The sequence below is a fragment of the Numenius arquata genome, chromosome 12 (genome assembly GCF_964106895.1).
Source record: "Numenius arquata chromosome 12, bNumArq3.hap1.1, whole genome shotgun sequence".
Lineage (NCBI taxonomy): Eukaryota > Metazoa > Chordata > Aves > Charadriiformes > Scolopacidae > Numenius > Numenius arquata.
Window position 1 is genome coordinate 27,294,605 of NC_133587.1, and position 241,287 is coordinate 27,535,891.

General features: G+C 41.0%; 4 protein-coding genes across 19 annotated transcripts; 2 read left to right on the forward strand and 2 right to left on the reverse strand.

Moving 5' to 3' along the window:
• Positions 1 to 37,234: 37,234 nt before the first annotated feature.
• APBB1IP (amyloid beta precursor protein binding family B member 1 interacting protein) lies at positions 37,235 to 84,358 on the forward strand. Of its 2 annotated transcripts, none has more exons than XM_074157377.1 (13): positions 37,235 to 37,306; positions 38,417 to 38,504; positions 40,230 to 40,522; positions 46,230 to 46,307; positions 48,995 to 49,154; positions 50,558 to 50,679; positions 58,586 to 58,660; positions 59,986 to 60,129; positions 63,717 to 63,827; positions 76,945 to 77,043; positions 78,020 to 78,137; positions 80,685 to 80,776; positions 82,883 to 84,358. In XM_074157377.1, the coding sequence occupies exons 1-13, from the start codon at positions 37,235 to 37,237 to the stop codon at positions 83,417 to 83,419; spliced, it is 1,989 nt and encodes a 662-aa protein (XP_074013478.1). In that variant the 3' UTR covers positions 83,420 to 84,358. The 2 variants fall into 2 exon arrangements, with proteins under 2 accessions (XP_074013478.1, XP_074013477.1); XM_074157376.1 differs by having other exon boundaries at positions 80,685 to 80,782; positions 82,883 to 84,352.
• A 4,494-nt stretch (positions 84,359 to 88,852) lies between these two features.
• Positions 88,853 to 114,116, reverse strand: LOC141470765 (protein adenylyltransferase SelO-like). The gene is made up of 19 exons (XM_074156996.1): positions 113,918 to 114,116; positions 112,512 to 112,630; positions 112,140 to 112,268; positions 111,327 to 111,391; positions 111,167 to 111,223; positions 110,970 to 111,068; positions 107,220 to 107,287; positions 106,427 to 106,514; positions 104,439 to 104,508; positions 103,750 to 103,822; positions 102,929 to 103,012; positions 100,909 to 101,038; positions 100,208 to 100,252; positions 100,038 to 100,119; positions 99,862 to 99,954; positions 97,379 to 97,458; positions 96,540 to 96,583; positions 90,759 to 90,838; positions 88,853 to 90,385 (listed from the first exon to the last, which is right to left on the reverse strand). The coding sequence occupies exons 1-19, from the start codon at positions 114,114 to 114,116 to the stop codon at positions 90,263 to 90,265; spliced, it is 1,728 nt and encodes a 575-aa protein (XP_074013097.1). The 3' UTR covers positions 88,853 to 90,262.
• A 376-nt stretch (positions 114,117 to 114,492) lies between these two features.
• Positions 114,493 to 139,229, forward strand: PDSS1 (decaprenyl diphosphate synthase subunit 1). The gene is made up of 11 exons (XM_074156998.1): positions 114,493 to 114,729; positions 116,454 to 116,518; positions 117,364 to 117,487; positions 117,852 to 117,982; positions 124,867 to 125,008; positions 125,804 to 125,915; positions 126,004 to 126,113; positions 132,749 to 132,829; positions 133,019 to 133,132; positions 137,854 to 137,934; positions 138,705 to 139,229. Exons 1-11 carry the CDS (start codon positions 114,493 to 114,495, stop codon positions 138,843 to 138,845), a joined length of 1,338 nt encoding a protein of 445 aa, XP_074013099.1. The 3' UTR covers positions 138,846 to 139,229.
• Positions 139,230 to 139,946: 717 nt separating this feature from the next.
• On the reverse strand, positions 139,947 to 221,635 carry ABI1 (abl interactor 1). Of its 15 annotated transcripts, XM_074157796.1 has the most exons (12): positions 221,287 to 221,532; positions 197,710 to 197,877; positions 169,905 to 170,081; positions 159,936 to 159,950; positions 159,104 to 159,204; positions 155,514 to 155,654; positions 153,163 to 153,263; positions 151,898 to 151,978; positions 150,079 to 150,255; positions 147,150 to 147,236; positions 142,722 to 142,907; positions 139,947 to 141,005 (listed from the first exon to the last, which is right to left on the reverse strand). In XM_074157796.1, the coding sequence occupies exons 1-12, from the start codon at positions 221,401 to 221,403 to the stop codon at positions 140,830 to 140,832; spliced, it is 1,527 nt and encodes a 508-aa protein (XP_074013897.1). In that variant the 5' UTR covers positions 221,404 to 221,532; the 3' UTR covers positions 139,947 to 140,829. The 15 variants fall into 15 exon arrangements, with proteins under 15 accessions (XP_074013897.1, XP_074013900.1, XP_074013901.1 ...); XM_074157799.1 differs by lacking the exon at positions 159,936 to 159,950 and having other exon boundaries at positions 221,287 to 221,533; XM_074157800.1 differs by lacking the exon at positions 151,898 to 151,978 and having other exon boundaries at positions 221,287 to 221,533.
• Between the last annotated feature and the right edge of the window lie 19,652 nt (positions 221,636 to 241,287).

A 241,287-nucleotide genomic window follows, 5' to 3' on the forward strand; every position in this document is an offset into this window, starting at 1 on the left:
TGGAGCATACAGAGGTTTTACAAAACATCTGGGTGCAATATCAAGCAAGATGAAGAAAGGCAGTGTCACTGCCCTAGGCACAGCAGGGGTTAAATCTCAGCCCTGGGACTGGAATCACCTCTAAGTGTTGGAGTCTGCTTTGGAGATGTCACATCACTAAGTAGAAGCTGGTAGGGAGGCTTGGCATGTCCTCTGGTGTCTGAAGCAGCCACAGCCCTCGGATTAGCCACATGGATGTGTGACAAAGTTTAAATGACCTTTTTCATGCTTCCCATTAGCTTTCAACATCAGTGGGGAACACAATAAATCACCCTTCCTCATACATTTTATATCTTTCAGATAAGGCATTGAATCAGAACCTGAACTGCTTTATGGTCATTAAAGATCTGCTGGTGCTTTTCATGTGGGTAAATCCACATACCCCAGAAAATTACAGAACATGTTCTGCTGACCTGTGAGTATAACCACAGACATACCTGGCTTCCTACAGGGATACTGAACTGACCAGAGCTGTGCTCCTGTCAACTGACAGACAAGTGCTCTGCCTGATGGGCAGTTAGAGAGGCTCTGCAATTTCTTTTGGGTTTGTTTTGCTGGCTATTACAGCAAGACAATGTCAGCAGCAGCAGGTTTCTTACCAGTGGCACCAGCCTGTTCATCCTGGGTGTGGAATGCACGCACACCCCACTGAAGCCTTGTACAACGTTGCTATAAATTAAAAACGCCAGAAATACCAGACTGTGAAGAGAGAGATGGTTAGAGGTCTTGTGCTTGTTTAAAAACAGCACTAAAAAAAAGTTTTGCCATGTTTCACCTGCCGTGGGTCTCCTACATGCACGTGTGTATGCAGAGGGGAGATGAAGGGGAGAGGAGCCGGGGCGGCTGTTCCCCCACGCATCACAGAGACCACTGCCGGATTCCCCTCCCGAATTGAGATCCTCTCTACCCGCCGGACGCCCTTGTGGCCGGGCTCCCAGAAGTGCTCAAGACCCTCGGCTCAGCCCGCTCCCGCCAGGCGTGAGGCGACCCAGCACCCGGCGACGGCGTCTCCCGGCCACCCACGCCGAGCCGCCGCGACCTGCGGGGACCCCGGGAGTCCCGCCGACCCGGGGGAGCCCTCCCGCCCTCCCGGCCCCCTCAGGCCGCCCGCACCTGGCTTGACGTCGCAGGTGAGCTGCACCCCCAGGGCGCCGCCGCCCAGCTCGGGGCCGGCGTAGGCGAAGTCGTCCCCCGCGAACTGGGCGGCTCTCTCGGCGGCGCGCAGCAGGGCGGGCTCGGGGCAGCCCTCGGCGGTGGCGGCGCAGCCCGGGCCGCGGGGCCGCGGCCGCAGGCGGGGCAGCAGCCGGCACTCCAGGCCCTGGCAGTCGCGGCGGGTGCCGTTGGCGGCGCAGGCTCCGCCGGGGCAGGCCTCCGCCGCGCCCCCCCTGCCGGCGGGGTGCGGGGCGGCCTGAGGGGCGACGGGCGGCGCCTTGCCCTGAGGCGGCCGCAGCGGCGTGGCGGTGTGGAGGAAGGAGCGGGCAGGGCGGCTGGCCCTGCCGCCGCAGCGGGCCCCGCGGCAGGGCGGCGGGGCCGCCTCGCCGCCGCAGGGGGGACTGCGGCAGGGCTCGGGGCTGCCGCCCTCCGCGCCCAGCAGCGAGAGGCAGACGCCGAGCCAGCAGCGCGCCCACCACAGCCGTCTCCCCGGCATCTCCGGCCGCGCCTGCAAGAGAAGAGAGGCCGCGGCGGGTCAGGGGAGCTTGCCCCTCTTTGCGGGGCGGCCCCGGCCCGCCGCTCCCTCCGTCCCAGCCCGGGATGCGCAGAGCCGCGGACACCCCCCCCCCCACCCCGTCCCTCTCCCCCTCGGTTTTGCAGGTCCCGCCAGAGGACCCCAAATACATGGAAAACTTTTTACGCCGCCCCCCATCCCGTCCCGTCCCTTCCCTTCCCGGCGTCTCCCGTCCCTTCCCTGCGTAACCTGCGGGAAGGTGTGGGGCAGCGCCCGGAGCAAGTGCGGCCTCGGGGCTGGGGCTCCTCGGAGCGGCTGCCCGCAGCGGGGACTGACCTCCTCCGAAAGCTGGAGGGAAATGGAAATGTGCAACATTCCTGGGGCTTCGTTAGCATCAGATTTCCCAAGCGCCTCCCTTTAACTCCTTCGCTCCTCCAGCCCCTCCGGGCTGCCGGGGGCGAGGGGCGGGGGGGGGGTCTGCCCCGCCGCTCCCGTCGGGACCCGGCTCCGCCGGCGTGTCTTCGCCCTAAGTGCTATCCCAAGGCGCCCGGCAGGGATAGGTACACGTCCTACACGTCCTAAAAAGTTGGCTTTCATTCCGAGTGGTTTTATTTCGCCTGGGGAAAAACAAAAAAAAAAAAAAAAGAAGAAAGAAAGACCCCAAAACAACAGGAATAACGTACACGCGGGACGCAGTTTTCAGTAAAGAAAATTTCACGCGGCTGGAAAAAGTTATTGGTAGTTTGGATTTCTTGGTTCTCACTTTGATCGTCAGGAACCTACATCAAAGATAACCACGATCGGCAGCTGCCGTTTTTTCTCTGAGGCTACCTGTAGCCGCAGCATAAACCGAAGCGGAGGACTGATTTTGACTTTAAATCAGCCGTGCGGCTGGGCTGATGTGTATTGCTTTTTGATAAAGCAGCTTTCCTAGACCCTTTCTGGCAGCGCTCACACCGATGTGTGAGAATCAGCATACCTTTCAAGTGCTCCGAAGCGTGAATAACTCCCCGCAGCAGGAGCCACCTCACTTATCTAATCTCTTCCACATGCTACTGGGGGAAAGCGACACCAACTATGTGTCCGCTTCAGCGCTAACTGCGATGCCGCGTTTTGTCTTTGGGAAGTTAGCCAGCACAGATACAACAGCTATGGACAAGAAGAACAATTACAGAAAATACTATTTATTGAGTCGTTATCTTCAGCTTCCTTCCATCCACGGGCTCACACACATGTAAACCCCTTCAGGGTATCTTTTCAATGCTCTCACGCAGTCCCTTTGCTATTACTTATACGGGAAAGAGGAGAAACAGCACATTGTTCTCCCCCTCATCTCTTCTCCCCTCTCCCCAGCAAGTTTTATCTTTGAAACTGGTTGGGAATCTCCGCTTTTTTTGAATCCAGACTGGCTGGTCTGCTGTTTCCCTTGCTACAGAAGAAGCATACCAAATACATCACTTACAACTGGCTGGCCATTTATTTGACCAAGCATTATTTCTTTTGAAGACCCCAGCTTGTCAAAACTGAAATGTTGTGCAGCAGCAAAGGCTCCGGGTGCAGAGGGGTGGTACCCCCAGCTGAATTCTGCAGGGCTGGTGACCTGCCAGGTTGCAGGGCTCCTGCCCGCAACAGGGAAACCTGGAAGCCCTGCCAGACCAAATCCTACATGAAAGGCCCAGCAGTTCCTGGACTCTCTGCCCTGACCTTCAACTGAAGTGGGACTCCAGGGTCAACTACTCCTGAGAAATCCTAGGTTTTTCTATGGTTTCCAATATCTCTACAACAAAAAGACATGCAATAAATGAGGATAAACCTCCAGGATCTGTCCCTCCAGGGAATCCACAGCCCAGTTGTGGTAGTATGGAGCTCTGCATGAGCTAAATCTTTCTTCTGACTTAATACCTCTGTATTTTCTCAGGCTCCTTGATTCATTTTGCAGCCAATACATTGCTATCACAGCTGTATTATTTTGGGGACCCATGCCAGTGCATATAAAGCTACCTAAGATGCAAACTCATCTTTGGATCATCTTCAGAAATGACATAAAAAAGCTATAGAGTTGGGGATGATTCCCAGCATAGCTACACCTGCAAGCTAATAGTTCATGAAATGACATGAGACATGATATTCACACTCACAGCACAAATCAAGAGCAACTCTACAGAAATTGAGGTGTTTATATACTGCTGGGAAAAATAAGGACAGAATTTAACTTCAAACCTGAATCTTAAAAGAATGTTTTTGAAGAAAAAAAAAGCCTTTGGATAAGCAAACATTGTATCAGTGGTAATGCAAATGAGAGTACTGATTCATGTGTTTTGACTTTGGAAGTGCCTATACTGCAGAATACAGCAGTGTGAAATGCTGCCATCAGTTTGACAAGCATAAGCATATAGCATAGAAGCTATATGACACTATTTGTAAGTACTGTCTACCGTTGCATGGGTGCTGCAGAGTCACCCAGCAAACCTGCCAAAGGTCCAAACTGAAGTCAGTGACTGGTATGTCAACACACATAAAGCAGTACCCACCCTTGCTTCCTTTCCCTGCACAGGCTCTGCATAGGCGGGGAGTATCCATACTTCACGTGTTTGCAAGATGGTTTGGTGCAAGGCATTTTTTTTTTCTCTTCACAGCATTTTTCAGGTTGGCTGTGTTCACGAGCACAACAGGAGTGGCTCAGATCAAAGAAATAGGTAAGGAGGCCCCTGTGTCTAAACTATGTGCAGTTTGGGGAGGGTACTTCAGACTTTGCCATGATTAAAATTAATACAGAATTGGTCTGGACCCCTATGTCTTCAGTCAGGAGCTGGTGCCCATTTGGTGGTTGTCCAGAAAAGAGCTTATGTTTTAGATTCCTCCCAAAGGGTCCCCCTCTGCAAGCACCAAAACCGAATGCCACAGGTGAGGAAGACTGGGATAATTGCTTCAAAACTGCCATGCTGCTCCAAACCAGCACACAAACCCAGAAAGAACCCAGAAAGAGCTAAGACTTGCTTAGCACCGTCTTCAAGTAGACGCAGCAGCTCTAGTGTGCCCCTTGCAGCGAGAGATGAGCTTTGCTTACCTCGAAACCCATCTCACCAAGGCCAAAGAGACTGCTGGGTACCATCCCATCCCATCCCATCCTGTCTCATTCCTGTCCCAAGTGAGGAAATCGCTTCCCCCACACTCCCTCACCCTTCTCCGTCAATTTTGTCCCCATGACCAGTGATTTGGGGTCTTTTGAGGCCATACAGTGAGGCCCAGACCCTGGGTACTTGAGGGGCACCACTTCCTTAAAGGCCATTTGCTTTGTCAAAACCTGAGTGGCACATTTTTTCTGCTTGTTTCCTTGTTTCTAATCATTTGAGGCAGCTGGATGCTGTAAAATGTTCTTTTTTGTGTGCTCTCTGCATGAGCCAGTATTTTGCAAAAGTCTGGACAACCCGTATTAAGCATATCCATATTTTGCAATAAGGATAACAAAAAACATCCAAAGTAGTCTTACATAAACATGATTGCTCAAGCTTATTAATTTTTCTTAAATCTCTAGTTTAACCGTACAGCAGTTTTGGAAAAATTCCATGCCAGGTGCCATCTAAATTCTATTTTATTTTCCTGCCTTTTACAATCTTTTACAATAGCAATGCACTACAATTATTTGATCCTACAGGCTTTACAGATGTGCTTAACTTAGCAATCTGAAATACTATTGCATCCAGCAGGACTTCTTACAGTGCATACATTTCAAGATATGCATTTTTCTTTAATCAAAATCCAAACCAGAACAAAATAAATGTTTTTGTCTGGTTGTTTTCAATTATTTATTTTTTTACAAGTCTTTATTTTTTAGGCTAAATGACTGCATATTACTGTCATTTTTAGTAAATGTTAGTTTCCAAAGAAGATTGATAAATAAAGAAATAAGTATGAACCCAATGAAAAACAGTTTTGAGTTTTTACATTAAAGCTATTGGGATTTTTGCATGATGACCAGTTAAGAAAGAAAGAAAAAGAAAATAAGGAGAAACAAATCCTGCTACAATATATCTAACTTACTATCAGCCAGCATTTGAAACACCCTAATTTTGCTCAACGCCTTATATCCTTCACTGGTTTTCAAAGCATTATCATATTTAAATTCCAAGTTGTTTTCATCAGAGCTGACAAGTTTCCTGTTTAGAAATTCTTTTTAATGTCTACTAACCTCCAGTCTTTATTTCTTGACTGGCTTTCAAGCAATTTATTCTGTACATTGTAAGAGGATTCCTAATCAAAGTATGATGAGCTGATTAATAGTACGTGCTCAGGAATTGACAAATTTCTCCTTAAAAAGCCATCACTTACAGTTGCTGACACAGAGTGGATAGACCTCAAACTTTTATTCCTTCTTTCCTTGAATGATTTTATGTCATGCAAAATGGCATGCAATGATATCCATTATGACTAATTTGCCTGTAACTATACCTTAGAGGACGGAACAACTAGATAAACAGAGAGCTGTGTCACTGAAGTAGTACTTCTCTCTGCTATGTCCTCCATAAAGAACTGACATCAAATCTTATGAGACAGCCAACCTCCCTCAGATGTCTATACTGTCATCCTTTTACAGGTAACAGTTTACCATCTAGCTGGTGTGGGGAAAGAAATGTAAACTCACAACTGTCCAAACAGAGAAACCCCAGAAAATCCACTGAATAATGACAATAATAAAGCAATACCCCCACAGAGATGCTAGGTTTTCATGCAAACAATAAAAAATGGGAAATAACATAGTTCAAAGGACACGCTTCACTGTTGCTAAGTTGCACACAAGAAGTCAAGTTACCTTGGCATATGGGTACTGAGAGTCGGAAAAAAGAGTTGTTCTGTGTGAGAAGACCAATGCCATAGATCTCAGACGACCCATGCTACCAACCCCCACCAGCACAGAACCACCTGCAACAATTCTGTAGCTACAAACAAAAGAGGAATCCCCTTTTCTAAGTAACTTTGGGAATGACCTGATTATCCAAACAATTTTAAGGAATCACCTAAAATAATTTTTGTATAAGTTGATAGAAAAAGCATACCAAATTAGGCTGGTAGTACAAGTTTAGTCTTTGTAAGTTATACTTCTATGGTTAAAATAGTACAAAGACAGGAAATACTTATGCTTTTCTCCAGTTGCTGAGAGAAAACTATGTCCTTCTCACAATGTAGTTCTTAATTGTACTGTAGCTGAGCAGGAGAATGCACACACCACAGCTGGAAAGGTTAGGGATACCATTTCGCTGTTTCATAGAATCATAGAAGGGTTAGAGTTGGAAGGGACCTTAAAGATCATCGAGTTCCAGCCCCCTGCCATGGGCAGGGACACCTCCACTAGAGCAGGTTGCTCAAAGCCCCATCCAGCCTGGCCTTAGACACTTCCAGGGATGGGGCATCCACAACTTCCCTGGGCAACCTGTTCCAGTGTCTCACCACCCTCACAGTAAAGAATTTCTTCCTAATATCTAATCTAAATTTCCCCTCTTCCAATTTAAAACCATTACCCCTTGTCCTGTCACTACACTTCTTGACAAAGAGTCCCTCTCTGGCACTCCTGTAGGCTCTCTTCAGACACTGGAAGGCTGCTATGAGGTCTCCGCGGAGCCTTCTCTTCTCCAGGCTGGACAACTCCAGCTCTCTCAGCCTGTTTCTGCAACCCGGTGTCGTTTCGCTGCACAGCAGTGTGCTTCCCCATCTTGGTGTGCTGATTTGCTCCGCACTGGCTCGCAGGGCTGTGCACAGCTCTGCAGACGTGCTCTGTGTAGCAACTGCTTCCTCCAAGTGAGCTGTATCTGCCCTGCGGATAAGCTCCCAGACTCTGCCTTTTCTAGGATTTTACATTTGGAGCAGACTACAAATACTTAGAAGCTGTTCATGGTTGGAGTTGGTCACAGCTCAGAATTTACATTTTCTGAGAAATCTCACCGCTTTGAAATCTTAATTTGTCCCAATTTAGAATGAAAACTGTTAAAACATTTCCTAGGAAGTAGACATTCCAGTAACAACTTCATTTGGAAAACAAAGATCCACAGCATTTCCAAAAAGCAATGATTTCTTCTGGAGCAGTGGAGCACTGAATCCCAGCAGGTCCTTGTGTTCCCTGGATCCCTGAGACAAGGAAGAGGCCACCATACAGGAGCAGATCTGACTGCATGGAAAACTGGCAGCTGACATGCCTGGCAGAGAACTGTTGAAAGTTATCTGTATTCCATTATAAGGCTTGCTGAGATAAGCTTTCATGAAATGTTTCACTCTCAATGAACCAGCAACTTTTGACAGAAAACATTCCAGCAGAATGGTGTTTCCAAAGAGGTGCATTCATAGCTGGATGACACAATGATAAAAACATCTCAGTCTTGGCTACACTAGCTGATCAGCATTAGTTCAGTACTAAAGTCTCAGCCTCCTGAAGTAACAATCTTTGGGTCACCCTCTGTTCTCCTAATTGCTAATCGCACTTCTTCAGTAATGCCACATGTGAGCACTAGTAGCGCAGCACAGAATCCTTGTTAATGTATTCATGCTTGGATAGAGAGAATTGCTCAGACGGAGGTTTTTGCATTCTACTTTGAAGGCTTGTAGTTAAATATGGATTACCAGTCTGCCCAGAAATTCTCCTGATCAAATCGCCTTAACAAGGAGTCTGTCTTGTTCCGCAGGGTCTCTCTGTCATGGTAATGGGAACAGCAAACAAGTCGTGAGGAAAGATTTCTCTCAAGCAACTCTAGAGTTAAGTTTTGGAAGACCCTATTGTTTTCACAAGCCTTCATACAACAAGTCTTCTACTAAGAGGCAGAAGTATTTTGGGGGTACTGGTGGATGAAAAGCTGGACATTAGTCAACAATATGTGCTCATAGTCCAGAAAGACAACCATATCCTGGGCTGCATCAAAAGAAGTATGGCCAGCAAGTCGAGGGAGGTGATTCTGTCCCTCTGTTCTGCTCTGGTGAGACCCCACCGGGAGTACTGCATCCAGCTCTGGAGCCTCCAGCACAGGAAAGACATGGACCTGTTGGAGTGGGTCCAGAGGAGGGCCACAAAAAGATCAGAAGAATGGAGCACCTCTCCTGTGAGGACAGGCTGAGACAGTTGGGGTTGTTCAGCCTGGAGAAGAGGAGGCTTCAGGGAGACCTTATTGCAGCCTTTCAGTACTTAAAGGGGGCCTACGAGAAAGACAGGGACAAACTTGTTAGCAGGGCCTGTTGTAATAGGACAAGGGGTAAAGGCTTTAAACTAAAGGTGAGAAGATTTAGATTAGATATAAGGAAGAAATGTTTTACAATGAGGGTGGTGAACCACCGGCACAGGTTGCCCAGGGAGGTGGTAGATGGGATGTTCCTGGGATGTTCCAGGGATGTTTCCCCATCCCTGGAAACATGCAGTGTCAAGTTGGATGGGGCTGTGAGCAACCTGATCTAGTTGAAGATGTTCTTGCTCATTGCAGGGGAGGTTGGACTAGGCGACCTTTAAAGGTCCCTTCCAACCCAAACTATTCTGTAATTATCATAGAATCATAGAATTCTACGATTGTATTCATCTATGATTCGTCTAGAATCTATGATTCTAGAAGAAGGTGTGCTTGAGGTACTTAAGACTAACGTACATTTTGGCTACCATAAAGTGCGGAGTGGGGTCACCTCCTGGACATAAAGAATGCTTTCAAATAAATGTCATCTAGTGCAAGAGACACCTAACTGTTCCATATTAATTGCTGTAATTCCTTCCATATATTGTTTCTAATGGCTATAGGAAAACCTCAAATCTAACCTGTTGTCTTTCTTTTTCATTACAGGAGTAGCAGAAACTATACCTTATGAGTAAAATTGTCTCAGATTTTCCTATTATAAGACCTGGTTTTAGTTTTTTAAACTTTTGCCAGTTTTCAGGTAATTGGACCGATACATACTCTGGTAGGTGTTTGCCTCTGGCAGTGGTTTATGGAAAAAAGCGTAGAGGCCTATAAAAAGCTATATACTGTATGCAAAGCATGTGACAGAAATTAATTTACATCAGCAGTCTTAATTCTGGCATTTCCTAAGTCATTAAAGTTTTATTTTGCAGCCTTAATAAAAGCTTTGGCTTTGTATATGTTTATGTGTTAAACATTTGGTACAAAATAAATTACTGGCAGGTTACCACCTATCAAAACTCCATGGCCCCTGCAAAAGTAAACATTCGTAAGTATGGTATAGGTTGGACTAAAATGTACCAGCTACTCTTGGAGCATCAAAGGGTCCTGAGAGAAAAGAGATGGTGGTTAAAGAAAATATTTTTAAAAGCTAATAGGAGTGAAAAATGAGGAAAAGGTCCTGGATCCACTAAAGTCAATGGTAAAGCACCCAGAGCTATAAATAAGGTCAGCATTTCACGCAGAAAACCAAAGCAGAAAAAAACCCCAAATGCCTTGAAAATCTGGAGCTATCTGGGTGCAAGAATAGATTCTTTATCTTTAAAAATCTTCAAATCACAAAACAACATTTTTCCAAAACAAAAAATACTTGGCTTAGTACAAAGTGTATGAGTAGAGCCTTTTGACTTGTGTTATAAAAAAGAACAGACTAAGAGACCTGACATTCACTCCAAAACTTCTGGACCAGGACTTGTCAATATGGAAGTAGGACAAGATGGTCCTGTTTTATTTTACTTTAGTTGCCGGACTCTGTAAAGATTAGTCTCCTTGAAACTTAAAAAAAAAAAAAAAAAAGCAACTGTGTTTGAAATCCTATACTTAATGTTTTGAAAAGCTTTTGGCAGCATCCCTTCTTATCAATTTATGTCTAACAGTCAGAAACAATGACTATGTCAAGCACTGGCCAACAATGAAGAAATTAAATCTAACCAAGAGAAGTGTTACCTCTGAAATCTTCCAGTGAGCACTCTAGACTAGACACACATCAGGTATGAGTCTGAGAATGTTTCAACTTTGTTTTAGATAAGTGTACAATCACTGTTAAAAAGGGGAGCTTGAACCTGGAATTCAAAATGACAAAATCATAAGTGCTGTCTATATGTCACTAATGCTGAAAAAAATCACCATTCAGTCTCAAGGCTGCCAAAGAAGACAGCTAGAGGCCAGATAATTTTTCTGCACAAAACTTATATCAGAGCACTTTCAAAAAAGCCAGGCTGCAGACTTACAAGGAAGATGGGAATGTATCTTGGTGCCTTTTGCTTTCAGGGTGAAAACGGGAAGAAAACTCCAGTTGTAATAATTGCTATTGCCACTTTTTTTTTTTTCTTCTAATTAATGAGAATTTCTAGTTTTCCAGACAAACAAGGGGAGTGCTGTGCACAGGAGTGCTGTTTCTGGAGCACTGGAGCATTTATAGGTTTCCAGTTCTTTATCTTCCTTCATTCAAGAACAACTGAGGCTTTTCATATACAGTAAAAAGTTTTTCCGACATACCCAAGGAAAGGGCATTGCCATGAATGGTTTCTGCAAAGATAGGCAGCGCTGTAGCAGCTGACAACTCAGCATTTGTGTTTGCAAGCTTAGAATTTAAAAAAAAAGGAGGGTTATTCTCAGAAAGACAACTAAATTGAGACTGTTTAAGGTACTAAATACTGTAGACTTGATCCTCATTTACCACATGTGAAGGAGCTTTACTACAGATGTAAATGAGGTGCAATGTGTGTTTTCCAACCTGTTATAAAACCTCTTGCCACAAACATCCCATATTAGCTTATCTTAGTGCCTTTTTATCAGTAAGAAGAATTCCATTTTCTCCTTAAGAGAGGAACTACACTCTTGTGGTACAAGAGAAAACCAAATTAGCTCCCTTGGTTCCTAGTGCAGAATTCTGCACAGTAACTCACAAGGTTCTTCTCAATAATGCTCCAGTGTCTGGTGGTCTCTCAAATACCCTTTGTAAACAGTTTACATTGATCTTTGCTCCAAGCTGTGAGATGTTTATGGATCTTTTTTCAGTATGGCTATTTGCCCACCACCAAGACTCGAGACCTTATTTTGGTAATCCTAAAAATAGGCTAGGATCAATTACAAAGACTTTTCCTCAGCAATGTAGTTCTAAAATAAATTTAAAGCCTAAGATTTTGGCAAAAAACCACATTAACAGTCAAACTGGAAATGTTTCAAACACTGATTGATCAAGACCCAGCTGAGTTTATTCTACTCAAGATAGATTTTCCTCAGATAGTCCAAGAAGAGTGTTTGTTTTGGCCCCTGTTCCTAGAAATAATATTAACCTGGCAAAAATGTTGTTTCTATAAAGAAAAAGGCCGTGGAGCAGGCTAAATATCTGTGTCTTTCTTCTCATGTACTACACTAGTTTCACTTACATCCTGTGTTTGCTCAGTATTTTTAGGAGCTGTGTTAGAGTTTCTGTGCTGTGGTTAAATCACCTAACTCTCTGAGATACTTATACGGCCAGAGTTTCTGAGAAGGTCACAGTCCAATGCAGGTATGTTCAGAACAAATCTCAGACCTAAAGAAATGTTCCCTCCCCATTCTTCACCCATAAGGATTTGATTCATAAACAGTTAAGGTGCAGATTTCCAACCATTTAGGCACAGTCACATAGCTAATGGGACCCAAATATTTTTTACAATTTGAGGTGACGTTCAGCTCTTTTGACATTTTTAGGTGGCTTTAAATCTGGTTACAAATGTCCAGTGGCAGACTCAGAAAACCAGCTTCCAAACCCTCATTTAGCTCCTTCACCTCACTCTCCATTGCTTTATTACCAGTCTTCTGTGCTTTAAGGGAAGAACAGGCTTTCTTACCCTCTAGAAATGTTTGAGGCAGATACATTGGAGAATGCAAGACTCAGAGTTACTAGAGGAAAAGAAGCCCATAAGAGAGACTAAACCTATGGAAATTTTCATTTTTAATTGAAGAGGATTACACTTCTCATTGCATATGACCCTTGCAGAGGAAAAGTGGTATAAAGTCTTGTCAAGCAAGACTGTCTTCACTTTATGAGACAATAAGATATTCACAAAGTTTTAAATGTTTAAGACTTTTTTCTGGAGTACGTTCGCATAAATGAGATGTTCCTTTTGTATGTCTATATCAAAAGGCGAGGAATTCTGTTTGCCTAGAAAAGGAAAAGAAAACTGAATACAGAAAAAAATTATGATGAAAATTGCTGCATTGGTCTCTGAAAGTCCTATTACCATTACAACACTCTACCACCAGAACAAAGTATAGAGTTTGCTTTTCACAGTCTTCACAAGTAACAAATCAAGTGCATACCATGTACGTGACAATACTGACTGCTTCAAAAATCAGTGCATGCCAGTTGCTGAATTTACTTGGAATGCACATTTATATGTTCCAGGTTCACTTGCAACATATGCTGTTCAACATTTCTCTTTATCCGTTTGTCAACTCAAGCTCAAGTTGAGCGAATGAAGAGATTTAAGAAAATATTTGCTTCCACGTGCTTTCCTTCCATGCTGGAAACTGGGCATCACCTTTGACTTCGAATATACTCAGATCCTCCCAGATCCGCTGTGTGTAGAGATTGCTGATTATTTCTTTGCAGCGCTAAAACAGGTGCCCTCTTTCCATACATCAAAGCTTGAAGCAAGGCTCTCGTTTCATATCCTTATCCTTGGTCTCCAGATGTGGTCTTTCCCTTTTCATTTATTCTGTCTTGCTCTGAAGATTACTTTCTAGGCCCAATGCTTCTATTGTATCACTTGGTCTCTGCATTCCTCAGCTGGCACTGGCTTCCCACTTATATCAAACATAAGCTGCTGATCTTCACTTTCAAGTCCCTCTATAGACTCCCCACATTCCACATCACTTCTCTTTCACTGTAGACTCATCAGCTCTCATCTCTCCATTGCCCATTTATTAAAATTTACAAGCGTCATCACGTTTTATTCTTCACATCTGAAACTTCTAAAAAGCCTCTTCAAAAGGTTTTTTGAAAGCCAGGGACAATGTAGTACACATACTTGCTAGTCTACTACGGCTACCAGTATTTAGAAAGATCTCTGTCAGCTGGGAATAATCTTAGTGCTACTGCAAAGGATTTTCATTTGAAAATGAGCAAAAATAATACTGAAGAGTGAAATGTGAAGAGTACACAATTTTAACTATGTTCAGAGATAATCCAAGAGATGAGAATAGAGTTACTGAGTCAAAAAGGGAGCAGAAATAGAAATTTCAACATGAATAAGAAAGCACAGAGTATAAACACCAAACATAGTGGACTGAACATGGGTACGGGACAAGCACGTCCTTAATTGCTTTGCTTAAATACAGCCATAAACTAGAACACACCCCTTTTCCAGAAAATCCTGGGCAAAATTTGTTAAGAGCTTGAAGTTACTTGTTAAGTCTGTTTGAGAAAATAATCTGCTTACTTTCAGAGAAACATTATCAGCCAAAATATCTTTCATGCTTACCATATTTTTAGAGCAGAAAGAACAGTTTTCTCAAAGACAAGTTACATTATTTGAAATACTTTTGGCAAAAATTTTACCCAAAAACCAAAGCCACATCCTGCCTTAATGTGTCCTGCTAGAAACTCTTATAATTGCCACTGACATGGCTAGTACGTAGGAACCCTCATCCCCAGGAACATGGAAGACTAGTAAAGCATCTGATTCTGGCTGGAATACTTAAGCTGTATAATGATTTTAACTATTTTTGCTGGGTCAAAACTTGCTTTACCTTATTCTCACAGAAAGCTCTGTTGTGGTCAGCAGATGGTTGTGTCACTAGGCAAGAATAGAAATGTTTGACAATGGGACACTCAAACTATCATATGAGGAAAATATGACAGTATTTAAAATATTTTTTGTAACCATATTCTAAAAATAATACAAACTGTACATTGCAACTGTGCAATGTAGAAACTTGAGCTATTAAATGGAAGAGGAAGTGACAATTCACTTCCTCCTACTAAAATTTAAGAAAAAGCTACCAAAGGAAGCACAATGCCATTGTCAAGTTCCTCTTTTACATATTATTTATTTTATTACGTTCAAACAGAGCTCGTACTTGACTTGCATTTTATGGAAAACTGTATTGTCAACATCATCCGGAAAACACTGTTAGCTTACTACATCTATCTCAGTAAACCATTGTCTTATGCTCTTGTGAATCATGTGAGATGCTAGTCTTGAGTAAAAGTGATGCAACTGGCCACAGGTGGGGTGATGTCATTTCTTTGCATGGTGGAAGGAGAGTCTCACGTTGACTTTTGCTTGGTTCACAGCACCAACTATAGGCCATGGAGAACTGTAGAAGAAGAGAGAATAGAAAGGTCAAGGTCTCCAAATTCTTAATAGGGATATTCTGAGCTCAGGTGTACATTACCTGAGCAGGGTATGTACTACCCTGCAGGTAATCCACAATTTTATGGAGGCAAATTTTTATGGCCTCAAGTGAAATAAAAAAGTTCCCTGGCAATCTTATATTTATTTATCAGGAGCAGTATAAACCATCAGGCATGAGCTGAGACCACCGCTGCAGTGTGCTAAGCTCTAGCAAGTAGCTTTTCTTTTAGCATACACCATACAACATTGTGGTAGGGTGGAAATTGAGGAATATTTATTTGCTTAACAATTGTCCCGTACCTTACAGAAATCTAACATAATGTTCTGAGGTGGTCAAGAAAGGACAAAGCCGTCACAGTGTGACAAAGCTCTTAGCCTCAAATTTTTGTATTACGTGTACCTTTTCTGTAGACTTGCACTGCTATATCAGTTGGTCTGGCTCACCGGGATCTACCAGAAAGGATTGTCTGTGTACCCAAATCCCATCTGTTAATTTCATATGTAGGAGCTAATTCCATATGCACCTCTTTTCATGGTGGAGCAAGATGAAACTCTATCAGTTTTCCCCATCTGCTTCCATATTTAGCAAGGACTTCCATATTTAGTTCAAGAACTTGAAGCGAGTTCTGCTTCCAACTTTGGCCCCTTATGAGCAGTAAGGACCACACACCTAAAACCTATTCTGCAGGAACTATCAGGACCTTCTGCTGTAGAACAAAATAAGTTTGGTGGCTATTTCTGAAGGTTTCCATCAATTCCTTGCAGAAAGTGCTTATGCTGATGGGAAACAAGTGATTGTGCAAAACCTCCACTTCTCACAGTAGAGAAGAAAATACATCTAGTTTATAGCGCTACTTTCCTCATGCTGTCTCTCACCCTATAAGCACTCTATGACTGGCCAAATGCTATACACTATACATATGCTCTGACAGACATACTTACTATAAATAGCAGAGAACTTTGCAGCCTAATATTGTTATGCAGCTACAGAAAATCAAATGCATGTGCAAAAAGATGTAACCTAGCATTCAGACTTGAAAACTATCCACTGAGATGGAAAGATGAATAAATACGTACTCAGATTTTGGAGATACTTTCCAACAAGCAAAAAATACTGCCAATTATTTCCGTAAAGCTTTCTGTAAAACACTGTGAAAATTGTGGGAAGTGGGGAGTGCGTCTGGGTGTGGGTGATACAAGTTTATTTTGAACCCTGAATAACAGAAAAAAAATCTCAACATCAAATGATGAAGTTTTTTTCAACTATTATTACGTAGTCAAAATAAGACTGCTAAGTGTTTCAAAGGCTTTCCGTGGGTCTCCAGGCAATGGGGTAAATGTTAATATTCATGTGAATATAACCAAACAGTCAACAGGGAGCAAGTAAAGGAGAAAGTTTAACACTGGTGCGATCAGAGAATCTGCTTCAGAGCTGGCTCTCGCATGAGTTAACACAGGTTGACCTTTGGATGGAAGAAACTTCAAATGAACTTTCTACCTGTGTAAATCATGCTTACAACATTTTAACAATCAGGAAAAAAAGTGCGTAGGGAAATAAATCACAGAGGAAAGAAGTGAGTAAGGAAAGGGTTGAACAGCTTGAAATGAGTAAAATACATAATTAATTTATTTCTATTAATGGAGCCATGTAATTCCATCCTCTTTTGTCTGCAAATGCCTTTTATATTCGCTTCAGTAAGAAGCTTCAAAACCTTGCTCATAACATGCTTAGTTTGCCACATATGTGAAATCGATCACACAGCATTTATAAAATCAAATGTCCAGTTTAAAATGATGCTTCTCATTAAGCTAACTTTTGTACACATTGCTCTGAGCAATAGCTAAAAGCCTGTCTTGTAAAGCTAAAGAAATAATGTTAATTATAAATGCTGACATTTTGAAATGAAGACCCTCAGGTTACAATTTCATAGTTAATAACAAGCAGCATTCTGAATAAGTTAGATGAGATTTCAATATTCCATTTTACAATATTTGCAGGATTCCTTTTAGGGGTGCAGACAATTTCATTTTATCCTAAGATTAATAAAGCTAATAAACAAGATACGTTACTCAGGCTTTTCCTAGCTCAGCTGCAATTTGTGTTAGATGCTCAGTTCTCACAGTGAAGTGGGCTGACTTGAAAAAATGTTTTCAAAGAACAGAAAGGGATATATATCCCCTATGTATAAACAGTCACAAGAAATGTGGATGTACACAGAGTGGTGTTTGTATGTGTGAGCTGGAAAACTTAGGCTCTGATCTAAAACTCACTGAACCCAGGGGAAAAGGCTCCCTCAGGCATCTCTAGCTTTTGAATCAAGACCTTTGAAATTTTAACAGTGTAAAGCCTGGACATGTAAATTGTTGCCTGAGCATATTCTATATGTAGAAATGGAAGCCATTGACTAACCTGAGGCCCTACCATACACAGAGAAAAAAAAAAAAAAAAAGTGGAAATCCGTCTTGAAATCATCACAGTGGGCAGAACTTCAGTAACTAAGCTTTGATCATAAACTTTTCAGAAGTACTTCTGTCATAATTTCCTGCAGTTAAAAGTGTGAATTTGCCAGCTTCGCTGCTGACACTTTCAGATAGACTTTGAATCTCTTCTTCAGCTTTTCATCCAGGTTGGAGTTTTGTTTTGCTTTTGGTTTTCCACTGTTAAGAACCAATGCAAATAAGCTTTCCTATGAATAGTTGTGGAGAAAGAATTATATTCCTAGTTCTGAGTCCCTGAAAGATGCCATCAAAAGGAAGGAAGGACAGATGGGCAGAAAGAAATTGATCTGGCCACATACCTGCTCTTTAGCGTAGTGAGTGCCAGCTGCTTCATTTGTTCTAATTTTAAGAATTGTATGTGATGTGCTTGCTAACTAGCTTCTGTATCCAATACAGTTGTACTTATATTGGATTTTCTGTGATTTTTCAAAAGCTATTTTTGGTAATTTATTCCATATAAAATCTCAAATGCGAGCTTCCCATCTTTCTCATTGGAAGTTTTATAGTTTACAGGTCTTCCACAGTATTGCACAATCACAAAGGAATATGAAAAAAACCCCAAACCCAAACTTAAATAGAAATAATTTTTAGTGGAAGAACATAAGAAAGACCTATAGTTTCTACTTGCTTATCCCTGTACTTTCTGCTTTTGGCCTTATCATCTAAGAAGATGCCAAACAGATATACACATTTTTCCAGAATGCCCTGACATTGCAGTCTGATGTGGTGCCGTGATTCACTTCACACTAATTGCAATCTCTTTTAGGTTTCTGGAAAAAACAGTGTCTTGGTGAAAGAGATTATCTGTTGTACCCCAGAGGATCACCCAGTCACTGTACCAAAGATTTTCACAGTGGCTGCAGAGTACTATTTGAAAAGAGGATATGCCATCCTTTAGATATCGCTTCCCTTAAACTGATACTTTTTTTATCCTATTTTGAAGCTTGTATCTATGCCTTTGCCTTCTATGATCAAAACTGCCATTCTTCCATCATTCTGAAAGTTGTTTTGTTTAAATAGCAACAAAACAAACAAACAAATTTTGCAATTGTATTTTATGTGTTTTGCTATGACAAAAGATCTAATTAATACAATAATTATTATTAATTTTTCTTTTTTTTTTTTTTTTTTTTTTTTTACAGCTGTCCAGTGGCACAATGTTTTGGCAGTATTTTACATATCTGCACCCTTTCCACTGATAACGCTGAGGGCTATGGGCTGATCCTGCATTATTCCAGGCAGGTAGGATCCCAGATTGTGTGGTGTCACGTTTACCCTGTAGAGAAAATTAAGGTCACTCTCTAAAATCATGTCGTCATCAGTTTATAAAGTGATGTCAATGAAACTTAAGGGAATGCATATATGGTAAAACATTGCTTTTTTGCCAATGAAACACAGGTTTCCTGACACTAGCAACGTATCTATTTGTTCCCTTTCAAAAACAGATGTTCTGCTTCAACTCTAAATTACCTGCTGCTTTATAGAAACTTCCATTACAATGAAATGCAATCCACAAGGATTGTGGAGGTCAGTAAAGCTCCCCCCTTCATCCCCCCAGCTGAGGGTGTATAATGACAGCATATCTACCCAGTGATCTACTCTCCCGTGATAAGAAAAGGAAAAGAACGATTTGTAATTGCATGTGTTAGATCTTGAGTCATGCAACTGCTGTGAAACACACAATTGTAACGTGGGTGGGGCACGTGTCTCTTCTTTCCATTAGAAAATGAAAAGCTTTTGGAGAAGCGCAGAATGGAGGGCTGGAATTCAGGGGAATGATTCTGCTGCACATTTGTTTTAGTTGAGAGAGGAGAAAACAAATTAGGAAGCATCACATATTTCCACCTGCTCTTGCCACAAATTTTGCCTCTAACATTAGGACACACACTGTTAATCAAGTCCATATCTGCTGCAGCATTTCCCTCACCACATTTCTTCCTCATGAATACACGATGGCCTCCACCCATCCCACTGGGGCACAATGCTCATGCTCCTGAATGCAGACCAAAAACTTCTCAGCATTCAAGATTTTTTGGGATTTCTATGATTTTCTCCATGCTTTCTAGAGATGTGCCATTCTCAACTCCACTATTCCTCGTAGAGAGAACGATGCCCATCTGTTACAGCCAGGTACAAGGAGAGCTGGAAAATATTGCCCTTCAACTTTCCCAGCCTTATTTCAGGATACTCGGAGACAAAAACAAATCTAGATTTGGAGAAAACAAAGGTTCATTTGTACAAGCAGAATAGATATTTTCTACACTATCATAACAAATATCTTGGTCATGTATTTCAACAACAGCAAAATAAGTGTGAAACCAGTAATCAGGGTGTGGCCATGTTACTGGTAGGTCACATACAGAAATGAAATAACACTTTTTGACAACAAAATGTACCAGCAAATACTGTTATTTTAATACATGCAAAATGTTCACTGCAAAGTGAAAATTGACTTTGGGATAATTAAAAAAAAAAAAATTGATTGCTAATCCATCTTTTGAAATTACCTCTTTCCTTGGCACCATAATGATCCCAAAAGGAACAACCGTAGAGTCAGCAAAGAGAATATGCAGTATCCACAGAATCTCAGATTCCCAAGATGCTGAACTAGTAACTGTTTATTAACTCTGTGCACGATTTTTCAAATGCTAAGAAGTTTGCCAAATTTAGATGTATTTTCACGTGCCTGGCCAAAGATGCAGTTATGACCTCAGCAAAGTCTCTGGCAAATTTTAGCCAGCTTCTCAGTGAAATAACTTGGTTTTTTTTTAAATAACATGAGCAGAAAAATGTACTATTCCCTAAATGCATTCTTAAATATGGCTGAGCTGTCTCAGCTGGAATTTTTCAAAGCAATTACCCCTTAAAGCATTGAAACATATTTGCTGTGCAAAACGCGATGGTAATTTAAAATGCTACCATCCTTCTGCTATAATTATTTTATCTCCAGCAGCGTTAAAAGAATGGAACATAAGATTTCTTGGCTGCTTTGGAGCAAAGCATGGTATTTTAATATAAATTGCCTGTAAACACAAGATTAAGCTAAACTACCTGGTGACTTTTCTAAACTAAAGTAACAGAAGTAGGAGATGGTGACATCTTACACCTTCATTCACTACACTTCACTGTCTGTCAGTGCCTTAGACATCTAAGAAAAATTTAGCTAAAAGCGTTGATTTGGCAAAGTTATGGACAATGAAAATAGGATTTTAAATCAAGAGAGAAAATAGGATTTTAAATCAAGGGAGGGTTCTATTCTATCTTAGTATCTCATCTTTATAACTTGGGGACATTAACCCTACCGGGGCTGCAATGAATTTTCTTTTTAACTTTGCCTTTTTAACTTCGCCTTTTTAACTTCATTTGGAAACCCGTTTTTTTTTTTTCTTTCCGTCTTTTTATGGAATTTAACTTGTTACTCTTCTCAGTTACTCTACTTCAAAGCAGCACTTTGCCGTGCTACAAAATGACATAAAAATGCCATGAAAGCCATTTGCAGCCTTATTTTTAAAAGATGTGGAGTCACTAAACAGAGTGGGGGAAGAAGCACGTTTCTGTCCGAAAACCAGAGAGTCCCCGGCAGCGCTGCCCAGCCGAGCGCCGCCCGGCCGGGCGGAGGGGACACAGGAGAGGGGCGGAGGCAGGGCTGGGCTGCCCGGAGCTTCTCCCCCGGGGGCTGCTGCCCCCGCACCGGCTACAGCCGCTCTCGCCTGGGCCGCCAGCCTCGGCAGGGCGAGTCCCAGGTTCCATTTTGTGGATACCTCAGGTGCCCCTAAGGCTGGTGAGGCGGCGGCCTCCCCACAGCGCAGAAGCGAGGCGGCCGCCCCTGCTCTCCACAGCCGTCGTCGAGCGACGAGTCCCCGCAAGGGGAAGCCGTCGCAGGGAGCGGGCCCGGCTCCTCCTGCCCCGCAGCGGGGCCCGCACGCCCCAGGGGAGCGGGCTGCCCCTGGGGCCGAAGGCGGAGGGCGGTGCTGGCCGCACTGGGGCAGCTCCCGCGCAGGTGGCCGCTGCGGGGCGCCCGGCAGCCCGCGGGGCGGCCCCACTTCCCCACAGGCGGAGGGAGGGCGAGCTCCCGCCGTGCAGGGGTGCCGCAGAGCTGCCCTACTCGCAGCGCCTACGGGAGTCGGCGGCCCCCGCCGCCCGCCCGCCCGCCAGCCAAGGTAAGCCGGGCACGGAGGAAGGGAGAGAGGGAGGGAGGAAGGGAGAGAGGAAGGGAGAGAGGGAGGTAGGTGCCGGACCGCCGAAGGGCTCCCTGCGCCAGCCCCGGGACCCCGACGGGGCGGAGGTGCGGCCGCCGCGGGAAGCGTGAGGCGCCCGGCGTCCCACTCGAGGTGGGGAGAAACGATGCCGGGAAACGGCGGTGCTCAGGGCGGGGGAGAGCTGCGCCGCGCCGCCCTGGAGGATGGCGGCCCGGGGTGGGCAGCGCCGGTGCCCACAGAGGGGAGCCTGCCAGCCCCCGCCGTGCCGCCCCGCCCCGACCGGGAGGCCTGTGGTGAGGGTCGCCTCTCACACACAGGCCTCCCCCCTCGGGGCTGGGAGCCTTCCGACGGCAAAGGCGGCCTCGGTGGGCTGAAACGGGATAACGGGATTTAGCGCTGGGTCTCGGTGTTTGCTGTTTTCTTCGGCAGGGTTAACCTGGGTCAGACCTTCCCTGCGCCCCACACCCTGAGGGGGCGACTAGGAGATTGATCGGTTTTCAAGGCGGGATTGCAAAAGCTTCCGCCGCGGCCTGGTGAGGCAGGCGGGGTCCCCGGGGGACGCCGCGCTTTGGGCGGCTGGGTTGGGGAAGCGAAGGCGAGCGGGAGAAACTGCAGGCCAAGCTGCCTGGCACAAGCGGCCAAAGAATACACCACGTGCACGTACTAATCTATCAATCTTAAACCAAGCATGTGAGAAGGTGGGGTGGTTGTGGCAAAGCAGCCAGTACTGATTGCCAAGGAACGCGATTTACACCTCTGCTGGTGGTGTATTTGGCCACATGGTTTAGGGAAGAAATTGGTGAGTCTCCTGACTTTGAGAAGGGCCATCCTGTATGATACCCTCCTCTGAATACCATGGAGAAGTAACATAAATGCAGTCTCCAAAAGTTTGGGGTGTCCTTTCAGTCCTTTGTGCACTGGAAGAGAAGTTACTAAATCCATTCATTGTCACACTGGGAAGATGCATCCAGTAGGGTCTTCTAGGCAGTGTGTCATCCAGCCTGTCTTAACTGTCATTAAAAATCTGGATGCAGGAATACAGCCTACAAACAAAATATGCAGGGTGCAACCAAACTGGGACGGGCAGCTGGGATTTCTGAGGTCCCTTCCTGCCCCAGATTACTCCAATTCTGTGATTAGTGTGCCTCCAGCTTGACTCTAGCCTTCAAAACGTCTGTTTGCAGAATTTTGGCAGTAATTTTTCCTCTTTGGTTCTAGTTCCCCTTTGTGAATTAAATGACGTGTATGTTTTATTTGTTCCTGACTTGCTTCTAAAAAATATGTATTTCACATACGACTATTGATGTCACTGTTAATTAAATTACCCTGCTGCTGCACAACAGTGGTGTAAATGTAGAGTTTCCAGGGCCCGATTTAGTGCACCTGTTTCATTAGAGACAAATAGATAAGCCCTAGTGCTTCAGAGGGCTACAATAGATGATCTGCTCTACCTGTGTAGGCTCCTACTCATTCGTCTTCACTACCTTTACAGAGGTTTTCTTCTAGAAACTTTGTAAAGAATGTGAATTTAGGTTAAAACTTTATGTTTAAAAAAGAATGTTTAACTTTTTGCTGAACCTGTTCAGTTCTGTTTTCCCCTGTGGGCTTTCTAAGGAGACTTATTACATTTAGTTGTACTTCATGGTTTGTGCAAGCATTGCTTAAAAATGGAGATAATTTGGTTTGAAATATGGATTCCAAATGTCTTTGGGAGGTTTAATCAATGGAGCATTACAGATAACTTGGTGATCCTTGTTTTATATTCTCAGAGAATTCTGATCCATCTGGGAGCACACATAACTGGAAAAATATACTATCTCTGAAAGGGTACTTTTAATCATTCCCCGTGTCTTCTCTTTGTTCTTAAATACCTCCTGTGGGTACTACCAGCTCTTCTGGTGTTTGGAGGCAAATATGACTGAAGGCTCAAAGTAATTATTGAGTAAACTGTGTTTCAATTGTTCGTGCTGGAATTTGTGATTATTTGATGTGCAGTATCTTCAAGCAGGGCATGGTGCCTTTTAAGTGCTGGTTTATTTTCTTATTAAATGGATTCTAGCTAAGTTTGATTTTTACAGGTCAAAGGTCTGATTCTAGCTACACTTGAGCAGTACCTAGATGATCACACACTGTAACTCATGCATCTATGAATCAGTCTGTAAAACTTCATATTTTTTCTAATTTATAAATCTTTAGAGACTAACACATTTGTGAGGGTAACAATTTGCACAAAGGGGGCAACAGTATGAGCAGAAGGGCCTGATGGGTGTTGTGATAGCTTAACTCAGTAATGCTGCCTGAGATTTATTAGGTAGTAAAGAATTTACCCAACCCACTATGATTTTGCTTTTGTTGTGTTTCCACCTTTCCTGTTAGAAGAAATGTCTTGCAGTAGTGAGCAGAACAGAGGCAGAAAGCTTTCCTTCTCTTGCTCTGCAGTATATGCTGAAGGGAGAGGGTAGGACTTGGGTAACCTGTGGATGGAGGGAACAGCTATCACATCTTTTTGCCCTAGAAAATGTCTGAGAAAATGACCAGCCTGGAGCAATGCTGGAGCTGAGAGGAAGGGTTGCCTTGTTAAAGAGGGGACTTGTCTTGTCTGTAGATTCATGAACAGCCGTCCTTTGAGAAGAAGATCTGGGAATGGGGATTTTCTTGAAAGAGCGTTTATGTTTCAGAAATGCCTTTACAGGAATGTAGCTGAATTTGGTTTTCCTGCATATCATTCCAATACCAAGGCCCCTCTCCTTTCCTGCTCTCTCTGCAAACTACATGTGTTTTTCTTTCTCACAGACCTTTTTTTCACCTTTCGTTTTGGTATGTTTGGGCTTATTTTGTTTTAGGCCCATCTCACCTGCTGTGATGATGACCTCACATGGTCAGGTGCTGATCTGGGGTGAAAGTGAAAATAGGCCCTCTTACTTGTCTGCAGCAAAAGAGAAGCTTTAGCTTGTTTCTTTTGGAAGGTCTCCAGTGACAATGGTAACTTGCATCCTTGCAGACCTTCCAAAGCACTACTTGGACTTTTATAGACAGGATCTTCCTCACCCATGTTTAGACATTAGCATTTTAGTTAGTCACCTGAGGTTCTGTGTCACCTTTACAATCAATGAAGAGAGGTAGATACTGCTAAAACTTGGTTCAGCTGCCTGGTTTTAGACAGCTACCATGAATCATGCTCTAGAAAATTGCCTTTTTTTTTTTTGTTTAATTAGCTAAAAAGAGCCTGGTGTGACCAGGTCAGATGCAGATGTCATAGAAACTCCACCATATGTCCTTTCATGATTATGAGTGATACATGATACAGTAAAGTTGCTCTTGGAAAAGGCATTTTAGTCAGCTTTCCTTATCATCCAGCCTGTTGATTCATGGCTACCCTAGATATTAACAGTGTAGGAGACAGTTTGTTGCATTGTGAAAGAAAGAAGATAGGGTGCCATGTTGTTCTTAAGTTTCTATAGGAGACTTTTGAACATCTACATGAGCATACATGAACATGTGTTCCTCACCATCCCTAAATATTAATTTATAGCATTGCTTGTGGACTATGAATGAAAAGGAAACACAAATTACTTTGATTTGACTTACAACTTTAATGTGGGAATTCACAAACTAGTTTGATAATGACTATTAAAAAGTTTAAGCCTCTCATTAGTTTCAAAGCCTTTCTTCCAGTAAGGTGACCTTTTAGATCTGTGAATTTTTGCTAATTGCACTCAGAATTTTTGCTACCAGAAGCTATGTCAGCCTGCACACAGCACTGTTTCTTCTTGTTGAGCAGTGATCCAGCATGCCATGAGTTTAGGCTCAAATAAATTAGGGCTATAGTTATTAGGATTATTTTGGGGAGCTGGTACATTATGACTCCTAGAAGGAAAAGAAGGTTCAATATGTATGAACCAGATTTTTCTACGACACTCTTTAAAAATGCATACAGGGACATTTCTGATAGAAGTTTTGCACATCTCAGTCCATTTCCATTTTTACTTTCAATATGTATTTGCTTATAATCTAAAGCAGCGGATGAAAGCGTGACATATAACACTAATGCTGAAGGATGAAAATCCCTGTGTATCTACTGTCAGCGATGGGCAGACCGTACATAGCTGATATCATTAATGATGGAAAGTTCTTAGTTGTCCTCAGACAATCCAACTGATATAACAGAAATTTTGGTCAAAATTTTGTCATTGTACCCACAGCTATCAGGGAGAGGGGAAGATATATGGGGAACAAATCTGCTTCTAGCAGCATTGCTAGTCCATCAAGCATAGAGAGAACATCTAGGAGCCAAAATCGTAGAGACACTCACCTGATGCTTTTGCTGATAAAAATTGCAACGGACCTTCTGAGTTCCCGGTTTTAGTCAAAATAATGTGCCTGCCTAGAAGGTGACTCACCGAGAGAGTGGGCAAGCTCTACAGAATTGTCACTTAGCTGCTGGCATCAAGTCCGTATGGGCAGCAAATGAAAACTTGCTCCTCTGGCCTTAGTTGATCTGTTTTGGTACTTTCACTTTATCTTCAGGTAGTGCAGACTGTAGACACGATTACTTTTCTTCTGCGTCAGAGCAATATTTTGATGTACTGTTGAAGATTTTCTAGTACTTTCTAACAGTACTAGAAGCCCCTGTTCTCTCACCTGTTATGGGAATTTCATTGAAGTGCAGAAATAAGAAGGATGTATCAGGCCAAAAAGCATTTTTGCAAGTTGATGTGTTTTTTTGCCTCTGATTGCAAATGAGAATACATGCTAAAAACATGAACACAGATAACATTCCCAAATGCTTGTTGTGGTTACAGCTTAGTTTTGTACTTTGGTGATCACATCCTCATGACTGAGGGGACGCTGGCAGACCTAATGTTTGAGAGAGCAAATACAAATGACCCAGTGGTTTTGGGTGCCAGTCCGAAGAAGGGGTTCAGCATAAACTTAACTGCAGTTTTGTCCTATGGGGGACATGTTCTTTCATGAAATTCAGCAAAGCCTTTTATATCTGTCGCTAGATTGATGCCGCTTGTGTCCCCTGTGTCATGATGGAATAGCTATATCTGACCAAATCAGTTGTTCCATCCCCCCTCCACTTGGTAAGGAAAAACAAGAGGGAGGCAGTGGCATTTCCTTCTCATGGAAAACCTTACAGAAATGGAAGATTTACACTGTAAATGTCACAAGGTTGTTCTCCTCTTGCTGCATTTTCTTCCCATAATTGTTTCCTTTGTGCAGTTCAGGGCTTGCTGGGCTGTGGCAAAGCAGCCACAGCCATACCAATATAACATTCCATCTGTGGTGACTCCAGGCTTCCACTTTCCTTGCAGATCTTCATTTGCAACCTACTCATTATAACAGTTTGTGATCACTGTGCATTATATAGACTGAAACAGGGTTTGTATGTGTAAAGTTCATAATGGGCCTTGAAATTGTACCTGACTCTTCAGTAAGTAGTAAAGCTGAGAAAGAGGCTTAGAAAAAAATCTACATTTAATTTTTCTACCACTCGCTATGGTACTGAGCACTGTATTTTGGTGAAATAAGTATGAATTCATACTAAAGCATTACTTACTTCATCTGACTTTAATACGTGAACTGTATGAGAGAAACAGATGGGTTCAATAAAGTTTTTGCAGATTTTTTTTCACCCTTTTGCTCCACTCTTATCTGTTAGAGCATTTTATGTTAGTGTCTTTTCCTTTTTCAGTCTTCCTTTCCCATACCATGTGTGCCCTCCCTTAAACATTTCTGGCAGTGATAAGAGCACGTGATTATAAGAGATAAGATGGTGACATAGAGCTTTTGCCAATGACTAGGGCCTAGGAATAAGTTATTTGTATGGGTAGACAGTTCTGTCATGGACCCTTATAGCATGTCTTGCACGTACCTTTAATGGCTCCTTGTGGGAGGAAGTGAATGTTGGAAAAGATGAGCCATTGATTATTTAACGTAGCAGCTCCTGCACTTAAATGTTCTTTTCTGTTGAATGTCTATCTGTGGTAATTTTTCATTCCTTTTTTCCCTCTTCCTAAGTTTGTGCTATTATTTTCGTTATTCCACACTTAACATCTCTTGATTCGGTAGGAAATTGGGGAGGAGAAGGTTTTGCCCCATTGTGAATCCCTGTATGCCTTCCTCTCTCATCTGTGGGCTTCCTTGTCTACTCTGTTCTGCTTGCTAGACAGCCTGCTCATGCAGGATCAGCCTACTTTATGTATTTTGTTAAGCCAAATACCAAAATCTTCATTTAGCAGGGAGCCACATGACACAATTCCCGTAGCTCAGTAACCTGAGGGTAGGGAATTCTGGGAATAGTTCAAAAGTAGCAAATGGGAATTTTCAGGGTGGAGTTAGGCCGAGCATTCTGCTGGATCCAAAAATTATTAATAATCACACTATCCTCATTTGCTGGCAGTTTTTTTCAAGTAGAAGACAGTCTCTTGTTGTCATGTAAGTTCCGTACAGCAGTGTTGGGAAACTGGAAAAAACAGGAAGGAAAACATTACACCAACATCAGCAAACTACAGATGATGGTAAGGAGTGTGGAAACAGAACAAATTTGTGCTGCTTGGACTTACATTGCTCTTTCACTATTTTGCTCTCCCTTCAAGGAAGGGAATGGGAGGAACTTAGACTCATATTTTTCTGGTAGCAGGTGTGTCTGCTATTGTTTATACCTGAGTAGACTGAAGTAGATATGTGATCAACATTAAGATGAATGAGCCTAGATCAGCTGGTGGTTCGTGAGCCGAATCCAGCTCTGGGAACACACTTTCATCCAGCTTTCTGCTTTTCCCAGGAGAAGATAAGTTGATAGAATGGAGACCTTGTTGCTGCGTGCCAGTAATCTGGCACAGGACAGGGAATTGTTTCTTCTACCCATCTCTCTATGAAGATGTAGGACTGGGATACATCACCTTCTACCATTTCATTCTACGCAGAGAGTTTGTGCTGCCTGTACGGCTCATGGGGAGAAAGTTCCCAAACTGGACAAAGGAAAAAGATGATCACGTCTGTAGCTGTACAGGATTTCTATAATGTTCTTAGACCCACAGGCCAGACTGAAGCACACTATCTGCTGGGAGGATAGTATATAAAAATGAACAGAAGAGGCACTACTTTCAAGGTCCATAAAAGCAGTCCTGTTTGGGAGCTGATAGGAGGCTACAAAGCAAAGTTCTGGTAGATACAAATTGCCCCCCAGCTTTCTCTTCCCTGGGTCTGTGCTTTGCACTGAGGTTTCTTTTTCCCCTTGCATAAGGTGCTTTTAATTCACAGTCTCCAGCTGATCGAGTACATTTGGGATACATTTTACGGAGCCCAGGATCCAGACTCTGTGTCCGTGCCTAGAGTGATTCTGGAGAGGAGCTTGGTGAATGAGCTGTCTTGCACTCAGCCTGCATGCCATATCCCTCTGCACTCCTTTTCCGTAGCCACAGCATACGCTGCCTGTCACTGGTTAAATATTCTTCCTGTCCTCTCTCTCTTAGCAGGAGAGCCCTTTGCTAGCCCCTCCGCTGGCCTTGAGTAACTTCCTCCTGACACACTGTGAATAATTTTGGGGTAGTCCACTGTTGCTCTCATCTCTCTTAACAGAGTGTCCGGGACCATTCAATGATCTTGCCATCTCACCTCACCCTAAGAATGGGACCCACAGCTGCTTCTCCCAAACACCGCTCTCAGCAAGTGGGATAAAGAAGAGAGTATGTGTTTGGGGCAGTGCCTGGGGGAAAGGGGAAGGCTGGGGAGCATAGAGGTGATGGGTGCTGAGGCAGCGTCATCCGAAGGACTGCCTCAGACTCAGTGTCCCGTGGTGCTTTACAAACACACTACACCTCTGTCTCTCTTTCGCCAATGGAAAATGAAGTACTCAGATATGTATCACTGAAAGAGATGGTGGTGTACTTGTGCTCAGTTGGTATACTAGTGCATAGGAGTTCCTGCGGTTTTTAAATTGTCATTATCATCTTAGCAAAACAAGGGTAAAATACAACTGCTGTCATCAATAAAGTGCAGCAGTGTAGCTTTCAGGTCTATGAAATCTGTGTCTTTTGGACTAATAAAAGACTTCTTCCAAATTTAGTCCTGACTTCAGACTTGTTCCTGTAATACGAGTTAACTGCGAATTTCCAAAGCAGCAAAAAAGGGAACAAGCTTTCAAGAGGTTTAGCTGTATAAATGTATAGAAGTAGGATCTGTGCGTTTGGGGTGCTCTCATCTAAAGATGTTTATGTGTATATCTGGATGGATGATTCTGGAGTTAAATAATAAGCTTAGATATCAAGTGTGGCTTTAGTCTTGCTAGACACATTATTAATAATGTGATACAAGATAACAAGGCAACCGGACTCAAAATCAGTTCCACAGCCTATGTAAAAATGTGTCTGGAGCAATCAGTGGAAAATGCTGTGAAATGGTTTTTGTGGCATGGTCACCTGAAGGTGTTCTAATGTTAACCTGGGGCACTAGAAAAGGATTCTCTTGCATTATTGTATTTATCTGCCATTTTTGTTTTAATCCAAAGCCAAATGCGACTTACTTTTAAACTAGGAAGGATACTTTGCAACTGTATCAATCTTCTGCAGCTCCTAGTGTTTTAGCGTGTCACTGTCATTCCGTCATGAGTGGAGTTACAGCATGTCATACCCATCCCTGCGATAAATATGCAATGTAATTTCAGCTGCAGATAAGCCTACAGTCATTGGCATACCAGATTTCCCAGAAGAATAGATGATAGGAGTAAGACCCTGCTTTCAGAGTTATCTCTGTGTGCAAGCTTTTTCTTGGAGAATGTCATGCTTATGAATGTTAGGAAAGTGCAGTGCTGGAAGCAGTCTAATTGCTTTTGATCCATCCTTTTTAAGATATGAGTTATTATTAAAACAGAAGAGAGTTACATGATACAGGGTCATCTTATGTAGAGAAGTCTTTGGAACATGCTAATTGCCAAATTTGATTGTGATTTTGAAAGCTTGGGGGCAGCTGCCATTTCTCCTTTATTACTCCAAAACTTCATTTTCCTTTCTTAGTACCTACTAGAATTAGTAACTAATCGGATTATTCTTCTAGGCTGAATTCTGCAGAGATAGATATTCTCGTATTCTACTTCGTAAAAATTGATCTAAATGTCTGTTAGGGACTTTTTACTAGACATGACGCAATAGCTGGTTACGGAACTTCCATCCTCCCTCACTTAAGTAGATAAGAGACATTTGAGTAGTCAGAATTTTTCTTGACACTTAACTGTAAAATGATGGTAAGAAACCTAGTTAGAACTTAGCAGGAGGTTACAGTGCTGGTAGCGGTCATCTGGGTAGTCAAACAGCTTGCGTTCGTTTTGGTGGACTTGGTACGACACTCACACACTGTAGTGCTGGGACTGGGAGGTGAAGGTGAGCATTTGGTCTTTCTGTGTGACTTGTAAATATATACTTCACCTATTTTTGTCCTTGCTGTTTGCATATGTAACAGTTTAAGAATAACAACAGTGCTTTGAATGTAATGAACATGTCCATCACTGTACACCAGATCACTAAGTGGACTGATTCCTAATACTGGTCATAGCATGAAACTGCTGTATGTTTTTGTTCTACTGATACCATGCCGTTCCTTGTTCTTTTTTTGTTGGGAGGTCTTAGGTTGATGAAACTGCATCAACTCAGCTGAGACCTGAGTTGCAGAGATGGTAATCTCGTGTGTGATACCGTTGGTGTTTCCTGTTCGGTGTTGCACAAGGGCTTTCGGCTTGTTTTCAGATCGCAAGTGCAGAAGCCTTGTTACCATGTGAGTCAGACCACTCTTCCTGTTGAAAGGGGCTGGCTTTCAGTAATTCTCAGAGGTATCAGGTTCTAACAGTTCAAACCCTGCTTAGTGTAGTACCATGCTGGGGTTTTTTTTGAGCTACGCCATATGATCACCCTGTCAGCTTTCATGATATTTTTTAATAGTTTCTTTTTTAAGGTGGGTGAATTTTGTGCCATTGTTTCGCTACTCGTTCTGTTAGCTTCCTACCAAGCGATAGTGATTCTATCAAACAATTCCATTTCCTATGTATTGTTCATAGACATAGTGCTGTTGTCTTACGTGTGCAAATCACACAACTTCATTTATTCTTAAAAAAAAAAAAAAGTTTTTTTATTATTCTCTCCAGTATCTTAACAAATCAAAATGTATGCAACCATGCAGAAATCATATCCTGATTACAAACTTTGATATTATAGGCCAGGAAAGGCTGTTCTGCTCTACCTGTCAGTGCATGACACTAAATAGCATAGGTGAGGTTCTACTTAACCCAGGTAAGAAGATTGTGCACCTTGAGACTAAGTGCAAGGACTGCTTCTCCATTCAGTCAGTTTTTCTTTGATGCCCTTGAATACTGGACCATCCCCAGGGAAAAACAGCATTCACTGTCTGCAATGTACGTTACTCATGCAAGCGCAACGAGTTGGACCAGGGAGTGTTTCCCGTCCATCTCTGGGCTAGCTTTCTTGCTGTGCATCTACCAAATTTCTCTGGTGTTGGAAGTGAGATAACTTAATTCCAACTTCCTAGCCCATAGTTCAAAAATTGTAGAAATTTACATCTCAATTTCAAAGCAAGGGTATATATGGAATAGATATTTAGGAGGAGGGAAGAAGTTTTGTGTGGGTCTGTTGCCAGGTTTAGAGCACAGGAGTTTTGTGTTGTTATCCAGGGCACCAGGGCTGGTCCTTGTGAAAAGGAAGTGGTTGGAGGCCCCCTGACAGGGGTACCTGAATGGATACAAGTAGGTCTTTGGAAACGGCAACAAAGTGTGTGGTGGAGAAAAGACAGACACTAACAGGTAAGGAGAAGTAGGAACAGATACACAGAAACCATAATTTTAAGTTGGGTGTGCCTGAAATACAAAGATGTACAATAAAATACAAGAGTTTTGTTATTTACGTCTCTTAGTTTAGATTTAAATTATTTTTTATCAGCAAAGAGGTCACTAAATCTGAAATTGGGAAGGTAAAAAAGCAATAGGTCTAACAGGTCTGGGGGACTTCTGGTAAATGGTGGAGCAAAAAAATGTGTCAATGAGTCGATATTCATGTATTATATAAACCTATGAGAGTTTAATATGCATAAACTAAAGAGTGAGCTGAAGAGAAAAAGCCCCAACCCTTTAGATACACAGTATGAGAAATGTGGGAGTATTTAAAAAAAAAAAAAAAAGTTTTCATAAGAGCTTGATGAAGATTTAAGAATTTGAAATATTTGGAGGAAATAGAAGAAAAGGAATACCTTTACCTGTATGCTTGGTGTTCCTTCACAAAGTCATCTAGAAGACATCAATTTGAAAACCAGTCACTTTAAATATAGCTTAGGCTTCACATGTATGCCTTCCCACAAGCCCCTCCTTAGCTTGTTTATTCTTAACAACTGCAATTTCCTCTTTTATTTTAATTCTGCTTTTTTTCTCTTCTTAAATTCTTATGATAACATGGGAAACACCACAAAAGTACTGCATTTTTTATCTCTTCAGTATGTTGTAGTTGATAGTGATTGTAAGGGTTACTAGTATTAGTACCACATACAGAAAAACCTGACAGAAAAGTTACTATTTAGCGAATATAGAGGAGGACTGAGTATGAAACTCAATATTTTTCTGGGGACTTTGGTAAATCTTTTCCCCTTTTTTGTTAATAATAGCTCATACACCTGCAGGTTTCACTTTGAGTTTCTAGTTTGAATAAGTTCAAGGCTATTTATAAAAGTCAAAAGAATTTGCTGGTCCAAAATGCAGCAGTGCCTTCCTTGATTAGGATAGTTCCCATATTTGCATATTGTTTTGTCTGTTTTGTTCCTGCTGTGGCAATCAAATAAATGGAAATGATTCTGGAAAGGAGTCAAAGAGGAGGAGAGTGGATGGACACTCATTTACAGTTCCATGTTTTAAGGATTTGTTTTACTATGTTTTGCTTTTCTAGTTCTTGACAAAATCCCTGATAAATTTGGAGAGTTCTTGTACCAATTTAAGAGATCATTCGGTATGTTTTAACATAAAAATATTTTCAGGGTATTTGGTGATTATGAAGATAATTTTGTCTTCCTAAACCCAATCAATAAAAATTCAAGAGGAAAAAAAAGAAAAAGATACCAGTGACAACATGGCTTTATCAGTCTGGTGATGATGGTGGATGGACGTTCATTGAAAGTGACACTTGAAAGGGACACCGACGTATTTCCTTCTCAAAATATATGTTCAGGCCTTCTCCCTTCCCCCATGTGCTTAAGGTCAAAAAAACCTGTAGTATTAAATGTCGTCTATTTGAATTGATACGGAAAAGTCATCAGTGACTAACTCATCTCCGATTTAGAGTGGAAATCCTTACAGAATTCTTTGAACATTGCTTTTTCATAGGATTACATTATTTTCCTTATGAACTGAATGTGTCTGAAGATTCAGAAAATCATATAATTAGAAAGAAAAGAGCTCTCAATTTACTAGAACCTGTACAAATCACGTAATTTAGTGAAAGTGTTGTATAATCTAATATTCGGTTCTTGTGCCTTTTTGTTTTGTTAACTACTGAAGATGGTTCTTAGTTGAGTTTTTTTGTTTTGTTTTTAGACAGTTCTTGCTCCTCTTGATAAGGTGTCCTGGTTGCAACCCAAGAGCAATTTTTTTTGCCATTTTTATATTTCTATTCTGGAAAAAAATTACAAAGCAGGATTTCAGTTTGTTAAAAGAACCACTATGGAGATATCTAGCCAGTGCTTAAAAAAACCCACAAAACTATACAAATGGCTAGAGCTGGTAAGATTCTCACAGCAAATATCTTGTTCTCCTAAATCAGAAAACAGGAAAACATAAACTTATTCAGTATTATTTAAGTGCCGATGAGATACTTGTCAGTATGAACAGTGGCTCCATTTTTTTTGTCACATAACAAATTTGACTTCGCTCCGCCTGATCAAGTAAGTGCCATTTTATCTATTCTTTTTATGAAATTTGATTCTCCAAGTGCCAGGTGTGTAGGAAGCTACGCAGCTGTACATTCAAATAAATGAATTAAGTTTCAGCAATCATTTACCCAACCAGTATACTGCTGATTCTACAGAAACGGAATTTTATATAGATGATAACTATGATACACACTGAGAGAGTGAGCCATCCAGTGTGGGTTTGTCAGCTGGAAATGAAGCAGATAGGGTGACTTTAGCTTCCCATTCACTCATGACCGAGTGATGTGTGTTCCCTGTTACATGGGCATAGCTGTGCCGTCTCCAGTGTTGGGCTAGGGTTACCCCTCAGACGGGCCAACCACATCCTATTAGAATGTCTTTGGTAGAATCCAGTTCCCAAATCTTTTAAGTCTTTGATTTCCAGAATCTGAGAGAAACATGAAAGCTCAAAGTCCAGTTCCCAGTTGCCTGTGCCTTGCTTAGTTACACCAGCTATGGAAAAAAAAGTCTAAAGCAGGTAGAATATGCCCTGAGCCTGACTGATGAAAGCTGTACATGCCTACTTTTAATGAGTTCTGGTGTTGGGGATAACACAGGTGGTAATAGTGCAAGTGAAGATTTAGCCGGTCTTGCTTATGTAGATGCCAGAAAGACCAAGTCCAAAGGAGGCAGAGCAGCTCAGATTGCTCCAATATTAACTGTCATATTGAAGACATGCTACCAAATAATTCTCAAACAATTGATACTGACTTCAGTGGCTCAGTAGCCTTTATCATTTAACTGTGGAATAGTTATGTCACACAAGATGTGCTCTATTAAAGGATAAGCATTAAGATTGAAGAACATGATACTTGATGGTCGTCTTTTCTTGTCAGTCTTTATAGTCATTAGTGTTTTTCGTGTCCTCAGTTCATTGCTTTCTTGCATCAGGTTGGTTCTCATTCTGTAAGGTGCTGTGGTGGGTTGACCTTGGCTGGCCATCAGGTGCCCAGCAAACTGCTCTATCACTCCCCCTCCTCAGCAGAACAGGCGGAGCAATACAGTGGAAAAGCTCATGGGTCGAGATAAGGACAGGGAGATCACTTACCAACTACTGTTGAGCAAAACAGGCTCAACACAGGGAAATTAATTTATTGCCCAATTAATAAGACCAGAGGATAATGAGAAATAAGAACAAAACTAAAAACATCTTACGCCCACCCGTCCCTTATTCCCAGGCTCAGCTTCACTCTCAGCTCTTCTACTTCTTCCCTCTCAAGCAGCACAGGGGGATGGGGAATGGGGGTTGCAGTCAGTTCATAATGCTTTGTCTCTGCCGCTCCTTCCTGCTCATGCAAATTCCCTGCTCCGGTGTGGAGGACCTCCCATGGGAGACAGTCATTCATGAACTTCTCCAGCATGGGATCTTCCCACAGGCTGAAGTTCTTCAAGAACTGCTCCAGCATGAGTCCTTTCCACAAGGTACAGTCCTTCAGGATCAGACTGTTCCAGTGTGGGTCCCCCACCAGGTCACAGGTCCTGCCAGAAAACCTGCTCTGTGTGGGCTCCTCTCCACAGGCTGCAGTTCCTGCTGGGAACCTGCCCCAGGGTGGGCACACCATGGCCTGCAACTTCCTTCAGAGCACGTCTACCTGCTCTGGTGTGGGGTCTTCCACAGACTGCAGTGTGGATATCTGCTCCAGTGTGGTTCTCCATAGGCTGCAGGGAAATCTCTGCTCCAGCACCTGGAGCACCTCCTCCCTCTCCTTAGGAGTCTAATAGGACTACTTATATGTTTAAAGTTTGACCCTAGTTTGAAACCTAGTTTTAAGCGATCCATACCAGAGTTCTCAATCCCTTGCAGGTTTGAGTCTCTTAGTTCTTGTCTCCGGCAGTATTCCACATCAGCCACCTTTTTACCTTTCAAAGGAACAAATTCACAAGAAAGAGGGAGAGGATTATTAACAGAAGCTGTATCTCCCCAGGATCTCAGCACCCCCAGTGTGTGGTGCTGTCCTCGCAACCCCTCCTCGTGCAACAAGAGACACCACTTAATCTCATGCAGCATGTACCCATTTTCCTTGTCTCAGTGCTTTCCCTCAGATGCCTTGAGGCTAGGTAAGACTGGAATTCTCTCAGTATGCTAGTATTTAAAGGAAAATAGGGAGAAATACTGAGACAAAACGTTGATCACGTACCTAACGATAACCAGGTCTTGCACTAGATAATGCCCAGTAAACTCTTGTTGTATTAGTCACCTAAGCCAAAGAAAGCAAGCTTTCAAGATGAAGCCTTCAGGAATTTCTCAACCTCAAACTTTTTCCTCTCCATCTCTCACTAGTGACATTTCTTTGATGTTTAAGGTACAACCATGGTTCATTAGCTGGTGACTTCCTATGAAGTGTAAATAATAGAAGGAGGTTGTTGGAACTCCTCATGAGCATAGAGCCTAAGTGTGTGTTTAAGCATATACCGGATTGAGATTCTGATCTGTAGTAGTTATTTCTAAACTACGGATGAAGGTTTTTGCAAGTCATGAACAGTTGTTTTAAAGTTAATTGGGAACACAGTATAGAAGAATGTTGCATATCCTCTGTATTTGACCGTTGCTGGCTTTGAAATGAACTTGTGGTGATTCCTTGTCTGTGGATTTTTTTCTTTCAGATGGAGCAAACATGTGATGATATAGACGAAATGTTCAGCAATTTACTTGGGGAGATGGATATGCTGACCCAGGTAAATAATATCAAGATAAGAAAAATAGCTATTATGTGTTAGAGAAGAGAGGCAACTTTTCTACATTTTTCATGTACCTCCACTCTGAATAAATACAGATACGTTATTATGAAAAACCTTCAACTAAATGTCTGTACTTGACATTTAAAACAAGTGGCCTGAAGAATAAGGTAATATCAGTGCAGGCTGGATTGTTAGAGCTAACTGCTTATGAAAGACGCTTTTTCCCCAAAAAAGCAAATAAGCAATTTAAATTCCTCTGGACTCAGTCCCAAGAAATTGAAAGATTCTGTCAAAACAGGAAGAGTTTGAGTCAGAATTTTCAGGTATGAATGCTTTGCATACATGGGCTAATGGGATGTAGCCTGAGTGTCAAATGTAAACTTTGGATATGAAAGCAACGTTTCGAATATATGCATAAGAGTAATCTATAGCTATGGCAAAATACTAAGTTACAGCTAGGGTGGCATTCAAGAATCTGTAGAGACATTATTGCCAGCGCAGAATACACTCTTGAGAGGAAACTATAAAACAGCATGAGCCTATTTCTAAACCTGTAGTCATGGAATACTTCCTGCAAAACCTGATGAAAGGAGAATTTTTATTTAAAAAAAAAACCCTCACAAAGTCAATAAATTTGTTGTACTTTAATAAATGCATTCTTGAAAACACTTAAACTGTCATCTTGAATACTGTGTGAGTTTGCTTACAGCCTCTGTTTTGAGGGGTCTTTCCTCTTGGTGAATCTCAGTGCTTGTCAAATTAAATACCAATAATTCTGAGACACAGAATAGGAATTGTGCTTAAACTGTGTGAAAGCCAAGATTTCACATGACATTCTTAGCAGTCAATTCATAATACTTTGCCTCTTGGTAGCCTTTCTGCTTTTTAAAGGCTTTTCGTAATCATGCATTTTTATTCATATATATCTATCTATCTATATAAAGAGGGAGGTGTTTAGAGGAATTTCATTCCATTGTTATGCCGTGAAAATTAACAAAAGACTGCTTGTCATTAGACAAATTCAGGTAATTGATTTACACATGTTAATGTCTGTAATAGTAATTATGTTATCAGATAACTTTCTTTTTTTTCCTTCTACTTTAACAGAGTTTAGGAGTGGAGACCTTACCACCTCCGTCCCCCAAAGTGTCCAACAATGAATTCAGCTTTACAGTTGGTTTTAAAGATTTAAACGGTAAGTAGCTGAATGGACTCCTTCATGCTTTTTATGGTTATTTAAAATACCTCATAGCAACAAACCCTTGATCAGAAAAAAAACCCAAACCCCCGAACAAGAAAGAGAGAGGTATATTTGTGTGTCTCAATTTAGGAAACTTCAAAGGGCCCAAATTTTTTTTTAAAGGGACATTGCTCAGTCTTACATAGGAGTCAGACTTTTTAAAATGTCTGAGTATAGAGAAAAACAAAAATGAGAAGTCCCTCAAAAAACTTTCTAAAATGCAACTTTTTTAATTTAAAGATTGAACTTAATAGAAGACAAAATTCCTCAATGTGAGGCCAGAGCTGCATCAGCATTTTTGTCCAGTGGAACTGTCGACTTAACTGCTTCCACTTTACACTGCATATTCTCATTCTGGTTTGCACTGTCACTTTTGCATGTACAGCTGCTTGTTGAGGCTGTGTGATGAACCAAATGAGGGAGTTTATCCTTTGGTTTTGTTAGTAGCTTTTTTTTTCTTTTTACTGGGGCTGGTTGTGTGCATTTGCCTGAGTTGGTTTTAGCCTGTGGTTTTGTGCCAGAATCATTTCACTGTTAAGCTACCTAATGCCTTTACCAGCAAAGTGGGTAGAGGTATGTAAACAGAGAGGATCATAAGCCAACTTTCCCACTGAAAAGAAAAGCTTATGAAAATACTCTATTAGCGTAACAGGTAAAGCAGGGTAAACTGAGACAGTCTAGTGACATGTTCACGCTTGCCTGATGAGCGATATATTCTTTGTTGGACTTTATTAGCCTTTTTGAGTATCTAGTTCAGGGCTCTCCATCCCTTTCCGAAATTGCATTTAAAGCGTTCCCAATTTGTGATTTATTTTATTTTGAGTCTTTAAAGAGATTTAAACATCTGAATCTGTTGGTACTTAAAGAAATCTTCTTTTCTAGAAAGTTACATGATCCCTACAGGATGTTATTCCTCAGGATCTCTTATACCATGGCTAGTGGAAACAACCAAAGAAGAAATTGCATGTGCAGTTCCAGTATAGGATTTTATCTTATACTCTGACAGAGTAGAAGACAGAAAGCAAAAGTTACAATATTTCTATCTGGTTGATAAGATGCTTTTGAAAAGATACTGTCTTGTTTGTTCTTTGCTTAAAGGATCCTCAAAACCCTGCATATTGCATGAGATGTGTCTTAGAACTCTCTGATTCTGCTTCATGTTAATTTTAGAGTTGTAGAATAGCAGTAATATATGAAGATATTTTTGATATAGACCTCAGTTACACAGTTTGTTTTGTGCTGTACCAAAACTTGCTAAGAATTGTGTGCTAAGAATTCGTGTATGTACTTAAATTAAGATAAGTAAATAGCCTAATGGGAGCTAATGGAATTTCTTGCATCCATATCACTAGGCATGTGTCCAGAAACCTTGCTGGATCAGGGCCAGGTTTCATAACATCATAAGGGCCTGAGACTGTCACTGAAAGTGGAGCTTCCTGTCCTGTTTAATTTGTATTTATAGTTCCTTGCACTCTGAACTTCTGTATGACCAGGTTAATGGCTATTCCTAAAACACATTTGTTTCTTGAACCCACTTAAAATGTTGTTTTCTCTCCCATAACCCTTATATCTTACAGTAACCGTGCCTCCTGCGTGGTTTTCAATTTAATCTCCACTGAACTGAAAACATAGTCTTTTGCATTGCATTCGCTCTGACACATTTTGTGGTTTTCTTTACAGAATCCCTAAGTGCCCTAGAGGACAAAGACCTGGATGCTTTAATGGCTGATCTTGTAGCAGACATAAATGATGTTGAACAGAGAACTTTACAAGCCCAGAAAACTTCTTCTGGCAACCAGCAAAGTACAGTCACTCAGTCTTCAAGAGGCTCGGATAGTGACATTTATTCTAAATCAAGTCCCTATGTTACCATTACTGGACAGTTTGGGGATGACTTGCCCCCTCCACCTCCAGACCCTGATTTAGAGCTTCCACCACCACCACCGCCACCTCCTCCTGAGCCACTCACCCAGGTAAGCTTGAGTGGAACCTGTTCTACATGTTCAATAGTTCTTGTAATTTTGCAAGGGGTATTTGACATTGGAACAACAGTGGATATCCCTGGTAGAAACATCTTGTGAGGGTTCTGCAATGATGAAACATGCATGAACTGTGGAATGAAAGTTTTCTGTTATTGTAGGCTCATGAATTTCTGCATTTTCCTTGACCTATTGCCTATTCCTTTGCCTTTCTGATCATCACTCTGATAGCTTAAGACAGGCATAAATCATTGCAAATGGTTCACTGTAATGGAAAACTTGTCACTGATTTTTTTAATAAGCACTGATCAGTTAATGCCTTATCATAGAGAACTTGGCTTTGGCGTCACTGCAAAGCATGGCAAAAGATCCCATGATGGCCAAAGATCAGTCTGTAAAGCTGTCACTGAGTTTGTTCATTGCAGTTTGTGCTATTGATGCTGGTAAGACAGTTCTGTGGATGTTTTCCAGATTTCCTGGGCTAACTTATTTCTTGCAATAGGAAAAGCTGTTCAGTTGTGTAAAACTCAACATTTGCTAGGAGACTGGGTGCAAGGCTGAGCACAGGAAGTACCTCTCCTAATCCCAACACAGAATCACTCTACTCTTCTTGGTCTTGACTTTGAAGGGAAGTAATGAAGACCATCTGCAGTATGGGACAAATACACTTTACTTAGGAGGTGCCAAAGTTATCAGTAGGTACTATTTATAAACAGCTGGCTTACCTGTACACTAAAATTTCCTACTTATCACAGCCTCCTGCACGTTTATGTTTCTTGTAGAGCTGTTTTAGCAACTGAAATCAAATCTGATATTTCTATTAGAAGCATTAGAAGTTAATTTCTTTGACGTGAGGTTGTGGAGAGGGAGATGATGTAAGAATTTTGCCCTGCCACAGCCCTGTGGGGGGAACACGTGCATTAGAAGAGTGATGCAGCCCAAAAACCTTGAATCTGAAATCATGAGAGATCTGAAAGTATCTCTTTCAGTATTCATATGCATAGTAACTATGATGGAGAGAAGATGTTTACATTTAGGGAATGGAAAGATTTTAGGGAATATGAAAAGTGCTCTGTCAGCCCATGTAGAACTGTACTGGTCAGTTTTGCTTAAAACCATGGGCAATTAATTGTGGTTTAGAAGTCCACAGAAACGGAATATGAATCACCTCAACATCACTGCTGCTGCTGTGTTTAGCATCATACAGCAGACATATTTAGCAAAAGGAACAGAAAATTTGGTAGGTAGAGGACCTTTCTGATTATACAAAAAGTGATTCACCACGGAAAGCTTCATTTGGTGCACAGGACTTTTCAGTGCTGTTTGAAGAGTGAAAGTCATAAATGTGGGAGGAACTTCATTTTTCTGTATCTCAAAGATAATAGTTAACTTCCGATCTTAAAGGAATGTTAACATTTGCAAAACCAGCAGCTAGACAGCTTCAGAAGCTGAAATCTTTTATTTAACTAGTATAATTGATATAGGAGAGATACTATCAAGTTCTATCCGTTGTCCTACAAACACACCCCCCATCTTGATTTAAGTCATGACCTTTAAGGAAGTAGTACCAAGCTTCTAAATAGTCTAGTATGGAAGCTGGGAAAGTATGGTCTGGAAGGGTAGCTGGTTAGGTGGGCTGAGATTGACCAAACTGCCAGACTCGGGATAGTAATCAATGGTTTGCTGACTGGTAACAAGTGGGATCAACACTGGCACTTGTATTCTTTAACATTTTCATCTGTGACCTGAGTGATGACATAAAAAAATCATCTGCAGGTATGCTGAAGATGCTTTTAATTAAGGGCACTGACAGACAAGATGAATGGTAGAACTTCAGTGCACAGTGACCTTGAGAAAGGTGAGGATTGGGCCAGCAAAACTGTCAGAAACCCAGTAAGGTACAAGGTTTTACACCGGGGTGAAATAACCCTGTGCATTTGTACAGGTGATAGGCTGAGCAGCAGCCCTGCTGAAAAGGAGATGGCATCCTGGTGGATGCCACACTGAGTAAGAATCATGAGTGCAAGGTCATCTCAGTATGGGAAACTGGCCTGCATTGGGAGGAGCATGGCCAGCAGACTGAGGAAGCCATTATTCCTTTCTGGTGAGGGCACACCTGGAATATTGCACCTGGTTCTGGATGTGGAGATACTGGAGAGTGTCCAGCAGAGAGCTACCGGGATGGCCAGGGGCATGGAGTGATCAAGGGCCAGTGAGGACAGGCTGAGGGAGCTAGGCTTGTTTAGTCTGACAGAGGAGTGATCTAATGACAGCCTAAAAATACCTGAAGCGTAGCTGCAAAGGTGGTGGAGCCAAATTCTTTCATGGTAGTGTTAGGTCATATAACAAGGGGCAACAGCTACGTGTTGTAGCTTTGTAGTTTTGGACAGGACGTTAGGAAAACCTTTTCAGGCAGTGGTCTAGCACTGGAACAGGTAACCTATGGGGATGGCAGTTTCTCTTTGGAGATTTTCCAAACTTTGCCAGGCAAAATCATGGCTGACCTGATCTAACATTGGTGACAGTCCCTCTTTGGGCAGGGAGCCAGACCTCTCTTCCAACCAGAGCTTTTATGATGCTGTGATCTAAAGCTCACTGAAATCAACAGCGTTGCACAGTTCTTCCCCTTCAGTCTTGTACTGAGCTAATTCTCTGTTAGCTGGCATCCTGCATTACCTGAGGGTCAAACAGATTTCAGGCTGAAAAGAGGATATACTTGCTAAACACAACTGGAATTCTATATGCAAAAACATAGCTGGAAGTCACTTCTGTCTCCCTCGATTAAAAGTGTTCCTCTGAGACTGTGTGCTGAGTTAAATCTCTAGCAGTGGTTTCTGGTCTCTTTCCAGATACAGGGGGAGGGCAGAGAAGGGTGGGAACAGGAGGTAGAGACATTTCGAGGGAATCTGTCTGCAGTAGTTGATTTCCTTATTAAGGTACTGGTTCTGCTTTCTCCCACAGCCCGTGCCTCATTTTTTGATACAGGTTGTATTCAAATGCTGATGGTATACCCATTGTGTGGCTTACTGTCCACAGAATTGCCTATAGGGCTATTACACAAGTTGCAGTGTGAATGATGGAGGTGATAAGCATTTAAAATTAATATGGAAAGAACTGATTTCAAATTAGCATTCACAATCTTGTTTAGTTTTTCCTTTGACATGACATTTGTCTCAGTAGAATGAAATGCAGCTGTCAATGGAATGTATTTTGTTTCATCAAAATCCATGTTCCTGTTAGGCAAGATTCTTGATAAGTGATTCTTGAGCCAATGAAGACCAATGTTTTGCTTAACACTTCTGGTTGTCTGTAGTCAAATAAGCATAGTGTTAATTATTCTCAGCGCACCTGTGATGTCAAGATTCTATTCTCTAACCTGTAAGTGTGCCAAGATTAAGGAGTACAGCCTTTCTTTCAGGGAAGCATAGAGCTGTCTCGTAAGTTTCCATCAACTCTGACGTTTCTTTTTAAAACTGTCCTTAAGCTAAATAAGGCTTCTATGTTTTCTGTGACATTATCTGGGTGACTTTTATGTGCTTCTGTTTGAAGTTCCAGAAAACGCAGTGATGATACGGTAGTGGGAAAAAAAATCTGTTAGCCTGTCAAAACATTTCTTTAACAGTGCTAAAATTTTGCATCCGATAGCTTATTTACTTTACATCATTTCCTTTTTCTACATTAAAACAGACAAAGGTTATGAAAACATGAAGGCTTTCAGGCAAAAGCTCTGTTGCACAGATTTGTACAATGTGTGAACTCTGTTCAACACAGGTCACGTGCAGATGAAGCCTGAGTTATACCTTCCTAAAATTTTCAGCAGAAAACTTACCCACACCACACTCAACCGCTTTGGTTATACTTCCTTCAGAGAGGTGTTTTCAGATGGTGTTTCAGAGACTGTGTGCTCTTCCCTCTGTAAAACAGTCAGCCTTACTGTTAAAGGCACTTTTGTCCAACAGCTTCTGTTCAACTATAGAAGCTATTTTTGGATTCTCAAAGTTCAGCATCTCTGAGCTGTAGCAATGCAAACTTCTGTACCTGTGCAGAAAAAAAAAGACATTTTTTTACCCGATTGCCTGGTATTTATAGTGGAGAATTTGACATCAGCAAACATGCTTGAAGCCATGTCTTTTAGGTTGCACACGTCACCTTGTATTTTTGACATCCTAAAGGATGCTAGTATCCAGGGGAAGCACTGATAAAACAAACGATGTTTAGTTCAGCAAGAGGGATGTCAGTCAGGAGTACTTCAGTTATGGTTGAACCTGCCTCAAAGCTTGGGATGAGTAAGATGAACTTCTTAGCTCTATTTTTTGCTATGATTCTATGATACCTCTCTAAGAAGGTAGTGGTGGCAATGCTTAGTTAGGCCTAGTTTCTTGCAAGTGCATCTTCTGTGAGTTACAGCTATTCTCGGTTTTTCTTCATCCGAAGACCACTAAACTACGACTTCGGGGTAAAAAATGGAGGCTGAAGGTAACACAGAAAAATCTTGTGTGAAGCAGGGCAGGAACTTTCTCCCATAGTCAGTGACTGGAAGTTGGGTTTGCCTCTGAGTACCATAACAGAAAATCCTACCCCTTTAAAACAAAGGAAACTGCAAAAGTAAAAGAGAGCAACAGGGACACTAAAAATCAACAAAGAGGTAGGAAAGCAATGACAAGACAGTTTTCAGTAGGGGGAGCAGGGATTTGAACTTGGAAAGAAACCAAACCCTCCAATAGTACTAACAGTCCAAGGCAGCCCCAGTAACCACAGTTATTTGCTGTCCAAAATGTTATTTTCTGAGCTTTTATGTGACTGGGAGACTACGGGAAGACAGATGAGAAAAAGAAAGAGTCACAGTCTGTACACCAGTCACAGAGGCAACAGTAGGCATTGGCATCTGGTACGTGTACCTAAAACTCTCAGCGGCTGGGGATCCGGAGTGTTCTTGGATCACAAACCTCACTGATACTAAGAGAGGGGCATGATATTGGTACAGCTGCTTTGTAAAACAAAGGCCAGGTGGTACTAAGATTTTTAGGAATCTTACTGTGGCATTCAGCAAAAGCTGGAATGAACTTGAGTGCTCTATTTAACTGTGTCTGCATTAATATGAATAGGTCCATTACCAGAATAAAAAGCCATGATACCCTTCAGTTTAAGGAGGTGTTCCTCACAGTGAGTATGCATGCAGTAAAAGCTCATATGTGTCAAGGGAAAGAATTCAAGTGAATGAATGTACTTAACAGCAAATATAAAATTATACGTGGTATAATGGCAAGCCAAGTTTTCAGTAAGAACCTAAAAACTCTAGTTCTCTTAACCCTGTTGAGAGGTGAGTTTTCTTCCGAGCAGCTGCATCCACAGTGCTGTTTTATTCAGGCTAGATCTTCCTTCATCTTCTCTTTTGTATCAACTGTAACCCATATAGAAACAGAATAGGCCAGTTTTGAGGCATTCATTCCTGTAGCATTTGAGGAACAGATCAAGTAAGAGCTGTATGACTGGGCAACAGAAGGAAGCACTGGACCTATAAATCAAAGCTTTGGCTTGAGGGTAATAGCTCAAGGAAAGCTGGCAATTCCCTGTAACTATGAAGTTTCCAAGGACAAGCCTTATGTTCTGGATATAGATAACAAGAAACAACTCTTTTCAAGTAAACATAAATTACTGGTCTTATTTATCAAGAAGTATACCAAATATCTTGTCTTTTCAGGAAGAACGAGAGGCACAGGCTAAAGCTGACAAGATTAAACTTGCATTGGAGAAACTGAAAGAAGCCAAAGTTAAAAAGGTGAGCCTTAAAATAGTGAAACGCTACGATAAGAGCTACCAGCTAAGTATTTATTATCATTCTTCTCAATAATGAAGTTCTTACTAAAATTGCTAGGCTTTTTCATATTTTATCTGCAAATTGAGGCATCTAAAGATACTCTGTGGAGCTGTCTTGTCAAAGCCCACTGTTCTGATAGGTTGCTTTACAGAAAGTGGAATATACATGAAAATGTTGCTTACTTATTCTGTGCTGATTCCAGAAGTATTAAACTTTTCTTCTACAGTGGATGTGGATGTAGCTAATCCAAATTAAATTAATGAGGGTCGTCTTGCTAAATCTTTTGACAGCAGTGCAGTAATGTACAATGATAATAGAAGTTATTTTAGACCAACAAATTGGAAACCTTCCAGCTCATGTCCGCACAGTGCTGCAGTGTGTCATACAATTATGCCCACTCATCCTAAGCTAGTGTTCCAGCTCAACTCAACAGAAGCTGCAGATGTTCAGTAACTCTGAGAAATGAATGTGAAGAAAAACAGTCATGACCTTTCAGTCTTCTTCAAATAGGAGATGGGAAATGCTGGAGATCAGAGCCCACAGGGCTTCCCAGAAGAATTGAAGCTTCCAATAAATTTGAGGGTGTCCAGACTTGAGATAGTTCCCACTGAACACTTTACGTTCATGTACAAATTCTACTTCTGAGAGAATGTGTTGGGAGGATTTCTCCAATGTTGTCTTTGGAAAGCTCTATAACTAAACTTACGACTGCTCATTGGTCACCTCCTTTCCTTGCAATGTTAGCAGTTCTCCTTAGGGAGGAAACATTTATTTTTTTTTCCCCACTTTCTTCTTTTTCCATCCTGAATATTTGGAACCATAGTGTAGAAGTAAAGCTTAATCTTCTTGTGTCTGTGTCACTATAATGAAATTACTATGTCATTCGTGAATTCTAAATCGACTAAATAATTGTTAAGAAAACTGGTGTTCTCTCTTTTACTGAAAGTGGAAGGCAGAAGCCAGGGAGGATGGTGAAAATCAAGCTCACAGCCCTAAATTTCAGGAGAGCAGACTTTGGCTTCTTCAGAGAGTCCCATGGGATAAGGCTCTAGAGAAAAGAGAGGCCCAAGAAAGTTGGTTAATACTCAAGGATCACCTCCTCCAAGTCAAGGGAGTTCCATCCCAATGAATGAAGAGCCACAAAGATGATTACGAAACGAACATCTCTCCTATGAGGAAAGGCTGAGACTGCGTAGCCTAGAGAAGAGAAGGCTCCGGGGGTATCTTGTCAATCTATAGAAATACCCGAAGGAAGGATGCAGAGGACAGAGCCAGGCTCCTTTCAGTGGTGGCCAGTGACAACCAGAGGCAATGGGCACAGACTGAAACACAGGAGATTCTATCTGAACATCAGGAAACACTTTTTCACTGTGAGGGTGGCTGAGCGCTGGCACAGGTTTCCCAGGGAGGTTATGGAGTTTCCCTCCTCGGAGATACTCAAAAGCTGTCTGGACAGGATCCTGGAAAATGGACTTTGGGTGACCCTGCTTGAGCACGGGATTGGACCAGATGACCTCTAGAGGTGCGTTCCAATCTTAACCATTCTGTGAAGATGGAACACGCATGCGTGTTTTTGAGCAGTCAACTATAACCACACAAAAATACCCTTTTTCTGCAAACATGTAGATTATGCATGTACTCTATACATGTGTACTCGCTATTATTTTAAAGAGGAAGATACTTACAAGGGTTGGAATCAAAGCAAGTTTATGTTTTTTGTTACATTTGCTGTTACTTTTCAGAGATAGTGCAGATATTCTCTTGAGGATCATCACTCTGCTCTCTCTGCTACTACCTGATCTTTAACAGAGATTGTCTCTATAGTACCAAAACTTCTTATGCACACATTTTAAAATGAGGAGCTATTTAAACAAGACTATATGGAGAAGTCCTCCCAACTCACCAGTTTAGTTCCAGTTTCCATGTACAGATCTTGTAGACAATTTTTATTCTGTTTTCAATACTACTGGAGCATTTTAAGTACTTTCCTTATAATGTGTTTGCAGTTCTTTATCACATTTTATGCACTTCAGCATTTTCTTGCTTTTTCTTCTCTGAAGAGAAGTGCACATTGTTTCTTTTTTAACAAATACTTCATAGTATGAAGAAATAATGAGTGTCTTAGGTGAATCTGGTCAATACAAGTAACTCATCTCTTTTTTTATTGATGGATGTTGGACTACTGCCCATCTTAGTACAATCTGGTTTCAGGTTAGTCTGTTGACATGGCAAGATACTTCCATTCTTTTTGTCATTTAAAACTAAACTTTCCACATTTCTAGCTTGCATTAAGGGACACACTGTCCTTTTGTACTTGGTTTCCTTATCAAGCATTTTCTTTAATTGCACATCTAGTAGATTTAGATAAGAGATTTACTTCTGCATTTTCTCCACAGCAATTTCATCTTTCCTGAAGTCATGCACAGGACAAGGTTCAATTTCCTTTTTTGAGAAAATGTCTTTATTTTGGTGGTAATATAATGTGAAAGCTTCCAAGCTGTTTTACTCCCTCGGCTCACTGTGGGATAGGGTGCCTTTGAATCAGTAATGACCTTCAGCCTTAATCTTTCTTATCTGTGTTAGCAGATTCAGACTACCCTTTTACTTGCTTCAGAAATTAACTGACTCTTCTGTGACTCTGTACTCAGCTTGTTGTCAAGGTGCACATGTACGATAACAGCACAAAGTCACTAATGGTGGATGAGCGTCAGGTGACACGGGATGTTTTAGACAATCTCTTTGAGAAAACCCATTGCGACTGCAACGTTGACTGGTGTCTGTATGAAATGTACCCAGAGCTGCAAATTGGTAAGTGGCGTAGTGACAGAGCATATAGCAAATAGATATAGTGCATCCTATGCTATTGGTAATCTTGAAAATATAATTAATAACATTTCTCCTGCCCTTGTAGTAGACACACAGTTTTGACTTTTTTTTTTGGTAATAATAATTACCAAAAAAGACCCTCCTGAGGATGGTAAGATCATACCTTTTATACAAGAAAAGCCTGGTACTGAAAATGAACAAACCAAAGTATATGCGGCAAAAATTAGTGTTAAATAACTAATGTTACAACCTGAGAATTTTTTTACAGCTATCCTGGACTATAAGATACTGTTCACGCTTCAAACCATTACTTGGGGTTTATATAGTGCTTTATGTTTCCAGTGCATTGCAGAAGTATCAGTTGCTAAACAAAATGTGTTATGTTGTTTGTGTTGTTAAAAGTTACTGTGTACATGTGAACTGGCCCTGAAGCTAATCTCATTTTGTGAATTTAATTAATTCACAAAATTTAGTTTTGATGGGATATGCTGAACCCTGCCCCAATACTGATTTTGTAGAAAAATGCAGTTTGGGTCCTTCCAAAATTACCTGTCAAATTAAGCTCAATTCCTTTTCCTTCCAAAGGGGGTTTATGTGACTGTTCAGCTACTTTACACAAGTGAAACTGCAGAAGAAGAGATCATAGTTACCAAACCTCAGCATACCCTGTGGCTTTCCTGGGTGGAGGATCTGGGTTCAGATCAGCTCAGGAAGGGAGAAAGCTGACGCTGGGTCTCCCACATCTCTGGTGAAGTTTTTAACTGCAGAGATGCTGGCTGAAACAGTATTATCTTCACATCAGTTCTCAGTCTGTCTTCTTATTTCCTCTATTTTGCTATTTCTGTTTTTAAATACAGTTGCTTGAAAGAAAACACTTTATTTTCAGTGTATAGAATTCTTTCTGCTGACAAAAAGCAATTTGTCATTTATTCTAACAAGTAAAAAGACAAGGAAATAAGTTTTTACTCTTTTTTTTTCAATTAAGTAGCTGAAGCAAATATATAACCCCCCAATCATACCACAAATCTTAAAAATCAAAAGCAAACAAAAGCAGAAAGCCATTGAGAGACATGAGTGTAACTGTCTACTTCTAGTGGGTCACTGTTTCCATCCTTTTCAGTCTTCGGTCAACAGCATAGAGATGCAGGAGGAATATAGGAGCGCGTGACAGCTACATAAGATAACTTCTGTAGCTGATTTGTCATTCCACATGACACAATTTTCATGTGTTTTTTCTCCCTTCTGTGCAGTGGTAAAGAGCACTGGGCTGTCCAGCTCTGAGCAAACATCAGCTAATAATTACATTCTTACACAGGAATTTCTGCAGCCTCAGAAGAGGGGAGAGGGGGTGGGAGTGTCTTACGTTACCTTTTCTGTCTCTCCAGAAAGGTTTTTTGAAGACCATGAAAATGTTGTTGAAGTGTTATCAGACTGGACTCGAGACACTGAGAATAAGATTCTGTTTTTGGAAAAAAGTGAAAAATATGCCTTATTTAAAAATCCCCAGGTAAGCTAATACGGTATTTGGATGAGAGTCTAAAATTATGTCATTTAGTCTGTATGCTGCCTCTTGCATTAGTAATTTGCTTTCAGCTCTGTCAGTTTGGAATTCGCGAAAGCAAAACTTGTACTTTCAACAAAAAACGCCAGCATGTTGAATGCAAGGATTTGAAAATTAGTGCTTTCTGTTCTTTTCTCATACTATTCTAAAATCCCATCTGCAGTGGTAAAAAAATGAAGCATGTAGTTCTCCACTGGTACAAGCTGTTGCTTAGGCACAGCTCTCAGAACTGGGGTGAGATGGCACACCTGTAAAAACCCAGCCTTTGTCATTACTACAGTTTCTCCCCTATTTCTACTGATGAAAATCAACATTTCATTGAAGGTTCAGTTTTTGCCAGTTGTATGTGAAACTTCATAAAGAATATGCTGAGTACTACGGAGAGTTTATCTGTATTGCATTAAGACTGGGGTGAACTGTAACTTCTGCACACTGACTTTGTAAAAAGAGGGTCTGCATACTGAATTGTGGCAAATTATTTAGGATAGGTGTATACACAAGTGATTTATTTCTTGTGATATGTGGTCAAAGCCACATTTATAAACACCCTAGTGCACACAGGGGATGGATTCTGGGGCACTAGATCTTTTCCCCTCGCCAGTGGTCTGTTAGTTCACTGAGCATCTGGTTTGTTCCCAAGGGCAGCAAGAAGAAAATGAGCATTGTTGAAAAAAATGAGTCAAATATATAATTTGGCAGCAAATCTCACCAAGCTGCTCATTAGGAAGTTGTTTTTTTTTTTTTTAGAATGAGCCGGTGTTTCAAATAAAACCTGCAGAGAGGAAGTTTCCTTCATTGACATAAGAAGTATCCACAGTCAGGGAAAGAAAACATCCTGCAGTGTACATGGATTGATGTTGATTTTTAACATGGAACAGCAAAGCCAAGTTTGGAAGTAAAACATACATGATGGCTCAAGATGTCATACGTTCTAATACACATAAACATACCTAGCAGCAGAGGTTTGATTGTACATTTGATTCATACAATAGTAGTGTTATTTGGGCAAGTGGCTTAGGGCAAGGCTGTGAACCTTCCACAGGATGTAAATCTTCGATGAAGATTCTGTGCATTTTGATTGCAATAAACCTTAGAAATAAACATGACCTAAACCAAAACCATAATAAGAGTGTAGCTCTGTCCTCCCATCTCAGGACATGCTGAGCTTGATCTGGACGTGTCTGCAGTCCTTCAGCCCCTCTGTGATAAGCTCTGAAATGAGCAGCCTAAGGAAACTGGATCAGTTATGGCTATGACACTATTGAAATATTTTGCCAGTAATAAACTCTAACCATCTGTCAGGCTTAGTAAGTACAAACATTGTGAGGCAGGCAGAATAGTACAGTCATATCGGCAGTTTGTCTTTTTGGCAGAAGATAGTCAGTGTTGTACAGACAGAGCTCACGGCAGATAATGAAACACGGTAAAATACATGATCTGGAGTGAGACCCTGAAAAAGTAAACCAAGCAGAAATGCTGTGTTGGTGGAGGGCAGGGTGTACGGTTACCTAACTAACTACTTAGGGAAATTATGGTGTAACCAATGGGAAACTGAAATCCAGTGCTCTGATACTGTGTTCTCAGTATATTCAGCCGCCACCTCCTAACTTAGTCAAGGTTGCCTCGTAAACTCATTTTGTGAGTACTGAAATTGCAAAATGCTCTTTTTGACACAGCCAGTGGTGGGAATGCAGCAGCAGTTGGATTCCTTGTTGGTCTTAGTGGTTATTCTGTCAGAGGTTGTCTGCGGAGATCTCACAGTTTTGTAACTTGCAGATATTTTTCTGGAAAAAAGAGAGTCACCTTCCAAAGGTGGCTAGGTGCCTACAATTTATCCTTAGACAAATCAGTGGTACAAAATTTTCATTACAGCGGTTTGATGCAATTAAATGCTTTTTAAAATCTTATAAAGATGTCCAGATACATTGCTAAAACAAGTGGACATCTGGAGAAGGTCTGTGACCAGTACCAATATTGATTGTTTCTTTCTGTGAACTAGCTATATACATGGTATAGATTAAACAACAATTAATTAAACATGTTTCATTTGCTGAGGAGGAACTGAGGTTTTGAAATGCAGGATTTATCCTCTGTCTGTGCTAGCAACATGCTGCTTGGCTAATGCCGGTGGCTTTTTTGAAGATTGTCGTTCTTGTCATGCAGTACTCTAATATTTTTCTGCAGCTTTGTTTCTGAAAGCAACTTTTAAAAGTATTTGTAATACGTTTTAGAAAAAAACATCTGAAAAATCCTCAGGTGTTCCCCTCTTCGTGAAGACAGGCACACATTTGCCCTTTCCTCACTGTGATATAATTTACCCTGCAGAGAGCTCACAGTAAAAGACCTTTCCATGAATGGCATCAGTGACTCATCTACAGAGGTGGAGCGTCACAAGTCTGTGACTAAAGAATGAAACAAAAATATGTACTGGTACATGTGCAAATAAAGAAAACCTTTATAATATAAGAAAGGTGATGCTTTGTCATGTGGTTGAGTGATACAGTGCTTGACTCTTGAAAGGAAAGGTTGTCAGGTCTCGGCACCTCTTTTCAAGAAGCTTGAAGAATAATTCTCAGCTAAAAGAGACTCTAAAAAAAAGAAAAATGTAGGAAATGCTTTTGCTTCGTTTAAACAGTGTTATTTGTAGCTGAATCTAAAATCCTGACTGTAAGTGCTGGTCACACTCCTAGAACACTATATTTGATTTTTTTCTTATGTGGATTTTGATTTCCTGTTTATTATTTTGCTGGTGCAAGCAGACGGGGTAAATTCAAACAGTGCAGGTGACATCACATGCATGTGGGGCTTTTTTGGCTTTGTTTTTTATTATTTTCAGCCAGCATTTATGAAAATTAATGAAAATCTGTACAGTGAGTACTTTATGCTTCTGCTCCCTCATATGTAAGACAAAAGCAAGAGCTATGCTTTCCAATAGAGAACCCATATACTGAATTGACACTTTATTTCTTCTGAAAAGCAAGAGTACTAAACAGTATGAGAAGGAGGTGGAGTAAGAATTTGTAATGTCTTTCATGATAGGACAGCTATAGTGAGTTTCATGCTTGAATATTTATTTTGAAGTCAGTGACATTGGGCTAGCATCCACCAGGAGATACTTTTGTTTTTCACCACCTTGGCCACCTTTATGAATCAAGGTTTTTATTTTGTCTCCACTGTTACCCAATGAAGGAAACGTAGAAGGGTGATAGGGAGCCTGATTATTGAGTGTGCTAGCAACTGCGCAAAGAAACAGAAGTGAGAAAAGGGAAGTGTTTTCACCATACTCCCACTGTTTAGTAATCATAATTTCTCTATTAGTGTATTTCAGACCATGGTATACTTTCTAGTTGAAGATAATACTTCAATGAATGTTTTTCTTTTTCTGACTTGAGCAACCTGCTCTAGTGGGAGGTGTCCCTGCCCATGGCAGGGGGGCTGGAACTCGATGATCTTTAAGGTCCCTTCCAACCCAAACCATCCTATGATTCTATGACTTGAGATTGTAACCCAGAAACTGTCTTTACACATTTGAACCATTTTGCAGGTGACTTTCAATCAGCCTATTAAGTGCTTTGCTGCTAGCTGCATCCTAGCTGCTGCATCCTAGCTTATGTACATCTTTCGTTTGGTCCCTGTTCCCCCCTCTTTGATGCTGAAGACCATCATCCTCAAGGCATGAAAAGTCAGCTGTAATGATTTCTTGAAACATCATAAAATCAAGTAAACAAAGTTGAAAAACACGTTTTTTTGGGCTTCAGAAGAGCTTTGCCTTTAGCTTTATTTATTTACATTTGTGATCTTCAGAGCAATTATAGGTATCTTCTCATATTTTTAATGTGGGACACAACATGACATGGGTTGCAGGTATGACTGTTCTGTTTTGTATTTTTCCGCACAAATGTTGCTGCATTCGGTACGCGGTTGCAATGCACTGAAATGGGATGCGAGCTGGCCAGAACTGCACTCATTCTGGGTGCAGTTTGGATGAGCATAAACAGGCAGCTCATTGCACAAAGGAGATAGTCATGACTATGGAGCAGCTGTCGTTTGCTGCACGCTGTCTGCTCTGTGCTGTTGCGGACCTTGCAGTCTTCTGGAATAACAGTTTCAGTAGCTTGAAAGCAATTATACAAGCTAAGCGAAGGGGAAGCAGAGGGAAGATGCTGCCTTGAACACCTATTTTTTTGCTATGTACTGACAAGTAGCTGCTGTATTCCAGCTTGGATGGAGCTGTGTATGAAAAAAGATGAAAGGTGTAAAAGGGATGCTGTTTCATGTAGAAATTTTTTTTTTTTTTTTTAAGAATGTAGAGACATAGAACACCGATCAGAGAGCTTGGCAGTGCAGTAGTTAAAGCTCTACTGTTTTTACCATGATCCAAGTTTGGTTTGCTTACGTGCCACCAGAGATGTTCTTTGAAACTCTTGAAACCATCTTCTGCCTTCCACTGTTTGAGAGTTACACAGTGGAGAGAGGTACAGCCTGATTTATTTTTTCTTACCTGCCTTTCCACACAAAAGGACATGACTGTATCCCTAAGTGGAAAAGTTGTATGCATAGATTAGTGGTAAAGCCATAGATATGTATGTAAAGCCATAGATAGTGGCTTTACAGTACAAAGCACAAAACTAAAGGTGGCTGTTAAAATCTTTACAGGATTTTCTTTTGTGCATATGGAATTTGCTGCTAATGTAAAGCTATAGATTATCAGCTACTTTTGCCACTGTCCTGCATAAGCACAGGGAGAGATGCTGGCGTAATGTCTCTTTTGGATGGCACACCTGGCTAGCAGTACATGTCAAAACTGCCACTGTATAGGCAGTTCTGTGTTACTCTGAGTCAGGCAGAATAGCATTGGGAGAGCAACTGGCTTTATGTCAGCTTCAGATGGTCTGGGTGTGTAGGCACAGGGAGTAATTCTGCAAAAACGCTCAACTGCTTATCTCTGCAGCAAATAACCCAAACAGTGCAAACAAAGCAACCACAATGACAAAGCGTGTCAGTATACTTTGTTTTGTTTGCTAAAATAACCCTTTATATTTGCTTTCTTATATTACCAGCCCAAGAGGATGAATCCATGCTGCTAAGTAAGCTCAGCTCTCTAACAAGAGAAAGACATTGTCTTTTGAACATAAAAAATAGTTAATTCTCAAATCTGTAGACATATGCAGAGAGCTGCTCTGTACCCACATCTTGATGACCTTGATGTAGGTCATCATCCCATTGATGACCTGACATCCCAAACCAAACATGCGTTTCCCAGTGGTGTCCTCAGACAGGAAAGAGCTTGCTTTTAATCGTGACCTTTGACTACTAGACTTGGAATGACCTCTTGTGGACACATGTGGTTTGCCTCCTATAGGATGAATGCTTCTAATCAAAAATAGGAGACCACACAGTGATAAAACAAGTTCAGTGTACAGTCTGCTCCGCAGGTTTTTAGCCACTGACAAATAATGAGTACCATGTACTTCAGATTTCAGAGCGGAGACATAAAGGAGGTAATCAGTAATAAATGAAACGTGTGTTGAAAGGTGGAAGGTGACAGTGTACATCTGTGTAACGTTGGTTCAGGTGACAGAGCCCTGTTTCCCTAATGAAAAAGCTGCATTGTTAGAGATCCAGCATGGATATCGTTACAAACTTTCTCTCTTTGCCATTGATTATGTCAGTACAGGGTGGTCTGTGTTTCTGCTAAATAAATGCCAGATGCCTGAATGTGAATCAGTTGTAATCAGAGGAGCTTTGTTTTCTTATTATCAGTGCACTGAAGGCTGACTGAGCCAGATGAATGTTCTCCTCACCGTTAGTAAAGTTGATGAGCCAGGCCTTGTTGAGACAGTGATAAGGTGTACTTACCTTGATAAACCTTCATTGTGTATTTTAGGGGTTGCACTATGTCTTTATATTGATCTGTAGAAGAAGGCGGCTTACAGCTTGCACGTCCCTCAACTTTCCAAATCCGTCCCAAAGTCTGGAGGCTCAGCCCAGCCTAACGGTGCCCTCTGAGGTTTCTCTTCATACCTCCATCAGTGCAAAAGTGGGTGTGCCAACATCAAGCCAGCAGTGCTGTGACAGTGCTCCCTGTCAAGAGCTGTTGCACACGTACGGAGGACTTGGCTGCAGCTGCTCACAACAGCTTCTTTTTTTCCAGTGGGATGAGTCACTCAGTCTGACCTACGGCCTTGGACTGCATAGACAGGCATCGCTGTATGGCTTGTACTGAGAACACACTTCTAAGCAGGTTTTGTTTTGAGCTGGTTTGGTTTTTTTCCGTTATGAATACTGTCTTCAGATGTAGTCACGAAGCTGTGGTCCTTAGTGTTTGCTTACCTTCATCGGTGGACTAAAAATGTGCCCAGGCAGTCTGGAGCCAGCTATGTGCTGCTGCATATTCCAGAGAAGAACCTCGCTGTGTTCCTGGCATAACTGTCTATTGTCTTGAATGTTCAAGTTTCTTTTCTTACGTTCATACCACAGACATGGCATCAGCGTAGCCCAAATTGCAGGTGACTGTGGTTTTGATGTCCCCTGTCTGACTTAATGTGAACTTCTAAGAAAGCATTTTTTAACAAAGTGTTTTTGAGATCATCCACACCCCTTCCCCTTCCTCTCCTGGTGCCCCTCCAAAAAACGTCTGCGATGAGGCTTGCGTTCTGGCAGACAGCTGTTCACTTGAAAAAGAAGATGTGGTTGTGTGGAAGAGCAGGGTTTCACTTCATATAAACCTCATTGCTGTAAACATGGCACGCTGGTAGGGCAGATTTACTGCTTGTTTGTTTCTTTCTTATACTGTAGCAACAGCATGTTCCTTCGTTTACACACTTCTCATTTGTCTTTTGTTAGTGTTTACATTTGTGTTGCAGTTTAGTTGTTGTGGGGTTCTAGGCATGTAAATATGTTGCCACATTCTCATAGTCTTGAGACATGAAAAAATGGAGAGAGGTGAGAAGTCAGATAAAGTCTTAGTTTGCTTCCTACAGAATTGCTGAAGAATTACAGAATTAGGAGTAATTTTTAAGTAGATAGCTGGTAACGGTGCACGAGGCGCTGTGTTTCCTTGTTTGCAGGGACAGACAGGCACTGGGTCCTCTGGGGGCAGCTGCAGCTTCACAGCCCTCTGTCACAGAAGCGGAGGGTCATTTCAAAGTGTAGGTTTTTATTTCATTAGGCTGGAGCATATGTGCCAATATACCATGGTGATGATTTCTTCTGATTTATTCTAGATTTTTGAATACCTTCTTCCTCACATAAAAATACTTTGCAGAGCATGAACAGGGGTTTAAAAGTAGAACATAGTGACTTTGAATAAAGGCTTTGGCGTATAAGCACTTTTATTAAAAAATAAGAGCTGAGTTACATCCAGAGTGCCAGATATGAAGCGTGCAAATTACCAAATAGGATTGTTAGGAAAAATGCTTTCTAGCCTTTTGGTACTGCATTGTATTCATCCATATATCAGCATGCAATAAAATCTTACGTTCTTTATTGCCTGTAATAATATAGGAAGCGGTGAAAATTGGAATGATAAAATCAAACCCACTGATCCAGAAAAACAGCCAAAAGCGTAAGCCAATGTTTTTAAAACTTTTTGGAGGCTGTATATACATAGGCAAAAGTAATTTTGTATTACTTTTGAATTATATTCAAAATAAAGAATTAAAACTCATGAGGAGGCAGCTGCGATTGAAGTTTTCTGTAAGAAGAGTCCATAAGCATCTGCCTCTTGCATCTGCTGGCCTGGGTTCTCAATGTTGAAAGACTGAGTAATTATTGAATGGGTTTTTAGTGATCCAGTTACTTGTATTGCTGTCTTCATAATGAACATTAATTTCTTTTGTGTCTTAATCAGAATTTCTACCTGGCAAACAAAGGGAAGAATGAAAGCAAAGAAATGAATGATAAAAACAAAGAGGCTTTACTGGAGGTAAGCCAGCTTTCTAGGTTAATACTGTCACCGAAAACTCTGCCACCATTTGCATCTGCTCTGCAACAACAGCATTTAGTTCTTTGTGGGCAAATGTGTAACAGGAAGTTCTGTGGTGGTTGGTGTCTTTGTGTCTATGGTTTAATATGTGGATTTTCCTCTGCATCTGCTGCTCATCATTAAAAATGCAGATTGTATCCCCTATCGGAGAAACCAAATGATGGAGAATTATTTTGTTGTTATAGACTCCAATGCCGTGAAATGTTTTTACTTAGTGTTTCTATGAAGAGTAATGCTGGAATAACAATAAAAGCAATGTTATACAAATATGAATAAAAGAAACGGCTGTGCCACATCCTTAGGCCGGTCCTTGTGTCTTTATATTGTTAGTGAGGTTGATCAGTAGCAAACAATTATCTTCTGGGTTAGAAGTAGATACACTCCAATTATTAGCTGTACTACAACAGAAAAAGAACCTTTGCACTTTTCCAGAAAGTCTGGTTAGCCTCATGCCTTTCCTACTGAAGTTTTACTTCAATTGTGCATTTGAGAGAGAAAAATCCAGAGTTATATGAAGGAGATTATCACAGTTCTCCTGGCAAGCATTTTGACTTTAGTAAAAGTTCACAAAGGAAACGCTGTTGTCAGGTGACTGAGGATTCCTATTTCAAAGTTAGTGCATCTCATGAAGGCACCAGATGTCAAACAGTACAAGTCCTGCTAAATTCTAAATGAAAACATTAAATGATAAGTGTGTTTGCGCTAAAAATTACCCAACAGTGGGTCCTTCAAGCAAAGAATGAAGTATACTTGTTTAAACAGTGTTTTAAACGCTAGCATGTATTTCAAAGTGAAAGCAGAGGTTGAGGGGGGATTTTTTTCTTTAGCTGGTTTTAGAACTCTAAGCAGTCTCTAAAGATTCTCTCCAAAGAAGTATTTCTCTACAGAACCTTTACATACAGCAATAGAGAAAAGGCAACAGCAGCAGTACCAACCATTCTATTTTATTGCTTTCACTAAGCACATTTATGTCTAGTTAAAACCTTTTGTAGGTTTTTACTTGACCCTTTAGAGAATGGAGGTTTTGCGAACCTTCTTTTCCAGTGTGAGCACCCAACTTGCATGGCTGACTTACCACATCAGCTTGGAAAAGTTTCCTTTGCCTGTCTAAGGTGTTCATCTCCCTGGTAACTACATTCCCCATGTTCATATGTTCACCGTGACAGGAAATGTATTTATTTTTCAAGGGAGCATTTTTCTGCTATTTATTAATAGGGTTGTGCTTAAATCAATTTATTTTGTGTATTATTCTTCTTGTTGCACAGGAAAGCTTCTGTGGGACATCTGTCATTGTGCCAGAGCTTGAAGGGTTCCTTTATTTAAAAGAAGATGGAAAGAAGTCCTGGAAGAGACGTTATTTTCTTCTTCGAGCTTCTGGAATTTATTATGTACCCAAAGGAAAAACCAAGGTCAGGAAGCCAAATAATCCTTTTAGCAGTAAAACAATTCATGGAGGTGAAAGTGAAGAACTCCCAAGGTGACATTTTTAGAGCACTGTCTGGTGCATCTAAAAGGGTTGGGGTTTTTTTGGTTTAACTTTGATTACACCACTTGTGCAAATATTGGAACATAGTCACTGAATCGTGTCACGTTTCTCTCCTTTTGATTTCTATGGGTAGATAAAAGCCTTAATGAAATAGCACTCCTCCAGAAGTCAGTAGGAGAAAGAAAAACAGCACAGCACCCTTGAGCTGGTGTTATGCTGCCAAAATGCTTCACTGTTATATGGGTACCCTGTGAAAGAATATTTTGGGAGTTCTCAAGTAAACTCATTTCTTATCACAAAAACGGTGGAATTTTACTTTGCTTGATACTCACTTTCTGTGACAGTAACCAACACTCAGAAACACTATACATTTTTTTCTACAGTGATCTTTACCTAGAGAATGCATTGTGCCTTTTAAGGCTTTTTAAGACTGCCCTTTGTGTAGGAAGAAGCGAGATAGAAGCATCCGCCTGACCGAATCAAATGCACTGACATTTAGTATTGCAAAATATTTAAAGAGTCTGAATTGCTAGCACTGGAGAAGGAAAGGAGTCCTGGACATGTTGCACATAAGGGTGACTGGCTTCTCATTTCCATAGGGATGAGGTAGAATGGGGCTGGGACTGAGGCTTCTGGGACTGGTGGCATATTTTTTTTCTTTTTTTGTATTCTGAATACCACTTCTGTTACCACTTACAGCTCTGTTAATGCTTCATATTTGAAAATCTGGTGCTGCTGATAAAGCGTTACTGTTATGATTTTGCTGTGAAACTTAACTGTTCTGCTATTCCCTGACTAAATTACAAAGAAAAAAAAAATGATAGCTTGTAAAGGAATGCCATGTTGCTGCTCCAGTAACCTGTGTTTATAAGCAAATGTCAGTGAAACACAGACCTAGATTACCTTGCTGCCTTCACAGCAATTTATTTTGACTTTACCTGACCCTAAGATAATGGCTTTCAGGCCTCAAATCACTTTGCACACACACACAACATCCTATCAATTAGGAACTAGAATGATATTTGGAAGGCATTTAAGGTAGAAAGAGTATAAAAATAGTCAAATGAAAAGTCCCTCTTGGACATTTCCTTGTATCCTGCCTCCAATGATGGCCAGTAGCACAGTGCCAAAGCAGGGCAAGAATATACCGATAGTTACCCAGCCTTTTTTCATCATCCGGTGATACCAGTTTCAGTGACTTTCCATCATAGTGCAAATGAGGAAAGTGCTTGCTTTTTTTGGGGTGATAGACTGCAAACACAGGCTCAGGATGGGACTCTGTAGTCACCTTGTAATGGCTGGTTTAGTTTAACACTTTGTTGCCTGTTAGTCCTTACAGCCTGTGTACCACCCTGCTTATAACTGAGCCATTTCAAGGAACTGTGCAAGTGCTTCAAACTCGCTGTATTACCAACTCAGCCACTCACAGGGAATGAGGACCTCGAATCTAGTTCTTCAGGAGATAGTCACAGCTCTTTAAAATGGTACCACGGTCAACTGTTCCTGCTTCTGTAACAGCCTTCAGCAAAAGGATGCGTATGTCCATGCCTCAGCCATTCCAGAGAAAGCCAAGTCTCCTACCTCAAATCTGTGTTTAATGGTGATTTAAGTTAGTTACTGGACTTTGTATTGGAACAGTTGAGGCACAGGTACATGTCTTCTTTGGAGACAGTAATCTCTGGTAGATGAGCAGGGTGCAGTGAGGGTGCTAAACATCTTAAAGCAGTGCAGCAGAATTCAGTAGAGCTCTTTAGTCACAGCCCTTAAATTATGAGAGTTCATCCCATGTCAGGGTGGTATGAAGAATGCACGTGCATCTTGCTGCAGTCATTCAGTTGTGGGTAGAGCTTTCATTGAGGTACAGAAACAAACAGTTGGGGGACAATAGTATCTTCAGCTGGTGCAGCTGTTTCTAAATTCATCATGTTTTCACTTGTTACAAAAAAGCAAAGAAGTCTGGCATACCTTTGGTGCTTCATGTTGGCTGTAAAATACATTTCAAATGTGAAAATACAGGGGTGTGTTCAGATAACTGTACACACATACCAACCAACCACACATGCCAACACCAAAGGTGTTTTCTGTTGTTTGGGATTTTTTTTGTTAACAAGCCCATCAGCACTGCTGTCTTAATTCCTTTCTTCAGCATTACTCTACTTACATCCCATTTAATAACATGCTGGGTCACAAAACAACAGAATCAGAGTTGCAGATACAATTTTTAAATTTGTTTGTGTTAATTGTGTTGCTTTGTCATGTTAACATTGAAGAAATACTAGCAATAAGCGCCTTTGTCTATTACATAAAAATTTGTTCCTTACTTAGAAGAAAATAACAACTGCATTCATATTGGTCTTAATTGCTGTTACCTGTTTCGTAAAGGAAAGGAACAACTCATTATACTGCATGGATTTGAGCACTTTTAGGAACTTACTGTGTTGGAAAATCCTGGGTCCACACACAAAAATGACAACATTCCTGACATCAGCTTCAGGGGAGACAAAGGAGAGAGAGAGAAGCCCTGTCTGCATCCAGTATGGAGTGTTTCCTCTCCCCACAAATCTCACTTGCAAACTCAATTTGTAAATAAACCAACTCAAGGGCGTATTGTAATGAAAGTATTAGGAATAATGAGAACAGCATAAAACAATCATCATAAGCAGAAATATAACCCCGTTGTTAGGGGTAGAGAGGGTTTGTGGGTTTTTAGTTTCTTTTTTCTTCCTTTCACAATTTCCTCATTTCACAGTTTAGCCAACAGTGACCACGTGACGTGGCTGTTTTTGCATTTCCACTCAAAGGATTGCAAAAGTTATGCTTTGCAGAATTCTGCACTGAGGAGTGTGCCAGCAACAGAAACCTTGTTACTTTAGCAACATACTGTCAATAAGCAAATAGTATGATAAACAAAAAAGGAATGATGCCAGGAGATGTGAGAAAATTCAAAGCAAAACAGATGAAATGTGTGCTTATTTCCTGATGAGATTTTGTTTGTTACATATACCAAAGAAAAAAAGCTTGCAAATTTAGATTTTGCAATTAAAGCAATTAGATCCCCAAACCTTCTTTCTCCACTCAGAATTATAAGGGTGTGGTTGCAAGGCCTCTATCTATTTTACTAAAGTTATTTTTTACTATGGTGTTCTATGTGGTCTTACTAGCCTTAATATAAATTAGCCTTAATTAGCCTTAATAAATTAGCCTTAATTAGCCTTAATTAGCCTTAATAAACTAGCCTTAATAAAGGACAAAATGTCCTTTATTTTGCTGCCATAAAGGACAGCAAAACGTTGCACTGTGTTATATATTATTCCTAATATGTACTGACCCTCTTCCAATTGTTAGTTTAAGAACGCACACACTTAAAGTTCATTTTTCTTCATTTAACTTCATGACAGTTAAAAAAATAAAAAGCATTGGAATTCATGCACTTCAAAAAAGTCCTATTAATGAGTTGCGCATCAAAATCCAATTTGTTCTAACAATGATGTGCTTGGTTTTCATTTGTAGACATCACGGGATCTGGCATGCTTCATTCAGTTTGAGAATATGAATGTTTATTATGGTTCTCAACACAAAGTGAAATATAAGGCACCTACAGATCACTGCTTTGTCTTAAAGGTAATGTACTGGAAAAATAAGTTCTGCAAATGTCATACACAGTTTCTTGTATTATGTAAACACGTTTAAGTTTGATGCTCCAGGGACCCTGTTTTCTTCTTTGCTTCATTGTTGATCAGCATACCTGTAGAACCTTAATTTTAAGGACTGGTAGTCCTGTAATACATGTCTACACTGCATTTATGAAGTTGTCTTCAAAACAAGGCTGAATATGCTTCCAGTCACTGACTGTTCAGGTGACGTGGACACATCTGGACAAATGGCACTTGAGGCAGATACATGATGAGAAGACTGGCAGTCCCAAATGTTGACATTAAGAGCATGTACCAAAAAGTATGACTACTTTCTATTTGCCATGTAGTCATACCTGTTGAGTGGTTTGTTGAACTGAATTGCAAAATCTTGCAGGAATAGACATCTCAGATGACATATCTTATTGCACAACTATTTGTGACAGGAGTGCAAAAGATATTGTTCACCCACTTGTGAAAAATCAGTGCTTATTGTTGAAGTAAGTATCTCATTGCTGCCTCTCCAGGTAATAGCACTGCAAATAGGCTGGGAATTCTGCATTCCTCTCAGGAAAGGAAAAGAAGCTCATGCATTTCACATAGTTCAGGTAACAGAAATGAACCTTTGAGGTTGCAGTAATTAGACCTTGCTTGTTTTCTGTCACTAATACAGATTTTAAAATACAGTGGGATTACTGTGTACAATACAGAAGATAATCTTGTTGCTGCTTTTTTATTTAAAGGCCTGCAGTGCAAACAAGATATTAGAAAACACAGTATCTTGCCATCTCAGAAAAATAGTACAGGAAACATTCACATCAGTCGTCACTTATAATACCACATTTCTGGCTGTACCTGCACACTTATAGTGCTTTTTTATTCAGTTTCAAAATGTCTGCTAGCCTAATTTACACATGGCCAAGCAGAAGCGGTTTATAGACCTAGACTTATTTTCTGAAGCAGATGTATCTAATTAACACACATGAGCAGTTTTAATACTATAGTTGTCTGCAAAATGCTCTGCAAAACCCACTTTATCCATTTTGTAAAAAAGGGGTGAGCCTTCTGAAGTTAACAGGTAAGCATTATTTCTGAAAAATACAACTTCAAATAAATAAGGAAAAGGAGAGCTGATTTAAAAAATAAAGGGAAATCGATTTTCTAAACAGATGACTGATCACAGGAATATCCGACTAATTTAATAACAGTTATTCACATTCTGTTCAGATGAAAATAAAAGCATGATTTTTGAAATGTGTGTAGCAATGAGTTTAACTGTTCACAATCATTAGAAAAACTTTCTGGACTTACTGCCATCATTTGTGAAAAGAGGTATGCTATAAATAAGAACTTACACCCCCAAAAAAGTCACAACTCGACTGAAATACTTGCTTTATTGGATGTGGGATGTTAGCACTGTACCCTCAAAGTGAAATGTGAAGATCAAAAGCTCCCTAGGGAAAGCTTGATGTGTAATAGGCTTATAAATGTCTGAAACCTACTTAGCAAAACTGTTTGCTCTGATGCTTCTGAAATGTGTTTGTGGTGTACTAGAATAAACATCATATCGATAAGATCGTTATATCTGTGCAACACTACTTAGTGATGAATAGATTATGTTACAGTGATTGTTCTTCATTTTAATTCCCACAAGTCAGCATTGTGTAGATTCCTGACCGGCTCAGTTTCAGACTTGGCTTCTTTTAATAGCTGTCTCTTGCAGTATTGTATTTATTACAATTTCTGTACATTAATTTGAATTCTATATATACCTTTTTGAAGGTGTGCAGCTTAGATGAGTTTCGTCATATCCATCTCTTAGCTTTGGAGGTTGTAGCTGAGGATGTAGTACATCTTGAGATCTGTGGCTGCAGGAAGAAGCAAAGTTAAATCTTGGTCTCTCTGATGGGATGCTTGGTGACACAAAAGTGTTTGGACAGGAACACAGAGCCGTTTATTACGTTTAGTCACATTTTGTTCCTGTCTGTTTTCATATGGAAATCTCCCAGAAGAAAATACCACTCTTGCTGGAAAACACTCATCCTGAGATGCCAAAGGAAAACAAACTGTCATCCTTGAGGTATTTCTCATCCTGTCATAGTTTGAGAATAAAGTCCTCAAGATAAAATGACAGTACTTTTGCAGACAGCTGCAGTGAGCAAAAGGCAATAGATTTAACAGGAAAACATTTGTGTTTGTTCTACTGGCAACCTAGTAATGTTGAAGGAATTTGGGTGCCCAGCTTAGTCCAAGCCAGATGGAAATTTCTCCACAGCCAAGGCTGCACTGCTGTCTTAGCTCTTCCATCCCCTGGCGTGTGCATTCCCCGGACAGTGAGCTCTGCAGAGATTCTCATCCAGTTACTTGTTTGCATTGGCTGCAGATTATCTGTCTTTAAAGCAAATGGGGGAAAATAATTGGAAGAGTAGCAGCCATAGCCCGTCTTAGCTGTTCACTGAGGATGGCTGTAAATCAAAGGAGACTTTTGCATTTTAGAAAACAGGTTATTCTGCAGCCCCTTATTAGCTCCAGCAAGTTGTAACATCACTTGAAAAGTTTTTTTAATAAAAGCACTACATTTTTTTAAAGAATTGTTGCTTTCTGAGGATCCCCTTAGGAACTGCTGTGTCAAAACGGTGAGCAGTCATCAGCTAAGTTACTTGCTCTGCTGTCTTTCAAACTTAACAAAAGAAACTGCCCAACTCAGAGGCAAGAGACCAGCTTGTACTTTATGGTGCAGGAGAAAAGCAAGGACTCAGCAGCTTCAGCAGTAGCTTGCTTCTGTGCTAGGTGGAAAATCCTGCTGAATTCAGAACCAGACATAATTTCCCAGCTTTGAGCATTGAGTTGAAAAAACAGCGTATTTATTTCTGACTGGTTACGCTAATTGGTATCATTACTGCAAGAACAGGGAAAATGTTCTTTGCTCATTCAAATGGCAGCAAACGGCCAGTGAGGTGGGCTGATTTGGAGTTGAATATGGCCTCATGCTTGAAGGAAGCATCCCTTCTTTTCCTCCAGTCCCCATTTGAATGATGAGCCTTCTAATCAAATAACTAGCCTAAAACCAGTAACATTTGTACCTGCCTTCAAAGGTCCTGTCTCGTATTCACAGGGAGAAAAGATAGAATGACCCAAGCCTTGGTCATCTTTATGGTGTGTCTTTATGAAGGGAAGAGCCCTCAAAGAGGTGATAGAAGAACAAGCAGAGCATTCCTTTCATTTTTGTGTCTATGTGCCAGTCATCACCAAGAACTTATGGGAAAGAGGAACCTTATAACTAATGTTAATCACAACCCTGGTGACTTTTTTTTTAGCTAGAACAGTGAGATTTCTCAGGTTGTCTGACGCTGCCCTGAACTATATGGGCTTTTGCCTCCAAGTCTTCATGACATTTCTTTGAATGTTGCTTTACCTTGATCTCTCTAAATGGGATATTGGCTTTTTCTCCAGTTTCTTCTCTTAGGCTACAGTCAAGTGAGATGCTCGCAAAGACAGTGAGCCTTTGCTCCTAGTGCCTGTGCCGGCAGCATGCATCCAGTCAGCGGGAGCCAGCAGCTCCCTCTGTCCTGTTTCTTTTTTAATTTAGCCATTTCATTTCAACTTCAGTGGTCATACCTGAAGAAGGGTTACTTTGGTAATGCTGGTGTGGGTACTGGTGTTAGTGTAGCAACAAGATTGTGCACATCATGGGTGGGTTGCTTTGGTACTTAGCCAGAAGCTGGGGTAAGTTTTGCAGCCTGTAATGTTGGAGTTGCACCTAGACTAGCTATTTTAAACTAGCTCAAATGTAAATGTTCTTGTCTGCAGATCCATCTAGTAGGACATTGCTCTTACAGCTAGAGAAGCATGGTGTGTTGTGAGCGCTCCTTGCCTATCATTTCTTACCATTATATATACTTTAGCTCAGAACAAAAATGGGGTGGTTTTTGCTTATTTACTAACCATCGAGACACTGAGGAGATAATGGGGAAAACGGTGGTGTGAGAGAAACAATTCAAAAACACATCACAGTGTCTGCCAGCAAAAGAGAGCGCACTTTGCTGAGCTTATTCAGGAGTTTCCTTTCAGAATGATTCAGGAGACAACTGCAGTAACTGAACAAAGCAGTTGCTTCCTCATATCGGCTTCTCTCAGGCAGCAGAAAGCCCAGCTGGGACCAACCGAAAGGAGCACAGCTGGCTGGTTGGTGTCAAAGAGCAGGGTCGCCTTTAGCTGTCCCTGTGCAGCAAACCAGAACCGATGTGGCTGGGTCCTGAGGATAAGAGTGCGGACTCGCACAGAGGCTCCGATGGAGTTGGCTTTCAGGGATCTTTAGATTTTTGGGCAACTATAAAGCTTGAAGAACTGTTTTATTTTCCAGTAGCTACTTGGTCTGTGCTGAGCTATAACCTTCTGAAATTGAATTGTTCTGTACCACTGCTAAACAAGCATTCCTTTCTCAAAGGAAGTCCCATATTTAAAAAAACAACAACACAAAGATCCTTCAACATATTAAAAATAGAGCCTCTGAATAAAATAAATATTTTTGCAGCAACTGCTCCTGTAAATATGCAGATTCTTCCTATTTTCTACTCAGCCTAAATATAACGCTTACAAAAATTTAAAGATCCCACCCTTCACTTTTACATCAGATAAAGTGAGTCTTTTCATAAAAGAGACCTCCATATGCAGAAAAGAGGAAAGGAAAGGGCAGCCAAGAGTGAAAGAACACCTTTGCTCAAACCTGCATCCGTCAAGGTCAGATCTGTCCCTCTGTTCCAGGCAGAGGAGGCAGGAGAGGGTGGCAGCGTGGCTCTCCCCGCCACCCTGCGGAGAGTGCTGGCTACTCCTGGGAGAGGAACGGCGAGGAGCAAAAATCTCTCTCATTCACAGAAAAAATAAATTTGCACGCAGCAAGTGCGCAAGTTGGAGTGATTTGGTTCCTCACAGTCGCTCTTGCATTTACAAATACAAATTTTTATGCATAGATTCCCTGTAGGTCTGCTTTTTCACCATCTACTACGTTACATGGGAAATGCTGTGGAAATGGATGAGACCTTTTGTGATTTATTCCATATTCCGAAGCTGAAAGCCCTCAAAACCAGGAAATTTCACCATGAAGGAAGGGTTCACCGTGCTAGTGACAGCATCCATTGCACTGAGCAGAAATTGTGAACATAATGTTTATTTTGTGCACTAGGAGTATCTCTCTGTGTGTGTGTGTGTGTGTGTGCATGCGCACATACACACTAGTCCAGGAGCTGGTTTTGTCACACCATGTTGAAAAATCTTTCAAAGCAGACAAATAGCAAGGTAATCTATATGCAAATTAGCTGGTTTAGTCAGTCTGATGTGCCTGTGACAAAGAGTGGATTTAATTATAGTTTATTGGTGCTGGTTGTGCTTGAGTAATCTGGAGGTAATGGTGCATAATGCTGAATTAATCTAGGATGAAAAAAATTGGTTTCCTGGGGATAAACTGAGACAAAGGCAAATCATCCTCTATTTCCACAGCTGGGTACATTTTCCTGTGCCATCTAAATCTAAGCTAAGTTTTCCTGGTATCATTTGGAAACTATGATTTTAAAAAAAAAAATAATTCTAATAATCCAAAAAATTTTGGAAGTAAATTTTCAAGAAGAATAGCTTCTGTTTGCCACAGTGGCGTCATTCTAGCAGGTAATTTGGTATTTAGTTGCTCCGCTCCTGATTCCCTCTTCCCTTACACTCAATATGTTCCCTCGCAGACTGAGTCATGTACATAATGCATTCAGCACAATGACAGGAAGGTAAAGGGTGAGAATTAGCAGTTTGAGAGAGAAAATGGTAGGAAAAAGATGTAGAGCAAATTGCTAGTGCAGGAAATGGGGATAGAAAACAGGAGATTTTCTATTTTTTTATGTGAAAGAATTGAAAATTGTTGTCTTAGCACGAATGCTTCAGATAAATAGTTCAGAGTAAAATTCATTGCTAAATAAACTGAAAAAGCAAAAGCAGACATACTCCTTATTACAGAACACTTTTAGATATGTGGATTTACAGTCATAGCATGTGCACATTTTACAAGATTAATGCATAAACAATGGGGAGAATAAGGACAGAGAATGGACAGTGAGAAGTGGAATATAATAGCTTTGGAAAACATTATTTGCTGTATGAAGCAGTCCTCTGGTTACAATGGCTATTACATATATTTTTAACGACCTAAAAATTTTGCCTCAGTCATTAGAGAAATGTAGGTCAAAAGAATAATTTTCCTATAACAGGACAGTTACTGTTTTATCTGCGCAGTTCACATGTCTTCAAAAGATCATTTAAGCCTGGTCATCTTAATGCAAGGAGTGTGTGGTATCAGAATTTCACCACGTTTAATAGTAGACAGCAAACTTGAACCACTTCCGTGTGATTTTTGAGAGATGCTGAGTATTAATTCTACTTGCAGTCATGGGAGCCAGAAGAGTCTCAACTTTTCGGAGAAGCTATCTCAACATAGCACGAGTTCATCAGTAAAAGATATGGTATCCAAAAACATTGACCATTTTGTGAAAATTTGGCCTAAAGCCAAAGCTTTTGATCCAAAGTTAGTCACTCTTTATGCTTTTGGCTATTGTTTCTGCCTCAGAGACTGAGCGATGATCCATGTATTTTGGGGCAAGGAATCCAATGAGATGCCTGAATAACTTGAGTTTACTTTTCATCTTCAGTGTTGGAAGAAGGCAAAGCAAAAGATTTTATTGGGATAATCTCTAATTTCATGCACACATGGCCTTCGGTCATTTGTTTTGGCGCAAACCGTAGAAACCACATAGTTCAGTTCCCATTTCTTCAGGTTTTCACTGTGGTCTATCTTTTTTTCCTTAGGCAAAGATTTTACTTTATATCTGAAAATGAAATCTGTGCACAAATATTTCTTTTTTTAAAACCTCTCCAGAAAATAAGCTCTTTATATTCAAGTGCTTCTGCTTTCTTTATCTCTAGACAATTGATATTTGTGATTTGAAAAAAGAAGAAGAGACAGTGGGTCAGAGGAGAACACTGGATTCTGTTCCAAACCTTTTCAGTGCTTTTTTGTGTGGAACACAGCACATCCTTTTGCAGCCTGACGTTTGAGGTGCTCAGGCTGGACAGGTGTCCAGCACTTCCAAAAATCAGGCCCGATGATGTGACTAATTCATCATTATTAAGAGTTTTGACACTGACAGAGAAAAAAAAAGTCCACTGTAGTCAAATTATGTTGCATTTTAATGCATTGTATTATTTTGAAGCATTATTCAGTTTATTTCTGTGAGAAAAATTCTGGAGTCCCTTTTTACTTGCATAGTACCACTTTTCAAACAATGACTTCTGGCGTGGTTGCTTTTTAAACAGTTGTCTTTCATAATTCATTTTTGTGCTGCATGTTTCAGAGGCAAAGGTGATAAACCTTTCCAGAGGAGATGTTTTCACTTTGCTGTCAGATGATTTTAATGACCTTTTCAGGACATGGTATGCACCATGTAACAAAATCATTTATCTGTCTCCATATGTGAGACATCTAAACTGTGACATACTGAGCTTAGTGTTACGTTGCCTAAAAATACAGTATTTCTCACATGACGGTCATGATATTGTTATGACCTCTGTTAGCCTCACAGAGGGGTTATTACAGGGAGTATGAATCTAATTTAGCAAAACCAGACTTGCTCAGTGACTGCAGCTCCTTACGTCTGTGTGATGTGCTACACAGCTACCCTGAGACACAGGAGCTGTGAAAGGATGTTCCCATGGATTTTCACACCAAGTCATCACTTCCAGGGACTTTCAGCTGTCCAGATGCTTCTCTGAATTGGTTATGCTGAGTCAGCATTTTTATGTACTATCTAATAGGTTTTGCACGTGGCCTGAAGCTTTTAGTAGAGAGTCGAGCCTGTAAAGGTCACCCTCGACAGCAGAGACCTGCCGTTTGTGCTGTTTGTAATTTCACTGTGGTACGGCTCTTCCCAAGTGAGCAAGCTGCTGGGCTGGGGTGTGACAGTTCTTGGCCTGAAGCATTATACCTTCCTATCCAAAACAGCATGCTTCATGCATCTAGAAACCACAGGAAGCCAAATGCCTCCATTTGAGCCGCTTTCTAATAGTCTTTTAACAGGTATAAACCTTCAGTATTAAGCTTGGCGCTGCTGTTGTGTGATCTGGCCTTGCACACAGCTGCAGTAGGCAGCCTCTGCACTGACCAAAGCAGAGGAACAGTCCTTCTTAAACCTCATCCAAAGGTAGGGGTATACCCCAGGAACGGTAAAGGGGATATTTCCAGTTAACTTCAGTGGGCTATGGGTCCAGTACAAAGTTATATTTTACGTGTCATCGGTAAGGTTACACATAAAAAGAGAACTAGTGCTGCTGCTTCTTGGGAAGTGAGAGACAATACAGTTCTCAGCTGTTACGAAGCGAAGATACGGACAGCCTGCACGGCTTTGATGTGTTTAACCTTCCTTATGAGAGCTGGGTGCTCAGCAGCTTGCTAGTCTCAACCCTAATTGACAGAATATACTTGTGACTCTGCATTTAATCATGGTTGCTGATTGGAGTAATTTAATCAAGGAACTGATTGGGGTAATTTGGAATAGGCCCCATTGGTGAATGTCAGTAGTTAAGATAGATTGCCCAGTGGAGACAATAGCTAATAAAATATAAGGTAGAGAGTAGGCAGTAAATAACTCCCATGTTGTTCGTCATGGAACACTCTAGCCTTGTTCACTGACAGTCCCCTCTCAGATTCTCAGGATGGTGAGAAGCTCACCATCTCAAAATATTCATTGACGGGGTAAGCAGTGAGGTGAGGAAGCTTGCTGACGATGCTACTTTGTTCAGACCATTGAGGAAAGGGCAGACTGAAGAATTCTGGAAGGCCATTATGAGGCTGAGGTTCTGGACAAAAAGGTTGTAAATAACATACGGTCTAGGTATACGCACACAGTAATGTGCATAGGGCTAAAAGTGATCAGTGAGGAAAGCTTTGTTTGAGTGGTGGTCACATATGTAAATCAAGCATTAGGAATGATTAGGAGAGGCATAGGTGATAAATCAGTGAACATTGCCATACCATGGCACTAGTCCATGGTTCCCCCTCACCTTTGCAGTTCTGGTCTTCTCATCTCAAAGAGGATATAATAAACTTGGAAAAGGATCAATGAGGAGCAACAAGGATAAGCAAAAGTGACTTCAAATCAAACAGTGACTTTGATTTGAAGAATGACTGCAAAGACTAGAAGCCTGTAGGCTGGAATAGAGGCAACTTGCTAGGAATATGATACAGATCTCTAGGCTCAGGAATGGCATGGAGAGGGGTCAGCCATTCTTCCAAAGCAGGAGTGTTACACAAAGCTAGTAGCGGTCAGGTTCAGAGCAAAAGGAGGTGATTCTTCATAGAGTGTGTAGCAGACCTGGGAAGATTGTCGCTAAAAGATGTTATGGGTTCCAGCACTCTCTATGGACTTAATAAAAAGCTCAAGAAGTACCTGGAGGAGAAATCCACTGAAGAACCTAAATACAGAAAAAACCCATGTGGCTCAGAAAATCCCCTGACCTTAAAATAGTTACAGACAGGGAGAGTACAGAGAAGGAAGTACCATATATGCTTGTCTTGTTCTTTCTGTTCCCTCAGTATCCATTTGTGGCCACTGTCAAAGTCCAGATACTGGATTCAGGGACCTTTGATCTGACACAGTACGAGTGTTCTTGTGAAACTGGTAGGTGCCTAGAGGAGAGGTCTGCAGCAGCCCCTCTGAGCTCCCCAGCGGCAGATCCCTGTGGCAGGGCCATGTCTATGTGCAGCACCAGTCATTACCTAGCTTGCTCTGTGCCACGTCCTCCTCTGCCTTGTTTATGCAGTATGCACTTTCTTCCGGGTGTTTGCATGAATTATCTGCTAAATTACAAGTCTTTTTTTTTTTTTTCCTTACAATAAAAAGCTGTTGGTAGGTGTGGTGTTTAAAAAGGAGGGGAGGTATGTAGAGCCGTTGGATTTTGATGTCATGAGAAAGAAGGAAAAAAAAAAAAATCCTTACTTTTTGCATTTTTGAAAGCTTTGGGTGCCATCTGCTGGGTTGAGTAGGACCTTACACACTGGAGCAAAATTGCTAATTGCTGGTTGAAAAGTGCTTGAAGAATTGAATTTACCCAGGGTTGCAGTGTCTTTGTTTGCATCTCCTTGTTCTTCTGGCTCTGTTGGTGATAATGTAACCCAGGTCTATGGGGCGTACTCTGCCACACAGAGAAGTGCCTGCTTACAGTTCCCTTTTAAAGAAATCTCTCAGACTGAATTCTCTCATGGTTTTCACTGTGTTGGGTCACATAATGGAGAAATGGTGGAAGGAAATAAGGATTGTCAGGCATTGTGTGCTTGCTGGCCGCGTATTGCAGTAGTGGAGCTCGTTCTGAGCAGCATTCAGGCTGTCTGAGGCTGCTGAGGTGGGGACAGGCAGATGCTGTGAAGCTGGAGAAGGCTGTTTGTCCAGGGGCCCTGGTTACCGCCCCTGTTTGGTAGGTGGCCTAGGTGTATAGCAGGAAGATTGAACCCTGTGCATTGAGCTGTGTGAAGGGGTGGTGTGTGAGTGTACCAGGTGGGTGAGGCACAGGTCCGTGGGATGGGCATGGTGCCTGCTCTGCAATTAAGGCACCTGGTGACAGTGAGCTGTCACCTCTGGGTTTGCAATGGGAGATGTCCCTAGCTTTCACCTTGGGAGTGCCCAAGGTAATAGCATAAACTGTCCATGGACTCTTCCAGAGGGCTGAAATGAACTTTGCATATTCAGTGTCCAGGGGAAATGGACTATGTGTTTGCAGAAAAATGGTGAACACTATGATGTATGTGAGCAGCTGAGTTCAAACAGCAGAGAGCTGTAACGTGGTTACATACAGTACTGCCTTGGGACACATCTGTCACTGTGAGAACCCTCAAGAGTAATATCCCTTTGGTTTTTGTTCCTCACAGTTATCTCCCTGGTGTGTTCACCCTCGCCCCGTAATTTGATGATCCAGGCATTGGCAGCAATACTGGCTTGCGCGGTCCCGTTCTCTCATCCATCCCTTGCTACTTGTTCTCTCCCCAAGCCACAGTGACCTGTATCCCCATACTGTGTGTGAGGCCATGCTGTGGACTGCTGGGTTTAAAAAAAAACATAAACCAAAACTACAGCAGGATGAAATGGGCTATATTTAACCCAGACCAGTTCCTTTTTTTTGTTGTTGTTTTCAAATCACAATGTGGCCTCATAAACAGTTGAGTCAGCACAAGCAAGAGAAGCCTGGTATCTGCAACGCTCAGATGGGAGCAGGACACATGGCTGAGAAGCAGGACCTCTGTATTCAGCTCTGCTTTTGAACCCCTGTATCACCGACCTGTGGCCAGGGTTTGGCCTCTGCACCAGGGACTCCCCAGCCACCAGCAGGCATCTGTGAGGAGATATCTGGCACCTACATCAGCTCTGGACTGCCTCTGTGCTGCACAGGATCCTGCTGAGTTCCCCACATCCAGCACTGCTCTGTTTTGGGGGCTTAACAATATGTGTAAAACAGGGTCCTTGCTGCTAGGTGGAGGTACACTTGCGAACATGATCAGGGGACTGGAGCACCTCTCTAAGGAGGAAAGGCTGAGAGACCTGGGTCTGTTTAGCCTGGAGAAGAGAAGACTGAGAGGGGTTCTCATCAATCCTTACAAATATAAGGGCGGATGTCAAGAGGATGGAGCCAGACTCTTTTCAGTGGTGCCCAGTGGCAGGACAAGGGGCAGTGGGCACAAACACAGGAAATTCCATCACAACATGAGAAAAAACTTCTTTACTCTGAGGGTGCCAGAGCACTGGAACAGGCTGCCCAGAGAGGCTGTGAAGTCTCCTCTGGAGATATTCAAACCCCTCCTGGATGCATTCCTGTCCAGTCTACTCTAGGTGAACCTGCTTTGGCAGGGTGTTGGACTAGATGATCTCCGAAGGTCCCTTCCAACCCCTACCATTCTGTGATTCTGTGAATTTTTAACTGGCCAGGGCAAAAAGAGTGGTTTGACAGTAGTGAATCCTTGGAGTGTATTTGTCTGCTCTTTTGTGTGTTCACAAGGTTTCACTATCTGTGCACCTATAATTTGTAAGAATATAAATAGAAGTGAACACATAAATGAGGGATTATGAAGAATTTTCCTTTGGTTTCATTCTTTCCCTTGCATATCAAGAGATGGCAGTATATTATTCCACCTAAGCTACTAAAGACTTCACAGCCTTCTCTGTTGTAGCAGGGGAAACAAACTCCTACAGAGTCTTAAAGAGGATGTTCAATCTCAGGCAAGTAGGCGGCCAGGGATTTTGGTGATCTTTGAGTTGCAATGGTACATCACCACGTACCACTACTACATTGATCAGTAAGGGGAAGACATCCTAAATCATGTCCAAAAGAACAAAGAATGTTTAAAAATTGTAAATGTTTCTGATACAAACAAACAAAAAAGATTACTCCTGAAGGCATTGCATTTTGAATGATCCTCTATCTAGAACATATGGTAGTATTACAAAACTGTTGGCAAACAACAGCAAGAGTAAAGCAGAATAAAAATGTGTAGGAAAATAGCTAGAACTAGGCCCAAAGAAAGGCAGGCAGTTAGAAGGAAAAATCTGTTTCAGCTGAGAGTTTATGCTTAAACAAATTTAACATACTCTTTGAAAACTAATTATGTTCAGCATTCAGTCTGGATGCCTTACAGATGACAAACCACAATGAGAAACAGGCTTCCTTCCAGTGTTTATACATTGAATGTTAGACCTTGAACCATGGCATTTGTAGACTTCATTGAACTCTAAATCACTATTAGATTTCTGTAGCCCTCGAATTCATATTACCGTGCGTTAAAATTATTTCAAGCAAAAATTTCAAGCTGCCAGTGGCAACTCACGTATAGTTCACAATCACCATATTTTTTATGTTTTCTTATACTCTGTTTTTGCTGCTGCTTTTTTTTTTTTTTTTCAAATCCTCTTTAAGATAACATGATGCCTATAGGCAGTGTTCTCATTGAGGTCACTGTGCAGTGCCCTCACACTTTTGTACAGTGACTTGATTTCTGTGTATGTCTTACTTTATGAATCAATATCTTTCAGCACCCCCAGATTCAAAAGGAGTCACAATATATCAAGTACCTGTGCTGTGATGATCAAGCAACCCTGCATCAGTGGGTAACAGGAATAAGGATTGCCAAGGTGAGATTAAAAGTAAATTTCATTAAATATGTGTTCTGTAAAATCCTGTCTTCCTTAGGTTACTGACTGTCATCACCTCAACTGGAAATACTGTGACAAGAATGGATGTTCATGCTAATTTTACCATAGGAAGAAAGAGCAGAAGGGCATGACCAGGAAGGATTTGCTGAATATTCCTGTACTCTAGTTATCAGTGTGTTTTTCTCATTAACATGGGGGTGAATTCTGTAGCTGTAAAACTCATGTACTTGTAAAACTCCCTCCACAGTTATCTGGCACAGTAATAGTATGCTGTGGCTAAAGATGTGCAAGCTCTGATCAGTCCAGCTGTGACGTTTTTCAGACAGTTGTGCCCAAATTCTCTGCCTTGCCCTCTTCAAAAAGATACGAATTCACAGGCCGTTTTGGTTTGCACAAAATATTAAGGGAGATGGACTTACACATAGCCCAATATACTGACTGTACCTGGCTATACAGACCTGCTCCTGTTAGGTAGATATTCTTTTCTGCTGGTTCTGCTGCAGGGTGACATCCAACAAAGGTGTGGGGTGAACATCAAATTATTTTGTGTATTTCACTGACAGCTGTTTCCTCTAGAGCCCAGGATTCAGTGTCCCAAGTCTCCAATCTGAAAATGTAATACTTGGAAAGCAGTGGAAAATGATACCTATTGAGAACAGTTAGTTGTAAAGCCACATTTCAAGATGTTTACAAATACTGAAACGAACATAAAATGTGAGAATGATATCAGTAGGACTGTGTTTGGTCACAGGGATTCCTGTTTTATTGTGCTGTTATGGAGGTGCTTTCCACCTAGCACTGTACAGAAATAGGCACAGCACTTGTAGAAAACTACTTTTTAACAAAACTGGGTAGGAAGGAATGGGGTCAGAAAAGGTGTCCAAGAGCAAAATGAATGCTTGACCTATTTCAGGCTTAACACCATGCTTATTGTATTGTTTTGATTGTTTTGCAGTATGGCAAGACACTATATGATAATTACAAATGCGCAGTGAAGAAAGCTGGCTTGTCCTCTCAGTGGACAAATCAAGGGATGGTGGAACCAGCTGCTCCTGCAGGATCCTTATCAGCAGGTACCAATGCTGTGACAGTGGTTGAAATCACATTTATTGCCCTCTTCTGTCATCATCAGTGTTGCAATAGTCTTTGTTCAGAAAAATATGCATCCCATTGATTCAGCAAGATAATATCTTGTTCTAGACAGCCCAGCATAGCTCTAATCTATAGCTAAGCTGGCAGCAGAGCTCTCACTTTAAAGGTAGAACTTGAAGAACACAAAGACAGCCCACCAAAGGTCCATTTAAATCTGCATAATTTAATAAGGTATTTTTCTGTTGGCATCTGAATACAAATCCTTTATCCTCCCTCTATGTTTTAGAGACTGATGGTCCATGTCTTGAAGTTTTCTGTTTGGCCGTCTCTACATGGGCTGTATCAGAGCTTTTCTTCCCATGAGTGGGATATTTTGAGAATGTTCATTTCAGAAAGAGATTATTATAGAGTGAGCCACTCTCTTTCCTAGCCTTTCACTCATTTGCATGATAACAATGTGGGTGTTAGGAGAAGGATGCAGAGGAAGAAAGGATTGGGTTATTCTCTACTTTTCCAGGAGCTTCATCATATTGCTGTTACCTGTTTTATCATTGTACAGATACAACAATGCATGATACTAGCTGTAACTTGCATGAATGTTTGTCATTTACATGCTTAAGGTACACTTTATTTATGAGGAAGGATGTGCTGGTCAAGTACTTGCTGTCATAAGACAAGCAAAGTCAAAATCAGTGTTGGCAGTTAATATTCTGACTTCTCATGTAGACAACTCAAAATCCTCCAAACACCTTTCCAAGGCTTTAGTTTGCCTTTTACCACTACATATGAGAAGAGGATGGTCTTTCTACTGTTCCTTGGAGACAATCATGGTCATAAACGCACGTTTGGGGTAGGGAGGCCCAGTAACACACTGCTTTGAGATCAGGGGATTTTTTGATGGTTGTGTGCAGGGGTACATTCGCAAGGGTGGCTGGGACAGTCATGGAGCATTTTGTGTTCTGACATTGATGATAGTAGAGAGGTGGCTGGCCAGTGGGGCTCCGTGCTGGTGCTGCAGTCCGTACTGGATATGGGCAGGATCAAGGCCTTATAAAATGCATATATATGTGTTATAACTTCAGCTCCTGACTAGAATCCAGGAACACTGCATGTGATCTTAAAATATACTGTTAATCTTAACTAATGGATCCCATTAAATGGTTAAATAGCCTGGAAAGATTTTAGTCATGTATGTTGTCTCTATGGAAATATCTCTGAAGGATCATTAGCGTTCTAATTGAGGCAAGTCACTGTGATTCTTGCTGTCTTAATAGTTATCATTAATGCCCTGTATAAAACCTGGGGCCTGACTATAATACTGTAACCTGAACTGCCTGACTGTGAGTAATTGTTGGCCCATGTTTTGGAAATAGAACAAAGCACGTTTTCTTCTGTTCTGTTTTCAAATGGGTGTATAGCCATTTATATGGTCTGATTTCAGTATAGGCTAAAATCTGCTGTAGAAAACTACAGTCCTGTTTGAGCTTAGCAGGGGGCTGTACTCTGTTGACTTCAGCGGCAGCCAAAAGCAATGCTTAGGAAGGCAGGTGGATCTTCTGTTCTCGCATCTCATGTAGCCTGTATTCCCTGGCGACACTGCTGTAGCCAGCATTTGTGTGTTCGTGTACACCCCAAACTGGTCTGTGGTTCTGAACTGTCCCAAGTCAGGCAAAATATGTTGTTTGCCTCCCTGCCACACTATGTGGTGTCATTGGATGCTAAAAAACAGTGTGTGTTGTGTGCCAACACAGTATCATTATGTTTGAAAGATGAAGGATGTTGCTTTATTCAGATGTTCCGCATCACTACATGGCTCAATATTTTGCATTCTATATTTTGGGTATCTATGTTTTGCATTATAGTTGGGCTATTTTTTTTTTTGCTTAAAAAAATGTTAATTCAACATAAAATTTTGGAGAAAATGACTTGCAAAGATTACTCTAACATTTAAAAATAAACCTTGATAATGGAATGCATGAACTCGCATATTGGATTGACTGGGAGTCCCTTTAGAAGAGGGTGGGTTTAACTATGCCAGTTTGGTTTCTGCTTAGCTTCCCTTCCAAAGCCAGCTCCTCTTCTCTGTTCCTGTGTCAGCCTTAACGGTCCCCTTCTCTAATCGCCATTTACAATAGCCAGAAGAAGCAGCTCTTCGTTTGTCAAGACCTTTACGCACTCTGATAATTTCTGTCATACGTCTTCATAATTCTGCCACTTCCACTTCCTGTAGGATTGTCAGCTACAGCCATGGAGGCACGTGGACAGATATTACTTTTAATGTAAGGTGTCTTGTTTATTTTCCTTCGGTAATGAACTGAATGCGAAAAGTCACAAAATAAGCCTGAAGTAGAAAACACACATCCTCATGGATTTTACTGAATTATGTATAAAAGCCTATAACAAGTGGATCCTTGGTGGAAGTTATAATGACGTTTTTGTAGCCTTTTTCTTAGTTTGCTGTTCCCTGATCTGGTTAATATCACACAAGCGTAACACTCTCTTCCCTCTCTCTCCTCTCCTCGCCACAGGTGCTGTTCAGTCAAATGGACAGATTCCCCAAATTGTTCGTCGTTCCAGTGCAGAATTTCCAGAGACTCAGAAGAAAGTGGATGCATCAGAGGTACAGGTCAGCAGTTACTAGCAGTACATTACTTACATGTCACCTGTGGACAAGTTCTTCAAGTTTGCTTTTCTTCACCCACTCTCTTACCCCCTCAGAGTGCCAGTGTACTGTTGTGACAGCGATTTTGCTTCTGGGCAAAGCGGCTGGTTTGCTGCCCCTCCGCACGCTTTACACACTGCAAACGGTGTGCCCATTGCACAGAAGCAAGGAACCACTGGCGGGAGGTGAAGGCACAGGCATCTGGCACTTTTGTTCATCAGAACAGATAGCTGTGAGTTTGCGTAGCAGGAATAGGAATGTGCCTACTGGGACAGTCTCAAAGAGCCTGTGCTGTCAGAACCTCGGTGCCGTTTTCTGTCTCTGCCAGAAAACAGGTCTTGCCTTAGTAACACAAAGGATACAGTAGTGTTTTCAGCAGGGAACACCGTGCACAGCTGAAGATGAGTGCGTAAGAAAAGAGAAACTGTGAAGAAGTAAGGGAAAACATTACATGTTTTCTTTAGGCTCTAAATGCATTCCTTTAAGCTCCAAATTTTGTCTACTTGCACCAACTCTGGCTGTAAAAATCTCAGTGGGGTACAGTATGAGGACTTCAAAAACATCCTACAGAAAAAAACCCTGCATTTTTTTGCAGTTCATTATTCAACCCTTCCATCATGCATAAAGTACACAGGACAAGTGAAATTAAACTCCTAGGGTTTTGCTGTCGCCTGCATTACGTGTCCTACGCTTCTTGTTTCTGTCTTTGAGTTCCTCCTTCAAAAAGATTTGTTTCTCAGTTCTGAACCTCACTTCCTCTGGAGTAGGTCACGCTCTCAGAACTCAGCCAGTGGTTCCCTCCTCCCGTGTCTCATTTATTTCCATCTTTGTAGGCAAGCAGAGTGAGGAAGAGAAGGCGTGTGTGTTATACTTAGCTAATGCTGGAATTAGCACTGCTGACTGCAGGCTTGCAGACAGAGCAGTTTTCTCTGGCAGAAGCAAACATGCTGCTGTCTTTGCCTCAGAGCTTCTACAAGCCTGGGACCAAAGGATCAAGCTGAAGGCTTTCAGGGTGCACTGTGCTACAGTTAGAGCAGTAAGCTAGATGGATCTAAACCGATAAATTAGCACAACTAGCAATGAACGTGTTACAAAGCTTTGTTTTCAGCAGACTTCTCCACAGGTTTACAAGAATAGATAGCATGTTTGTGTAGTAACTGTCAACAGCTATCAGTTGCTACCTGAAAATAAAAGAGCACATTATATTCAGATATCACCAAATGGGCTTTATTTATCTTCAGAGTGTCGACTAGCAAACACAATTTAAAAGAAAAGCCACCTCAAAAATAAACAGCTCCATAATGAACTGCTATCCTACATATTTTTTTTCTTAACTTTTGTGATGGATGCTTCGATTCATTTTTCCTTCGAAAAAGTTGTCAGAGGGTTTGAACATCTCGTGACTTTGCAGACATGGCTAGAACTTAGTGACTTCAAGAACCTGTTTGTCGCACTATTGATTTGAAAGTGGAGGAGGTGTGTGCATGTGCCTTGCCCAGCAGAAAGACACCCTTCCCCAGGCTTATCAGTGGCTCTTGCCATGTCACCAACGGATCCAGCTCTGGATCTCCAGCTCGAATGGGAGATGGAGATACAATGGGGATGAGAGCCAAAACTACATCTGCTTTTTATGTTCTCAAATCTTGCTCAGTATTTTTGGATGTAAAAGCACAGCACAGATTTTTTTTTTTTTTTTTTTAAGTCTTCATGTTCTCAGGGAATGAACAGCAGGGTGGAACATCAAGAAAGTATCTTTGTATGTCTTCCTAACTGCAATTCTTTGAAATTTAAAAGCACTCATTTTCTAAGGACATCACTTGAGGAAGCGCTATGAATACTGTACACATGGAGGTTTCCACTATCAAAGCTCTGTGGGCAGCTCCAGAAAGAAAACAAAATACTCTTTACGCTCTTCAGGCAAAATGTACTCTACTTCATTATCTGTCTGTCTACTGCACTATTCTCAGATATATTTTCACACCTTTTTGCTGTTCTTCAGCGGTGGCAATATTTTACACGTGCACTGACGGTGTCTTGTCCTTTTATTCCTTCTGCTTATTAAAGGCTAAGTCAAATAACATCAGTGCGCCTGGCTTGGCACAGTCAGTGGTGAGGCCACAGAAATTCCAGAGTAAGAGGAACTCGCTGCAGCCTCCTCCCCCACCTGAAAGGCGGTCATCTGCTATTTCTGTTTCACCAATTCTACCCTCCAAAGTCAAACGAGACAGCGGCATTTTCCTAACAGATCCAGACAGCTTTCCAGCACCGCCACCTACATTGAAGATTGATTTTCCTCCACCACCACCATCTGATTTCTGTGAACCTCCTCCTGATTTTGTGCCTCCGCCACCACCAGCCTCCACTAGCGGTAATGGAGACCTGCCATTACCCCCTCCACCTCCACCTCCACTTGTCTCCAGTAAGCCACCACCTCCGACAAAGAAGCCTGTGCCACTTCCTTCAAAAAGGCTAGAAAACACAGGACAAGCTGGAGAGCCACGGTCAGCTGGGCCACCTCCGACTGGCGGTGGAGGCAGGCAAGCAGATTTCATGTCTGACCTAATGAAAGCTCTTGAGAAGAAAAGGGGCAGCAGCTCCTGAACTCTGGGAACAAGTGGACTTCAAGCCATAGCTGGTTTTGTGAGGCATCATGGAAGGTCATGCTGGATCAGGTTCCTCCAGGAGGAATTCTTCTTCAGAGTTCCTCCTGGGGGTCTCAGGAAGTAAAGTGGGGTGCCCTCTGTCCCCCACTTTGTCCCTGTAACCTGCTTCTCTTCCCCCCCTGCTCCCCACTGCCACCATTAATTACCATCCCAGCATGACACAGAGGTAAGAATTGGCTGTAGAGTCCATGGGGACAGCCAGGGATGGTGGAGCAGCACTTGCAGAGCCGGCCAGCGAGTGAAATGCATCTGCTGTGGCTGCCTCTCTAGTAGAATTGGAACTGAAGGAAAAATATACAACAATGTTCTTGTGTGGATTTTGAGAAGTGGGAAGATCCCTTTTTACAGAATTCCCCTTAAACATTTTTTTTATCAGAAAAACCCCAGTTGTGGGGTGGTTTTTTTTTTCAATAAGAAGACCCCATTTTTTTTTTTAAAAAATAGGCTTTCTTAAAAAGTAAAACCTCAGCTAGCTTGTTCCGACATACAAGGCAGGACCGGGGCCATTTCCAGACAGTGTCACCCCAAATGTTAAACTCTCCTGCTTCCATATGCAACTCCAGTCATACCTGTCAGCACTCACAGTTCCTGCCTTTAAATCTTGTTTATTTGGTTAATCTTAGACAAAGAAAAAATTTTATTTTGAAATTGTGTGTGCTTCCCTTGGTAAGCAGGATTTTTTTCCCTGTTGGTTAACATTTGTCTTCAAACTATACCTAGAAATAGTCTGTCTTCTGAAATACTTTGTAATTACTTTGTACTTGATGTGAATGTCTCCTCCTACATTTTTTTTTCTTTTTTTCTCCCATTTTAATTCTCCGTTGTTCATTTAGGCAGCATTCATTATTAGTTCTCAAATAAAAATAGCTTCTATTTTATATCTGCACAAAGTGTCATTGTTAATGAACAGGCATTTTACTGGCAATTGGTACCACTTCAAATATTTTTTAAAGAGTTTTTGCCTATACCTTCTAGTCTTTATTTCTTCCAGTCTTTGCCTCTTCTCATGCATACAATCTTCTAAGATATAAGAAATAATGTATTTCTGTATTTTGCAATACAAAAAGCATCAAAAGCAAAGTGTGTGGTTTAAATAAATTAGTAAATACATAAAAGCAGCTGACAGAGTAGGGAGCGAGAGCGCTGCTTTTGTCAAAATGGAGTCTTAGGTCCAGAGGTGGGAGGAGAGGGGGCAAGGAAATGACAAGCTGGTGGCAGTGCCAGCCTGTGAAAGTTTTGGGTCATCTCTAGTCTTACTTTTGGCTTAAGGTTGGTTTGTCAGTACCCATGTACCTGTGCAGCAGCCTAGCAGAAATACGAAGGCTATAACCACAGCTTTATAAAGTGCCTTTCCTTTTGAAATGACTATCTTTCCCTTTTTTTGAAGCTGAAAACACTAATGATGTGATGAACCACATGCATCTCCTCCTGCCGCTGAAACGATTTTGCTTTAAATGCTGTGGCAAAGGCCACAGCTGTGTCATCCCTGGTGGAGGAAGTGGCTGCTTGAGGCAGACCAATAAATGCGTCTGTACGTGGGCAAAGGCGGTTGTGGTGAATATTCCTCCCTGGTTTTGAGCTTGAAAAAAATGTAAAAGCATTTTAATGACAAGGTTTTACAAGAAGGTGTGTGAGAGATGCTAAGAGCGGGATGTGTATCTGCAGAGGTGGCAGAGAGTTCGGGCGTTGCCTGCAGGGCCACCCTTCGAGCACAGACAAGGAGGGTTCTAAGTCTGCTGATGCTACAGTGTAAATGAGGCCCACCCCTGTGTCACACCACATGTCCCTGCGTTCACCCCAGTCCCCGGTGGGGCCTTTGGTTTAGGTGAATTATTTGACCAATCTGGAGGAGGTAGGGGACTTCTTTGGCTTTCCAAGGTCATGCAGGTTCCTGGAGTTGCAGACCCTTATCTTCCCTGTTTTCCAGGAGTTCACAGCTCAAAGAGCCACCCTTTTATCTGAGTGCGGAGGGCAGTGCTGGCCCGTCTCGTTGTTGTTCAGATGGTGCCTACTACATTTGCACATTCCCGTGGCTGCAAGAGCGTAGTCCTCCACAAGGCAGCAAAGACCAAGACTTTGCTCTGATAAAGCAGAAACCACGAGCACTGAGTATCACGGAGCCAGAGCCCTGACAAGCTGGAGCAACACAAGGGTGCCTGTCTCAGCACTGGAGGAGCAGGAGTGAAAGCAGTGGAAGGACAGGCTCTTGGAAGGAGCCGATGTGGAGATGGTGATGGATGCATGAAGAACTTGGGGATGCACAGAAGGTGTTTCACAACAGGGATGCTTCAGCCAGGGAAGTGCCAGATGAGTCACTAAAAAAAGTTTATGTGACCCACAACTCAATTTGTTTCCAGTTGAGACAAGGTGAAGCTGAGGCATGTTCTCCCTGGAGTAATCCTGCCCATGCCCAGAGTTACTCAGGTATGGCCATGCGACAGCCATTCCCTGTTTGTCGGCAGCGTAAGCACTGGAAGAGCAAGTGCAGTTGATGTCAGGGATATGGGCATGGGGGGATGTCTTACCACTGCTGTTAACCATGCGTTTGCTCTGCAGCCTGTGGTTGAGGAGCGAGCACTGCTAGCAAGACGCTACAGCTTGTACAGCCCTGTCTCTACTGCTAAATTAAATAGGATGAGGACACAAGCTCGAGCGCTGGCCTAGTGCTCACCTGTGCTGCCAAAGTAAGCACAGTCCCAGGTGCAATTCAAGGAACTGCCTGGGCCAGGCACCAGAAGACAACATGGACAAGTCTAAAGCAGGTTTCACTCCCCGTACAGAGGCCCCTGTGGTGCGGCTGTGGCCAGTTAGGGAACCAGTTCATGGGCCAAGGGACTAGTTCCTGGCCCTCTTACTTACCAGTATCGACAGAGCCCACGCAACTCCTGCTGGTCTTCTAGCTCCCTGGCTTTCACCAAACTGAGCAAAAAGCTCTCACTGGGTAAACTGTTCACCATGAACACAAATATGACCTAGAAGCTTTGAACTGACAAGCTAGAACATCCAAAAGGCGTCTCATCATCTCCAAAGAGCCAAACTGAGAAACGCTCTTGAGACCAGTGCAAGGCTCGTCAGCTTAGTACAAGCTTTAGTTCCAAGTGCAGGATTAAAAATACAAACTAGCTAAAAGTAGGAGTGTTAAAACTAGGGGTTAAAAAAAGAAAAAGAATTAGTGTTTCCCAGTTGCTTTCCACATGTAACTGAGGCGGGCGTTAGGCAGGATCACTGAATGCTAAAGAGCTGGGTGTCATTTTCTGACAAGGTATTAGGAGTGCACATCTTCGCCACACTTCGGTGCCAACAGCTGTCTGCTATCCAACTGTTTTTAAAACAAATGAATTTTATTTTATGAAATCTATACCCAGCATCAAAATAAAGCAGAACATGTCCTTAGAAAACTGCTGCACAAGCAGCTGGTTTCTTTGAATTCACAAAGCGCCAAGACTTCTACCCGGCTTTCCTAGCGTTCACTCTTCTCCCCAGAACGCTCAGCCTCCTGCCCTATTTCCTTCCTTTTGTTACAGCACAATAGATTCAACTTTATACATTTTACATCTGCAGTCAATCAGAACTCAGGCACTTAATCTTACCCAAAAGTGGAGCTTTCTTCGAAACAAAAAGAATCAAAGCCTACAGAAAACTCCAGAAATCAATTAAAATGCTGTGATGATTAGACCTCTATCAACTATTTCCTGTATGTACATGGTTGCATTGAATTTCTGAAATGTAAGTATTCAAACTCCATTCAAAGAACAGAGCTGCCATCTTAATGATACACAATTATCTGCTTTATTTAGGATAAAAAAAGATGCTGCAAAATACAAAAAGATCTTCCTTTCCAAGACTGTAAATCAAAGCATTTGTAAAAAAATTGAAATGAATCCTTCCCCCTCCATCTAACCTATGGCCGTATGAAATGCTCTTACTCCTGTGGATCGCAGTAGTATGTACAGTACCAGAGATTACAGTGTTTTAGTCTGAAAAGATCTGAAATTGCAGCATGTTATTTTTAACCTTTCTCCATAGCTCAAATGGAAGCAGTCTCAGCAGCTGCCATCTTTGGGCTCTGACATCACTGATACAGAAGAAGGACCTACTTCAAGTGACCACTTTTCCATCAGTCCTTAGGGTTAGAAAGGTCAGTCATGTGGAAAAGTCCACGTTTGGGGGATCTGCACTGCTGCCCCTCGTAACTGGCCTCTGCTACAGGAAAAGGACAAGAGTACAAATAAGTACCTGTTTGATTACCGGCCCCAGTGTTTTTATTCCCCATCTGCTCTGGCATCACTGCTGTGTTCGTGTAACGTGAAGGAAGAGGCAGCTCCGCAACCGCAGGTGGAAGCCTAGAATTTTGGAGAATATCTCTCGAAACACAGCTTACACTGTGATAATAAACCATAGTGATTAAAACCTAGAAGTGGAAAGGCAGTTTGACCACCATTAACAGTCAGTACTGACTATTACGAAATTATAATAATTACTAAAAACAGGCAATGCAAACTGCATGGTAAAACTAGGGGGAAATAATGGGGATTTGCTTTCACACAAGTCATGGAAAGAGGACATGACTAAGTCCATCAATGAACTCCTGGAGAAGTCATTGACCTACTCTCTGCAGCCAGAGGAATATGTGAAACCAGTTTTCAGAGCTTGCTTCGTTCTTCCAGATATTTTTCAAGAACCTGAGAAAAGGCTGACGCTGAGCACAGTGGGCAGTACCTGTCCCTGCTTGTGAAAGAGCTGCCGTTTGGGATGATCTGGTTTTATATCCTGATGCTGGAGGCTTTCTTTACCTGAAACTCTGGGTCCATTTGCTACTGTTACTAATAGGATTTAACATTTATAAAACACTTTGAAGAAGAAAGCAGTATAAAAATGCTTTGTATTTATGCAATTGTTCCATGAGGTCAAGACATACAGGCTCCACACGCAAAAGGAACTTCCTGGATGCTTGGTTTGACATGTTAGAGTTCTTCCCTGCCACCTACCTGGAACGCAGCCCCCAGGCTGCAGTGCTGCTGTATTTACCCTGCAGGCACAAATACCTTCATCTCCAAATCCTCGCTTACTTGCAGCGTAACTCACTCCACGGCAGGTGGTAATGCTGGTTCACACATTTCCTCACAGCATGCTCTTTCGCTTGTAATTAGCCGAGAACAGACACCAAGGCCAATGCTGCAATAGGTTGGGGAACACAGCCCACTGCTGAGGGGCTTCTGCTGCCCCCCCCAGCCGCCCACTCCTTTTCTCTGGAGATGCTGCCAGCTCCAAGGCGAACCCCAACGGTTGCACTTACGACCTGCAGAAGGAATGTTAACCCAGGCCGGATTTGTGCAAGCTGCTTGAACTTCAGACTGGACTTCCAGGAAACCGCATTTAAATATCTGTATTGTACTGCACATTATGATACTACTGTTGACATTTGAACAACTGTATGTATATTTAAACAGACGTATATCTGAGAGGAAACCATCCTGAATAATTGTGTTGATTACAGTTAAGAAGTAAAGGCATTCAAATATATTGTTTAGTCACTGAAAGATTTCTAAAAATATAAATTTTTCCACACTAATTATATTTCTAGAAATAGATTTGTGAAATGCTAATGATACCACTAAATAGCATCTATTTCAGAATCAAGTGGCACTCAAGAAATATAGAGATTCCAAACCAATCCAATTTGGATTTGGGAAGAGACGAGATAACGCCAAGAAGTAACAAAGCCCCCAAATAAGTGATTTTTGCTGTGTATTTTCTAGCATAACATTGGACCCGATGGCTTATGTATTAATTTTGGCTTAATTATACACTAAGTTTTGTGATATGGAATTGGATTATCAAAGAAGGATAAATAACAAGACCCGGGACTGAAAGACTGGTCTCTCTGTTACTCTTTGTAACAGCTTCAGTTGAATATAAATCCTTTCCCTGCAAGATTTGTGTTAGTCCCTTACAGCGTCAGGTGGCTGGATACAAAAGGTGTACAGAGCTGACTACATACGTAGTGAGATACTTCCAAGAAAGTCCTTTCTTGATGTCCAACCAGTGAAAATTTCCTGAGGCTTTATATCCATGCACCAACACTCTTTCTACTACTATCAAAAGATGGACTTTCCAAGAGCAGTGGAGCAGGTTTGGAAGGCACCTGACACTGGCAAAGGCAGCAACGTTTAGTTTGGACAACTCACTCCCAAGACAGACGTCTTTGCTCACTCACTATTTAATTGAATTCCCTTTAAATCTTTGTTGGCAGTTTAATGAGACAAAACAAGGTCAAAAAGAGAAAAGGTTTAAGTGTAAGATGATTCTCTGTTCCAGCTCTGCAAAAGACTTAAGAACATTTATGTCTTCAGAATACAATTACATTTGAACAGTGTGTAACAGCAAAAACATTCATCAAAATACTGTATGATTAAAATTAGCTTAGATGGATTTTAAATTGACCAGCCATTAAAATGTATTGAGACCCACCTGATCAGCCATGAATTCTGAGAGGTTATGACAGTTTGGCAGAACTTAAATATTGGGACTCAAATTAATGCACAGCTGAATATGAAGGGCAGAGTTATAAACACCAATATAATTTGCCAATGAAACCATACATAGTGGTCCATTTCTCTAATCCTTAGACTTTATAAAGTTGGTCAAGACCTTGTCTTGCCTCGCAGAGTAGCAGATTCCAGTCCACCAAATATAAGGGAGAGAAGTTCCTGGGGCTTGATCCATTAATCCTATTTGAACCTTTGACCTTGATGATTTTTCTGGCTTGTTCAAGTTGCTGTCAGGATGAGCAGCTGACTTTAAGGTCCTTGGCCCAAGCTGGGGGGGGCAGGGAGTAGCCCGCTTTCTCTGCAGCCTGCTGTCTCTGGAAGGGATGTTGTAAAATCTGCTGTAGAAGACGAACCTGGAAGCAATTAAAATGGGTCAGTTTTCATACAAAATGTTTTCCTGCAAACATGAAAAGTTTCTGGCACTTTATCATGGAATCATAAAATCATTCAGGTTGGAAAAGACCCTTGAGATCATCAAGTCCAACTATACTATATTACCCACCCTCCAGGCTCCAGAAACTATTACTATTACTACTATTGATATAGTCACTACTATTTATGTTATAATTAATACTAGTAAGAATTTTGTTAATATTTTTAATAGTAAATGGTATTGGTACAATGTTGGTCAAAGTGTAGTGTAGGTTCAAAGTGTAAATGCAACAACTGTTTCATTAACAATTATGCCAATTGTTAATAAATATGTCAAGAAAGCAAGCATTTTACCTCTGAGAAATCATTCAAATTAGCTTTTTGCACTGCTGATTCTGCCATCCAATTCCTCAGAATGTATCTAGGATTAACAGCTGAAACCAAATCATGCTAAATTTAGTTAGACGTATTCAACAAAAGGAAAACACAGTCGTTGAAACGTGTCATTGAAATCTTCAAGAAGGTTTAATTTGCAGATCAAGAAAAAAAATGCATAAAAAGGAAAAGGAATGAATCAATATATTTTTATGAGCTGCTAAAAAGGACTTTTGAAACTTGCACAATCAGTGATGCCAAAGTGCCAAACAAAAAGTAGAGCAGTATAGAACATCATATTGATACGCAAAGAATCTCCTATTATGAACACCAGTAGACTTCTCAAATGTGATGAGTTTCCCACAGCCCAGGTTCCTGCTACATTGTTGGAGAGCGTATCTCAATGTTGTCAATACCTTCCTGGAGATCATAAAAATGAATATTATATTACTTAATTTAAAAAGGAATCATTAAGATCTTCATTGAAGTATATGTACTTAGATATTCCTATCGTATATCAGAAGTTTATCCATGAAAGCCTTTGATGTTGCATTTCAGATGTATTTTTTTAGAAACTACTTTTTCAACTTTCATTTCCTGGTGAGGGCGGGGGGAGGTTCCCCAGTTTTTTCCGCAACTGTCTGCTGTATCTTTTTGGAAACCCCCGTGACAGCTGCACTGCTTCTCTGGCTTCTTCCAGGCTGACTGTGTCTAATTAGCGGTCGGGAGATCGTAGGGACATTGAAAATTAAACTGCTGAATGAGTAAACCAGGTTCTATCTTACAGGACAGCAACTAAGAACTTGTGAAAGGAGTTCTGTCAAACTGTGTGCCAGGGCCAGTTCTCATAAGCACACATGGCTTTTATGAGCCATTTTTTACAGATAATGTCAACACAACTCTTATTTTTGCTCTGCCTAAGATTCTACTTCAGAAAGTTTTCCCTTTAATTAATGATCACAAGAATGTTACAGATTAATTGTAACAAACACTTCAGGCTTGCATTGTAAATTTTAAATTGACCTTCGTCTCCATATTTTCCCAAATTCAGTAACTGATTATTACGTGAAGAGATTAATTTGTGATACTAGAGGCATTTCACCCATGGACTTTGAAACCAAAAGTCTGTGATTTATGGGCATGCACAAACTTCATCTGTTCCTTCCCTTCTCATTGATGTCCCAGTAGGTTTTATAAGAAAAAACATCAGTTTTATATAATAGATGTCTTTCAAAAAATCTATTTAGCTTTAGAAAATATTCTTATATTACAGCATATTTGAAAGAAGGTATTAGAGAAAGCAGAGTATTCATCAAAATCACCATCTCAAATTTCCCTCTACTCGGTTCCTCTAATCAATTAGTTGTGATGTTGTTTTATTTATAAATAATACATTATATTAGGAGGGGGATGATCAGAAGCAACATTTTGGATGAAGGGATTAAACTTAGTCTATTTCCATTTCCCGATTCACTCTATTCTTGCATCTCCTTGTACCGCTGCTCGGCTTGCAAACATCATTTGTTTGTCTTAGCTACTACCAAGACAATTGATGTCTTTGAGAAAAGCTATGACTGGCTCCTCCTGAGGTTCTGTGGTTGGACAATCACAGGACTTTATTCATATTTAATAGCTCCCCATACAGAATTAGTGTCTAGTGCAGTGAACAGACTTCTCTGTAATAACCACTCCTAAGAAGCACCATTTAACCAGCTAACAAAACAGAATTTACTGCAGCTATGTAATCAGCGGAACAACGCTTGCATGATTATTTTATAATACAATACAATTAAATTCTTTATCTTTGGAACTGAATGATAGCCATTTTAAGCCACAAGATTTGCCATACAGCAGCATTACACAAAAGGTCTTTATATTATTTAGAACAGTAAAGGACAAAACCAAAAATCACTCTGCTCTTAAGTGCTCAACTCTGACTTCTCCTGCTCCTGCCAGAAGAGAGAAGGTGAAGCTCTCTTACAAAATCAGAACATGGGCTGGAATCAGAAGCATCTGAGGTGGCACCACCACCCCCTCCTTCAGAAAAGCTGCCCAGGTAACAGAAGACCATTCTGGCACAGCATCCATGGGGATGAAGACTGAGATGCCCTCCGTCCAGATACAGACATTCATCTCTTTCACGTTACTGCTGTTCTGTATGGACTTACACACATTAAACAAAAGCAAATAAATAAGACTGGCTATTTGGAACCCTGATAACCTTTACATAGTCATAACAACACTCTGCCCTAACTGCTAAAAAATAGTGTTTTCCCACTTGGCAAAGTGATTTTTTCTGGCCAGGTATTTGATTTAATCCAGTAAATGGGTTTTCAACAGTAAAGTGTGATAACAATATAAAAAGAATATTTAAAAGGTGGAGAAGTTAACATATGACTCATACAAAAAATGATAATTCACATTAAAACCATGACTCATAGTAGCAGGAGAATATTTGTCCCAGAAATATATTCTTAACAATTGCAAATTGACAAGTTTCACAGTGGCATTAAAAATATCTGTAATTAACACAAGTGACAAGATCATTATGAGAGAATAAGACAAGCCAGATAAGAAAAGGACAAAGAAGAAGAAATTTTGTGCCCTTATGAGCATTTTGTGGTTTGGTCTACAGGTTTTTTTTACATGTTTCTTTTATAAAGAGATACGATGATAGACTTGTACGGGGATGTGGATTGTCAAAACTTTTTGATCAACTCCTAAGGAACTATGTTTAGGCAGTAAAAGATAATGTGCTACTAAGGACTAAAAACTAAATGAAGAGAGGAAAAAATGAAGATAACGAATGTGATCAACTTTAAATGGTTCAAGGTAATGTACTTTGGGACATGAGGTATTTTACTAGGCTTGCTAATGATGAGGGAAAGGTGATGAATAATGAGGTGATAATGGCAATATATTCAAGGTCAGTCAGTTCTAAAGACAGCGATAAGAAATGTAGTGGGACTTACCAACCCATATAAAAATCTGCAAGAGCCCTGACAGTTTTGTCTTTAACATGAAACGCTGGGTAAAAATGCACAGTTGAGTGAGTTGAGCCAGATTTGGGCTGCAGGTTGTACTGACAAGGGACAGCTGTTACAAGCAAACACTTCAAAAAAATTAAGAGATCACAGGGAGTATATCCAAGAGATCTATCTAAATGTAACAGAGAACAACAACAACAAAACTCAAACTTCAGTCACACTCTAACATGCAGAAGCTAGCAAAAAGTTTGTTCATTTTAAGAGGAAAATAAAATTTTAAACAAACCAATAACCAATTAACATTAGTAGTCTGTTTGGAATATCTGGCAGCTCTGCTGTATGAATGTATTGTGACGACAGGTTATATGGAAGAAAACAAACTTATCCATGAATCTTTGCATATCAAGTTTTGGACTGCTGCCAGAACAGAGACACGAGCACAAGTGCAATCCTGGAGAAGAAACTTTTTCCCTGCTTTGTCTGGCTCCTGTATTGTACGATCCGCTGAGATACGCGTAGAAAACCACAACGCTGGTTTGCAGAAGATCATCCCCAAACTAAGATACTTTCTGATTTGGAATAAAATCTCAGAATATCATAATCTTCTCTATAAGCAGATTCAAAAACCAGAAAAAGAAGTATGTTTAGACGGTTTTCAGCATCAAATTTTAGCTGAGGAAAATGGGAGCTCAAAACCTCGAAACGGAAGTTGAGCAAAGAGCCTCGGAGTCTCACAGCTGCAACTTCTTAACCCTACCAAAATACAAATAATAAACCAAATCTTTCTTCTTAGTAACTGTTGTCACATTAACTTTCTAAAAATGCATGTAAAATTGTAAGAAGTGTTCCTAAAAATGGATGGAGCCTTGGTCAGAAAATGTGGATGCAAACATTTAAGTTCCATGTGATGAAAATTCCTGCCCTACGTAGTTTCTACCGTCTTATTACTGAAAGTCAGTGCTATCTGCTGCTCTTCTACCAAATCAATTAAAACTTTTGAAGAAAGTGGCCAATCAATATCTAACAAAAGAGTACAGCTGTTTCTGTTAGAAATGAGAATAAAACACCCTGCAAAGCAGCGCGACACTGAAGGGTAAATACCTCATGCAGAAGTTGATCAGATCTTCCATTTCTTTCACTTAACTTTTGTCCAGAGATTTTCAGTTGTCTTTCACAGGCAAATTTCACAAATTTACCACTGCAGATCCAAAAAAAAACCCCAAACCTCTCCCATCGTAATCCTTAGAATTTCCTATCTGCTGAGATAGACAGCTAAATGCAGTAACTCCACCATTTTGTATTTAGAATAAGTTGGCGATTTGAAGTACCTTCCTTTCACGATTGGAAAGTCCTTTCACAAGCAAGGAGTTTTGTCTCCAGGTGTAAAAAAAAATAAAAAAATCAGTGGGTGTCTTTCAGAAACCTTAATACTTTAAAACATGCAGAAAAGATTTGGAAATATTTGAACGCTCATCCAAATCTTAGTCCATTGAGCCAGTAGAAGATGCCTACCAGAATCTTTCCTGATGTTATCAAGGGTTGATCACCAGAGAAGAACAATGTTCTTCTGAGCAATGCAGACTGACACCTCCACAGACTGCTAACAGAAGGAAGTACAGATCAAGGAAAAGATGTTGCTTGCATTCAGGGAAAACAGATATAGCCGAAGAGGAAGGGCACCTCGCACAAGAAAATCCAATCCTGGGGACCCTTCAGGGAGCACCCTTCTTTGCAATGAAGAGTTACAACTTGGGGAGCAGCCAGAGCACGTCCACCATTTCAAGACACTAATGTGAAGCCCCACTTGAGACACGACAGCCTACAGACAACCATGTTCCCGTGGGCCAGTAATTCTTAACTTCTTAACGGAAATCAAAAGGAAAATAAAAAAATAATCAAGTCCACAAGCACCAAAGCATAGAACAAGCTGGAGGCCTGGCATCTCCTCAGCCCCAAATGGAAATTGTAAAAAAGAGGGTTAAAAAGAAAAGTAAGAGAAAAAAAGAAATATAAAAAGGTAAACAACAAATAAGGGAAAGAAAAATAAACAAGGAGGTAAATGAAGATTGATATGGACTAGGCCATAGCTGGGCAGCTGAGCTGGATTGCTTCACTGTCTGTATTCACATATGGTGTGACACAGGTCAGAGCAGCCTTTGTGAAAACCGGTGGAAAAGCCTTCTTCATGACATCGTCATCATTTGTGATTTCAGTCACCCAAAATATGAACTGACATGTGCTCTGTCCTTCAAAAACAGCAGAATCAAGAGAAGAGCTACTTGGACTAGTAGTTGTGGAATATTTCCATGATCTCAGACTCTTAGGCCTCAGTCAACTGATAGGACTAGGACCATATTCACAACAGAAGGTGTTTGGGCCAGACCAATTTCTCATAAATGCAGACTTAAATTAAGGATTTTTCTCTTTTTTTAAGGAGGGAAAAAGGTGGATCCCTGAGGAGGAAAAGTGGCTCAATGTAGCCAAGAAACATCTTGATCATTTAGCTTATATAAAAAGTACATATATATTCACAAGACCAGCCATACACACATGGCTGGATTCTAATCACACCATTGGGTGAAACCAGAGATAGCCGCAGCGGATGTATAGTGTCACAAGATTTGCAGCAGTGTAAGGAGAGTTTCTCCTCTTGAGAAAAACAGTACGTTTTAGTTGTCCTCAAAAGGAAAAATAACTAACACTGAAAAAAACCTATGTAAATAGATAGCTGCCATCTCCAAGCATATGAATTCCTTTGGATTGTTTTACTCACTTGTCATTCGTGTTCTTCTCTTGGTGTCTGAATCACCCTTGTTACTATCAAAAACAAAGCAAAAGAAGAAAAAAGAAAGTGCTTTAGCTAATGAGGTTGATATTTATTTTTAGAAATATTTCATTTGACTTTCATTAGAATCATTAACTGTTCTGCTTTTGTGTTTATTGGAAGCAGGTGTGAATCTGTAAGAATGATTAGACTTGGAAAAAACTGCACACTTTCTTGTAGGTGTTGTATCGATTTTTTTCTGTAAGAACTGTATTCACTGAGTAAAATTTCCAAGTACCCGATATGTACTTCTCTTTACTATCAGCCATATGATTAAGAATATATATTAAGATAACCATATATGATTAAGAAAAAAAACACATTGAATTCTTTATTGATTTAAGACAAAAGAATTGGTAGGATGTTCTAACACGCATGTGCCTATCTATGCAACACCAGCTGCTTCCAAACACAGTCTGTGTATTCGCAACTGTTCAATTTCCACCCCTTGTCCTCCTAAAGCCGTATTATTACATAGTAAAAAATACGTGTATTACCAGTAATGAAACACTACTCATTCCTATGTATTTGCAGAGCCTAACTTTCAGATTCTTGGACTCAATCTGTAGGACTGGTATTTTAACAAAAATTATTAACCAAAGAAATCTGATCAGTTGCTTAATGAAAGAGAACAAATACAGACCATTCCTCCCATGTCATTTTTATGTACCTGTGTGTCAAAACAGACCTACGCTAGTAATTATTGTGGAATCTAGCACAATCTAGAACCATAAAGACAAAAAAGGCATAAGAAGTTACTTTTACACTTGAAACTGCATCAGACTTACTGATTTAATCTCAAGAGGTACATAGTAACCCATTCTGAAAACAACTTGTGTTTACTCAGATCCTGGAGAGCCCAGAACTCCTGAAGAGACAGAAACAGTTAATGGAGGGTCATCAGAATTTTTGTTCCTGTTAAGAAAAAACAAAGTAAGCAAATGAATATTAAAAGGATATAAGAGGGAAACGTGATGACCCTTCAAGGAATCTTCACCCCCCAAATTCTACTAATATCTTTTCCTCTGTATTTAAATTATTTATTTTTGCTAGAGTGAGATATCCATATCAATCCATCTCTGTCATGGCAAATTGTAAGCCCCTCTAGCACTTCACCCCTGTTTTTCCCTGGCTTATTGTCTGACCTAATTTATTTTTTTAGGCTACATAACTGTAGATTTCACTGTCTTCTGAGTTTTGTACGTGGACCAGATCTATTTGTAGAGATGTGGCTGGTTTTTTTCCAGAATTGTGGAATATGAAAAATATAAAGAAAGATAAGGTGTGGAGAAAAAGAGAAACTTAAGGCTACAGGGATGGGAGAAGACTGAGAAATAGAGACAACAGGAGAGGAAGAAGGGAGAGGAGACACAACTTGGAAAAGGCAAACAGAGAGAAAGCAGAGCTTGGGGTTACTGCCTCCAGTGTTGGACAACCACCACAAACGCGGCTGCCCTGGCTGACTACACTGAGCTAAACAGCTGCTTCGTATCGCTCGGCTGAGAGAAAGTAGCCAAAGCTCACAGACGAAAAATGAACTTCAGAGAAAGAACAGATTAGAAAGAAACGGACACAGATAAAAGGAAGTGAACAGCAGATACACAAGGAAAAATGGGCAAAAGTTAAGTAAGGGAAATTAAAAGCAAGAACAAAACAAAGTTTTGATCACATCTGTGTTTTTTTAAAGGAACGGGAGTCAAAAATATAATGAAAAGCGCATTTGAGTATAAAAATGAGTTAAAATTACAGAAGTGACTAAGAGCTGGGGGTCAGGCAAGCAGGTAACAGGTGAGTACGGGAGTCAAGCATTTGTTCCAAGATGTGCAGGGTTAGGCTGCTTTGGGAGGAATTTCAGAATGTTTCCAGTTAATACTAAATGTAAGGACCCCTGCGGTGTTCCCAAAGGACTCTGGCATTTTTAGGTCAATTTTTGCGTGCAGCTGAAAAAAAAAAAAGTTTTTTTTACAAACCAACACGAGAACTTAATTTACTACTGAAAAAGTATTAGTATGTGAATAAACAGCACATGAAATTATTATTAAGAAACGTTTTAAAAAAAATAAAACTTTTCACCAGCATAAAATTGTACCTGCTTTACCACATCAGTTTGGGAACTCAGAACTTGTGGGCTCAACCATTTCATTGTGTGGGGACAAAAAAGGTCAGCTGCCACCAGGTGAAGGCTGTAAATGACCCTCAGTGTAGTAGCAGGGTCACAACTACACCGTGATTGTTAGCTCCTCAGCCTGCACCTTCAGAGAAGGGGAGATGGAGTTGTCACAAATGCCTTTCTTTTTCCTTTTCTAGATCAGGTACTCACAAGCTTTCTTTTCAGAATTCCCCCTCTACATTTTTATCCATTATTTGCTCAGCATCTCACTTCAGTTCAAACATTTCAGCCATATTTCCACTTCTAAAGATTGCACTATATCCAGGTAAGAGGTTTATCTCTTTTATTTTGATGCTCTCATCTCTTTTACAATTATACTTGGTCCTGAAGAATAAGTTTAGGCTGAGTTAGCAGCAACACCAGATGGGACAGCAGGCTGAGCAGGACACAATGACAACATGTATTCCTATGCTTTAAGCTACATTTAAAACCGATCTTGTGCCCAAGGAAGGTGAGAGACCACTATGGACTGAGAGTCTAGCAAGAGTTTATGATGAGATGGGATCTCACCTGGCGTTAGATACTGGGACAAGCTGATGGGCTGAAGAGCAGATATTTCAGACACCTGGTAGCCCCATGTTAAGAATAGTTTTGATCAACCAGAGGCTCAAATTTTCCTCATAAGCCCTGTCCAACTTCATTTGTGTCTCACAAAATACTATGAGAAGGTATTCGTAAGCAAAACAAAACAAAACAAAAAGTGGGGGAGGGAATGAAGGAAGGAAAGTTCTTTCCAGCAGACCCACTTGAAATATGAAGAAAATCACATTCCCACCTGTGTATAAATATTTATGAATAAATATTTACTCATATTGGACCTGTACCAGAGACTGAACGTTTTACTTTGGCACTCTTCATTAATGTATCTTTCATTAGCACTCTTTGTTAGCGTATCCTTCCTTACTAGACACAGCCTTAACATGGGGTAGCAGCATGACACAGATACATTAGTCTCCCTGTCCCTTAATAAGGCTACAATGACATGTTTCCCAGGCAAATCAAGGCTTGAGACATTCTCTGTTATGCCAGGGTTATGTACAACCTGATTTACTCATTTTATATTAAGTATCCCTAAATTTGGGTGCTTGTATTAATTAATACCTCGGGAATATGGAGCTTCTTTAACTGGTCTTCAGTAATTTCACTGAGCTGTCGAAATGTCATTGTAAAATCAGCCTTTGTATCTTCCATAAGCTGGTGAAAAAAGATACTTCTATCAGAGTGTTTACAGTATGGGGTCCAGACGTTTGCCAACAAAATGAGCAAAGCAAACTTACTTTTAGGAGGAAAGCAATCAAATAGTTATCATCCTCATTCTCCCCAAGAAGACCCAATTTTGCTTTGAACAGTTCTGTGAAACTGAAAATAATAAAAAAAGTAAGGAAATTGTCATATAATGTGATTTATAGTATTGTGACTGCAAGGCTTGAGTTCTGGAACTCCATACCGGATGTAATAGCGCTCACTATATCCCTCCAAAATCCGGGAAGCTCTGCAAAAAAAACCAAACAGGAAATGTCAGGAAATGTAGTTCCAAACAGGAACTACAATACTACTGTGGGTACAATCCTACTGTACTCTAATCAATGAAAAATTCTTCCATCTGATATCTCACACACATTGATATTCTGAATCAACCGGGATCTGCAGTGGGAAAAAGACTGAGGGGAAACATTTTAACAGGCTTCAAATAGGTAACTGCTGCAAAGAGGAAAAATACAATGTTCTTCATTTTCCTACTGAGTAAGAAGTCATGAGTTTAAACCACACAAAAGAAGATTCATATAAGAATTTTTACAATCAGGTATTAAAATACTATCTCATCACTTCAGGAGGATGTATGGTCTTCATGAGCAAGCATGGACAAGAATAGAAAGCTACAGGCAAAGGTCCTACTTTAGGGAAAGGAGAATGGACCACACAACATCTAAGACCATCCCAATCACATTTTGCTATTATTTATGACCAATGAAAACCTTTCTCCCCTCCCTCCACCTTATTCTGGCCAATAATTAATTCAGAATCATTTTCCACTTAGAAAAAAAGATTTTAAAAGCTAATCCCTTTCTTTCCTATGCATATGGTGATTAGAGGGTCTCCCATCTCACTAGTTCTTTTAAGCACCAAGATATTTTAAGGATTACTTACAGCTGCTTTTGCCTGGGATCCAATAAAGGTTTTAGAGCTTGTAACAGCTTGCTCAGATTAAACAGCCCAACATTTGCCTGGTTTCCTATTTTATACCTCCTTTCATCATCAGAAGTGTTTGGAACAAAATCTTTTTCAAAAAAAAAACCATTGCAACAGAGTAATTACAATAAATAAACAATGTTAAAATACTGAAATGCATTCATTTTTGTGCTTCCCCAGCAGATTAATAAAAGCCCTGAAGTTACTCTAATATTTAAAATCAGATCATAAGGATACTTATTTACAGTGAATTAACTCAAGATCTATTATTTGCAAATCTAAGGAATACATCCTTCACAGACAGTTCCCACATGTTACAAGTGACATTTTCCTACTTGAAGATACAAAATAAATTCAGACGTTTAAACAGATGATCATTTTTACACTAAAACCAACATCTTATTCAATGTTTTTACTAGATATAGTGCTACTATTAGCACACAGACTAAGCAAATAACTGTGCAACCAGATTCAGTATTTACAAGTATTTTTTGAAAAGTAACAAGTATAAACATGTATTTAAATGAGCAAGATCTGTTTCAGTTGTACAGGCAAGCTTTATTTATTCACATAAAAATTAAGGCTAGCATGTTCCAGTATGCAAATCTAGTACTTGGGAGACAACAAATATGTGCTATGCAAGTTACAGGTATCCAGAAGTAAAATGTCTGCAGATCTACAGCACCAGTCTCTGAACAGATGCAGCATGAAGCCCACGCTCAGATCAAATGCAGATAAGCTGATGGATGCGCACAGCATTGCCTGAGTCCTCAGAGGAAATTAATGACAAATGGAGCAGTAAGGAGGAGAACTGTGACACATCTCTCAGATCTCGTGACTGGTTCAAATCTGAATTTTAACTCTAAAGCATTTCATCTGGTTCTTGGGTGTACTGCCCCTAGCTGGGACTGAGTTAATTTTCGCCATAGCAGCCTGAATGGCAGTGTGTTTTAGACCTGTGACTAGGACAGTGTTGATAACACACCCATCTTTCAGCTATTGCTAAGCAATGCTTGCCCAGCACGAAGACCTTCTCTGTTCTCACTCTGCAAGCCCAGCAAGTGAGGCTGGGGGTGGCCAACTGGCTGGGAGGGGACACATCACATGTTGGTTGCCCCCACCCCTTTTTTTCCCCCTTTTTTCCCCTTCACTTATTCAACTGTCTTTTCATGACTCATGAGCTTTTTCTCATCTTTGCTTTTCCAATTCTCTCTCCAACCTACAGCAGGGGGTAGTGAACGAGTTGCTGGTGGGTCCTTAATTGCTGGCTGGGGTCAATCCACCATACAGAGAAAGATCTAAAACCAGAAAAGCCCTGTTTTTTCAGTACAATAGAAAAAAAAATTAAATTTATTCTCATAAGATTTCCTTAACGTGAGGCTGCAGTCTCAGGAAAACAGACAGCGAGATGACCACTGCTGGTTCTGAAGCTTACTCAGATGCAACCTCTAAACAATAAACTAATAATCTGCATTTATGTACATACTGGACTTACATCTATCAATCCCAGACTGAGTTCAGACTTTCAAAGAAAGGTTGCCGTGACTGGGTACGTTTGTTTTGTTTTCTTCCAACATATAATTAGCTGCTGTGACTATAAAGCTAGAGCATGATGCATGCAAAGTTACTGTATACTACTTTTGCTTTTGGCTGCTTACAGCAATACACAATTTTCAGTTTTCTAGGTTTCTGTTGTAGCATCTATTCAATTAATGAAGTTCAACTGAAAACATTCTCATGAAAATGGGTTTAATATTAATATTTCATTAACAAGGCTTTTAGCACTTGAAATGCAACCTATCATACAACTGGCCTCTGATATACTTGTTTTCCCTAAAACTCTTCAAACAATACACATGCTTGGGATTTTTCTGATAATAATTTTAGGAGTTTTCATGCACACAGAAACTACATAAGTTAATATAAAGAATTTATTTTAAGTAAAAAATTGTATTTTAAAAACAGGTGCTACACTCACTTGGGTCATAGGAGTCCATAAATCCAAATGGACCATAATCTATTGTTATGGATAATAAACTGAAGTTATCTGTGTTGCACACACCTACAATTAAACAACAAGGAGAAACAAAAGTTAAAATTCCACCCTGTAGTCTTTAGAAAATTTGCTGTGAAATAGATCCACTGAATCTAGAGAACTTTGGAGCCATTACGTTTTAGAAATCGGACTCTGGAGAGTAAACTTGTCTCTCTTACTCTTGACCTGGCATGCATTTTAAGAATGAAAAAGAGAAACTGTTCACTACATTATGCTGCATCTGGTGTCTGTACCTAGGTGGCACTGTTGCCCTTTCCTTTCATGGCTACACAGTACTGAAACAGCGCCTTGCAATTTGGTCATTAGCTGCTTCCTTGCAAGGTGACCGGGTGCTGTATTAGCAAGACAATGCTATTTCGCTTTTCATAGTATAAATCTGAAACAAAGATGGACAGCACTGTATCCTATACACCACAAAAGGCCAGGTGTGATGCATCAAATTCAGAGCAATTAAACTTACATATGACATCAGTACACAGTCTTTGTACATCAGACTGTCACAGCAATTCTGAGAATTCTTGCTCTCACATTCTTGCTTCTGTCAGACACAGTCATGCTTTGAAAGATCAGAAAGTGCTCCTAGCTCTGTTACGAAAATGCTTGTATATGAATGCATAACAGATACTGCTGTAGGCAGAGATACCACAAGAACTGAAGAACAAAGTGACAAATAAAAGCCACCACTAAGTATATGACTATAAAGAGTCACTCCTGCAAAGCCAACACCATCTACTGCAGCTTACCATGTGCAAACCCCACAGACATCCACAATGCAATCAGGTTTGCAGTCTCTGATACGACTGTAGAGAAAAATTCCTAAAATCAAATACATCTTTTACTTCAAGTCTTCTGAATCAAAAATATGGAATACAATAGCATAAACATTTTATTCGCTTTAGAAAGATGTCCTACATTCTATTTTTAAATGTATATCTCTGTCAGGCCTTTGCATTCACATTCTAAATGATGTGGCTACACAATAACCTTATCCAGCAAAGGCAATAGTTAAATAAGTACATAGAGATGCCCTAAAAGAAATTAAAAAAGAAACAAAGACACTACATACACTAGTGTATATACTAGTATATACTATATATACTACATTTATACTAGAAAAAGCGTCATCACTTCATGACCACTGCTCAATTAAAATCTGAGAAGTAAGAGAACAAAAAATAAAAGAAAATAGAAGGTTCCCAATAAACAATTCAATAATGAAAAGTGGTGAAGAATGTTCATATTTGACTTTGAGAAAAAAAAAAAAACTTCAAGGAGGTTTTTAGGGAAGAGAATTAACAAACTTTCACTAACAAAGCCTGGAAGCTTACTTCAAATTTTAAAATCTTTTAACATTTGAAACTTTGAAAAGCTTTGTATAATTGTTGTTCACGTGCTTGTGCAAAATAAAAATAACTTTTAAAAAAAGACTTACCAGATATCTATTTGAATCATTCATGGCTATTGATGGAAAATGTTCCTGGATGATAAAGTCTAGCAATTTTCTGTAATAGAAGAGGCAGAATTCTTTAACCAAAACTGGCACTTTTAGAACTGACCATTCAAAATTCTTGTTTTCAAACAGCTAAATGCAGATCTATGGCTTGCTGCAAATAGTTCTTAGAAAACTCAATCTATTTTTTCCAATGAGTCTTGGATTAAGCCCTTCCAAATGCTTAGAGATAAAACCTAAGGTTCCAGTCATAAATATTACTGGAGACTTCCATGTAGAGTTAAAATTATTCTTGTGTGTTAAACTTCCAGAGCACTCCAGGATCCAGCTTTGCATGCAGTAATATCATTTTTTTATGGAAAAAACCCAAAGCTTGCATAGCCAAAAAAAAAAGTATATGATTACAAGGAATAATTCTACATCAGAAGTCTCAGAAAGAAAATTTTATGGCTGAATTCATAACTTATGAAGTAGGGTTACTTGCCATAGTAATGGGCCATTCACGAAACAGTGCTGCTGCACAGTCCTGCAAGACAGGCTGAAGAAATCAGGATACTTGCATTAAAAATGGCAATGCCTGTCAGAGGCACATCTTTGCAGATCTAAAGCTTTAAAGTAGAGCGGCTGGCATCTAGTACATTTAGGAGCTCCCTGTAGGAACCTCTTGTGGTCAGAGCCAGCCAGGGCCACTGGCACAGGAAGGTGTAAGCACCATCTACATGTGGGGCAGGCAGCCTGGGCAAGGGCTGGACCTGGGCAAGGGCTGGACCTGGGCAAGGGCTGGACCTGGGCAAGGGTTGTGCGGCTGCGCACACAAATATCTAGATTTTACCTTCTAATCAGGTTGTTGGAGCAAATTACTGGCCTCCCCTCAAACTGTGACAATTTTATTAGAGTACCTAGCAACCTGACCTTTAGAAGGGTGTCTAAGCTATTGCCTCTGAATTTTAGCTGGTTGCTCCAGGACATCCTCTTTCAGGAGGACCTTCTCTGAGGAGGAAGCACAGACAGTCACACTAGCCTTGGCCTGCTCTTAGCCACTCTTTCTGAGGCCCCCTCCAAAACAGGCAGGAAGGGGTCATCTATTCTGCATGAGTACAAGTGATCTTTACATGCTCCTTAAATACAATGGGTCACAAATACTTTAACAAAAAACAAAACCAAAACAACCACAAAAAACCCAAAACAAAACAAAACTCAAAATCAGTTCCTTAATTGAGTCTTTCAGTTTTACAACAAAAATCTGCTGTGAGATTTCAAAAAAGAAAAAAGGAAAGAAAGACAGCACAGAGTCATGTGGGAAGTTAAATTGAATTATCAGTTACTACAATATTCAACTGCTGCTATGAGCAATTGCGTGTTTTTAAGCACCCCAGAACAATTTCTATTACAAGTGATTATCAACCACTACATTGCTCCTGAGGAGAAATGACCAATTTTTAAATATTTACAGTAGACCTAAAAATTTGCCATGCTAATTGCTTGACACAAATTAATATTGCCAAGAGGCTTAAAACTGTGCAGCAATTTCTCACCTAGTATACTTCTCTGGTTCTGCACGTTTCTGGAAAGCATACTTTATACAACATAATTATGCTAGTGAGTTATTTCATAATTCTGTTAATTTAGCTTCACAGACAACTATGAGAAATGTAGGAACACATACTCTAAAATTACAAATCTTTCCAAAACAAACAACCCCTCCCTAGCGCTTAGTCACCAGAACTATTTCAGCTCTAAAACCTTTCTCATTTTGTAAGATCCCGGCCTTCAGAAACATCGAGGGGGCTTTACCCTTATGAGGTAAGATCTTTCGTATGCTTGTATAAAAATAGCATGTTATCTTTCTAAGTTATGCGATCTTCCTTTCCAAATAATTTATGTCTAAATTCCAACTGTATATATGCATTCTAATACATCCTTGTTTATTAAGAAAACTAATATAGTTACTATGAAGATTAAACTCAAACCTTTGTAAGTCCAGCTCCCCAGAACGAGCTAAGATTTCCAAGGATCCTATACGGAACCATGATTTGGCAAGACGTAGCACTATCGCACCTTAAACATAGACACATGTGTTTAAATGTAAGCAGAGTATTGGCGAAGTAAAATAGTTCCGTAGTAAAAGCCGTCACGTGCTGTTTCTACAGATGCAGGATTTATATAAGCATAGTTAAACCAGTATTTTTGTAAGTATGCTCAACACATAACAGATGAGTATGTATAATATTACTTTAGTATACATACTTTTTAATGATAAATCTTGATTTGCAAACTCAGCAAACACAGTCAAAATTCCAGTACTGCATTAATACTACAATTACTCCAGAAAAGCTAGCAAGAAAGAACCAACATAAATAGATTTTTTCCCCATGCCCTGCCATCCCACTCTATTTCTGAGCAGGTGTAGATGAGGCATCAATGGCACAACCACAGCAGCATTCCCACCCTTCCAGCATTGCTATCGGAACAATGGACAATTTCCCTAGTTTTCAGTATCATTTTTATAATGGCAAGCAAAAATAAAAATTACAGCCCTACAACACACGCGCCACGGTCAGAGCAGACCTGTTCATAGGGCTTCATTTCTTTAACTAAGATGTTTCAGACTGATCTTCTCAGGAGAAGTTTTATTTCTTAATAAATGAAATTAAGCCTATTTAGTACTTTTTATTACACATATATGACATACTAAAATTCATTTTTGCAATGGAGAATTAAGTTACAGTGTTACAACATATTACTTTGAAATGTGTTTGTTACCTCTTTCTTTCTGAATATTTCCATTGTAAAACTGGTCCCTCCACACATCATCATCACTTACAACTAAGCTGCAACAAGCAGGAAATGAACATTAAAAAGTCATCTCAGGAAAAATAATTTACAATGAAGCTCAAGTCATATTTTATATAACTTCATTTCTCTCATAAAAGGAAAGATCTTTTTGCTGGCATAGCTTTGTATTTACAAATGACACAGGCAAACAGTAAGCCAAGGCTCACCGAGCTTCATTAGCAAGATGCATTTATTTTTTATTTATACAATGTTGTCCAATTTCCATTTTTTACACTGTTTTTGGGGAGGGGGTTTGCATTCAAAAATAGTACTGCATTCCTTTGGAACCTCAGTGACTGATTAGTGTGATGGTAACATTAAATAAGTCACAATTTCCCTGAGGACAACAGCGAAATTAGGAGGACAGAGAAATTGGAAACCAAATTGTTGTATCAGATGGAGGTTGCCCTTTACATGAGCCAAAACTGTTGTCACAGGAACTTCAGGGACAGATCTGGGACCCTTAGCAATAAGGAACTCTTCAAATAGTATCAACACACAAAAAAGGCATAATTTTGATGATACTTTATATCTATCCCTTCTTCATTGCTACTTGTACTTGGATTTTTAAAAACAATCTCTTCCTTTCATTTGCCCTGAAATTCTACACATCCTACAAATTTTCATGTTTATCCAACTATTGAGATTCATGAGTGCTTGGAACAACTTTGCTTGCTCTCAAATATTTCACATCTTACATTCATTTTACAAAAGAAAAGAAGTAATTTCAATGTAATTTCTGTTATATCGGGAAAAATGCTTGGTGCTGTCTTCTAAAAGAGGTGTTGTCCACTCAACAGACACAGAAGACTTCTTGCTCAAGTGCAGTAGGAAAATGTAGCTCATTTTGCATAATTCTTCTTTACCTTTGCTTGCTGGTAACTATCTATTAGGTAGTTGAAGACTGCACGGAAGACAGAACCAAACCTTCCTTGGAGGTACACAGAAAAGGACAGGAGGCAAACCTAATATTCTATTCATAAATACAACTGAAGACAGTCACAGAGTTAAAACAACTCCCAAATGTTAAATTTTGAGAGTACACTAGATTCTGGTTTTACATAATTTAGCATCAAAATTTTAGAAATAATTTAGTTGGACTAAAAAGGTGGGGTATGCATATAAACATAAATATGTACCCAAAAAAATAATGAAAAGGAATGAATTGCTTGAGTTCTTACCCCCTGCAGTTGCTTGTAGCATTAACTGTGACTTTGAAACTAGATTATTATTATATTCCATACTTTTGAAGGTATCTACTAGCTACCCAAACTTAATGTTCCCTGTTAACTGCAAAGAACAGGCAGTGAATTGTTCCAGAAAGAGAGAAAAATTATCTAGAAATCAAACTGCTCCTGTTACTGAAGCTGCACTGATACAAGCAACATTAGGACATTTTTTCAAAAAAAGACTCTTTTGGAAACAATCTGCCACGTTTGGCTAAGTAACACTTAGCAGACTCTCTGCAAAATTCCTGCAGAATACCAGCACTTCTCTTATTACTGACAAAAAACCCATGGAGGGCATCAACATTTGATTAGTTACTAATATAAGTTAACGGACAAGCAACACTTAAGAGCTGGCCAGATAGTGGCGCAGCCACATAAAGATAACTACATTCCCACTACAAAAGTAGTTTTCAAATGGTCCCTGTCATTGGTAAGTACCATTACTTGAGAGAAGGCAGTGGGAGACCCAAAATAAACTCAACTGCAGGAAATGGAGCACTGAGATGGCTCTTACACCAGAGAAGCTGGAACAGCACTCACAGGATGGACAGATTATATCCCCTGGCTCTAGCTCAAGGGCTGGACTTTACACTCCCAAGTGCTCTGCTTGCTGTTTTGCAGGAACTTCAAGCCCTATGCAAAAAGAATACTCCGAAAACTATGCATACTGGCTCACCCTTTTGAACAAATGCTCACTGGTAGTCCCTGTATGTGACTAAAATGGTACCATATGAAGAAGTGCCCTTTATCTGGCAGTACAGTCATAAACCGTAGCACCCCACTGGGAACACACTACTTAAAATTAATAGAGCAAACCAACCCACTGGGTGTTCTGGAACGAGCTGTAAGTCTGTTCTCCACACTTCTGCCAAGCCTTGACATGACCTCTGTTAGAGCATCCCACCAGCCTCAGTGCAACAGCTCCCCATCAGGAAGAATATGGGTATCAGCTGGGGATTTTCCAAATGAAGTCTTGCAAACAGTCTGGAGAGCTCGTACATCAGTTAAGAAAGCCAGGCATTTAACCAGTTTGCCAGCAGAGAACTAAAGCACATTGTGTACTCAACAGAATTTGTGCACAGTTAAGGGGTAATTTCATAATTGTTTTTACACTGAACAATTTGTTGAGACGACAACAAAGAAAGGCTATAACCTTGCCAGATGCCTTCCTGCTGATATACAGACAGATTTAAAGTTCTGCATTAGCAGCCAACAGCAAAGGGTCTCAAGGTGAAGTCAGTGAATAAACCATCAAAACTGTCATTTATGAACACTGCACTTCAACAGAGCAAATGTGTTAGAATTAATGCTAGGGAGATCTGCAGACACTTTGCAAATACAGACACCCAGCCGTGTGGCAGCTGAGTACAGGCCTTTTCTGCAGAACATTTACTTTCTTTAAAGTCTGAAATGCTGGAGTGCAGTCACGAGACCACTCGGAACACAAAATGAACTTGATATTTTAAACACAATCATCTGAAAAATTCAGTTTACTTAATTCTGAGAAATTCATCCAAATGAGTGAATGTATTAGTCTTCTTTGGTTCAAACAGAATTAGTTTTAAATTATGTTTTTACGAAATCTCCCTCTCTGCTAAGGAAGTGTTTGCACAAATAAGGAATTGAGACCAATCACCTACATACAGTACTATCTCCAATATTAATGTCTGTTCATCTGACTGACAATTTTCCCTACCAATCTTAAAAAATTGCCACTGGGTGACTATGACAATACAGAAATAGCCACTCTCAACGTTTTCCTACTTGGCCTGATTCTTGAAAGATTCATCCAAATGCTTAACTTTAGTGTAGTAAAAGACTCATTTATTGACCATGTAAAATGCATTAATAGACTCATTGATTATCAACATACACTAAAGGTATGATTATTATTTACAGGGAAGGAATCTAGTCCTGCTGTTTTTGCAAGTCTTTTGATGAGCAACAAGGGAGAGAACAATTTATTATTTTGTTAAAGAGAAGAAATTCTTGATTGCAGTTTCATAAAAGCTGGAGAGGGGGGTTAGTGTCAGGTATAATCACTTAATCTAACTTCTATTTTTTACTCTCTTTACAAAATGAACCAGATTTCAAATTAAGGTGATTCAGTTAAGACAGTCTTACAAGTGAAAGACACCTGTTCACTGCAAGACAGAGACAGTACACAATATCGTATTTAAATAAATTAGTACTTTAAAGCATACCAAAGCAAAAGTGAATGGATTAATTGCTGGAGCTCATTATTACTGGAAAGTTTTACTTATTAATTATTTAGTTTTATCCCAAAATCTATGAAACTGGAGGGATATATTTTATTCTGATTGCATAGATATGAAAAGAAAGATCTATCCTCTTGGAAATTAACTGTCTCGCTTTATTGATGCTCAGTGTAAGTCAGTCACAAAATTACCTGTAAATTAGGATGCTGTGAAAGAGAAAAGAAAAATACCTAGCAGCTCTGCTTGTAGGAATTCCAAGATAGTACATGGCCTCACTACACAAAAATTCTCGCACAGAAGAGCGAAGCACAGCTCTTCCATCGCCATTCCTATGGAGGACAAAAAATAAGGAATAGGTCATAAAATCAATGCAAATTTCAAAAAGAAAACATCTAGTTTTGGTGTACATAGATTAACCGCAACTTACCTGGAGTACGGGGTCTTTCCTGACCCTTTTAACTGTAGTTCCCAACTCTCACCATGCCTGCAAAAATACCATTAGCATTTCTAACAGAGCACCTCAGGTTGTGCATGAAGCAGCCAAACAGAATGCAGAGCTGAATCAGTCACTTAAAAAAATGTCACACCTGTTTGTATATACCCCGATCAAGTGGGCTCTTCCATCACCCAGCTGACCTGCCCAGCTACCAAACTGACAAAAATAAAAACAAAGTTATTTTCTTCTATCATTTATAGCAGTTATACTTGAAACAGTATAAATTACATGTTCTCTGTGATCTACACAATATAATGACACATTTGCTCAGGTAGTCATTAAGACATTGATCCCTAGAGCTGTATTTCCACACTCACACCAATAATGAATCAGAAAACCACAGAAAAACACCAGTAATCCCCATTTTTTTCCTCTACCTTCCAGCTATGAGGTACAGCTACAGTCCTGACTCTTTTGTATAATAAGCCTTTAAACTGACACAGCCTGTCATTTTTTTTTTTCTAATTGGAAATTACAAATCAAATTCTACCATTCTTTTCCATGAATAATTTTGCCCACGAAACGTAACTCTTAGTAATCATGGTGTTGCAGTGAGGCTCTGTCCTTTTTCACTCCTCTGAGCTGGTAATACCTATCATGAATCAGAGCTTGTCAGGCTGCAGGGGTGCTAAGCAGACTCCACAGCTAACGGAAGTTAAAAAGATAATTTGCTTCTGGCGTCATCAGCAGCAGAGCAAGTAGACAAGGTACCGTGAGAGAATATTGTAGTTCTCTTCCATTTGCAGCCCCTTATGAAGAACAAATCTGCAATCAAAATGGCCCTGAGTGTTCATATACTTACAGGCATATATTCATACACTTAAAGGTACTACCAAGGTGCTAATACCTTTTCACAGGAAAAGACCTACATAATTCCACCTGGAAGAACAAGTGTTATAGTTACCTGATGACCCCCATACCTATGGGCCAATGGAACAGACCCAAGTATCACTTTCCCACCACTGACAAACTGAAGAAAATCAGATGTTCCTGTGACAGATATATCAAGATCCAAAATATTTTCAAGAACTTCCTGGAGAAAAAAAATCATATAGATGGTACTTGAATATGATCAACTTTTCAGTGGTAATGAATGTGTTTTCTCTACAGATTTCATTATTAAAAGACATCTCATGATATGTTTTAAATGTTCTAGTTGTTTACATATTGATAAGATGCTTTCACAATAAACAGCATATGAATATTAAAATATATTTTAGTACATGTATTGGCAATCTCTACTAATTAGAGAGGAACAAAAAAAATAATAGCCAACCTTTGAAACAGCTACAAGACGAACTCTGGATTTAAAAGGTGTAGGATAAACAATTGAAAAAATACAGTTTTTCACATTACGGACATAATTTTCCTGGATCACATCAATTGGAAAAGGATCTGTAAACATGAAACAGACAATAAACGTTTTTTAAAAACAATCATATTATTCTTAGTACCTTTCCTCTTAAATCCAACCAAAATACTTCAGAAACAACTAAAACGCGACTCTTTTCCACAATGTATATTAAGCCTGCATAAAGAGCAAGCCCAAATAAATTCAGGATTGTATTCTGTTTGGGATTTTGGAAAAGAAGCATTGAATTCTGCAGTTAAAGAAACTGATAGGGCATGCTGGTTTTAAGATTTAAAAGATTTAAACATAGTTTCAATTAACTGTGATTAGAACAGTCTCAGGGTAGTTTTATACTGCACTCAATTACATGCAAGCCTAAAAGATATTTGCATGAGACAGAAAAGTTCAGCTGCCCTCAACAGCTGAACGATGTCGTGCAGCAGATGAAGCCACTGGGCACCAGTAACTGTGGTACACAGTCCATATGCAGCGATGATCACCCAGTAACCTAAGAAACCAGCCTGAAGTCTTCTCTGAGTAATGTAAACAGTGAATGAAAGGGTCAGAAGATGCATTCCTTGCTGTAGCATAACATATGTACTCAAAAGATGTGCTTCATTCTTCCTTCAGAGCTCTTCTGCACCCTGATCCATGGTAACACAGGACAAACACTGTTTTAAAACACTGCATTAATACTGTGTGTTTTAACATTTTTATGGATTTTTGCTTGCAACAATCTTACAATTCCATGTTAATTATAAAATCCTGGTGCCTCATAGTCACTGTTTTGTAAAATTCTAAGTTAGCAGCTCCGGAGACTGTTAGCCACGTTTCTCAATACCTCTAATGACAAATCCTGTTATAGCCAGCTGCCACAAGATTTATCACTGATTATGATTTCTTAACACTCGGAAGTAATTGTATCACCCGAAGAAATTATTTCTGTAATGTTATCATATAAATTATCCTTATTATTACAGGCAATTCCGCATGCCTGAGAGCTACACCACTTCAAATGCAGCGTCAGGCTATCAATTTTGCATTAACATGTAATTGGGACTCGTATGTCTCTCCGTTAGGATGAGTTGAAAAGAAAGAGAAGAAGGAAAGGAGCAGAAGAGAAAGAGAAGAAAGACAGGAAGAGAAGAGAAAGAGGAGAAGGAAAGGAACAGAAAAGAGAAAAAGAAGAGCTTCTTACGGCCAATCTAGTTTTAATTTTAAAATTAGTAAGTATTTGGCCAGTATATAAGGGTATAATAAGGTGTTCGCTTATTGCTTTAGCAGCTGCTACACCCCGCCACGCTGCGGGGCCGGGGCCGGGCGGGCTGTACCTCGGAGGCTGTCGGAGGCGAGGGGCCATGCGCACAGGTCGGCCGCCCCCCGCTGCGGCCGGCAGCGGCCCGGCTCCGGCCGGGAGGTATTGGGGCCGAGCGGAGCCGGGCAGAACCCGCCGGCGGCGCACAGCGGGGGCGGCCGCCCGGCCCCGGCGGCCCAGGCCAGCCAGGCGGCCAGCCAGGGGGCCCACCACATGTCCCTCAAGAGTCGACTTCGCCGAGTTGAGGTCTCCTTCCCCTCAGAAAAAGCCTTAACTCTTGACAGAGCTTTGAGGGGAGAGCCGGTGCCCCCTCCGAGCGGGAGGGGCGGAGCGGCTATGGCTGAAGCCGCTTTCCCTGCGCTGACTGGGTCCGCCCCACACGCCCGCCAGGCCGGCTGGCACGGCCGCGTCCCCGCTGAGGGGCGGCGGCCCCCGCCCTGTCCCGCAGCCGGGCACGGAAGCCGGGCCGGGCACTACCAGGCGGCGGCGCCGCTCCCCCTGCCGGCCCTCAGCCGCGCTCGGCGCCCCGAGGGAGCGGCGTGAGGGGAGGTGAGGAAGAGCCAGGCGAAGGGGGGCTCCCCACCCGCCCGGATGTCCTCCCGGCACCCTTGCCAGAGGGTGGTGGCGGCGCCGGGCTTCCGCGTCCGGGTCGCGACGGTGCCGGAAGGCGGTGCCGGCGCGGCGGGGCTGGGGGACACCATGGCCTTGCGCTGGTGGTGGCGGTGCGGCGCCTCCTCCCGCCGGGCGCCGCCGCTCGGCTGTCTGCCGCCCCTCCGCCCGCCGGGGCCCGGCTCCCGCACCCCGCCGCCGCCGGCCCCCAGCGCGGCGGTGAGTGCAGCGCGGCGGCGGGCGCCTGGAGGTCATAGGGAATGAATGGGGCGGCGAGGAGCGGGGGGGGAGGGACACCGAACGGGGCGGGCGGCCACAGCCGCCCTGCGTCCCGGCCGCCGCTCCATCGGCCTTGCTCGGCTCACGCCTTTCCGCCCGGCCGGCAAGGCCCGAAGGCGGTTGCGGTGTGCTAGGGCCGGCGGCGGGCGGGCGGGCAGCTCCTTGCCCGGGGCCGGAGGGGTGGTGGGGGCGGCTTGGAAGGGACGGGAGTGCTCTCGGTGCAAGGTGAAATACTGGTTTAGGGGTTTTTCAGGGCAAGATTGGTTACTGCTGTGGGGAAAAACCTCTGGGAGCCTTCTTTAGGTGGGAGCGGGGAAAACGGTTCTCGTTAGTGTGAGATTTTCAAGGTGTTTGTGTGTAAGTTAGCATTGTGAGTTGTAGCGGGGGGCAGTCCTCACTGCTGTCGTTTGCACCTTGCTCACAAGGCTGAGCCCCTGTCCTGACCTGCAGTAGTGTGTTCTGGCTGTGATTTGTCCAGCATCGTGCATGACCCAGTCTTACAGTGTTAAGCAGCAGTGTAAAGGAGAGGGGAGTCTCTCTGTGCCCTCACCAAAGGAAGGATAGGAAGAGATGAGCTATTTTTTAACAACAGAAAGCTGTGAGAGGTACGAGAGAACGAACTTACAAAGGTCTCAGCCATAGGACCGAGCACTGAAGTCAAACAGCAGTGAGCTGTCAATCTATTGCAAGTTAGGGTTCCTCTTCTTCCCATGTCTCCTTTCCTGGCCTTGTTTCATCCTGTGCACAAGGAGGATGGAAGGGCACCCTGAAGCCTGTGCAGTGCTCTTGTTTCTCTCCTTGTGTCCAAGGAGAGAGAGACTTCAAGCCATGTACAAGGAGACACTGAGGCATGAGGAGCAAGTTGGGAGAACTGTTCTCCAGACCTAGGTCTCCTTGAGTGTTTCTGTGTGGGCTTTTGGAGAGGCATTTTGGTGAACATGTGGATTGCAGTGATTTTGGGCTGGATTAGCCCTGGCCTCTGAGTCAGCGTGCACTCCAGGGCAGGGCTGGGTAGTTCTTGGCAGCAATACCAAGAGCGGAGCAAAAGGTGCGTTTCCTTTCTCAGCCTATCTCTGCTGGAATCGTGTACCTGGGACTGCGCCTTTCCCCAGGCTCCTGGGCCCCGTCTGCAGGAGGAGATCATTGGAGAGATTGCTAGGTTTGCAGGTTAGGTTCTTATCTAGCAGGGAAGATGTGCAGGTGTACATTGTCATAAGAAGCAAGCAGAATTAAAATTGCTTCAGGGGAAAACAGGGTAGGTAGTGTGGTAGTGTAAGGAAACAGCTTTTGTCCTTTCTTCTGTGGCTTGACTGGTGCAGTCCAGATTTATCTGCAAGACGGGGAGCATTTGCCATGAGTGCAAAAGCAAGATTTCATCAGAGCAGTTCTGGGAAGTTCACTGATAAGCCTTCTGAGCTGGTCCTGCAAGGGAAGAAAGTCCAGCACTCCTGAGTGGAAGAGTCAGTTGAAGTCAGAAGCTAATGTACATATTGGCAGTTACGTCTCACGTGATATGGAAGGAAATTATGAGACTCGCTTTGCTGCTGGGTTGTTAAAATGGAGAAATAGAGCAGTGCTGATGAACAGACACTTGTCTTTTGTAATCAAATGTTACCTGTCAGTTTAAAGTTATATTAAATTAATGCTCATTTTTCATTGTGCAGATGTGTCACTTTACCCAAAGAAGTTCAACTTTGTCATTTCCAAAAATGTGTAATATATTTTGGCGGTAAGTTGGAGACTCGTTGCATAATGGGTAAAAGCCTAGTTATTGGGTGAACTGGGTAGTTACACCTGTGAACTGTAAACTTTGAAAATAAGGTTATTTGCTGTAGTGCTGCTGTGGTGCTGAGTCTGAATCTAAGTCCTCCATCCTGGAGAGCAATGGGCAAAGCAAGAATACCCGGAGAAAACCCATATGGTTCGCTTTGAAGAGGCATAAACTTCAACTCCAGGGAAAGTAAAAAAAAATCAGATCTAAGCCTAATGTGTTTTAATGCATCCAGGTGGAACTTCACCCTTTACTGATGAACCTTCATAGCATCATCATGTTACCTGGAAGTATTTATAATTTATAAGGTAGCTGGGTGCCCAAAGGAAAATTTTCAAATCCAAGTCGTGATGTTTTTCCAGGAGTATACAGGAGAGGGGAAGAAAGTAACAGAATAATTGTGTTACTGGAAGATGAAGGCTTTATGTCCAAATGTACGCTGTACCATCAAGAGTGTATTCAAAAGGAATACATTGAGATGTGTATTCAAAAGGAATACAGGTTTTATGTGTCTCAGAAGACTTCTGTAATCTGTTAAGGGCAAGGGGGGGTTATTGTTTGTCAAATGCTGCGCTTTGCCAGCTCCTAAAAGTCTATGATCATCAATACATAGCTGCGCTGTCCTTGCACCTTGTTAGCTGGCTGAAGAAAGTGGTTTGGTGCCTTATGCTTCTATTTTAGCCGTTTGGTTAAATTTTGTGTAAGGGGAGAGGAGGAGGAAATGCTTTGAAATGTTTCTGTTTGGGGAATCAGGGAAAGTTTGCTTCTAACCATGTGACTTTCTTGAAAAACACTGTCACCAGGTTTCATCATGCAAGTACATCCCACTTGTGCAGCTGCAGTAAGACAGCTAGTGATGAAAAATACCAAGATCCTTTTCAACTTGGTAGAAAAGACTTGAAGAATCTCTATGAAGATATTAAAAAGGTAAGGGATTTTGGTGTCTGTTCTGGGATGTTGCAATGATTCTGACTTTAATAGCAACCCTCACTTTGGAGGATAGTTCTTGAAAGAATATTCTTTATGAACAGCTGTCTGAAACTGAAGGCAAAGAGAGCATTTCTACATATCTTATAGAACCAGAATTCAGGGTTTTTTCCTGCTGATTTACAGTGCTGGAATACATCCATTTATGTTTCAGAATACTCATAGTAATTTTAAAAACAACTTCAGCTTACATTGGGTGGAATGAAATACAAGGCAATAACCTCATACACGCATATGGTTTTGCTTACACGAAACAGATTGGCTTTGTGACTTTTATGCAGATATGTTATTTTCCTTTTTATAGGAATTACTTGTATCTACAGCAGAACTTAAGGAAATGTGTGATTATTACTTTGATGGGAAAGGAAAGGCCTTTCGACCAATAATTGTGGTGCTAATGGCAAGGGCTTGCAACATTCACCATAATAATTCCAGGTGAGTTGGTCACTTTTAGGTATGTGGACATACATAGTACTTGAAATTTATCATTCTTCAGTTCCCAAAAAATATGGCTAGTAACTTTTTGAAAATAAAAAGCTTCTCAGTAAAACCTGAATTTAAGTTCCATCGTGAAGCTCTATTTTTGTAGTTAGCAGTGCAAAAGGAACTACTGGGTTTATTAAATGCTTCCATGTGTAAAATTGTGGACTATACTGTAGCTGTAACTGGTGATGGACAAACAATGGACATCACAAAAAATTGTGATGCTTGTAAGGCTTTTAGCCAATTTTAGCTTCTTACAGAAATGCTTTATTAGACTCTGTAATGCTCCTTGAAACTATATGAAGTTAGTTAAAAATATTTTTTATTTGTAACCACTCCTGTAGCTATTAAACTCTTGTCACAGGTAAGTTTGCTGCAAGAAGAGGCTTTCATAGCTTTTTTTGTAATTATGCAAAAAAGCCATTAAGCACTTGGTATGATTATATTCAAAGCTGTGAGACATTCAAAACAGTCAGAGAGATTTTTTTTTTTTAGCCTCTGTAGGAGCAAGTTTCTACACCTTAATGTAAGATTGTAAGCTTAGAGCTGGTGTAATCCTCACGTTCTTAAGGCTACTTGTCTTTTGAAATAGTTCTAATTGAGCAGAACATCATGCTTGCCCTGTACTCTTTATCACTCCGTGCTTTGGCTGATTGCAAATGCTTCTCTCCACATGTTCTTATCGGTTGTTATCTTAGCATTTTGAGGAAGGATGTTGGCTGGAGTGTTCTTTGCCTTCCAGCTACGCTTCCAGTCTTCCCTCTCATAGAATTTCAAATATGACATCTTTGGTCCCTTGCCAGAAGTGTTTCTAGACTAATTTATCAGTCTTAAGGGATTTCTCTCAGCCCTCGCATCATTTTTAACTTAGCGGTAGGTTAATGCCTTCTTGGATTTGATTTCTGCCTCAGAACATGGCATATATTTTGCTGCTTGATGTGGCACCTCTCCGGTATACCCCCTCCTATGAGATTATAATTTTGAAGGAGAAAGCAAAACCTAGTTGGCAGTGTCCTGCCCTGTGTGTGCCAGTTCCTTTTGTCTTAGGGAAACATTGTCCGGGATTAATGAACTTCACTCCCGCCTGGTTCTGTTCTCCATTCAGTACTGCTGCTTGTCATTAGACGTAGCGAAAAGAACAATCAGTTGTGAAACTCCTCAAGGATGTCCTTTGTAACAACACTGATTGACTTAATATTTTCATGAGTGAACTTGACATGAAAAGTGATGAGTGTGATGATGGCACTTTTCAATGACAAAATCATTCTTGATGACTGGCCATTTGTGGTGGAATGAAAGGAAGCACAATAAAACAAAAATTTCTGCTTGAGCTAGGAGGCGCATGGGTGTCCTGTCAGGGCATAACCCCAATGTCATTTGCAGCCACCTTCTCTAAAGTAATCCTAGGATGGGTCAACCACAGTATATCCAGTACAGCTACAGGAGTGCTGATAGCTTTGTGTATCGCACTTTGTGAAATCATCAGCATGTCTGATCCTCACGTTCAAAAAAAGGCAAGTCCAGCTCACTTCAGGGGTGGACTGCAAAAATAATCAGGGAGAATGAAGGACTTGGGGTCCACAAATTTATCAGGAACAGTGGTGAAAGAGCTATTTAAGACGAAGGACAAATTTGCTAAGAAAGTAGAAACTTAGGAGGAAGCTTTCAACAACTGGAACAGTGAGTTTTTTGGAGCATCCTTCTAGTCAGAATAATGGGAAAAATAGTTTTATTTCATTCTAGTGTGTAGCATGAGAAGCTTATGAATGAATTATGTAGTGTACATGCAATACCGAGAAGGCTGGAAATGATGTCATATAGTGTAGGAGGTGAGCAATGAGTCAAAGACAAGAAGTAGCTGTAGAAAGGACTGAATTTGCCTTCATATGGTGAAAGCATATTTGCTGAATTTTGACATATGTATACGCTCATGGACATATTCTTGTCCATTCCTTGTGCTGTCTTGAAACCAGTTTTGAGACCTGCCCTATACCAGTGAGAAAGTGGGATCTCAGAGTTCAAGTGCCACATATGCCTGAGGCAAGCATTTACTTCCCAGTAGCCAACCCTCAGCACAAGCGCTCTGATTTCTAGATGCCCAAGTCATTTGGCAGCTTTTGTACATCTGTTGCAGCTTTTGTCAGCACCTCCAAACTATGTTTGATAGTGAAACATCTAGATAAGCCTCCTCGTTAATCTGAACGTTCCTTGTATAAGGACAGACTGAGTCACTATCTCTGTCATGTTGTTTTTCGAATGAAATTCTGAGTAGGGAGAACAGAGATGTTTCAGCAAAAGGAAGAGAATGAAATCCCAGGATATTTACCACCTCCTTCTTTGCCTCATGCCACTTTTCTCTAAGCCTGTATTTGTAGTTAAAGTTCATATATGTTTATATAAGTCTTCAGTGTACCGCTTTTTGGTTCATGCATGATGACCAATGTCTTTTGAGGGTTGGGTAGGCCATGCCAACAGAATATCTCTTCATATTGTGGATACCTGCTTGCTGTGAGTTCATGAAGTTGTATGGGCATTTTCTTCTCTTTTGCTTTTAAGCTTCTTGAAGCAGGCTGTGTTACACCTGCTTTGTGTATACATCCAGTTCACACTGATACTGTTTATTAAATTGCTTATTAAAGCAGCGTTGCTTCCAGGTGACAAATTGTTCTTCCAGCTTTTTACTTTTTGTTTTCCTCACAATTTCTCTCCTCTTTCCTTGTGTAGAGAAGGAAACACTGCGTATTTGTAATTCTGCTACTCTGCTATAGACCTGGTGGAAAAAAATACTTGCTTTCCATTCTGCTTCTCTCAACTTTTTTTTTATTTTAAGATGTTTTACCTCTTTAAATTTGCCATTTCCCTTAAAGCATTTTATTGTTCTTTTCCTCAGTTAATATTGATTCTTCTCCCAGACTTGTTTTCCTTTGCTGAAGCTTTGGTTCCCACACATGTAATCAAAGATACTGGCCACAACATCTGCAGACTTGTAGGGTGAGCCAATATCCTGTGCTCTTCATCCCTGGCATTTTTTTTCATTCCTCCTCTGGGGTTTCTGTTACTGATGTTGAGTTTCTGCTTCATCTTCCTGCCGTTCTCAACTCTCATGTAACTTGCTGGACCCAGCATGCTTTTGCCTGTTCTTTCATCTGTTGGTTTTGGCTGGTTTTTTCCCTTTTCCTTTTGTGCAATAGTAGTAAAAGAGGTAATACTCTTCCTTGTTTGGCTGTTAAAATAACAGGACACAACCTTGTAAGGCTATAGGTCTGAAGAGGCAGTCCACAGAGACCTTTTTGTCTTCACAGAGCCCCAGCAGAATAGCTGAGACTTCTCAAGTGAATAGAGGGGAACACCCAGGTAGTTCTCCTTACAGGTTAGGTGACGTGAGTGTTTATGTTTAAATTTGAGAAAGGCTAGATATTTAGACTGCCCTCAGCAGGTTAACTGTCTTTCTAGAGTGAGGTCACTTTATTGCAGTCATAATATGGAGAATGACAATTGTATAAAGAACCTGAACTATTATTAAAAAGATAAGTGCCTGAAGCATTCAAATTATTCTGTGCTGGTATGTTGGCTTTTTCCCTTGAAGTGTCAGAATTCCAACCCTGAGTTCTTAGATCACTTGAGCCATGGCTTTTTGCTTAATGATAGCACCTTAGCTTTGTGTGAGAGTGAGAATTGTTGTAAAGAGTTTAAGCTGAGGTCATGCAAACCTTCAATTTCACACATCCCCTGGCATTTTTTCACATACCTGTGTGCAGAATTTCACAGAATTATCACTTAGCCTGACTGGACCTAATGTGTCTGTTTAGAGTGTATCTCCAGAGGTGTTTGCAAATAGGAGTTTTTATTTCTATTTCTGCAACCAAAATGAGACACACAAACAAATATGAGAAGGTCAAAGAAGTACAGAGACATCTCAATAGAGAAAACAGTGAGCACAAAAGATTTAGGGGGGGGAGGGGGAAGGGAAATAAATTCATGAGAATAGTGCAAGAAATACTTAAATATAATGACCTGGCTGAACTCAGTAGAATAATATTTCCTAAAGACATGAAGACCTGCTGGCAACCTTAGTCCTCTTTCTTTCACTCATCCAAACCGTGGTTGTCAGAAGCCTGTACTGTAGCTGTTTTTCAGCTTCTCTGTAATTTGCTCCCATGTTAACACATCCATTCTCTGTGCTTCCCCTAGTTTTGTAGTGCCCTTCCGTGTCGCAGACTGTGCTTCTGAAATGTTCCTTTCTTTCAGCCACGGGGACTTAACAGCAAAAACGTACTTTGAGGAGTGTGGTCGTAACACAGACATTTTGCAAGTTCTTTTGCATGTTTCCTGTCTTTAAACTGGCAATATTTACTTACTGGCAAACACATTGCAAAGCTCTTTGTTGCAAAGTGTAAATACCTTTTTTTTTTTGTGTGGTTTTTTTTTTTTTTTTTTTTTTTGAAGAGGGATATTTGGAGGGAGAGGTGTGCTTGGGTTTTTTTTTAACCTGTAAGATCAGCCTTGGTCTCATTCAGTGTACATGAAACAAGTTCTGTAATGGGAAAGACCTCAGGGTACTGTAGGTCTATGAAAACTCATTACAGAATCAAGCAGGGGGTCCTATTGAAAAATAGAACATGATCAAGGATCATGCATATAATGCATGTGTAAAAAGATAAACTTACAGTTGCATAAAAATTTTGTGTAAATATGTATCATCTTGGGGTGCCTTTACTTTGAGAATGACCTAAAAATGGCATCTTTCCACTTACTGGACTTGTGGGGACCCAGTTGTCGACTTGAGTTACTGCTACTTTTTGCTTTTGTTTTGCAGGTGAAGCAGAATGAAAAATTGCAGGGAATGAGAAGGATCCTGTTTCTTGTGTGTTTTCCCTAAAATAGACATGCTCTGATTCAGAATTACTCTCACAAGATGTTTGTAGAAAACTATAGCAAAATTTTTTGCCAGCAGTGGGAAGAACCTTTCTTGAGACCTTGCAGAAATAGTAGTTTAAAAAACCCCTTTCAGGTTAAATTATCGTGTTTGATACAACATTCTGGGAACCAGACACATGAACCACGAGCGTTCCTATGCCATTTTTAGTCATTGTCAGAGATGAAATGCACTATAATGCAGAACTTTTCAAAACCTGCTTTTGAAATGTCTGTCCTTGTGCTGTCTTCATACTACTGAAAGATTTTGGTGTGTCGGTGAGTGTTGCCATTTGCTGCTACTTCCCCAGCAGGAAGTCCAGTCTGCTGACATAATTAATGAAAAAGGGAGTCCCCAAAAGGAGACCAGTGCATGAAAGAGGCTGGAGACCTTTACAGTTTTTTGAAGGTAAGTTCTTCTACTTAGTAATAATAGTTTACTTTGGAAAACTACTTACATTGAACTAGCATTTGACTAAATTACTAGTCCACAGTAGAACTTACCTTTAAACAACCGTGAAGGTTTCCAGCTCTTGTTTTCTGCTGTTTAAAACCCAGACTTTCACAGCCTATGAGCCACACATCCTGCTATTGTTCAGGATGTAGAACTCCCACTGACAGCATTGCAGGGTTCTGCACAGAGGTGGGTGTCAGAACGCAATGTTATGTCAGCAGACTGCAAGATGTTCTTTCATTTTGTGATTAATCAATAGATTTTAACAGATATAGGCAATGTAAGAAGATTTTAAATTCCCTTCAGCTGAGCTGAAATTATTGTTGTCTGTTTCAGTTCTTTTTCTGTTCTGCTGAAAAATAGTGGGATTTGCTGTCTTACCTGTATACCAGAAGTAAGGTATCTATATATCAGAAGTAACTTCGTTGGATTTTTTTGGTTATTGGTTTAGGTTTTTTTCTTTTCCTGGGTTGGTTTGGATTTTTTAATGTCCATGTGGGCTTGTTACAGCTATAAGGCAAGGCTGACTGGGATAGCCATTTCTGGGATCCTGCATGCAACCCAGGACGAAAACAGATAGAAAAAGATAGATACTAGAACAAGGCAGTGGCAGTTGGATACTAGGGTAGATGGCCCTTTGTGTGAGGTAGGTTGGCACTTTGATATTCATTTTGCCAACTTTGTTCCCTAGATGATTGCTTCTATGTTCTTCCATTACCTTCTTTTCACCTAGTTTAAAAAATAAAGTAGGTGTGAGCTACTGAGAGTTGAATCATCAGCGTTAGATGTTCCCAAAGGCTGAATTTCAGTAAGTGTTAGGTAGTTAGTGTTTACAGTCCTAAAGCGATTGCAGTATAATTACAGTTAATTCCTCAGGCTTTTGAAGAACCTCCTGAGGTCTTAAGGTAATCAGATAACAAAAAGGATAAGATCCATGAGTTATTGTCTTTCAGATGTACAATACAGGTTTATGTGCCTGCTGATCTCTCCAGCTTGCAGAGTTAGCCTGCTTTGGAGAATTTGTGATGGTCTTAGAGGTAGAGCAGCACAGAGATAAAGAAAACTTAAAACTCATTTACAAAGCTACCTGGCATTCTTTTCTCTGCTATTTTCCAGATTTCCATCTCCTTGGAACCAAGCGTCCCTGACGCTGTGCTATTTACTGCAGCGTGGATTTAGAGGGATTAGAGTCAATAACTCAGGAGTTTTACAGTAGTTAATGGAGCAAAGCAGAAACAGGCCTAATAAGGATGGAAACATCCCATTGCACTTACTGTACTAACTTGATCTTAACTTTCTCTTGTCTTCCTAATTCCAGGTTTGAAAGATGGGGTTCAGACCATGGAAAAGGTGCATCAGCTGTTTTCAGAGAAACATTTTTTGTTTGGTTTTAATGGAGCTTTCTTTTAGTTTATTGCAGCACATATTATTGATTTAATTATTTGACAGTTCTTGTTTTTTGTTTTAGGGAGGTGCAAGCAAGCCAGCGCTCTGTGGCCATAATTGCTGAGATGATCCACACAGCTAGCCTAGTTCATGATGATGTTATTGATGATGCAAATTCTCGCAGAGGAAAGATGACAGTCAATCAAATCTGGGGAGAGAGGAAGGTGAGTTTGCTATTACATACAAGACTTGCCTTTGAGTTTCAGCAGAGGACAAATACCTAGGGTTTTTGTCACATTACTATCCCTAGGCGCACAGTCTTGGGATATGCCAGGAAAAGTATGAAGAGGTGTGCACAGATTGTGGGTAAGACAAATGTGCGTTCCTTTGCTGAACTGTTGGAAGCATTGGATAACGTATGCTTGTATTGTGACTCTTACTGACTTTACATTCCCTATGCCGTTCTCTGCAGTGCTGTTGGAATACTTTGAACTTCTACCTTATCTAGAACACTATATGTTACCTTGATTCAGTAGAAAACACAAAAAAGTTTTCAGTCAGCATGAACATTTTTTTGATTTTTTGAGAGACGTGTTTCTTCATAAAGCGTTAAAAGGGGGGTCTCAATCAGTAAGCACAAGGAAAGAAGTACACTGCTGACACGTCACAACTTATGGGAATTCAGAGCTAACACGGCATAACAGTCACAACAGAATGGTCAAATAGAGAGGTAATGTTCAAAAAACTTCACACAGGCAAAGACACGTTCAGGTATTGCATACAGGGAAGACTGCTTATATAGAAAAACAGAAACAGCACTGTAAGACGGGGATTCAAAAATGGTTCAAATGTTAATATTTGGTTATCTTCTGTTTTCTCTCTGTTACAGTGAGGTATGTGTGGTTTATGTAGGAAAATGTGTGATGTGAGTAGACCTGCCAAATAAAGGAAATTGTATTATTGTCTGAACTTACACTTACAGGAAAAGACTTAAAAGATCAATTTTTTTTTATTCTTAGGCTGTTTTAGCTGGTGACTTCATCCTCTCAGCTGCTTCCGTAGCTTTAGCACGAATTGGAAACGCTACTATCATCTCTGTTCTAACTCAGGTGATTGAAGATCTGGTGCGTGGTAAGATCTTTTTCTATTTTTATCTTCAGATTTGCTTGCCCAAGCAGTAAACCCACAAATAAAAACTCCCATATGTTCAACTCTTTAGGTGAATTCCTCCAGTTGGGTTCCAAGGAGAACGAGAATGAGAGATTTGCTCACTACCTCGAGAAGACTTTTAAGAAGACTGCGAGTCTTATAGCAAACAGTTGTAAAGCAGTATGTACGTCTGTCTCTTCTAAAATTAACATACCACACTGTAAGCTTCACAGCTAAATTCCTAGTTACTGCTCTTTTCTCTGGAGACCCTCCAAAGCAAACCCTTTAAATATTATTCTGCAAGAATGTGAATGGGTTTGAGATTTGTGCATTTTATCACAGTTCAGCTGTGTAGACTCCAACATTGGTTTTCACTTTTACTGTTTTATATTCATACAGATTTATTGTTACCCTCACTTGAATCAAAATAAGGTTCACAGTAGCAGCCTTTAATTTATGAAATTCTGCAACTTTGAGACAGTAGTCTTAATCTCAGTTGGTAATTCTTGAGTCTATAATTTGATTTTTAAGTCGTCTTTGACATCTGGTGCCACTCATTGGTGCTGAGTGGGACCTTAAATGGTGACAGTGGGAGGAAAAAACCTAATTGTATATACTCTACATTACATTGTAAAAGAAGCATGTACTTCGTGATTTGTCTGGGGTTTTAAATTATCAATTGCTATATCCAGTCCTAGCTGTCACTCAGTTCTGTTACTTCATTACAAAAAGATCTGATTCAAGATTATGTTCCTGTTCAAAAAACATGTTTAGTTTTAGTGCGGAAAATGGAGAAGGTGGGCAATAATCTTGCCCCAAAAGAGTTATAATTTTTTTTTTCTATTAAAGGCGTAATAGCTGGTGTAGGGTATAGAAAGAGGGAGTTATAAGAGAATTATACTCAAAATCTGTGCTAGTGTTAGTCATCCTCCTTTGTTCTCAGAGAACTGGTACATTTATGCAATAGACAGCAGTTGAAAATTGCTTAAATCAAAAGGATTATATAGAACGAGAGACACAGATTTTGTGGAGAGGGAAAATAGCTTTCATTCTAGTTGGAGGGAAGAAATTAAGTCTTCTGGATTGCTCATATTAGTGGCAGTATGACCCTGGCAAGAATTTCCCTTTCCAAGTTTTAATTTATATTAGTGGGTAATTGGACTAGTAAGGAGCATCACATTATTCTGCTACCCCAATAAAAACGTACAAGTTTTTATATTCAATTTGACAGTGTCCCTAAAAGAACCTTCAGAGATAGAAGAAGAAATCACCTTCCCGTTGGGTGGATTCTCCTTACAAATGTGCTATTTTGAACTTTTTCCTTTTTATAACTCACCAGAGTTAAGGATTTAAGCACTTCCCTCCAGATTGTGGCTGTGATGCTGGTGAAGGGGGTGTTTGGCTGCTTTTCTTCTAGTGGTTGTTCTGAGTTGTTCCGTTGCTGAATTGCTGTAATTTCATATGCAGTAAAATTTGTGTTATAACAGAAAAATGGGAGAGAGGTCTGTCTTTATGGCAAAACCATACTTATTGCACACAGTAGCAATGACTTGTATATATATGTCCCCCTCAGTTTCTTTCTGCATGGATTAAGAGAACTCTATTGATAGCAGTGAAAGGGAGATTTTTTTGGTGTAGCATCTGGGTTTTTTGTGGGGTGGGGGAAAATGTTGGGGTGGTTTTTTTTGTTTTGTTTTGTTTAGATGGTTTTGGCTTCTAAGGAAAAGCATGGGATCAGAAGGGAGTTCTGTTTTCTTTAGTGAAAATGATAAGCAGGGTCATCAGCTCTAGCTTGAAAGGAAATTCAGTTGGGGAATCAAGAGTTTTTACAGCTTGTTTATAGGGACAAAGCTAAGGAGAGAGGCTACTGGTTTTCAGAACATCAGTTACAACCAGGCTACTGTGTCATTAGAAGCCATTCAGTTCCTGTTAATGATTGGGAAAAAAAGTGATTTGTTTCTGTGCATAAATAAGATAAAAGTAATACTGGAAAGATGATGTAACGTTCAGGTGGCATCTTAGAAATCTACAGTGTCATGCCTTAGAAATGGAGGAGTAGAGTATTCCTGGAAAAATGATTAAAGAAGGTAATAGGTAATCTGTCAACACTGGTCTAGTCACTGTGTTAGATACTTTCTGCATCACCAAAGCTGTACTGCATTTAAATCAAAAGTCCTTTAAGTTAGCAAAACAATTTTTTTATGGACAGAACAGTCTGTTCAAGATGTTAGAGCCATCCCAGTCCCCAGTTTATTTCTACAATAGTTCTGCATGGGGGAATATTACCAAAGTTGCAAAAGGAAATGGTGGCAGGTGTCCCAGAGGGTCACTGAAGCCTTAGTTACTGAAAGGCATTTTTCAGAGAAACATGAGAGGTGACTTTGGTTCAAGAATTCAGAAACAATAAAGCTGAAGTGGAATTTCTATTAGTCATCAGGCAAGCTGGAGATGGCAAAATCAGCTGAGCAGGTTCTCTTTCTGTCTTTTTTTATCCTGCTGTACTGTGAATGCCCAACCCTCATAAAGCTGTTTAAATTTTGCACAGCATACTTTCAGAAGAGGGATTAAATCATGCTTGTTTTGAGATAAGTGTAAAGTTGCACTAGAGATTCTTTATTTCTCTATTAGGAGAAAGCATGCAGCCTCCTCGTGTAAGGCAAGGCTGGGTATAGAAGGTCTGCCGTGGGACTGAAGAAGAGGAATAGTCTGTAGCTCTGGATTGACCTGTGAGCTCCTGCTTTAACTGGTTCCTAGTTTGGTGTGTGCACGGGCCTCCATCAAAAATACCTGCCAGGCTGTGGAACCGGTATCTAGGAAAATAAGGCCTCCCTCTGACCCCCAACAGCAAAATTGATCTCTCCAGCCCAACTAGGCATGCAGACTGCAATAAAGGGCAATGACAGATGTAGGGTAGTAGCACCAGTAGCATCAGATATTATGGTCTGCCAGTAAACTTTCTTATTTATTATTTAAAATACAGTAACTCCTTTGGGGGTATTTCTTCTTTGTAATGATTGCTATGAAAAAGATTAGTATAATGTACCAGAGATATTCAGGCAGATAATCCTCACTTCTGTAAAAGTACAGTCCTTCATAAACAAGTACTTGGTTGACATGTTAAAATATTAATTACTTGAGAAAAGGTCAAATGCGTGAAAATGCAGATTCAGGACAAGGTAGTTGTCTGCTGTGTGTGGCAGTTTCGGCTGGGTAGACATCTTCCTCTCCCAGGGGGGCCCTCGTAACCCCCTTCCCAAGAGCAGGTACCAAAAAAGATTTGAAGAGCCTGGAGGAGAAGTCAGCGGTGTGCCCTGCGGCAGCGAAGGACAAGCACATACTGGGCTGCATCGCTACCAGCACAGGCAGCACATCAAGGGAAGCCATCGTTTTCCTCTGTTCAGCACATGTGAGACCTCAAGGCTGGGCTCCCTCAAACAAGACAGACATTCACATTGTGGAGTGAGTTCAGTGAAGGGCCTCCGTGGTGGCTGGGGGCTGGAGCTGATTTGGGGCTGGAGTAGAGAAGGCTAAGGGGGAGCCCTCTGGCTGTCTCCAGCTCTTTAATGGGAGGGTGTAGAGAGGATGGAGAGATGCACAGTGAAAGGACAAGTTGTACCATGGAAAAATTCAATTAGCTATTATGAAGAGTTTCTGCATGAGGTTGGTCAAACACTGGAACAGGTTGCCCAGACAGGGTGTGAGATCTTCATGCTTGGAGATGCTCAGAACTCAACTGGACACAGCCCTGAGCAACCTGATCTAACTGTGAAGTAAGCTCTGCTTTGAGCAGTTGACTGGACCAAATAACTTCCAAAGTTCCCTCCCAACCTAAACTATTGTGTGGTTCCCCTGGAAAGAGAACAGTGCTCCTGTCTGGAACAACAGCAGTGGATGAGCCGTGAATGAGAAGGCAGGATCCTGACTGCTTCAGGAGGTGGACGTGGAGGAGAAAAGCTGAAAAGGGGGGAAGATTTTAGAGCCTTTTCCTTCCCATGGTGTCCACAGATTTAGGAGTGTGAGAGCAAACATCTCTTATAGTGTTTATCCGAGCATATCCCTGCCCAGCAGCAGGTTTTCCTCTCTCTGAGCTACAGAGCACTGGTGTAGATGTGCATTTTCAACTCCAGCTGCTGTATCCTCGCATGATCAATAGCAGAGCAGGTTGTATCTACCCAGAGCTGATGGTAGGATATTTTATGGATGTGAAATTCAGTAAAGAGGCAAGATTGGTTTATAGTGTTTCGTGTAACATAAAATAATAGAAACAATCTTTTATTTTAGAAAGTGTGTTTGAAATAATGCCAAGCAGGTTGACTTGCTTTACTGAATTCAAAGAACCTGTCTAAAGAATTTGTTCCACTTGGTATTAGGAAGGATTTTTCCTCAGGATTTAGTGGAGGACAAGTCTGAATTCTTGCATGATTAAATCAACCAGTCAAATTAGGGGAGCTACAGGGTATTTTCAAAGGGTGAGCCTTATCATTTAAACTTACGTCATTATATTGACATTGTTATCCTGATTTGTATTTGTAAATGTATGCTATTATCCCAGTATGGCTTCAGTTAAACTTCATCACTCTCAGAGTGGGTTGAGGCTGCCTGCCGCATCCTGGGGAGTGCCCAGAGGGGGGCAATAATCCACAAGAGCAATGGGAGAAATTGGCTCCTGAAGGAACTCCCTGGTAGCCAAGGCGCAGTCATGTTGCAGGTTTATGGTGTGGTGTCAGAGAGTTGCTCATGTGAGGTGTGATGGGCATATCAACCTCCTGGATTTTTTAATTATTTTTTTTGGTCTTCAGCAGTGTTCATAACTTGAGTAAGAGCTATGAAGGTCTTATCTTGCAAAGATGCAAGAATTAATTTTGCATTGATGGATTTTGCTTGCGTTACATTCTGTAACTCAAGCTTCTATTTTTTAAATGTACATATACTGCTGTCATTCTCTAAAGAGGTGATGTCTGTGTCCCTAGAAAACTGTCCACTTACAGGAATAGCTCTGCTCTGACCTTTCAGATTAAATGGGAAAGCTCTGTTCTTTATGTGGCACTTCCTCTCCCCATATACCAGCTTGTGCCCACTCACACCCTGTGCCATTGACCAGGGTTTTTGTCACTGTTCTACTGAAATCTGTATTTTATTTCTCCACATAAAATGTGGTGGTAGGTAAAGATTTCATTGCAGCAGGGTAGATGCAGTCCCTCTGCCTTGTTGATGTTATTTGATTTGTATTACAGAAGCAACCAGAAGTTTGCTAGGCACGGGAGAGCAGTAGATGATGTTAGCTCTTTGGGGCAAACACTGCGATTTGAGACAAGCATCAAAATGAGGATAAAGGGACAAAAGGTTCTAGTTTGATAGACCCTAGCAACATCTATTTAAATATCTCATATTTGCAGTTGACTCTATTAGAATAGTCTTCAGAATTTTGTACGATTAGACATAAGTAGCATTATCTTCCTGCTATGCTATCTTCCTCTTTTAAATAAAATTGGGAAATGTGTTCATGCCTCAGGCATCCAGATTCCTCTGGGTTATAACTATTATCTGCAGATGCAGTTTATGACTGGGAATTGTTCTGATGCTCAGTTATGAAATGCACCGATGCATGAAATAGTCTCTAATCTTGTGCGAGTTGCATCACATTTATTAGGATATAACACTTCTTATTTCCATCTTCATGTTCACCTTCAAAGTTAGTACTGGACTAGGTTTAGTTTGGGGTTGGATTTTGGTTTGTTTTTTTGAGTTATGCTACCTCACATAGTCTTAAAGAGGAATTTTATATATATAAATATTTTTATGTCGTGTGGTTCTCCTAGCATGTATTTTTAGTCTTACATTAAGTAAAATGTACCTTCACTCCTTCCGTTAGTCACAGCAGATTTGGGATGTCCATACTAAACCAGGATGGATTTTTCCCCCCCGTTCCTAATTGCTTTATTGAAGGCTGAAATAAATCTGAGTATTTAAATATAACCAATCATTTTGCAAAGTGTATAATCAATACATAAATGCAAAAGCATAAGTGCTCTTACTTTGAGGCAAGATAATTAATTCTCAGATCTGAGTTTGTGTCCTGTATTTTAGCTTTGTGGAGTTCATTCAGCAAAACTTCTCTCTCAAGTAGTCGATTCCTTTATCTGTACTCAATTAAAATCTTTTATTTGATAATCTCAATTAGGTGATACTTTTGTCTAGCTTTGTGTACTTTCTTCATTCACTGTCTTTTCTTTGCCACTCATTATCCCTTGATACCTTTGTCTGCAAGCTAATTAGCTCATCTTCCTGAGCAATTAAGTTATAGTTAACATCACCCTTAAAAATAGCCTTCCCTTATCTCAACTGTCCCTCCTATACTGGGTGCAACACATCCAGTTTGTATATCTCTTATGGGGCATGTGATGTCCATTTATCTGTTGTGTGACCTCCAATTATCCCCTGGCTGATTTATATACGTCATAAATTTAATTCCCCTGTCACTGGACTGTGTATGACCAGTAGCCTGTGTTAGCAGTGCATCCCCATTTCTTCTCTCTTCATCCTTGCATTATAATTTCTAAGTCCGATAAATATTTAATAAAGCTAATCTCCTTCCAGACTTGAATACTGCCCTGCTGTTCAGCCTTGTTTTCTAACAAGCTTTGGCTATTTGTGTGTATCCATGAACAGAGATAAGCACGAATGTGCTGCTGAGTCAGCTTTTTTTCCCCAGATCCCTATTGTCTGTGCTTGCTATGTCACACCTATGGTTGGAGACTAAAAGAGCTTTTTTAAAGCTCTCTATTTACTTGGGGTTGTTTTTTTTGTCTTTTCAGGTTTCAATTCTAGGTTGCCCTGATCCCAAAGTTCATGAGATTGCATACCAGTATGGAAAAAATGTTGGCATCGCTTTTCAGGTAGTGTTTTTGTTGAACTAAAGGAAATCTAAAATCTAAACTTTTCCAAACTGCCTTAGAAATCAAAGTGGGCTGTCTTAATCCTTTCTATAAATCATCTCTTAACAAGGAATACTCTGTATTTAGTTCTTGTTTTAAAGAAAAAAAAAAGTAAGCTTTAAAATAATCTGCATGTTTCTCTCTTTCCAGCTCATAGATGATGTGCTGGATTTTACATCATGTGCCGACCGTCTGGGGAAACCAACAGCAGCAGATCTCAAGCTTGGATTAGCCACAGGCCCTGTCTTATTTGCTTGCCGACAGGTAAGTCAACAGAAACCTATTTCCCCAAACCCAAGAGTGTGCACTGCTCTTTGTGGCACGCACAGAGGTCCAGCTCAAACGCATCACGTCTGCAGCGTAAGTGATGAGCGTGGCCTGGGCGCGTGTGAAGAATCAGTGTGTTCAAGATCAGCTGGATTTAGCGTGCGTAGGCGTGCTCCTTCAAACCAAGAAACACCTTCCTGCACGAGTCCTCTTACCGTTAGGCCCTTGCGTCAAAAGCAGCTCTAGTCTTTGCTGCCCCAGTTCAAGGGCTTTACCTTCACAAAGGGGCAGCTGTTCAGAGGTTTCTTGTACGTTTTCTGCAGGTTATTCCTAAGTATCTTCTTGCTTGTGTTCTTTGCTGAGACTTCTTGTTCTCCCCAGGCTTGACTGTGTACGTAGGCTTCTTGCCAATTTTGGGGCTCTGTATCCATCCTGGGGCCAAGAACTTAAATCTCTGCCTAGCTTTTAGGTGGGCACCTCTATTTATTGGATTTGATCTCTTCATCTCTTTGTCCTCTAGTCTTAGCCAGTTACAAATGGAGGGAAGCTTCCCCTTCTGTAGGTAAATGTAATAGTAGTTTGGATAAGAGAAAAGGAGTATCAGAAATAAAATAAGCTTAAAATTGATCAAGATTTTTAGTGGCTTAAAAATTATTTGGAGAATTACAAGAAAAACAGAAGTGACAGCAGCACCAAACGAAACATGGTGCTAACCCATAAAAGGGGAAGAAACTGGTTTAATGCACCTCGCTCAAGCTTTTGGTTCACGTAGGAAAGATTTGGGACTTAGAAAGCAGTCCTTCCTACCAAACCTCATAGCGCGATGCAGAAACTGGCACAGCTAGTTCCAGTAGAGCTGCAGTCTGTGATCTCTCATTGGAATTGCTCGGAGCTTGACATGGGAAAAGTTTTTAATTGTTTAAAAAAATAAAACTTTATGACATTTACTTCCCCTTAAAGAGCCTGGGGTGTGGGGAGGTGGGGAGAGAACATAGGCATTTGTTTCCTCATCCTTTGGGCATTTACAAGGACACGTGTCTCAGAAAAGACAGGAAAGCAAAGAGTATCGGCCACTTGAGAACGGAGATGAATGCACGTGGAGAACATCCTCCTCCGTGGTCTCAGTTCCTCCCCACAGACTCATCTGGGGGATTCACAAACTTGTTCTTGAATCATTATTTCAGAATTTGTTTATTAGCAGCAGGATCTTGTTAGTCATCAGCCACTGGCGTTGTCTGAAGAACAGTGAGAGACTCAGGTACGGAAAGAGGATGCAATTGTGAAATGGCTCCCACAGTATCCTGCTGGAGAAACTGGATGCTCATGGCTTAGATGGGTATACTCTCCGCTGGGTTAAAAACTGGCTGGAGGGCTGGGCCCAGAGAGTGGTGGTGAATGGAATGAAGTCCAGTTGGCGACCGGTCACGAGTGGTGTCCCACAGGGCTCGGTACTGGGGCCGGTTCTCTTCAACATCTTTATCAATGATCTGGACGAGGGGATCGAAAGCACCCTCAGCAAATTTGCAGACGACACCAAGCTGGGTGGCAGTGTTGATCTGCTGGAGGGTAGAGAGGCTTTGCAGAGGGATCTAGACAGGCTGGATCGATGGGCTGAGACCAACGGGATGAGGTTCAATAAGGCCAAGTGCCGGGTCCTGCACTTGGGTCACAGCAACCCCAGGCAGCGCTACAGGCTTGGGGAAGAATGGCTGGAGAGCTGCCTGGCAGAAAAGGACCTGGGGGTGTTGGTCGACAGCAGGCTGAACATGAGCCAGCAGTGTGCCCAGGTGGCCAAAAAGGCCAACAGCATCCTGGCCTGTATCAAGAACAGTGTAGTGAGTAGGACCCGAGAGGTGATCGTCCCCCTGTACTCGGCACTGGTGAGACCCCACCTCGAGTACTGCGTCCAGTTTTGGGCCCCCTACCACAGGAAAGACATTGAGGTGCTGGAGCAGGTCCAGAGAAGGGCAACGAAGCTGGTGAGGGGTCTGGAGCACAAGTCTTACGAAGAGAGGCTGAGGGAGCTGGGGTTGTTCAGTCTGGGGAAGAGGAGACTGAGGGGAGACCTTATTGCTCTCTACAAGTACCTGAAAGGAGGCTGTAGAGAGGCGGGGGTCGGTCTCTTCTCCCAAGTTACAGATGATAGGACAAGAGGCAATGGCCTCAAGTTGCGCCAGGGGAAGTTCAGGTTAGATATTAGGAAATATTTCTTTACTGAAAGGGTTGTCAGGCATTGGAATGGGCTGCCCAGGGAGGTGGTTGAGGCACCATCCCTGGAGGTATTCAAGAGAGGAGTTGACATAGTGCTTGGGAATATGGATTAGTGTTGGGTGGTGTGGTGGTGTGTGTGTGGGTTGCGTGTGTGGTGGTTTTTGTTTTTGTTTTTTTGTGTTGTGTTTGTTTGTTTTGTTGGTTTTTTTTTTTTTTTTTTTTTTTTTCATTGGTTGGACTAGATGATCTTAAAAGGTCCCTTCCAACCTCTGTGATTCTGTGATTCTGTGATTCTGTTTGTGTGTTAAAGCTCCTTGGAGAGAGAAACAAGGACATGGTGCAAATATTCTTGATTTTTGGCAGAGAATGGGTGACACTGGTTGTCTTTGTGGGTGTTGAATATTCCAATTTTTTAAATTCAAACTATTCTTTTATTCATTTGTTTGGGTTGGCTGTCTCTGACTTTCGACTTCATCTATTATTTAATTAGCTTGATAAGATAAATGAGTCCATAATATGGAAATACAAGAAAAGAAAATGTCAGTTCTATTTAAAAATCTTACTTGTTCTTTATAGGTCACTTTTAAATGCTTTTCCTCATTTCTATCTTTGATAGATGGAAGCGTATGTTTTTGCATTGAAAGATAACTTGACCGGAAGGCTTCTTTACTGAAAATTTCCTGCTGTTTTCATGAAACTGGAAGAATGGCACTACAGATTTAAGTGATATATAAACAAAGTATAAGTGCTAAAGAAATTTGGAGCTTCAACAGACACTTATCTGTGCTGCTTCTAAAAGTTGTTTTATCTATTTGTATCTGAGAATAAAAACTACTGAGCCAAGAGTTGAAGATAGTCCAAAATGTAATTGTTAGCTATAGGCTGTCTTTCCTTTTGCAATTATGATTACAGCTATCCTGCATACCCTTTAATGGAGCTGACAATCCTCACCTTGTCTTCTTGACAAACATTCTCTAGCTCTTAACGTGCTCTGGAGCTGCAGTGACAGCTGCCTTTTCTTGTCCTCTCCCCTCTCTCTGAAATACATCTTTGCTCATTAGAATACTAAGGAGAGGCCTTTATATAAGAAATGTTCAGCTTGATGTGAGACCTATTTATTCAGTATTTAAAGTCAGTTCACTCACTAACAAAAAAATAACCAGCATTTACTTTTTAAGGAAATACATTAGTTAGTATATGCGAAGCGTAAAGCCACTCTTTTAAACTAGTACGAGTGAAGAATGAGGGTTTATTTTTATTATAAGCATTCCTGTCAAATGCTTGTGTACGGCCCATTAAGTCTGCAGAACTGCTAATAACAGCTTTGCATTACAGGTTTGGGGATTTTTATATCCTTCAGTACTTAAAAAAGTGAAAGCATATGCATCCTATCCATTGTAAATATGAATAATATGAAAATGGATTATATGAACATTGCAATTAAATTGTCGTTACATAGGAAGAGAGCTAGGATCTAGAGAAAGCCAAGTATGAGTCACCAATAAACTTCTAACTGTATCTTCCAAGAAGACTACCTATGAGTAAGAGGGAAATGTCACAACAATGAAGGATGTTACATGTTTGTTCCCTAACAAGTTTGTAGATCCAGTTTCAGGACCAAAGGTGTGCAAGGAAAGCAGAGCATCGTTTACAGGAGTATGGCAATAAAATAATCTTTGTTTGACTATAACCCTTTCGGACAAGATGAACAAACATCTCTTTCCTTTAAAAATAATTCTTCTGCAGAGTAGCTGCTTTGAGTTGTGGCCATAGTTTGTTTCTTAAGGACCAGGTTTTTCTATTTCTGGACTGTCTGGAGAAAGTGCCTGCGTGTTTGGCTAAGTGATGTAGTGACTTTCTCAGACAACTGACTTATCTACCGGATTTGTAGGGAATTGAGTGTGCAGTACTAAGTACAAATTCTGTGTGACTGAAAACAAAACATGTTACAGTTGTCATTTTGCTCTTCTAAAAATCTGTCCTGAGCTTTCCCGTAGTTATAAAATAGCAGAGCAATGGAAAGAAGCAGATCTAACAGTCAAAGGGATCATGAAGGGTTTCACAGACTGAACTGTGCAATATAGATGTAACAAACCTCCTGGGTTCTCTGTTGCCCATGCGGGGAAGAGGTGCTGCTTCTGGCTGTGCCAACACCAACCATCATTTGTGATCCAAGAATAGCTCAACCAGATTATACGCCTGGAAGTAGCCACATCAGAAATTACCACACTGGATCATCTGCTCAACGTGATGAAACGACAGGCAGTGACTTTTGCTACCAACTGGCTACAGCCCACAGAGCCAGCCAGTTTAGGTTTTAAACACTTGGGCTTTGCTTTGCTACAGTCTTACGCAGGTTGCAGGTACTAACCTACAGCTGTTCCTGTAGTACTAATAGTGGCAGGGGCAGAGGGCTGTACTTTGGGTTCTTTTTGACCTTAGCACGGCAGGCAGCTGCATGGAAGACAACTCGTAACCAGTACAAAACCCTCTCCCCTTGTGCTTAGTTTCCAGAAATGAATGCGATGATCATGAGACGATTCAGTAAGCCAGGAGACGTTGAACGTGCTCGGAAATATGTTTTGCAGGTAGGACTGATATCGGGTATTTCATTCCTGAAGTGCTGTCCCTGCTGAAGTCAGTCTGAAATTCACTGCCTCTGAAGTAAAACAGCGGGGCTGCGTTTTCAAATCCATGTTCAGTAGCACGCTATGTACGATACCAAGTTAGTACCCTTCAGCTGTCCTACTGGCACAGTGTTTTAGCAGAAATGCTAGGTACTGAAGAGCTTTTTTTTTGTCTCTTTTTTCCCTCCAATAGCATAAAATCCACATAAAAGTAAAAAGCTCATGCACGAACTCAGTCCCTTCAGCTGAAGAGTAGCTGTATCCAACAACTGGTGTGAGCGGCACATAATTACCACTCTTGTAACTGCAGTGCACGCTCCAGATCAGTTTTAATTGGCTCTGGTCTGAAAAGACTAAATAAGCATCTGTGCAAAATTAATGCTTGTTTTCTCAGGATAGCATGGTTTTTGGTACATCTCTATTTAGGGCAGGAGGGGAGGGGCTAAACCGTTAGTTTCTGATCCTTCGGAATAGCATGTCATTAATACCAGTGTTGTTTTTCAAAGTACAGTTAAGTTTAGCACGGATGAGTTCTAGTATTTTGACACTTTGGGGCAGAGATGTAGGATTCGATGAATATAGAATGAATCCTCTTCCTTTCCCCTTCAGAACATAGTTAAGTGTTCAGGGTACTTACTGACCTTAAAACTCCCCCCTGTAACGGGAAGAGGCAAAAGGCAGGAGGGAGGCTGACCAGTCTTCCATTACCTTTAACTGTCTCCTTACCCAAGAGTGATGGTGTGCAGCAAACAACCTACCTCGCCCAGCGCTACTGCCACGAAGCCACACGAGAGATCAGTAAACTACGGCCCTCCCCGGAAAGAGAAGCCCTCATTCAGCTGACGGAAATGGTACTCATGCGAGACAAGTGAGAGAACTCCTTCCGCTCCTTCTGGCAGCTACTTACCAGACTGTGCCTAAATTTACTTCAAAAGTTATCTGCTTCCAACACAGGCTACCAAAAATTATTTTTTTAAAAAACTTTTTTCTTTTTTGAAGTTCAACTTTTTTTTTTTTTTAAATACAAAAGTTTAAAGTGTTTTATTGTGGGAAGCCATACAGTTCAGAGCAGATCAAACTGTGCCGTACGATTGTTTTAGCGGGGGCTGTTAATTGCGGGGGGTGGGGAAGATGTTTACATGTTGATGCACAAAGGCCACAATGAGAATAAATATAAATCAGTGTATGAGAACTGAAGTTGTTCCAAATTTCTATTGTTCACGCTAATAAACAGAGCATGCACGTTACTATCTGGTAAACTCCTGTGAAGCAAGATGGTTTGAATGCTTTCCTGGCTGTTTAAACTACTGAAGTACCTGGAATCGTATCTCTAGAAATTGGTTTATTATGAAAGACTACATGTATATTTTAACTGGTTATATGCATCAGTGAGAAATTTTCCAATCCACAATGAAATACAGGTACGCTAGTGGTTGCTACTTGCTAGCAGTTAACAAGATGCAGCATTTGAGACTGCTGCAGTTAAGAAAATGAAAGGCTCGGTATTTCTAGCTCATACTAAAAATGAACTGATTCAACAGCCAGTCAAAGCTTCAACTCAGCTCCCTCACCTTCCCTCACTCATTCATCGAGAATATTCAGCACCCTCCTAGAAGGCTGCTTTGAAGTCCCAGACACATTCCTCTTGCAGTAATTATCCAGTACTACCACATTCCTCCTCGGGTTATTTAAGCCACAGAGTTTGTAGAACAGGGAAGTGCACCTTCTCTAACTATCTCTGCCTGGGATCTCTGAACACAATGGCCAAGTTCCTGGCCTGCTTGTTCCCCTTTGTCATGTCTTGAGAACAGCCCGTCCCTGCTCAGCTGGAGACATCACCAACCCAGGTACAGTCTCCATGGAGAAATGTCAGTTACAGATGGTGTCCAGCTTACTGCATCTAGATAACTAGATCCAATCGAGAACCCTTGCTAAAATTAATTTTGGAAGAAATCGACTTTTAAGAGTATGTATAAATGTGTGATTCAGGTTTCATATCTAATTTATTTGCCCTCTGTCAGTGATAAAGTCACGTTACAAACATTTGCTTTTTAGTACATTGCCTGGGATAACACAGCCATGATTTCGCTACGTTAGCATTCCAAACTTCTTTGCCAAGCCAACCAACAAAGTAATGGACAAGACCTTTGGTTCACTTATATATTTATGAATGGAAAAAGTCATAATGTAAATTTACTCATTAAAAAAACTTGGGTACAAATTACACATACATAAGACCACCCATTTTTTGATTCACATGGACACCTTAGACCCAAACAACTCATTGTAATAGACTTTAGTGAGAATACTCCAGGTAAAGATTACAACAATTGGAAGCATCTTGGATTTTTAAAAAAGTATATTTCAATACATAAGTTTGTATGCATGCTTTAAACAAATATAGGTCAAGAATGAGCAAAGAGTCTAAACAAAAAGTAATATGACCAGCACTAACATTAAACTTCTCATCCAGATTTTAATATGTTAGTCTAACGTAGTGTTAGTTACCATGCTGTACTGAAAAATGTAATGGCACAATCTGATCATGGTTCATTAAATATTATACCCTACTTCCCCAGAATATTTAGGCTGGTCATAAAATTAACAATGCGTAAGTAAATAAGTATAACCAGTTATAGACAGTTGCTTGTTTTACAAATTGCCATCAGGTAAGACATACTGTCTCCAGAGACTCAGAGATGGACATTCAATCATACCATTAAACAGTATGGCCTGAAGAAATGGGCACATTTTTTTTTAAAGTATATTAAGACAATTCTGTTAGCTTTTAGTTACCCCTTGTAAATAATCATGGTATGACTGAATACAAGACCCAACTTTGAAAAGCAAAGGATTTTAATCGGCATAGTGCATGATTGATTCAACATAATTCCCAGGAAACAAGCCAGTTACTCGATTGCAAACTCCTTCATACCAGCCGTCATCGTTCTTCTTTATCACATAAATGATTGCACCCTCCATGAACGACAGCTCATCGTCTTTGTCCTTTGTATAGTCATATATAGCAACAACTGTGGATTGAACAGGAACACGTGTAGCATGTTAGTAATAGCACCAGTATTAAGTACAGTTAAGTACAGTTATTTTTTAAAAGACTAGTTTGCTATCCTGGGATTTTCCATAATGAAGTCACGTGCTTTCCCTGTTGAACATTAAGTCCAGAAAATGAAATTTCACTTTTCTTGCAACATTAGCTACCAGTAAGAAGCGGGTGGTGACTACACTGAACACTCGGTTAAACTATTGACAGAGAGGTACAGTTGACTGGCACCGTCAAGCAGAGCATATGGACACCTACAAGCTCAACTATGAAATAACTGGCTCTATAGAAGTGGCAGTCATTTCTGGTCGGATTCCCACAAAAAGCATATAGATCCCTGCGTAGGGATCTCTTGATTAGAGAAGGCCTAAAAAAAAAATATTAAAAAATCATTCTGTGGAAATGGACAACAGAAAAACCCCTCTATGGCCCCTGGAGGTACAGAGCGTGTACTTCAGTGCGTGAGCCCGTGAACACAGCGCCTTAAAGCCACCGTACAGAAACGGATGGTCGTGGCGGCAGCGCTCCCATGGGATAAGAAGGTTTTTTTGGTGTTACTTTTCAAGGAGCTGCAATAAGTGCAAGTGTGAAAGTTACTGTAGGAAAAAGCAGAAGGAAATTTACAGCAACATCAGCTGTATTTCGGTACCCGCCTGGTGAATACGTTACTCTTACCAACCTCCACCTCACCCTGTGCAGTTAAAGCAGAGATCTCCCTGGGGAAAGTGAATGTTGCCACCAATAATACTGAAATTAAAAACTGCCACTGACTACACAAACTTTGGACATCACAGCCCTGCCCTTCAAACCAGTTAACATGGATTTATGCAATTGATCAGTTTTATGAATTCCAAGGACCTACTATTTTACATATATATATTTCAGGAATCTGATGCCTTAATGCCTAGCAAGTACAGCTGCGGTCTGTCGGTTATTTTCATCCCCCGGGTACGCCCTGCACACGGTGCAGCTCGGGGTGAGGATGGAGCACAGTGGTTCTGCCCGACGGGTACCGCGGGTACCCAACCCCATGGCGTACGCGCTACAGCACCAGCCCCAGCATGAGAAAACTCACAACAATGCTGTTGACGAAATGGTCATTGTCAGGACACAAGACAACTCTACAGGCAGGAAATCCAGAGCTCAGCTATGCGTGGGAAGGTATTTTTTACTCTGAGTTCACACCTCAGCAGAGTTTATAGCCTGCTGATCTAGAGTCACTGATAAACCTCCAAGGAAGCCTCACTGCATTTTAGAGCTGAAAGCCTAAGGATCCACTCCCGGTAGCTAGTTTGATGGGATAAATAGAGCTGGGTCTTTCTGGCCTTTTAGCGACGCTGTTTCTAGATGATTGCCCAGCAGTCCTGAGGTCGCTACAGACAGTCCAGCAGCTCGGCAAAGGCGAAAGCCATCCAATCTACATCTGCTTCTCAAATGAAGGGTTTTGGTTTTTTTTTTTTTAATCCGTTCTAGAATGCTTGAAGGTATTTTATAATCCTTCCAAAGAAAGATTATATTTTATCACATTAGGTGTAGCCACAGACAAACTCAGAGAAGAATGGTTTGAGTTCTGACTTAGCAGGGACAATGATTGTTTTCATCAGACCCAAGCTAAGTCCTTCATTCCCTTCAGATACCATTAATCCTCTGATAATGCAGTAACACAAACTGGCAGCGCTTCTCTTACCTTTCTCTATATAGTTTTTAGGTGCCCAAGCAGGATCTCCATCTGCATAGGGATCGCTGTACTGCACGACAGCGGCCTCCTCATCCTCATAATCCACGGGGGGCGGGGGTGGAGGAGGAGGAGAGTCATCAAACATCGGCATCTCATCGGGAGGCGGTGGGGGGGGAGGAGTCGGGCTATCAGCAACTAGAAACGTTGGGAGATTATTTTTTTTTTTCTTAAATCAAAACAGTGTGGAGATGCAAACAAACCTGAGGCTTTGCACTGTAAATAAAAGGGGTGGGGGGGACAACACACATAGCATGCACTATAATACCATGCACTGATTAGAAACAAGAGGCTTTGTATTTACAGCTACAACATACAACTACTTTTGTTATTAGTGGTCAAATCTATGTGTAAATGCTACTAGAGTCAAAGCACATGCTGCAGGGCATAAGCTGAACACCAGCAGAGAGGAAAGCTTCCTGCTCCGACGCCCACGCGCTGAGGGGCTAGCTGAGGGGCTAGCTGCAGCATTGGCTATGGGAGGACTCCGAGCGGCACCCTCTGAGCCAGGCAGGAACAGGCCTCTGCTCTGGACCAGCAGCTTGATTCTTTTTTTAAACAAATCCTCTGTCTATAACGATCACTTTAATTTCTTTCTGAACGCTGCTTCCTTGGATTCATTCTCTCTCAGAGCTAGCATTAATGGGACAAAAAGATCTGGTGTGGTTCATAAAAAAGAGAATATACTACCGTTTAAGATTTAACCAGGTAAGAGAAAGCCAAACAATCCTTCTGCAGAAGAAAAGCTTTGTACAGGATCCTTATCCTGCAGACTAGCTTGTGTGTGCACACATCCAGGATTCAATTAATAAATGGAAAACTACAACAGGCAGCTGCTGCTCTTGGGGAAAAAGTGCTCAAGGAATTAAGTGTATAATCCAAAATGTCAAATCCCTGCCCTGAGATTCTCCAATCAGCACAATTACAAGTTGCTTTGGGGAAGGGAAAAAGACAAAGGCATTATGGTACAAATCACTCTTAAAATCAGTTCATCAAATTAAGTCTACAATAACGTTCACAGCAGCTGGCAGCAAAGGAGAGAGAGAGCACGCTCAGATGCGATACATCAAGTCACTTATCCTGTTCCTTGGGAACTGTGGTCCACTACACACGGACCTGGGTGTAAGTGCTATGAAGCCAGAAGTTACTGAAAGGAAGCTACTGTCACTAAACTCAACTTTGTTATACAGCAATACAGATTTAATTACAAGAGTCTGGGGAGTTTGCATGTTGAAAACAAGCTGAAAACCACTGCTCTAGAAAGGGTTTGACTGGAAGGAGCCATCAGGCTGGGCATGTCCTCCAGAACGTGTAGCTCCAGCACTCTAATTTTGAGAAGAAAGCCAAGCTGCAGGGCAAGGAAAGAACACCACTGAGTGAAGCTTTAGCTACTCCTCATTACAATGGCACTGGAGATCAGAAATTGGGTTTCTGTTTGCTTTAATGTTCTTTACTTTCACCTGGTCCCTACTCCAGCAGTGACTAACCTTTGCTCTTCAGCCACACGCCCCTGACAAGGGGCTTGAGAGTAGCTCCCATGTCCTACCCAGGTCAGACCGGCTGCTCTGGTACAGGAGAGGCCAAATCTCCCGCTGCAAGGGGGCAGAAGCCAGCAGGAGCTGCTGGGGCAGAGACTGCCTCAGCCCTGGCACCCAGACCACTACTCTCTACCCCTTGAAGAGCTAATCTTATTCTTCGCCTGCAAGCCCAGCTCCTCTTCAGCTTGACCAACTGAGCTGTACACTCCACAGCTCTCTCCATCAGTAAGACTGGCTGCCACTGTATTAGTGATTCCTCTCCCATACAGAAGCCCATTTATGTCACTTGGAGACAGACTAACAAAGTCTTTGGCCGAGTGAACGCTACGTCTTGCCTGTGTTACTGAATAGCACTCGCAGGCAGGCTTCATTAATCCACCACAGACACATGACAACACTGTTTATGAATGGATTGGTTTTGTGCAGTAGTTTCGGCACATCTTTCACAAAATGTATTTCTCCCCTTAATTTCCATCTGCAGCCAGGAAGAAAAAAACAACAGTATTGAACCAACAATCCTTTGAGATCTTGAGAAATCCTTACCTTAAGAAACGCAAAAAGTTATATTTATTCACCAATGAGGTTGCTTATTTCAAAAGAAGCAAAGAGGGCAGGAAATGCAAGTGTGAAAGCGCCAACACATACCCTAACTGAGATGCAGTGCAAAATCTGCATGCTTTATGGGAAACGATTCAACTTCACATTTAAACAAGGGAAGAGAATGGAACAGAAAATTAGACAAGTGCTACCCTATGGAAGTATCCCCCTGCCTCTTGGATTTTAAGCTAGACTTTTCCTGGTTCTGAACTTAAAACAGGCAGACTATAGAATACCATTACTTTTCGTAGGGGAGGGAAAAAAAATAGCATACAGAAAACCACACGAAATGTGAAAGGGTAAAAGGACCAGTATTTATACAGCTCCAAGTTGAGACATCTTCTCTTGTATGTATGCACATGCCTGCTCTTTAAATGGGGACCAGCAGACTCCTTTTGAAAGGACTGGGTGTGACAGTACAGCAATTTACATCCAGTCAGTTGTCCCTGGGCACCGGACACACTGGAAAACCTCTCTGAAGGCGATACCCACAGTTTGGGCACAGGGCGCAGGAAAAAAGAATAGGCGTTGCATAGTTTCTAAGCCCTCTATCCTCGTCCTCTGAGAGAAGTCCACGGAGCAGAGGATGTTGCTTTCCAAACCCACAGATCTTTATGATAAGGAAAAGACAAGCCTCCCCACACGTCTCCCTAACTCCACTCCCTCATAGACTTCTTGCAGAAAACAAGGCAGATGAAAGTCTAGCACACATTGCCAAAACTCAACAACAGCCTCCCCAGCCAGCTTTGCTGAGCGTATGCACAGACTGCCACACGCACCCCTGCCTCCAGAACGAGGCAGCAGCAGCTCAAAGCCATACTCGTTATAGAAGTTTCAAACCCGAGGGACTGTTAAAAGAAAAAAAATAAAAAGAACAATTCCTAAGACCAGATTTCAAGCTTCAGCTATTTTTGCTGCAATCTCATTCACAAGTCAGCTTGCGTTTTGTTGTTGCACACCCGCATAAGTCTGTCCCTTTCACCTCCGCTCTCCCAAGGGCTGTGTTATCTCCAGGAGGACAATACTTGGAACAATTCAGAAGCAGGTGTCAATTTTCTCAAGTTTATCTGCAAGTGAAGACATTCTGTAACCTTCATCTTCAGTAGGTTCACCTCTAAACTTTGAATTTTGGAAAGGTTCAACACAATTTTGTGGCATACTATTCTACATCAACATGATTCTTAGTATTTACCTAGCACAACACCAAAATACCTTGTTTTGAATGAGAAGCAGAGAGATGCCTCCTTTCTCTAGGGGAATGGTCAGAACACGACTATTGAAAAGCTCTAATGGGAAGCTGAACAGCAGCGCTCATCAGATCTGGGGGCCTCTAAATGCACGCTGGAGCTATACAGCTGCTATGCAGTAGCAGCCCCTGAGATCCTGGCAAACTTCGCTGTGGCTCCCACTTTAAAAACGCTTTATACTTACTTCATGCCCTACCTCCACTGCATTCATTTCGTTGTTTACAGAACCGCATCATACTCCTACAGCAAAGATGTCCCTACATCAGGAACATGCCTTTACACCTGCACTAGCATTTGAGACAGTAACACTCACCTGAAATGGATCAGGCAGTAATGGTAAAAGCAGAGTTACCGGTACAAAACACCCTGCGGCACAGATCACAGCCAGGGAGCGTACCTCCCACAAACCTAACAAGCAGAGCTGTGCTGCAAGAAGCTCAGTAGGGAAATTTGGCCAGACAACACAAAGAAATGGAGACTGGAAGGCTGCCGAGAGGAGAAATACCTTACAAGCTCCTTTGCAATGGCATTAGATCATAAGACTGCACACCCTCAATTGACCGTACAGCTTCCTGAAAACTACTACAGTATTAGAATCAATGGTTACACAGTACATATTTTGACAGTCTACATAAGCCTTTCTAATAAAAACTAATCAATTATCCCTAGTGAAAAAGCCTCAGGCAGAATGATTCAACATGAAATTAATATTTTTAATTAAGATACATTTCTATTTCTCACCAAGCATATGCCACATATTTCACACTGCACTTCTACAATAAATTTGCAGTTCAGAACTTAAATGGGTCAGTAATAATCATGCACATGTTATAAAATATTGAAGAGTGTGCCCTTCAGCTCCAATAGCATATTGACACTAGAATGCAAGATGGTATTAGCTTCTGGAAAAGGAAACAAAATAGAGTCTGACTTGCCAGCCATGCATGCTAGAAGAAAGTAGGCTCTACCCTTTAACAGCTCAGCTTGTCCAAACTTACTGTTTTCCTGCACCCTGGCCACGAAGCCTGTGAGAGGTATCTGTGGAGTCAACTGAGGCATAGGGGGAGGGGGTGGAGCAATAGAAACTGGTAGCAACACACACACCATATCGGGGAAAGTCAAACAGACAAAGGAAAAAAAAAAAAAAAGGAAACAAACAAAAGCAGCCGTCAGTAACGAGGACCACAAAACAAAGTACGTAAAGAACAACAAGAACACGCACACGGAAGAACCTTCTTCAAGCTTGAGTTCCCAACCAGGCTGAATTCGCGGTTACCCGATGGAGGACCGAAAAGCAAAGCGTGACCCGGTGCTCAGCTGAACACAAAGCCGAGCACAGGCCGGGCACCTGGGAGCTCACAGGGAGCACGTGTGAAGGGACTTGCTCTGCCTCGCTTGGGGAGCACACAAAAAATCAGCTTGTTGTCTTCCTGCCAAATAAAGACTACTCGCATTTAGTAGTTACCTTTCAGAAGTATGCTAGTAGAAGTGATGTTTTGCAGGATTCTAGACTTCTCTAAAGCAAGAGTGCCACATCAAGTGCAGCAAAGCAGCAGTGACAAAGAGCAAAGACAACTGCTTTACAAGGGAGACAATGCTGCAACGTCAGTACTTCATATTCATACAGACAGCACCTCTCCTAGTTTTGTTCTGCAGGGGTGGGGGACAGGCTTGGCTTACTTTGGTTTGGCTTTACATAGAAAAAGGGACCTTGTTGCTTGTTGGTAGGAAAACCGGACGGCTTTAGAGCAGAACGGAGCTTTATTTTAAATTATTAAGTCTTCTGTGGTTACAAGGCACTCAGCAACCTAAAAGGCTGGCAAAGGCTTCAACAGCTACAACTGGCTACACTAGTGCTCAGAGCTCCTCAGGTAGCACTTGCAAGCTCTCCTCTGAAGCGTCTACCAATTTGGTGGGTAATGAGCTATGAGGCACATGGCACCAGTGCCCAGGGATGCTGGGCTGCCAGCAGAGATGTTCAACTCTTCTCTTTACAGGTAGGAAAGGGGCCTGGCAGCCCTAGGGTATGCCATTCCAGCTCTGGCAGGACAGCTCCCCATGAAGGGGGGTGGCGGGGAGAAAAAAAAAAAAAGCCCGCAAAACCTCAACTCATTTGTTTACACCGTGCCCCTTTTCAGTGGAATTTCTCTTGCACCGAATCCGAGAAATTCCTGGGAAGGTGGGAATTCAGCAGGGTAATCCAGCTGGAACCAAATTTGAAAGAGGTTCTGTACTTCCAAGTAAGCAACAGTTTTAAATAAAGCCATAACTAAGATTAATGTTTGATGAATAAAAATGGAGCATTTAGTTAATTACAAAACCAATAATCAAATAAACTGTATGGGAGAAATGATCAATAAAAGAGGGAGAACAAACAGGTTTCTCACAAAATTGAAGTAAACATCTAAGAAAAAACAGAGTATTTGTTAGCATGAAAAGCAAAACCTTAAGGAAACATGGGACCTGAATTTAATGTCAAGACAGTAGCATTAAAAATAAAAAAATCACCAGTTACAGAAACAGAGGAAAACAGTTTAAAGTAGTAAAACACACCCATCAAAATACTGTTTAAAAATGTTTACAATCAGTATTTTGAAAACACCAGAGAGGCTAGATTAAGGAACAGCACCTGCATTTGAGCAAAAAATTGTTTTGGACAAATGTAAATGTTCAGGAACAGTGGTGTGCACAGCATTTAAGACAACTGAATTATTTCCAGAAATAAAGTCCTGTTTATTCAACAGAACACAACTGTTCAAACAGGAAGGAGTTTCTGTTGTGGTGAATTAATTTGGGGGCACGAGAGTGTGGAGGAAAATGAAGGGCCGGTATGGGAGAGACAGCGTGGGAAGAAAAGCAAGATTAGAAAAAAAATAGATAGGTATCATGTCTGCATATAAAAATGCTTTCTGATAAACATAATACTTCTAAACCACTGAGAAAACTCTTCACCTCAGTGTCTCAAACATTTTATATGCATTCTTTCCTTAAGAGCAAGTACACAACAGCAAACACTGGTCCAAAGTGATCTTCAGCCCAAACATCAACATTTCTTTTCAAAAGAAATATCACTCTGAAGTTTACAGAGTTGGCACGCTGAAGACCACCACCAGAAACCATTAGAGGACTATCACTCCTCTATGTGTATCTGGTCAAAATTTACGGAAACGGCAAGGAAGAAGTTTCCTGATAGAAACGGCTTTCTACTACCACTCAAGTAGATCCTTATCTTGCAGCTCTTTCTGCAGTGAACCTCGTTTGGCCTACTGAGTAGGTAGGCAGGATGCCGCTGACTAAAACTTGCCCGCTTGCCCATGGCATCCATCCCTTCCCTCATTCATCTCCATCTATACTACTACTAGTGTGGAAGCGCAGAGGAGTTGTCCGGCTAGAGAGAGAGACTGACCTCATCTTTAGTAGTCAAGCTTAAAACTGAGAACAAAGGAGAAACTTGGAATCAGGAAAGGATTTAGGAAAGAGACAGAGACAGGGAGGAACTGGGTAATGGGAAAAGTTTGTGACATGAGCACTGTGCTCTGACAGTACTCTCTTGCCCCTAGCCCACTAGTGGGGGGACTGTACTACAACTATATTAGGTCTCCTGCAAAAAAAAAAATCTGGTTTTAGTTTACGTTCTCCAAGCACACCTGAAATGCTAAGTATAATGTGCCTATAATTAGATAGGCAATCATAATAATTTCTTGTCATGAGTAACAGCAAACAAGTCAGAGGGGAAAACAGTATAATTGCATATAGTGCAATCACTGTACAACTTCAATATGTTTTTTCTTGTTTGTTTTTCCTTCTATTTTAGGAAAGAAAGCAGTAATCTGATTGATGCTCTTCATAAATGAATTAAAATGCCATGCATGCTTTTACAATCATTTTGCTCAAAACAGTTTGTGATTTCAGAGCTCAGCAGCTTACTTGAATTTTGAGAATAAAGAGGCCCGCCATTAACATGAGGTTGAGCAGAAAATGGGGCAGTCACAGAAGGATTCCGTCTGTATCCACCAGAAGATGCTGAAGAAGTGGTAGAGTTGTGTCGCGAGATTTGCCTGGTCATTGTGCCATACTGGGAACCAGGAGCTGAACCCGGAGCAGCTGAAAAGCATTAGCCAGAGGAACCAAGGAAAAGACTTAAGCAGAGCATTACTTGGGATAGAATGCAGAAAATAGAAAAAGCCCAGAACATGGGAAATACTTGATTACGGGTCTCCAATAATTTAAGGCCAATAACAGGAGATTTACAGAAAACAAATATCCCTGTTATAATCAATAATGAGAAAAACCACACAGGACATAAACCAACATTCATATGAAGGGCATTTGAGAAATGCCGAGAACTACTTTGAGAGACCGGATTGGAAAATTGAATCAGCTTCCAACTCCTAAGCATATCTCAATTATTGTACATGCAGTACCCTTTATTAAAAGCACACAGAAAAAAAATCCACATTCTGCTCAAAGCAAATGTTTTCCATTGTGAACCAGAACTTGTCTCCAATCTAATATAAAAAGACACTCTAACAAAACAGTAAAACAAATGTCATGAGCTTCAGACACATTTATCAACCGTATTTGCTAGTTGTGCTTTTATATTGATGGAATTTGCACTAAGAAATTGGAATCACCAACGCCAGCTGACAGAAAGATGTGTCACTCATTCTTCGGGGTGAACACCCATTTTACCTTCCACATGCTTGCTGCACGAACTTCAAGGTTAATAAAACAATTTAAGTTCTCTGTTGGATTAACTTCTGACAGATGAGAAAAGAATCACACCTTGCAAACTAATGAATCTCACACGTTGAGGTCACATGGATCAATGCAATTTTTCAATGCAAAAATTGTTTTGCAATAAAACGTTTTGTGCTTTTATATACGTGTGTATATATCTTATATATAAGTATATATAAATATATACAAAAATGCACATACACATATATACACAACCAGTGTGCTATCAGAAGTTTGCAGTCCTGTAATGCTATCCAAAGTCACTTTCGCTTAACGCTTCAGTAAGGGAAAGTGCAAAGGGTTATGTGGGTCAAAGCCTCCAAAGCTAGTTTTAGAACACAATCATTGAATTTTGTCATCAGCCTTTGATAGGAAAGGGCGGGGTATTTTTTCCTGCCTGTTTTGGAAAGTACTACTTCTAGATCTCATCCTAACAGCTATATGTAATGCTTGAAGCAATTTTTCAAGAATCGTTATTTTATATCCTCGAGTCTTCCAGTTTGCCACACACCTGCAGCATTACAGCATCAAACCCAAGCCACCGTGACAGACACTTCTGCGTTTCAGTCACCTTACGCCCACAGGATAGAATACATACATCACCCTACACATCAGCTACCATTTTTAAGCCGGAGTGCAAATGTTGTGGCTTAGTTTCAGCTGCAGGAGTGATACAGCAGAATACCAATATTCAAGCTGATTTTGAGATCTTATATATGAGGCTAATTGGATATTAGCTTTACTGGGAACAGAGATTTCAAGCAACTGGCAGCCTTTTCCCCACACCTTGTCCATTTACCTTCAGAGGCTTTAACCACAGGAAATTAGTGGAGATTAGATTTGTTTAAAAACAAACAAACAAAAAAATCTCAGAACTGATTTTTAGACTAAAATCATGTAGACCCCACTACAGAATCAAAAACACCCTCACTAAGTTCATTAGGAAGAGATGATTATTGATTATGCAGCACGACTGCAATCACTTCAGCATTGACACAAGTCTCACCTATCAGACTGCCCATCGGGAGAGGTGGTGGCAGTGGTGGTGCTGGCGGGGCTCCAGGAGGAGGAGGAACAGAAATGTGTGCTAATAAAATAGTTTATATTCCCAATTAGGCCATTCATTTTTTTAAAAAAAAAAAACACAATTAAGAAAGCATGGGCACTCGATAGGTTTCCCAAATAAATACAGAAATGCAGCTTTGGTCAACTGATACAAACTGTGGCCCTGATCCTACACAGGGTTCTGTACCTGCAGATCTTTATTCCCATTGATTTTTATGGCATGACGATAGTAAGATTTCATGCCTGTATGTACCACTGCAGGACCAGAAACACCTGGGAAAGGAAAGCCTACATCTGCATAAGAAAGTGAGGACTTGTCATCCAAGGAACAGAAATTTAAGAGGTGCAATAGCAAAATTATATTATACCAAAACTCCACTGTTTTCTTGTGCAAATTAGCTTTATGTGCTTACAAAATACACAGATAGTAAACAAGTGACTGAGTTGGTTTATTACCAAGATAATAATCCTGCCGGCTTATAATAAAGAAGGATCTTACACATTCTCACCATTTATCATTCTTAAAGAAAAGGTAGTACAGTTTTGATGCTGAGAGATCCTGAGTGGTTCTCATTTATTGCTGTGCTATCTTATACATACTGGTTCTCCTGACTCTCTCAATGATCTCCATCATAGCTTAGCAACTTCAGACTGCAATCGTAGCATAAACAACACTAGTGGATAAGCCTGAATTCTACTACTAACAGTGTTTTCTTAGGTCATCTTCTGCATTTTATTTGAAGACTTTTAATTAATTAAAAAAAAAGATACATACCACCATTGGCAGATGGTAAAGTTAGAAGGTTATTTCAGAAGAGAACATTTCCCATCAAACATGTACATAGTTGCTGCTGCTTCTCAGTGCATCCAAAAAAGCCGAATTGTAGACAGGCATTTAATAATACACTTAAGCTTTAAAAGGATATACTTCTCTCCTTCTATCGCCACCCCCCCCCTTGATTTTCTCATAAAAACATGGACTTACAAAGGTATTTTAACCATGTGCTATTCCATAAGTGATTGTTCTGCAAGTACTTTTGGTAAAGAATTAAACCTTTAGATGACCCTCAGCACTCGTAAGCTATTTCCTGACTAGGACTGTGCTTCAGGACAGTTTCTACCTCCTCGTATTCAGTCACAATCCCTCTGCAAACACAAGCGACTGACATTAGAGCCTTAAGTTAACATGGGAAGAGTCCCACATACCTGATCCAATGGTTGGCGGTGAAGGTGTAGGCACGGCAATGGGAATGCCAATACTGCTGCTTCCACTATTCTCTCGACTGCCACTTCCTCCACTACTACCACTGTGAAAGGAAAACACAAGTATTAGCACAGCATTGCCTACAAAGGCTTATCAACAATCACACTTCTTGTGCGAGCTCTGCCAGCCTAACTCAATTATAGACTGTTGAAAAACCCCCTATAAAACGCCTCTCTGTCTACCTACAATTGCATACACCTAATCAAGTCTGAATGCATTACACTCCCAATAAATGGAATTACCTAAGCTGACAAACATCACTATGGATAAAATGTCTAATCAAATGCTTTAAAAAATAAAAAGCTAAGCAACCATACCAGTTCTAGGCAATGGAGTAGAAACTGCAAGAATAGTTCAGGGGCCTTGTAATAAGTGAAATTAATAAGCTGGGGCTGGAAGAGTTCATGCCTAAACTATAAATAATTTTTGAAGATTATTTACGCTGTCAGCTGAAGGAACATTTCCTCTACTCAGAACAGAAGTTTAAATTGAGAACTTTTAAACTGAGAACAGCCACAATAAAGCAGTTGGGGTGGGGTGAGGTGTGGGTTATGGTGTGGATAATTTTCTGTATAACTAACACACTCCCCGGCTCGCGCACACACTTTTTGCATATGAGAAGTTTGTTTCTGTTCCCACTGGAACCAGGACAATTTCTACGAGAGTCTGAAAGGTAACAGTACAGCCAGGTCACAATTTGTCTAAGCACCATTATATGATACACAAACTAGAAGCCAGTAATACAGATTTTTTTCACAGAACATACTTCTAGCGAATTACTGGATAACATTTTTACACATGCCTTTGGAGGACACAACATTTCTTTTCAGTGAGGAAGCTGAAAAAGAAGCAAGATTCAGGCGGAATCTGTCCTTATTCTTATCTGAGAGCACTCCTCAGGCCAAGGCTTGAATTTACATGGATTAAATGGATAATATAAAGGGAACTAAGTAGTCAAGGTGCTTTGAAGCCAAACCCATCCATGTTAATTAAAGAGTATTCAGTGATGTTATAGTTTATTTACCATTCCTGGGTAGCTACAAATCGGTGCTGTCAACAGTCAAGCACAAATCATTCAAATATATCTTAAGAAAATAACACTGTTACAAAAAAGAAAATCAGTAATCTGAAATGGAAGCCAAGATAATTCCTTCAAAATTAGTGTTCTGTCTGCTGAAGACCTTGATCTTGTCACCATGGTTGCAGCTGAATTTGTAACTGCAGTCTACATAAAAGAAGATCTTGTGAGACAAGAGTAGGGAGCATTCACGTAGCCAGCTAAACAGATTAACAGGATCTTCATTGCAGCCAGATTAAGAAGTTGTTTCATTCTGGCATTATTTCATGATCAACTGTGTCCAAAATACTTTCTCAACTCCTGTTAGTGACCTACCGTGTTTAACTGCCCACAGGTAGTTATTAAAAAAAAAACAAAACCAAACAAATTAAGAAAGAAGCTCCCTGAAAAACAAGCTAACCTCTTACTTTCTAACTACATTGAATTCTTTCATCTGTTTTTTTTTTTTTTTTCCCTGCAGTTTGGATCTTATGATAAAAAACAAATTGAAAAAACTGAACTCACTCAAGAAGCTCAGAGAAAAATCTAGCCTTGCAATTCGAGAAAAAAATTACATTAAAAAAGGTACTAAGAACACCCTTCTCACCCAAAACATGCACTACTCTCTCATCAAACCCCTTAAACACATGGAAACAACTCGCTGCTGCCAATACCTGCTCTGTGAATAGGTTTTATTTTCTGCTTTTAGCATGCTAGCACTGATTATGAGCATTAAGTTTAAGCCAAAAGAAAGCAATCAGCTCTTTCAGACTACCTTCATCACAGTGTTTCTAATCAACAGAAATTTTCCTTTGCAATTAGTGATCTTGAAAACAAAAAAAAAAAAGTCTATTTTAGGCTAAGGTTAACAATGCAGCTTTAAACCCACTAGGACCCATCACTACCCTACCTTGCAACTGCATACATTTTGAAGTTTTGCTTATTCTTGGGAAACAAATACCATAGAACAATGTAAATTGATTATATATAAAAAGAGGCCTGTGATTTTGGAAGTAAGTTGCTAGATACAATGAGGCTTCTACAGAGTATGAAGACACTTCTATGTGTTATAGAAGTCAACGATACAGTGAAGTTCTACGAATGCAGAGTGGTAGAATAACTCACCTTTTGCCTTTAACAAAAAAACAACAGGCACAAAGCTTCAAAGCTTTTATGTGACTTCAATAAGCATCAGAATGCCAGGCAGGACAGAGTTACAGTGAGAAAACACTCTACCTGTGTGTTCTTGGTCTCTGGTTCAAGGAAGCCGTCCTTCCCGGACTGTGCTGACTGCCCAGTCTGGCAGGACTGGTCATGTAATCATTGGGGACTGTTGGCGGTTTAACTGGCTCCAGGGTTTTGTATGGAGTATTTCGTCTGGTCAAGGAAAAAAAAAAAAAGATTTGAAGACAGAAAAATAAAGAATCAGAAGATCAAAACGATAAATGAATGAAGTAGTGAAGCCATTTGTTTTCTTAAAATTTTCAAGAGAGATCACTGCATAGTGACCCACATTACAGTGTATAAAACAAATTCCACCAGGCGGGGTAGACAGGTCACAATACACTCTCCAAAGTGCTCTTCTGTAGATAAATCCATACAAGTTTGCCTACAGCACATAAACTGGTTAAAAAAGCCTAAACTAAGTTTACTACCCAGGTCTATTCTTTGAACTACATAACACGCAATAGTTACACCTGCATAATATTCCGGGGTTACCTTTCAGTACACTGCATGCGACAAACTCTTCCACTGTAACACTTTCCTCTTTCCCCCTTCCCCTCCCCTCCAAATGCTTTCCAGAAATATTCTTGGCTAAAGGAATTCCATTCATTAAGACAGGAGTAAGGCTGAAAGATTCAGAGAACAAGTTACATTTGCAATCACCAGCGCTCTTCCTAGTAGCATTGTTTCATGCAGTAATCAAGCCATCTCATTTCACTTAAGCAGATCTTAAAGTGTCTCACAGATGAACTTTATTGTCTCCATTTTGCAGCCCAAGAAAGTGAAGCCCAGAGACTTCCAAGGTCACCTAGCAGTCTGCATCAAGTCAGAAATATAACACAGATCTTTCGAGATCTATTTACCAGACTCATTACTGCCTTAAGAACAGTGCATTTATTGTACTGAATTGCAGAGCTCTTCAGTTCTCACCAGTAACTAAGAGATCCCTTGCAAGACGTGGAATTTGGCAATGCACCAGCTAAGCAAAAACAAAAATACTAAACTACTGGCATTTAATCATTTGTTCAATTACTGGTTATAACTGAGTTGGAAAGTTATACAGCTTCCTGGTATTTTGAGAAGCTTACTGACTTCCTTTTTACAATATGGAATGTAACAGTACTCGATTTTAACTATTACATTTTATTATTAAAACCTCGCAAAGAGAAAAGTGGGAATACCACAATTGTTTGCATGCACTGTGGTGTTCGTAAATTAGTTTGTCTATATAAAGAACTTCAGCTGATTTTAATACGCAGACTGCCATCACCTATAGATCTGCCAAAAGAGATCAGTCGTGGGAAAAATAAAGTATGTGTTCCAGTTGTAAGAGATAGCGCTCTAAATACTGCCAAACAAAATGATAAGCAGGGAAGATTTTAAATGTCCTTCCAGCATAAATAACCTTGAAAACTAACATTTTAAACTCTACCTTGGAATGCACTGGCAATATGAACTACTACTCAGCTCTGTAGTACTATTTACTTTGCCTGTACAATTTAAAATATTGTCAAAAGCAAACCCCCAGTACATCCTCAGGTTCAGCCATGCCCCAGTTTCGCCTTTATTCTTCTCAGCTTCATTGAAGAACTCAAACTCCTAAGCACCAGAGAAGTCAAAAACAATTTCTTTCCATAACTCAAGTCCAATTCTTTCTTTTGCTTTTCTGCCAGCCTTATGCAGGGGAGGAAAACACTCTTTCCTGATAGTGCCCAGCTCTCCCCACCTCACTGTCTCCTGATGCTTCAGTGCGGTGCTGATGCCCATTGCCATCAGGGAGAGCTAGAGGGAGTCCAAGGCTTTGCTCTGCCACAGGACCCTCAAGGCACGACTGCAACTACCCCCTCCATCCAGCTCCAGCAATCCACTCCTCCTCCTGTGGTACTTCCAACCTGAGCATCATCTGATGTTTTCCACAGTCTCTCCCTGGCCCGATGAAGGGACCCCCTGCTTCCTGCAGTCCATTTCCCTTTTCAGCCCACATGATTCCCTCCCCACCATATTCCTTTAGATAGTCCTGCCTTGGAGGGACAAGCTGCACAACAGGCAGCTTGTATTTAAAGGCAGGTATTTAAAGGCCTGTATTTCACACCAAGCTCATTCTGATTTTACGTGCTTATCTCTGTTTTCTGGATAAAAGGGAGAAGAGCAGTATCCTTGCAGTTTTTAGCATTTTGTTCTGCACATATTAGGGAAACAGTCATGCCTATGATATTTCATGCATTGGCAGAACACGGCTGCTCAAGACAAGAGCTGTACTTCCTGAACAAGAAGGGCAGATAGAAATCTCTGTTACAAACCCACATTATTCCTCCCCCTCAGCCAACTGCTGCCTCTTGTCAAGCTCATCTGGAAACGACATTCAGCTGATTAATCCTTATCAGGCATGAGCTAAGGCAACCCAACAGCTCTGGCTGGTTCAGGGGGGAAGCATTAGAGAGGCATCTCAACAGTACAGACGCTGCTGTTTCACTAGAAAACGTCCAAGAGGACATGAAAGCACTACCCAGCTTCCCAGAGCTGATAAACAACTCTCTCAGCTGGGGTAAGAGAGACAATTGGAATACTGATTGCATGCCCTTGAGCAATGGGAATTTTCACAAAACACGCTGAGGAAACCTCTAGGGTAATTTCTCTGCAGAATACACAACAAACACTGCCATCATGAAGCAGCAAAGCAGCAGATCAGGATTAAAAATCACTAAGTCTTCGACAAAAGGAGTTGCTGTTTCTAATTTTCCTTGACCATTGCTCCTGATCTCCATCCTGTTCCGTCTCATTATTCCTCATTTTTCCAGCTCCCTGCCTCTGCCAGACAATGCACCTGAAGCCAACACAACCACACCAGCCAGCTTTACAGTACCTCAATCCTATCCTCAGCATAAAGGAGAGACTAAGAATGACAAATAGGGAGAAGGTCTTGCTTAGGATGCCTTTTGGAAGATGTTGCACAGCTGAACAGACAAAACCATATGGCAGTGCTCTGAGCTTCTCAAGTATTAATGTTCTGGTCTCCAGCAGCAACTACTTGCTGGCACACCAAGATAAGCAGATTTCACTCCCCGTAAGTCCACAAAAAATAGATGCTACGGCAGGGAACTCTGGTCACAGTGGGACTTGGGAATAGCAAATCCTTCCTCATTTAAGCATAAACATAAAAATGCACAAGTCTGTGAGAATCAGTGTTGCCAATATGTTCACAATGCCGTAATTATGCCCTAGCAGCCATTTCATACCTCTTATCATATTGAGAAATGAGTAGACAAAAACTTTAACGATTAAGTCTTTCCCCAACTGAAGTTAAAACCTATTGATACTCTTCTGTGTCACTAGGGATTTCTCCCCAAAGATCAGGAATAACAATTGCCTTCTCATTTACCCATATCTATAATAAATCCTTCCCCCCCAAAAAACATTCTTTCAAAAGGTCATAATGAAATTAAGAGTCAATGTAGCCAAAAGGGCTTACACAGAAAAGGTAATCATGTTTTTTGCTAGAAGCAGTCAGAATTGCCATCTATCCACATATTTAAGAAACACCAACACTGACACAATTAAAACTTTCTATTGCACAGGCGGGACCAAGCACTCTTCATCCTTACCCCAGAGTTCCCCGGCCTGACATAGGAGGACTTGGTGGTTTTTGTGTAGGCGGATTTGTTCTTGACAAGGTGCCAGTTCTTGCAGGCTGGTTATTTCCATGCTGAAATAAGGGAAAACATGATTTTATTTTTATAACAGAGCAGCTCTATTATTGACAGCTTCTTTTTTTTTTTAAGTGTAAGAATGTGAAGTGAGAATTCCCAGACAGCTGTCAAACAGCAAGTTTTCAGCAACACACAAGACAGACACCAGTAAATACAAAGAGTCTAAATAAAAGCTCAATGTTATTTTTGCTATTAATTTACAACAGACATCAGAAAGGTAGGCAATTGACAGGTTCATGCACAAGTCTCTTATATCCTATTTTCTTTAAAGGGAAGCCACATTTCTGTTCATCTCCATTCGGGTGTTAATAATTTAAATCAAACTTTAACACTGACAGTACAATTCAGTCAGCATGGGCCCGGAATTTCTCAATTTGCCCCTGCTATTTGACTAGCAGAGTCATTCAGGTTGTCTGGGAAGTCTCCTGCAAAAAATGTAAGTGAAGGGAATCAAGGCATCTACTGAATTCAGAGCAAAGCACTACATGTGTTAGAGAAATTAATGTATCTATGTATAAATGCAGATGTCAATGTATCACAGATATATTGACACACACTAAATGCTGTAAATAAAAAAAAAAACAAGTATAGCATGTTTAATCTAAGTATCCTATGGAAAGCAGAGGAGAGCATAAGAGAGCGCTAGTTTTCAGTTTTAATGGCTCTGCAGCCTTTACTATCAGTCACATGAGGCACTGTGGGTCAAAGGAGAAATAACACTTCTTACCTTGGCTTTTAGCCACTTAACGTTGGCAAAAAAAGGGGGGAAAAAGGCAGAAATTAATGGCAGATCCATCACAACTGATAGGACAGGTTAAACTACAGATAATGACATTTTAAAAAAAAAAAAATCATTGGTGTCTACTGATGATTAGCTACATCCCAGTACACTAAAAGAGATTTTACTGCTCGCTTAGTCATGGAAAGTTCTTTGTCTGACTACGTGACCACAGGAAAAACACTTGTGTCAAAATGAAGTTTAGTTAAGCTTTGCCAGATTTGTTTGCCAGGCTCCTCATGGGCAGTAAAGGGTTGAAAAGCCCTTTGCTAACCATCCAAATCCAAACCCAAAACAATGCTACTTCAATGGCAATGTGCACTTAAGAACTTGTTCACAAACCCACAGTTTCAGCTATACAGCGCAGAATAGACTTGCCTGTTGTTTAGACACTTAACCTTCATGTGTTTTGAAGAAATCCTAGCTGCTGCATTGAATGGTAAATAAAGAAAAGGGAGTTCTCAAACAGGATGAGCAGCAGCGCCTTTCACCTCTGGTTTATTGATTGAAATTTGATTCAAGCCAGCACAGCGCTGGCTGCCTAAAACTGTGTTGGCAGTGCTTTAATGAGTGTTATTCTGAAATTTTAGCTCTTAGCACCAAGTCATTATAAGACTCCACTATATCATTTTAACAACCTTTGTGATTGCAGAGGAAAAAAAATAATTATGAAAACTTGGCTTCAAAAGGAAAACAAATGTAAAATAAATTCAAGTTGAGTTCTCTAATTGTATTGGGGGGGAGAGGGGGACAATGACACTCATTTTTTTGAATGGGGAAAAGGATTAGTTTCACCGATTTAAAAAACCCAAGCAAATACAAAACCCAAAATATAAAATAATCCCAATGGGCTTTTTTTTTGAGATTGTTTGGAAATAAACTGTCACTTCCAGAACAAGCCTCCTAATGCACAGCATTTCAAAGTGCAGCTTGCACCTTCTCCTCCTCTCCCAAGAAACACAGACCAGTTTAAAGGCACCCATGAACTCAGAGAATATAATTAAAACATGCTATACAGCAATATGGATATGTGAGATTTCTGACAAGGTCTGCAAAACCACTGAAAGACAGCTGGGATTTACAAATCAAATGAGGTTGAAAGCCATTGACCTTAAAGTTATTCATATTATAAGAACAGAAACACAAAACCTGCACCAAAATTCAAATGAAAAAGTTTAGCTGTGATAAGTAAATTTGAAGGTCATCCCATTCTCTTCCAGTCTGGACAGAGGTTCAGCAGCAGAGTGGCAGAATTAAGGCATTTAAACCACTTCTGTCCTCACATACTTATTTAATGGCAAAGGCTCAGTTTCCAGGATGCCAGGGTAGTCTTCCAAACATTATATTTTTAAAACAGGCTTTTAGCAATGAAATTTGCTTCCCTCTCTCACAGGAATATGTGACCCTTTCCCTTACTTCACCAGTTGCCAAGGGCAATGGCATAACACAAGGAACTTGTTAAAAGAGACCAAAAACTGAAACTCTTGGTCCCATCCCTCCCCAGCAGCCACAGATAGAAACCTTTTAAAGGCTTAAAAGGAAGGGTGGCATGGTTTCTTACCCAGCCTCTACTACTAAATTTGCCTGCCTCAAAAACACAAAACCAGAAAGCTTCCACTCTTTCCTTCCCTTACGCAGTGTCACTCAGCACTTACGGCGAGTCCTTCCACCTCCTCCTTAATCACTGCTACATTCTGCCTCCACTGCAGCGACAGCATGAATATCAACATCTAGCAAATGAATCAGGAATCTTTATCTTATTTCAAACCTTTCTACTGCTGTTTTACATACTAAACATATAGTTGAAGCCCAACAGCTCTTGATCTTTATTCCTGTCTCTACCACTGCATCAGGTGAGATTCATCTCTTTTGCTACCAGTTAAAAAATATACAGACAGATACACACAATTCTTTATTGTGCAGAAGAATTAGTAACTGTTGTTATACTGCTTTCTATAAGTAAAAAGCTCTGTACATGTCCTCTCTGCTGCTGTCAATATAAACAAGGGTCGTACAGGCAGGAAAACACAGAAGGAAGGAATGCAAAAGGAACAGGCATTCTTATGGGAGAGGAACTCCTGATCCAAAAGACAGAAGTAAGGGAGGAAAGCAAATGAATCGAAGCGAGATGAACCATATGGCTATTTAATCATGGTTAATAAGCTAATTAATTAGGAGGAGACATTTTCTTGTATTTATTGGCTTAGCTTTTGAGGTCAACCTTGCTGCATTTCTTGGTCTGAAAACCAAATGTAGTGCTCTCTAAGCAATTTTAAAAATTGCTTGGAACTGGGAACAGTTTAGGCAGCAGGTCTAGACTCATTATGCTTTTAAGAAAAACGGAAAAAAAACACTGCAGAAAACCAAAAGGAAGAGCAGGTGCATGTTTAATGTAGGTTCAAGCATCTCTCTACAAATGCCTCTAGGCCAGCCAGCCAGTTGGCAGACCATGACCATCACCGACTGCCTGATCAGTACTGAGAAGGTCAGAGTCAGGAAGGAAGGAAATGCAAGGCATGAGGAAGAGAAGCAGCAGCGTGCATAAGGTTCACAGCTTGAAGAGGGAAAAGACTGTTCTGAGAAGGATCTATAAAATAAGAGATAGGAGGTGCAAAAGGAAAAGAGCTTAGTCAACTGAAGAGCAGCACTGAGAACCCCTGCAGAAGCTGTAAGGAGCATGATTCCCTTCTCCTCCCTCTAGTTGTATTACTGTACACACAGGAGACAGTCAGATACCAGCATCCTGGTTGACGTACACATCAGAACAAAAACACGGTATGTAGGCTTGCTGGGGACGCTTGTGGTGCTGAGGCAGAGAACTAGACAGATCAGGATGTTCCCAGAAACAAGATAGCATGGTAAGCAGCAGTACAGGTTGGGGTTTCTTGCAAGCATCATAGCAGAGAGATGTTTCAAAGAAGCAAGCAGAACAATTTTGCCTTTCCAGGGAAAATCTGCCAAGCATGTGGCAGTCCTGGATGAAGTTTTAAGGTCTGTCACAAAATTAAGAAACCACAGTCTCAGGTTCAAGAAACAGGAGTCAACCTCACTGCATTTCCAAAAGATGACAGCTAGGGCAGTGGCACATCCGCAGAGTCCTGACAGTGTGGGACAGGAGGTTGGCCACGGACTGACAGCCAGCAGTGGGCTGGAAAGCAGTAATGCAATTAAGGCAATGAGCAAAACAGGTGTTTGCAACAGCCATGCAAGGCATTTATCAAAGCCAAATGTGAGGCTGCTTCTGTAAATGATGCCAGGAATTCAGAGTACCTGCACTGAGAATTTTAGCTGTGGGTTTGGATAGGACAAGCAACATTTTGGGACAGTCAAGTATTGACTGTAAGTACCAAGAATGAGGTTTACTTGCTTAAGGCAACTATTTCAGCAATTCCAGCATGCTCGGTTCTGGTAGTCCAAACAGTACAAAAATACCTGCCGACAAAGGCAGTAAGCAGCTTTCTGGAACTGAGGCCAAAGGGACAAGACCAAGAATGGCATGAAAGGGTAGGGTGTGAGGCAAGCAAAAGCATCTACTGGCAGCCAAAGGATGTCCAGACATTTGAGGGACTCAGCTGGCTGGCCTCAGGAGGCAGCCATCTAACTAACTGTTTTTAATAGTTTCCATGTCAAGTAACAAGTCATGGGGGAACATTAGTCATGACTCAGGGAACCAGAAAGCTATTATTTGAGTTATAAACTGTTTGGACATTTATGTGAGCAAATGTATCTATAAGCACAGAAATACAAAAGGCCACTTGCACATAGGATCAAAATCCTTATCACACTGACATCCAGCAAGTTCCTTCTGCACATTTCAGCTACGAACTCTCCAATTTCAGATTGCAGAAACTTCAAATCTCTATGCAGGTCGGTTGTACTTCCCCTACTGTATGTGTATGTCACTCACTATTTCTCAACTTTTGAATTTAAAGAGCCAATTTTACTCAATATTCTGCCATACCTAGGACCACTGAAAGCCATCATTAAAGACCATTCAATATAAATGCTGATCAATAGAAACAAATGTTTAAAAAATGCGTCAGTCTAATAGCATCTGGCAAACTCAGAACTTTTTATATGTATGCTGTGCAAAAGCAATAACCAGCCTCAGATCCGTTACCTTTGACCAGTAATCACAGCCATCAACCACAACAGAAAAAAAACCCTGATTGTGCTTGATGACTCTTTAGACAACCTCCCTGTTTACTTAAAAAGGTATTTCCTTTATTAGCCAAGGGAGAATTATCTGAGACATCCCTACAGAAAGGCAGCTGGCCTTAGGACCGTTTGAAGTGCTATTATGTATCTGCAGCCAGGCAATTCAATTGCTCCATAGGCATCCTCATAGATTTTTGCACAAGATTGCCTCCTGTCTCATCAGTGGAGCAGTTTGGGAGTACCGCAAGATGACACAGTCGGAGCAAGAAAAGCAGCTGGAGGGGTACTTGTACATGAAGATCTGGGATGTCTGAGGAAAGGACACGGTAAAGCACCAAGTTTAGAATATGGTTTCCTCACAGAAATCAAGATATGGACTTAGGGAAAGTATGTAATCAAAGATGTTTTCGGAAGGCAGACTGTATGTGGGTGTCAGACACTCAGGTTAACACACTTCTGCCACTAGTTCTGTGCAGTTTTAAAGAAATCATTCCTGTGTCTCAATTTCATTACCAGAATGGGTCAGAAGCCTTTCTTTGTTCTTTATTTCCTTATAGTCTCTTGTAAGGCAGATTATTTTGAGAAAATTTAGGTTTCAAATTAATATTTCTTTCAAGATTGAACATGATTAGGTAAGTTTCTCTTCAGTGAAATTTTACCTTTAACTTTTAGCTATAACCTCTCCCAGTATTATTTGCAACCTAGTAATTACATAGTCTTCTGTTAACAGTAACCAGATGTAGCTTGTCAGCACTGCTTCTCTCCTTTATGTCTTTTTTTTTTCTTTTCAGTTTCCAAACTAAGCAGGCAAAAATTTTCAAGTCACATTTGACTTTAAAATGGTTTTACATATTAAACTGCTATTAACATACAAAAACCTGCTTGTGGATGACAGACAAACTTAATATTTTTCCTTCAGTACTCAGTAGTCTTGTTCAGAGAAAGACACCTAGATTCTTGCCTGTAAATACTTCAAGTTTTTTGAATTCTTTGAGTTGGTAACTTTGAGTCTAGCTACAATAGAATAAGGTTAATGTAAAAAAAAATCATTTCCAAAATCAGAAAATAAAGAGATCTCATAGTTTTGAGTTTTCTTTGCACACAGAAAGGCTTGAAACCTACATTGTGTCAGACGACACCACACACACTTCTGAATTTCCAGTAGCAAAGCGCCTTATGAAAAGCACACACTGTCAACACTCAAAAGGGAGTCATTAGAGTTGGCAACAGGAAAAGTTACTTTTTCCCCCAGAGAAGCCTTCTTTACCCTACAGCAATATTTACTGTTTGGCCCTGACCCCAGAGGGATGATGTGACTTTAATGAAATTGGCCGCATGACATCCTTTGAAGCGTGTCTGACGCAGGCTAATACAGGGACAAAGGCATCAGAGGCTCAGGTTCAGGATCCCTGTCTCACTTTGTTTTTATTAGAGTGAATTATTTAAAAGTTAATACTCAAGCAGCTAACACATAAAAGGTCTTAGCCTAAACGGGAAGCAGACACGATTAGGTAGCCTTCTACCCTCACATCAGCACCTCATCTGCATTTTTGTTTTGCACCAACACAGACATGAGCATGAGGAATGCAGGTGAGTAGGGCAGGCTGAGAAGCGGTACAAGGATGAGAGCAAGGCTCCCTTTCTCTGACCTTAGTTATTTGGTAAGTTTTGGCCCAAACCCTACTTTAGGGGTCTCCTGCCAACTTCCATTTGCTTGAGAAAGATTTCTGAATGCTTAACTCCTGTTTGACTTCCTGGGCAAGAAAGCTTCTTCCAGTTTTAATGCACTGAAATGCAAGTCATTTATGGAGACCAAATTCCAAATTGTTCCTTAAAACAAAGCTGAAAAGTGATCAATCTTTATATACAATTCAAGTTGGATTTTGAGGAATTATTACTTCCAAAAAACAAACGATCCAATTACAGCTATTAGGCATTTCAATTTAGCAAGTATTCAACATTTTATCTGCCTTTAGCATAAGGCATCGTTTTAATTTCCTACTTAGCTGTCATTTTACAAACTGCTGCAATTCCACCTGCCTCCTATTCGGGAAAAAAAAAAAAAAATTATAATAAATTCAAAGGCCAACTTTAGTGCTTTTAAGGCAGCTTCCAAGCTTCCTCCTCCTTCTCCCCCCTCTTAAACTGAGGATTTTCTGTATGAGTAATTGTATTTGACCTATTTATTTGCTGGCACACTACCTTTTTTTTTTTTTCCCTTGCACAAAAGAAGAGGAAAGAGAAGGAAGGAAATGTTAGAGTAGCCTCTGCCTAATAATTTTAACCCAAGCTCTACACAGGAAGGCAGGCTCTCACATCACGACAGTTACTCTTATTTACCAAGAATGACTTCAGCTACATTCCCCTATCCCCAGAGGGTGACAGCTGAGCAACTACTTAACAGACTGGCAAAAATGCTTGCCTGTGTGTTTCTTGGAGCCATCTACACATAATATTTGTGTTGCAAGGAAAAGCCTTCTCACTAGCAAACCAACTTTAAAAGCACTCCTGATTTTGACTGATGCTAGTCTTGGCTTCATAGGCACGTATATAAAAAAAAAAAGCAACTTTACTCCTTTTGGAGACTTCATCTGTATCTGCCCCTGCAAAGGGAAGGGGTGGGGAGTGGAGCAGCTTTAGCAGCTTGGGGCTGCCACGGAGCTTTCAGGCTGTCAGAGAAAGCACCTCTGTGATCCTAGGATGCTCTACGAAAAAGCTTTTCTACCAAGAAGCTGCTGGAAGAGAAAACAGCACTGCCTTCCAAGAAGGTTTCTCCCATCAAGGAGGAAACCTGCTATAGAGAGCAGCTGCTTACCGTCACTGCCGCCCCCACTCTCATCACCTGCCCCCAAAAAAACTGCTGCATGCGAGACAGAGGGGAGCACGCAGAGCCCTTCTCCAGGCCCCAAGCACAGGCACCTGCTTTTGCATCCCCTCTACACAGCCATGGGAAGCATCAGAGACACACACAAAGAAAATGAGCTGTGAGTATGCACAGGAGGTGTTTCTGCATTTGCTCAGATGGAAGATGTACAGAGGAAGACAGCATTTGCTCTGAGAATTACCTATCATTCTATTTTTTATTTTTTTTTTAAATTCTGAGAGCCAGTATTTTTATTTACACTTTTAATATAAAATAATTCAGGATCACCCCTTAAATTATACTGCATATTTTAATGACATTTTTTCTGGGATTAGTATTTCATGAAATAAATAAAAGCAGAAACAGGCTCTAATCCATCCTGTATCTTTGATTTCTCTTCCTTGTATTTTTCCTTTCTCTTTGTTGTGTTCTGATGCAGGATTTGATAGAGTCCCATTAACAGCAATAAATTGTCACCTGCAGATTTCAGTGTTGCATAATTTTTAATACTTAAATGTCAATGTATGCGTTTTACTGTATTTTATTGACAGTTGCCACAGCAGAAGACATTCAAGGACCTGCAAGTTTGTCAAATTGACAATTGCTCCAGGCAGAATTCAAACTACTTCTCCTCTAGAAAAACACGGGTTCTATCAGACACGTTGCTGTATAAATTGGGGTGAAATTTTTGGTCAAGAAAGTAAGACTTAACAGAGTCTGAAGCATCTTCTAAGACCATTCTAGACAAGAAGTAGTTTGTAATTCAATTTATTGTATGCTTCCCCCTAATTTGTAAGTTCAAGAAGCAATTCAGGTTCTCAGCACCATCCGTTATTTGTGCTGATTTCCAACAGGACAGTTTCTTAAGTTGGTTTGGTTTTCTTGTAACGGCACTAGCTGTTTGCAGACAAAGCAAGCTACTTCCTTCAGAGCTATAATCTGTGTCACGCTCTCAGAACCCAAGTAATACAATGTCTAAAACATTTAATTATGTCATTCACTACTTCAGCCCACTCTTCTCAACAGTGTGTCCAGCGAATGTCAACACCGGTGAAGGTGTCAAATGCATGACAGCCATCTTGAACTGTAGACCCAAGGCCTGGCGGGCAGCTTATTTCGTTTATGCAACAAGTCTACACACAAAATACCAACATCCTTTTTCTACTAAGTGCTTCATGCCTTCCATGGTCATAAAACACTTAGGCAAATGACTCAATAAAGAAACAATAGCAAGATACAATTTGTAGCTGACTTGTAATGAGTTGATAATTTGGTTATTACTGGAAGCTATTTTATCTCTGAACAGACCAAGTTTTTAATACAGAATTAAAACACTAAGAGTGGAAAAAAACCCTTTACTAAAAATGTTCTATAGCTGCCTAGAAATAGGTAAAACAGCACCTCATTTCCACCCCCTAAACAAACAGGGTGACGTTAATAAAGACACCCGTACTCTTAAAAGCAAACAGTCATATTGAAAAATGCAACAGCTACACCTTAACAACTTCAGCGTTTATGGATCAAGCAACTTGTTTTGAGCCTGCACAATCGAGTAGTTCATCAAAGCATCAACTTCAGAGACTAACAGTAATTATTCTACTTTTGAAAAAGTCTCCTACAGCACTTGATCCCTGGAGCACTTAAATGCAGAAACCAACATCCTGACAATGAATTTGTGGATTCCTGTATTCTCTATTCATAGAGCTCTCTCCTCAAATGCAGACACTGTACTGAAAAATTACCAATTTCTCCTACCCCAGTGTTTCTATTTTACAGCAATTCAGGGTATGCTGTTCAGGCTTCTACATAGAATTATGCTTCATCCAGTCTGGCTTAAATCATTAGTGTAAAACAACTCTAAGAGTTACAAGTTTAGCTACAAACAAAGTGAAAAAAACAAGGCAGTCCAAAATCACTATGTTAATTCGTAGCCTAGAGCTCTCATGGTATAGATCTGCTCTCTAACTTGTGTTGGAAATGCTCCTCTGGGCCTTTGGAAGGTTACTACAAAGCAGGAGGTACCCTGGCACTCTTTTGTGTTGAGTAATTCTGAAAGATCTGTTCCTCAAGAGCTCAGCGATTCAAAGGGTATGTGACAGGCTGATCTAGCTGCACAACTGACTGACCAGAGCACATCAAGCTTTAGAGGATACACAAGTGTTGAATAAAAGCTTTTTAATGCCATTCAAGGCAAGATTGTTTTGAACTGAATATACCTGAAAGGCCAGCTCTAGGGGAATACAAAGCTATTTTTTATAAAAAGATGTCCAGGGAGCAAAGGGTGTTCTATTAATTCACTTCAACTATGACCATTTCAAAGGAGGTAGACATTAATTTACGAAGGCTTTTTTTTTTTTTTAAGAGAAGGAAAATGAGACTGTCCAAAAGCACAAATGGGAGTGAGACATCAAATGCCACTGAGATTTAGATGCCAACTAGCTGACCTCCTCTCTCATGACCACCCTCCAAAAAACCCCAACAAAAAACCCCACTTCACCAGCCAGCTTCCCCACAACGGATGACTTTATTTTTCTCAATAACAAAAGAAATAAATAAAGGGAGTAGGAGAGACAATTTAATCAGAGGAGGAAGCAGTGATAATGTTAAAAGTCATTCATGGCTTTTTTGACAAGTCATTAGCCTAAGACCATGAGTCATTATTACCAGACATTGTGATTACCACTGACAGTCACAAGGTTATGGCAAACATTGCTCAAAAAACGCTCACTGTAAAACAATCCATTTTGTTATTGAAATGTTTGTATGTGGGAGCGTATCAAACCCATGATCCTTCCTACCATAAATGAACTAAACATTTTAATGTCAGTAACATTCTGCCCCAACCCTATCTCCTGATCTGTGTTATGTGGAGTCCTCAAGTGTCCGGGTATTCTTACCTTTACGCCATGGCCAACATCATCCAGCACTGTGTAGTCTATAGGTTTTCGAATATACCTTACAGGACGTTCCATGTTCGCTGGCGCTATAATTTTGTGAGTTCTCGATGTGTTCTTATTGGTCGTCAAAATGCCTATCTCTCTGCGAGCGACCTTTTCTTTATGGATGTCCACAGTCTAGATTAAAAACAAGAAAGTAGGGGTTTCTTTAGGCATTTGCTGTTTTCTTTACAGAGCTATCTACACGTTTAGGCTTCACTATTAGACAAAGAGTCTGAACCGAGTTAATGCTGCTGGAAGAATGCCAGTTTATTGACAAAATGAGTTTAATCTACACGAACACTGTTTGAAAATTACACTTTAATGAAATAACCAATATTAATAATAAAATTACAATTATACATTACTGCTTTGACACTCTAAAGACACTATGCAGATACAGTCCTTGCAGATTAACCCTCAACGTTCTTATGACTGACACTAGTAATAAATTACTCCAACTCCACAGCTGGGAAACCAGAACAGACAAGCGAAGCAATTTGCCTGCAGCCCCAGAGGGGGACTAAGCTTGGGAAGTCTGTGCGGTAATTTCTTTCAGCAAAGCCATCAGTGCGTATCAGAGTCTGCACAGGGAAGGACTAATTTCAGCACTGAGGCTAGTTTCACTCATACTCTTTATAGCAGCTTTACTAAAAGAATAAAACAGAGCCTGCAAGTAAAGAAATATAAAATATCCTGAGCGCCATCATTTTATTAGGATATACCTAAAGAGACAAAAAAAGGGAGTCCACCAGCCTGTGAAGGATCAAACTAAGCTTCACATAACAGACACATGCTTCTACATGCAATATAACCAGCGCTTAAACCCTAGCTGAAGGAGAACAAGTACAAATCAACCATCAGATGCCACAGAAAGCCCCACCTCTAGCAAGTTGATTTCAAGATTCAGGGGCTGAATTTACTGGTTAAACTACCTACTAGAAGCTCAGGATCTCATTGCAGGAGACGGTATCTGACAAAAACCACCACTTCAAGTGACTCTGAACAAAACCTATCAAGCCACCACTTTTTTCAGTAAGGAAAATAATTCTCAGTAAGCAGCAATTCCTCCTGGAGAGACTGTCACAGAAACAGAGAGTCGAGGTTCAGAAAAGAAAGAAAAATCCTTGTCCATCAGTACTTGTTTGGGTATGTCTCTAGAAGTGGCTTCATCTAAAATGGATATTGTGATGTGCAAGGTTTTGTTTAGTGAAGCAGAGGCAAAGATAAAGCACAAAATTAGTTTATATTTCACCTACTTCTGTATGAGGCAAGGTGATGGAAGGTAAGCATCCAGGAAACGACCATTTCTAGGAAAAGCAGCATTCAGTGTTCAGAACTCACTTTGAAATACCTTCTATTGAACTGGTTTTTTCCATTAACTGGTGCACATGCTCAAATAATCTTAAATTCTCCAGAGTAAGTACAGAAAGAAATAAAATCCTCCTACAGCTCTGATACACGGCATTGCAGATTACAAGTGGGAACACAAGTGGAAAAGTACCTAAAAGCAGTGATATCAAGCAAGCTTGTTTTCACAGCTTAAATAACAGACAACTTGTAACATCGCAAAAAGTTCTTTTACTTTGGAAGTGCATGGAATCTTAATGGAAATAAGAGCTGTGATTTTCCAGAGCAATACAAGACATTAAATGTGTATGTCTGCATAAGTTTATTTGGAATAAGTGAATTAAATATCTCAATAAAGCTCTGGAGCAAGCTTTATTGTTCTAAATGCTCATGCTCTGAAAAAAATCCCAAAGCCAGGAATAAAAAGCACCTTCCCAAATGAGACAATCCTATACATCAAGCATTTACCACTACATCAGTATTAGATATCAGCAACTGCACCTACATTTTCTCCAGCAGCCAATTTCACAGACGACAGAGCAAAGACTTAAGAACAAGCTTACCCGAATTTCTTCAACTCCGGCTATTATTTATTCTTTTCCTTTTAGAGACTAAAATATGCATGTTATTTCTGTCTTTTAGTTTGCTTTCAGCAAGATCAAGTAACATTATCTCAGTGCTGTGCTACGTGTTCTTAGGTCATCTCTCTTCCAATTCCCCTGTAAAACCTGAACACTTTTGTTCAATGATCATACCAGGTCTCAAACTATTTTACAAACTCTTTAATATAATGCAACTCTTCATATTTTGTAATACATGAGCACTGCATAGGTGAAAAAACCCCTTTAGAGTCACCTAAACAACACAGCAATACAGGAGACTGAGGAGAACATCCGTTTAAGACACATACCACAATGTTTCAAAAGAGAGTATTCTAAAATACTACTGTGCCCCTTGAAATAAATCTATGATTCTATTTTATACTCATGAACAGAATCTGTTATTACTAACAAATTCATTTTTTTGTTCAGTGCATGGACAAAAATTAATCTTTCTACTAAGAGTTTTTAACATTGATATCAAAAGGAAAAAGAAACAAAACAAAACAAAGCCCTTCACAGTACAAAAAGATGTATCTTCTCCTAGCAGGTAGTCCATGAAAACTGACTTTTCCCTCCTTGCAATGAACAATGAAAATTCTATAAATTACTAGAGCAGAGGATAAGAAATTCCAGGAACAGATGCTGTACCATACATGCTTTGGAAAACGACCTAAGTAATTTTGCAACAAATTCTTGTTAACTGAAAAAACCCTTTAGAACAGGAAAAGAGCATATATTAATTATATCAGACAGCTTATCCAAAATTAAATATAGAGCAGCGATGTGTAAAGTCTCTCCACAGATTTCAGTAACGTAAACCAAGCAAAGAGAAGACTATCTGTGTATCACAGTGCAGGGCCAGCAACCTAGGGCACATCTGTAAGTCTGGACCGGCACGCAGGCATGTCTGCGTGAGAGACTAATCCACTCTTCAAAGCAAATGAGACTGCAACTCTTACCACATCTGGTACACCGGAAAAGCAAAGCGATATTTTGCCCCTGTGCAAAGCAAAGGCTCCCAGCATATGCTTTGCACAGAGCAATATGCTGCCCATCGGCTACTAGACAGCATCTCGCTTCATCAAGAAGAAATGACTTTTTCTAGACCTATAAAGACTGCGTGTTATTAATTGTTATGTGATCATTATGCAAAACAAAGCACGTAACAGTTGTTAATTTTTGTATTTTTATTTATATCTATTTGCTTGATGTTGATGTAGAAGTTTCTTGTATAGTCACAGACCATGTCTTTCACTTCCAAAAGAGGAAAAACCCAAAACACAAGCAATTTTTAGCAAGATAGCATAGCTACCCAGCCAGACAACAGTTAATTCCCAAGAGAGACAAGTCAGGTACCAGGTAACAGCCAAACTAGACCATTTGCAAAGCTCTGGCCACGCTTGGTACCTGTAGCTATGAGTAAGTGTCCACTCTGACCAACACTGCAGCTAAACAGTAAGTTAGTTTGTGATTTCATGCACGAAACCTACTTTTAAACACCAAAGATGGAGAGAAGTAAAGTATGGCAAACCAGCTTCAGTTAACGCAGGTTAACAAGCACTAACAAACAATCAGATCAGCTTCAAATACGGTTGGCCTATGCTGAAACATAAATACGTAGTATAATTTAAAATCTGGGGAACAGGGATGCATTTCTCACTCCCAGACAACATAATCCAGGAAGAAAAGTCCAGCATTGTACTGATTTGGCAAAGAGGGAGAAGACAGCCCTTCTAAAAGCACAACATGTTCCCTTTGCAAAGCAAATTTAAACTAACCCATCAAACAAACCCCCTTGGCATTATAACTGGGTGCTAGGGACCATGACAGTTAATCCCAGATGCAAAGTTAAGCTTGGAGGTTGAAGGAACTGTTAATGATTAGCTGCCTCCACTATCTGTCTGCTTCAAACCATATGAAAAAGCAGTTGATCAACAGGATGTAGAGTTAAAATTTAACTATTTGTTTCCTTACAAGTAGCCTCAAGGCCAAGTGCAGCACAGCAATGACAAAGCAAATTGTTGCTCTTTTCTCTTCTTTTTCAGTGCTGCAGATACCACTCTACCCATGTGCTACAGGGTGCAAGCCCGGGACAAACACTTTACAAGAAAAAGAGACTGCAGTACATTTGCCAAGCTAATTTAAGGATATCTCTAAATATTTTAATAAAGCCCAGGTATACAGGGACATTTAAAAAAAAAAAAAAAGGGGGGGGGGGGGGAAGACAAACAACTTCAAAGTTTGACTATCTTTTTAATCCTGAACCACTGCAACTCAAATTTATGAGCCAGATACTCACACAGTCGCTGCTTCTCTCACTAAATGCACACACAGATGATAAAGAACGGGGAGGAAAAAACACCAAAAAAAAAGCCCCAAACCTCTATCAACTCCACTTAGCAACCAGGCACTGCCAACTTCAGGCTGTCCTGAAGGACAACTCACTACACTAATACCACAGATTTACACCAAGCAAATACCCTTCAGATTTGCATTAAATTAACGGATACTCAAGAAGCGTTGGGCAGGAAAACGCCACTTCAGGTTTCCTACTCTGCTCCTCCCCAGTTGCTCAAGAACGCAGCTTGAGCTGTAGCAGCACACACACACTCACCTGGCAGGGGGACAGGAGAAGCAGCGTGTGGGGCTGCACATTGATCTTACCAGCAAGCTGGAAAATGCTGCCAGGCTTTTGGGAAGAGAGAAGTGACGGTTAGGGGAGAGAAGAACAGCTGCCCAGTCCTCAACAGCGAGAAAAGTGGCTACCAGGTAAAAACAGCAGAGAAACACCCCACCCCCAAAAAAGAGAGTCTAACATACAGTGTAGGAAGCTACAAACAAAAAAAATACCAAAAAAACACCACAAAATAATCAAACCACCACACGCTTACACCCATGAATTTGAAGACGAGTGAAAAGTCACTTCAAGGGCATTTTCTTGACTTAAAAATCTAACATCCAAAACACATTAGACAAAAAAAAAAAATCCTAAAATTACACCACCATTTTTACTGATAGTTTATCAGGCCTTTTCATGCAATGGTTTTAAGAACTTTTATTTTCACACAAGGAACATCCTTCAAACAAATGTCCTGTGCTACACAGAGCTGCAAGTCAGTAACTTTTCAATTTGTCCCTAGGCTCACTCAGACAAGAAGGAACGTAGGCTCAAACTCCACAGGCCTCCTCAAGCTGCTACTTTAGAGAAAATGAGGAGAAAAGGAAGGCCAAACAGCTTGTTATTAGCAACAGTCTTCTGTAATTTTGACATTGTTTCCCTTTTTTGCTTTTTCAGTTTGTGGTTGAACACAGGGTGGGGATTAGGGGCCTGAAGCATCTCCCTTATGAGGGGAGGCTGAGGGATTTGAGTCTTTTTAGTCTAGAGAAGAGAAGACTGAGGGGGGATCTGATCAATGCTTATAAATACTTAAAGGGAGGGTGTCAAGAGGATGGGGCTGGTCTTTTTTCAGTGGTGCCCAGGGACAGGACAAGAGGAAATGGGCACAAACATATAAGAAGTTCCACCTAAACATGAGGAGGAACTTCTTTACTTTGAGGGCAACAGAGCACTGCAACAGGCTGCCCAGGGGGGTGGTGGAGTCTCCTTCTCCGGAGACATTCAAAACCCGCCTGGACAAGTTCCTGTGCAACCTGCTCTAGGTGGACCTGCTTTGGCAGGGGGTTGGACAAGATGATCTCCAGAGGTCCCTTCCAACCCCATGTGATTCTGTGATTCTGTCTGTTACTAAAACTTTTATTTCAAATAAGTAAAGTCCTGGTTACAGGGTAATCAGTGTTATGCATATCTAAATGTTAGCAGAATAGGTTCCTTTACACAAGCAAAACCACAGACATAAGCCACATCAGCCATGCATGCAGCATGACCTGTTACCACTTCCCACCCCGCTCTCCTTAGCATACTGGTGTAATCACACTTACTGAGTCTCAGTAACCTGTTCTGCACAGTTGGTGCTGTACTTCCCCAAAGTAATCTATCTGTTCCACACCTCAAGTGAGGTCTGCAGTTTTAGGCGCCTCAGTGCAAGAAGACATCAAACTATTAGAGTGTGTCCAGAGGAAAGCAACCAAGATGGTGAAAAGTCTGGAGGGCAGAACTTTCAAGGAGCAGCTGAGGTCATTGGTTTGTTCAGCTGAGAGAAGGCTGAGGGGTGACCTCATGGCACTCTGCACCTTCCTTGAGGGGGGCAGTGGAGAGGAAGGTGCTGATCTCCTCTCTCTGGTGACCAGTGATAGGACACAAGGAAATGGAACGCAGCTGCATCAGGGGAAGTTCAGACTGGACATTAGGAAAGGGCTCTTCACTGGGAGGGTGGCTGGTCACTGGAACAGGCTGCCAGCGAAGTGGTCAGGGCCCCAAGCCTGTCAAGAGTTCAAGTATGATACTTTTAGTCATATGGTTTAGTTTTAGGTAGTCCTGCGAGAGCAGGGAGTTGGACTCAATGATCCTTATGGGTCCCTTCCAACTTGAGATGATTCTATGCTAAAGTCATCATTACTGAAAGGCAAGTTCACGGAAAGATTATTTCATTCATTCTAGTCTCAGAGCAGTGAAATTCCCTTAACCAAAGGGCATTGCTGGCAGTATAAAAAAAATGGCATAAGAAAAAAAAAATAAGTAAGATTTCTAGTCAAAGACAAGCCAATTGGAACACTAGATCCGATGTATCAAGTCAGGTTAGCAATGTGTCAAATACAGTTATCTCCCTTCAGCAGAAACCGTGCCTGATGTTACACAAAACACTAGGAAAAGATGCAGGTTTCAGACTGAACCTAGTCAATAAAAGTATGCAATACACAGGACAGAGAGTAGTGCAGAGAAAGGAGTTTAGTTTCCTTCCTCGACCTCTGGGACAGTTGTCTGGATTCCAAACTTACTTGTTCATGTTTGAATACGCAAGGCAAGATCTGTTCTACTACCAGTAAAAATGAGCCACAGCTTCAGATTTAGTTGCTCATAGCAGTAAAATACGTAGATAGTTGACTGATACAAACATTGTAACAAACACCAACAAAAGTTTTCTAGTAAATAGGTATTTTCTCTTAGGTGCTACAAGCTCATATACCCAGACCGTAAATTGTAGTGTTAACCAAAGGAAACATAACTTAAGAAATAAACACTAAGGTGCTTTCAGCATCCCTTAATAAAGAAAAAAAACAAACTCTCACTCTTTGTAACTTTTTCCTAGACCCAGTTTTAATATTAGCCCTTTTTGTCACTCTCCAAACTGGCAGAATTCATTGTCTTACTATAGTTTACTCAATAGCTTCCCTGAAATTAAAAAAAAACCAACTGATGAGACCAAGAACATTAGCCTGTTATGTTTTAGAAATACAGGTTTATCCCACTGCTACTTTCATAAAGAAAGCATATTTAATAAGAATTTTTAAATAAATTAATAATGGTTAATTGAATAATGGCACTGAAGAGATCCTGGTCAATGCACGTTGTACAGGCTACCTGCAAGGAAGACAGTTTGACCTACAAAAAGGACAATAAAATCCCCAGCTTTAATGAGCTCAGCCAGACAGCTAACTTCTTCAGGGAGAACACCATTTAATGCTATTATTTTGTGAAGGAAATTCAAAGGAAAAATTAGTATACTCAACACAGAGAAACGTGAACATATTTACAGTGCAAGAGAAATATTCTACAGAAAAGATCAATTACAGGTTCAAGGGACATCAGGCAAGAAAAAGCATAAGTGGGTAGCTTCAGTTGTTTAAGACATCACGTACAATCAGATGTCTACACAATGTTACAAATTATAACTTGCAAGTGCAAGTAATTTAAGTATTTTACTTGATTACTATTGCTGATATATTGTCTGATCCCCATCAAGATAGTGTTCAAAAAACTCAAGAATTTACCTACAGAAATAAAATAACTTATTTCCATCTCTTGTCCAGAAGAGTCCCAGTGCTAAGCAAGCCTGGCCTCACTGGAGATGCAAAGAGCAGGGCACCTGTGCAACTGGCACCACTCACTCTTGTTTATCATTACGCACACACTCATTTATCCCATGGGGATCTTCTCCAAAGTATGACGCTCTACTGGCATTGGGAATTATAACAGTCAATTCTATTGACTACAAAGAGTTTGAATATCCCAGCTGTGAATGCACCAACTCAGACCAAAACCAGGCAGTTCGCTGGGCATCTGCCTCTTCCTAGCTCTTCAGCATGGACATCTGGTTTAATCAACCAACATCCGAGAAGCATATAAAAAACCTGGAAGAGACTTTGACAGAAGCACTGCCCTGTTTTCAGTGACTGCTGGGACCAATCCTATCTCTAACGTAGAAGACTGATGCAATGTTTTATCATGCCCAGTTAGCAATCAGTTGTGTGAAATTCAAGTCCCTAATTAGCTTCGAACCAATCTTCATCTGAAGCTTTATACTGGTTATCTTTTGCTTTCACAGTGAAAAGGGGAAAGGTCCTCCTTACCATCCTCCCCTCAAGAAATTAATTCAAGCTATCTTCAACTGTCCCTTCGACAGTCACCAGAATCAAGTCTGCTAAAAAGTACTGTCAATTTATCAGTTAATCCACAGAAGAAAACCAGTGCTAGCAACATGCAAGAGTAACTACAGAGGAAAAAAAGAGGTGCTTTTTTCCAGTTTCCCAAATTCTTTTAAGAATATAAGGATTTCAAGGCTTTACTATTTCACATACACAATCCTTCAATCCAATTTTCACTACGGCTTAAAGTCAGTTGCCTGAACACAAGTGTCTAATGTCATCTGAGAATTCTCAGAATGTCCTGCCATGCCTTCTGAAGCTGCATCATAAAAGACAGGTCTCCTGTCACCTCTGAAGCATTTAGAAACTTAAGTTTCACCTTGTATGTTTGCTTTGTATGTGGTGCTGGCAATGTAGGAGGCAACTGAAATAGATTTAAGAGTTGTATTTCCAGAGCTGCAAATCCAGCAATGTTTCTTGCAGGCTTATAGATAGAAGTTTCTCACACGTTCCCTTCAGCATACAGACAAGTTACAATAGTAGGACAGGCTCTCCAGAAAGCTTCATCTCCTAAAGTCCTGGTAAATCCAGGCCTCCTAAGGTAAGAGGCTAGAGGAGCCAGATAAGCCATGTCTCCTGTAATCTGATATATCACCTTCCTTCTCCTGCAGAGAGGATTCACAATCAAGAGCTTTTACAGATTAACACAGTGAACTAAGGCCATCGACACATATACACCAACTTGCCCAGTCTATAGAAAATGTTCACCATTGTCAGAGGGGGAAAGGCACGAGACAAAATAAAGGAAAAATAACGAATGAAATACTAAGTCCTATTTCCACAGGTAACGTGTGTAAATGCACACATTTTTATATCTTTATATACATAAACAATATATATTTTTAATATATATATAAAAACACAATGCTAACAATGCATTTTACTAATATCATCCCATGTTGGGGGGGGTTGAAAAGTGGTGCTTGTGATTTTTATTTTGACAGTTTATCACTGGATTTCTTCAATTATGTCTGAATGCGAATTATATGCCAGTTTAGTCTGTCTTTTTCTTTACATATACTAGCAGATTTTCTCAGATTCTCCTACCAGTTGCCATTGACATAAAGCAGACCAGATTTCAGCAAAGGTTTGAAGGTATTTTCTACCTTTACATAAGTAAAGATATCAAGACAGTTGGAAGGGGGCTGTCAAGGAGGGAAGTATACCATAGGCATCCCATTTACTCAGGACGCATTTGCTTGCTTGCTGTATGGTTTCAGAACTCAGAAGCACAGAATGTAAATCAACAATGCACATAGTCCATAGTACGTCCTGCTCCAGAATCATGTTTCTTAAGATGTACCAATTTCCATGCAAGGCATACTTGAAAGAAAATTGATTTCTGACCAACAGAACATGTGCTAGCAAGTGTGAAAATACACATATGTCTTAAAAAATAATTAAAAAAAAAAGTGGAGGTGTTGATAAGCCTCATTAAAATAAAAAAGCTGAAAACAAGAGCTAGAGAAACAGGCTTAAAGCAACGTTGGCCATAGAGAAATAGCTTCACCTTTAGCCCTCTTGCTGTTATGAAACTGGAAGCCTTTCTTCCAAAAGGAAGACTATAATTCACTGAGAATTGGACCCAACGACCCCAATTTCCAAGACACAATCTGTGAAGGTGGCACATACACCTATACAACAGCACTGAAAAGGAGAAGGAGGAGAGGTCTGTTCAGCTAAAGGATTATTAATATAGATGCTTTTTCAAAGTACCCTAGTGGCAAATCTAGTCACATATTCTGCTAGAGAAATTGAGCAGAAAGGGGATGCACAGAGGAGACACAGGGCAAGGACAGACCAGAGGGGCTGGGAGCGTGGTGCGTGACATTCTAGGGCAAGAATCAGAGCAAAGAAACCAGTCCACTCATCCAAGAGCCAGACTTGAGTTCGTGCCTGATTTTTCTTTCCTGGTGCCAACTGGAAATGGGAGGACTGCTATGGAGGATACAAATTCATCCTTCAGACAGGACAGAAGGAAAGAAGCGTCTCATGTTATTCTCTAATGGCTGCTTCAGAGCATGTTCATGCAAGGTGCTGAGAATATAAAACAGGGCAGCTGAAGGAAATCAGTAAGTCAACTGTGAAATGCCACCTCACAGAATTAGGCTCTACAAATGAGGAGCATCTATGGAGAGTTACAAAGACATCTCATCACACCCTCACCCTCTGGCCCCCACCTTCCCCAGCCAAAAGGAAGATGATGTCAGCACAGAGCATAAGGAGGGGAGGTCTGCAGGAGTATCTTTGGGAACAGGAAGAGGGATGTGAGAAGGAAGACTGGCAGATGGCAACTGAAGCAAATGGAGCTTAAGTCCTACAAAGGAAGAGATTTTTAGCAGCTCTACGGAGGCCCTCATTACGGAAAGAAAAGAGTTAAGACAACAGTCCTCCCTCCTCCCTGTTGCATTGGTGAAATACCAGAAGCACTTTGCTGAGGTTCACATAAGCATGGGGGAAAATGGAACTTCAAACATCTGGAGTATGGAGGTCAGACAGTGCTGCAGAAGCAGCTGGCCCTGCATGCAGGAGGCGGCTGTCTGCCAGGATGTCAGCGGAGTGAAGGGAAGAGGTGGGATTGGTCTGTGGCTAGGAGCAAGAGCCTGGAAAACAGCAGATTGAAGCTCTATTCCTGGCTCTGCCAGACTGCCTGTGCTACGCCAAGCAAGTCGCTTTGCTGCTCAGGCCCAGCTTCTCAGAGGTGCCCACTTGCAGCAGCTTGGAGAACAGAGTCAGACGGTGTAGGTGGGCACAGGTACAGGCAATGCTGCCACCGCTGCCAGCTCTGAGCACGGTGAAACACAGCGACAAACACACCCAAGATTTGTCTGTAAAGCAGCTTCCAGCAATGTTACCAGATTGCTACTGAAAATGCAGAAGTGAGTTATGGGTCACGCTTCCTGTGCTTGGGCAAACCCTACTGCCGATTGTAACCGTTTGGGCAAACCAAACGTACACGCACTTCAATGAGAAGGGAGTTGTGAACATTATCCATTTAAAAAAAAAAAAAGCAAGCCCTCCAATGACCGCTGCTACATGTTCCTGGGGAACGCAACATGAATTTTTGCATTATAGCCAACATTTTCTCTGTTTTTCAAATTCAGCTGCTTTTTGTCTTTCAAATTCAACCTCTTCTAGAGTCTGAGTATCATAAACAGGTAAGAAAAAAAAAAAAGCACTAATGTAGATCTTTCTGGGAGGACACAGAGAAGGGGAGATGGGGAGATTATTTGCAATTATCCTCTACGTGCCTCCTGAAGTCTGAGGCTTTTCAGCATCAAAAGCTGGGAGTGGGGGAGAGACAGAAGTAGCTTCTGCGGTGTTATTCCCTGTTCTAACACAAAATGCCCAATCACTCTAGAATACACTTTCCAGTATTTGCCAGAGATCCAGCTGTGGCGGAGCACCCCACCCCACCACTTCACAGCCACTGTGCGACAGGAAGTACAGACCCAGCGCTGCATCAGATGAAAACCACAGTGCGTGGCAAATTAACAATTGCTAACCACCCACTTGAGTTTCATGCTGTAAGACAAATAGCTTTTTGAAGGACGGTTCTCTTACTCCATCCTCCCTCTGCCTTCCTCCTCCTCTTCCCCTCACCAAGACAGCATTCTGATAAGGCAACCACCAAGGTACATCTCCTCTCCTCTAGTGAGCTGCAGATGTTCTCCACAGTGAACTGAATAGACATTTTAATGATTAATTAACACCAGTTGCATTGCTAATAAAGTTTCCAGAGGAAAAAGTATCTAAATGAGACCAAAGACTTATTAATTATATTTGAACACAAGCCAGAAATGCAAAGATCTGCTGATTAAAAACAGTCTTTAAAATAGAAGACACTTCAAAAGAGAAGTGTTTCAAGTGTACAATCCTAATGATTGATTTTGACAGAACAACAGTTGGGATGTGCAGTCATAACACGTTACATTTGTATTCAGTCTTAAAAAGCACAAAAAGCAGATAAATGCTTTTGATTATGCAAAGTCAAAATCCCAGCTGTATGTGTGAGTGTATTTCAGTACCTGAAATTAGATTTTAGTCATTTCCAATTTCTTTTTTGCTGGGTATTCCTCAAGATACGCATGCATGAGTATGCTCATTAGAAAAAAAAAATTAGAGAAGAAACAAAATATGCTTATGCAAGCTCCCACATGAGAGTTTCAGCATTTTAAAGTGGCTGAACGACTCCCTCTCTTCCTTACTAGAAGCAATGCACTTGTCTAGAATTAAACAAAACATACAAAGCTAAATATGTTCTTGACTGAAGGAAAGCACAAGGACAGAAAAGAAAAATTAAAAGGCTGCTTCAGTAGTTTGGACTCACTAAAGAACCACCATGGGAGTAGAACAAAATTGTATGTCTAACGAAAAGCATTTTGTGTGCCAAAAAAAGCAACTTCATAGGAGATGAACATGTGCAATTGCAGAGAGCACTGCAGGTGGCTGAAAAGGAAATCATCTAAAAAAAGCCTATAAAAAAAATAAACTGAACAGAACAAGTTTGAACTTTCTGAAAGTTTGACTGAGGTAAGGACCCGATAAAGCTGGAATAACGACAAGCCAGAATGGTCATGCCTGAACAATCCCCACATCCCCACCCCGCCAAAGCCAAACCCCTCACATTTCGTTGTAACTTGGCATTTCAAATCGGGAGGGAGGGCTGGGCAGGGGGACAGGGGCGACAGCGACGCACCAAAAGAAGCCTTAGCTTTAATTTATCACCTCTTTAGTACTTTAGTTTACCGCCTTTAATAGCAAAAATAAAATATTTTCCTACGATAGAGATTATGTTACACGGTTGGGAGAGTGGATTTATTGTATATTACAAAATAACCATTATGCTAAAGAATAAGGAACTCCCACATAAAACCTAGTCTAATTTGTCATACGAACTTACTTGAATCTTTTCTGAATTTATTTTCAGGCACATATTTTTCTTTAAAAAAAACCAACAACTGACCCAAAACCAGCAAAAAACCCACAAGGAAACCCCCCCCCCCGAGATTCCTCTCCCAAGCAGCCCCCTTCTCCTCATGAATTCAGGGCCTATGAGGTGTCTAAGATGGACAGTCCTGGGACAGATTGTTTCCCTAAGACATAAAACAGGGACAATATATGTGGAAATGATGTTGAGTATCCTTTAGCCACCTGCCAACATAGTTTTGACAACAAATCATCCAAGGCACAACGTTATTTCTATGCCTCTTTGATCATATCTTATTTGATGGCAGTGATATAAGCTAGTAGGAAATCTGCTAGTTTTCGGTTGGGTCAGCACTGCACCAAGAGTACCTCACAAGTATTAATTAAACAGCCATCAGATGGCTGAAGGCCATATTATCTACACCACAAACCCTCTTGGCTTAGTGCCACAAACACAACTTAACACACATGAAATTTCTTTTTCTCTTCTTTTGTTTCCTGAACATACAAAGGTTGAAGATTGCATTTCTCCAGAAGACAGCTATTTAAATTCTGGGGTTTTTTTTTTCAAGATTTTGTACGAAGCAAGCAAGTCTCTATGGCAAATAACTTTGTTGTAACTTTATGAGGTGCTACTGCAATGGGAGGGTAAGCAGCAATGGTCATTTTTTCCCCTCTTGTCCCCATTGCTGGTCTTATCAGTACCATAAGATGGCAGGAACGACCCTTAGCCACTACAGATCCCGCTTCAAAGTTTTCAGTATACTTACTCCACTCTGACGTTAACTTACTACCCATACTACTACCTTCAGCATATTATTGTAACAAAGAACTCTTCCGTGTCACTTTAATATCAAAACAATTAGGATTTGACAAGCTCCTCGGTTTTGTTTTCAAAGACAAATACAGAACAAGACTGTTCAACTCTCTGACCCAGCCTCCCCTTTCTCAAACCCCCTTCAGTAACCAGCTACCCCTTCTGAGGGTACATCAACAGAGGAAAAGCTTAGAAGCATCACAAACTTCACCAAGCTCAAAGTTCTTCTGATATCCCAGTTTCTATAGCCTATTGAGATACTTTAGCAAAAAAAGGAGAGTTAACAATTCCCTCACATGTTTCCTAAGGCTGCGTTACTATTTTGGACTGAGTCATACAGACTTCTTGTAATTTGGGGTACATTAAGTGAAAGCAGGAGAGAGACAACCAAATCACAAGCATGTATCGTGACGTTTACCAGTTTAATAGGGTGGGGAGGAAGGGACAGGGCAGAGATGGAATTGCTAAGGCTGCTCTACTTCTCCATTGCCATTTTCATTTCCACACACAACTAAACCAGGAAGTTGGGCATTGTTTCTGTAAATGGATTTCCCTTAGCCTCCTACTTTTGGCCAGGACCGATATGAAATGCAATTAGATCTGCTGGGAACATCCACGTGGCCTCAACAGTCCTATAGCAGCACTTAGTCCATACTGAGCCACAACATTCCCCAGCCAAAACTTTTCCAGACTAAGGCTGGGCACTCTGGCAGAGGACCCTGGCTCAAGAAGAAACCATGCCACCAGTCAACCCCTCCTCCAGCCCCACCTCTCGGACTCGTACACGCACACCCCCAGCAGCAAGTTCTTGGCTCTGACCTGTGCAAGTGCACCTCAACACAAACGCTGCAGCCCCAGGGCAGGTTGAAAGGCAGTGCAAGTCTTGAGGAGAAGTCTCATGTGTAGGAACAGAGAGAAGGACATGGCTATGTCCCCCCTGCTGAACGCATTATCCCACTACCGTTACACTAAATTCATTAGTCAGACTGATCATGTGTTCAGAAATTAGACATTTCCACTGTGCAGTTATTAGCATAATGATTGTACTTGATTGCAAATGCCTGGGGAGAAGAGGAGTGTCAGCCATTGGGGATGACACAGAAAGAAGCAGCCAGAAGTCTCTAGTTTTCAAGATCTTGTCTCCAGGATAATTGAGCCCACAATTCAGGAAGGTGGGGGGGGAGGGGGGGAAGCAGAGAATGAAACACCATCTGGCACAAGAAGACAGCAGGAAAAAAGACCCTGGCCATCTCCTAACTTTAGGCAATCACTTGGCCATCGCTTTAGGCAAAAGTTAGACACACTCTACACAAATACTGACCAGTGAAGTGTTTAAAGCTGAGGAAGGTACGCTGGTGCCCTGGAAAAGGTGCTCCACACACCGTGGTGGGTTACAAGCATCTGAACTGCACCACAGTGTTTCAAGAGGCGGCCTTACAGCTCCACAACAACCAGCACCATGGACTCGTGCATGACTGGCCACTGACCCGTGCAATACTGGACAGCTTAAAACACACAGAAGAGTTCCTGAACTTCTGCAAGAAACCTAACTGCACGGGAAGGTGGGTGGGATCAATATACTGCCACAGTTACCTTAATCAGGGAGGGAGATGCTGGTGAGGAGTAAAATATTTCCCTGAGAGATAAAGGGTTACGTCAGGATACAATTTAATGGTCTACAAAAAAGACAGCTGTGCAAACTTCTGTAGCCTGCCTCCTCCCCACTGCTTTGGGAAAGCCTGGTTTTCCTAAGTGAGGTCAACGTACTTTTTGGATTTAAGTTGTGTATATCCATCCAGCAATACAGTCAGTTTTTACTCCCAGAAGTATACAGCAAATGTAAACAACAACTACACATTTGTTTTAAGAACTACAATGATAAAGAAATCTAGGCAAATGGGCCAGAGGGGAAGAGTACACAGGAAAAGTGTCTTTATTCAAATGAGATCGGCAGACTGCTCGCTGTTTTTCCAGGATGTTTGCTGAAGTCATATAATTGTTTGCAGAACCTCTGCTTTCTAAAAATGCATTTGGAAACATTCACACCACATTTTCTTCATTCTGTTTCTACTGATTAGAAGATGCTTTTAAACACCATCAAACTAGGTGACCTGTTATTATCCAATAACAACCTGTCAAAAGTGTTCTCTCTGTCTTATTTCAGGCAAACATTTCACATGGAAAACAGTCTTTTAAGAGTTTTTCAAAGAATTTCTAAAAGAATAAATGCTTTAGATACACTTATTCCAAGTAATTCAGCCAGCTCTATTAGGGAACACCTCTGAAGAGTTTCTGCATTGACTGAAGGACTACATATTCAATGTAGCTCAGTGAAACACAGTTTCATAAAGATTTTGAGTTGAAAATAAAGGTGCAAGTAACTTGGAGTTCTGGTCCCATCAAGTTCCTTTTGCTCCCAGTTCTGGAGGTCTAGAAGTATGAAGCAAGCTAACTGGGATTGAAGATTGATGTTCTCTCTGCCAGCCGAGAGAGGCACACTGCGCTGCAGGACGAATGCTTAAAGCAGCAAAATCCCAAGTGATTTAACTTGAATTTCTCTCAGTGAAGCTTACGGAAACCATCCCCCACTTCCTGAAGTTTAATTATTTGTTAATGTGTCACAGCCTGTACTAGGAAAAGGGAAGACCACATTATTTTAACCAAAATACCATTAACACCCCCAGAAGTTCTCTCCTCCAGTTTCAGCATCCAGATGCCAGAGTGGCACCAAACACTACATCAGGGATGATTTAAAACTGCGTATGAAGGACAAGCACTTCTGTGGTCTGCTGTCATGCTGCTGTCAAAATAGGGCACTGACGGACAGGTCTACAGATCACACGGACAAACACCATTCATATAGCACAGAAAGATATACTTCATTATACATCAGTTCAGGAGAAGGTTAAAACAATGATACATAAGCTGTCAACAGACCATCCTCAGTGTGCTGAGAAACAAATGAAATAAAGCATGGTCTAGCTCCTGACAGCTTGCAGGTTTATAACCCTGTCAGTGCTGTCTCTTAACATGAGGTTTAGGGTGTATGAGGAAACCAAATCCAAACACAGTGGCATAGGTAAGAGATTAGATAATTGAGAAAGTCTAATTTGTTTCAGTCTGTTTGACTGGACTTCTATTTTACCTTAATGGCCCCATAATTACATGAAGATAACACATTTCTGGTATGACTTAGAGGTTGCACCTCCCAAATGGAGATTGTCCTCAGTTACTTCAGTGCCTCACTCATCACCAGAGCAGGCAAAAGGTGCCTTGAGTTGGAGCACAAGAATAACATCATGTTCACTCTTGAACGCTATGTTTCATCTGCCAAGACACATATGCAGATCAATTGCATAATTTCAAGCTAGGTTTATTTTTTTATTATAAATTTATTATATATTAGAAAAAAATATTCTTCTAATTAAGAAGAATAAACAGTTTGCTAGTCCACATGAGTTTGCATGTGATTAGTTTACCATACACTACCTATCAGCTATTAGAGATCAAAAATATGTACACTGCTCTTCAGTTAACACCTTTTCAGCCTAGTTTAGGAGACAAGCCTTACCCACAGTACAACTCAGCTCTTTTAGTCCTGTACTACGTATCTGGCCATTGCTGCATCTTGCCCAATACTTAACAACACACGTAAGAAAATCCTATAAATGGACAAAGAAGGATCAGCTTCCCAAAGATGACATTTATCCCCTTTCCAGTCAGATAAAGGTTGATTTGTGGTTTGAAGGCTTATCCTGCAACCTTATACAGCCTAGTTTTGAACACAGTTCAAAACCATAACTTAAAAAGAAGAAAATCCCATAAGACACTGAGTTCAACAAGAAAGCAGAATCAAGCCCTTCCATCATTATTCAATATTTCCTTGTTCTTATATTTTCAAAAGATGGCCCAACTGACCTTTCCTGAAGCAATGATATGTTTTATTATTTCCACCATGATCCCTCTTAACTCTAAGGTCCCTCTCCTACTTGTTCTCACTTTGTATAGAAGCCTGATAGCTTTTCATTACACCCTTGTTGCTCCTGGTTTCACCACATAAAGGAATTTGAGATAGCATGACAAGATCAGGTTGACGAGACATTATTTTTCTCTTGCAAGCAAGGAACGGAGAAGCTAGTTCGAGGAACAGCAAGCTATGCTTCAATCCCTGTGTGACACCACACTGAATTGTACTGATGGATCCATTGTCAATAACCACCCCAGGACAACATGTGAGAGGAAAAATGAAGTGCCTTTAAGCACTAACAGGTGAAGCTACAAAACTACTGCAAGTTAGCATTCATACAAGGGTACATTCAGGAAAAAGTCATAGCTATTTAGCAGATTCTCAAAGACAAAGCAAACAAAACATAAGATCTGTGTTCCTATGATCACGTACTACTCACATTTTCATGCCCATAATCTTATGGCCATAATCTTATGGCCCGTAATTAGGCCCAACATTAGGCAAAAATTAAATAATGTAACTATTCACTGGAACCAGGAATAAACATTAGAAAGGAAAATGACAGCTTTAGTAATCTATTTTTTGAAACTGAGGAAGGGGCAGACATACTTCTATGGTGGTTACTTGCACAGCCAGTGTTCCAAATGGGAATGGCTGATAAAAGGGAATCACGGCCTCCACTAGTTGTCACTCAAACTCTGCTACTCCATAAAAAATTCTGATTTTTCTCAAAAAAGAAAAATCCTACATACAACACAGCTGTTAAACAAATCTACAGTTTCATTTCCACTACCACCACGATGCCCCTTCCGTGATGGCACTAGCAGCAGGGTCAGTTCAGAATCAACAACATTCTCCAGCGGAGTAACTAATTCTGAAAAAATAATATTCACAGTAACCCATTTCTATTTAGGTGTTTAGACTATTTCACACATACTTTTTCCATTACGGTAAAGGCAAACTTTTTGCTTTGTGCTCTGCAACTGCCTCAGGGATGCAGAGGTCATACTGTCCCAGGTGATGTTGGGGAAGGGCTACACACCAGGGCACAGCAGCCGCACGACAGGTGTTTGATGAGATTAACACAGTTGGGTAGATGTCCACACTTCTTCAAAGTTAAAATATAACAAAAGAAGTTGTCCCAGCTTTAGAAGAGCCACTAATAAGTCATTCATATACCTCCCATGAACCCATAAAATACGAGTTTGTTCACTGAATACGTATAAGCTGTAAGGGGGCTTTTACAAGACATACATAATAGATACCAATGGGTCCCAAAGGGCTGCTAGTCAAGAGAACAAAGTCAAACCAGCAGCAGTTTAAAGAGTAGCAGAATGTAACTGCTGGCTTATAAAACACTCATGTGAATCATTACTTGGTTTTCCATCTGCAGATCAACATTAACTAAGCACTTTTGTGCCCCCCAATAAAACCAGTCATCAGAAAGCACTATGCAATTCCCTTCTCAACAGCACAAGAAGTCCAGCCACAAGGACGCAGCAGCTCGTGTTCGTGTGCTTGAGCGGCAGATTGTGAAGAGTGACGCAGAGACTCATCTGCTCCACAATAATCTTCTTGTACTTGCTTTTCCCCTCCTTTTCCCCAAATATAGTTAGCTCAAGCATAACACTGCCCAGCAACCTTGAAACCAACATCCCAGGAAGTTGCACTGGATGGCGCAGATACAGTGACTGACTTAATGCCTTGGTAGCTGGTTACCTGCTGTCTAAGGACACAATGTTCTTATAACCATCACCTCATACACCGCATTTCCTTTTTGCTTTGCCCTTATGCCACTGAAACATTGACAGAGATAATTAAACCCTAATTCAACATCAAACAGGAGCTATTCACATGTGAGGACTGCTGGTTTACTGAGAAATGAAATGGAAGGAAAATTAATTTCAGGCAACAATCTAATCAGAGGCATCTGAAGAAAAGAAAAAGACTCCTTGAAAAGTCCAATATATGACTTCAGAGCAGGTTAGTGACACGTTTCATTTATGCAGTACATCTTCCAGATATGAGAGGTTTTCATTAAAAAAGAAAGATTGCACAAACATCCTTGACTCCTTTGTTGCCCAAAATGACCAAAAAGGCCTTTCAGAGTAATGTTCACAGTCCTGGGATTTTTGGATTTGATTTCAGAAAACAAGAGGCTGCACTAGGCCTCTTAATGTAGTATTTAATAAGGTATCTAGAGCTTTCAGCCAAATAGCCATTCAGCAGAAAGGAGGTTTTAATGGCCTAAACCACATTGAAAATTACGCATTCAGACTGCTCTTCTACTAGAATGGGAATCTGCATATGAAGGAATTCACTACAGTCAATGGCTATTAAAGTTAGCAACTTTCCCCCCTCCCCAAAAAGATGTTCAAACCCTGCATTCATAAAAAAAAAAAAAAAAGAAGTAAGAATAAAGAATGACAGGAAACAGTTTTCTGGCTCAGTTTATTCTCCATCAAAGCAACTGCCCTCCCGCATCAAAGAAAGGCTGATGTTGTGGTTGCTCTCTCATAGGTGTACATAACATGGGGTTGGTTGGTTTGTTTTGGGATTTTTTTGTTGGTCATGTGTTGAGTTTTGACTGCATCAGCTGAACTGTATGGGAACTACAGACAGATCCTATGTATACTCATTTGTGGTCATGACGGGAATTTCTCAACAGAAGAGCTGACAAGGCAACCCTTACACATTATACTACATTCCGAGCAATTTATCCATATCGTGTAGAAGCTGATATGCACAAAGTTAACAACAATTTTCATAAGCAGACAGATAACCAGAGCAAGCACAGTAAAACTTCTTGGAGCCTTGGCCTCTATCACGGAGAGTACAGGAAGAACAGGATGTGAAGCAAAGGCCACAGAGATAACTGTCAGCACTTTACTGGGACAGGGAACATCACCCATGGCAAGGTTAATCTAAACAAAAGGTGCAAGTTTCTTCGCCATATTTAGAATATTTGTGTCTGCTGACAAGCCAGGGCAGACCGAGAGAAGACATTATCTTTCTAACGTATACAACGTTGGATAATGCTCCAGTTCTGCAAAAACACTTGGTCTCTTCACACACTTTCGGGTATGGGGAAAGGAAAGTTTGCATGGAAGTGGTGCTTACAAGGATTTTTGCACATGGAATGGTGGTTTCTCCCCTGACTTTGTAATTATCTCCCCCTTCACCATTTAGTTCCTATAGCTTACGATGTGCCTTCAAGGATACAAAGTCAGCTTTTAGGATACATCCAGCTACTGCAGTATAATACTGAGAAGAGTGTCATCAGAGGGTAACCTGTTCCAGTGCTGCATCACCCTTCAAAATAAAAAGGATATTCCCAGCTCCAGGTACTAACCTCCTGAGCTTCAACTTGTGGCTAACTCTTCAACACTACACTGTCACTACCAAGAGAAAGAGTAGCTGCACAAAGATGACAGTCAGACTGAAGTACCATTACATCACTGCTTTGCTGCCTCTTTGTCAGACTAAACAAGCACAACTCCTTCAACCTCTCTTTGAAGGCTACATGCTCTATGCCCCCGGCTGCCTCAGCATCCCTCTGCTGGGCTATCTCCAGTTTCCCTAAATCACTCTTGAAGAAGGCAGAGGTAACACCAAAAAAAATGGACACAGCACTCCAGGTGAAGCCACATCATTGCACAGCAGATAATAATCACTGCCCTTCGTTGGCCAGCCACGCTCTTCCCAACACAGCCCTGCCATGCTGTTTCACCGATTCAGATAGCCTAGTGCTGTTTGCTCACGCTCAGCACAGCATCCACCAGCTCCTTTTCAGCAGGACAGCTACTCGCAGTCACCTCTCAGCACATACAAATGCACGAGGTTATGTCACTTCAGGTGTAGGTCTCTGCACCCTGCTCAGTTTCCCAAGGTTTTTGCTGGCTCAGTCCTCAAGGTTCCTCTGCACTGAAGCTCTGCTATTCAACATATGAATCACCTTTCCTAATTTAGTTATCCCCAGATTTTCTGAGGACATGCTTTATATCCTGAATGGTCTCCAAAGAATATTCTGAACAGTGTGGGCTCCAGTACCAACCCTGCTTGTTAGCAGCCATCAACTATTTGCTAGTTCTGGCTAATTTTCTTTCCAGTTAATAGTCCTTTCATCCAGCCCATATGTTCTTCATGTCAGAGAACAAGATCAGAGTTCTATGCATCCTCTTCTTTTCAGAGAGGCAACTTCAGAGTAAAAGCACCTGGACGGCTGTTCTTTGGAAGCACAGTCACCACTAAGAGGATCTGGAGAGGTCTTTTGCTCCCTTCCATAAAGCGTACTAATGTACTTCACATAATTGCTTGTTCCTGGGCATGACCACCCACATTCACCAGCAGACAGTTTGTCACATTTTCTACCCTCTTTCTACTTCTTGGCTTTCAAACATAAATTTGAACTGTGTTGTGATCATATACCACAATCCACAAATGCAGTATCACATTAATCCAAAGGACAGACACGCAAACCGATAGAATGCTCTTTCCCACATAAGGAGGTCCCGCTGTACGTGCACTGCCTTGTGCCTCTTCAAACACCAGAGACCTGCTGCTGAGCACCTAACAGCTCTTGTGCTCTTCTTCCCTGGCATCAAACACCAGTTATTGTGTTCTCAACTTTCTACTACTTCGGAGCTCACCCCTTGAAGCCCCAGGACATCTTCAGCAGAGCTTCTATGAAACCTGATCTGCATCAGTTCTGCCTGGCTGCTTACCCAATGGAAAAGGCCTTAGTATTTGGGGATGGGGGTGGTGTGTATGTCTGATTCAACACAGGCTAAAGCCGTAGGTTTCAGAAGACCTACAAGAAAAGATAACATGTGTGTATTTCATTATTGCCTCTGACTTTAGCTAGACAACCATACCATAGAAACAGAAGGAATTTGGCTTTCTGCTTGCATGCAGTATTTGAATTACACATGCAATGAATTAGACATGGATGGTGACAGGCAAGATTCTTCTAAACTACTTCAGGGATTTTATTTAATTTTTTTTTTTTAGTTCTAAAAACTTCAAACTTTTAATGATGACAAAGTATACACTTTTTTTTTTTTCCAGAGTTACACTTTCAGAACATATTGTTTTGTAATAGTCCCTATTTCGCATTAGATAAGAGCTTCAGGTGCAGAGAAAAATCTTAACACTGAATGTTTAAGGGGGTGCAGTGTTTCCTGGTGCAAATCATAGTTTCTTTAAAAGGAGTCGATTGCTTCCTTCATGCTTCAAGAGGCACGGTTTTAAGTTCTGAGCTATTTAAAAATCTCTTTATGTCCAGAAAAAAAAAAAAAAGGAGTAGTTGCTACACCCAGTACTGCAGCTGCTCTGACATAAATGTGAGCCCTGATGAGTTACATTTTTCAGTTTTGACACAGTAAATAAGGATGTGCCTGTCAACCTCTGTCCTCTGACAAATCTGGCTCTGTCCCATCTTCATTCTCTTAATGTTTCTGGAAGTGAAGCAGCAAGAAACTTAAAGTAAATTTTAAAGTCAGCTCTTATTTCCAAGAGGAGGAGGGAAAAGAGGGGAGAACCAAGAAACAGCAAATCAAAAGAGCAAAAGAACATAGGCCCAAATTTCTAGAGCAGTTTTCCCTTGTCAAATACTCAAGCTATGACGAGCTGAATTTTTAACTCCCCTACTAGAAGACACTGATTTTCAGAATGAATGGAGGGATACGAGAGGATTTTTTCATTTTATTTTTTAAAGAATTAACTCATTGGCTCAGGGACCCATGTGAGAATGATACAAATGAACCAATGAGTATAAACAGCAAAGCAGAATTTCATTTAATATACATAGGAAATAAACATAATGAAGCATAAATATCATTCAGAGCAGAAATATACAGTGTCTTGCTTAATTCGTCATCAGGGTGCATGAAAAAATCCTGGGTTTATTTAGTGGCAGCACACCTTAAGAAACATCATATGCTGAATGTTAAGGTCTTCATTCCTTCCACATCTCAATGTCCATGGTCCTTTCCGGTATCTCCAATTGCAGGCTGACCCTCAGATTCTCCTTTCCCTTTTCACTGTCCAGTCCATGCATTCACTTATCTTGCCTAAAATCGCTACTAAAGAAAATGCTACCTATTGCAGACACCTTACACTTCATATGCTACAAAGAAAGCAAAACATCTGGTTATTGCTGTTCGATCGTCTTAAAGGAAAACTTCTTTTTGGTTGCTGCAACTGAAAGCAATCTATACCACAGCAGAACTGCTGCTCTGCTACTACCGAGCATTTGTGGATGGACAAGTCAGCAGTGATTACTAAGAATCACATGGAGCTATAGTCCTTCCTCCATTACCTTTTTACGCCAGCATTTCTTTTCCCTGCAGGGAAAGGTAAGATGGCACACTATAAAAGTGCAGCACTCAGGATGGCTCTGCTTTCACACCTCAGATCAAAACTAGCTCAGCTCGTAACTGAAATTTCTCTTCTAAGCATGGCCATTCTCAAGGCAAATAAAACCCAAGTAAAGCATCAAATAGGAACTGACAGAAATATGCAAGGTAATTATGACTGCAACAGAAAGCTCATGGTAGGCAGCCTAGAGGTATATATGCCCTGATGTCTTTAGTGAAGCCTTGACACTCACGTTGGTCCAAAGTATAGACTTACTATCTTTTTTCTGACCAAATCTTGCCTGACAGGATGAGTAGGATCTCTTACACTGGAAGAGTTTGTAAACTTCTCCAGAACAGTGATCAAGTCTCCGCTCTCCCATATAAAAACAGCTTGGAAAGGTCAAGTCAGCTTGGCAAAGCTCAAAGTCAATATCAAGGGTTTAAGCCAAAAAGCTGAGCTGTATGTGCACAGCTCTACATATTGGGTATAGTAAATAATTATGTGGCAGGTCCAGACCCACACATTCCAGCTGAAAGACAACTATGACTGCAGAAAATATAGATGCAGCTGGGCAGGGTTCTGCTCCAGCTGCTACGCGAAAGCCATTCCTGGAGCTGTTCCCTGTCTCCGTGTGCCCAGACCAGCACTCCCTCACCACAGTATGATTACTCATGTGAAGCCTGTTTGCTCTCAACAAGATACCAAAGCTGAATTAACTTTTGCCTATAAAAGCAAGCAAACTTTCCATCTGTAAAATTAAGCTCCAGTAACAAGAATAGAACACACCGCTCCATCACCTAACTTTTTATGAGTGTTTTTTCCAGTGAAGGAGATATATAGCTAGGAAAAATATTGAGTAGCTACTAATCAAGATTAGCTATCCAGCCATTCAGCCTAGAGTCATCCTGGAAAACACGCATGGAGAACTGAAACACAGCAGGGGAACAGAAACTGCCTGCAGGTCAGAAGAAAGGTTTTTTTAACCAGAGAAACTATCAAGTTGTACCTTATCTCACAGATACCTGTTCTATGTTGCAAAACCCAGAATTGAGTAATTGGCTGCTGATGCCTCAGATCTGTGTTTCTAGGCCAGGAGAAGAATTCCATTTTGAGAGTGTTCATCTCCATGCTTTAGTGGCATAAAAATATTGACCACTGATACAAACACAGGAAAGGCACTCGGGAGACCTCAGAGAATTTAGAAACACTCTATCAAAGCAACTGCACAGCAGATTTAAGATATGCAGTTCAAGCATTTGAGTAGAAACATTTCAAAGCAAATAGCTGAGCTGGTATGTGCGCATTATCTGTATCCAGCGTAATTCCACAAAATTAGTCTGCAGAAGTTCATTTATAAGCAAGGATTAGTTTCAGGAAAGACCAACCAGGACAGAAACTACAAGCAAGTGACCTTGCTAAACACTCCTCAAAAGCTCTACAAAGCACTGATTGTTCACAGTCTTTAGCAAACAGTTCATGTATCAGGTGACTCAATGGCTTTCAGCATACTGCCTTCAATTCAAGCAGCAAACAGTACAGAGGGCTAACACCTTTTGTGCTAATATCAAACGTTTTGGCCTTTTCCATGGTTAGTCATATCAGTGGGCCAATGAGAACGTAACAATAATCGCTTCACACACACTGCAGCTCTGAAAGACATAAGAAAAGATGTGCTCAGTGTAAAAGGAAAGCCTTGGGAAAAGCTTGGGAAAGCCTGTAGGTTCAGCCCTTTATCCAGTCATTTCTGCAGAGGTAGTCATAATCCTAGCATCAAGAAGTCTCTGAATACTCAACAGAACAAGAAGCTCATCTACAGCAATTGTACTTCCTCCTACTTTCCCGTTTCAGTGGCAGGTACTTTTTAAATACTGGCTAGAGCTTTTAATACTGTGTAGTTCTTAGCACATACTAACTTGACAAGCCTTTTTGAGAGGTTTGTTACTAGGAGGGCCCTTCCACATGCACTGGAATCTTCTCCCTGGTGACATGCTTTCAGTCAATCACTGTGCTGCCATTTAACAGAAAGATTTTTAGAAACCATAATTACTCTAAAAGAACAGTAAAGAGAGGTTAGCAGGCCCTACAGGGAGACAGACAGCAGAGGCCATGAGAAGCATTTTCTTTCAAGTATTTGTTCTAAGGTGTACCACTAGCAGGGTATCAGTTGACCAACAAAGGTTTTAAATTTACTGGCTGCACCAAAGAACATTTCAGGTTGAATCCTCCGAGATTTGTTTATGAGATGTCTCAGACAGCCATAGGACATACAGGCCAGTAAAGATTCAACTGAATTTCAGTAAGAGCATATGACAGAGTGGATGCTGGGCCCTCAACAACTCACTCAAGCCCACTTCAGAATGGCAATGTAAGGGCGAAATAACTGAGTGGATCCTGTCCCTCCCTTCCTTGGCACTAGTATGCCACCCACCTGATTATGCAATAAGCCACTTCCAGGTTAAACACAGCAGACATTTTTTGGCTGAGCTACCATACAATCAGACCAGTGCCAGACCAGGTACAAGGCAGGCAGCAGTAACTCTCCCCGCTCAGCAGTGGTCAGCTAGGATGAAGCTTCAGCCAAGGGAACACAAGGCTGCCACTGATAGGGATGGGCCTGTTCTTTCCCAACATCTATTTCCACCTCCTCCTCGCATCAACTCTAGCAATACTGCAGCCACAGTACGTATCACGTCAGCTCACTCATCCAACCGCCTTGGCTTGCACAGAGTTTGGCCTGAGCAGGCAGCAGCAGCATGTGAACCCCTCTCCCTCTCCACACAGCTCATGAAATTACCTCCTGCAAGTGTATGAAAACAAGTGAGATTACTGCATATGTTGCAACACTAAATAAAATACCACCACTTATACGGTACTTCTATCTGGATTTCCTTCAGAAACAGAATCCTTCTCTCTACCCCTCCCTCAACTGCAGGTTCAGATTTTGGAATTGTAATTAACTCCTGCTTTAAACCAAATATAATCCCAGTGCTTCTTAATAAAGGAACTGTTTTATTTCAGTCATGACCTCCATCACAAAGTCGCTTTCATAAATACTAAAAACACCTTACCGTTTTCTATCATGTTACTCAGAGAATTCAAAGAAGTTAACACAAACTATCCAGCTTAATAATACAAGAGGCAAGATAATGCCTCCTCCAATATTGTCAGTTCTTTGTTTAAAAAAACTGAAAAGATTACCTGGGAGATATGGTTGATGGAGGACTCCATCCTCCGTAGCTGGGATGCTTGGATGTCCAGCAGTTGTAGTACATTGTTGGCCAGTGCATTGATCTGATAAGCAACACTGGCTAGAGATTGAGTTGTATAGGCTTTGGTCTCTTCTAATGCTTTCCTTTTATCTGGAGCCTGTAAAGCAAAAGAACAAGATGTTTGCTTAAGGCCAGGAACAAAAAAGACAACCTATATTTAGAAAAATCTGTAATCAAGAAGATCTGACTGTGCAGTTAAGGTACTTGATCTGCATATACATTTAAAAAATTCTCAATAATAAGGAGCAGATAAAGAATTTGAAAAATATTTAACCATAGTAACATTACATGCCAAGAAACAATTCATTCAGTAGAAAAACCAACACTATCACGATTTGTTGGAGTCAAGTTTCTAAAGCCTGCCCAATCCGTCGTTTCCAGAAAAGCCCTCAATTCCCCAGGAACACTGAAACACAGCTTTCTCCACTTCTAACAAGGTCATGCAGCCAAGCCAGTTAAAGACAGAAAAATATTTTCCCACAGTTTAGTGTCCCCTACTGCACATGCTACCTACAAAGCCAACCCTCCAGCTATGCTGGCTACTACTCCCAAAGTCCAGGAGAAGGGAGAGCAAAGCATCAGGGTGCATGCACAGAGGGCTCCCGCGTGCAGGAGTATTTGTGAAATTATCTCTCTTCACACAAAAGCTTAACAAACTTTCCTTGACAGCTGAGAAAGTTCATCATTAACTGGTAAGAGACACGTATTTTGAAGCATCAGAAAGAAGCACAGCTAGGTGCAAAAAATATAAGGACCCCTTTCCCACTGAAATCACACCTTGCTAAGGTAAAGCCCTCAGTCTGTCCTGAGGCATCGCTTCCTTGTCAGAGCGCAGATTACTGTCTGAGATCAGCAACTGCTTACATGACTTGAACCTCACAGCCCAAGTGCCTTCTCGCTGGCAACACCTTCACCTGGAAAATACACACACCCCCCACCACTGAAGCGCCCCTGTATCACAGCTTGGGAGCTGGCAGAGGAGGCCAGGTACTTCATCTGTTACCTAATTTGCAAACTGCAGCTATCCAGAATTCTCTTTTCTTCCCTTTGTAGGAAAGGTGCACTGCATAAGGAAGGATTTGCAGTACATGATGACTCAGTGCTAGCATAGTTTCTTCTGTGCAACCAAAAGGAAAGGTTCATATTAACAGTCCCTTCCAACTAGACTTCTGTCTGGGGTTTTTTTGTTGATTTCTTTTATTAACACAACACACACATTGTATGCAACAGTTACAATATTAAGAACAAAGTCAGGAAACAAAGAAATTCCATTTGCCTTCAACTGAGCCCTGTGTTTTCCAGTTTCCATGCACTCATTCTTAAATTCTGCCTCTTATTTCTTCACCTCAATATTTTAGTTTAACATCCACAAGTGTTAAATCTGCCCCTGAGTTAACGTATTAAAAGATGCAACAGCTAATAAGGAAACCTTCTTGTCTCTCTTGCTTTAAGGAGAAAACCAGAAGGCAAGCTGTTCATATGCATTATAAAGTTGCATCATGACCTAAATACTGCAACACAAGCTATGCTATGCTACCTTTTAATTGAAGATTTTTAAACAAGGGTGAATTCCTCCAATACAGGAAATTTGTTCATTTTCACAATTAATGTTCCTAGCAATGTTTTGACACGCAATAGAAGACTTGGTTAATGCCATCCTTCAAACATTCACATACAGATGCCTTCTACGATGTGAAGCAGCAAGAACAGTTTAATGCAACAGCTATTGCACATACCAAGGCCACATTAGGCAGAACTCAATTTTTTAGTATTTCCAAATCCAAACAAAGCTGCCTTTCACCTAAAAAGAATATTGACATTTCTAGCCATCAGAAAACATTAGTAAGCATCATTTTGCTTCTTTAGAAAGCAAACTTTGGTGAAGAAGGATCTCTAAAACAACTACAAAAGGTTCAAGAAGCAAGTTTCCCAAAGCACCCTGGCTTTCCAAAGAGGCATTTTAAACTTCAAATCGTCACTAGCAGTGACTTTAAAAAACACTGTCCTACTGAGCTGGAGCCTAAAGAAAACAACTGATGATTTATACTTGAACTTCTACCACTCTGGACAATGGTGAAAATACAGGTAGCAGCTTCAGAGATATCTGAAATAAAAGGTTTACTGAACTAGACACAGCCAATAAGGCAGTAGTCAACATGATTCTAACTTCATATAAGCTGAAGCGCAGATCTGTAGCCTTTACTCAGTTTCCTTATTACGAAGTTTCAACTAAATAATGTTAGGTTGAATACTAATCGGTTACAAAGCCGCAGCACTCAATTACCGTGTTGTCAAACAAGAAAACTTCAGCGTATAAGAAGTTTCTTTTCTTCTCTAATGATTTGTTGATCAAATGCGTTGCCCTCATTTGCCTAAGCACCTACCATTTTAGTTATTTGCTCAAATGTCTAGTTTGGCAGCAGTATTAGATGAACGTAGTTGTGATATGGAACATATTTCATGTCATAGCAGAATTAGAAACATTTTCAAGCTTTGCAGATAATTCACACAATTTTAGTTCTAATCTAAACTGTTAAACTGATTTGACACACAGTCTTTTGCATTTTTTAATTAGAACTGCTGGCATCCACAAGACATAAGCTAAGAGCTTCACAGCCAGCAAAAGGGGAAGGGGAGAGGGAGAAGCCAAGAGCTATGTGGCATCAACAGGAGGGAGCTGGGATTTACAATGTTCTTCAACTGTTACTTTCAACTCCCTCTACGCAAAAACTGAAAGTGGTATAGAAGATAATGCGCATGTGTATATGCCTTCAAATACTTTAATGTAATACACGAGCGCCAGTTAACTATTCAAAGACAACACAGAGTCTGTCAACTGATTTGTTTTCCTAATAGTTCAGAATAACTTTATGATCTCGTATTAAAAGCTTCAAACATACAGTTGTTTCTCCAGCAGTCCTTGATATAAGTGAAGTTTGAGTGTCCTTTAGTAGCAAAGTGAATATGCTTTAAATCCAGAACATCACAGGTTTTGAAGTTTCCCTCTTAAAGTAAGCTTCCACCTGTATCCCCAGTTCACCCTTGACAGTCATGTTACTGTGGGAAAACTGCAGTTTCACATTGCTTTCACATAACTAGGTTTAATACTCGAAACCAAAAACCTCTCCTATAATCCAAGTGGATATATAAAGAGACAGTTAAACTTGCATGGCATTCCACACTGCATATCATGTATTTTTGTCAAATGCAAACTTGCATCATAAAGATTTCTTTTAAAATTTACATAATTACTATAGTCGAGTCAAAACTGATTTTGCACCCAAGCAACTGCCCACAGTAAAAAAAGAGTAGGAGCTTATTTACTGATTCTTCAGTTCACTGACACGTCAAGGTCAAACGAAGAAGAACGTCTCCCATCACTTGGCACCCTTTACAAGTCGCATAGTCAGTCAATTTTTTTCTTCCTCTCTCCAAGCTGCCACCCACATAGGCACATCCTCATGACAGTATCTGTGCAGTGTTCAAACCATCTGCCCTCACAGCTTTTTCTCTCTCAGCTCGTTCTCATCATGTTCTAGTTCATACAGCGTGCAGCTACATATACAAGCTGCCTCCAAAAGTCACATCAGTTCACACTGCAAAGCATCTTTAGAAGCCTAACCTCCTTTTGCAAGCACACTGGTCCATACTCTCTTTACCTGTTCTCCAACCTCTGTTTTCCCTCTTTCCACTTCAGTTCCATTCACTGTGCTTGAAACTCCCTGTAAGATAAATGCCCCACCAGAAGAACTGGCTCCACTTGACAGGTCAGAAAGCAGCTCATCAGCTCACATCAAGACTGGCTGCCCTAGCAGAAACAAATTAATTTGCTGCCTCAGTATGCGGCATGTGTTGCTCCATATTTTTCATTTTCAGCTATGGGAACACGTGCAAACTCAAGCACAGAAAAACCCACCCAGGATATACTAACAGAGCACTGCCCTAAAGCAGCCCAGTAATCACTAAGCTAAACAGAGCTGTTAAATATTTAGTGCCCAATACCTGTTCAGATGCTTGGCATTCTGTCAAAGGGCTTGATCACTCTCAGCAATCAAGCTCCAGGAACAGCTTTACACTCAGTTTTATATGCCTCTGCTGTTACTGCTCATGCACATTTAATGAATTCAACAGCACAGGACATTTGTGTTTCCTTCACGAGTAAACACAAGATAACTGTTTAGCTTTATATCTTGGTTGTCTTTTTTAAAAAGACTTCAGCTTTAATTAATTAAAAAATTAGGATTACTACAATCAGTTGCTACGTGGATTTAATGATCTTTATCACGTATCAGCATTCACAGAACGCAACTATGCCAAAGTCATCAATATGGCCATTTGTGTTCTCTTTTTTCATGTTGTCATTTATCTATTTTTAACATTTACAGAATGCATACTTCCTGATAAGACAGATACTACAGTTGAGGTTTCAAAGTTCCACTTCCTTCACAAAAGTCTTGCCATTTTAGGTCAGAGATCTGGTCCCAACAAACTCAGGAATTAAATTTTACTTAAAAAACCCCAAAAACAACACACACACACACAAACAAAACCCAAACAAAAAGCACTGTCAGAACTTTTAGTTTAGGTTAGCTACAACCTACAGCACCTGATTTTTCAAGTCAATTGGAAATACTTTTACAGAATGGTGAATATATGTACATCCAGGCAGTGTCTTGGAGACTTCTAGGTACTAGTACTTAACCTCCCTGAGGAACAGCTGGGGACACTCCAAGGTGGAAGGAATGTATTTCTGAAAAGTGGCTTCCCCAACTCAGAAAACAGGAGCACTCAAATCTCCCTAAAGCAAGAACACGTAACATTATGTGGAACTTCTAGACGCATCTATTTGGAGTTGTTGCTTCACTGATCTGATAAGATTAACTTTGAGTTATTAAAAACCTTAAGCATTTATTTTTTACTTCTGACTGCTAACGACAAAAGCTTGGGCATTTCTAAACTATTCACAATGCATGTTCAGCTTAGATTAAGTATTACACATCCAAGCTGCAGTAGTGCGTTTCAAAGGTTTAAATATGCCATACATGCTAGATAACACCTACTGAGCCAAATGTCTAATTTACACTGCATATCAAGAACCACCAATCCAGAGATCACTCTAAATAACTAAGCAGCTACGTACTGAAATAAATAAGTAGCCTATGGACACTGGTTCCCCCTTATCCACAGTTCATGAAACATGCTGCACCATGGTAGACTTTTTGGCTGCTACTGATAGTTATTACATTAGAGTATCAGTTTTAAGTGAGCGAAGAAAGTCAAACTGGCAAGTCACAGCAGCAAATGCCACAAGTTTCGGAAGAACATCCAGAATCCAACTACCTACCTGGAAATCATCCAATAAGATCTAAACGGACTGTGATTATCACTAGCAGGTGCTCAGCAAGGACCATTTGGGGTTTCTCTCATCACAGATATAGCCTTAAGGGATATATATCATTCCAGAGTGGCAGGGGAAACTAAGGCTTCAAAATTTACAAACAGGGGCTGCTTACACTATGTATGCCATCCAGGTAAGGACAGAGCACGAATCAGATGCATCCATCATCTCCTGGAACAGGCTTACTGTGCTCATGCCATACAGCAATCTCATTGAAGAAATTCTTCTCTGCAATGCATTAGGCTGGCATTTACTTCTGGGGATGATGCACCGAGTATTTCCCAATACCCACAAAGCTATACTATGCCTGGTATTTACCTGCCTACAAGTTACAGACTGTTCCTCACTGATCAGCACCTCAATTTCTCCACTGGAAAGTGAAGCCATCAGGAAGAGACTGTTCAGAAGTTTAAGCTCAGCCTTTGCCCACATACTAGCACAAGGGAGATCCTCCCATAGCATCACAGGTAAGACTTCAGAGGCTCACCAGTACGCTTCATCTACTGTCTTTCTTCAACATAATCAGTCCCAGATCAGCCACCATCAGTATTCTTGTCACTGGAACCACCTCCTTTGCCTTGCATATCAATACTATCATCAGTAAAAACAACTGTTGGAAATTTAAAAATAAAGCATTTACACGGGGACAAGGAACAGGAAGGGACTTAGTACAAGCACAGCCTGATAAAATGAAAGGGCAAACCTAGCCTCCACATGAAGAGCAAGTAAAGCCAAAATCCCACACATTCCAGGGTACAAGCAAATCTCAACTAAAACTGTGTGATGGACACAAAAATCAATACTACAATGTGTATAGTAGAAAAATGTTCAAGTGTTTTACTGAAGTGATTTGCCATAACTTGTCATTTTGTTGTACTTTTCTACCATTCCTGAATTTGCGTGGGAGGTTGAAAGCTCAAGATTTTAATTACCCAATAGCTTGCAAGCTATTAAGAGCAACATATTGCAGTCACTGAACATGTCCACCTCCTGTCCAAGGCCGCCTCTCCAGGGGACTGGCAGTCTCTTCACTAACAGTGAAAATAAATAGAACAGACTATCCAATGCACCCCTCTACACAGTAAGAAGTGGTGTCAAATAGAAGCATCAAAGCTCTCATCCACTTAAGTAACTGGTTGTTCCAGGAGCATGAAAGAATTTATAGATGGAGAGGCACAGAAGGATGCCTTCAGAACAGTTCTAAAGCCCAAGCTCAAGATCACTCTCACTACAGTAACCCCAAAATTAAAACCAGGATGATGAAATTCTTTCAAGTCCATTCAGTAAACAGTAATTCTTCCCATCTACTGAGGCAGAAATCCTCAATAAACACAGCCAGGGTAGCATCTACAATTCAACTCAAGTGAACTTCCTTCCAGCATCCACAACAAGAAAGCCCATTGGTATGAAATAATGCCACGTCTGTTGAGTTTCTCCAAGATAAGATGCAGTAACTCAGCTATACCAAACGCAGAGGAACTGGTAGAACTTGAAATCTCTTCTCCCCAGGTAAAGACCTTGCACAATAAAAACAGCATTCATTCAAGGCACCAGACGATAAGGTCATCACCACCACAGCAACAACCACACCACAGCCCACAAGCAAGATTTCAGTCTTTTTCTTTTTAGAAACATTACCTAGTCAAAAATCATTGACTAGTCAGCTATTCCATCTCAAGGATCAACACACACACACCAAATCATTGTAGTTTAACAAACACATAGAACAGTGTAACAAGCACTGCCTGTAATTCAAAAGCTCTGCTTCAGACAGGCCCTTCCCCCAAATCCTGTACATGCTAGACAATCAGCTAGAAGCAAATCCTTCATTTCCATCAATAATATTCCCCTGACCAGTCCTGAATAGCCTTGATAGCAAATTAGCATTTCTATGGGCCGAGACCAATTTAGCCAATCTGCCTGTGTCCTTGCAGGTTTTCTTTTACTTGCAAGTTGCTTTTCATCCTGTTGATTAACTATAAAAAGAAGAGTTTCAGTTTTTCCAATCATTATCTCTTTTGGAGAAGGTAGAGGGAGAAAAGTTTCTTCATTAAAGGGAGAAGTTCATTCCAAAGGAGAGTTTAAGGGACATGCTTATATTACATATATGCACATACAAATACCCCATGGTAGTAAAAGTGCATGAGTCTTGATAACAAAAAATGCAAGACGAATATGTATATTATTGTTTCTAAAAACAAATAAAAACCTTTAACTCTCTCAGATACACTGATACAGGTTATCATCAGATCCCAGCCCATTCTGACGTGTGTACACAGCAGAGAACCACATCTTTGAGATTAAGCTTCCAGGAACTACCTTACCCTCATACGTGTTTACTTAAACTAAGATGAGTCCACATGATGTAGAATTTACAAGACTCAGAGACCTGTTAAGGTCTGTCAAAAAGAATGCTGAAGTAGTCTACGATACCTTTTTTTTTTTTAAACAGTAAATAACTAAAGAAAAAAACCCATACCTTAGGAACTCCATTTTAATCCAGGCTGCAAACGTTATAACAAGAAATGAATCTATCCAATAGGAGAGCGATTTACAAAGCGATGCTGACTCTGACAGATGGAGCCTGGGAAGATATATGCCAGCTGCTCCGTTAGCAGCATTTTCTTCCCAATGCAGCAAACAGTGTTCATGTTGGCTCTAGACTAAACCACTCCCCTTATTAAAAAACAAAATATATATATATAAATATTGTTGAAAGCACAATTTTCAATTCTCCTGCCAAATCCAATAGAGGAGATGTCATCGTAAGCATATATGTTGGCACAATACATTGTTAGTGTCAGTTGTTACAGTCTGTGTATACAACCAAAATAACATGCAACAGTGAACTAAAATGACAGAAGCAGACATGCCCATGTGTCATTTTCACACAAACCTTGTACACTGAATTAGTCAGACTTCAAGACTGCATATGCAGCAAGCTGAAGAATTTTGATCTGAGTCTTATTTTCTGTGTTTAGCTCCAGGACAGAATCCACATCTTCCATTCTGGTAAAGCACTGCACAGTCTAGGCATGTACAGTTGCTTCAAAATCACGCTTTTAACTTCCTTGCAGCACCTATGATTCAAACGTAACTGCCTTATGACATCAAACACAAATTTCTTCAGAGCTGAAACAAAGCAAGCTCTGACATCAGAGACACCAGCCAGAGCTCCAAATACTAATGTCACCCTCAGACTGTCAGCCAGGGAAAGAAACCCTTGGAACTTCCAGAGCAATCCTTCTTCTTCAACTCTAAGAAAGCTATACCCAAGGCTTTGGAGCGTATGATTATTTCAGCACGCTAGACAGCAGATAACAGGGAATTAGAGAACTTATGTTCCATTTGTATCATTATACACTCTCTCAAATATTGATCTTTTGTTTTCCGTTTGTAATGGGGCTTGAAATTAAAATGGCTGTTTACTTTAAGTGTCAGCAACCACCCACAAATTTTAGCTCATCTAGCAAGAACCTGCTCACTGATCATAGAATGGTTAGAGCTGGAAGGGACCTTAAAGATCATCTAATTCCAAACCCCTGCCATGGGCAGGGACACCTTCCTCTAGACCAGGTTTCTCAAAGCCCCATCCAGCCTGGCCTTGAACACCTCCAGGGATGCGGCATCCACAACTTCTCTGGGCAAACCTGTTCCAGTGCCTCACCACCCTCACAGTAAAGAACTTCTTCCTTATACCTAGACCAAATCTCCCTTCTTTCTGTTTAAAACCATTACCCCTTGTCCTATTACCACATCCCTGATAAAGAGTCATGCTAAAATTCGATGAGCTTTTATAAGTGAGCTTCTGAGATCTTTCTTTCCAGATCCTCACTCTCTAATCCTCCCTGCCCTCTAGGCAAGCCTGGAATCATATCAGACAGCATTAAGCAAGCAAGGTTAATAAGATACGTCAACAGTGCTCTGAACCCATATAACAGGGCAACCTCAACTGCTGTTTGCAAGGCAGCTACATACTGAATGTCAGCATCTGCAAAAGGGTTGGTCCAAAAGTAAGTAGACTCAAAGCTACGCTCTGCACCACAACAGGTTTCTCCACACAGAGATGTCAGAGATGTCACAGGACAACAAAGGAGGGAGGGAAGTGGGGAAGGAGAGCATGGAATGTCATTAGCAGGCCTGTCCAGCTTCAAGAAGAATCTCAAGGCACTAGAATGTAGAGCCAAGAGTTACACAGGCCTTCTGACATTCAGCAAAAGTCTGGACTGCAAGCGTTCCTAATTCAGGAAGAGTTCTCATGTTTAAGAAAGTCACTTTCGATACACAGCCACTGCCCAGATTTTACAGTTCAGGAAGTTCCCAAACATTACAGTATTTTTAAAACAAAGAACAAAACAATGGCCATTACAGGGTCAAATTCTCTTCTCATACTTCATAGCACTACACTGCTGACTATTTAGCAACTTGAAGATCAATATACTCACTCCAGCAGGAAACCATCCAAGGGTTTGGACATATCTCACAACACTAGTGCACCATGCTTAAACCAGAAACCAGTGGATCCCCCATTTGTAGTTGCTTGCTTCCCAGCACAAGGCATAGTGTGCACGTAGCACACAGGCTATATACAGTGATCTCACAGTAATAAAGTAATGGACTGCAATACAAGGACTGATTGTTTTCACAAGACTTGCATGTAAGTGGAGAAAAATCAACCTAGTTTCTGTTTCTATCTGATCCCATAAACAGCTGCTAATATTGCTTAGACTTTTATGTACTCCTGGACCTGACTGTACAATTTGTATCTGACAGTGGCTGTAAGCACACTACATTCAGTTTCTTTCTGAAGAATTACTTTCTATTCTGTTAAAATTTGAGCCTATGGTTAGCAACAGCATTCTAAAACCTTACATGCATAAGCTTACCGGAATACGGGGTTATTTCAACTGCAGCAAGTAGGAACTTAGCTCCTCAAAAAAGCCAGACACACACAACGGAACAAAACAGGTAGCTCAGGAGAATGGAGAAGAGAAGGAGAGGGAAACAGGAATGGCAGGTCAATGATATACCATTGTTTCTTTTCCCCAAAAAAAACCAAACAGGACAGTAGGTAACAAAAAGTAAATAAATACAGTAATCTCCATACCCAGCAACAGACAAAATTTAACTTAGAGAAACCAACAGAAGACAGAAAGCAAGCTCTTCAATAGGAAATAGTGTCAAATTCTAGAGGTTGTTTTGTTTTCTTTAAACAAAGTCCTTGGAGAGACAATTGCTGTGGTGTTAGCACAGCAGTAGTTCAAGTGAGTAACTTTTCCTAGAAATCCAGCTGCAATGCCTCTGGCAGACACAATTACAGCAAAGTTTTCTAATCCATCTTGAAGTTCCACTGGTGTTTTGATGCTGCTCATTCACATGATTTTATGGATTACTTCCCCTTCACGTGCAATGTAGGAGGGCAGCTTTAGGCAGGCGCAGGAGGTGCACAGAGTCATTCAGATGATAGCAGTGCTTGCACTTCCATGCAACCAGATGCATGAGAAGAGTCACATCCACATCACTCCCTGTCTGTCTGTCCGTCCCCCCCCGCCTCGGTAGTAACACAATCCCTGAACTATTCTATTTCAGCATTTGTAGTAGGGCCACCAGGACACCTTGCTACTATCTCGTCTGTAATCAACTTGACAGATGAGTGGCCTTATTACAACCACAGAGGAACTGTGTTCAGAGAAGCAGTCCTTTCACAACAGGAACATGTCAGCCACAGTTGTGTCTCCACCCATACCTACACTGCTGTCTATCTGCACATCTCTGTGCCCCAGAGGAAGCTGAGCGCCTGCCCCCACCTAGCTAAAACACACGGGAGGCCAAGGGAGGATACGCGCAACCGTAGAGCAGCATGTGGGACAGCATACCTGGCATATCCAACTGTTTCAAAGCTTGGGATGGCTTCTTTATGCTGCAAGAGAGGCAGAAGTAGTAATCCAAGCAAATTATATACCAATTAAGTCTGCAGGCAAGGCTTAGCTGCCAGAGATAAGATTCCTACTATGATGTGAGCAGATGCAAGCAAGCCCAGGACTGGAACAATTACATTTCATAAGCTCCATTCAAAACTCTTTAATTTAAAACAGCAAGAAGTGGCTCTGTCAGTAGCAAAAGAAGTTATACCCTAAAAACATGCTCTCAATTTTACCAAAAAATATACAGTATTTACATGTAAATAAAATCCTGCATGAATAGGGTGATGGAAAAAGACAGACTTTTTATACAAAAGCAGGCTAAATAATGAAGATATGTCCAAAGCAAAACTGGAGACTGGTCTTTTTATCATCTCCCCTCCTAACCAGTTCTTACAAGAACTGCTTGTCAGCTTCCCACTTGTCTTTTAAAAAAAGAAATTGGAAAGAAAAAACCCAAACTTCTCTTTTCAACAACTACAGAAATTCATTTTCCTAGTCACAAAAATAGAAGTTTCTTATGATCATGAATGGCCACATTTTTGTACCATCTATACTTAATGATGATGCATTTTTCTTAACTTTTACAGTGGTTAGTTTGCGTTTAGTTGTTTTCAGGGGAGGCAAGAAGCTTAAATGAGTATGTTTTGCTTATTATTTATGTTCTCTCTCTGCATAACTCCTTCACAACTGCTCCATTAAACACCTCTTCCCTTCCAAAGCCAATTTTAAAATGCCTCCTGCTTTATGAGTCTGACAAGCATGACTCACAGTATTCCCCACATTCATTCCCCCAGGCCTCGTGGGATGTTATACAGCCAGTAAGTACCTGTTTCAGTTCATACTCCCCCATTCCCAGTGCTGCTGCAGTAACCCCTTACAGCAATCTGAGAAAAAAATGTAAAGCTACCTCTCTAGCTGTAGGTAGGAAGCAAACAGTAACAGCATTTGCTTTTAATGTTGTCCTTCTAACACGTCACAGTTAGCGAGAGTGAGTAGCTGAAGAGAGGCACACAGTGGAGGAGGGTTACACACTCTCCCCATTCCTCCTGTGCTTTTATTCCTGCAACGAACTTACAAGCTGTTCAAAATTCTCAACTTGCTTTTCAATCATCCTTCAAATCATTCCCATTTTCTGTCAGCAAGGCAGAAAGTTATTCAACATAGATTGTTTTTATCAACTCTTAAGCTCTTTCCATGCCCAAGAAACACGCTCACATCCCCCACACATCCCACATTCAGGACCAAAACCAGCAACTTTTCTCCCCTCAGCAGGGGAGCAGCAGCCTACAGGTACCAATATCCCTGCATGCTTGGCCCCTATCCCCAGTAAATGAGCCTCTCGCATAATTACAACAAATACCTCCCTCAGTCTCTGAACAGTCAATATTCACTGTGGAGTAATGACAGGAGCCGATTTTACAGTTCCTGCTCATGGATAGCAGGTTTCCAAAGAGGGAACGTGTGCTAGAAAGCTTTTCATTGACTGTTGTCCTTCTCTGTTGTTTTAAAGGACAGCCTGCTAAAGAGGGATGAAACACACATCTAGAAATGACACAGACACTACTCAACTGATAAAACACTTCTTACAAAGTAAGCAGCATTGTATGAGCCCAAGCTTCAAGTACATCTATGGCAACAACAATTTTCTCTAACATTAGAAGCTAAAGACATCTTAGAAATTAGGCACAAAATCTGTTGCCGTTTAAGACAATGTGTGTACTTGCAATGCTCCCAGACAATTCTCAGGACCACTGCGGCAGCCAGACCATTTCAGTGCTCAAGAACATACGGTATGCTGCAGCAGGAAACACACCCGCAGTATTTGAAGAGAGTCCTTGTAGAGCCAAGCACTTCCAAATCAGATGCACATTTTACCTAATGCAGCTATAGCCAGGAGTTTGCATCACAGAAACAATCGCTCCTCCCAGAGATTTAGAAATCCTGCAAGTCAGCCAGCAAATCAAAAGCCGAACAATCCCCAGCCAGGTCTCCAAGGATCTTGCCAACATAAGTGCATTGATCTATCATATCTCTATTTGTTAGTTTGATACTCTCTGGACCTTGATTGAAGCATCATCCAAGCCACCTGCCACAAGGCCTCACAGTGGAAACCCTGGAGGCTATAATCATATTTTATAAAAACCCTTCAGAATCAAGTCCAGCTCTGCTTTGTGGATACACACCTACTAACTTTTGTTAAGAGACACCACCTCCCTGACACATCCACCTTTCCCCTCACTGTTAAGAGATCCAAAGCCCTCCAAGCAGAGATGCTTTATTAAGTCCTTTCTACTCTTTGGTCTCAGAGCAACAAAAGGACCAGCTTCCTAAACAAGACATTTCTTATAAAGGAACAGCCTGGCCATGTATATCTGAGAGGCCTCCTAAGAATTTTACTAGTAGACAGAATCATGTCAGTCCAATTGCATACCACATCTCCCCAGTAGCCTTTTGTTCCCTCTATATCCTGCTCATCACAGCTTCCCCAGGTGGTTACAGACCACTTCACAGGCAAGGCCTTAGCCTCAACTCCGTGCCAATAAAGACACTTTAAAAAAAAATAGAAATGTATATAAATGCCTTCAGTAGCTGTAGGTTTCAAATTATTCAAGCCCATGATAGAAGAAGCTGTTTGTCTGAAAGGTATCACGAAAAACAGCTGCATCATTTAAGCTGCAAAGCAGTAAAATATGCAGTTAAATAATAGAAAGAGATTAATTAAAAGAAACAGGCAAGGGAGAAGAGGTTTTCAGATGAGATCTGAAATGAGACTGAAAGTCAATGAAGTAGAGAGCAAGCATGTGAGTCCATTTCAGAGGCAGATGCTGCGGTAAGAGCACTCTTGCATCAATGGCAGCAAAAGAGAAATTCCACAGTATTTCTCAGCAGGGGAAGAGTAAGTGAGACAACAGGGCTAAGAAATGGCCTGCAGCAAGCAGACAGAAGACTTAACAATGAGAGAGAAATCAGCAAATTTATGTTAAGATCACAGCCAAGAGAAGGACCTGGGAAGAGACAGTCACTAGTAGTCACTAGTAACATTTAGTGACTATTACGTGACTAATATTATTAGGTCTATGAATGTGAAAAGACAAGCCACAGCATGGCGTTCTGCAGCTTAGGTATTACTGCAGTAGTCAAATACAACTGCCTGGACACCTTGTTCTCTTGTCTATTTGGTGTGCACAGACATTTTCTTATCTTAGGCTCCAGAAAACATAGAATTATGCATGGGGCCACAGTTCAAGTATTAATTTGCAGCACAATTGCTACAATAAAGTCAAATAAGATGCTCAACTGACAATAATTGCTGCAGGACAAATACTGGTTGGCGGATTTGCTGACCCCAAAGTACAACAAGAAGATCAGAGGATGAAAGTGAAGATACGCATCTGGTGAAAGATTAGCTGGGAAAAAAAACGTACCAACAAAAACCCCCACACTTGCCTGATAAAGCGAATTATCTAGTGAAACACTGGTGTAAAAGTAGGCAGAAGAGTCTACACTTCAATTTTATTTTTTTTTTTCCAAGGATATCAAAGAATTGTTATGCTTCAAGTAGTAAACAAGCAAATTTTTTTCTTGGAACTATTTATAACCTTAAGACCACCCAGTAAGAACATTACGTTCAACTCTAAGGATGTCAAACCAGCATTTGTTTTAGTAAGCCTCCTCTGCCCGAGTTCTGAGAAGCCTCCCTGCTTTCTTAACAAAAGTAGGAACTGTACCATGTTTTACTCCTATTTGTCTTTGAGGCTACAATAAAGTTAAGAAAGTGACGTGGTGTCTTTTCCCCATGAGTTCTTTAACTGCTAATCAGTACAGTGTCAGAGCCTGCTCACCCATGGAGCCGCACGCCTGCTCTTTAGCCTCTGCCAGAGAAAGAGTACACAGAGTTGATTATTTTGGGCTCTTTGGAGAGGGAGGAAGGAAGAGGGAGGGAAGACACTATCAGAAATATATTTATCTTAACATAAGAAACACAAGAAAGCTGTATCTCATTGCAGGAGAGACAACCTTTACTGTTCTTTTAGATATTCCACCATGGCAGAAGATACAGTACAGCACACATCATCTGCAGCTGTTATAAAGAGACTTCATCATAGGAAAGGCCCAAACCATGAAAAATTTTGAATTTCAGGGCCTTTTTCAGTTTTCCAAACCCAGCACTTACTAACTAAACAAATCTGATCCAGAATCTTAGACAAGAATATTATTAAAAATAAACTCGCCTTGTAAGCAGTCTTTTTTAGATTAAAACTATTTTGTTAGCTTAGGCAGCAGGTTGGTTACCAATTTCATCTCAATACAGATGAATACAGACTGTTGAATTTTACAAGTTGTATCTGAAAACACTGCACTCATGTTTTGCTCCAAGCTGGAATTCTCCTGCAGGGTGTCATGTCCCTCCCCCCACCCCTTTTCCTAAAATATCAGCATTATAGTAACAAATCTATGCTCTGCAAAGCGTACATGGCTCCTGTTAACAGCAATAAGAGCTTGCATAAGTAATGAGCAACATTATTTGCATAGTTTCAAGCAAAGGTGGCATCTACATTCCTTAATTAACCCAAGGAAAAAGAGGTATTCCTTCCAATACCAAGAGGAGGAGTTTCAAATTCCGCTTTCATTTGCCATCCAATAAACAGATTCCTCAAAGAGCCCACCTGTTAGAAGTGCTGTATCTTTTATTTCACTACCTGGCCCTAAGCCGACAAAACACTTGACTGAGCCCCTCCAGCGCAGTCAGAAGGGCACGTTGACAGGCTGGAGATGAAGGAAGAAAGGCTCCTCCAGATATCATCTTGCTCACAGAGCTCTGCTCAGGAGCACATTGTGATCTATTATCCACAGCAGCCTGGTCTTGGCTTCCAAGGGCTCTGTGCAAGTTTTGAGCTGCAAAGGGTTATTTCTACAACCCACAGGAGACATCAAGTCTCTGTCTGCAGTAGCTGCCTCACAAGCAAAGTCAGGAAAAGGGAGGAACCACAGAGGGGCACCATATCTACTCTTACGAATTCAGCAGTTACTTCCCTTTACTTAGGGGTGGAGGGAAGGGAGGATCCCTATGACCAAGCCCACCCACCTCTGTCACCAGTGCTCACATTTGGAAAGGAGGGCAGAGCATGAGGAGTGGTGGTGCAAGCATCAGTATTTGTGTTACCCAGAGCGGTGTTCCTCTAAAGAGAGCAAGAACACTCAGGTAATTATGAACAAGCCTGGACACTGAGTAACTGAGGGCCCACAAGTAATTTTCTACTGAGTAACAATAAGTAAAAACCACATCATGCTCTTTTCGACTCCAAGTTACAAATTAAGAACCGGACAGATGCACAGAGAGAGCAAGATACCCTCTTATCCCTCAAGGAGGTCTTCCTACACCAGAACTGACACTTTGTCCACATAGCTGCCACCCTGTTGTTCTGTAGATAAGTGATTTCAGTCACCAGAACTGTCAAACACAGATTGCTTTCACTAACGAGAAAGAGAGCAGTATCTTCTAGTGCCTCTGCCAGGACAGAGAGACCCACCACCACGCAGACAGACAGTACTGTGAGCATTACGCAACCCTAGAAGTCTGCAAAGCCAAAAATTAGAATCTCAAGGTTCTTATGAGAGGACATATGTAAAACTCTTAAAAAGTAATTGCTGCCAATGAGTTCAATGATTGTTTCAGGCACATCTTTTCCCAAGGGATTCATTGCACTGTCTCTGCAGTCATCATCTCAGTGTTTCTGCAAATAGGCACTTTTTGCTGTGTTGTAGTATAACAGAGGCAATTCGGAAAGGCCGGGGAAGGGGTGGGGGGAGAGGGGGGGAAGAACTCTTGTGCACAGCACTGGAAGTCCAAACAATCAGGTTCTGTTCCCAAATCTAACAGCACATCCCTATATGACCTTCCACAAGTCAGTTACAAATTCCATGCCTCCATTTACGTTTCTGTAAAATAAAGACAGTTCAAAATACTAAAAAGATATTGGGAAGTTGCATCAGGTTTTTTGTTTCAGAGTTTGAGGTTTTTAGTTGTTAAACTTAGATCAGCAGCACAGATACTAACAGGAACTTTGCCCTCAGAGGTACAATGCTTCCTACTTGTACACAACCTGCTCCTGTACTCTTACCTTTATCACAGCGTGATCCACTCTATAAGCCCTCCTCAAGGCCCATCTATTTTCTCTTTACCTTAAAAGCTATTTACTGCAACAAGCTCCCATAGATCCAGAGGGAGGTAAGCATTAGATAGTTGCCCCTCTTCCTCACATCTTTTTTCTTCCTTCCAACAATTCCACAGGTCTGGGCACAGGGAGAGCAGGGATCACGCTTAACATACAATGACAACAGACAACCTGCAAGCTTCCTCCTCCTCACATATGTGCAAACAGAAGGGAGCCGACCGTGCTGCCTTTGTGGAAGCAGCAGCACGCACCTGTAAAAGCTTATCCCAAGCCACTTTACTCCACCTGATTAAGGTAGCAGAGTGCTGACATGAATCACCTGCTGAAATAGTAATGAAAGAGCAGAAAAAGCAGCTGACATCTTGCTGGCTGCTTAAACCAAATGTACCAAAATTAATGGAAACGTTTCAAATTTTGAAAAGCTGATCTCGTATCATCTACCTCCTTTGGACAAAAAACAGACACATAACACGCCAGGATCCGTTTCCTGTATATGAAAGGTAATTGCTTGCTGATTCAGTGAAGTTGCAGTATTGTCTTACTGCTGCTTTCCAGCTAAACATACAGCTGTATTTCCCAAAACACAGACAAGGCACTGGCACAGAAGATCTACACAAGGCCCAGAAGAGCTACAAGCCTGTACCCAAATTATTGTTATTATTTAAAAGAAAAAAAAAAAAGATGCGCGCACAGAACAGCCAGTGCCTTTTATATTGATGGCAAATGTTTGCTTAAACTACCTTGAAAAAGAACAGTATTTAAAAGTATAAGCTAACACCTTTTCTTAAAGAATATGATTTAAACCTACAAAGAATAGCGGATGGTATATCCTTATTTTCTCATTGCTCTCAAGCTCTCTAATTTTGAATTATATTTTGGGGTTATAGAAAGTGAACTAGCTTGATTTGCTTTTTTTGTAAAGCATTCCAAATTTAGCAATGAAACAAGCAAAAAAAAATCACTGTATTTATTCTCGATACAAACTAATTCACCTATGAACATAAAAACATGCAAGTTCTCAGAGCATGTAAAAGATTTGTATTAGTGACAATTTAAGAAGTTTATCCTTTTAGAGCAGGTCATTTCCTGAATTAGACATTCTGAGTGAACTTCTTTGTACTGAACTAAGCTAAGCCACTTTCCACACACCAGGCAACAGAACTGAGCATCAGATCGGATACCAACATTTAAGGAAAAAGAAATGCCACAAAAAAGGGTATTTTCTTTCCAATACATACTATCGACTGCATAAGTAGTACAGAACATCCAACGTATCAAACGGAGAAGATTCCTACATGCATACTGGAAGATAACATAAGGATTTGTGAAACTTCTTGCATGCAACACTTCTGCTCAACCCTACACATTTATTTTTCTACCAACTGGAAAGAGGCTTTACATTTTTTGTAATAGCAGTCAAGCCGAAATCTGTCCCTGCTCTATTCTGTTTTACCCAAAAAAGCTTGTTAGCTCACCGTTCAGTTTCCACATACCAGTTGGAAGCTACAGAAGGAAATAACATGACAACAAAAAAACCCACGCATTTAGGCAATGCAGCACTTACTTCCTTAAAAGGTCTCTCACTTAATTTATTTTCTAAAGCTGCTAAATCTACCCACTAGAGACCATGAAGACCAGAATTTTCACAAGTTGTACATATTCCAAACTATTCATTTAAAGGTTTTCATAGTCATATTAAAATCATATTTGGGCTTAAAATAAAAAAAATACCATTTGTGAAGATCCATTTGTAAAGAAGCAAGAAGACTGGTGAAAACTATGTTATCTGCCTATGCAGAAACAAGACTATAAGGAACATCCAATCTAGGCAGTCGAGGAGAGTTGTAAGCAGTGTTTTATAGCACAGACAGGCCTCTCTGTGCTACACCAGTCAACTGAAGCTGTTCAGAAGGAAGGGAAGACATCAGTGCAGTAACACTACAGATGCTGGTTTCCTGTGTCATTCTAATGCTTCATAAGCTAGTTAACCTAAATAAGTTATTAAACACTGAAAAAAAAAATCATTTCAGCCAGGAAACTGACTGGAGAATCTCTCCGGACATTAGTATTTTCAGCTGAAGAATAATAATTAGAACTGTAAGTGCTTTAACTCCATATGTTATTTCTGTATTAGCACTGACAAAGTTCATTCTGCTTAGGATACTGATGAAACTCCTCACTAGTATCTTCAGCTTTATGCTACGATTTTCATATAACCTCTCACAGTTACACACACACCGGAAGAGGCTAGTCCCGGATTTTATTTGCAGGCAAAAGCATTTGGGGAAGGCATTAGGTACTGGAACTTACATTTATATGGCATCTATGAAAACGCTTCATTTATTTCCATTATAAGGCAGTTTCATCACTCCTCCCCTCACTTAATCTCACTGTACATTATTATAAAGGTATGCCAATTCTAAGCAAACGCCTCTATCATAAGAGAGCAGACTCATACCAGTATTCCAAAAACAGCCAGAAAAAACACTTTAAAAATACTGGGGAAAATGTAATTTCTCTGTATTTAAGAAAACTTAATTCAGGAGGCAAAAACATGCTTCCATTTAAAAAACTCAAGGTTCAAAACCTTCTCTTAAAACTGTTCAGAGTTTCAGTCTCTGATCTAAAAGAAAATAGGAATCTAATTTTCTACCTGCTTGTCACTGAAGCTTCCAACCAGAAGCATGGCAGATTTTAAATCTTATCACATATTAAATACAGTAATGTACTTATAATGCCTTTTTCCTTCTAGTCAAAGCCAAAATCCCCACCAATAACATCACAACTTCCTTCAATTACTACTTCTACATTTGATTTCCTTTCCCCTTTTGCCGTCTCCCTCTCCCATCCCCCCTAAGACTGCCACCATACTGTATTTTCCTTTTAGCACTGCAGATCTTCCTTAGAAACTTACTTGCTCTGCTTCTCCCAAATTCTTTTCCCTTCCTATCAGATAAACCTGCTAGATAACCAGAATACACATGGTCCAGAGGGAAAACTGTGCTACTGCCTGGCATTCCAATTTATTCACAATTTGCCTTAGCAAGAAACTGCTTCCCACTTTTCTAAGAACAGCAATTTTCAACCTGAGAGTTGCAAATGCTGTTGTCTTTCCTAAATGCTTCAGCAAAAGGATGCTTACTGCCAACAGAGGTACATTCATCAGTAGGGAGCCAAGTTCCACTCAGCAGCTCCCCTCATACACCCCCTCTTTTTTTTTTTTTTTTGGAATCCTAAAGGCATCCAAGACAAATTCTCTTCAAAAAAATCAGCACGACTGAAATTTTACCAGAATTATTCCCAGATTAAGTGAAAGAGACAAAACAGACTCATACGCTTTCAGATCCAAAAATACAGATATAGTTTGAACATAACAATTCTGGGGGTGGGAAATTACTTTCCTGCTTAAATAAGCAAAGAATGTAAAACATAAGACCGAGAACATCATGAGTTCTGAATAAGTAACTGAGTGCTACTACAGTTACTATAAATTGTTAGCATCAGCACTCAGAATAGTCAGACAAACTTGTTCCACCTCAATGCCACAATGCAGAGTGGGTGACAGCGTACAGGAAGTTCTCCTACTAAGGAGCACACAGACTTTCTCACAGAAAGAGAAAACTCTCCAAATTCAAAGCTATCCAAACTCAAGGAGGCCAGATTGAATCAGTTACGTGCAATGGGCTAAATTATGATGTGTAGCCACTTCTGAACTATTTTAACACTCAATTCATGGCCAGGTTCTCTGTTCCAGCCTGCCTTTTTTACAAAATGCTCAATTACATTAAATACAAACACTTTGTATTACATGTTGGTTAAGCCTCTTCCTCTCCTTTCCTCCCTTCCCATCCCACAATACACACACATTCCCGGATGTCATAACCCAGTGCCCCGTGTCACATTGCCTAATCCTGCAGTGGCCCCACCACAGGCACTGGAAGTATAATCTGTTCAGTAGTCCAACTGGAGAGCAGATGGCTTTACACAAAGTGCTGATTAAAAAACCCACCACCATCACACGTAAAAAAAAATATATGTGATTTTATCCATATATTTGCCATTTTTATTGAGTAAATGTACAATGCATGCACAATCCAAGCAAGGTATACAATTTTCAAAGCTACTGCACAAGTCCTTGTTAGGAATTTTAGAACTCCAGCTTCCTTTCAAAAGGGGTAAACACAGCTGTACACAGATAAAACAGACTGCACCAATCCCACATCCAGCTGACCTTGATACTTGAGGTGAAAATGAGCTACCAAATTAAAAAAAAAAAAAAAGAAAACCAACCCCAAATGACTGGATGGGAACTAGCTCAAATGTTAGGTTTTTTGATTTGTTTGTCTGAAGAAAAGACAAGTTTTAAGACTCTGAAGAAAGTGATGTAACTGAAGATTCTCTGTAGCTTTCTGACATAGGGAAAAAGTCAGGAGCAGGAGACAGGTCAAAACTTGTGCTGCAATTACCATGCTCATGTATTTGTCATATTTCCCATGAGTAAAACCAAATGAACCTCGCCTCTTAGAAGCATTTATATCAGCAGCTTTCTTTGGGTGGAGCAAACAACTCGGAAGAGTAAATAGACATTAACTCATACTACCTCACATACCACAAAAAAAAAAAAATCTGAAAAAATATGTCTCGTTAGAGCAGTTTTAATCCAAGTAGCTCATTCAAAAAAAAAAAATTAAAAAATTCACTTCATATTATTAAAGCTGTGTTTTCAAATTTGCTGCTCCATTACTAAAAACAGTAAGCCAGCTTACCAACAACGATGGATGCCAGAGAATTTAATAACCTGTATTAAATAGTCATCATATACAGTCTAGTAAAGTGAACTTGTTGAATCTAATGCAAGATTTCCAGTGTTTACTTGATTTACCTCTTCAATTTTTTTTGCTAAAAAAAAAAGCAACTGAATTTGAGCATCTCTGGATGGTTCTGTATGCACATCAGTATGACTAAATATACAGACTTAGAGAGAGTTGTGTGCTGCAAATCCTGAGAAAAATAACAGTAAATTGCGCTTGAAGTAGCTCCAGAAAGGAAGGCTCAAAGCAAGGCCAAGAAGCACTGGCAATCTAAGGGGAAAAAGAATCCACAGCGACTGGCGGAGACACGCTACAGCCCGCGGAGCCTCTTCAAGCCCGGGAGCCCCGGTCCGCAGATACCGGTGCCGGGTGTTTGAACCCCGGAGCCTGCGAGCGGCACAGATTGCCATTTTGAAACACCGGCTCCCGCACCGGTACGCGGGCAGCTTCCCGCCCCCGCAAACAGCTCGCTGCGGCGCTGCGGACCCCACGCCACCAACGCGGTTCCCCTCTCGGGCCTCGCCGCGGAGGACCCGGCGCACCGCGGATCGCCGCCCATGACCGAAGCCGTGATGTCAGCGGCGTGCGGGGCCCCTTCCGCCCCCCGAGCGCCCGCCGCGGATGGCGGCCCTGCGGCTCCGGCTGAGGGGCCGCCCGGTACCCGCGCTCCACGTGAGGCGCGGCGCTGCCCGCCTCAGCAACCGTCACCAACCGCCGCCCCGGGGCCCGCCGGCTGCCGCCCCGGAGAGAGCCGCGCCGCCGGGAAGCGAGGCGGGGGTTGGGGGGGAACCTGAGGTACCGGCTCTGAGGCGGCCACACGGAGCGGCTCACCGGCTCTCACGCCCCACACACCCCCCGCCTAGGGAGGTCTCCGGGATGTGACTCATAATAAATAAATACAGAGAGGGGAAAAAAAACTAAAAAAAAAAAGGGGGGGGAGGGGGGAAAAGACACACCCTCCCAGCCGGACTGACATAATAACCCCCTCCCTTCCCCTCCGGAGCAGGGGGGAGGGAAGCCCGGTCGTTCGGCTGGAAAAGTTGAAAGAAACGGCAAAGCCGGGGGAGCGGCTGCGGGGCGGAGAGCCGGGCGCCGCGCTGCCCCTCAAGGCGGCTCCGGCCCCGCCGCCCGCACTGGGGAGCCGAGCCCAGGCGAGCCTCCCCGCCCCGCCGCCGGCCCCGGTACGCTGCCCCTCACCTGGATGTAGTTGTTTTCGCAGTAGTCGGCGACTCGAGTGAGGTTCTGGTAGCTCTCGAGCAGAGCCCGCTTGCCAGAAGGGATTTCCTCCTCTAGCAACATCTGCAACTCTGCCATTTTCCACCCCTCCGCATCGCTTCCTCTTGCATTAAAGAGACAGCGGCAGCGCCGGGCTCGCAACCCGCCTGGTATTGTGGGATTCCTCCTCGCCTCGCTTTCGTGAACGCTCGCTTTCCCCACCCATCCTTCCCCCGCCGGGGGGGGGGGGGCAGAAAAAAATCCCAATCCCCACCCCCGCTTTGCAAAGCGAGCCGGGAGCTGTAGGCAGCGCCGCGCCCGCACCGCGCATGCGCCGAGTTGAGGTGAGGCGAGGCGGGGCGGGCGCCCGTCATGGCTGCCGGCCCTGGCCGCCGCGGGGAGATGGCGGGGCCCGGCGGCCACCGGCCCGCCTGGCCCCTGCCGTGGCCGAGGGCGGCAGCGGAGGTGGCGGATCAGACTTCTGGGCTTGTATCCTTCCCCCGTCCCCCTCAAGAAAAGCCCCTTGCCCCACTAGTGCTGGCTTGAGGCAGCGCCTGCCCTCGGGAGGGGCCATAAGGGTCTGGGTGGGAAGCGATGCCCTGGTTATCCGGCCTCCCGGCAGGCTAGGAATTTGTAAGGTGACAACAAAACTGGTAAAACGATAGGAGCGTCGCGATTGGGGTTAATTAGTCCCTTCCCTGGGGGCTATCCCAAGTGGGACGGAGAAATACTGAATCTGCGTAGATCTTTGTGAAAGCCTGCCCTGAAGTAGTAACTGACAAATAGCGTTTTTCTCAGCTGAGTTTCATAAGAAGAACTTAAATATTTGCCTGAGGGAAATACATTATTCCTGCTACTCTTTACCTCGGTTGTTAGTCATAGATTGGGGTCTCCTCTGGTTGTTGCAAAGGTGTGGAAGATAAGGGTTTGGTGATTATTTAGTACAATCTTCTTTGCTTGGGGTTTTGGGTTTTTGGTGGGTTTTTTTGTAAGCAGAACCCTGTTTCTGTGATCATACCAGAAGAAAAGGCATTAACAGCAGGTGGCTTCTATGCTGGGATGTCCAAGCCTGCCTTTGCAATGAGTAAGAGGGCCAGAAGAAGCTGTCTCCAAGGCCCGTTATTCACACTTTGGCTTGCTGTGCTGTGTGTTCGCAGTTACAAACGCAACCGGTATCAGCCCGTGCATTTTAGTAGTTGTCCCAGAGAAACCCACAGCCGTGAAAAGATAGCATGTTTTGGAAAAAAATATTCTCTCTCAAATTATAGCCAGCACAGACTGCCTCATCTCTGCATAATCGTATGGTATTTTGCGTGTCCTCTGGAGTCTGTTGGCAGCACTAAAAACCATTTTGGTCAGGATCCTTTGGTATACCTGCTGATGTCTCTAAATCAAGGTGGAGAGAGGAAAAATAGATCTCCCTTTCCATCTGAGGTCAGCAAAGTCCAGCACCTTGGTCTAGAACCTGAGGATGAATGGTAGGGAGCCTGGGAAGGTCCTTGCAGCTGGAGTTACAAAAAAACACCCCCTGGCTAGGAACAGCTAGACAAGTGCTGGGAGAGATATTTGAGTGCTGTCTGGGACAGCAGAGGAAGGAGCTGGTACATTCACAGCACGTTGTGGGATACAAATGCATCTACATTGCTATCTTCTGATGGTTAATTCATTTGGCAGCTTAGCAAAATTGTTTCCAAAGTGGCTTCAATAACTCTCTTTAGGACAGCATGTAATTTCCAATAAAACATTTTATTTTGGGTTCCAAGTACCCTTTTAATGTAAAATAATTAAATTTTATCTGCAACAGTTTTGAGATATAGATAAGCTTTTAATGGGTCCCAGGGCAAGTGTGATCAGAAAACATCTTGGGCACTGGCTTCTCCTTGTTTCCAGCTATCATAATACAAAGAGAAATCTGATTTCTCTAGTCAATCTGGCTGCAAATTGCTTAACACCCATTGGCTTGGAAGAGTCTGTAATTGCCTGAAGATACAGATTGACTTCATGGAAGCTGTTAACATCCTCAAATGTGGCACAACTGTTGTCGTTTTTTCTTAAAATGTTATTGCTGCCCCGGTGCAAAGAGACAGCAGATGTGTGGGGCCTTGCACATCGACTTTTTCAGCATGAGAAAAATCAGTGACGTTTGTTTTGCTAAATGTATTGTGCTTCACTTCGGCGGGCAACCAAGTCCTACAAAGCAGATGGCAGGACAGCAGCAGGGCAGAGCAGTGCTGGCTCCCAGGAAACGCACCCGCCTCAAGCAGTAGAGCAGAGGCTCCAGGAGGGCTTACAGCCCCTTTCCCTCCAATGCATCACGGCCCAAAAGGCCTTGCACAAACCAAAAACCTTACCCAATTCTACCTCAAATTGTGCTCGCAACTGAAGACTTTGGAAGACCGCGTCAAAGGGCGCCACCTTGTGACATCTGCGTTGTGACTTTTCTTCAGCCTCCCTGGCACAGCCCGGGGTTATCCCGATGCCTGGCGAGTAGACCTGGGGTAGATACGGAAACACCCAAACTGGTTCCATGCTGAGCTAAGTCGACTCCAGCAAGACTTTTTCACTTGGTGCCATACAACCAGGGCAGTACTGCTGTGAGGGCCACACAATGCAAGATCTACTGGGAGTTGTGGTGTGGACGTGCTCAACTGATTAGCTCAGCAGGCCTTATTGGCTCTGCCCCATGCTAGCCCTCCTGCTCTCAAAATTACTCTCTGCAGTGTCAGTTGAGTGTCTTTGCAGTGTGTTCCTCATGTCTGAGGTTCTTGGAGGGTTTGACTCAGATGCAATAGACCCAAGCTGGCTCCGTGAGTGTGCATGGTATGTACACTGAGTGATTCCAAAGTACCCAAAAGCACAGTGGACATTCGGGTAGCTATGCAAGTGCCAGCCAAATCTAGCAGAGCCAGCGCTGAGCCAGAGCAAATAAACCTTGGACCTTTGCTCAAGATACTAGTGTGCATCTGGACTGTATTCACTGGGTTTTTCTTTAGAAACTATTTTATTCTGTTTTGTTTTGTTTTTTTAATAATCACACTTTTCCATTGCTCCAGACAATAAACTACTGATTAGAAGGAAAAGTTAACTATCTTTCTCAAGATACTTCAAGTGCACAAGTGCGGAGAATGAAAATTTTCCTGTCTGGGGCAGCTGGACTGGTAAAGGAAAAAATGTAATGCTGCTCTTCAAGCTGCACCCAAATGATCACCTGAGTGAGTTCCCATCCAGAGTAAAATGTGCTTATATACCTCTCAGGGTCTCAACTGTCCAACTGAGATTTGCTCCTACTCAGTGGGGCATGATGATCCTCAGTGGAGCAACACTGTCCTTCTGGGACATAGCCCGTTTTTGACCAGGAGAGAAAAATGTAACTATATTCTAAACGCACCCCTTTACAACAGCGTCAAAGTAGCAGCATCAAAGTAACTTCTCCTGCAGTGTAATTTGTGTAGCTCTGTAACTGTCTATTCCCTTTTCTAGGCATAGATTGACACGTGTCTTTGTTTTTCCCTTGGGAAGAGTACTTGCTTCAGTAGTGTTGGTTGGAAAATAACTATTTTTTGTTGGACTATTTCTCAGCTGGATCAATTCCTGATTCAGTTGTTTAGCCGCACAAATGCTTTTGACAGTGCAAGGGATGAGGGGGCAGCTGGAAGCACAGAGGACATAGGGGCTGTTCAGATCAGCCACATCAGCTCTACTGCCAAATGCCAAGTCCTATGTTCTTGTAAGAAAATTTTGTTGGTTACAGTGATATACTTACAAAAGTGTGGCTGTAATGGAATAATCTTGCATGAATACTTAATGCCTTTTTTTTTTTTTTCTGGGAACAAAAGCCACCTTTTTGGTATCTCCTATACCAAATTAGAAATAGTCACCCGAGAAGCTAAATATCTGTGTTGGTTTGCCTTCCTGTGCTTTAGATCTAGCCCACAGAGCCTTACTTAAAAACTGGAATAATTAACCATATTGATATTTCAGTTATCATCACAGGGTGTCTGAGTGTTGCAGCGATGAATGGGGCTGTTCCCACTTCCCAGAGACAATTTGTCGGGCTCTCTGCGCTCTCGCGGGCACCTCTGCGTGCCCTTTTTTCCAATTAATACAATTAAGGTTTTCATCACAGCTGTAGCAGCCGGAGATGCTCCCTCCTGCCTTGCCGCGGGAGCAGGGTTTGGGGTAGTGCTGCGTCCCTGAGCCTGGTGCGGGGAGCCCATCGCAGCCCCCTGCCAGTTGCTAGGCAGCCGGCGAGCTCTGTGCGACACAGCCAGCACACACCAGCCAGGCATTGCTAGGCAGCCCGAGCTGCTGGAGAGCACAACAATAATAAGATTCAAAATCGCGGCTTCAAGAATGCACAAGATAAGAGCAGCACAAAAATAAATAGTTTTACTGTATTTTGACATGACCTTTCTCCTCTAATGTATTTTCACTTGCAGGATTTGCCTCCTGTCTCAGCCTCATTTTTCATAAAACTCTCTCCTCTTCATCCTTCCTGTGTGTTTATCTTTGCTCCTCAGCAGTGCTGTGGTGTCAGCAGTCCTTCCTTTTCTCTCACCTCCACTACCCTTTTCTCAATCTGTCATCTCGCTCATGCCCCTCCAATGTTCTGCTGGACCCCCTGCCCCTTTGGCCTCTTTCATTTTGGTCTTCATTCTTTCATGTTTCTCAGCTCAGCCTTCAGCCACCAGGTTTGCCTCCTGACTTTGCCTTTCCATTTTCACTGCATTAAAGAATTCCTCCCATATCTTCTGTTCCCAGCTCCCCATCTAGGTCCCTTCTGCTGCCATCACTTCCAGCTGCCCATCACAAGGTAGGGTTATCTTCTTAATCCCTCAAAACACTGGCAAGGCAGAGGAGGCATCCACTGCCCTAAGAGCACAGGAAAAGTGGAGGATCCCGACTGTGATGATGGAGTCGTACATACACAGAACCTCAAGAAAGCCCATTTCTTTCTTCCTAGACCTAAAGCAGGTTACATGGGTATTGTGTGACAAATGACAAGATGGCTTGCTTCTTACACCAGCAACAAATGAGGCTAAACTATTTTGTTATAAAAACATTTTGAGGAAGGACTGGCTTTAAAGCAACCACTTAAAGCATGAGGTGGATTTCTGGCAGTAATCCTTTTTATTAGCAAATGTTTTATGGCCTTCTTTTATTTAATGGCTTTGGGGGGTAGTTTAAATATGAAAAGAGTTAATTCCATTGCAAAGGGTAGGCACTGAGTGAAAGTCAGCTCTCTGAATAGATCCGTGCAGGTTTGGCCCACTCATTAGAAGGCAGGTTGGAATTTCCTGATGAAATAGCTGTTTGTTGGAGGATGACAATCCTTTAAAATGAAAGACTTTCTTGATATGTGTATATGAAATAAAATCCTCCCTGGGAAAGGTTTCTCACCCTGTATAGAGCTTCTGGTCAAAAGCAGAAGGAGAGACACCTTGCCCAGAAGAAGGCAATATTCAGATAATTAGCAGTGAAAGGGAATATAGCAGATCCAAAGGCAGGTCTCCTGTGTCCCTGACTTGAAAGCAGGCACTGAAAAGGTGGATGCCCCATGCCAGCAGTGTCCTACTCATTTAGCTTTCTGGAGTGAATGTCTCTAGCAGGAAAAAAACACTGCTCAAGCTCTTGAGAAATGTTTTGAAGTTTGAAAACACCGTTAACACCATTTCTGTTCTGTTTTGCACTGCTTGATAAAGGCTATGAACAAAAATGTTCCAGAGTGAATGCATATACCTGAAGAGCCACCCCGGGCTTAGCGGGGCTTATTGGCTCAGACATTATTCACAGGGTCGTAAGGAATATAACTGCTTCCTTGAGATACAGAGCCTAAGATGGCTTTGCAAATTCCTGCAACACTGCAAAAGATGTCTTGTGGCCACTGGCTAGTGCTAAACCCAGAGATAATAAGCTCTTCTGGACTATATTTACTGTATGCAGAACTGAACTGTCTCTGGTGTTCCTTGGAGCATCTCTAATATCCAGGTTTTTCTCTTCTCCATCAGTTCCTAGTGTCCCATATCCCAGATAATGGAGAGTTAACTGTAATAAATCCATCATCTAGTTTATATGCACCTCAAAATTGATTAGTCCACACTTACAGCTATACCTAACTGCAATATCTAGACCAATTTATCTCCTATCTTCAGTACTAAATTTCTGTACGTTAATTGGATGGGTAAAAACCAGAAAGCAGTGAACATCTGTGTTTCAGTTCTCAGTGTTTCAGAGCTAACATTTGATCTATCTATGTGAATTTTTGAATTTTTTTATCAATTGAAATTATTTATGTATGTCCATTTTTATACTAAATAAAAAGAAATCAAAGACTCGTCAAAATGTGCTTAGTATAATTCAAAGCCTTAAAAGAATATATTATTGTGAAGATAATCTAATTGCACAATTGCAGTTTTTCATTGTATTTGAGCAAATGTGAGCATGGATAGGAATTACTTTTGTATACTTTCTGTTTAAAAGATTGGTGTTTTTCCAAGCCCCACAGTGTTTTTGATGCAGATTAAAAGCATTCATATTCTGTACTGATTAATTGGTGTGCCTCTTTTGCATTTAAATATATACTTCATTGAATTGCAGCTTTCCATCATAAAGCAGAAAAGAAAAAATAATTAAATGATAACATCATGCTACTACAGAAAGAGTGCTATTTTCCCAATAAAAATAAATATTTGACAGCAATTCTGCAGTGATAATATTTCTCAGCACAATGTTTGGATGGCAAAATAAGGCACAGCATAATAGTATTTCTTTTTCAACAAGTGAAAACACATCACAGTTATTGGGTCTGTTCCAGCTCCCAGTGAAACAGTAAAGCTTCAACTGGAAGCGATGTTGAGTCTGTGGGGTTCAGCAGTTTTTGAAAAGGAGTCTCTTCAATAGGTATTGAAAGCAAAAGGAATGGGATTGGATGCCCAGCAACCCTCAGATGCAGTTGTCTACGAGGAAATGATTTCCACACTAAGATAACATTGACATCCTCCTTGGTATTGTCCCAGCCAGAGCCCAAACACAGACTGTGCAGATAATGAGGGTAAAAAGTCATTATGCATAGACTACGGCTATTCTCTGTTGGGAATATTTAAAAATAAATCAGGCCATTTAGTGCAATCCAATGGAATTTAAAGGGTCGGCATCGGCTAGTCAGAATAAACAGGGCTTTTCTTTCCTGTTACTTTTCATTGCATAACAGGAACAATCTCTTGTGCCTATGAGATTGATTACATGTCTCAAACTTAGTTTAGATATTAATCAATCTCACCAACCACTTATTGTTTCCTGTAGCATAATGCAGTAAAAATTGTCCTTTAATTACCACTAACGAAAGTTACCTGCAGTGAAAGCGAATATATGCCGCTGGAAAATGACTTGGTTCAGAGGGCAGCAAATGCAAATATGAACTATCTTTATGATGCACAGGCACAATTATAAGTGAATATGTAAATTACCGATGGCAGCTTCCTGCTATGTTCAACCATTTGATGTCAACATTAGCTGCAAATGTTTCAATTTATTTGGTCATAACCATAATAATCCCACATTATTTTTCTGGCCAGTATGTTTCCTAAAGCATTGGGATTTTTAAACACTGTCGTGTAATAAATACATACTTACTCGGTATTAAAAATGTTTCTGACATTCTTTAAATTAATTCTGAGCATGAAGTGGGTTAATTATGCTTGCCAGCACTTCTCTTTAAATGTCTGAACCTTCACTCTGTACCTGACATGTTTGTACTTCTCAAAATTTCTTTGGTGTATCAGGTGGAGACTATCTAGGTTTTCACATCAGTTGGAAGATGTCTCATAACTAGATATCTTTGCTTATACACTCAGGAAAAAAAAGATTTATTTAATACTGTTCTGACTGCAAAAGAGATCAAGATGCTGTTTTACATGGAAGATGTAGTATAGACACCTCATTGTACAGTATGTGAAATTTGTAGTTAAGTTTCCCCTTGTAATGCTTTGCTTTCAGTTGCTTATACCTTTGTCAGTCTTAATTTAGCCCTAATAGCACATACTTCTATTTCAGACTTTTATTTTTGCCTTCAGGGAATTTGTGAGAAGGAAACAAGAAGAAATGTGTTCTACTGAATCCATTACAAATCTTTCAGCCAAGAGATGAAAGCCCCAGCAGCTTTTGAATATTTTGAATGAGGAGTTTCAAATTTGGCACAAGGCCATATTCAGGGACAGACCTCCTGCTCCTCCTGAGAAAACTTGACATTTGGGTAATTACTAAGTTTCTAAAAGCAATATATTTGCAGTAGAGTTTTTAAGAGTTAAGAGACATCCACTGAGGAACTGGGCTATGCTGATGATGTTTCACTGTGCACTGCAAGGGCCAAGGGATTTTCTCTGCATTTATTCATTTGAATACGCAGTATCACCATGATGGATAGTGGTACAGAGGGATTGTGTCCCCTGGCACCTGGAACATAACAGTGGGATGAGTTCTGGGACCAGAGAGTGGAGAGGTTTGCAGGAGCCAGAAAGAAGGGGCGCGTATGGGTGTGAAAGAGGAGGAGAAGAAGAATAGGTCAGAGGAACAGTGATGAGATGCGGGTTGTTTAGGCATGTGGTGTAACAGGATGAGCTGATCCTGGCTGGGAACGGGCAGGCTGAGGAGAGCACTAAAAAAATAGAGACACCACTTCTCACGCAGGATGTAGACTTGGACGCAGGAACTTATTTTCTCTCATTTTCTCACAATAGTTTAGAGAGGACTGTGGACCACAGTGTACAATCACTGCCAGTTATTCCCACTATCTAAGTGCCGTTTGCTGTAGATCTGAAAAGCCAAATCTTGATGTTGGTGCCGATGTTAACTGCACACTTAACTCTTAGTAGGTTAAAACAGTATATTGACCAGTTAATTATCTAGTGAGTGCCATCATCCTATAGCCTCATAGACAACGTGGTACTTGGCTGGGTATCATCATACAGGCCTTTCTTATCCTAGAAATTTGTTGAAACAGACTCTCTTTTGAAAACTCTTCGTTTCCAGTGGAAGAAAAAATATTTTGTCAAAAAGAATTGGGCTGAATATCTCTGCTCAAATGGCTAATATACATAATTTTTAATTATTTTTATTGTGTGGCCTGAAAGGTTCCTTATCTCATTTCAGATAAAAGAATTCAGTATTCAAATGCTTTCTCGTTCTGCATTAGGGGAAGAGCACCAAATCTGATATATGGTACCTCATTCAAAGGCATGATGTCTTCATAACTGAAAAAGTGTCATTTCAGTTAACTCTTAGTGTTATTTACAATAGCCTCATGCTATAATAGTCTATTAGAACATTAAAATTGCCATAAAGTGATTTTCCCATTACAATTCTGTGGTGGATATAAACTACATTAACCCATAGGACAAACCTGTAGCTTAAGTCATTCTGTTGCTGCAGTTCAGCTGGAAGCCAGGTGGTGTTGGCTGAAGTAGCAGTGAGACAGTCACAACCCTGCTGCCCTCTAGCCTGGCCACCACTAGCCATGACGCACCAGCGTTCGGCTGGTAGCTGCTATCCCTTCCCTTGGCGCGTGGCAGACACCTGCGTTTTCTGGCTCAGACTATCACTTATTTTACCCCTTGGGCAATATTAGTAAATTAGCAAATGGCGATGAGAATATTGTGTATATCAGTAGAAGATATTAATAGGAAGGCCTAGCAGGCCATCCGGTCCTTCTCTTGAATATGGCAAAATTGTCCTCTGTTCCTCACGATCCAGCTTTTTATGCTAATTTTAAATGTCCCCACTGAAAACGGCCTGGAGCTTCCAATACATCAGCTGCCAGACTGTTCCATGGCCCACTATGGTACTGCACAATTGGTACAATGCTAAGGGTGACATTGCCATACGACTTTTCACAGATTTGCATACAAATGTACTTTTCAAAGGTTTAGTAAAGCCACGGGGGAGTATATTTATTTATAAGTGCCCAAGAATAAGGGTCACAGCAACAACCAAACAATTCATGTTTAATCCATTGCTAAGGCTTATTCAGAAAATAGATTGTATAAATTATGCTGTCCAATGCATAACCATTTTTGTGTGAATGTTTTTAATCAAATAAAAGGAAGCATTTTGTCTCAAAGTAGCTCACAAGCTACAAAAGGTAAAATAAGCAAAAAGGTTATTCATTGTGAAATATAAGGGTTTTCCTTGTGCAGGGTAATACCAAAACAATTATATCAATTTCTAATTCATGTCTTAATGTATGTCAGAAATCTCACAATGGCAGGCTGGTTTTGTGTGCTTGTCCCCTGCAAAGCAGATCTCTCATATAATTTATCTTACGAATTTGTGTAGGAAAACTTCAAAATAATGAAAGAACATGTTTTGCCCTCAGTTGGCATGTATTTATTTATTAAAAATGATACACCGGTTGTTTAACATAGTAGTGGCTAAAAGTGTAAACTGTATTTGATATAACTCACATTTCTTAACCTTCTCTGCTGGTTTGTAGGAAGAGATTTTGTCACAAGAGTGTTTGTTTTCATATAAATCAGTAATCTGAAAGCTAAATTCAGGACACAGGCAATAAATTTAAGTCTCTGATTCTAGCTGGGGGGTTGGTATGAATGGTATTTGTTCCTTCTCACTATTGCTGACATTTAGAAATCTGCTTTGATATTTGATTATATTACCCAATAATTAATCCAGGATAATTTAGCATATCTTCTACCAATTACAGTTATTTGGTTTTGCTCAACCATTTCTCAACATCATACCTGTAGGAAGGAAAGGACTGTTTACTATAAAATCTGTTTACTATAAAACATACTGCCACATCTATTATTCAGGGAGGGACACGTTACGTGAATGAAATTACATCACAGCAGGATGAAAGGATTGATCCTATCTACCTGCCTAACGCAGATGTTTAGGACACACCTGATTTCTGTGTGGGTGTGAATGAACGAGGGTGTCTAGCTCATAAATACAAAAGCACCAATAAAACCAAAAGTGTGCTCCAGCAGGACGGAAATGCCTGTTACTGCATTGCCAAAGTGCTTCAGTTCAGCTGGAGGAGCCTGGTTCCTCACTATGGGATGGTGTAACTAACCCTGGTGACAGTAGCAACTGTGCCATCGCCATGGAGGTTTGCATCCATGCAAGAGGCTTTTGTAGCCAAGGCTTGGCCATCCTCACACAGCCCCACCAAGACAAATCTGTGCCAAGGACTTGGGCAGCACCTGTTTAACTGGCCCTGGTTTTACTCTGGCCAAAATGAGCAGAGGGGCATTTACGAGAGCAGTTCCTGGGGCAGATCAGAGGGCAGCGATCAGCAGCTCTGGATGTGCAGGAGGTGGTCACCTCTTCAGCCACCTCAGAAGTAGCTGGCAGGGAATGTGTGAATGCAGCCTGTGTTCAGAGAAGGAGGTTTGAAAACATATTTACTTTATTAAAATGTAATTTAACACCGTCAATTAAAAGAAGGTAAAACTTGGAAATTGGTAATTTGTGTCTATTTTGTTTTTAATTCCCAGCCTTTGTCCAAAGGGGGAATTCAGTTTCACTGCAGGGTGAGTTGACACCCTTGTTCTAGCACCATTCTGCTCTTTTGAATGGTGCCTGATCTGTGAGCTAATCTGATAAATGAAGACATTTTGTGCACACATGGTATGCATTTTAAAGAGCTTCAGAGTGTTAACAAACTGCTCCGAATATGGTGGGCCCCACAAGGAAGCACATTACTTGAGGCACATGAGAAGGAGATGCAGACCGGAGGAAGTAAAGATGGTCCATTTGGAATGACTATGAGGCACCACAGAGCTGCTTTCTAGGGTGGGTGTGAGCCTTTATTTACTTTTAACACAACTGTTGTAAATGTGTTTTCTCAAGTCATTCCCAAGCCCTCTTCTACACCTCTTTTCAATAATGTAAAATAACCAAATCCATTGATGTGGGGATTTTTCCTGCTTCTTTGTGCCCCCAAATCTCCCCTTTCAAGACATGTAAGACAACTTCATGTTTTCAATATCTGCGGGCAAACATGTAATTGTTTTATCATTTTTGTGCATATTTATTCTGTTACCATCAAGTCCTTATACCAGTTATGCCACAGAGGTTCTTTAATGAGATATACCACATGATGTTTGAGTGAGGCAGATGACAGCATCCAGCAAACATGAAACTCCTTCACAATGATTCAGAAAATACCCGTCTGTGAGTTCTACTGTGAATGCAAATCTGAGTCAAGAAATAATGGTAATGGCAGGTGGCAGAAGAAAAACACAAGGTCAGAATTCCTGACAGCCAAGGGCTCCACCTTGTAAATGTACACAGGACTTAATTTTCCTATCACAAAATCTGTGGGATGCTCAGGAGGCTGAGCTTGAACATGTGCATAATCACAGACTTAGTCAGCACATCTGCTATTTTGTCTTTAAAAGACATGTATTTGGGCTGTGGTTACAACAGTTTAGTCTCTGTACTGTGAATATCTCTCATACCTTCCTCTGCCCCCCACGCAGTGTTGGATTTGTTTATGCAGAAGAAAGGGGGAGCTGTGGTGGGAGTGGGGTCAGAAGGCTTGTGCAGCCAGGAGAGCACCCCGCTGCCACGGGAGCCACAGCACGACTCACCTAATCCAGGGAGGAGCAGGCTCTCTAGTCTCTTCCTTTGATCTGTTTAAAACTATAGCAATATATTTAAAACTTAAGCAATATATTGCTTTTACCTACAGCTCATAATGTATCCATCAATTTTATATATAACATTACTTCTTCATATATTATGTATGTACAAATATATGTGTATATAGTTGGTTATTGCATTGGTTCCTCTATTATAAAACAGAAATATGTTTGTGTACTTTCTCCAAAGATGGAAATATTTTTAAAACTTCTTGAAAAAGGAAGTCAGTAAATAGTGTCCACAGTACATGTATCATGACGTGGAAATTTAGACTTGGGGATAGACAACCCTACTAATCAAAAACTGTATTTTTTTAAGACTTTTTTTTTTTTTTCCACAACTACCATGCAAAAGAATGAGAGCACACCAGAAGTTGTGACAAACAAACAACAGCCCCCTCCTGTAAAGGTTAGAAACAGGATTGAGCTGCTTATAATGCATGATTTGCTAAGGTAGCTGACAGACATTTGTCTCAAGGGTTCATACAAGTCAAAGGTAATCTGCAAAGAAACGTGTAGCGCCCTTTTTAAAAAAAAATCTTGAGAAATTCAGACCCCCTTCCACCTGCAGGATTTTGAACAGAGAGTGAAACAGTAAAGTACCAGGGGAGTGAACAGAGCAACAAAAAGAGATCTTTAATCACAGTGCTTAAAACCCAATTTTTTTATTTACATTGAAAGGAAAATCAAGGGAGATCTACTTATGTGCCGGTTCTAAATTTAGATCTACTTAAATCAGCATGTACAGATTAATCACATCCAAGAGTTGTAAATGAGCCAACAAAGATCATTATGGACTGTTAATAATCATTCTCAGTCAGTTTCCAAACATTGGACAAGTTCCAGAGCATTGAAAGAAAGCAAAAGTTGTGCCAATATTGAAAAAAAGATATGTGGGCATTGTAGTCCCACCAACTTAATATTGATCCCAACTATACAACAGAATGACTGAATGATGGGAGATTCCATTAAGAAAGAATTAAAGAAGGATAATTTAATTAATGCAAATCAATAGGAATGTATAGAGAAGTATACGTCTATTCAGGATAATGCAATATCCTTTTCTGTGAGAATACAAATTTGATAGATAAATGTAACTGTGTTGTAGTAATGTATTTATACCTCTGTAAAATATCTGACTGCATAAAATTTTGATTGATAAACTACAATAAAAATTTTAAAAATAAAATATTGTAAAAGAAAAACGTTATGATGTGTATTAAATTAAAAAATGGCTTCAAATGTGGTCATAAAGTATGTACTGACCTTGACTCCATGTTATTTAACTTATTTTGAATAACCTACAAGAAAACAATAAAATCACTGCTGATAAAATTTGCAGAGATTAGGAGAGTGACAAATAATTAAAAGAACAGGCTGGCATGCTAGAATAATCTGATAAGCTATTTGCAAAAGCAGCATAACTGAATACAACCAAATACCGTTCCATCACTCCGAACAAAAGCTTTAGAGTACACACTTACAACGTGGGTCCTCAACTACAAGCAGGGTATGAGGATCCTGTGCTTTGAGGCCGTCATCTGCCTCTACATCCAAAAGGCTCAATGAATTCTGGACATACAAATGAGAATATTGAGTTTGGAGAAGGCAATACCTCAGTCTTCTATTACCTCTGACGTTAATACCAGTATTACTATATAGTAGTATCACTGGTATTACTGTATAGTAGTATCTATGATTCAAGAAAGATGTTAAAATACTGGAAAGACATAAGAATGAAAGAATAAATTCACTGGAGTGAAAGCATCACTGAATTCAATTCTAAATAAAAGAAATCAGGGGGTTGCTTGATTTCTATTTATAAGGATTTATTTGTAGGATTGTTGGAGAACCTTCAGGAGGATAATAGTGAGCTCTCTAATCCAGCAAACAAGGCTACAGAAAGATTAAAAACTGGTAAGAAAAGCTAGGCAAACAAATAGAAGAAATAAGGCATATTTTGTTGTTCTGTTCCTTTTACATGGCAAATTTCTAGTACTAACTTCGGATTTCAGGATGTTTTAAAGCAATCTGTATGACACTGGAGACTCGGGCTTTTTAACGGGTACATCTTTGGTTAAACTTGCAATGCCTCCCGAAAGTGCCCTCTGCCCTCTGTTAGATTACTCAGTGTGACAAACAGGCTCCAACGTAACTGTTGTCACAGTGACGTGGCTGCCCAGCTCCCTGCTTAGTTTAGGGCTGCATTTCTATCTTTATCTGCAGCAGAGTGACTTGACCTTTAAACACCTCTGCTTAGCTGCATTTAAAGACTTCTGTGGATTCAACGATCCTTTTTATTTCATACAGCTCAGTTGTCTCTGTTTCTTGGGTTTTTTTAGAAACGAACAGTAATTTACTTAGAAAACTATTCAACAAGCTTTTTGATTTTTTTTTTTATACTTTTGGGGGAACAAGAACTGGCAGCTGTCTTTTCTCATTAACCTTTCTGGCATTTACAGAAGCTGTGATATTAAGCTTCTCATGCTGAACATATGGTATAGTAACCACAACATTCTAGTGCAAAGGAAAGTAAAAAAACACTTAAGACAATTAATTTCCTAAGTTTTCATCCATCCCGTTTATTCATCCAATAATATTCTGCTTAAGAATTCTCAGCCTAAGAATTAGTTCTCTGGTTTAGATAGCAAAACCCAGGAGGTTCTGATCTTGAGATGCTGTATGTTGCTGTAGTTCACCCATCTCCCTCACCTCAGTGAAACGGACAGGCCTTATCACCCCAAAACTCTGAAGCAGAGATGACTCCTTTATTTCGGTTGAGCAGAAATAATCTAACAGTATAAACTGAAACAGTTCTTGAATGTCAAATTTCTTTCTCAATAAAGCTTCCCGGACAAACTTCCTTGGATAATGTCTTGTACCAGACCTGACCTGAATACGAGAGTGAAGAAGCCATGGTTTATAGCTGGAAAAAGTCTATATGTCTAGCTGGCACTGACTTCTTTGGAAGTCTGTTTTTATGCTAGGACTCGTACAGCAACAGACCTGGGTGCTTATGGGGATTGTAATGAAGTGGTGGTCCTGTGCTGAGATGCCCAGTTAAACTCAGTCTTAAATCCTTCTGAGAGCTTGTTTGTTGGAGTAAATCACTCCAGTAGATCGCCCCTAATCTGTTACATTAGGTTGTGGAAACCCATTGACCAAAACCCCACTGGTATATTTTCTGCCTGATTAAATATCCAAAATGATAGACACAGGCCTGAAAACGCTTGAGTTCAGTTATCTTTGTCAGTTGTATTCCAGGTTTTGCACACTGGTAAACATGTGGCATGAAAACATTTCCACAAAGCCATTTTTCAGATTCGCTAGAAAGAATAATAACCTTCCTTTTCTTGAATTTTAAAAGAACTTGCATAAACTAAGGGTGTTTGTTTTTTTCCCTTACAGATATTATAAAAAAAAAAATAAATCACAAGAGCTGTCTGGCTATAAATATGCCATTGCATAAGCACATTAATATGATACAGTCACAGTATTTTGTTTGCTATTCCCAAGAGGCAAATTACACAAGGATAGGCTTCTAAAACTTTAGCAGCAGTAGTTGTGAAGATAAGAAGCACAAATGTCAAAACAGAAATAATATACCAGACACAGTTTGATTTTTCAGAGTCAAATTCTACTCATTTGCATTATGGAAATGGTAACACCATAAATAGCCCCAAATCAACCAAGTAGCTCCAAATTTATATCCCAGTAAATGACAGCACAATTTGACCTCCAGATTTTGTATTTTTTACTGAAGGGAAAAGAACATGTATTTGTTATGAGCTGTCTGCTGCTCTTGTTTATAATAAGACAGTTTGTCATTGCTGCAAGATGAAACCACATACTTTTCAAAGCTCAGTTCATGGCTGTCTAAGGGAACAGTTCTTTCTAAAATATGCAAAATCTGAACAATTCTGTTATAACTATCTGCTGGCTCTACAAGAATAATACCTCGAGGCAATGAGCAAAACTGAACTTTATTAAAAAATTCATAAAAGAAAGGAATAGTGAGCTTGGATAAAAAAAGAGAGGCTTAAGACACAATATGGCACTGCATTATACTTTAGACCTGCAAAGATATAAACCTGTAAAAGGTTTTGACTTCATAAATACTGTGTAGTTCAACGCAAAGTCAAATGCTGCTAGACATCTTTGGAAGTATGATCATATTTTGTTCTTCAAAGAGCACTTTATGGAATGGATCTAAGCATATACTTTTGTTACTGCATCTGCTTTTTTTGAAATACGTGAGAAGTGGGGAGGCATGGGAGAAACAAAAATGCAGCTCAGAATATTGATTACTGAAAGACATGAGATACCTGAAATGAATAGCTCAATAGAGACTTGAAATGGGATATATTACCTTTAATGCCTTTGACAACATGGGGCCTAATCCTTAGGCAAAGCAGCTGCCGTTAATAATGGTTAAAAATAATTCCATTACTTAATCCCCAACTGTGAAATGAATTGGTATTTCTAGTCGAGTTATTAAGGGGTGTATCTGAACCTCACAAGGAAACTCCCATCCCCAAAAGCGTTCTTTCTTGTGTCAAACTAGTCCTTTGCCCAAAGGGCTTTTGTGAAGAACAGGGATTGGCCTACATAGGTGGACAAATTTCAACTGCTGTTTTTGCCATATTCCTGGTAGGCAAATAGTTCTCTTCCTCCAGAGCTGTTGAATTGGACACAAATATTCTTCATTATTTCATTAAAAAATCCTGTAACTAAATGTCATTTGATACATTAGCCTTTCTACTGTAAACAATTCTTTATGAAATGCTCTACCCTTCGTAGACAAGATCTTTCCATTCTTCATCAGCATGTAGATTTGACTGAGAAATTGTAATGCTAATTTAGTTCTTCATAATTATGACTATTAGGTTTTAAATAATTCATTCTCCCTCCTCGCTGGATTAGATACTTCAAAAAGTAAGCTTTGCTAAAATTACACGCTCTTGGATCTGGTAGCTTACAGAACTTGCTCATAATGCATATGAGACTGTGGTCTGCTTTCTTAAGAAACATTTTAAAATATTTCTGTAAAATACACTGCTATGATTCAGACCCTTGAGGGAGCAATAGGCACAATTGGTTCCAGTTTCTGCTTTAACTGATTCCTTTGTCCCTCAAGTAAAATGAAGGTGCTCTTCAAGCTGGACAGGCGTGTAGCTTGGCACTGGAAGCAACTGCTAGAAAACTAAGGCAGACTGGGTCACAGAAGAGAACACGAAGGGACAGTGGCAGCTTACACATAGCATAAAATGAGGATTGTAAGGTAGCTCAGCACATCAGACTTTGATAGACAATCCTGAGCCATAACACCACTGGACTCAATAACCATCCCTAATCCATCTGTGAAGCATAGGTCCAAGGCTACACTCAGGATCACGCTTGTCTGCCTTTTCTCCAGGCATCCCGTAAGTCTACTCCTTCAGGAACTACAACAGCATGCTTCCATACAAGATTTTATGTGCCTCAACATTGCCAGGACTGCCTCATATTAGCGATTCACAGGCTCTCCATAAGTAGTTTGTGAAACAGCAAGTGAAGGGAAGTGTGAGGACAGCAAAGCACTCAGGACAGGTTGTCACACGTTGTGCTCACCACCAAATCTCACTGGTAGCAGAGTACCATGGCCTCGCCTCTCTTGTACCTCAACTGATGGGCATCATCACTCAGTCTTTCTATCACAGTTCCCGATGTTTAGCTTTTCACACATTGGATCAAAAAAAGAGTAAGAGCTGGTCATACTTCTGATTGCCTCGGAGACTCGGAGAAAGACAGCCCAGTTCAACACATAGATTATAATTAGATTTTACAAGCATGTGATCATTCCCAGTAGGTACTCAGCAGAAAACAGAGAAATAGCATATAATTTTATTTCTTAAAGAATGGGGTCTAGATCCTCAGCTTGAGATAAAGCTGCAGATCCGTTCCTGGATGTCTGCAACAGATGAGAGGGTCTCCTTTACTACCTGTACTCCACACTTGATTACAGTTAACCCCACATGGAAGTCTCTGCAATGAGAATGCAAAAAGTCTACATAGGGACAGGTAAGAGCACTGCTAATTAGTATTATATATGAGCATTTAAATTAACTAGTCCTTTGTGATATGTTCTCACAGGCTCACCAGTGCTTAAAATTTGCCTCTCATTTACTATTTCATCCTTGTCTCGGGGCATGACGGTACTGATTATTTTGGGTTACTTCAAGTGCCTCATTCTGGATCTGCAGATCTCACATTCTCACACATCTTCAGTGCAAAGAGGGCAGCTTCTGTTTCTGTGCAGAGCCATTAAATAGGTTGTCATTTGCATCTCTTTTAAAGCCTACTTTCACTGGAACTCTGGGAACATTCATTACAAAAATGCAGCCTGCATTTCTCTTAAATCAATTAAAATGGCAAACGCTGTCATAGATTTTCTCAGGTACATAGAATTGACACATCAGCTGGCCTCACAGGAGGCCCTTAATTTTTTTATTATTTTTTTGCAATTAACTCCTTGCATGCTCAAGGAATCCATATATATACAGAGACCCACTTATCTTCAAACAAACACTTCCCTTTGATCTGAGCTTCTGTCATTCCTACCTTCATGGATAAAAAAGATGATAGATCTTAGTACGTAGCTCACAAGAGCTTTAGAAATCTAGCACTCAAAAATGAAAATTTCAGAGAAATTCATCTGTCACATTCACGTGAGTGTTTGTAACACAGGATCACCAGCGCAGGGAACCCCCCCACGGGTTTGCCCGGTGCGAGGAATCCTATTTGAACACCTCTGGAAGCGTCAGCTTCTATCCAGCAAAGCCCTGGCCTGGCCAGCTGGCTGCTGACCTTGTGGAATGCGAGCTCAGCAGAGCAGGGGCTGATCTGCTCTAATTCCCTCTCTCTGGAGCTTTTCTTTCCCACCAGAGGGCATACACTGTGAGCACACAACTGCCTCCAGAGGAACTTAAAATATATATTGTGTACCAGATAAATGAGGTGACTCGAATGCCAAGATTTTGTACTCGATTCTATTCAAACCCTGTTGCTCACTGGGTAAATTATTCCACTTGCTACAAAAGCAGTTGGTTTAGCATACTTTTGTTTGACTTTGCAGAGTGCTGGGCACACAGTGCTTTTGAATAAGGCCATTCATTTATTCAGCTACCGGGCTGGCTGGTGGTACTGTACTGGTATTCACCCCTGTCTCCAAATACCGGGGAAATAAGTTACTCCCCGGGTTCTAGGCTTTTAAAATCTCGTGCCTACAATTTTAATGTAAATAGAAGTCATTAAAGCTATTACAAAAATATGTAGCTACAGTGGT

What these genes read in the sequence shown, in the direction of transcription:
- APBB1IP (XM_074157376.1), top strand. Translation starts at nt 37,235, where the DNA reads ATGGAGCAAACATGTGATGATATAGACGAAATGTTCAGCAATTTACTT. An exon ending in AGATGGATATGCTGACCCAG is followed by an intron (nt 37,307 to 38,416) that starts GTAAATAATATC and finishes CTACTTTAACAG; the next exon opens with AGTTTAGGAGTGGAGACCTT. An exon ending in TGCAGGATCCTTATCAGCAG is followed by an intron (nt 78,138 to 80,684) that starts GTACCAATGCTG and finishes TCCTCGCCACAG; the next exon opens with GTGCTGTTCAGTCAAATGGA.
- LOC141470765 (XM_074156996.1), bottom strand. Translation starts at nt 114,116, where the DNA reads ATGTGGTGGGCCCCCTGGCTGGCCGCCTGGCTGGCCTGGGCCGCCGGG. An exon ending in ATAGGTATGGGGGTCATCAG is followed by an intron (nt 111,392 to 112,139) that starts GTAACTATAACA and finishes TATTTTTGTCAG; the next exon opens with TTTGGTAGCTGGGCAGGTCA. An exon ending in TACCTCTTGAGATTAAATCA is followed by an intron (nt 96,584 to 97,378) that starts GTAAGTCTGATG and finishes TGTTTTTGATAG; the next exon opens with TAACAAGGGTGATTCAGACA.
- ABI1 (XM_074157796.1), bottom strand. Translation starts at nt 221,403, where the DNA reads ATGGCAGAGTTGCAGATGTTGCTAGAGGAGGAAATCCCTTCTGGCAAG. An exon ending in GCGAAAACAACTACATCCAG is followed by an intron (nt 197,878 to 221,286) that starts GTGAGGGGCAGC and finishes TTTGCTTTACAG; the next exon opens with GCTCCAGATAAAAGGAAAGC. An exon ending in CCCGATGGGCAGTCTGATAG is followed by an intron (nt 150,256 to 151,897) that starts GTGAGACTTGTG and finishes AATGCTTTTCAG; the next exon opens with CTGCTCCGGGTTCAGCTCCT.
- PDSS1 (XM_074156998.1), top strand. Translation starts at nt 114,493, where the DNA reads ATGTCCTCCCGGCACCCTTGCCAGAGGGTGGTGGCGGCGCCGGGCTTC. An exon ending in AAATCTGGGGAGAGAGGAAG is followed by an intron (nt 125,009 to 125,803) that starts GTGAGTTTGCTA and finishes TTTTATTCTTAG; the next exon opens with GCTGTTTTAGCTGGTGACTT. An exon ending in ATGTTGGCATCGCTTTTCAG is followed by an intron (nt 132,830 to 133,018) that starts GTAGTGTTTTTG and finishes CTCTCTTTCCAG; the next exon opens with CTCATAGATGATGTGCTGGA.